General features: G+C 43.7%; 10 protein-coding genes, 2 long non-coding RNA genes and 1 pseudogene across 30 annotated transcripts; 4 read left to right on the top strand and 9 right to left on the bottom strand.

Annotated features, from left to right (window-relative positions):
- Positions 1-6,843: 6,843 nt before the first annotated feature.
- LOC102556390 (uncharacterized) lies at positions 6,844-9,204 on the bottom strand. The gene is made up of 3 exons (XR_015676482.1): positions 8,969-9,204; positions 7,115-7,227; positions 6,844-6,990 (listed from the first exon to the last, which is right to left on the bottom strand). It is a non-coding gene; the product is annotated as an uncharacterized LOC102556390 (long non-coding RNA).
- A 3,636-nt stretch (positions 9,205-12,840) lies between these two features.
- On the bottom strand, positions 12,841-17,561 carry Mrpl9 (mitochondrial ribosomal protein L9). Its single transcript, NM_001007696.1, is given in 7 exon segments — positions 12,841-13,581; positions 13,699-13,782; positions 14,269-14,370; positions 15,999-16,049; positions 16,244-16,368; positions 17,054-17,210; positions 17,401-17,561. Coding segments are annotated over 7 exon segments (789 nt in total). The 5' UTR covers positions 17,545-17,561; the 3' UTR covers positions 12,841-13,455.
- Positions 17,562-23,467: 5,906 nt separating this feature from the next.
- Positions 23,468-26,393, top strand: Oaz3 (ornithine decarboxylase antizyme 3). The gene is given in 5 exon segments (NM_001101018.1): positions 23,468-23,645; positions 23,908-24,077; positions 24,684-24,859; positions 25,276-25,361; positions 26,140-26,393. Coding segments are annotated over 5 exon segments (732 nt in total). The 5' UTR covers positions 23,468-23,478; the 3' UTR covers positions 26,274-26,393.
- Positions 26,394-28,102: 1,709 nt separating this feature from the next.
- On the bottom strand, positions 28,103-51,046 carry Tdrkh (tudor and KH domain containing). Of its 3 annotated transcripts, none has more exons than XM_087623998.1 (14): positions 50,414-51,046; positions 36,695-36,844; positions 35,869-35,975; positions 34,973-35,162; positions 33,996-34,135; positions 33,581-33,902; positions 31,656-31,816; positions 31,347-31,519; positions 31,135-31,199; positions 30,363-30,514; positions 30,118-30,219; positions 29,455-29,551; positions 28,981-29,072; positions 28,103-28,817 (listed from the first exon to the last, which is right to left on the bottom strand). In XM_087623998.1, the coding sequence occupies exons 2-13, from the start codon at positions 36,816-36,818 to the stop codon at positions 29,023-29,025; spliced, it is 1,683 nt and encodes a 560-aa protein (XP_087480124.1). In that variant the 5' UTR covers positions 36,819-36,844; positions 50,414-51,046; the 3' UTR covers positions 28,103-28,817; positions 28,981-29,022.
- Positions 51,047-58,807: 7,761 nt separating this feature from the next.
- On the bottom strand, positions 58,808-64,069 carry Lingo4 (leucine rich repeat and Ig domain containing 4). The gene is given in 2 exon segments (NM_001109189.2): positions 58,808-61,499; positions 63,810-64,069. Coding segments are annotated over 2 exon segments (1,857 nt in total). The 5' UTR covers positions 63,875-64,069; the 3' UTR covers positions 58,808-59,707.
- A 611-nt stretch (positions 64,070-64,680) lies between these two features.
- Positions 64,681-89,835, bottom strand: Rorc (RAR-related orphan receptor C). Of its 8 annotated transcripts, NM_001427272.2 has the most exon segments (11): positions 64,681-66,141; positions 70,051-70,160; positions 71,294-71,404; positions 71,541-71,648; positions 71,870-72,002; positions 73,064-73,185; positions 73,405-73,887; positions 75,011-75,152; positions 75,403-75,488; positions 87,596-87,625; positions 89,742-89,835. In NM_001427272.2, coding segments are annotated over 11 exon segments (1,527 nt in total). In that variant the 5' UTR covers positions 89,782-89,835; the 3' UTR covers positions 64,681-65,979.
- On the top strand, positions 85,442-94,183 carry LOC148006723 (uncharacterized). Its single transcript, XR_015676485.1, has 2 exons — positions 85,442-85,599; positions 91,255-94,183. It is a non-coding gene; the product is annotated as an uncharacterized LOC148006723 (long non-coding RNA).
- A 3,479-nt stretch (positions 94,184-97,662) lies between these two features.
- C2cd4d (C2 calcium-dependent domain containing 4D) lies at positions 97,663-100,245 on the bottom strand. 4 transcript variants are annotated; one of them, XM_087613515.1, is made up of 3 exons: positions 100,081-100,164; positions 99,803-99,982; positions 97,663-98,879 (listed from the first exon to the last, which is right to left on the bottom strand). In XM_087613515.1, exon 3 carries the CDS (start codon positions 98,795-98,797, stop codon positions 97,772-97,774), a length of 1,026 nt encoding a protein of 341 aa, XP_087469641.1. In that variant the 5' UTR covers positions 98,798-98,879; positions 99,803-99,982; positions 100,081-100,164; the 3' UTR covers positions 97,663-97,771.
- Positions 100,246-113,737: 13,492 nt separating this feature from the next.
- Them5 (thioesterase superfamily member 5) lies at positions 113,738-118,961 on the bottom strand. The gene is made up of 6 exons (NM_001108558.1): positions 118,695-118,961; positions 117,631-117,832; positions 116,583-116,721; positions 114,838-114,948; positions 114,427-114,551; positions 113,738-114,096 (listed from the first exon to the last, which is right to left on the bottom strand). The coding sequence occupies exons 1-6, from the start codon at positions 118,815-118,817 to the stop codon at positions 114,047-114,049; spliced, it is 750 nt and encodes a 249-aa protein (NP_001102028.1). The 5' UTR covers positions 118,818-118,961; the 3' UTR covers positions 113,738-114,046.
- Positions 118,962-124,743: 5,782 nt separating this feature from the next.
- Them4 (thioesterase superfamily member 4) lies at positions 124,744-145,417 on the bottom strand. 3 transcript variants are annotated; one of them, NM_001025017.1, is given in 6 exon segments: positions 124,744-125,736; positions 127,163-127,287; positions 131,134-131,241; positions 132,063-132,222; positions 136,252-136,438; positions 145,246-145,395. In NM_001025017.1, coding segments are annotated over 6 exon segments (693 nt in total). In that variant the 5' UTR covers positions 145,318-145,395; the 3' UTR covers positions 124,744-125,695.
- A 56-nt stretch (positions 145,418-145,473) lies between these two features.
- Positions 145,474-218,583, top strand: Spopfm2l2 (speckle-type BTB/POZ protein family member 2 like 1). Of its 4 annotated transcripts, none has more exons than NM_001100985.2 (3): positions 145,474-145,660; positions 216,301-216,455; positions 217,018-218,583. In NM_001100985.2, exon 3 carries the CDS (start codon positions 217,052-217,054, stop codon positions 218,132-218,134), a length of 1,083 nt encoding a protein of 360 aa, NP_001094455.2. In that variant the 5' UTR covers positions 145,474-145,660; positions 216,301-216,455; positions 217,018-217,051; the 3' UTR covers positions 218,135-218,583. The 4 variants fall into 4 exon arrangements, with proteins under 4 accessions (NP_001094455.2, XP_087484995.1, XP_087485000.1 ...); XM_087628869.1 differs by having other exon boundaries at positions 145,474-145,643; positions 217,018-218,580; XM_087628874.1 differs by lacking the exon at positions 216,301-216,455 and having other exon boundaries at positions 145,474-145,643; positions 217,018-218,580.
- Zc3h11a-ps3 (zinc finger CCCH-type containing 11A, pseudogene 3) lies at positions 189,820-211,373 on the bottom strand (annotated as a pseudogene).
- A 32,091-nt stretch (positions 218,584-250,674) lies between the features above and the next one.
- Positions 250,675-265,109, top strand: Spopfm2l1 (speckle-type BTB/POZ protein family member 2 like 1). 2 transcript variants are annotated; one of them, NM_001100996.3, is made up of 4 exons: positions 250,675-250,716; positions 257,733-257,806; positions 258,340-258,633; positions 263,577-265,107. In NM_001100996.3, the coding sequence occupies exon 4, from the start codon at positions 263,611-263,613 to the stop codon at positions 264,415-264,417; it is 807 nt and encodes a 268-aa protein (NP_001094466.2). In that variant the 5' UTR covers positions 250,675-250,716; positions 257,733-257,806; positions 258,340-258,633; positions 263,577-263,610; the 3' UTR covers positions 264,418-265,107. The 2 variants fall into 2 exon arrangements, with proteins under 2 accessions (NP_001094466.2, XP_087487536.1); XM_087631410.1 differs by lacking the exon at positions 250,675-250,716 and having other exon boundaries at positions 257,731-257,806; positions 263,577-265,109.
- Positions 265,110-285,956: the final 20,847 nt, after the last annotated feature.

The following is a 285,956-nucleotide window of genomic DNA, read 5'->3' as shown; positions in this document are numbered from 1 at the left end:
AATGTCTCAGGGACAAGATAAATGATCTCAGCAGCGAGTGGGGGCAGCAGGCAAGAGCAAAGCGTCCTTCTCCCAGGCCCTCTGACGTGGGCCACCAGAAGGTGTAGCCCAGTTTTAGGGTGGGTCATCCCACCTCTGATCAAGAAAACCCCGCACAGGTGTGCCCAGAGGCTCGGGTTTTAGTTGATTTCAGATGTAGTCAGGTTGACTACCAAGATTAGCCACTCGCATGGAGTGTATATTTTCTTATTCCTGTTATCCTCCAGTCCCCTCTCCTCGGTTGCCTCTTAAAATGTATACACCTGAAAGACATTTCCAAATTTCCGAGGAAAGCATGGTTTCAACACTTGGCAGTAGGGCTTCTCTTCTGTTTGAGGTTGTGTTCAAGGTCCTTGGAAGGAGAGTCTCCTGCTATAAGGTTGTTTATGGTCTGGGGAGATGACATTCTTCCCTCCCACAACTTTACCTGAACATGCCTTTTGTTTGTTTTGTTTTTGAGACAGGGTTTCTCTACCCTCGTCCTCTACTTCTGCCTCATGAATGCTGGCCTTAAATGCTACCACCACCACCACCACCACCGCCACCACCACCACCACCACCACCACTGACTGAGCAAAATAGCTTGCAAACTCCAGAAAGGTGAGAAGCAAGCCTGTCCCTCGGCAGTGATAGGAAAAGAACGGAGTGAACGGCATGAAGTTGAATAGGCCCCATCACAGTTCAGTACATCAGCAACTGTAAAGGCATGACCTCTGCGTGACAGAGGTAGATAGATGTACATTACAGGAGAAAGGGCTCCAAGTTTGGTGGGGCAATGGGGGCTCTGACATGGAATTGGCAAGAAAGGCTTTCCAGGCAGACTTGGGAGCAGGGAAACAAAGTACCAGTTCTTCCATTCTGCTGTTTAACACCTGCTTTCCTCCTGCCACCTTTTATTGTTTGTGTGAGTCAGGGTTTGTCGGGGTAGTCCTGGCCATTGTGGAACTCGCCCTGTAGACCAGGCTGGCCTCGAACTCAAAAATCAGCTTTCCTCTGCCACCTGAGTACTGGAATTAAACGTGTGGACTACCACAACTGACCTGTAACTTTTTTTTTTTTGAGATAGGGTCTCTCTCATGTAACCTAGGCTGGTCTCAAACTTGCTATGCTGGCAAAGTTGACCTCAAAGTCCTGCTCTTCCCATCTCAGCCCCCTGAGTATTAGGATTACAAGTGTATACCACCACAAATTATAAACCTTCCTGCTAGCAACTGCAGATTTGTTGAGGGCAGTAGTTAGCCTCAGTATTTGATCATAGGGCATTTAGGCCAACCATACAAACGACATTCCATAATTTTCAAGCCTCCCTTGGGATCAGCCCATGTACTGGTAGACTATATGTAACAGGATAGTGGGAGGTTTTTGAGTGGGGCTGGCACAGCAGATGTGGCTGGTGTTACACTTGCTTTTCTTTCTGACTTGGACCCAAATGTCCAATGCTTGGAGTCAAGCAGGCATCCTAAGAACATATGAAATAACAAGGACCAGGATAAAAGCTAGACTTCTGAAGTAGCAGAGAGGAAGAGGTCAGAGGATCCCAGGCCTTGGTGGCATCTTGGTAGGGAAGGGAGCAGAGGGAAGAGGTAGCAGACAGAAGACAAACCACAAAAAGCCCTGGTTAGTAGGCAAAGGCTAGATTTTTACATTTGAGACGGAGAGCTAGCAAACATTTGAAATGATACACAGCCTTTGCAGACTGTCATCTATGAGATAGAAAGTAAAGGGGACGAAGACTAGAAAGGACCTGTGGGGAGACACAGGCCACCACTGTGTCTCACTGTCCTCTCGTGGCCACAGTGTACAGTATACTCGGCCCGTAGCATACCCACTGAGAAGGCTTAGTTGTGTTGCTAAAATGTCTGTTTACAATGGCTTCCATGAAAGGGGGTTGTTTTACTCAGTAATTCTGGCAGCAGCAGGATTCAGTGTTTTGGGGACGATGACAACAGGTCCAGTTTGGCCTTCCCTGGTGTTTCACTACACCAGCCTCAGCTGCTCACCTGTGGTTACAAGAAGGCTCTGTGCTATTAGTGTGTGCCTACATTTCTGTCCACAGGGCCATGTGACCCACCAGGAATGTAGCAGAGACCAGGTCAGGGGGCGAAGGCAGTGGGGAGCAGCTGTGGGGTTTGCATCTCCCAAAGCCCTCCACGTTCTCTGACTCACTGTCCTGGTAAGAGCTGGAGGGTCTGGGAGAGGAGCTCGGGCAGCCATCTTTTTCTCTTTGGTGCTGTGGATCAAACCCATGGCCTTGAGCACACTAGGCAGTTATTTTGCCACTGAGCCATATCCCCAATCCAAGGGGAATCTTAAGAACCCTTATCGAACATGCTCTCTTTAAAAAATGGTTTTAAGTTATGTATAGGTGTGTGTGTGTGTGTGTGTGTGTGTGTGTGTGTGTGTGTGTGTGCAGGCAGCTACTTGAAGAGGCCAGAGGTGTTACATCCCCTGGACTCACAAGCAGCTCTGAGTCACCTGACATGGGTACTGAGAACTGAACTTGGGTCCTCCAGAAGAGCAACAAATGCGTTTAGTCACTGAGCCATCTTTCTAGCCCCACCTAAGGACTCATTAGTGTCTCACAAACTTAAGCCCAGATGGCTCCTCTGGGAACTTCCCCCCTCTACCTTATAGACCTCTACTTTCCCCTTACTCTGTAGCTGCCATCCTCATCTTTTTCTGATCCTCAAACAGGCCCATGCACCTGCTTGGGGAGCTCGGGGCTCTGCCCCCTTTTCTCCCACGTCTGGTGATCCAGGATGCCCTGGTGGTGAGGGGAGAGCAGCTTCAGCCCACAAGGCTCGCTTTTCTCACACGGCTGTCTGGAGGGGGCAGGTTCAGGATCAGCATCGTTGGCATTTCCTGGGACTTCAGAGGCAGAAGGGAAGGACCGTGACGGGACTGTCAGTACTGATCTTTCTCCCCCGGGAAGCTACATGAGCCCAACTGGGTTTCTGCCCTGGCTAGATCTCACAGACATCTCTGTGGTCAGAACTCTGCAGATGTGCGAGAAGATTAGAATTTGAGTCTCTAGGCAGCAACAGTGCTGTAGATTGCTGCTGACCAGTCTTGGAGGGGTTTTTCTTTGAGACCCAACTAAAGTAGTCTCCCTCAGATAATTTAAATAATTAAAGATCCTTATCCCCTGGGAATAAAAGCATGAGAATTGGGAGCTCAAGATCCTCTCCAAACACATGCTGAGTTTGAGGCCGACTTGGACTGTATGAGATCAGTCTTGATCCAAACAGGGATGCTGGAGAGAGATGGCTCAGTGCTCAAGAGGTCTTGATCTTCAGAGGATTCAAGTTCTGTTTCCAGCACCCACAAAGTGGTTCATAAGCCCCTGTAACTCGAGTTCCGTGGAATCTGCTGCCCCCTCCTGGCCTCTTTAGGCACTGTATACATGGTGTCTTCAGGTTTCAGTTGCTGTAGACTCTAGAACCCCAGAAACTTATAAAGGAGAACATTTAACTGGGGCTGGCTTACAGCTCAGAGGTTCAGCCCATTATCATCATGGTGGGAAGCATGGTGATACAAATGCAGACGTGCTCCTGGAGAGGTAGTTGAGAGTTCTACATCTAGATCCGAAGGCAGCAGGAAGAGGGAGCAACACCTCAGTGACACGCTTCCTTCAATAAAGTCACACCTACTCCAACAAGGCCACACCTCCTAATAATGTCACTCTCTATGGGCCTAGGGGAGTGTACCACACATGGGTCAACATACATACATACATATACATACATATACATACATACATATACATACATACAGGCAAACACTTATATAAATGTTCAAAACCAAAGGTGTCTCAGTACTTTTCACCATACTGTCTTCTGCATTTCCTTCATGGTACTTCTCACAGCTGTTCCTCTCCCACTGTCTGTGGCATAAACCTGGGATTTGCAGTGATGGCTGCCCTTACTGAGCCTGCTTAGTACTCCATGGTCGGACCCTCAGCAGTGTCTGATACCTGGCATGGCTCCAACTCGCTTTACAGATGGATGGCTAGGTGGGCAGTTGTAAGCCTTATGCAGTGGCACAAACACAGATGAAGCCCAGGCAGTTAGGAGAGGAAGAGGCCAACTGTGATTTGAATGGAGGTTAGATGTAAGGGAAAGTGAAGATTCTAGAGACTTCCAAGGTTTCTTGAAGGGAGGAATGACTGGGTTGTTCCTAAGTACCGAAGGGAAGCCATGTGGCGTCAGAATGGAGGGCTGAACTTAGTTCAGGTTTGTGTGGATTTGCAGTTGGGTAATGGGAGGGGTTAACATGAAGGGTTAGACAAGGTGTATGGAGAAGGCTACACATGGCCTATGTAGGTGGCTTTCTGGAGCCATCTACTCCTCTTTTGACCCTTAAGCCGAAAACTTTAAGATTAAATCTTGTTAGAAAACCCAACTAGGGGCTGGAGAGATGGCTCAGCGGTTAAGAGCACTGACTGCTCTTCCAGAGGTCCTGAGTTCAATTCCCAGCATCACGTGGTTGCTCACAGCCATCTGTAATGGGATCTGATGCCCTCTTCTGGTGTGTCTGAAAAAAAGCTCATATAAATAAAATAAACCTTAAAAAAAACAAAACAAATAACAAAATACTCTGGCTTGGGGAGGAAAGGGGCTATTTGGCTTCCACATCCCAATCACACAGCTCAAGGCAGAGACTTTGAAACAGAGGCCATGGAGGAATGCTATTTACTGGCTCGATGCTCACGGGCTCACTCAGCCTGCTTTCTTCAATCCAGGACCACCCCAGAGGTAGCACCATCCACAGGGAGCTGGGCCCTCCGACACCAATCATCAGTCTAGAAAACGCACCACAGAGGTGCCTACAGGCTCTCTGAGGTTCCTCTTCCCAGATGGCTTAGCGTCAAGCTGATGTAAAACTGACTAGGACAAGGAGTCACCGCAAAGAACACTTAGCATTGAGAACAGACGCTTGGAATGGGAGACGAGGAAGCTTCCTGATAATTTCCACTAATCTATTTTACTTTTAGGCTTACAAAGTTAGGGCTTCTGGAATTACTGTTCAGATGGTATCTGATATTTAGGAAGAAGGCGACAGCTGCTAAGTGGATCCAGTTGGCCCAGCTTTGCCATCTAGTGACCTAAAGAAACTTCCGGGCCAAGGGTCTCACCCACCAAAATGGCTGTAGTTCTTACTCAGACTTGCAGTAAGAATCATTTATTGCGAGGTTGATTTTCCCCTTTTCTTTATTATTCATCTCTGTGATCAGTCATTTACCAAGAGCCAGGACTGATCACACTTGTGATGCAAAGTCTTGAGTACTCTCTTCCCTCGAGCACACGCGGCCTGAGGGGGCGTGGTTTGATTGAGTTCTCAGGGTGGAACCAGGGCAGCAGCTAGAAACCAGGTCACCCAGTCTTGATGCTCTGGTTTCTACTGCCCTCTTGTGAGCATCGCTATAAAATCAGGAGAAGTCCGTTCTAGAACAAAGTCCGGAGATTTAGCAGGGGAGGTATCAGGAGTGGGAAATAACACGTATTTTCAGATTTCTTTCTTTCCTCCTTTTTAAATTTTTTTCTAAACAATGTTTCTCTGTATAGCCGAGAATGTTCTGAAATTCATTATGTAGACCAGGCTGGCCTTGAACTCAGAGATCTGCTTGCCCCTGCCTCCCAAGTGCTGGGATTAAAGGCGTGTGCCACCAGGCCCAGCTTCAGATATTTTTCTTTTCTTTTCTCTTAATTATCCGTTTTTGTGTCAGGTCCTCTGAAACTGGCGTTACAGATGGCTCTGAGCCATCATGTGGTTGCTGGGAACTGAATCCAGAAGATCTGCAAGACCAACAGGTGTTTTTAAATTCCTGAGCCAGCTCTCCAGTTCCCTATTTTCAGATTTCTGAAGTAGAAAGCTTCTTGGATAATTTCAAAATTCAGGACTTTACTTTTTGGCAGTGCTGCCTCACCCAGCACCCAGATGCTTTCTCCTCCTCCCCTTAGAAAAAGAAAAAACAAGATTTATCCTAATTTTTCGTATATGAGTGCTCTGCACAGGTTATGAAATATAATGTAGCAAAAGGTACTTTTGGCGGGCCAAGCTAAGGTGCACCCTGGGAGAAATTATGCCATGCAACAGATCTGGTGTAAAAGGGGTTTACTGGGGAAGGGAAGAGGAGTGAGGACCTGGGGAAGGGGTTTGAGTGGACATGTAGACAAGCAGACGGGAGAAGAGCCATGGGGACAGAGAAAAAGTCGGGGAGAGGGAGAGAGGCCGGGTGAGAGCTGAGAACAGGAAGAAGAAGAGAATGCCGGGAACAGAGAGACAGAACAGAGACAGAGATCTTGGAGTACTGGGGCCCTTTTATGGCCACACACACCTGGTGCACCTGGTGCACCTGGTCACAGCAGGTGTTGAAGCAGCTGTAGATCCCTGAAGGGAAGCCGGTGGGATCAGCTGTATGCTAACAGCATGCCTGTGTATGTCTGCCATGTGTGTGCCTGATACCTTCGGAGGCCAGAAGAGGGCACCCATCTCCTGGAAGTCTGTAACTCCTTGGAAGGTAGACAGCTCTGAGCAGTCATGTTGGTCCTGGGAACTGAGCCTGGGTTCCCAGCAACTGCAAGTGCTCTTAACCATCTCTCCAGCCTCAAGGCTTGCTTCTTAAACACAGCTGAGGGGTTGATTTCTCCCCTTCATTTACTATTCATTTCTGTGATCATTTACCAACTACCAGGACCCATATTTGTGATGCAAAGTCTTGGCCCACACTTCCCTCAAGGAATTCAATCTAGTGAATGAAGACAAAGTCCAGTTTCAAAACAAAACAACATTCACAGTGCACTCTTTTGTTTTTCTTAGTATAGAATAGAGTTTATTCAGGGGATGGGGAGGGTAGTAGGGGCGGAGAAAGGCTGCAGCGCACTCTTGACCACACATCAGAAAAGGCTTCAGGGCAAACCATTTTGTGGTTTTTCTCTTCAGCTGGCAACTCTGAACAGGAAGTCAAAATACGAGACCATATTAAGCTAATCAGGGCAAGAAAATGTCTTATGGAGGAATTCCTCTTCTTTTAAAGGTTCTGCAGTAGAGGCTGAGGTATCCTTTCAGAACCTACCTTATGGACTTGCCCAGGAGCCAACTCCACATGAGCTGAACCTTTGGCGCCTGGTTGTTCCGGTTGGGCCCTTTCCAGGACAGCTCAACTGCCACATGGGGACTCACAACCACCTGTAATTCCAGTTCCACAGAATCCTATGCCCTCTTTTGGCCTAAATAGGCATGCATGTGGTGCACAGCATACATGCAGGCAAAACACCCCAAAACAATCGGATACACACACACACACACACCCTGAGTGCTGGGCAGATTTTAAAGCAGGACCACTGGTAGATTCACCAGCAGCCAGGGTCCCATAGCAAGGGAAACAGAACTGTTGAATGTCAACCACTTTACTTTGATTGTTACAACATTCACTAGGACTGGGGGGCGGGGTGCCTGGGAAAGGGGATGGTAGTGGAGAGAAATAAATCAGGTTTGAGAAATGTATCAGGTTTCATAAAGGATGTGGCTGGAGGTAATCAATACACCAGAGAAAGACAATAAAAACTAAGGATGCTTGATCACCGACTAAAAGCTAAGTGTACAAGGTCCTCACGTTGTAAAGGCAAATCTGCAAGGCAGGGAGGTCTGTATACGGAGCTCTGTCCCTCACCTTACGAAGGGATCCAGAGCTCCAGCATCTACAGAGCACAAAACACTGCATGTAAAGCCCTGAACTTGATGATGCTTTGGATCAAATTTCCTCTCATCCTTCATGCCTGCAATGGTGCCTACTTGTTAATGGTACCTACCACTGCTTCTCGGCAAGATAGCCCTCCTTCCCTTCTTTTCTCCCTCCCCCTTTTTGTGTGGTTATATACATGTATGTGGATGCATGTGCACATGTGTACATATGTACCTGAGGCCAGAGGGCAACATCAGTTGTCTTCCCCAATCACTTATATGCCTGGCTTTTTACCTGGGAGCTGGGATTCTAACTCTGTTCCTTATGTTTGCATGGCGAACACTTTACAGACTAAACTGCCTCCCCACACCCTCGCACGCTCCCTTTAAAACTGACCACCTCCACTCATGACTTCCAAGCAAGAATTAGGGGTCATTGAAACCCAGTCAACCAAAATGGGTGGTGGTGTAGCCTTTAACCTGAGCACCCAGGAAGTGAATGAAGGCAGGATCAGAACAAAGTTCAAGGTCACCCTGGACTACACAGTGAGTTGATGGCTGCCCTAGGGTGTGAGAGGCCTGTCTCAAAGGCAGACCCAGGGTCTGTGAGAAGATCCAGTGGGTATAGGTACCAAGCCCGAGCATCACATGGGGAGAACTGACTTCTGAAAGTTGTTCTTGACATTTGCAGAAGTGGCACTTTGAGTTCTCTCTCTCTCTCTCTCTCTCTCTCTCTCTCTCTCTCTCTCTCTCTCTCTCTCTAAACAAATGTAATTTAAAAACTTAAAAATCAGGGCTGGAGAGATGGCTCAGTGGCTAAGAGCATTGACTGCTCTAACAGAGGTCCTGAGTTCAAATCCCAGCAACCACATGGTGGCTCACAACCATCTGCAACAGGGATCTGGTGCCCTCTTCTGGTGTGTCTGAAGATGGCAACAGTGTACTCACATAAATAAATAAATAAATATAAATAAATAAATAAATAAATAAATAAATCTATTTTAAAAAAATTTAAAAATCAAACTCAGAACAAAACCCAGCTAAGAGCCTCCTCAGAGAAAAAGGATCTCCCTGGTTGGGTATGGTAGTGCGTGCTTTTAATTCCAGCACTCAGGAGGCAGGCGGAGGCAGAGGCACACACACACACACACACCATAAATACACCACACAAACGAGAGAGAGAGAGAGAGAGAGAGAGAGAGAGAGAGAGAGAGAGAGAGAGAGAGAGAGAGTGAGTCTGCCTTACCCTAGAGATACTAGAGTGCTGAGCCGGACTGTACAGACTGGGGATGGATGGGAAGGACAGTTGGGTCTAGATGCTAGGACACAGGAGTGAGGAAAGCAAGTAGCCTTCTTCCATGGTTTCTGCTCCATACTCCCTGACATCCCTCAGTGATGGACTGTGACCTGAAGCGTGAGCCATGTAATCCCTTCCCTCCCCGATGCTGCTTGCTCAGCAACAGGAAGGAAACTAGAACAGCATGTGAGGGAATGGAATGTGAAGTCAGAAAGCCACCAAATGATTATGTTCCAATAGAGAACCTCAAAGACATCCTTACCGCTGTGATTATCTCTTCATTTAGTTTTCTGATCCCTTTGACCAACATGCTATAGTTAAGTGTGTGTGTGTGTGTGTGTGTGTGTGTGTGTGTGTGTGTGTGTGAGCCACAGGTCAATATGGTTCTTTTACTCTTTTTCTCTTCGCTGTATTTTTTTGAGACAGTCTCTGACTGATTCTAGGACTCACTATGTCGGCTAGACTGGCTAGTGAGCAATCCCTGGTAAGATACAGGTTTGTGCTTAGTTTTCCTATACAACCCAGACCACCTGCCTAGGGAATGTTGCTGCCCATAGTGGGCCAGGCTCTCCTGCACCCATTAACAATCGAGACAATCCTCCACAGGCCAATCTAACCTAGACAATCCCTCAAGTGAAAAAGAATCTCTTTTCAGACGGCTAAGCTGTGTTAAATTGACAATGCTAACTGATAGATAAACCTACTTTTATTTCTTGTTTTGAGATAGAATCTCAGTATGTAGGCCAAGCTATCATTTAATTTCCAGCCCTCTAGTCCTACTACTGAGTGCTAGGCATCCATGACACCTAGCCCACTTCTTTTGAGCCATGTCTCTTATACCATATTCTACCACAGAAGTCCTGGCATTTTTACACCATTTAATGTGAGCCCCGGCTTTCTCCTGGTTTTTTAGAGCTATCCTAGAGAGACACCAAGTGTGATCCTTATCAGTGTATTGTCTTATATCATGGAAGATACAGTACATGTTCAGTACAGATAAACCTATATAAGCCAAGCTATGTATTCTATGGAGGGGACACACAGTGAATAAGGCTCAAAGTAGAGAACTGAAGGGACATATCTGTTAAAAGATAGGCGGCGGCAGCAGGGTGTACCCCAGATCACCATTTGTACAGACTCAGTTTAGAGCTTGCTGCCTCCGAATCCAAGTTTCCTTTTTTAGAAAATTTCTAGTGTTTCCCCTCACCCTTCCCCAAATGTGTGATCTATCCTTGGTAGGATTTGTTGGTTTGGAAACTGTGTAGGAACTGGTTCTTGTACCTGGAGAGGCTGCAAAGAGCCTCTTCTGCCTCCTGCCAGCCAGAGACCCTGGGAAGATTGTAATTTAGCGAGTCTGAAGGCTTGCGTTCAGGAAGCCAATGGTGTAAATCTCAAGGGAAAGGCTTGACGCCTCAGCTCAAGCAGGTGGGAAGCAAAATGGAGACCATATCTCTTCCCTCCATATGGGGAGAAGTGATTTACTCTACTGAGTCTGCTCCTCTGTTTCTGCTCTGTTACATCACGTACTTGGACATTGTGATGAGATCACTTGAAAACCTGTTTTTAACTTTTGGGCAATTGTATAGATGGATACATGAACTGCGAGCCTAGCTAATGCCCTGCCATCTCGTTCCATCCCACTACTGTTGACCCCTTCTTCTTTCCCAACCAATCACGCAACTACTTTGGTGTTTTTTTTTTGTTTGTTTGTTTTTTTTTTTAAAGGGAAAATGGAGCCAGACATGGTGGCACACTCCTTCAATCCCAGCACTCAGGAGGCAGAGGCAGGTGGATCTCCTGAGTTCCAGGCCAGCCTGGTTTACAGAGTTGAGTTCCAGGACAGCCAGGACGACATACAGAGACACATACAAAAAAGACCATGAAAGTGTTTTAAGGAAGTATTTTATGTGCATGACTACTTTGATTACATATGTGTATGTGTACCATATACATGTCTTGTGACTAGAGGTCAGAAAAGGGAACCTGCTCACCTGGAGCTTAAGTTATAGATGGTCCCAAGCAGCCTTGCAGTTGCTGGGAACTGAAGCTGTGTCTTCTGCAGGAGCAACAAATGCTCTAAGCACAGAGACCCATTTCCTTTTTAAATGTTCTTGTTTTTACACATATTTGCCTGCACGTGTCTCATGTGCATTCTGTCTGAAAGGACAAAGAGTGTCACTCTTCTGCAAGAGCAGTATTCTTAACTGCTGAGCCATCTCTCCAAACCCTTGTTTTCCTGAAACATGATCCCACGTCTAGCTTGGGCTAGCTTACAACTGCTATGTAGACCAGGCTGGCCCCAAACTCGGAGAGAGATCACCTGCCTCTGCCTCCTGAGTGTGGGAGTTAAACCATCATGCTCGACTGTCTTTTCCGTGTATAGGTTTTGTGCAAGTAACTAATTGCTATTCATGGCAATGGCTGTTACGTCCAGGAAGTATTGTTTCTAGCTCTCTGCCTGCTCCCCCATCTCCAATCTTCTGGTTGTTCTGCTTCCTATTCCTTGGTGTTCCCTAGTCTTAGAGGCAGCGCCAGAAATGCCCTGTGTAGGGCGGAGCACTCATTTTACACTTATGTTTATGCCCTTACTCTAGTGCTCCTTTCAGCTCTGGCGGAGTTTTCATTGTGGGCAATGGTTAATAGAGACTAGTAACTGGTCAAGCTAAAAATGAGTGCTTTTTAAAAAATGTGTATGGATACTTTGCCTACATGTACATCTTCGCACCATGTGTGTTCCCAGGGCTGGCAGAGATCAGAAGAGAGCATCAGGTGCCCTGGAACTGGAGTCGCACATGGCTGTGAGCTGCCATCAGAGTGCTGGGAACTGAACCCAGGTCCACTGGAAGGGCAGCCAGTGCTCTCCACCATGGAGCCACCTCTCCAGCCCTGATGATGGTTTTGTGTATAAGTCAGAGAGTGTGTTGATGTCTCCATATATGTCTCAGGGAATGGCCTTGAACTCATAATTCTCTTACTGCTCAAATACAAGCCACTACACCCCACCCTTTGGCCTTTTAAGATTGGGTGGCGGTCTTGCTAGAGTTGTTAAAGGTAGCTATTTATTAACCATGTAGCAAATAAACACTTCTTAGTTATGGGTTAACGATTTCATCTCTTTAAGGAAGTGTTTAATTGGATGTCAGACAAGAGGAAATTTTTGTTCAGGGATAGATCTTGTCATTTCTTTAAGGAGTGTTGGACTTGATTTTTGACATACTTCACATGAATTTGATGAAAGGTACATTCAAGCTTTGCTGGATGGGTCCAGAATAACTTAGTGTCCATTAATGAGTCTTATAAATTGTGCATTGTGTATGTATTACACAATGGGTGGGTGCCACAGAAAGAGGGCACTCAGGGACATAACCGCTGGATGGAGCCAGTTAATGTGGGTGCTGGGATCCAAACTCAGATCTTTAGGACAGTAGTTCTCAACCTTCCTGATATTGCAACCCTTTAACACAGTTCCTCATGTTGTCGTGACCCCCAACCATAACATTTCACTGCTACTTCTTAACTAACTTTGCTACTACTGTTATAAATCACAATGTAAATATCTGATATGCAGGCTATGTGAAATATGACACTCATGTTGAGAACTGCTGCTCTAAAGGACCAGAACTGACAGAACAAATGGATTTGTAAGGTAATCACTAGAGGCCTGTGGTCCAACAACGTGTCCCTGAATGCGGGGAGTAAAGGGGTGCATACCATCCTCAGCCTCCCACACCGATTTGAAGGACCTCTAGCTATCATTAGTCTGAAAATCAGGGTTTTTCTATGGAATGTCAGGAGCTAGTTAAGAAATAACACAGAAGTTCTTTTTCTTTTAAGCTTCTTTAATCCCAGCTTCACTTTCTCTGTCAATCCTCCTTAGGCCTTAAACAGATCTTACTGGAATCCCCTGTATCACTCACATGGAGAGAGAGAAAGTGCTAAGAGCACTAATTGGTTATATTCAGAGTGGTCTGCTCATGGCAACTGTGGGACACAGAGAACAGCTACATTGTCCTCCTTTGTATTAGACCTCCACGGCTCAAGACTATGGACACGCTGCCCACAGTCGACTCAAGTCTTTAAGCAGCTCTTTAACTCTGCACAAGACACTTGCTGGCTGAGAATAAAGCAATTGTCAGAGCAGTGGCTGGGCCCTGCCCCTGTCCACGCACTCTCAGCAGCAGGAAGACTGTTTCGTCACTGATGTTTAGCTTATTAAATCTACCGTCTGCAGGGTGCGGCAGCACAGCCGGCTCCGATGACCACTGAAGGAGGTGATGATAGACACAGAGAACCCAACACGAGTGTGCAGCTCAGTGTGCTGAGTCCACATGTTCTCTGTGATCCACGTGTGTGCAGAGATGGGACAGCTCCAAGCGCTGGCCCACGCTGCTCCAAAGCTCCCCTGACTGCTTTGTGGCCTTGGAGACGGAGGACATTCAGACTGCCTCGGGGCTGGTGATCTTGGCAGCTTGCTGGGCTAACCAGTGCTTGTATCTTTTGGTCTTGGGCTTCCGAAAGAGCACCACAGACATGGGAACTCTCACAGTGTCGAGTCCATTTACCTGAACAGACATTAAAAACAGGAATAGCCAGAGATCAGTAGGCAGAAAACACATCACCCTTGCCAGCTCTCCATGTGGTTCTCCTCCCAATCCAAAGAGAATTCTGGAAATACGCACTGTCACATCACACCAGTACTCGCCCCACCGAGTGATAGGGTCCTCTGGCAGCCTCAGAGCATGTGGGGCAACCACAACACCAAGCTGAAAACAGAACAACCAACCAGTTAACCCTTCGATCACAGCCTCTATGTAACTTAGATAACTCTAGGCATATGATGGTCTAGAATTTCCTAAGAGGACTGAATACACCGGGGGACCGATTCTGCCTGATTTCAGATGCCCACAGATGACCGCAAAGAGGCTTAGTCTTAATTTCTCAGCAAGAGTGGTGAATTTTCAAACAGGTCTTGAGACCAACACTACTTCACCACAAAAGTAATGACTCCCCAATAAGCCACATACTCCTTGGTACTTCCTAGCTAGAGATAAACTGAACTGACCCATCCCATTAGTCCTTAAATTCTGCAACTACTTTTAGTTCTGAGCCACATTCCTCCCCTTTCCCTGCAAACTAACAGAGTAACTGCCAAGTCCAGCTAGAAAACCATTTTACAGGAAAAAGTTTAATCCTGGGTCTCTACCGAGGGTCTCCCCAAAGGTCCTACCCAAGGGGAATGGGACACTCACATTCTTGAAGAAATGGCGGGCTACTATTTCAGGGTTCAGTTCCCATTTGACATTGTTCTTCATGCCCACTTCTAGGCGACAGCTTCTCAGAAACTTCACTGTCTGTGAGTCAACAGGAGTTGGAGTCAGAGGAGAGGAGGCACCTTAGGAGTCACAGGGTCTGAGGTTCAGGAAAGGTCTAACATCCGCCCTGCAGCTACATAGGTGACCGTCACCCAACCCTGACGGGGAACCCAGAGCAGTTGTTTTCCTCAGCTGATATGGAAGAAGGCTGTGTTTAGGACTTCATAGGGATTTTTATCTTGTTGTTTCTAGAAGAAGGAAGAGAAATAGTCTGCACTAAACTCAGGATTAGGGCTGGCAAGACGGTGCAGTAGGCAAAGGTGTTTGCTGCCAAGAGCAATGCCCAGAGTTTGACCCCAGGATCCACAGAGGAAGGAGACCGGCTCATGCAAGCTGTGCTCTGGACTGCACATGTGCTCTGCCCTCAGTACATAAATGTAATAAACTTCCTGGTGCATCTCGGGAGGAAGTGAGCATTAGTACTTTGAACTTCACAGTTCTGGCATTTCAACTCTACTTGACCTTCAGTACTTTTCCCTGCTTATAAAATGAAACATAAATTACCTGAAGGTTTAAGATATTTTTACATCTTAGTGTCTAACCCTATTTCCAGATGTATATTTTTTCTTTTTTGGTTTTTCAAATCAGGGCTTCTCTGTGTAGCCCTGGCTGTCCTGGAACTCACTCTGTAGACTGGGCTGGCCTTGAACTCAGAGATCCAATTGCCTTTGCCTCCCAAGTGCTGAGATTCACGGGGCCCAGCTAAATATTTTCTAGTATTACACTAGGTAGACTGGAGTATCTTCATTGTTAAAATATTCTCTAGAGCTGTTGGCAGACGTGTGCCTAACATACATGAGGCCTAGTTTCATACCCCACATCCATAACTTAACTTTGTAGTACACATCTGCAATCCCACCAGCTGAAGGGAAGGTTAGGGCTGGCCATGGCTATATACTGAGTTCAAGGCCAGCTAGGCCATATAAAATCCTCCAACTCAAACAAACATACCTTAAATACTCACTTATGCTTCGTAGATTGCCCAAACCTACTAATTTCGAAAGGCCTTACTTACTATCATAGGAAAAAAATGTACCCCTCCACCCCCCAGCACCTCCAAACCCTCTTTCCAGCTGTACAACGAGTGACTCCTGCTCTACTGCCTTTAGTTTGCTGACTACCTTCTCCTGTGTGTCTACATTCCCTTCAACTTATTTGTAAATATTCTCCAAAGGCAGAACTCATCTTATATCTTCCCATAGATCTCAATTCCTGGACTGAGGACTCTCTCGAAATCTAGGGCACCTTTGGCAAACAAACAAAGAGATCCCAGGCTGAGATGTCACCAAGTATTTCAAATGGAAGAAATGAACAAATTTAAAAAATTGGCACATTTTCTTGAAGTAAAAAAACAGTCAGGCAGTGGTGGCCAATACCTTCAATCCCAGCACTTGGGAGGCAGAGGCAGGCAGATGTATAGAGCTAGTTCCAGTACACTGTACCCAACACAGCATTTCCGGAGGACCCCATACCAGCTGCACAGAGTAACAACCACAATACTACTTTTTTACATCCTTGTGTGCAACAATAAGCAGACTTGAAGGCTACCAGGGACTTTCAGGAGGGTGGTGACTTCCATGAGCGATCAATAAAAACTTCCAACTCACCGCCTCTCCTGCTTTTGTCTGTATCTTCTCCAGTTTTCCTTCTTGTCTCAGCTAAAAAGATAAAACCAAGTAGAAGCAATGAGCTATACTGAATAATTACAGCCCAACCGAGCTGGGAACTGGCTGGGCTTCTGGGTTCTTGTTTTAGTTCTTACTGCAGCTTTCAAGTAAATAACAGAAGGAAGGAATTCCTAGCAGGAACCTAAAATGTTATTTCTCCAAACCCTTTGGTCCTTTGAACTCACCAATTTCTCCTCTTCAAACAGCTTCCTATTTTCAGGGGATGCATACACAGCCAGTCCCTGAGGAAGGAGCTTGTTACGACCCACAGATTTCTTCACTGAGACCAGATCACCCCGCACTCCAATTTCTGTCAACGAGAACAGGAGTAGTAGATGAAAACCCTGGAGGCATCCCTATAGAAAAGATGATCATCGTGGTTGGTCCACTGGTAAAGACCTTGCCTTAGCATACTCAGGCCTTGGGGTACATCCACAGCACAGAACAGAGACTGTCTTACTTTCTCAGTTTTTATTCTTCCTTACAGACAACAACAATAAACCACCAATTTATTGGAGGGCAGGTTATAAAGTTCAGTCATTAAGTGCCAGCTGGAGAGAGGATCTGAGTTTGGATGTGGTCCATAAGGTTAGCACTGAGTGGAGGATACAGGTAGATTCTTGGAGCTTGGCTATGTCTTGTATCAAATAAGATGGACCTTTGGCCTTCACACCGAGACACACACACATACACATGCATTTATTAGGAACTACACTTGTCAAACGTCTAGTTTAAAAACCGGTGTAGACTGAGTTGTTCAAAGAATTCAATTGTGCTGCAAACTGTTAGGCTTCTCTTCACAGTTGACAATATTGCACACACGTTTTAATTTTCCGTGCTGGTATCTCAATCACAGTACTTTCCGTGACTTTTTTTCTCATCAGAACCACAAAGTAATTAAAACAAAGCAAGCAAACGAGAGGCAGGAAGAGGTTATGGTCGTACAGGAGCAGCCCAGGAGGGGTAAGGGGTTAGCATGTGTGTCCAAGCCTTACCGTCCACAGACTGCGTGAGGATGAGCTCAAGGTGGTCTTTGGGCCGGTGTTTCGTGTCCTCCACCAACTTATACACGCGGTGACGCCGGTGCAGGCGCGGCTTACGGCCCTCCCCGGCGAGCGGCACCTTCCACCAGCGCTCCACGATGACCGTGCTCTGGTGGTCAGGGAGGCTGGGGTGAGTGTCCGCAGAGAACATCCAGCAACCCGCGGGTCACCTGCATCCTAAGGAAAGTCCACCCTCCCCCTCCCACCTCAGCTCCGCGTGGCCCTTCCGGGTCTCAGTCTGGCACGAACAGCACTCCTGTCTCCACGGTGTAGGACTCCACGCCCCAGCCGGCCCTCACCTGATAATGAGAGAGACTGAAGTCACGGCCCGGGGTGCTTCTTTCAATTCGTGGCTGGAGTAATTCCCCGATGCCTCTTTGACGCAGCCAAGCAGCGCCTGCCCACAACAGAGAACTACATCGCGGAGCCATAGAGGCCGCCATGTCCACGAAGAGGACAGACGGAAGAAGGACCCCGCGCAGGCGCAGCTGGGCCTCTAGGCTGCCCGCGGCGCGCCTGACTGGTGATACAGGCTGCGCTGGAACCTGAGCCGCCACACCTTGCACAAGACGATAGGACAGCGCAGAAATTTACTATTTATTTTCGTCAATCCTCTCCACAGAGCTTTGCGTGGACTGACAACGGAAAACATACTATTTTTTTTCGTTGGCGTCGCTTTAAAAAAAGAGGCGGAGGGGGCTTGGTTGCGCTCACCTGTCATCTTCCAACAGGACAAGTTCTAGGCCAACCTGGTTTACATCCCAAGCTCTAGGTCATTTAGGACTATATAGCGAGACTAATAATAATAATTAACTAATGATGATGATAAAAACTAATAGCAATATAAGTGGTTTGGTTTACTAGTTACTGAGATCACTTCTGATTTTGTCATGCTATAATTTTTGAACACTAAACTGTGGATGTCACTCTCAATTTTCCCTAGAATCTATCTAAAAGTAGTCGAAGGATGGGATCCTCTAAAAACTGCAACTTTCCACGATATTGTTACTATTGTAGTTAAGCTTTAAGGAGTTGCAGGAGACAAACTATAGAAAAAAAGAAATTACTGCTAGGCCCAAACAGTTCCTTCTGTGTAGCCTTTGTGGTTAATAGATGATTATAAAGGAGCATGGAAAGATGGGCAACGTAAACTGACCTACACGCATTTCCTCGGTATTCTGGACAATAGTCTTCCACAGTCTTAGTTGTTTGCACTCAGCACTCAGTATGTGGAATTCCATTCTTGGCATCTACTCTCTTGATCTCCTCAGTTCATCATATGGCTAACCGCTACTTATATGCTAGTGATGTCCAAATTCTTATCATAGGCTCCCATAAACTCCACTTTGGAATACCCAACTTCGTATTTATTACTGGTGATCTTATATGTCTAACAGACATTTTAAAGTTAATTTATGCTCCATTCTTAGCAAACTGTCCTACCTGCAGGTTTTCCTGTTACAGTTGATGAGAATTACATTTTGTTATTTTTTTCTTCAGTTCTTGGAAACGTTATTTTAAAATTTTCTGCTTATATTTTTGAGATTATGTAATTTTCTCCTTTTTCTCCTTCTAACCCCTCTCCTCTCTCAATTTCATGGCCTCTCTCCCCTTGTTATTTTTATTTGTGTGTTTATATGTTCTTAAGTATAGAAATGCATCCTGCTCAGTCCGTACATTGTTACTTGTATGCATGTTTTCAGGGCTGACCACTTGGTATTGGGTAACCAATTGGTGTGCTTTTCCCTGGGGAAGACGATTTCTCCTGTTCTCTGTATTCTTTTGTTGCCTGTAGCTTTTGTCTAGGGCAGAGGCCTTGTGGCATTCTCCTTCCTCATTAGCATGTATCTTATTGGCCTCCTTGTTCAGGTCTTGTTTAGGCATCCATGTTGGTGTGAATTCATGGATGTAGCTTCCCTGACATTTTTAGGAGACACAATTTCATAGCAAACATCCTGTTCCTCTGGCTCATAGAACTGTTTTGCCTCCTCCTCTACAACAATCCGAGACTTGAGGTGCGGCTTTGTTACAGTTGCATCAGGTGGGAGTGGGTCTCACAGCTCTACATTTCGATGGCTGGAGTTTTCTGTAATGAGGCCCACCTGTTACAAAGCTGTTCCCTTGATGAGTTGCAAGAACTACACTCATCTGTGGGTAGAAGGACACTATTTTAGAATGCAGTTATGGATTGTTCTAGTTTAGTTGGGTAGGGGATATAGGTTCTCCTCCAAGATCCATGGACTTACTAGGCCTGGTTGTCTTAGTTTCCAGGTAAGAGTTTCCTCTTGTTGAGAGGGCCTGCAATACAATTAGAGAGCTGTTAGTTGCTGTCAAAAGTATGCATGCTATGCTGGTTACTGTTGTGGTTCATAGGCATCATAGCTAGGTAGGACTATCGGTTGCTCTTCCTTTGCAAACTTGCATGGTACCTTCTGGTATCATGAAAACTAGTCCTCAAGGAGGAGGCCTTCAGCTGAGAACCATCTCTGATCCTCTGAGTTCTGAACACAGTTTTTAAGCTTCTTTATCTCGTAGGGAATCAGGAAACCCTATGTTCTTAATTAAGAGATTGGCATATCTATATCTATATCTATATAGATATATATATCTATGCCACATTTAGAACACAAGTGAGGTCAAGGAAAAGGTGAGAAAAAGGGAAAATTGAAAAAGAGAAAGAAATAGAAAGGAAAGAAGACAGGAAATGTTTAAAATCTAAGAGGCAGAGCTGGAAAGACGGATCAGTGTGTAAACTGCTTGCATGCAACTCTGATAACCAGGTTTAGAGCCCCCCAAAGCCAGAAGAAGTCCATTGAGTTTGTAATCTCAACCTCTGCATTCCTATGGTGATGGGAGATCAAGACAGGAGAACTGACCAGAAGCTCAAGTTCACAGTGCCACAGCAGATAGAAGCAGAGATCTGGTTTAAAAACAAGGTGAACGGAAAGAATAGACTCCTGGGAAAAGCTATCCTCTGACTTCCACGTACACATGCATACAAGTAAATTAATTTAAAATGATCCAAGTGGCAGGCCGGTATGGTGGTGCCTGATTTTTATCCCAGCATTCGGAAGGCAGAGGCAGGAGGATCTCTGTGAGTTTCAGGACAGCCAGAGTTATACAATGAGATTCCCCTCTCTAAAAACAAACAAACAAACAAACAAACAAACAAACAAACAAACACCCAAAATCACTAAATCTAAGTGGTAACACATTTTGGGGTTCAGAACAAACACAATATTGGAAAGAGGCAGAAGACTACCTTGTTACATCTCTATTCTGCCTCAAAAATCATCCTGAATTGATTTGGTGGTTGGAAGGCACCTGTCACACACACACACCTTCCTCCTCTTTGCTGTCCTGGTGAAACAGCTTATGGAGGGCATTCAGCTCCAGCTGCTTGTTCCTCCTGGGCAAGTGGAGAGGAGGAAGTGTGATGGCTTTCTGACTACTGGTTAGTTCACCCAGCTACCTTGCTTAGCCATAGGCATCAGACTGGAATGAGAGTAGAAACTGTGTGAGGGAAATTTGTATCAGTGAGACAGACGAGGATTTATTCTCTTACCTTCTGGTTGGGGTCACCAAGGATGTTACTGGTGGTCATGCAAGCCCCCGTGTATCCACATTTTTGGTATTTTGTTTGAACAGAAAAATGTACACAAAAGAGCAAAGTATTGAGAGATCTTATTTGGAGGCAAAGTAAAGGCACAAATTAGATACAGTACAAGGAGCAGTCCTGAGCAGGCATGCAGCTCAAGAGTGCTTGGTTACTGTTTAGGGCTTTCTTTTATGGGTTCAAGAGGAAAAACAGTTGTGTGTGTGTGTGTGTGTGTGTGTGTGTGTGTGTGTGTGTGTGTGTGTGTTGATGCAGGTGGGCGTCCGGGTTGCTAAGTGCTTTGTTGGGAAAGGTGTGTGTGAGTAGCTTTCAATACACTTACCTGCCTTACCATCACCTCTAAAGACCCATTGAGGAGAATACATTGTCTTTTTCTGTAGTAGTCACTGAAGAGATGTGTACTGCATAGTTTTATAGGATTTTCTTTCCTTAAGCCATATGTGGTAGCATATGCTTGTCATCTCAGCACTTTGGAGGTGGAGGTAGGAGGATCCAAAGTTCAAAGCCATCCTCACCTACATAGTTCTAGATTATCCTGGGCTACATAAGACAATGTCTTCTTTAAAAAAAGTTTTTCTTTATCCATTTGAGACATATATCTAACCCAAATTAACCTCAAATTCTTGTCCTGTCCCAGCCTCCAAAGTGCTGGGATTATAGGTGTACACCACTAAAGATCATTTTAAAAGTAAGTCATATCTAGTCAATCTTTCATGTAAAACACTGCTCAGCCACTTCCCATTTGCTCAAAAGAAAAAGCCCACAGATTTGTGTAGGCTGCTCTGTATCATGTGACACCATTAACTCATTTCCTATAGCAAATACTCAACTGCCCCATTCACCTACAGTAGCTGCCTTGCTGCTGAAAACAGCTTACACACTCAGCATTTGAATTGGTTGTGGCTTTTGACTAGGCTAGTCCTTATCCTTAGACATTAGCTTCTTTAATAGTCTATCATCATCACCATTGATACAGGGTTTCTTTATGTAGTCCTGGCTGTCCTAGAATTCACTATGTAGACCAAGCTATGTAGATCACTAGCTGGTTAACAATCTTAGCTCCCCTTGTCTTTGATCTATCATCTTTTCAGTGAGGCCTACGTGGATCACCTGAGCCAAAACCCTACTGCATACCCCACACTCCCAATCCTTCTAGTTTTTTTGATATAGGGTCTCACAGGTAGCCCTGGTTGGCCTGGAATTCATTATATAGACCAGGCTATCCTCAAACTCAAAAGATCTGGCAGCTTCTGCTTCCCAAGTGCTGAGACTAAAGGTGTGTCCCACCACACCTCACTTACTTCTTTTTTGTTTCCCCTTTAACAGTTTTCTTCTGACATGCTTATTTTCTATATATTTGTAAATACCTGGTGCTCTCACTTTAAATAGAGCAGAGATCTGTAGTTCACCGCCTTAAGCACCATAAGAGGTGCCTGGCTAATAGCAGGCCCTCAGGAAATGTTTAAATTGATGGTTAATACATTTTAAAAGGCCTCAAACTGTTGGTTCTAGAACAAAATTTGCCCTTAATGTTAAATTTTATCAGTGTCTTAGTTTTTCTATTGCTGTGATAAAACACCATGACAAAAGACAACAGGGAGAAAAGGGTTTATATCATCTTAAAACTCTCAGGCTATACTCTTATCACTGAGGGAAGTCAGGGCAGGAAGTAGAGACAGGAACTGAAGAAGGGGCCATGGAGGAATACTGTTTCTACTCTGCTCCACATGGCTTGCTCAACCTCAAGATGCTTTCTTGTAACACTCAGGGCCACCTGCTCAGGGCTCCATTGCACACAGTAAGCTGAGCCTTCCCGCATCAATCACCAATCAAGAAAATGGCCATAGGCTTGTCCACAGGATATTCTCAGTTGAGGTTACCGCTTCTTGGATGAATCTAGCTTGTCTCAAGTTGAAATAAAACCAACTAGCGTGTTATCATATTCTTGTGTACGTATGGGTAATTTATTACCAGAATCTTTCCAGTTTCTGTTGAAAATCTTTATGATTTAGCAGAACTGATTCTGTGTCTGGTACAGCGACTTACTGCAAAGTTGTGATGGTGTGAGCTTTTTACCGTTTTAATATATTAATTCTGTAACTCCACTAATTTCCATTGGCTGGGCCTATGTGTGTGTTTGAAACAGGGGGCTATGTTCAGCCACAATCCTGCTATTACAAACCAGGCTGGCAACAGATGTTGAGCAATCCTATCATCTGTCTTTTGACTGCTAGGATTAAGGATGTGTGTAGCATCCCAGTTTCCTAGAGGTGTTTAATTTGGGATTTCTGCCCTATAAAAACAACAGAGAAAGACCTGCAATTTGTAGTAGTACTGTGCTATGGGGAGGGATGATGGAAAAAATAAAGAATTGTAAGAACAATTACTAATCAGGTCAGTGTTGGAGCAGGACCTTGGATGCTTACTGTGGCATTAGACGCCAGCTCTGTAGTTGCTGGATTTAGAAGTGTTTCAGAGGGAGGGCCAAGGTGGTAGGTACAAGGAGAGCTCTGGCAGGGCTGTTTGTCAACCAGTATCTAAGTTTTAAAGCATTTTAACTATTGCTATAATTGTAAAGTATATACTAGTTGAATATGAACCTTGGCTGGCAGGACAGAGGGGCGGGACTACAGTGACATAACCAAGTGACATCATGTCTATGTCATAGTGCCTGCCAGGTCACAATGGACAGGGTGGCCTGAACCTCTGCAACTCATCCTCTGAACCTCACTTTGCCGCAGGGAGGCACTGAACAGAGAAACTGCCTTGTACCAGGTCCCGCCCCTCTCTCTACTCCCTTTCTTATATTAAGAGGGGAAAAACACGGAACTGCCTCTACCCATTCTGGTCACCATACGCCTATTACCTCTACTGTTACAAATACCGGATCACCCTCCGGGAGAAGATGCTGCCTTGTTGTTACAGAAGGTACTTGTTTTTAACTTTAATTTACATAAAGTATATGGGAAATAAAACAACTTGAGAGAATTTCCTAAGTGGCAGGGTAGAAGGGTAGCATGGACTTGTATAGTTTTCTATTTGGTTGGCCTGCAGCCAATTCATAGGTGATGTTGGAAATAGTTTTGGAAGACTGGTCCTGTGTAGCTGAAGTCAGGAAGGTATCTTTATAGTTCACATCTTCATCCCAGGCTCTGACATACACTAATTTCGGTCTTTCTTTTCTAATAAGCATCACTTACAAGGAACAGGAGGACCTGACTCTCCGGCCCCATTGCTGCCTCCCGTGCTCCTGCCTCCCGTACTCCTGCCTCCCGTGCTCCTGAGTCCCTAGAAGGACTCCAGGTGGGTAGGAGCACTGCACAGGAAAAAGACCACAGCCAGCTTAAAGAACTCTATTCAGTAAGTAGTCTGTGAACTGGTGATGTGACAGCGCAGCTCTTTTTGATTTTGAGAGAACATTAGCCAGTTGATAACCATAAAAATCAGGATACGTAGGAAATCATGTGTAAAATCTACTTTCTAGATGGATTCTGGCCCAGAGATCTAAAAGTCATATAGCTGATAGCCAATAGAGGGATAGGAAAAGAAGATATAGTAGATTATAGTAGGACTTCGGGACATAAAGTACTTTAGACACGTGCCTGGTGGTGATAGGCCTGTAATCTCAGCTTCCTGAAAGGACTGCCTAGACTCCAGAATGAACACAAGGCTAGCCTTGGCAACTTAGCAAGACCTTATTCCCCAACTCCACAAAATAAGAGTGGAGCTGGGGATACAGCATGAGCAAGACACCCTGAGCTTCCCCGTACTGGACAGTACTCCCAGGTATTGGACAGAAAGTAGAACTCAGTATGGGATGGCTATTCCTAGGACTAAGGGATATTCTGACTTTCCTAGCCTCCTCCATCTGCCTCTCCTTTATTCTATAAAGGTACCCCAGTTTGCCTTAGGTGTGATTAGAAGACTAAATGAGCAGAGGATATTTCAATTTTCTCTCTTTTCCAGGCTGGGAACCTGACAGTGCTATCAGCCGACCCCCTGCTTCACCAAGACCCAGTTCAGTTAGACTTCCACTTTCGTCTTACCCCCCATTCCTCTGCTCATTGGCACGGCCTTCTGTGTGACCACCAACTCTTCCTGGATATCCCATTTCAGGCCTTGGAGCAAGGCAACCGAGAAAGGTGAGGACCTGGCTGGGCATGGGGAAGAGTTGGGGTATTCCACCCTTTATCATGTCATAGTGACTCAGGGTGGATCAGACATACAGCACACTAGGAGCACACAGACAAGAGCTTGGGGTTCAAGGACTATCCTAGGTTGGGATCCGTTGCTGAACTCAGACTCAGGAACACCAAAGTGAGGATTCAAATTGTTGAACACTTCCCAGTTGTTCAGCAGTCCTTCCTTCCCCACAACCTTCTGTGACATTTACCTCCATCAGGTGGAATCCCTTGACTTCAGAGGAAAGCTCCCAAGCTCCTTCAGCAACCTTTTATTTTCTAGTTTCAGTAGGTAGAGAGCAAACACTTGCCAGTATTTCTCCTGTTCTGTCTGGATTCTCAGTTATCTAAGTGTTAATTTTCTCTCTGGCCTCTAGTTTGACAGCAACACTGGAGTATGTGGAGGAGAAAACCAATGTGGACTCTGTGTTTGTGAACTTCCAAAGCAATCATAAGGACAGAGGTGTGTCCCTCTTCCCTCTGGCACTTCAGCACCCTGTCCCCACTTCTCTTGCAAAGGAAATTAAGGCACATAGCATTATTATATTCAGTCCCATTCCAACTGGATGAAGAAGCATGAAAGAAATTATAGAATCCACTGAAGGGATATGGTGGACTGACAAAGGACGTCAAGCAAATGTCAGGTGTTCACAGTAGTAAGGGTAGAAGGACAGGAATACAGTTAACCAGATGTAATATGTTATTGTTCACTTCTCAGAGTTTTTACTCTGCTGAATAAAATACAAGATGAGCTAGGTTTTATGGCACAAGCCTGTGATCCCAGCATTTGAGAAGCTAAGGCAGAAGACTTCTGCACTCAAGGTCAGATTGGCTATACAGTGAGATCTCATCTCAAACGAAAACCAAAACAAAAAACCCAAAACAACAAAAAAACCCAAACAGAACAACCCCTCAAAAAAAAAAAAACCCCAGATGCTGCTAATTGCCAACATTTTAGAGCTTAGAATGCCATAATTACGCTACATGTTTGAATAATCATCTTAATTCTGTGAGGAAGATTCTTATTCTCTTTGCAAATGAGTAAACTGGAGATCTGAAAGGTTAGCTAGAATTTAAACTGAATATTAAATGCAGTGTAGAGCTTGTGCCTATCACTCCAAAGCACACCCTACGCCTGTACTACACTGCGTGCCAGTCACCTGTCTAGAGAAGACATCTATGAGGAGTATGTGGCCTGAGCTTCAGTGGGTGTTCTAATCACTTGTTCTGTTCTTCTACAGGTGCCCTGCTTCGAGCCTTTAGCTACATGGGCTTTGAGGTGGTCAGACCAGATCATCCAGCCCTCCCTCCCTGGGACAATGTCATCTTCATGGTGTATCCCCTTGAAAGGGACCTTGGCCAGCCTGGCCAGTGAGCCTCCCTAAACATGTTCTCTCTCTGTGAGGGGTTGAAAACCTCAACACACGGGACTCTGGGGCCCAGGATGTGATTTAAGACACTTCCATCCTAGGAAATAAAGGGTAGTGCAATCAAAGTGTTCTCTATTTCTTGGGGGAAGGGACCGTTGGAGAAATATAACTCTTAAACAGATAAATTCTCTGAGTCCACTGGAGAGCTCCCTTGGCCTTCTACTTGTTCCTAAACCAGTTCTCCATTCCCATTTACTGAGCATCTGCCAGAATATATTACTAGTCAGCTAGAAAATTCAGAAAGACTAAACCTTGCAAGGATGCATTATGTATTTCAATTCAAACTGGAGACATATGTCAGTTCCTTCTCTTTGGATGTGGAGAAAACCAGAAAAAGTACATACATCCTAAGGGGGGAAACATTACGAAGAGATAAGAGAGCATTACAGACAACAGCAAGTACTGGAAAAATGGCAGAAGACTCATAGGATGAGATATAAACTGACAAGATATAACGAGCACATTAAAAAATAGGGATTTTGGGGGGGGGGAAGGAGGAGAGGAACAGGGTGTCATGTAGCCAAGGCTGGCCTCTAACACAGTGTAGCAGGAATGGACCTCAGGTTAATTCTTCCACTTCAACCTCTCAAGTGCTGAGAATAGGTGTGTATCATAATTGTATTTAATTTTAAACAATTTAGACGTGTATGAATGTTTGCCTACGTGTGTGTGTGTGTGTGTGTGTGTGTGTCTGTGTGTGTGTGTGTGTGTGTGTGTGTGTGTACATACATACATACATACCACATGCATCCCTGGTACACAGAGGTTAGAAGAGAGAACTAGGTCCCCTGGGACTAGAATTAAGATGGCTGTGAACCACCATGTGGGTGTTGGGAACTGAACCTGAGTAAGTTCAGTGGTATAAGAGCAGTGTTCTTAACCTCTGAGCATCTTTCCAGCCCCACGAGATCGGTTTTAGTTGCCTTTTTATACAATGAACTGCAGGTCTTATGACCTCCATCCCTGAGGGAAAGAAGCACCAAGGGAACTAAAGACCAGTGGTCTCCAGAGTCTGTTGGGTAGTAACTCCAATGCCAGGCTGAACACACTTCAGTGGTTCACTACGGCCAGAACCTGAAGCATTAATGGCAGCCTGTCTGTACGAGATGCGCAAACTGCCCCTTCCTGGATGTCTGTCTTTCTGCTAACTAGTCACAAGAATTTTGAACTTGGGACATTGCAAATGACACAGAAGTGCTATACCACAGAGCTACAGCCCTAGCCTCTCTTTGAGACAGCATCTTACAGGCATAGCCCTTTTTTTTTTTTTTTTTCGGAGCTGGGGACCGAACCCAGGGCCTTGCGGTTGCTAGGCAAGCACTCTACCACTGAGCTAAACCTCCAACCCCTCAGGCATAGCCTTTAACTTTCGCTCCTCCAGTTCCTTTGCTCTATCACTGCATTCGTGTCTAATAAAGTGTGCCAGCAGTCTCTGTGGTGCTTGCAGTACCATCAGCAATGGAAAGATGCCAGAAGGAAAATAAGTTTGTAGTGAAGGCTTGCTTCTAGAACCCAGACTTCTAGAATCTTAATACAGGCCTTCTCTTACAGTGTAAGGAGGTCTTGTGTACACAGCTGAACCTAGTTATGGTTCTGAGGGAGCAGTGAACTTCTGCAGTGACTTTAGGGGAAGAGTGTGAATGCTGTATGGGAATGACATTTGTTTCAAGACGCCTCCATATGTGAGGTGCTGGCAATTACTACCAAGGCTTACTCAGAAGAGACTTTACCCACAGCCATACTTCCAAGTTGTGACTGAGTGTGTGGTTGTAGATAAGTTTTTTTGAGAACTTTATTTAGCAAACAATTCCCCAAATTAAGCAGAACTATACATTCATTCTTTCTCTAGTTGTGTGTATACACAGACACATATTTGCAGTTTACAACATTTCCTAGGTTGCGTTTTCTAGTTGTACTTTAAAGTTCACAAAGAAACAGCTGGAGGACTGCTTCACCACGCCTGTCTCCAACAGCCCCAGCAACTGAGGGTGAGAGGTAGCACTCTCTTCCCCTCCCATGAAGCTTTTAAATATATTTATGCTGATTTTTGCCTTATCTCCTGACAACTGCAGTCTTCTGAGTCCACCAAATACTTCCTATAACTATAGTCACTAATAAGGTGAGTCAGAAATCTGCAGAATCCTCACTTCCAATGCCCAAACCTTGGCTGTTTCCCAGCCTCAAAAAACAAACAAAACATACAAAAAAACCCCACAAAAAAACCATAGCCTAGCAGTAATGCAAATTATCACTGGCAGGGAACTGAAGCTGCCATGAAGAGGCTGGGAATTATGCAGCAGCATTCCAGCATTGAAAGATAGGGGAGGGACCAGAGGAGTGAAGTGGAGGAATCTGGTTCCATTTGTCTCTGTCACCTTCTGGTAAGTCCAACGGAATGGAAATGGATCTGATCCACAGCAAGTCATACATGTGAAGTAAAGGACTTCATGGATCTCTTATCATAGACTCCTCTCTCCTGGCACCACACCCTGCCAAAGACACAGAGACAGAAAAATTGTAAACAGACTGAGAGCAGGTTAAGCTGCATCAAAGATGCGGCAGACAAATGTACACACGTAGGAGCACAGGGAAGAGGGTGTTGTCACCCCCACTACTTTCCTGTTGCTACAGACAGATGACAGCACCACTCACACAGCAAAGCAGATGGCTGATCCAGCAGCTGAAGCCCAAATTTCAGAATAAGTCATCTTCAAGGTTATCATCACCAGACATAGAGGCAGCTTCTACGGAGCAGAAATGAGGAAGTAAGATCACCTTATTCTAGTAGGCACTGCTAGTGAGGCTCAGGAGAAAAATGGGTGGTTGTCTTAAGAGCCAAGTGGTTTTCTGTTTTAGATAGGATCTCATGGAGTGTAGGCTGGCCTCAAACTCCCTATGCAGCTGAGTATGACCATGACCTTGTGATACCCCTCCCTCCACTCACCAATGATGAATTACAGGTTATGTCCCTCTCTTAAGTATGTCATACTCAGCTGGGAATATAATCCAGGGCTTTGAGCATGCTAGTCAAGTATTCTATCAACCAAGCCACATTTCCCCAGTCCCAGAACAGACTAAGAAAAAGTAATTTTCACAGATGTTGTATGAAATTATCGCTGTTTATACCTGATAAGCTGAGGCAGGACAGGGTATGTGGTATCTCTTCAGGGCTCTTTTTTGTCTCAGTGAGTATGCTTGCAAGAGAATCATCTGTTTCTGTGGCCTTATGGCATGGGCAAAGAGAAAAAGTAAAGAGTATCTTGACTAGTGGCCTATCATTTTGATTATAGGTATTGGTTAAGACAGTTTTGGCTGCTGAGAAAGATGATGTCTTTAATCACATTTTTAGTCAGCCTGGGAAATGAAGTAAACCTTAAGACAGACTCCCAGCCCATGTTAAATGACTCACAATCTGCTGTCACTCCATCTTCAGGAGATTCAACACCTCTTGCTTTCATGGGTACTCACACAACTGGCTTACACACACACACACACACACACACACACACACACACACACACACACACACACGATTAAAAGATAGTTAGAGCTATGGAGATGGCACAGAGGCTAACAGTACTGTTCTTCCAGATGGCCCAGGTTTAGTTCCCAACACTTTCCAGCAGCTTAAAACTGTCTGTTAAGTCCAGATCCAGGGGATCCAAAACCCTCTTCTGGCTTCCTCAGGCACTGCATGCATATGGTATAAAACATTATGGCCACACACTTTAATTGTGCCTCTATGCATTAGACTTTTCTGGAAGAAGCACTTAAATGACAATGACTTACCATGTCCTTCAACATATCTGGGACAGTTCTATTTTCTTCCATGTCTTCAGGAAGTTCAACTGCATATCCTTTACGAACTAATTCTAGCCCAATATCAAGTTTCTGAAAATGAAAAATAAATGTTCTCTTACAATGGGATGATGGTTAGCAGATATTCCAAAGTAGAAGTGTTATCAGGTAAGGGTTTCTGGGACAGAAAACACGGATGGATGATGCAGTAAGCAGTGTACGAACCTCACCCTTACCTTTCCATTGCTGGTATCATATAAATAGACCTTTGGCCAAGTTGAAATTCCAGTCTGGACATAGCTAGAAATCTTGGCCACCAGGGGCTTCCAGTCAGCACAGTGAGTGAGTCTGTCAAACTCATCTAGAGCTTCCTCTTCCCACTCTTCACCTGGGAAAAGATCGTAGGGGAAAAGGGGGCTGAGCCTCAGAGCAGGTAAGAGTAGGTCAGTGCTGGTAGGAACAGGAATACAGCCTGGAAAGAAAGTGAAACTACAATTTTCTTTTTTTTTTGTTGTTTTTTGTTTGTTTGTTTGTTTTTGTTTTTCAAATCTGTTCTCTTCGGCTCTCTGTTCCTCACTTCTCTGCTGTATTCTGCTTTCTTTTTTTTTTTAAAGATTTATTTATTTATTTCATGTATGTCAGTATACTGTAGCTGTCTTCAGACACACCAGAAGAGGGCATCAGATCTCCATTACAGGTGGTTGTGAGCCACCATGTGGTTGCTGGGAATTGAACTCAGGACCTCTGGAAGAGTAGTCAGTGCTCTTAACCGCCTGAGCCATCTCTCCAGCCCGAAACTACAATTTTCTTCCCAGAAATACACTTATGTGCTCTGGTGGGCGTCATCTGACTGCTGCCAGGCAAGCGTCTGTACTTCCTAGTGCTGATAAGGAAAAGGCACCCGAGTCTTCGAACTCCACAAGCTTGGGAATATGTGAGTTCCTTTTATGTGCTGTATGAAAGTTATTCATGAGGAGTTAAAATCAATAGGTGGCATGACTGGTTTACCTGAGGGGGCAATCCGTGCCAGACTGCATTCTATTGCTTGAAATGGGAGACTTAGAAAGTCACTCCTAAAGTCAAAGAAATTGAAATTAGAATCCCAGGTACCACGTGTTCCCTTCTAAATCCTCATGATATCCAATAGCTCACAACTTTATGGCCAGGAGTGAGCCAACAGCTGGGATTCTGGCAGATTCCATACTGGCTTCTGCACCCACCTGAGAGCCCTGAGATCCTTTAGTGGGCAATCTCCATTATCTCCAAAGTCAACAAAGTAGAGGTCCAAGTTTCCATTTTCCAAGGTTCCCAGAACCCGGGCTCGATACCAGGAACCATTTGTAGATAAGGGTGCTGCTACAATGTCTCCTACATGCACAGTCAGGTCTTCAGGCTGTATGCGGGGACAGGAGGTCGAGAGGGGGTTATCTCGAAGTGGTAGCTAACAAACAGAATAACAGAAGGAAGGGAACATATTACAGTGAAAAAAAAAAAAGCCCCAGACTAGCTTTCTCCCTATGTCAACTCACCAGACTATTCTCATAGTGCTGGGTCATCTCACTGACAAGTTTATCCAACTGTAGGCTGCGGGAACCAATGATCTGGATCCAGAAGTGGTTAGGGTGTTCAGAAGCAGAAACGTAGACTTCTAGGTACTCATCAGCATGGAAACTGAAGTCAGGACTGGGAACTGAACACAGGGTAAGGATGGTGACCATATCAGTACCATCTTTGATTGGAATGGGGAGACTGCAACAGGGGGATGAAAGACTCAAATACCCAGAGGCTGTTTACCATTTTAGAAATGGTTAGAGAGACAACTTGGTGGCTCATACAAGTGTCCTGAAGAAACATACTAAGTTATTGTCTATGCCTGTCTATGTAACTAGGTTTACACTATCATTCTCCATGTACTCAAATGAGGCATCGGTTACAGTAAAGGTTAAGCCTCAATCTGTTAGGTTTGGCAGAATCAATAAAAAAGTACACAGATATCAATTCTGCTCATTCCAGATTCTATTCTACCAGGGGTGGATTATGTGAACCTAGGCAAGTCCATTAATATCTTTAGGGGCTCTGCCCTTTCTTGTTCAAGCTAGCACCTTTACATAGAAGAGGAAGCCAATGGCCATTTCATTCTTCAATGACATTTAGAAACTGTAATGAGAAGGGTAACATAAAAACTGGGCTGAGAATTTCTTATGCAAAAAAGTATGTCTAGATATATGAGTGCTTAGCAACAAATGGGAGATCTACAGCAACCCCAATCCCCACCTTCTACCCAGGCTCAGAGAATACCATGAATGAGGGGACAGAAAGAATTTAAGAACCAGAGTATGAGGAGTTGTAAAATGTGTCTTTTGGATATTACATGGTGGTTGCACACATGAACTCACAGAAGCTGTGGTTACCTGCATAAGATCAAGCCAGTTATAATCCCAGCATGGATCAGGGAGGGGCTCCTGAGGCCCTATGACTAGCTGAGGAAATATTGGCAGTTGTTGGATGCTGGGGGACAGAGAGTCACTTCTCTTTAGGAATGTAGCCACTCAAAGGTTACCCAAACCCCAGTGGATGGCCCCACACTCATACAAATATGGGTAGCACTAATTGAACATAGGGATTATAAAAAAATAAAGTTGGGAGGAAAATGTATTGGGGAGCACAGGGGAACTTTAATAGCAAGAAATATTGTATACTCATGAAATTTCTCAAGATAAAGTAAAATTATGATTTAAAATCAGTGTTTAAGAAAAAAAAAGTATGGTACTTGGTTAAGTACTTGCCATGCAAGTATGAGGACTGTCCCCAGCTCCCACATAAAAATCAGGGTATGGTAGCACATGCTTGTAATCCCAACCTCTGTGCCAGAGAGGCACAGATGGGGGATCCCTGAGGCTCGGAGGCCAGTCAGCTTAGTCCAATCAGCAAGCCCTAGATCCCAGTGAAGAGGCTTTGTCTGAAAAAAGGTGAGTGGTTTGGGGAGCAACATGAAAAGCTGATCTCTAGCCTCTGTGCACATGTATACATGCACTCATGTGGACACACCCCATCCCATCTCTGCATGGACACACTTAGCACACAGCATATGCATGCATACACGCATGCACGCACACGTGCATACACACAGGGGTTCATACACATACACACACATGCACACATACACAAAATATGTGTAGAAAGAGGATATAATAAAAATTTAATTATTTGATGAATTACTCAGATGTTTCCTTTGTCAACATATTTCTACCTTATTTTCCTTTACTAGCTGTACTCAAAATTTATTATTAATGTTTGGTATTAATCTAAGTAAAATATTACCAGAAAGGCATTATCTATGATGACAGAGATGAAAATCACAAAAACAGAATTTTTAATTGTTTCCTATTTTAGGCCAGTTAAATCCAGTATTCCTGTCTTTCATATGGTTAATAGGCTCCTCTTCATTACATACTTTCAAACATAGACGTCTCTGGACTGCTCTGGGCACCAGAATTCTGAAAGCTGTCATCATTAGGTTTCTCCCAGGAACCTTCTTTTGGTCCTACAATAACCATATCACCACCTCCTTTGCGGAGAGGAACTTCCAGGGGTGCAGCTGGTCCCATGCTAGAATTTGTATTTTTCCATAAAGCTGCTTCTCCAGCTCCACCAGGCTCTGTCACTTCCTCTCTTCTCACGCTGATTGGCTGCTTTCGGGGGACTCTGGTTTCTGCAGAATGGGCAATTCTCTTCCGAAGTTCCTCATCTTCTGAAACTTTCTCCAGTATCAGATGCTGTAGGAAACAAGAGAGGGGTCACTTCTGTGTAGTCTGTGTAGGTACTGACAGGATGGCCAGATAGTCACCCTTATTCTCAGGTATACTTGCCTTGGCTGCAGCCACTTCCTTCTGTGTTCCTGAGATTTTTATAAGTCGTGAGAGTAGTAATGTTCCCTCTGATTCCTTGTCGCAAGTGATTTTGGCTCCAGAAGCCTTACAGATAGAACGAATGGTCTCACCGCCTCTCCCTACAGTAATACAGAAAAACTTGTCCTTTCTTCTAGGCCAACAATCACTGTAGGAGAAATCACTGCTTTGTGCACATTACACAAAGGAGTAGGTTCAGAGCAATGTGGTAGAATGTAAGACAGTAAATGGGAAATAAGGAGCTACTGAAATAACTACAGGAGAAGAGAATATAGGCTCTATTTAAACTGTTTTATTTAAACTTATGCTTTGGATAGATTAACTTCAAGTCATTTCTACTTTCTGGCTACAAAGCAACTATATTATTTTCATCTGTAAGACACATGGTATAGGGTGTATCAGAATCTTGGACTGAGGACAGGATATTTCTTTGTCTCTAATAGCATCACTCTAAGAATGGTCCAGGGAAAAGCATAACAGGTACTCTCTGGATCACTGTCTTCAAAAGTCTAGGGTGCTCTGGGCATCTCTAGCATCCGTATAAAAGCCTATTTTAAAAATATTAAGTCTTTATTATTTTCTGTGTGTGTGTGTGTGTGTGTGTGGACTAGAATGTGTGTGGAGGTCAGAGGATGACTGGGTTCTCTCCTCCCACCGTGTGGGGCCAGGATGGAACTCAGGTTATCAGGTTTGGGCAGCAGGTTCCTTTATTCATGGAGTTGCAGATCCATACAAACCTGTTTGAAAGACTCTGATCATACTGCTTCTTGAGTTTTTTTTTTTTTTTTTTTTTAGTAACACCAGTTTTGAAACAAAGCAAAGTTCTGAACTAAGTGTGTCTTTTTTCCCTAATAAAGTGAAGGGGAGGCCAGGGATGTGGAAAAGACAGGCAAAGGTAAAGAATAAAGCAAGCAGCAGAGGAAGCTGTCCAGTGGTACCTATGATTCTGCCCACAGATCTCTGGGGGACAGAGAGTTGCTCAAACACTGGGGTGTTCTCTGTCAGGATTTGATGGATTGCTGCTTTGGCCTTGCACACCTGAACAGGAAAACCACTGATCAGCAGCACCCGCTCATCGCCTACATCCTCCGTGTCCACATCAATCCGAGCACCTGTCTGCTTCCGCAGCTACAGAGAGAAGGAGACATACACTTTAGAGAAGTTCAATCTGGGACTAGCTAAGGACACTCCATCAAACTCTGGGGAGACAGGTGGAGCTGGCCATAAGCCTCAGCTAAATCAAGAAACTACTAATGGCCTTCATTTATTTGTATTTATAATTTAAACTTAGCAACAAAGGTAATCCACATAGTAGTTAATTTAAAACCATTTCTCTCTGTGATTACATCTGTTGGCTCTTTAATTTTGTTTGGATTAACAAATAAAAATATCCTCCTTCCTCCCACCCCCTCTCTGGAACCAACCCCAATCCTCCCAATGTTGGTAAGTACTTTACCAATGACCCACATTCCCAGCAAAAAGATTTTGCTTTCTTGACATTTCAACTGAACAATGGAAGATGGGAGAATATCTAGGCAACAATTCATTATTGTCATTTAATGGAAGCTCATTAACTACCTAATGAAACTATTCCTGCTATATCAAGTTACGAATCATCCAATCAAATACCATTTCAAGCTTAGTCATCTACCATCTGAGAATTTTTCATATTTAAAAGGAAAACATGCAGTTAGCTTAGTAAGTTCCTGAATTTTTTTATTTTAAAAATATGTGTATCATGGGTGTTCTGTAAAATGTGATCAGAGGAAGGAAACAAGGAGTCAATAAATAGATTTGATGCCTGGAAAAGCCATCAGCCTGCTCACACACTTACCTGTTTAATATTGGCTCCTTGTCGACCAATGATGAGCTTCACAGCTTCTTGGGGAACTCGCATCTCTATTTCAATGTCATCTTCTCCAACAAATGTCAATCTCTCTTCTGTGCAGACCATGACAGACCAGACTTAAATATGCTAAAGCTACTACTGTCCCTCCCCTGAATCAGGCTGTCAGAGACACTAAATCTTAGAGACAAACTGTGGCTCTTACCACAGTGCAAGACATAGCAAGCAAGTGTGAATTAGAAGGTTCCAAAAGACCAGAGCTGGGATGGATGCATAGCTCAGAGGTAAGGGTCCAGTGTGTACACAGAGGGAATTCCCATTACTCTACTTGCCCTCCTCCAAAGACAACTTGGCATTTTCTTTGGGATACTATTTCAGATGTTAATATGGGAAAAGATTCTGGAGAATAAAATTTTGAGTTTTTAGGATGCTATTCTAAGACATGACTTCTATAGAATAGTGAAGGTTTTCTTTTCTGACTTTCATTAGTCTAAAAACTTATTTTTAGACTAGTCACTTCTTTGAAATCTGTTCTCTAGGTTCAGCTGCTGCCTAGCATCTGACAGCTGGAGAGAAGCAGCAGAATGAGTATATATTCAAAAACCACATAGTTGGTTTTGTATGGGGGAAGAGTCAATGATATCATGAGTTCTATTTATAAGCTAGCTTTCTAGTAACAAAGAAAGAAATGCCATATTTTCTCACAGAAAAGCAGCTATGTTTTAACAAACAGTGGCAAGTAAAGTTTTCATTTCAACTTAACAAAAGAAGGAGATGGAATATTATTGTAGGCACAGCATGGCTCAGCACATACCTCTACTTTCCCTGTATCGACGATACAGGATGTAGGCAACTGTCGCACTTGCTGGAATTCCCAGGCCCAGGGCTATTTTCTGAATAGTGGACAGGTTTGTCCATGAAGTTCGTTCGGTGGACATTTTCTGCTGTACTCCGACTTAACATCCTGAAACAAACAAATCAAGAAGGTTTCTTTTTTCTTGCCACTTGTCTGGTTGGAAGAGAGAAATGAGAACACAATTATATTGGAAAACAAAAACAAACATAAAAGTCCACTAAGCCAGCAGTGGTGTTGTATCCCTTTAATTCCAGCACTTGGGAGGCGGGGGAGGCAGATGCATCTTTTGAAGCCAGCCTGGTCTACAGAGCAGGTTCCAGGACAGCCAGGGGTACATTGAGAGAAACCCTGTCTCAAAAACAACAACAAATAGAATAAAAGAATGAATGAAAGAAAAATACTACTGTCCATTTCAAAAGCTCCAGTAAACAAACAAACAAAACAAAAAAAAACCCCAACTATTTCACGGGAAAAGTTTCAGGGTACTTTTAAAAATATTCGTTAAGGTACATGAAACTATATAAACACACATTTCACTTTTTTCTGAAGGAGAACTATTATTAAACTATTACTTCAAACCAACAGCCAATATCAAATTAAATGGAGAGATACTTGAAGCAATCCTACTAAAATTGGGGACAAGACAAGGATAACCACTCTCCCCATATCTATTCAGTATAGTACTCGAAATGCTAGCTAGAACAATAAGACAACAAAAAGAGATCACGGGGATACAAATTGGCAAAGAAGAAATAAAAGGTATCACTTCTTGCAGATGACATGATAGTATATGTAAGCGACCCCAAAAATTCTACCAGAGAACTTCTCCAGCTAATAAACAATTTCAGCAAAGTGGCCGGATATAAAATTAACTCAAATAAATTGGTAGCCTTCCTTTAGACAAATGATAAACAGGCTGAGAAGGAAATTGGGGGAACAACTCCCTTCACAATAGCCACAAATAATATAAAATATCTTGGGGTAACTCTAATCAAACAAGTGAAAGATCTTTATGATAAGAACTTCAAGTCTCTCAAGAAAGAAATCGAAGATCTCAGAAAATGGAGAGATCTCCCATGCTCACGGATTGACAGAATTAACATAGTAAAAACGAACATCCTATCAAAGGCAATCTACAAATCCAATGCAATCCCCATCAAAATCCCAAAACAAGTCTTTAAGGACATGGAAAGAGCAATTCTCAAATTCATCCAGAAAAGCAAAAAACCTAGAATAGCAAAAACAATTCTTAACAATAAAAGAATGTCTGGGGGAATCACCATCCCTGACCTCAAGCTCTACTACAGAGCAATAGTGATAAACACTGCTTGGTATTGGTACAGAGACAGGCAGGTAGATCAGTGGGATAGAACTGAAGATCCAGAAATAAATCACACACTTGCATATACATGATCTTTGACAGAGAAGCCAAAAATATGCAATGGGAAAAAGAAAGCATCCTCAATAAATGGTGCTGGTCTAACTAGCTGTCTGTATGTAGAAGAATGAAAATAGACTCATATTTGTCACTATGCACAATGCTCAAGTCCAAGTGGATCAAGGACCTCAACATAAAACCAGATACACTGAATCTAATAGAAGAGAAAGTGGGAAAGAGTCTTGAACTCATTGGCACAGGGGAAATTTCCTAAACAGAACTCCAATGGCTCATGCTCTAAGATCAAGAATTGATAAATGGGACCTCAAGAAACTGGAAAGCTTCTGTAAGGGAAGAACATAGTCAATAAGACAAATCAACATCCTATAGATTGGGAAAAATCTTCACTAACCCCACATCCCATAGAGGGCTAATATTCAAAATATATAAAGAACTCAAGAAGCCAACCCCCCCAAAACAAACAAACAAACAAACAAACAAACAAACAACCAATAAAAAAAATGGGGTATAGAACTAAACCGAGAATTCACAACAGAAGAATTTCGAATGGCTGAGAAGCACCTAAAGAAATGTTCAAAGTTCTTAGTGATCAGAGAAATGCAAATCAAAACTACCCCGAGATTCCACCTTACACCAGTCAGAATGGCTCAGATCAAAACCTTAGGTGACAACACATGTTGGCAGGATGTGGAGAAAGAGGAATACTACTCCATTGCTGATGAGACTGCAAACTGGTACAACCACTCTGGAAATCAATTTGGAGGTTCCTCAGAAAATTGGAAATAGACTTACCTAAAGACCCTCAATACCACTCTTGGGAATATACCCAAAAGATGCCCCATCATGCCACAGGGGCACATGTTCCACTATGTTCATAGTGGCCTTATTTGTGATAGCCAGAAGCTGGAACCAACCCAGATGTCCCATGACAGAAGAATGGATACAGAAAATGTGGTTCACTTACACATTGGAATACTACTCAGCTATTAAAAACGAGGACATCCTGAGTTTTGCAGTCAAATGGATGGAACTAGAAAATATCATCCTGAGTGAAGTAACTCAGACCCAAAAGGACATACACATGTTCTCACTAATAAGTTGATATTAGCAAAAAAAAAAAAAAAGTACAGAATACCCAAGATACAGTCCACAGGAACTCGAAAAGGTCAACGAGCTACAGGGCTCTAGTCAGGATGCCTCAGTCCTACTTGGGAGGGAAAGGAAAGCAACCACAAGGGAGTAGGGAGGGAGGGACAGGCGAGGGAAAGGGGATGTGGGTGGGGGAAAAGGACTGAAGCCCTGATGAGGGCCAGCAGAAAGAATGGAAATAGGCCACATCGGATGGAAGGAGGTTGGGAATTTACCAGAGACCTGGGAAGTGAGAGATCCTCAGGACTCAAGGGGGAGAAGAAGGTAGATCAAATGCCCTGGGGAGAGGGAACTTATAGAACCCACCTCCAGCAGAAAGACAGGGCATTAAGTGAGGGATGGGGTTGCTATCCCACAGCCAAAGGTCTGACCCATAAATTTTCCTGTCTGAAAGAAATGCAGGAATGGAAATGGAAAAGGAAAGGAAGGTCCAGCCACAGGCCCAAAGTGGGATCCAGCTCAAGGGGAGGCCCCAAGACCTGACATCATTACTGAGGCTATGGGGCGTTCACGAAAAAGGACCTATCATGACTGCCCTCCAAAAGACCCAGCAAGCAGCTGAAAGACTCTGAAGCAGATATGTGCACCAAACAATGAGCAGAAGCTGCTGACTCCTCTGGTTGTATTAGGGAAAGCTGGAGGAAGCTGAGGAGGAGGAGGAGGAAGAGGAGGAGGAAGAGGAAGAGGAGGAGGGCAACCCTGTAGGAGGACCAGCAGTCTTAATTAACCTGGACCCCTGAGATCTCTCAGACACTGGATCACCAACCAGGCAGCAGACACCAGCTGAGATGAGGCCTCCAACACATATACAGCAAAGGACTCCCAGGTCTAGGTTCAGTCAGAGAAGATGCCCTAACCCTCAAGAGACTGGAGGCCTCAGGGAGTTTAGAGGTCTGGTGGGGTGAGGACATCCTTGTGGAGACTGGGGGAGTGAGATGGGGAGGAGGTATGGGATGGGGAACAGTGGAGTGGGGCGTGGTGGTTTGGGAGGGGAATAAAATCTGGAGTGTAAAAATAAGTAAATTTAAAAATACAAAAAAATGAAAAAATTAATAAAAAAAACACATATAGTAGAGAGCAGTTGGGACAGGGCATTTGTGGTGTCAAGAGCTGAGAGTCAAGTAAAAATGGGTGCTGTTGAGAAAGGCAAGAAGATTTTTGTTCAGAAGTGTGCCTAGTATCACACTGTGGAAGGGAGGAGGCAAGCATAAGACTGGTCCAAACCCCTGTGGTCTGTCTGGGCTGTAGGTCAGGCTGCTGGAGCCTCTTACACAGATGCCAACAAGAACAAAGGCACCATCTTGGGAAAAGATACACTGATGGAGTATTTGGAGAATCCCAAAATGTACATCCCTGGGTGGGGGGATCTTCACTGGTATTAAGAAGGGAGAAAGGGCAGACCTAGTAACTTATCTTGAAAAGGCTATTAACAAGTCATTCCACTGCCTTATTACAAAACAAATGTCTCATGGCTTTTAATGTGTACCATAATTTAATTCATACCCTATAACACAGATCATAATTACTGACAGTAACATAACAACGTTCTTACCAGACGGTTTACTAATTTAAGTAAAAGTAAGTTGTAGTAAACTGGAAGTGATCTTTTTAAAAATAACAATTCCAGATGCATAAATACTATCACTGTTCTTCCTTTCTCAAGATAGGATTGGACTTAATTAGTAATGTTCAATGTTCTAGAAAGACGGAGGCATCACTCACTGGATGGTTTTATATTTAGAATTATATAACTGAGCGCTTGAATATGCTTAAACACTGGGGAAATCCACTGTCTCAGAAGCAAGCAAAAGCCACCTGTATTTCAGTTTGTGTTCATCTGCCTGTTTCAGGCAGTGGCTAAACACCAGGAGGCAACTGTTTATGATGCTAATTAAAATTTCCTGTCATAAGATGCTGCTTTTTGGTATGTGGTGTGGTTTATGTACAATACCAAATAGAATATTTAAGACTGAAAAAAATCCATAGTTAGATTTCACAGTGAATACTTAAAATTTCTTATTTATATTTTTGGGCCTTTCCAGAAGCTGTGGTCTGCAATGAGAGTCATTTTATGTCCAGTAAAGGTCTTGACACTTTTGTTTGAGGCATAGTCTTTGTTTAGCTTCACTGCATCTGATTTCTATTTGTCTTCCTCTTCCTCCTCCTCCCTTCTCCTTTTCCTCCTCCTCCTACTATTATTTTGTGTTCATCTGAGAGCCTCCATGCTTATGCACCATGTGAGTACAAGTACCTGTCTGTGGAGGCCACAAGAGGGTATCTGATTTCTTGGAGCTGGCATTACAGTTGGTTGTAAGCCAGCATGTAGGTGCTGGAAACTTAACCCTGGTTCTTTGTAAAAGCAACAAGTGCTCTTAACCACTGAGCCATCTGTTCGGCCACCATCTGCCTTCTTTTTTTACTGCGCAACCAAGAGTAAAATGGAGCTCTACTAAGCTTCTTCACCAGAACTTCCCAGGTTAACCCAGATGACCTGTATGAAGCTTTACCGTACCACTCTGCAACAGCAGCAAGGCAGCTACTCCTTACAAAAATCCCTCCGTTTCTACACCCTTCTTTGTGTTATTTTCCTGCCTAGCAGGGTCTTTCTGCCTGTGGGACTTATGTCATTCAGTGCCTTCTCTACCCTGCTAATGTTACTGCTCTTTTTAGGTAACTTCATTGACATAGCTTCAATTGCTACCTACAGCCTAAAAATTCCCACAGCGCCTCGCCTGTCCCACTTCAGAGGCACATCAGATCTCATTTAGCTTTCTTCCTAGCTTTGCTATGAATCTCTGACTGTATCTAAGTTTACTGCCCATCAAATATCCCCCCCACTACAATTTCTTATTCCACATGTCTAAACTCTCATAATTGCTTCAGAGTATCTCAGTTTTCTAATGCTTCCTTCTCCATCCCTACTCTTTCATTCTCTTCTCTTTTTAGACAGGGTTTCATGTAGCTGAAGTCAGCCTTGAACTCTTTTTTTTTAAAAAAATATCTTAATTACATGTGTGCATGTATCCGAGGAGGTCATAAACACTAGATCTTCTATAGGTAGAGTTTCAGGCACCTATATCACCTATCAGTTGAGGTACCTGATATGAGTATTGGGAACCAAACTTGGGTCTTAACTCTTGAGCCATCGTCTCTTCAGTCCCACAACATTCTCCTCTCTTAAAGAAACTCCATTTTGAGTCTTATTTCCCCCAAATGTGTTCCATTTCCCCTTTCCTTTTGTTTTGCATAAGACCACAAAGGTAGTTACATATCTGTCCTTTTTTTTCTCTTCTTGAATACCCTCTCATTGCTCATCAAGGTCACCAGCAATTGCACTGCTAAATGCAAAGATCAATTTTCAGTTCTCATTACCTGACTTTGCCACAGTGGCTAGTATAGCTTGTGATATCCTCTTTTCTTTGTCCTTTTTCCCCCCTAGGAACTCAGATGGTAGGTAGGCAGTGGTCCTTACAAGCTACCCATCCTCCCTCCTCCCTCCTCTCTCCCTCCCTCCCTCCCTGCATCCCATATGTTTCGGGGAATGTTCTACTACTATATCCCCAATCTTACTTGTTTGACCCTGATCCCTCTGTAGCCCAGCTTGGTCCTGAACTGAGGACCTTCCTGCCTCAGTCTCTCAACTGCTGGATTATAGGTGTGCAGCATGTTCATGCCTTCCAGTCTGTAAAATGTTTTCAAAGTGTCTGTAGCTGGTCTTTGCTACTTTGTGAGGTCTTCTTTTTCCCACCCTTTATTGCCCCCACCCCATTTCACCTCCTATCACTAGATAGGAAAGAAATAAGGATAGAAGGGAAAGGGAAGAGAGGGGAAGACAGATGGAGAGAACAGGAGAGGGGAAGAGAGGGAGAGGAAGAGGGGTCCTTGAATCTAATTTCTCTAGTTTTTTTTAATTACTAACAAACTGCAACCAGCCCCCTAGAACAACCAATAACCACCAACCCCATCTATAGGGGCCCTATCATTTATATACCCTTTGAAAAATTCCCAGAATTCCAAATGTCATACAATGGCAGAAAGTGTCTGCAGCTGGCAAAAACATGGTACATGTCAGGCAAATTGTAGTCAGCTGCTTTGAAGTGCCCCACACCCTCACATCTGGGAATAAAATGAAAGCATATTCTTATATTTATCTGTTTTTTAAAGACACCAAAATTCCTGAGTTATCACTACAGGCTCTCACTAAATTATCCAAATTGGCCTTAAACTCAAACTCATTCTGTGGCCCAGTGAAACCTTGAGTCTATACTATCTCAGCCTCCCAAACAGCTGAACTATGGGCCTATACCACAGGCCTGCAATATCCTCTTTTCTTTCTTTCTTTTTTTTAAAATTTTTTTCTTTATTAACTTGAGTATTTCTTATTTACATTTCGATTGTTATTCCCCTTCCCGGTTTCCGGGCCAACATCCCCCTAGCCCCTCCCCTCCCCTTCTATATGGGTGTTCCCCTCCCCATCCTCCCCCCATTACCGCCCTCCCCCCAACAATCACGTTCACTGGAATATCCTCTTTTCTAAAGCATCTTCTTCATGTGGCTTTTCCAATAGTATAGACTTTTGGTTTTTAATATCCATTTCTGGTTGATATTTCAAGTCTTGTTTAGCAGTTCCTTCTCTGTCTACCTGTCTTTAAACCTCCAAATACTGGAGTGTCCCAGGAACCCATTTCTTTCCCTAATTCTGTGCTCTACCTCACTTCCTGGGTGTTCTCACCAAGTTTCATTAATGACTTTTGATCCCATCTATGGTCTGATAACTCCCCAGTTTGTAGATCTACTTTGAAATTTCATTCTAAACTACGGGTTTGTATCTACCCATTTTGCTTTTCTTTTTCTTTTCTAAGGTAGGGTGCCTTGTTAGGTAGTTGGCATAGAACTAAGTAGCTCAGGATGGGTTTGTGATCCTCCCATCCCAGCATCCTAAGTGGATACGTTATCTGCCACCACACCCAGCTGTCAGTAACATTTTCACTCTACCCTGGCCACTTTTTATTCTTCTGCTCTATAACACTGTATGAGGCTGGGATGTAGGTCAGTGGTACAGTACTTTCCTAGAATGTTCAAGGCCCACAGTTCAATTCTCAGTATGTGTGAAATTATATTTATATTAATACAGTTGCTTAATTATAACACCATATCTGCTATCATCCTTTCAGTTATCTTCAAAGCTAGAAAGCTTCAAGTAATGTTTCCTCTCACAACATTCCAGTAGTTTTCCATATTGCTATGATTAAAAGTTGTTTAATAACTTGCAAGATTATTTCTCATCTCTATATAAGAATATGAATTCCTCAAAAGTACAATTTTTCTTTCCTTCTTCAGTGCTTAGCTATAATATCCAACCAACATTTATTGAATGAATACAATTTTTCTTAATTTTTTAATGTGGCTCTCAGTTGCTTAAATGCAAATTCCTTAATGGGATGAAAGATATGTTGTGGTCTGATCTTTGCCTCACATCTTCATAGCCTCATACTCTTACTTGGTGCTTGCTATGAGAACAGGATCTACTTCTACATCTCCCTCTGACATGCATCCGTTTCTTTTTAGTCTCCTCAGCCTCACTGTGTCTCTATCAAAGCTCTGTTCTTTCACGTCTCATCTTTAACAGTACCTCTTCTGAAGCCTCCGGGGTTCCTAGTGCTGGCTCATGTATTCACACTACTCCACCACAGCACCTGTCTGTTATCCTGCTTTGCCAGTGCAGTCTAAGCACATTAATCACTGCTATGTGCTAGATACTGTGGTATTAGGAACACAAAGATTAAAAAATAAATGTGCTGAGAATCTACTATCCCAGTCATTTTATATACAGTATTCAGTATTAATATAACCTTGAAGGTAAGGAGTGATAACCTCACTTTTACAGGTACACATCTACCTGAAAAGCTTATGTAACCTATCACCCTAAAGTCTGAGTTATTACTTGCTCATGAAAAGTCTTGTTAAGTGATTTCAGAAGATTCTTTCCCTTTACTTAAACTTTCAGGATAATAGTATATAATGACTTATTTTGATCAAATTCTATTCAAAAATTAATAAACACTTGTAGAAAACATTATAGATGATAAAAATTAAACAATATCCATTCTAGATATTATGATACAGTAGTATAAAACATAATGTGTCCAGGCAAGGTGGCATACTCCTGCATTCCTAACACTTGGGAGTCTGAGGCAGAATGACTGCAGTTGAATATCAGCCAGGGCTACACGGAGAGGCTCTGCCTTAAAGAAAACTAAACTCAAACACTGTGTGTGTGTGTGTGTGTGTGTGTGTGTGTGTGTGTGTGTGTGTGTATTTTGAGTCAGGGGTCTCATTATATAGCCTTGGCTGGCCTGGAATAATTCACTATGTAAACCAGGCTGCCCTAAAACTCAAGAGATCCACCTGCCTCTTCCTCTATGTGCTGGAATTAAAGGTATGTACCACTATACCAGGTCATAATGAAAACTTCTTAAGCATGAGTAAATGTAATTTGTTATAATTTGCCTCCAGGTATAAAAATTCAACCCAGATAATAATGAAAATGTTGGGTTGGGGAAATGCTACATGCTTGCTGTACAAGCCCAAGGACCAGAATATGGATTTCCAGAACCCGTAAGTGGTGGCTAACTTCAATCCTAGTGCCTCAGAGGCCAAGACTGGATCCCTAGTGTTAACTGGCTACCTAGACTAGGCAGAATTGGTGAGTTGTGGGTTTAGTGAGGGACCCTATCTCAATAAGTGAAACAGAGAAATTGAGAAAGACACTTGGTATCAACTTTAGGCTTTCACAAGCATTAGTAACTACACATAAGCATGTGCCCATAAACATGCATATAGGTATGTGCACATATAAAATGAGAATGTCTTCAACTTCAAAAAATAATTTTTGTTCTAAGTAAGGCTAAAAACATATTCATCAATACAGAACCTACTCTGCAATAAAACTGATATAAATGTGCTCCCCTTAAAAGCCCAGAAGAAAAAAAATCAAGAGAGAGGAGGAAATCTCACTCCCAGGAGCAGAAACAAACTGATAGAAAGATTAGAAATGGATTTTTATTTTCCTACCAGTATTACAATTTGCATCTGGAGGTGTAGCTTAATAGTAGAATTCCCTTAGCTTAAGGTCTCAAGCGCCAGCGCCCCCACAACCACAGAAGTTTGCATAAACACTTGCATCTGGCCTTGGAGACCTTTACTGACCAGGAAAAATTCTTCAGAGACTCTATTAGAGGCTTGACAAATCTTTTTTTTTTTTCCTAGTCAGTAGTTTTAAACAAATTTAATCTATCCTCTTGAAAGACTTTTATGGCTTGAAGGAAAAAGTAGAACCTTTTATGCCTTGGTTATGCAGGTGTCTTGTCCATTTGGTTAAGTAGGTTGGCAGATTCAGTACATCACTTTAGAAACACCGAGGGAACTGGCTTTCTCTAATTCACATTCACTCACACTCAAAGTTTTGAGGGAAGAATGGATGACACTATGGAAGCATTCTCCTACCAACCACATCTCCCTCCTCCCTCACCGCCCTTTGAAAACAGGGTTCTAAGCTGCTAGTCTAACCTCCTGACCCTCCTGCCTTAATCTCTTGGTGGTTGGGTTACAAGCATTTACTACCACCTTTGACGCTCCCCACCACACCACGCATCTCCAGTTACGTACATGCCTTTTAGGGCAAAGAGGGGTTGAATTTAATGTGGCCTCAAGTTGTTTGTTACCTTTTTAGGGTACATTCCCCCAAAACAACAGTTTGTTAGTCAACAGGCAATAAAAGTTTTCACAAAAGTTTGTGTGATCTTATTTAAACACCTATATATTTATTCAAGATTAAGAAACATGTTTGGCTTCATAAAGGAGATTATTCTTATATAACTTTCAAACATACTAACTTCCGAATTGCTACTTTCCTACATCAAGAGTTAATTTATTTTGGATGTCTAGAAAAGATTTTAGTTCTTTTAGTTCCTGGTTCAGTTAAATATTGCCAGTATTTTGTTAAGAGCTACATATGCTGAAGGCAGAAGGAAGAATTAGAATTCCGCTCTGGGGGCTTGAGTGATGGTTCAGTGTTTAAAAGCACTTGCTGCTCTTGCAGAAGATCCAGGTTTGATTCCTAATATTGACATAGCAGTTCACTATAGTTGGTAATTCTAGCTCTAAAGGATCCAATACCCTGTTCTGGTATTTGTAGGTATTGCATACCCATGGTGCACCAACATGCACAAAGGTAAACACACACAGAGAATAAAAATAAAATCTTTTAAAAATTCCTGCTCTGATATACTTCATTAAGTAGGAGAAATAAATACTAAAATAAGTAATTACACGACAATGCAAAAACTGTTAAACAGCAAAGTTAGAACTTTACAGGTTTGTTTCCTAGATAAGGCAGGATTGAAAATCATTTCAAGATACAGCTCATGATGCCGGAAATAGTTCAGTAGTTAAAGTTTTGTTTTCTGGTCTTATAGAGGTCCCTAATTTGATCCCCACACCCACATCAGGTGACTCCAACTCTAGATCTCACACCCTTTTCTGGCCTCCCCAGTCATCTATGCATATTCATAAATAAAAGTAAATTAATCTTAGAGAAAAAGATACAGCATATTTATCTCTTGCAAATTTACTCAAACTAATAAGTATGGAGTTCCTATATGAACTTGGTTTTGAGGACCTAGCAGATGAAAAAACTTAGCTGCTTTCCAGGAACTTTCTGGATGACAAGGGAGGTATGTATACCCTAGGGGAAAAATCAAAGTAAACCTAGCTCTATGTATTTTTCTTTAAAAAAAAAGATTTATTTTATTTATATGAGTGCACTGTAGCTGTCAAACACACCAGAAGAGGGCATCAGATCCCATTACAGATGGTAATGAGCCACCATGTGGTTGCTGGAAATTGAACTCAGGACCTCTGGAAGAGCAGTCAGTGCCCTTAACTAATGAGCCATCTCTCCAGCCCACTCTATGTATTTTCATGTTCTCTTTTTATGCTACTTTTGGTGTCATAATTCATATTAAATGGCACAGAAATCAATTTTAGAACTGGGATGGATCATAAAAGATTACTTTGTTCCACTCATACTACAACTGGGGAAACGGGAGGCTTAGAAATATAAAAAGACTTTCCTAAGATCAGATAACTAGCCCATCATTTTTAGAATATGCAAGGAAATTAACTGTTTTGAGGGTCAGTCATAATTGTGTCTCTTTATAGAGGTCTACAGCACTAGGTTTTTAGTTTTGAAACTATCAGAATCATAGTCAAGAATATCTTATATTTTTCTGGATCTACATCCAAATTTCCTAAATCCTTACTTTCACAGCACATGTCAGGCTTATAACTTTTTAAAAAAATTATTTATTATATATAAGTACACTGTAGCTGTCTTCAGACACATCAGAGGAGGGCATCAGATCTCATTACAGATGGTTGTGAGCCACCATGTGGTTGCTGGGATTTGAACTCAGGACCTTGGAAGAACAGTCAGTGCTCTTTACCACTGAGCCATCTCTCCAGCCCCTTATAACTTTTTTAATTGCATTTAATTATGTCCATGCAAGTGTGTGTTCTGGCACGAATACAGAGGTTGGAAGATAACATGTGGGAATCAATTCTCTTGACATTGCTGTGCCAAGACAGAAGTGTGACAGTCAGTGGACAATTTTGTGGAGTTGGTTCTCTCCTAGACTCAATCACCATTTTTGCTGACTGGATGCATCAAGCTTCCTTTTGCTTCATTAACCATTTTATTGGCCCCCGTAATTCTTTATTAATGACTCTGTCTGTTATGAGAATAATGAAGTGAAAGCAGTAACAGTGAGCACAAAGACCAATAGATAACTAGAGCGTGTATCAATAGTAGAAAAATCAGAGTAGGATTTGGTAGTTCAAATACAGTATTTATGGGAATTGATTTATGGGAAGGTAGAGGGCACAGTCAATGAAATAATTACAAAGTTCTGAATGGGACACCTGGTAGATGGTATGTCAGAAGACACTGACAATGTTTGTGGAGGGAGTGTGTCACAGGGTAAATGCTTGTGACAAGGACAGGTTTGCTGGGTGATATCCATTTGAACCAACAGGCAAATCTAACTTCAGATATTACATGTAAATCTGTGCTAAGTGAGTTACCAAGTGATAACATCTTAAGGGATAGGTTAGTAAATTCAAATCAAGCAAATCAACCAGAATTTTACTTAAAACACCAGTGAGGTCTGAGTCTGTTGTGACAGCACATACATATAAACCCAACAGAGAGGAGGTGGAGGCAGAAAGAACTAGAGGCCAAAGTCATTCATAACAAGTACAAGGCCACTTGGGTGACATGAAATCCTGTCTGGGAGCGGTGGTGGTGAGGAAGCCAGGTATCCAATCCCCAAAATACCAGTACCTGAAAGGTGGGGGTAGAAGGAGCAGCATTTTAAGGATGGCTACAGGACAAGTTCATGGCAAGTCTGGGTAGTCTGGGTAGACTACAAGAGACTAAAACCCAACCAATGAGAAAGGAGATTGACAGAAAAAACAATCCAAAGTGTTGTGCGGGCCTGTCCTGTACTTCCACCTCTGCAGAGGCAAAGGCTGGAGGAATTTGAGTTCAAAACCAGCTTGTCACAGACCCTATCACTAAAAGATAACAAAATGTCTTGCAGCTACAAACAGCCACTGGATTAAATTGGGAAAGGTAAAAGGCAAATTAATAAACGGCCCCTCGTTTCAAAGACAGCCAGTCTAGGAGTGCAGAGTTGTGGCGGAATGCCCTATCAATCCTGGGGGCCTAGCTCTTCAGCCCAGAGCCCTTGTTCTGAGTCTGGTTAATACGTTCCAGCACAGCTAGCTGTCCCAGGCGGGGGCCTCGCCCCGCGCCCCCAAGCGTCCCAAGCCTCCCGACTCTCAGTTCCGCGCTTCTGCCTTCCAATTGCCAGTGTCCCCACCATTCTGCTTCTCCCACACCTCAGGCTCCCCTCTCGCGCCCCGCCTTTACCGCTCCTCCAGAGTTGCACGCTGCGCGCTTCGCCTCGCACCTCACCCGCACCGCCGCCGCCCCGTCGCTCCCTCGGCGCAGCCGCCTAGCGGACCGCTTTTTAGCCGCTTGCCCCGCCCCCGTAGCACGTTCTCACCAATCAACGCTCTCTTTGAAGTCTGACCAATCGCGCTCCTCCGCCGCAGCCAATCCTTCTACGGGCTGCTGTGAGCGACGTGGCTGAGACACGCTAAAGTCCAATTACCCGGATGACAGTCCAAGCCGGCCCCCGTCTGCAGCCAGTTAGAGCCTGGGGAAGCTGATGCTGTTAATGGAGCTTGCACCTGCTGAGAATTAAATAGCTAATTAGAGGCTTCTGGAGTCCTCGGTTCTCCTCTAAGCAATTGGAAGAAGAGGTTGTGCGGCCTTAAGCCGCGAGGGACTTCAGCGCTCCGAGGTGGGTGGGGTGGGGGTTGGGTCACTCGTGGGTGTCCCGGATCCCACAGAGTCATTTCACAGCCAGCAGCCTTGGGGGAAGCCACCTCCCGATTGCGGCGCCACTTATCTGTTAAGATTTTTCTGCCTGGATCGTCCTCCCACCCCCAATCTTGGCCAGGGGACAGGAAAGCAACTATGTTAAAGGAGTGAAATGGGGGCGGGCGCTGCACACGCCACGTGGACCGAAAGTCACTGTGGCCACCACCCGGGTAAGGGAGCTGCAGAAGGAGCGCACTAGGGACCCCTGCCCTGGCCCGGGCCGTGGCCCTGCGAAAGGGGGAGGATTTGGCATGCAGCGGTTTGCTTGAAAAACTGAATTCCAGCCGCCGCCTGGGTCGTTCCCGAACCGTTAGGAACGGTTGGCCCTGCTACCACCTTTACTCTGCTGTGAGGGCACAGTCACTCCGAGTCTCCCAGAGATGTTTTGCACCACCGTGTGTCAAGCCTGGCTCATGATAAACGCTCAGTAAACATTTGTTGAGTGAACACAACATTGTGTCTGGTCATTCAGATGTCTTTGGGTCAGTTTCCCCTTTATTTTATTATTAGTATTATTACTGTTATTTTTAGAGACCGGCTTGCTCTGTTGTCCAGACTGTCCTCAAATTCTGTTTGCTCAGCAGGCTCTTAAGTAGCTCGGGCTTACAAACATGCTTGGCTTCTAGTCATTCCAAAAAAAAAAAAAATAGACTTGGATAAATAATACATGCGCTTTCAAGAAGATTCACAAGTCACAAAAGATTATTGCAGAAAAATGTCCCTTCAGAGACAATCAGTACGACCAGTTTCTTGGGAAATTTTCCACACTTAAAATACATGTCACCATATTTTTACATAGTAGAAAACATGCTATACAGACAATTTTATAACTTCCTTTTTATATATGTTAGTAAGCTTTTCATAGCAACATGCCTTTCTTCCTCTTAGTTAAATTTCAAGATAGAACACGGATGTAGAAGATGTGTTTAACCTTTACTTTTAAGCATACTTCACTTTGCACTTTTAAATTTTTTACTTGTAAGACAAGGTATCTCTATATAGCCCCGGATGACTTGGAAACTCTCTGTGTGGACCAGTTTTGTTTGTTTTGTTTTGAGACAGAGTCTCTCTTTGTAGATCAGGCTAGACTCAAATTCACAGAGATGCACTTGGGCATGTATCACCATGCTCACCTTCCTTTTGCTTTTAGATGATTATCTCCATGGTAAATACTTACGGATACAAACAATAGCTCAAAGAATTGTGCCTTGTTATTTCACTTGGGTGTACACAGCTTTGCAAAGATCTTTCCACAAACATTTTTTTTCAGTTTTTATTCAACTGACAATATTTGAAAAGGATTTGATTTAGTATTGCCAGATTGCCTTCCACAGAAGTTTAAAAAGTTTTGCACCCACCAGGCATGCATGAGAAGGACTTGTTTGATAGCTTACTGACACCATATGTTGTTACACAGCTAGATTTTTTTTTGACAATCCAATAATGGAAATTTCTATGTCATTGCAACTTTAGTTTTCCTTTCAGTTACTGTAAGTAAGACTGCATGTAATGTGTTTAAGTGCAGTTGTACCTTTTGCAAGTTGTTTACATGCTTTGTTAATATTTTACTACTTACTAAGTCTTAATATTTATTCATCGTACATATGTTAGAAACACGTTCTTCTTCAATTTTACTCCATTTTCGTATTTATTTAAATTATTATTTTTATGATTATGAGTGTTTTGCCCACATGCATATATGTGCACCATGTGTGTGCCTGGTGCCTACAGAGGTCTGATCCCCTGGAACTGGAGTGACAAGTGATTGTGAGCTGCCATGTGGGTGCTGAGGATTGAACCAGGGTCCTCTAGAGAATAGTAGCCAGTGCTCTTAACTGATAAGCAATCTCTCCAGCCCCTATTCTATGTAATTTCAAACTTTGTTTATGTTTTTGCTGTATAATAGCTCTGTGGGTGTGTGCATTTGTGTAAGTCCAGAGGTCAAACATAGAACACAGACATCTCCCTCAATAATTTTCCACCTTAAAAACAAACAACAATCAGCAAGCAAACAAGCAAACAAACCAGGGGGAGATAGTGGTGCACACCTTGAATCCCAGCACTCAGGAGGCAAAGGCAGGTAATTTGAGTTCGAGGCCAGTCTGGTCTACAGTGAGTTTCATACAGCCAGGGCTACACAGCAAAATCCTGTCTCAGAAAACAAAACAGCAACAAAAACAAAACATAATAATACCAGACAGAGTCTCTCACTGAACCTGGCACTAGTGTTTAGGCCAGGCTAGCTGGCCAGTGAGCTGCAGAGACCAGCCTGTCCCTTTACTCCCCAGATGCACCCACCATTATCCCAAGCTTTTTATGTGAGTGCACCAATCCCAATTTAGGTCATTTTGTTTACAGAGCAGACCTTTAACTGACTGAACCATCTTTGCAGTTCCAGTAATTCTTATACAGTTGAATTTATCAACACTTTTTCTTTTTTTTTTCTATTTTTCGGAGCTGGGGACCGAACCCAGGGCCTTGCGCTTGCTGGGCAAGCGCTCTACCACTGAGCTGAATCCCCAACCCCGAATTTATCAACACTTTAAAATATATTTTGGGCTTCATATCATTCAGAAAAGTCTCTCAGTACTTAAAATTATTTTTAAAACCCTTGTTTTTCTTAAAAAAAGACATTTTGTATTTTTGAATGTATAAATTTTTGACTCTTCTGGAATTTATTATGGCATAAAGATGTGAGACAGATATACAACTTCGTTCCTCCCAACTTTTCGTATTTTCTGCATTTTTGGATACTACCTTTATACTACTCAAATTCTTATGACTTTGAGTCTGTTTTATTTTGTGTATGAGTATTTTATCTTCATGTATATGGATGTACCATGTGCAATCCTGGTGCCAAATCCCCTGGACCTGGGTTAGAAGGTGGTGAGCCACGTGAGGATGCTAGGAATCAAACTCAGGTCCTCTGTCAGAGATAGCAAGTGCTTTTGACAGCTGAGCCACCTCTCTAGCCCTCTTTAAGCCTTTTGCTCCATTGATACATTCATATTCTAATACCACTAATACATGCTATATATCTTGAAACAATTAAAACAATAATTTATGGTACATGTACAAATGATAAATGTACAATTTGTTGGTTTGTGATGGGCTCTTGTTCTGTAGCACAGGCTGGCTCAGAAGTCACTAGGCAATCCTCCTGCCTCACCCTCAAGAGTTCCGGAACTACAAGTATGTGTTGCCATATGACCACTATATATATTTTTTTTCAAAAATGGATTATCTTTTGTAAGGAGCACCAAAGCAAGAAGCAATATTACCAGTGTCCCAGAAGCCACTCATGGGCCCCTCCCTGCCATTACTCTCCTCCAGAGGGAGTCTCAGAATATGCACTCTTTTGTGTCTAGCTTCCTTTGTTTGAATTATTTCAGCAAGATTAAGCCTTAATGTATATAAAGTGTGCCTATTTATTCTTCTTAGTGTGTACATGGTGAAATTTTTCCATAATTTGCTTTTCTGTTTTATTGCTAATGTTATTTGTATTGCGATCACATATTTTTAGATTAAAGGAACATTGTTGTATTATTGTATAATCTAGAATCTTTCTGTAAGTTTACGTCTTGAGGTCCCATTGTTGTGTCTTAAAGTTTTCATCATGCAGAGCTTACACGTGTCTTAAGATTATTCGTAGGTATTTGAATGCTGTGTAAAATATTTTATTTTCGTGTTCATATGAATTTGGGTGGGATCTAAATTTGGTTTCTTTAGAAGTGCAGCAAACGCTCTTAACTGGGGAGCTATTTATCTCTAGTTTACCCTTTAAATTTTTTACCTGTTTTTAATTAGTTTATTTGTTGTGAGGTTGTGTGTTGTGACTATGGCAGTCAGAAAGTGTGTTTGTGTGTGTTTATGTTTTCTTGAATGCATTGTGGTACTGAGGCACAGAACAACTCGTGAGAGTGAGCTCTTCTTTCCACCTTATAGGTCCAGGGGATCAAGTCAGTTGTCAGGCTTGGTGGCAGTCACCATCACCTGCCAAGCCATTTTGTTAGCCACTGTAGCTATTGTTTCAATGCTAGAAGGTAGAGTATTTCTATCCAAGGAATAATGTCTAGTATTGCTTTAAAGGGCACAGGGTTACTCTACAGGCCCAGCTCTAGTGTGGGTGAGGGCAGGTCAGGAAATGTGCGCGCGCGCGCGTGTGTGTGTGTGTGTGTGTGTGTGTGCATGAGTGTGTACATGTGTGTGTGGTCATGCTCCTGCTATGGCACATGTGTTAGAGGATAACTTTGGAGTTGGTTCTCTCCTACCTTGTGGGTTGTGAGGACTGAACTCAGGTCACATCACTTTACCTACTGAGTTATCTCACCAGCCCTGGAGAGATTCCTTAATCAAGATAACGAAAACCCAGGTATTATTACTTATAATATCAAGGAGGCAGCAGGAATAAGTAAAAAGTCTTCAAACTCACTCTGAGTTTAGATTCAAATTTAAATTCAGTCTCTATGAATTTAATATTTCTCAGCTCATTTCTTTCAGGAGCCTAAAGCAGGACTGAAGTTGTGGGATGCTGGATTGATAGATTGTGATTTCTTTCATTTCCAGCTCCTAAATGTCTGCAGGTTTTGGTTGGAAGGCTTCTAAACAGGCTTCAGGAGGCTGTAGGCGAGATGAGTTAAAGTCCACACTTCCCAAAGGATTCAATGGACAGTTGTTTGTACTCAGGAAGCCAAAGCAGAGAGTGGGCTCCAGGGAATGGGAACCGGCTCACCAGTTAAGGGTGCGCCCTGCCCTTCTGGAGCAATTCCCAGAACCCACTCAGGGAACCCCAGCTTCAGGAGGGATCCAACACCTCTGGCCCCTGTGGGCACCTGCACTCCCATGCACATGCCCACACAGACAAATGTGCTTAATTAAAAAAAAAAAGTCGACTTCAGATAGTAGGGGGATCTCAGACAAAGGCAGCCTGGCTCCAGGGCTTTAACTCTCTGTTCTCTTCCCCAACCACGTGTGAATGAGCCTTTCAGCCGTTGTGTAAGCCTTTAAAAAACAGTTATTTCTCCTCTTCCCTCTCCCGGAGTTACAGCATCTTCCCCCATCAATCAGATTTCCACTAGAAACCAGGCATTGGCTCTGGGAGGCTTACTCTTGTCATTTATGCTGGTGCTGCTTTCCTGTCTTTATATTGATTGATCAGGTGTCCCAGGAGAGAGATTCTCAGCCTCCTCCACCGCACTTTAAGGTAGTGGTTCTCAACCTTCCTAAGGCTGCCATCCTTTAATACGGTTAGTTCTTCATGATGTGGTGGCCCCAAACATCTAATTATTTTTGTTGCTACTTAACTGTAATTTTGCTATGGTTATTAATTGCAATGTAAATTTTTTTTTATGTTCTTAGGCAACTCCTGTGAAAGGTCGTTTGGGCCCAAGGGGTTACAACCCACAGGTTGAGAACTATTGTGCTAAGGCTTCCTACTTGGTCTCCTTTACCTAGCAGTTTAGAAGAACAGGATTCGTGAGCTGCTAATCTGAGATACTCTCTAGCCTGAGTTATCCTCATGTTCCTCTTTAGAGCAGGAGTCCCACCCAGAGGTCCCCATCTGTCCCTGAGAGATGAGAGTTGATAGAAAAAGGGGACAGGGATGACCACAGCACCTGCTGTAGCATCTTTGTTATACTGTAATCTCTTTATCCTTGTCTTTAATGGACACTGGGGAGCAAAGGCAGCTTGATCCCTCATCTCAACTTCACCTCTGCAAACAGGCTTCCAAGACCCAAGGCCTTAACCTGCACTCCATGGGGTCTGTGTTTGCTTTGGAGTGACTGAATAATGGGACACATTTACTATCATAGCTTGTACGAGATGGTCTCAAGAGACGCCTGTGACTCCAAGGCGCGGGTGTCACTTTGCAGGGCTTTCATCCCTGAATAGAATCCAGCACAGCAAAGGAAAACCAGAAGTCAGAAATGTGAGGAAACAGGGCTTTAGGCCTATAGTTCTCTCAGCCCATGAACTCTGATGCTCTTCCAAAATGAAAGAAAGAGGGGGTGGATTGGACTGGTTTTGAGAAGGTCCTTTTCAGCAGGGGTAAATAAAAGCTGGACAGACTGAGTGGATTCTAAATGATTCTGGTTGTTCTATCATACTGGAAGTCCTTCTTTAACCCAAGAGGTATTTGAAGTTAGAACCCCTGAAGTTCCCATGTTTTAGTTATGATCACATTCTCTTCTGAGAGACACAGGCATCCCCTTTCTATTTGTCTGATGTCTGGAATTTCTGCTCCTCTCTGCAGGCCTTGAGGCAGACAGACCACCAAGAGAAGAGAGGGAGAAGAAAGTAAAAGCAGCTTCCTGAGTCAGGCATGAGAGTTATAGGAAAAAGGTCAGAATCGACAGCTGGACCCAGATCCCCTTACCAGTGGAGTGGGTGGGATAGAAATGTCACTTTTCTCACAGCTTCACGCCACGCAACTGAAAGGCTTGGAGAGAGTCAGTTACAAGAGAGAAACAATGACTCTGGTGGTAGAATGGAAATGGTAGGTCTTAGGTCAGTCTCCTCTGAGTTTAAGTATGGCTTTCTTATTAACCAGTTCTGTGCACTTGAACAACCCACTCTAATTTACCTTTAGGGTTGATATGAGGTTTGAATACACACACACACACACACACACACACACACACACACACACACACACACACACACACATACACTCTTAGTCTGTGCAATCACAACTGAGCTAAGAGCACCCTTTCCAGGCAGGTCAGGTAAAGGACTTGCAGATTACCAGAAAAGCTGGTGAAGTGCTCACCATGGTGACCTTAAATGGACGGGCCTCACTTCTCCAAAGTGTCCTCAGAAAGCTATGCAAGAATATGGAGTGGGGGTGGAGGTAGGTGGGCTTGGTACCACATGCCTTTAATACCAGTACTTTCAAGGCAGAGGCAGGCCTCTGTCAGTTTAAAGTCAATCTGGTCTACATATCGAGTTCCAGACCAACCAATGAGACCTTGTCTTGAAAAGGGGGGAGTGGAGGTTGAGAGGGAGGATGGAGCACTGGCTGCTTTTGCAGAAGACTTGGGTTTGGTTACCAGCACCCATATGTTGGCTTACAGCCATCTGAAATGCCAGGTCCAGGGATCTGATGTTTTTGCTGGCTTCCGAGTGCACACATGGTGTCCATACATACATGCAGATGTGTGTACGTACACATAAATCTTAGAATAGGGGTAGTGGGGAACAACTCACAGGCATCTTCCAGGTCCCAGCCTGTGAAGCTGCTGGTGGAAGAGGGAGAGGAGCCGGTGCCTGGATTATGGCTCTTTGGACTGTGAGGATATCGAGCAGCTTGGGGTCTTAGCATTGTCTATGTCTCAAGAATGTCCTTTCCTCTAGTCTTACCCTATAAAACCCTGATCCTTACAACAACTTCTGGCCCTCCCAAGCGCTTGTGTCCCCTTGAATCCAGTTTTGCTGGCTCAGTGAAGTCGGTTGCTTTCATCTGTCAAGGATAGACAGAGCAGGACTCATTGCAGCAAAAGGAATCTCCTCAGAACAAGGACAACAGCAGCCGCTAGAAAGCTCATGGTGGCTGGCATATGTTTCTGTGTGAGGTGGGCAGGGACTCAACATAGAGGAGGGAAACTAAGGACACTGGGTAGATGCTGCAGCCAAAAGAAAAAGACTCCCTGGGGCTGTCCCTCCTCCTGCCCTCGCAGTGTCTTTCCCTCCCTCCCTCCCAACCCCCTCCGCTTCTGGTGCTGCTCTGATGCGGTTACTCTGAGCACCCAGCGTCTCTGTGTTTGCATCTCTGCTCCGTCCTCTGTTGGAAGCACACTGGGGTAGTCAGCAGTTCCACTTCTCACTCCACTTTCTCTTTGAGGTGACATCTATCCAGGGACAGCATCCCACTGGGACCACACTAAGTCCAAACTGCTGGAGGCTGGGGTGAAGCAGCCAGGAACCGCTGCCCTCTCCCTCCCAGTTCTCACCGTGGCTGGTGGAGCTGCTCACTCTGGCTTACAGCTCTGCATTCTTGTGGTTGTTAGCCTTTTTTCTAGGAGCCCCCTCTGGCTTTCCCCTTGTCAAGCCTGCCTGGGATACACAACACTGGGAATGGCAGAAGGTGTGAAATAGGAGAGTTCTGTGTAGCGATCCCTTTAAAGATGGCGGACTTGCCTTCTTTATCTCTAGAGAGAAGAGAAAAGGGGAAGGGACGCAGCCGGAGAGGGTGAGGAGTGCTGACCTCTGCAGGGCTCCTGAGCCTCCTCACCTTCTGGGCCAGGCTTGGTGTGGTGGAGGCTAGATGACCAATAGCTGAAATGGGAGGGAGAGGAGAAGCAGATGGGAGTAAATGAAGTTCCAGAGATCCTGTTTCATTCTTGCTGTCACTGCGGTTGCTTTCGACAACCAGGAAGGTGGTGGAGGCTCCTGCATGCAAGGTGCCAGAGTGTAGTGAGGCCACACTCCTCTGTATCCACTGGAATCCTTGGCTCGAGTCCCTTCCTGTACCTTAGGTAAGGGCACTGGCTGGATTGGGTACTAGGTAGCAGAAAAGAAAGGGAGCCCGCCTGCCCATCCGCCTGCCCGCCCGCCTGGTGAGCAGACTCTAAGAAGCCTGAAGAGCTTCCCAACTCTTCTGAAATGATCTCATGGTTGTTTGGTAACTGGTCCTGGCTATTTGAGGGTATACATACGTGGAGAGCAGACTGGAGCCTTGTGTAGCTTTCCTGCCTTGAGTGAGTGGGTACCTGGGGTCGGGGATGTGCAGTTCCCTGGGGCCCTCAGAGAAGATGCAGCAAGGCCATGCTCAGACTAGAGCAGCAATCACAATGCAGGGGACAGGTGTGGAAGGCTGTACTGTTCGGCGGGAAGCTGTGGTTCCAGAGACCTTACTCCTACCTTCCCCTTTGGCTTCTGAAATGGACTCCGGTGGTCTTCATTGTGGATGGAAAGGTCAGAATAACTTGGCAGTGACCCGATTACCCCCAGAGTTCTTGTCCCCAGAGGGCCGAGGGGCCACAAAATCAAAAGTCATGTGGTGCTTGACCCGGCCCTTGCCCTTACTCCAAAGAGCAATCAGACCAAAGCAAAGGGTCACTGAGGTGAGGAAGGGGAGGAAGCCCACTGCTAGCACCATAGCTACACCTCTGCTGTCCAGAGAGAAAGGCCCTGGGATCCCCGGCATAGTGACATTGGGGTCAGACAGAGTGCCATTTGGTGGCTCAACTTGGATAACTTCCAGCCAGGTTCTCAGAGAGTCATTCCCAGCAACATTGCTGACCACACAGACGTAGGCCCCCCTGTCCCGTAGCTGCACCGAGCGGATCTCCAGCGTACCATCCTCTAGCACCCTTACCCTCCCAACCCTCCCTAGCCAAGATCCCTGAGGTCTCATCCAGGAAACAGTGGGGGCTGGATCCCCATCTCCAGAGCAGGAGAAAACAGCATGCCCGCCCTCCTCTGCAATGACCCATCGAGGCCCTGACTTTCGGATCAGGGCCGGTTTGCAAGTGAAGTGGCCTGGAGGCAGAATGTCTGAAAATTCCCTTAGGTTCTTCCCTTGGACATGCTGGGGGCCAGCACAAGCAGGGGGTGATGTGCCAAAGTCCAGGCGCCGGCGAAGGCGGAGCAGCCAGAGGAGGCGGCAATCACAGGTTAGGGGGTTACCAGACAGCCTCAAGGTGACCAGTTTGTCTGGAGAAGGGAAGGCTGTTTCCTCTAGGGTCTGAAGAGCATTGTCTGCTACATCCAGTAAGTGGAAGGCAGTCAGGCCGTGGAAGGCATGGGCAGCGATGGAGGTGAGGCAGGCCCCCGACAGTCTGAGCTCCTGGAGCCGTACCAGGGGGCTGAGCCTCCGGGCTGGGATGGCTGATATAGGATTCTGAGATAGATCCAAGACTCGGAGGAAGCTCAAGTGGTGTAGTGCTTGGAAGGGTACTGAGCTCAGATTGCAGTGGGTGATGGCCAGGCTGCTCAGATTGAGGCCAACCAGGCTCCCTGGGTCCAGGGCCTCCAGAGATGGCCAGTGGTGGATCTCCAGCTCCTTTAGTTGCCCTAGCCCTCGAAGTGCCCCAGAGGGCAGCCTCTCAATATCTAGTTCTCGAAGTCTAAGAGCTACTAGTGCTGGGAGCTGGGCAAGAGCTAGGCCAGGCACTGTGCTGAGGTTGCACCGTTCCAGAGTGATGGTACTTAGTTTGGCCAGACCTGAAAATGCTCCCGGAGCTACAAACACCAGGTGATTGTCTCCAACCTCCAGCTGCTGGAGGCTGCCTAGCTCACCAAAGGCTCCATCTAGAAAGAGGACAATTTGATTGAGGCGGAGGTCCAGCAGCGTGAGGGCAGACAGGCCTGAGAATATCCCAGGACCCACAATTCTCAGTCGATTGCCCTGCAGCCTCAGGGTGAGTAGACTCTGTAGGCCATGGAAAGCCCCAGGCTCAAGGGTGGAGAGCTGGTTGTAGCTGAGGTCCAGTTCTTGGAGCTGGCCCAGTCGGGAGAGCATGCCACGCTGAAGCCCCCACAGGCGGTTCCCACTTAAATTCAGGACTTCTGTGTCCAGTGGAAGCCCTCCAGGGACAGTGTCCAGTCGCCTGTGGGCACAGAGTACTGCCCGGGTCTGGGAGGTGCAGTCACACAAAGTGGGGCAGCTACTGATGCTCCCCCCAGGCAGGAGGAGCAGGAAAAGGAGTGGGGACCACAGGAGCCAGGCTTGCTTTGGGGCAGTGGCTGCGTCCATCCCCTGAGGCCTGGAATAGATGATGACATGGTCTTTTTTTTTTTTTTTTAAATGGCTTCAAATGGTGGTGACCCTGCACTGCACTGAACCTCCTTAAAGGAGAGGAAAGGTGGATCTTGCCAGCAAGTGTGGCACACAACCAGGGAAAAGTACGGTACCGTAATGGGGGGAAATCTCTCCTTTGCAGCTATGCATAACTGGCTAAGTACTTCCTGTGCATGATCCCTGGTCAAGCTGCTTTCTGTGACAGAAAGTTTAAGGGAACGAGTAATAGGGAAAGAGCCCTGCATCTGTCTCCCCGTAAGGAGCTTGCCCTGTATCTGTGAGACCAGGGAGTCCTCAGGACCTGTCTCCCTGACGTCTGCTTTCTGCACACTCTGCTATGCTCCTCTCACCCCTTCTTATTCTCCCATATGCTGCACCCACAACTTTAACCAAAGCTAGCGAGATTCCATCCAAACTTGAGAGAGTTTCTGATTCTGTGCTACTGGAGAAAGGTCCTCACCTTGACCGAGTCATCAGAAGCTAGGGGCATGCAAGCTTTAGCTGTGCTCCAGTCTCTGCCCTCTTCCAGCCTGGCCCAAGGCCCAGGCTCTGGACTAGCCAAAATGTGTCCCCAAAATGTTTGTGTGGATGGTAAGGTTGGCTGTATATTATCCATGGAACAGAGTGTGTGGGGGGGTGGGGACTGGATGATGAGATTGGAAAGGCTTTATAAGAGCCCCAAGGACAGCACCTCTTCCCTTATAGATGGGGCTGGGATGTGGAAGGTAACCAAAAGGTATTCAAATATTTCATGGGGTCCTCAGTCTTGAGCTTCTTTTATATCCCTCCACCTGAGCTGCCCGAGAAGACACAAGAAATGGCTTGTTAGCCAATGAGGCATGGTTAAAGAGGGACTGACAGCACATGACCTGATGCTGTGGATGGGAAGAAGGGAGCCACTGGGTAGCACGGTGGATACCTGGATACAAGCACAGCACCCATCTGTATAAAGTGAGCACCCTAAGCCTGGGCAGCATCAGGAGATGGCGACCATGAGAACTGTAGGAGGCTGGACAAGGTGCTAGAGTTGGAGGCATCTTTAGTCTTGAGTGGCTCTGCTTGCCTTGCTAATGCAGTCGGGACCCCAGGAGAGGAGGGATATTAGAAAGAGATGTCAGAGGGCCTGGAGCAGGAGCAAGTGGACACTACTGGAGCCACCTGCTGTGTTTCCCTGGTCCTGCACCTCTGGGCTTTCAGGGCTCAGGTTTTCTGGGCCCTGTGGACTTAGATTTCTGCTGCATGTCCTACTTTCTCCCATGAAGAATACGGGAGGAGCTGTAACTTCCCTTCCTTCCTACACTCCAGGAGAATCATTCCGGAGACTCTCCTCTAGCTACTTCATAGGACTAAAGCAGTTCGGAAAGGAAAAGAAGAAACCAAGTTCGATCCTCAGTTTGGATGTAGAGGAAGAACAGTGAATGAGGAGTGCAGGAAGCTGTTGTGGGGTCACTTGAGGAGGGGAAAGAATCTCAAGGGGCAGCAGCTGCTGTCTTCCCTCTTACCCCTTTCACAGCTGAATGGGCGTCTGTGTGGTACCAAGAACTCCCGGCCTCACCTCTCCCTCTGCCTCTTCTGGGAAGTCTACCTGACAGCTAGCCCTTCATCACTGTTGCTGCACTTCCTGTTCGTCCCTTTTCTCTGCATTCAGCAAAAGTGCAGTGAAGCATGTGCACCAGCCAGCTCCCTTCCTCCTGCTTCCATGAGTTTTCTCTGTCCTCAACGCCTCCTAGCCCAGTGGCTGGGGGACTTAGGGTCAACACCTTCTATTTATAATGGCTAATTTAATCACAGCCTTCCTTTGTTATCCTCTATGACTACAGAACTGGCCTCTGGTCACTTTGCAAGAAGAGATGAATGTTACAAAACTCTTTCTCTTCCCCTGGGGTCTGGAGTCTGGGCATTGCCCCCTCAGGGAGATGGAGCTTTCCTGTCTATGTGACAGTCATAGACTCCTATGAACACATACCCACTTTAAAGCACATCAGATTGAGGCACGGGGATCTGCATGATGAAGGGGCACTTGGAGAAAGATTTTTGGAGTATCCACACAGATTGGGTGGCTTTCTAGAGGCTAAAGAGGGATGGGTGGTCTTCCAGGACTCTCCTTATCAGATGTTTCTGGGACATTTTAATTTTTCAACCACAGGACGAATGGTTGGCTAGGGTAGTGGGGACAAGCTCTCTTTCCTATAGGCTATTTAGCATGGCCTTGTCTTTGAGAATGCCATGGGAAAGGGCAGCTGATACTTGCCCTCAGAGGGGCAGGGTCACTTACCGGAGAAGCTGGGGGAAGGCATCAAGTTGGGCGCTGCATCTCTCCAGGGCTGGGGTCTGTCCCATTCGAGCTGCACCTTGGCCTCTCCACCTCCCCTGTGTGTCTGACTCCCCACTCCCTGCTGCCCGGCAGCCTGCCGCATCAGCCGGCTGGCAAGACTGCTGTTGTGGCCGCTGCTACTGCGGCCCCGCTGCCAAGACTGAGGGAGAGAAAAGAGCCAGGAAGCATTTTCTTTTCTTTTTTTTTTCCCTCCTCTTCTCTTTTTTTGAACCGGAATGAGCCTGCAGCAACCCTGTTGGTGCAAAATAAATAAATAAAGCAACCAGGGAGGGCTGCAGCAAGCGCCACTACAGGGTGACGAATCGGATGGGGGGGCGCGGGGTGGGGGTGCAGGGAGGAACTGAAGACCCAGAGCTGGGGCAGGGTCTGCTACCGAGGCAGCCTGGGAAGCTTGAAAGAGTTCTGACATCCTGGTTCCTCCTGAGGAGCTAGAGAGCTCCCGGGACACCACTTCCACCTACCGCCTCTAGTCTCTTAAGATGCAGGGCAATTTTGTGCAATTTCTAAATCTAAACCTGCCTGTGGTTACCATTTGTTGGAAGTTCTCAGTCTAGAATATCTTCCTTCAGTTTAGTTTTCCTCTGGTGCTGGGTACCTGAGCATGTTTCTAAGTCTCCCTGGGAGACTGCTTAGCTGAGGGAAAACCTGGGGGGGCTAAAATTCTTATAAAACAGATGAAGTGCTGACTCCACACGGGAACAAAACTGCAGAGCAAGCACATGTATCCTAGGCAGTCATCTTCAAGTCTCCCAACACCCGACATGTGTGCCCTGCACCCTTGTACAAGCACACAGGCACTCACGTAACGCACTTCCAGCCTTTAAAATCGTTTTATAAACAATGGCACAAGTTGGGGTTTATGTTCACCTAGCTAAACCCTTCTGTTGAGAGGGGAAAAAAAAACCCCTCCCTCCCTCTCATCTGCTGCTTACACCTCCTGGGAGAGTCTGCAGCTTACAAACTGAGAGAAATTCTGAGCAAGATTATGGAGGAGAAAAAGGTCCCTGTCCTGTCCCTAGTCACTCCTTCATACTGGGGTCAGCAGCACACAGGTACAGAGCGGGGGTGGGGTGGGGGGTGCCCTCCTTCCCCATGGAGAGGCAGAGTAGACTGAAGTCAAGGGCATCCTCCCAAGTGCTGGTCCCTGGATTCTGGCAGTCAGCATCAAGTCCTCTGCTTCTTTTACGGATCGTTCTTGGGACAGAAGACAGCTGGGGCTGCGATGTTGTGTTCTAGTGTCCTGTATGGATTGGAACTTTCCCCTAAGACCCTATGGCTTCTCAGAGCTGTGACCTCAAGGAAGAGATTGTGTCAGAAGAAACCTGTCTGTAGAACTGTGTCACCAGAGGCAGAGCCACTGTGTGCTCCACCTGTGTGGATGGGTGTCTCTGATTAGACTGTGGTAACAAATTTGACTTTTAGAGCATACACAAGGGGTTTACATTCTAATTTTGCCAGTGATGTCCTTCTCCATACCCAACTCCCATAAAACAGTTATCCTGGGCCCTTATCTCCACCCCACTCTCATTCATTGTGTATCCAGGCATTTTAGGTCCCAGAAAACTCGTGTGTGTGTGGGGGGGTGGGGGGTGGGGTCAACAACATTTCTCAACTAGGAAGAAGGAAGGCAGAAAATCTCAAGAATCCATATTCTTGTTATATACAGGTCCTTCTGGGTGCTTGCCACCAGTCTCTGAGCTAGATCCATCTCCCCCAGGAGGAGCCTGTGGAGAAATACAGTGAGGTATTGAAAGGTCTGTTATTAGCTTCTGAGCCTAGGTTTGAGTTCTCTCATCCCAGGTACTTGGATTTATCCCCGATGTTTGTCTTTCTGGCTTTTTGTTTGTTTGACTCGGTCATCCTATATCCCATCTATCCCACAGCTTCCAGAGCCAGGGTGGAACTTATGGGAAATCAAACATGACAAGCCTTTTCTCCATCGCTTGCTGCTGTGGCACTACCGGGCAAGCCTAGGGGCAGAAACCAGTCTTAGTATTTGACTCCTAGGGAGATCACCCTTCACAGAGTGCAGAGAGGGAAAGGCTGGTGAGTGGAGTCCAGGGAGACGGTCAGAGGGCTGAAGGAAGTAGAAAGTTGTCCTTCCTCCGGGTCACTTTGACAGCCCCTCAGAGGACTCAATGTCAGTGCTGAAGAGTTCCTTATAGAGTGGAGGGAAGGCGGCTTGGACCACGATGGGGTGGAGGTGCTGGAAGTCCTGTAGCTTTTCCACATGTTGGCTGCACAGGCTCCGGAGCTTCCCCTTGGGTGGCAGCTGGGGGTGGGTTAGGAGGGAATGAGTACTTCAGTGCTTAGCAGGGCAACCACATCTCACTGTACCTGAGCGAGGGTGACCCTCCCGGTTGCCTCCCCCACACCTGACCCGACTGGAGCAGCCAATCCCATTGATTAGAGGTGTGTATATCTGGAAACTGAAGGTAAATTAGAACTGACACAAGACAGGAGGTGCTAGGTTCAACTTTGATGGTCATTTCTGTACCCTCAGCCCTGTGCCTGGCTTGGAGCAAGGATGTGCTTGAATGATGGCATCGGTGGCTCTGCCTAGCCCAGAATGAACTGCATTTGCTCCTGTGGTCCTTTGCTTGCTTCATGTTGTTTCCTCATCTGGAGAATGAGGCTCTGCTAACTCTTATCCTGCTAATTCAAGCGTTATCTCCTCTGAGAATATCATCCCCATCCCTTGCTGGGCTAAAGCCCTTCCTGTAGGCTTCCTTCTCTGTAGCACTTGCCACACTGTAGACAGAAAGGATCCAGTTTGTCTGCCTTCCTGCCGGACATGTACTTAGATAAAGTCCATTGGTCTTTCTGTCACTATGTATCTTCTGTTACTGGCTTGAATGCTGGCATTCATGCTCAACAACTGCTTGTCTGAACTAAACAGAGTTTCTAAGAAGGTGTCCAACACAGCAAGTAGTAAGTCAGTGCAGTCAGCCTCCAGCCAAAGGAAGGTAAACCTTTAAGAAAGGTGCAGAACCCCATGGGACAGAGGCAGGGAGAAAGACTTCAGACACCATCTTTCCTATACAATTTCCCAGCATAATGAAGCGAGATTTAAAAAGCACCTTTTCTTGACATCCCCCCTTCTTAGCTTAGTTCCCTAGAAAAGTAACAACCAGAAAAGTAGGCAGCAGGGTGACTCCCTCACATCTCTTGAATTTATTTTGTGTTTTAGTTCTTTGAGTTTGCCTGGGTTGCTACAACCGTTTCTTTTATTCATTCAAAAGATATTTGACTAGAAACTCCAAAAATCTAGATGAAGCACTGTCATGAGCTCTGGTGTAACATCGATGACTAAAAAAATGTACTTTTATTAAATGTATACAGCTGCCAGGGAGTCATAAACGCAGCCACACACTGCCTAACATCTTTTTGGGGAACTATGAACCTCAAACTTCAGTGGTCCCATAAGGTTAAAGGAGTATCATCAGTACAGCTGTGTTTGCCTTAAGTATATCCAGTTGTACTTCGCCGTGTGAAGCTATGGGTAGACGCTTCTTAGAACTTATTCCCCCTAGTAAGCAACACATGATTGTACCTAACACTAAAGCAGGACGAGGGATGGAGTTCTTCTGCTGGGTAACTGTTTAGGGCAAACCTCTCTTGAAGGAAGGCATGAAGAAACGTTTGGAAACAGAGAAGAGAATGCGACAGGAGACAATAGCAGGCACAAGAGGCCCTAAGAGAGACGGAACCAGGTAGGTTTAAGGACCAGTGGTAAAACACTGCAGTCAGAGTAGGGGAGTCAAAAGGTGGTGCAAAGTTAGGTGAAGAGGAAGGCAGGGGTCACATCATGGTCCAGTTGACCGTAACACAGACTCTGGAGTTGAATTTTGGCTACCATAGGAGGTTGGAGATCAAACCAGGGTGGTTATTGAGCAAGCGCTGTGTGACTCTGACATGGCAGACAGAGATGGGGTGGGAAACTGTGTCAGGAGCAGTAGTCCAGTTGTGGCTGAGAGCTGGATGGGGAGGGGCAGCATCAAGGGACATGTGATATATTTTGAAAGTGGATCCTGCTGGGCAAGGTGGTACGTGGCTGTGATCTCAGCACTTAGGAGGTGGAGGCAGGGGGATCATGGGTTTAGGGCCAGCTTTGGCTCCATGAAACTGTGCCTACAAAAACTAATACAAAGCACACCAAAGTAGATCCAACCACTTTGCATTCCAATGACTTTCCCTGGACCCTGTCTCTCTTTAAACCCATTTTGTTTACATTCCCTAGGGAGAGACTGTTTGAAGTAATTTTCTCAGTTCTACGTGATGATTGTGCATAACAAAGGCCTAAGTTTACGAGCACATAGACCGATCCTTCACACAGGTCTCAAAGTAAACTCCCTGAGGACAGCTCTGAGTATAGCAGTGCCTGGAAGCCAGGCTTTCATTCTCAGACGGCTCTGAGGTTTCCTAGCTCTTCCTCCAGAGGTTTCCTAGCTACCTTTGGCTACTCTTCTGCTTTCTCAGTCTACCCCAGCTCTGACCTCACATTTACCAAAAGTACCATGAGGGTTGGGGAGGCCCAGTCCATAAAGGGCTGGCCTTCAGGCGTGAAGGTCTGAATGCAGATCCCAGAACCCACGGAGAGAAAACCAGGTGAAAATTGGGCGTGGTGACACAAGACTTGATCTCAGTATTTGGAAGGCAGAGACAGGCAGATCTCTGAGTTTAAGGCCAGCCTGGTCTATAGGGTTTCAGGACAGCCAGGGATACATAGAGAAACAAAACAAAACAAAACAAAACAAAACAAAACAAAACACAACACAACAATAGAGAGAAGAAGGAGGGAGAGGGAGGAAGCCAGGCAGGGTAGAACACGTTTGTGATCTCAGCATCTGAGATGTGGAGACAGGCAAATATCTGGGTGCTCTCAGCAGTCCTAGGTAACTCACAGGCCAGGCCAGGGCAGTGAGAGACCCTGTCTGAGAATGAATGAATGGATGGATGGATGGATGGATGAGTAAATGAATGAATGAGTGAAAAATATAAAAATGCAGCACCAAGGGAGGATACCTGAGATTATCTGACCTCTGCAGGCGTGCAGAAGCCCCCCCTCCATGTACGATTTGGCCTCCTCAGAGCTCCAAACATCCCATTCCCAAGGCCTGGATCCCTGCTCTGCCTCAGGAATGTTTATTGAAACCTTGTCTTTCATGGTCTCATTCTCTTGCCTCACACCGTTTTAAGGAAACATCTATGTTTTACCTGCTTTACCTTCAAATTGTGAAGAATTTTTCCTTTTTTATTTTTGTGTGTGCTTGTGAGCAGACATGTGTGTATGGAGGTCAGGGGTCAACTTGCTGGAGTCAGATTTTTGCTTTCATCATGTGGGTCCCAGGGATCAAACCCAGGTCATCATGTTAGGCTCTGTGGCAAGTGTCTTTGCTCACTGAGCCATCTCACCAGCCCCTTAAATTGCCTTGAAGCCCTGCCATTTTTCCAAAAGCAGTCCCCGCTTTTTAAGGGGAAATTTCATGTAGCCCAGGCAGGCCGGAAACTCATTATGGAGCTTAGGATGACCTTGGAGTCTTGTTTCTCTTGCTTCCTTCTGCCTCTTGAGTGCTGGTATTACAGGCATGCACCACCATGCCACACTTCCAAGAGCTTTTATGATAGCAAATTAGGGGCCCCAGGGATGTTGTGGAAAGAGCACTGGGATAAAGATTTGTGTTATCAGTTAATATGTGTCACTGAATCACTTTGTGCTACAGGAAGACTTTAACACGTGTCCTGTTATAACTGGCTTGCTGTAGGGTAAGAGACAGATCAACAGCACTCTGTTGATCTCACTGTTAAAATATCACACATTCTACTCCATGTTAGCATTGTATTAGAAGGTACACAAGTCTCTTTTTAACAGGTTAAAATCTCTTACTGGGGACAAGAACTGCATCTCTGTATCTTTCCACAGTGCCTTGTATAAGCAGGTGCTGGGTAAGTGTCGGCTATATTAAACTGATTGTTCCCTGGGGGTCTCTTCCAACTCCAAACTAACTTTCCATTCCTTTGTGCATGGAAACAGATGCTCCTGCAGTTCCCACAGCTGCTGCAAACACTACGGCATAGGCCAGCACTGCAGCACTCCCTCCTCTGCTCCCGAAGACCCTGGCCCTGATGTCCTAGAACTGGCAGTTGGCCTAGCCTCTTCTACCCTATGATCTGCTCCTACCTTGGCTAGGAGGCCTTGTCGATGAGTCTTGCAGAGATGATGATGAAAGGCCAGCTCCAAATTGTATTGCAGATGCTCCACTCTCCTCTTTTCTTGGAGCCCAGGACGGTCTGAAGGAAGGAATGGGACCAGAGTGAAATGGAAACAACACGGACAGCCGTGCCCAGCAAAATGGGGTCATGTATCTTTTTGGAGAGGATCTCTCAGATGAGGGATTCTCTGTCTCTGTCTCTCTGTCTCTGTGTGCTCCCCCACCCCCCGTTTGCACACATGTGCATACTGGTAGCAAGCTCTATGACTCTGGGTCTGTCTAGCTAACTACTAGGGAAACTAGGCAGGGGTGAAAGGGGTGGGGACTGTTAATCTCCTGAGTACCTTGTAGCTAGCTACCTTGTTTCTGGTAACCTGTCTTTCATGTAGCTGATTCAATGTCAGGCACTAGATTTTTGTCATGGAGGTAAAATGTTGGAAGAGAGCTTCCTCATTCCTATAAGAGTGACTCAGAGAGGTGACCTTCCTGAAGCTGTTCGGGTAGGCCAGTTCCAAGGCCTCTAAATTAGTCTGTGGCTCTCTTTTAACTCCTAAGCTACCTTTTCCTTTGCTTCCCTCAAATGGATGCTTTTACAGAAGTCACCTAGCTTGAGGCCATCTTAGAGGAGTTGAAAGACTTGTGTGTTCATTAGCCAACCCAGAGCAGCAGGCCAACTCCCCTGGGTCCTCTGGATAGCCAGCGCTCAGCTGCGTGTACCCCGAGCTCTACCACCACTGTAGACATTCTGTCTCAAAATGAGCTCACGTCAAGTTGTCATTCTCAATCTTAGTGGCTCAGTCTAGAGGTGGCTGTTAAAATTTTGGGTGCAGCCCAGATGAGTTATGTCAGAATCTGGGCATGGGACTCAGGGACTCAATCAGTTCTTAAAGCTCCCTAGGTGATTCCCATGTGTGTTGTAAAGGAGTCACTGCCATACACTGAGCAGTAGGATGATGTCTATGGGGGAGGTGGCTCATCTCCTCCCAACCCTCCCTTTTCCATGTTCTCACTGCCCCACTGTGTGCTACCCTTGCCCTGCCCTAAGGCTCCTCTGCAAACTTTAATCTATTGTATTTGACAGAAGCATGGGGAAGAGCTCATTTCCTTGTTTCAAGCAATCTCCCATTTAGTCAAATCCGAAGGCCTAGGTTTTCTATTAGCTGCTGTGCCCCAGCCACCAGAGTGTCTGCTCCCCTGCCCAGCCACACTCACTGGCATTGATGAGAACCAAGGCCGTGTAGAGGGCAATCTCATCCTCAGAAAAACACAGGGCGCTGAGGAAGTGGGAAAAGTCGAATATGGAGCTGATGAGCTCGCTGCAGCCTGCCGGAGTGGAGATGAAGAGAGTAAGAGTGGTCCCCAAGGACACCACCCTTTGAATGTTTGGAGTGGGGGACGGGGCAAACAATCATGTGTAGAGGATTGGCATCAGGAACTTCTCCATTCCCACTGCCCTCACCCAAGGCTCGGAACAGCTCCACACCACCGTATTTGCCTTCAAAAAAGACTGTGTGGTTGTTGGCATTGTAGGCCCGGCACATTCTGACGAGGACGACTTCCATTGCTCCTGGGTAAAGGGGATAAAGATGGGTGGGCAGTGTTAAGCAGAGCCAGGAACCGACTCCCTCAGTATTTTGATTTCCTTAAGTCACGTCCCTCCACTTGGCCCTGGCCCTGTCCTTCCATCCCCAGTCTGTGCTCCAACAAACCCCCACCCCCCATCCCCACCCCTGACCTGCACGCCCAGGGCCTGCTGATCCCAGGGCCTGCCAGCCTATCCCAGAGCACCTGCTTTCAGTAGTATGATCTGATCATTCTGGCACAGCTCCATGAAGCCTGAGAGCCGCTTGGCGAACTCCACCACGTACTGAATGGCCTCAGTGAGGTGGTGGGCACAGCGCTCCCACATCTCCCACATTGACTGCAGGGACAGAGGGGGAGACCTGTGATCCTCCCAAGCCCCTGCACCCCATAAACTGCAGGATGTGAGTTCTACATTTCTATGCTGTCAACCGTGGAGCCTACTAGCACAATGTAGCCAGGGTCAATTCCTGTCAATGGATTATAGTTACTGCTACTTCCAGCTCGGTATAAGGAGTCCTGGAGAGTTATATAAGGGATAAAACTTCTAATTTCTTAGCTTCAAATTCCTTTCTCCTGATAACCTGGTCTCTCCTGAAGCCCATTCATTACTAGGTATTAGGCTTCTGCCATGGGAGAGAAAAGGTTGCCAGAGAACTTCCCAGACTCCCAGGGAGTGGCTCCAGACAGGAGGTGATGGCTTTCCTGAACCACTCTGATAACTGCTGTGGAGAAAGGGAAGCCATACATGATACAGTTTCACCTGCAAACAGTGTACACACTGCTATTTACTGCTCCCTCTGAAGAAGGTCTCAGCGACTGAGAGATGCAAATGGGAAGTACCAATTGATTTCAGAGCAGCTGTATTGTCAGAGTATGACAGAAGGGGTGGCAGGCACTGTAGAGCCATCAGATTTGAACTTGACTTTGGTCCCATCACTGTGTGACCCTGAGTACCTCTACCTCAGTGTAAATTCTGTTCCAACCAACCAAACAAACCAAAAACAATCTCATGATTATGCACCTTCATCCCTATCTTTAGACACTTGTAGCTCACAGGCAGCAGACTGGACACACTTCATCAAGACCTCTATTACAATGCCTGACAAGAAAGGGTGTCCAATAAATGACGCTCAGACGCTGATTAGTGTCAGTTACTGATGGAGGATGAAAGGCAGCGTGGCAAGGTCTGGATGGAAGAGGATGTAGGTTGCCAGCTAGGTAAAATTTCAATAAGCAGGAGCTACGGAGACAGTCACTGAGCTGCCAGACAGTCACGCCTGTTAGCCAGCCTGTCTGTGATGCCCTATAGCCCCATATCTGTGTGAGTCGCCATCTCTGGTCTCTTCCAGTGTGTGTAGGGGGTGAGGCCCTCCCTTCCCTCATGTCTCTTGCCCTCACCTTCCTCTGGTAGCTGGTCACCTCCTCCCGTGAGAAGAGGTTGGTGCGCTGCCGTAGAAGGTCCTCCAGGCGTAGCTGGCACGTCTCTCGGTAGGACTTGCAGACATTCTGTACCAGGTACTCTGTGGCCAGAAGAGGAAGGCCCAGCTAGCTCTCAGCTGGTTCCCACCCTGAAGTTCATAAAGAGGCTTCCTCTCTGCCTGGTCTCCCCTGCTCGGCCTCCTCCCTTGGCTTTTTGTCTAGGATCCCCAATTCCTTAGGACTTGTTTGATTACATGGGTGCTGTGCCGGAAGATGTTCTTACCTCATTTTCACCGCCCCCACCCTTCCCAGATGCTCACCTATGTCTGTCAGAGAGGCATATGGTGCCTCTGGGGCACTGCAGAAACTGGGACTGCAGTGGCTGTCTGAGCCCTGTTCTGGTTCCCCAAGCTGAAGTCCACGTCTTCCAAGAGTAAGCTGGCCGTCAGTGCTATAGATGCTGTCTCTGCCTTCAGCTTTGCCTCGCTCTGGGCTATACTCAAGGTGGCAGGAGGCCCCTTGGACCTCTGTTTTGGCCAAGGTATTGGAATATGGTGGGCCAGAGCCTGAGGCTCTCAGGAGGCCAGGGGGACAAGCAGAGGCCTCGGGCAGGTCAGGTGAGGCGCCCAGTGGTAGCTGCCCATCTGGGACCCCTAAAGTGTATGTGAGTGTGTCTGCTCCATGGCTCCCAGCTGGAGGAGTCTTGGCTACTTGTTCCCGTTGCTGCTGCTGTTGCAGTTGTTTCTGCACCTCTGCATGCAGACTGTCCCTCTGCTTCTTGGACATTCGGCCGAACTTGACAGCTGAAGAAGGGTCAGGAATCAGTACAGGAGGCAAGAGAACACAGGACAGGACAGGGGCAGCAGGCACATGGATCCGACCCCAAGCTCGATTTCTCCAGCTCTGTGTACAAACTTTCCTTTTGGGAGCGTGGGCTCCCAGCTCCCTTCACGCCTGGCTCTGTTCTCTTTAGCATCGGTTCCACCAGCATTCCCATCTCCCCAGGCAAGTTTGTTCAGTTCTAAACCAGATGCTAATAGTGCAGAACTCAGGCAATGAGCTTGGACTGGGGATTCTAGTCTCCTGAGACTAGCGCTGAGGTGGGGGTCGAATAGGGGGCCTCAGGCTGTATTGGGGTCAGCTTGCCTGTCTGGGAGGGCCGGAGGAAGAGAAGGGCTGCGAACACAGGTTTCCCTGTGGTCAGGCCTGCAGGCTCCCTGGTGACCTAGATACTCACCACAGCCCAACCCAGGCTCCGGTGGCTTGCTCTGAACATCCTCTTCTGCTCTCTCTTTCCTGCCTTTTTGCTCCCCCAACCCCTCCCAGGTGTGGGGGCACAGCCCTTCGCCCCGCCTGCCCCTTTGCACCCCTGCATGTTTCCTTTCGCTTTGTTATTTTGAGCACTGAAAAGTGCTGACAGGCTCCTTCTGGGTCCTCCTCACCTCATGCCCCCCACTCCACCCAGGGCTCCTTCTGTGGTGAAGACGGTGGGTGAGGAGGTGGATAAGGCTCTAGGAACACCACCCTCGATCTCCCACCTTCTGGGTCATTCTCAAGTCAACTCTGTTCCTTGCCACAATCCTGTGCCTAGGGATGGTTACTCAGGAGGGAGATGGAGTTAAACAAGGCAGGAGGTAACAATGTGGGAACTGGGTAGGAACTAGGCCAGGAGAAAGAATAGAGAGGAGAATTCATTAGAGAAAGGGGAGACAAGAGTAATAGGATGCTGGTAAAGGTCTTTTGGAGCACAGCCTGAAGTTGAGACTCTGAAGTGCCTCGAGGGACCCTCAAAAAGACAGGACAAGAGGCTGTGGGTGGAAGAACGGAGAGAAGTCCCTGGCAGAGTGTTTTTGCAAGCCTGTCGGGCAAGAGTCAGGACGCCTCTGAAAGTGCAGGGTCTCTTTGGGGCTGCCACCACATCCTCACCATCTCTGGACATGCCCAGAGCCAGGCACTTCTGCAGGCGGCAGTGCTGGCATCGGTTGCGGCTGGTTCGGTCAATGGGGCAGTTCTGCTGACGGGTGCAGGAGTAGGCCACATTGCACTGCTGGCTGCGGCGGAAGAAGCCCTGAGAAACAAAAACTGCTTATCCCACCCTTCCTGAGCTGGAGGTGGTCGCAGGGACCTCTAATCCATGTGCACTGGTCTTAGGGATTTCTACATCCACCAAAGTCCCCAAACCTCCACTGCATAATTGTGATTGACCCTGTGGTCACTTTCCCACATCAAGACTGGGTCCTCCTCCTCCCTCTGTTCTCCCCAGGGGAGACTACTGAAACGGCCAAGTGCATGTATGCAGACAAATGCCTGTAACTCACCTTGCACCCCTCACAGGTGATAACCCCGTAGTGGATGCCAGATGACTTGTCCCCACAGATCTTGCAAGGGATCACTTCGATTTGTGCTGGAAGAGAGAAAGAGAAGTCAGCCCAGAATATTTTTTCTGGCTTTCACTACCAAGAACCTGGGCTGCAGACGCAGGTGTGTGGTGCTCTCCCTACTTCTTCAGTGAGCTCCAACGTGCCCTCTTGCATTATGGAAGGGGAAGTAAACTATAAGTGATTCTCAGCAAAGGGTCTGAGGAGGCTGCGTTCTGTTCGCAAAGCAGCTGGGAGTTGTATCAGTTTTTATGGGGCCAGAAAGCAGCTGCAAAGGGGCCACCTGCTCAGCCCTTCAAGTTGAACATCTCCAGTGCCCTCCTCCCATCCTGTATAGGACCAGAGGAGTCCTTGCTGCTTCATAACACCCGCTTCCCGCCCAGGAGGCTTCCTTTCTGTCCCCTTCCCCCCACTGAGGTTTGAAAGAGTATGGGGCACTGCCACTGGGCACTAGACAGAAATGTCAGTTGCTCTTGGAAGAGAGTGAAGGCTGCACAGGGACAGGAACCGAGGGGAACCGACACAGTGGGGTATAGAGAGACTAGAAAGAAGCAGAGGTGAAGTCTAGAGAAGGGCTCAACCCAGCTTCCCCAATTGTCTAAAAGCCCAAATAGGGTTTCCAGACTGATGGCCCCAGAACCAAGACAAAGAAGTGCTCTGTGCATAAGTGTGTAAGAAGATGTACAAAGGCATCTGTGTCTATCCATTGGAGCACAGAACATGTCTGTTAAAACTGGCTGAGATTAAAGCATGCTCCACCTGTTCTCCTCACAGATGAAAAACCACTTAGCTTACACAGCTTAGTTTGCGTGAGTGCCAGGGCTACAGCCCCACTCTCTCGAACAGTTCATTATCTATAATGTTCTTGACATGTTTGCAGGCTTACTTGAGTGTGTGTGTGTGTGTGTGTGTGTGTGTGTGTGTGTGTACAGAAGAAAAGTATACACGGCTTGTTGACATGATGCCACACGCCCTTAGTCCCAGCACTAGGCAGGCAGAGGCAGGTGGATTGCTGTAAGTTCAAGGCCAGCCTGATCTACATATCAAGATCCAGGCTAGCCAGGACTACTCAAGAGAAAGAAAGAAAGGAAGGAAGGAAGGAAGGAAGGAAGGAAGGAAGGAAGGAAGGAAGGAAGGTCGGTCGCTCTTTGTGGCCTGCTGACTGATGGCGTACTGTCTGCACCAGTGCACATGTGCACATTTGTTGGTGGTGAAGACAGCTTCCTAGACATTAAAATCCAAGGCAGCAGTGGTGGCACACACCTTTTATCCCAACAGTCAGGAGACAGAGGTAGATGGATCTCTGTGAGTTTGAGGCCAGCCTGGTCTACGAAGAGTTCCAGGACAGCCAGGGCCACACAGAGAAGCCCTGTCTCAAAAAACAAAACCAAACAACCAAACAACCAACCAAACAACAAAATAAAAAGGCAGAAACAAGTTTTTACTCCCACTGAACTCATTGTAAGTGCTACCTGATCAGTCTTAGCTGTGGTCTGCTGCTGGTTCTCGGTTGATTTCCTTTATTCTGTCTTATTCCTGCCAGTGCCTACAGCTTTCTGCAGCATGTCAAAAAACATCAAGAGATCTTCATCCCGCCCTTCTTTAAAAGGGAGCTAGATGAGCCGGGCATGGTGGCCTTTTACCCTAGCACTCAGGAGGCAGAGGCAGGTGGACTCTTTGAGTTTGAGGCTAGCCTAGTCTGCAAATCAAGTTCCAGGACAGCCAAGGCAGTTACGCAGAGAAAGCTTGTCTTGAAAAACAAAAAAGCCAAACCAAACCAAACCAAACCAAACAAAAAAAAACTGAAAAAGAGCTCGGACTTAGTTCTGAGGTAGAGCAGCATGCATGAAGCCCTAGATTCAATCTGCAGTTCTTTGGGGGTTTGGGGAGAGACTGACAGCAGCTAGGTAAAGCTTGAAGTCCCAGCCAAGCCAGATATTTTCAGCAGCAAGTCTAAAGACTGGGGACGGGAGGGGTAGGGTGGGGGTGGAAGAGCTGGCTCTTCTCACAATCACGGACTGACCTCTGGCTTTTACCGAGTGGATAGTTGAGAGCTGAAGCAGGCTAGAAAAGTGATCTAGAGTAAAAAACCCTTCTCATCTGTGACCTGTCTCCCACCCAGGGACAGAGGAAGTGCCTCATGGAGAGCAAGCCCACTCCCATATCATCTCACGTCCCATGAGAGCCTACTAGCTGGGTGGGGCTGTGCATCCCTGTAATTTCAGCACTTAGGAGGTAGAAGCAAGATGATCAGGAGTTCTGGATTATCCTTGGTTACATCAGGAGTTCAAGGCTAGCCAGGGCTGTGTGAGACACTTCCGAAAAACCATAACCACAAATAGGTCTGTTGATGTGAAGGAGAGAGGTTAGACCATGATTTGCCCATCACTTCCCAAAGTATTCCATCATCTTTAAACCATGATCTTGTCAAGCTGGTCTAGAACTGTCTCTTCAAGGGACTGGCCATATGAGTGTCTGAAATCCTTCCATGAAAACTCAATTCTTTGTCCCACCTCCAGACTGACTTGCCACCTGCCAACTGCACAGTAATCTGTGGCCACCAGCCGTCAAATGCTCTGTTCAATGGCTTCCTGTAAGTTACAAGCTGGCTCGAACGCTTGGCGGGAAAGAGAGAACAGGAGGGGACCTGGGTGCCTGGAAGAGCGGTGGAAAGTGTGGGGGCACATACACTTCCAGTCACTCTCAGCCTTGGTTCCCTTGGCAGCAAATGACGGTGAAAGCAGCATTGCCTGTGGTGTAGGTCACACAGCATGATTCAAGAGAGTTCAGGGAGCACCTCGAGAGGCAGATCACTATAGGACAGGGTATTACTCTCTGAGATAAAGCAAATCCATGAGCATGGCCGCCTGACAGAAGCACTTGGGTCCATAGCCTTTGCTCTTAACCAACACCTTCTCCTCTGTACTCTGTGGTATACCACGTTTTAGTGGCCCTAAGACTGGAGAGGGGGAAACCAACATAGGTCACCCAGAAAAGCAAGTGGTAGGGAGATTAGGCCAAGCCACGGTGGGAACTCAGGCCCTGGCCTGGCAGGCAACCACAGGCCTCCCTACCTCTTCCCTTCTCCAAGAGCCACATCCGCGTGCGTGTGTATACTGACCGCATGGATGACCCCTGTCATACCTTCTGACCCACACCTGACCCACTGTTGGTCCTAGTCCGGGAACCTTACCATAGTGTGAGTAAGACCCTGCCATATCATAAGCGATATGGCCAGTCAAGCACTGGGAGATTTGGGGGCTGTGGGAGCCCAGGACCCCAGCTGTCAGCATAGCCCCTCCTCTATCTTCCCATTGCCAGTCCAAGGCAGTGGCCCACAGTGAGACAAGCACATAGAACAGAGCTGTCTGTGTCCCTAGCCAAGCAGGGAGACTAAGAAGTTCGGGACTGGGGGAAAATAGTTATAGCAAAAGAGAGACAATAGAAATCAAGGGAAACCCCTGCTTGTACTGGTCCTGTGCCCAACACTCCACATGACCAAGCTTCTTGTCTTTCTCTAGTTCTCCTCCTTCACCTTCACTCCTTCCAGTACCATCCACCCTAAACACTTATCAAAGAAAGTACCAGTAGTGTGTGTGTGTGTGTGTGTGTGTGTGTGTGTGTGTGTGTGAGAGAGAGAGAGAGAGAGAGAGAGAGAGAGAGAGAGAGAGAGAGAGAGAGGGAGAGAGGCAGACAGAGACACAGAGACAAAAACAGAGACAGACAGACAGACAGACAGTTGGGGAAGGAGGGGGAAGGGCTGTTAGGGAAGTCCTGAGAGGAGGAGAGAAACACCTTCCACAGCAAGGCTTCCAGACTCAGACCCTGAACAACTTGTGATGGGAACCCCGCTTGGGGAGGGGGTGCTGAGTAATCACAGGATTACTCAAACTGTTGCCTGGGAGCCTAGTCTGCCAGGAACTTACCATCTCAGGGCCCAACGGTGCCAGGAACTGGAGCCAATCAAAGGTCAGGAGCCTTCAGGCCAGCCCATACCCCATGGCTCCCACAGCAGCCAGACTCTGCTTACTCTCTGAGGATTTTTGTGTCTTACTTGCTGTTCTCTCATTGTACCTTTTTTCTGAAGGTTATCACAAAGGAAACCCTCACACTGGGAAATCTCAACATTCAAGAAGCTGGGGTAGGTGGGTTGCCACAAGTTTCAGGCCAGCCTGGGGTATGGTTTGAGATTCCGTTTTAAAAATGACAACCGAACCCTCTAACTTTATTCTCACAAAAGCAAAAATGCCTGGAGCAGGAGGGCACCCAGCTAGCCAACAATTCTAGTCTTTCGTATTTCAAAAACAGAGAACCTGAAGGTCTTGTTAAAATATAGCTACTGCAGCAGCAGAGGGCTTGCCCAGTGTACACATGTTCTGACTTTCATGACCCAGTACCACAAAGCAAATCAAACGAGAATCTTTGTTCAATCAGTCCAAGGCGGGGCTCGGAGAGCCTGCCTCTTAGTGTGCTCCAGGACGGTGACTTGAGACTATGCTTGGCATAGAAAGATTCTGGTCACTTTGGCTGCCTTTGTGCCAGGCTGCTCCTCCCAAGGGGTCAAGGTAGGTTTGACAATGTTTTCCCAAGCCCATTCTTTATACAGGTCAACTCACGGAGTTTTTCCCTGTATCCTCCCTACGGATGCGATGTTAAAAACCATAATTATGACACAGCCCTGGAAAGTAAAAGTGACTCTCCCTTGGATTGCTCCAGCCCTGAAACACTGCGAAGAGCGTCTCAGAGCCTCCCAGGAGGAGAAGTACTGTGGAGGCCATGTCTGCCCCCCACCCCTCTAATCTCACGCTGCTCACAGCTGCGAGATTCATTGATAGTGCATTTTGACTATATCCAGAGCTGGGCCCTGGGTCCTGACCAGGTGCCTAGCCACAGAGAGGAAGTGGTTGGAACAGAGAGGGGCTGCAACCCAGGAGGGTCTCACTGCAGAAGCCCCAGTTGCAGGGAAGGAATGGTTCAGGCAGAAGCATGCTAGGGCTCTTTCTTCTGTTCCTCTTTTCCTGCTTCCCAGTTAATACTGAGTAAGAAGGATGTTGACACTGCCTGAATTTAGCGTATGCCATGCTTTACTCTGTGCGTGTGTGTGGGCATGTGCGTGTACAGTGTTGTGCAGGGGACACAATCCAAGGTCTTATGTGTGGGCCTCCCCTTTCTTCAGGGGTCATTGGCCACCAGCCCATGGAGGTGAGGGGAACAGATTCAAAGGACAGCTATTCCCCAGCCTCAATAAGAAAATTTTTACATTAATTTATCAATTGTGCCTGCACATGAGCCATACACAACGTGAATGTGTGGAGGTCAGAGGACAGCTTATAGGGTTAGTACTCTCCTTCCATGTGAGGCCTGGGGAATGAACTTGGGTTATCAAACTTGACAGCAAGTGCCTTTACCCACGGAACTGTCTCACTGCCCACCAGCCCCTCTTTTAAACAGGGTCTCACTTGTACTCAGGCTGGCCTGGAATGCAAGATCCTCCTGCTTCAGTCTCCCGAGTGCTGGGATTATAGATAGGAACCATCACACTCAACTTCCTTTAAAAATAATTTATGGATTATTATTATAGTGCATGCTATACATGTGGGCACACATGACACAGCTTACATGTGGACGTCAGGGGACAACCCTGTGAAGTCTGTTCTCTCCTTTCACCTTCACATAGGTTCTGGAGATTGAATTCAAGTTGCCAAGATTGCAAGGTGTCTTACAGCTGCAGCACCATCACATTGCCCTTAGGATTCTTTACACATACTTTTAAGGATTGCAACAATTCCGTAAAGTAGGGTCCATTATTATTGTCCCCATTTTACAGATTAAAAAAACTGAGTCCCAGAGAGTGACTAGACCAAGTCAATAAAGCAAGGAGTTTACATTCAGGTCTTGGTAACTGGGGTCAGAGTCCTCAGTCATTAAGCTGTAACCCCTTGGAGGATGAGATGTCTAAGTATACTAAAGAGAGTGAATGGAACAAGGTCATTGGCTGCAAAATGAACAAGTGTGAAATGAGGGTAATAATAGGCTAGGTGAGGAATAAACCAGAACTCATGCCTAGAACAAAGATAGGCAGACAGATGATAGATAGGCAGATAGATAGGTAGGTAGAGAGACAGACAGATAGACAGATAGGCAGATAGATAGGTAGGTAGAGAGACAGACAGATAGACAGATACCATTCCTTGGGCCTAGTTTTCCTCAGTGGTCCTGGCTGGGTCAGACACCATTTATCTACTTCTCTAGAGCCAAGGTCAGATGACCTGTGCACCCCAGCAGAGCTCTTGACCCAAGGCTCCTCTGAAAGTCCACAGCTCCTTGAAGGTATGGGCTAGGTTGCCCCTTGATGGACCTTTCTTTACATCAATGAGCGAATGTCTGGATGAGAAAGAGAATGGATCTCTCAGCTTAGGCCCCTTCTCTATTCGCTGAGCCCACTGCTCCAGCCGGTAGTCCCCTATGTACACAGCCCATCATCAGCCTCCCTCCTTCCTTAGCTCTCAGTTCCTCCAGTTTCTGCTGGAAACCAAGGTGATGGGTGCCACCACAGGGACAGGGACTACTGATCTACCTGCTGGGCCTGTCCCCAGCCAGGCAAGCCCTCATGAGAATTTTCTACTGACATACCTGATCCCAGAACTGAAAAACTATTGACTCTAAAACTCAGGTGGGCGAGGGAGAGACAGGTTTTGCAAAGCCATGAAAGCCAGCCAGCCACTCTTGCTGCCCCCACCACCCCCACAGTCTGGGACAGGAGAAAGGAGGGGAAACAAAAGACCTCAACGAAAACAAGCAGAGGAAGGGGGAAGGGGATGAATCACCAGGAGGAAGCTCTGAGGAGTGGGAGCCTCGCCTGCCTTAGAGCTGTGGCTCTGCCTCTGGGTACTGCTGCTGCCTCCGGGAGGGAGCAGACTCAGGAAGACCTGGCTGTGGTACTGAAATTCACCTGATTACTGATCTGCTCCCAAATAGGGATCTCCACACTTTTTGAGCCTTGGAGTCTCAGGGAAGAGGCCGTGTCATCATTGCAGCAGGAGTGGAGATTAGACCCCAGGAAATATTCACGGGACAGGAGTGAGACCCCAGGCTGCGTTCCTTAGAGAGCGCTCAACATGGGGAAAGTCCCTGCTCCTGTTGGTTTGAGTCAGCAGTAGAGGCAGGGGAGGGAGGGGTGGGTGAGCCCCTGGTAGGAACAGCAGTTATCAATACACATTCTAGAATCTTGAGCCTGGGGCCATTGGGATTCTGGGTAGAATGGGAAGAAAGAAAAGAAAAGGATGCAGAAGTGATACAAGGAAGGAGCAAGGCTGAGGGAGCTCGGCATGGTGCTACACTACAATCCTAGCACGTGGGAGGCAGAGGCAGGCAGATCAGGAGTTCAAGGCCACTCTCTCAACTGTATATTGAGTCTGAGCTCTATGACATTTTTATCACAAACAAAACCAAATAAGACCCATGAAAAGGCTCTGTGGGCAAAAGTGCTAGCTTTAAAAGCCTGATGGCGTGAGTTAGATCTCCAGTATTGTTAAGGAAGTACTCACCTACCTAATGTATACAGGCATGCCCGCCCGCCCGCCTGTGCATGTGTGCACAGACATTCATCATATACACACATCATATACACGCATGCCCACCCGCCTGCCCACATACATGCTCACACACACACTCATACACACTGGAGACTTGAAGTTCTTTGTGGCTCATTGCTCAACATAATCATAGCTGTATTCAAGGAAGAGGATAGACATGTGACCTCCCATTCCTAGACTTCCTGTCTACAGATTCCACACTGACTAGCTCCTAACAATGAGATGGCTTCGTCATACACCATTGACTGGCTGAGGTAGGGGTGGAGGGACTTTGTTTCGTTCTGAGATGCCCTCCAGCCTGCCGCATTTCTTCACCACCTCCCCTGTGTTTGTACTTCATGACCTGTGCCCGTCGTCTATGAATTCCTTACTCTATGGCTCTCCTGGTAGTCCTCCATCTGGACACCTTCCCCTTGACCCTCAAAGCCATTGCTTATTTCCTAGGTTTGAGCTGCTCCTTGTTTCTCTGGCCTCACTCTTCGGTGTGTCAGGTGTGTCATAGTCCCAAGCCCTGTCTGCTCGGACCTCTCCAAAGTTGGTGGTAACTGGAATTCAAGGGGGTCAGAAAACTTGGATATATTTATGTGTGTGCATGTGTACGTGTATGTGTACGTGTGCATACGCGTGTGTGCATAAAATGCAGAGCTCCCCAAGTGTCTCCCTCAGACACTGTTGGGGCTGCTGCTATCTGCTTGGGCATGAAGTACACAGAAACATGGCATCTCAGGGCTGACCTGGGGCCATTTCTATGAAATGGGTCTGCCAGCTTTTGCTGCTGAGGGGAAGAAGCCAGAAAAGAACCGTAGCTCTTACTCCCATCCTAGGACCTTTGATTCTTCTTCTGGTCCTCTTGTCTCACCAAGGCTCCTGTACCTGGACTGTAGTCCTGTCCCATGCATGCAAGTGGCAATCCCAACTTGACCTGCTTTCCTTGTACCCCTATTAGGGGACGAGGGTTGTCTCTTTGGTCCTGGGCCCTTAGAACTTGGAGACTCCCATACTTGGCTTTGTTGTGAAAGTCAACTCATTTATTTTGTGGCTGGAGACCAGAGCCCAGTGGCTTGCCTCAGGTGCCCCCGTGTTAGAACCTGCTCATTGAACTTTCAGTCCATGGGTCTTTCCAGGATTCAATATGGCCTCCTTCCTGTGGCTTGTGGAAAGACCCCAGGTTGAAGGTGGGGGCTTCCTCAGGCCTCAGGTTACAGGCCTCAGGGTCACAGGCTTCCCTTTTCCTTATTCACCATGGATTTTGAGAGGTCCTCTGGCTTCCCTTACATGAATATGGAGGACCTGATTTGCCCACATTGCTCAGCTGGAAGCCTAAAGGGCCCCTGACATCTGCCCAGCAGCTGTCAGCCCATGGTTTCAAACGGGGAAAGGAGTGAGACCAACGGTTTTCTGCTCCCATCTCTCCTTGTTTCAGATGATCAATTGCATGTGAGGCACACACAGCACACACACAGCACACACGCAAGCACACACACAGGCACGCACAGAACAGTTCCTAGCTGGATTGTACTTAGCCATCATGCCCTGGTGTGTGTGTTTGGGGTTGGAGGATCAGGCAGATGATGAGTTCTGACCCCCACTGCCTGCTGATCGAAGTTACTGTGACTCCTGCCTCAGGGCACAGTCGTGCCTGTGGTTGGAGGCACAAAGAAACTCTTCACAAGGAACAAGGAATATAAGCTCTGGGTCCTGATGTCTACTAGACTCCACCAATCCCCAGGCCCTAACGGTGATTCACTCTTCGGTGATGCACTCCCCTCTTGGGTCTTGGTCTCTTTGTGAATCAAAGGGCTGGACACCTTGGGCATGCTCTTCCCAGAACTTATGTCAGGAATTCCTCAACGATTCGATTACCGTTGCTGTCAAGGAAGCCGCCCAGGCAGAGTAACTCTCTCAGGGCTCCACCCATGTCCCAGTAGATCTTGACTTTGGCTGGGACACACACTACCAAGGAAGCACTGTCTCCAAGACACCCTCCTATTCAACGGGTCTAAGGATGGTGATAGGACCCAGGCTCCCCCATGACCAGGTGGCCCCATTCACTTACTTCTCATGACTGAGCCTAGGCTCCGAGGCCTTGGCTCCCTGTCCTCCTCAGTAGGGTAGCCCAGGACAGCACACAGCTGGCAGTGGAGGTGGGGTGAAGCCCTCTCAGCGGGTGCCTCAGCCCTTAGATCTGCACAAAGCTTCCCCTAGTGTTTCTGGGCAGGGGGTTTAAGCTCTGCTCCACACAGGTGGCCAAGTGACAGCCCCCCAACCCCCAGGAGTGCATCGGGTATGATGACAGGCACCCCACGTGGCCAATCTGGGTTTAGGGCAGGGTGTGAGGGGCGGGGCAGCCAATCACAGGGGGCGTTGGAAAATTCCAAAACCACAGCCACAGCCGCGGTAAAAGCTGTTTCCACTTGCCAGGGGAGTTCTAGCTGGGGAGCTTCGTGGAGCTCATGGGCAGAGACCAAGCTCGAAATCCCCTCTTCCTGAGTACCCCAGGCCCTCCTCACCAGGTGACACCAGGGGTAGGGATGTCCCAGAGGTAAGTCACAGGAATCTCTGTCTTGGGTGGTGTCTTGTGGCACTGAGACCCTGTGGACTGTCAACAGTCATAACCAGTGTGGTACAATTGGAGGCTGCTGAACCCTCACCACACGGCATTCCTCCTACACATGATGCTATCCTGGGCTGAGGAAGTGATAGCTGCAGTATCATTAGGTAAATACCCGTTGGTCCTATGGGAGCAAGACTGCTAGTCTGGGACACAGAGAGTGAAGCCACCATCTTCATCCTCTTAACAGCAGTGTGTTGGGAATGATTCAGTTCTGGGTGGATTTCATGAGGCCCATAAAACACTTTATGTAATAACTACTATCCCATCCCAAAGACAAGGAGGGTGAGACACAGAGAGATTAAGTAACCTGCACAAGATCACACCATAGTGAATGGTTGAGTAAGGGTTTAAGGCCAGGCAGAGTGACCTCAGATCCATTTGAGGGGCAGGAGGTTGTCTCTGGTTCAGGTTTGATTTCGAGTGTGTCTCAGACTGTCCAGTCTCCTGGCCCTTGAGTTTCTGTGCAGGTTTCTGTGAAGTTTCCTATCGATGGGCCCCTTTGCTTTCCATCTGCTCTGTGGGGTACCTCAGCCTTGGAGATTCCCCTCTGGTCCCCTAGTTATTAGGCCCCCACTTGGTCTGGGTGTGCCCCCTAGGTTTCTCAGCTTGGACTCCTTTCTTGAGGTTATTTCACTTGGGAGGCAGTTTTTATTTTCTTGGCCTGGGGTTGGGGAGTGGATCTCAGTGTCTGGACCAACCTCCTCGAGAGGTCTTCAATCTTGCTGGCTAGTAAAAAGCTCTGTCTGCAGGCTTGGGAGTTGGACATTGGATGGATGAGGGTGACCAGCCTCAGGAGGACACATGGTAGGGGCTACAAGGATGGGAGGCAGATCTAAAAGCTTGGCTTGGCCTCTCCCAGTTTCCACTCTCCAAAAGTCCCCCTCTTCCCCCAATGTGGTCCCTGGTCCCCTCCCCCAGTCTGACTGCGTCATTCTGACTCGCTTTCCTCCCAGGCCCCGCTCAGTGTTTCCGTGGGGCCCTGTGGCGAACACACACGAGGTGATCAGGATTATGCTGAGCCAAGCAGCTCTGACCCCCCAGGAGGATGGAGCCCCCAAGCTCAGGGAGGAAGGATGCTGGGACAGGAAGGCCGCAGATGTCTTTGGCAGTGGGAGGGATTGGTGGGCAACCAATGAGTGTGTGATGGAGGGGTAGAGGTGACCCCTCCTGATGAAATTGTCACCATTAACTTAATGACCATGCTTGTGTCTTTTCCAGAGTGCCCCCAAGCTGCTGAGGGTATGCACGACTCCCCTGGGCAGGACTTTGGTGGAATGGACACATTTTGTAGGAGAATAGCCTCTCTCTATGTGGCTGGATTGGGGGTGCTGCAATGGCCAGAGACAAGATGTTTGCGTCCATTGGGAAGCCCTTCTGGAACTCTAGTCTCTTCCTCATACACTGTAGTCTGAGGATTTCAGGACCCCAGGAAACAGTGTCTCTGTCCATTCCTTGTACAGAGACCAGCTTTCCTGCTCTCTGGTTCTGCAGAGCCTCGTTCCAGGCTTGCTCACACCTCAGAATGTGTTAACCACAGAGATGAACACCAAACCTGGCTCTGCCACCACAAAGCCCTGGGCACGCTCCCAGGCCTCCCATTGTGGCTGCTGAGTTAATTCAGAGGCTGGGTGGCCTTACACCTCCTCCCTGGCCTAGCCCAGCAGCTGAGGCTCTGTCCAGCACTCTGCCCTCCTCTTTCCCAGTTCCCCTTTTCTTTCTATGCCTGTTACTTGGCACTCCTTGGGTTTCTTCTTTTTCTGTCCTGGCCTGTAAATCTTTTCCTTTGGCCCTCATCTCTTGGGCCTTGCAGTCTTAGGCTGACTCTTCCACTTCTGTCCAGGCCCAGGTTGTTCCTTTACTCATGGCTTCCGAACTGAACAGTTTTGCCATACCCAGTACCACCTTGGCCCAAACCCCTACTCACAGGTGTGGGTCTTCTTTGCAGCCAGCAACTCTGTAAAGGGAGGGGGGGTGTCAGTCAACAGAAACCCTGCAGGGGGAGGGGGGAAGCCAAAAACTCCCCCAGTTACTGACTCCCTCCCTACCCCAGTTTCCCCCCAGCACTGCCTGGCCTCTGAGAAGCTGGGCCCCTTGGCAGAGCCATCACTTTGCCCTTTGGCCACACTGGCCCTCTTCCAGGTCCCGAAAGCACCCAACTCCTCTCTGCCTCCAGGACTTCCCCACACCACACTCTGCCTCCCACCCATACCTTCATTTAGCTAGGTCTCCGATGTCTCTCTTTTCCTCTGGAGCAGCCTCCCCTGCCCTCTCCCCTGCCCTGGGGTTCACTCAGCCAGCACTGTGCATTGTTCCCTGGCACCTGACGTAGCAGACAACTGTCCTAGGTGTGCCACCGTCCCTTCTAGATTGTAAGCCATCTGGACACAGAGCCTCTGTCTGTCTCGTTCGGCTTGCTGCTCTGGGGAACAGCAAGAACCCTCTAGTATCTGGTGCATGTGAGGTACACAAATATTCTGCACCCAGATTAAGTCCCTGAGAGAAAGAATGCAGTCTTTTGCTTGCTTATCTCTGCCAGGAAGCATGGGGGAGTTGCAGAGGTGTGGGGCTGGGAATAGATGGGGAGGGGTGGAAGAGGGCAGAGCTGTGGACAGACCCTCTCTGGCCACCACTGTGCGCTTCACAAGCCTGTAGAAGGAAGATCCCTTTTCCTTGCTGCTCTGCTGGGTCTGGGTCTGGACAGTATTGGATGGACGGACGGACGGACAGTAGGAGGCACAACGGTTCATGGAGGTTTACAGAAATGTTTTGCTGTCCAGGGGAGCAGCTGCTAAGGGGAAAGCCATGGATACTGCAGAGTTACAGGGCTGCCCATGTATTTGGGATGAAGTCAGCAGGCAGTCAGTATTTGGGAAACACCTAGAGAGGGAACTCTTGGCAAAAGAGGCTCTCTTCCATTTCCTATATCCACAGTGCCTAGGGCCAGTCTTTGGTTCCAGAAAGTCCATTAGCCTGGCCTGTAATGTCCCTAACCTTTGATTCCTTTCTGTTACTTTTTGCCTTCTGCTGTCTAAGCCCGGCACGCAAGTCTCCTGTCTCTCCTTCACTGTCCCTCTGCCAGGAGATGCACCCTGCAGCCAGGCTTCCTTCATTTCATCGCCATGATAGTAAATGGGGCCTGGTACCCTGGTTCCCCAAGTGGGGGAGGGGAAGGCCTGCCCAGAGAGGGTGTGGCCTCATGCCATGCCCACCTCCCTCTAATCCTGTCTGGCCCTACTCAGTTTCCTCCCTGACGTGGCACCCTTGTCCAACCTCCAGCTTTGTAATTCAGAGAGAAGTCTTGCAGAGGGACACTCCCCTTGTTGGCCCCCACCCCTACCCCGGGGCCCTTCTCTAGTGGCCCTAGAAGCTGGTACTTCTGTCGATCACTCTCTCTAGGTTCCCAGCTGACAAGCATGGGAGGGAGGGGCTGTCCTGTTCTGAAGGGCTCCCTCCTCACGCCATTGGTGGACTGTTCCCCCAGTACCTTCTTCCTGTGCTCCACTGGTGCCTCACACTACAAAGATAAAACTTTGTGCGTGGACCAGCTTGAAGGAAAGTGTGGGACCGATGGGCTGGAGCAGCTGGCAGGGTGCAATTGCATCTTCTCCCCCAGGCCCCCGCCCTCAGCCCCCGCCCCATAACGACAGACGGGGCACTCCACTTGTGAATGAATAGGAAGGTGGAGAGCTATCCTTCCAGTCACACGGCCCACGGTTCTGTGGCAGGGAGGGGCCTGCTTGTACCTGGGAGCCAGCCCGTTCCCATCCTTCTCTCGATCAGGCCTCCTTAACACAGCTCCTCCCTCCTGCCCCCACTCCAACCTGTCTCTTCCTTCTTGCGCTCCCTGCCTTCCTAGGCCTCCTCCTGCTGTTGCCGTAGGCACTCTTCCTATTTCCCTACAGTTATGTAAAGACTCGACCTGTCCCACCGTTCTGCTCTTGCCTGCCAGTCGGTCTCCCCTCTGCTCACCTCTCTTCTTACAGTTCTTTCCCAGTCTCTTCCCATCCCTCCCCTCCTCTGAGTCTCCTGACAGTCCCTTCCACCTGCCTTCAGGGCTTTAGGTCTCTTACCCCGAGATGTTCGGTGGTGTCTCTGTGGGGCCCTGTCCATGGGGTAGCTCCCTTGGTGCCGTCCTTGCTGCCCTGGCTGCCCAGGAGGGCAGGGAGCAGGGCCCAGGGGAGGGAGGAGGGAAGAGGGAGGGAGCACCTGGCCCGTCAGCAGGCAGGGGAAAGGAGTGGCTGGCAGAGTGTCCTGGCACAGGAGGGGACTCAGGGAGAGAGCAGTGGACCAGTGTCTGGAGTCTTGAGGAAAAGCAGGTGAAAGGGAGCTAGTATTTATTAATTACCTACTGTGTGCTGAGTCTGTTAGGCCTTGTAGGTAAATCAGAATGTTTTTTTGGAAGTCCACATGATAACTCTTACAGGCAAGTCTGATCATTCATAAGCATTAACCCACTGTTGTCAAGGAATTCACCGGGGCAATTCGCGATTGAGTTGGGATTTGAACCTGGGTCTTTGTGACTTAAGGACAGAAGATAGAATGGCAAGAAGGGGAGACAGGAAGAGTAAGGAGAAAAGATAGCAAGTGTTGTGTGTGTGGGGGAGGGGAGGGGAGACGACGACGACGACGACGACGACTGATCTCCAGGATGGGATCACATTTCCCTGCAGCTTAGGTTCCCCCAGCGCACACCTGCTTTGCCTCTTGCCTCTCTCTCACTCCCTGCTGCCCTCCTCTGGATTTTCCTGGCTTCTAGGTGCTTCCTATACTTCTGGTGGGGTGAGGGATGTGTGCAGGAGGAGGAGCAAATTGAGAGGAGAGGGGCAGAGGAGGGAGAGAAGAGGAACTGTACTGGACCACCAAGTTGAGAGCCCCGCCACCCTTCGCGTTCTCGCTCCTCCCTACTTCACCCCCGCCCCCGACTAGATCTGTTCTCAAAAAGGCCTGCACTGGAGCCTGAGGAGGGCCAAGAGCCAAGGCTTCTGTGGATATTGGATGTTACAGTTCGGGCACGTACTCAGCCCAGAGTTTGATTAGCTGGGCCTGGCTTTCCTGCTTACCCAACAACGGCTGGCTAGGGTCCAGGCTGTGAGCGGGAGGCTCCCAGCCCCTCCTCCTGCTTTCTCCAGCTGGTAAACAGCAGGGCAGGAGCCGACCACGCCAGGGCCTCGTGACTCGCCCACTCCCTCCACCTGGTGCACGTGGCACCTGGCATGGAGAGGGCAGGCAGCTGTCCCTTCGCTCCCAGCACTCCACCCTTGGCCCTCCTTGGAGCGTCACACTCTGCTTCCAGTGGCACCCAAGATCTAGGGAGCTGATTTCCCTAAGCCTCAGAGACAGAGATGAGGAGAAATAGCCTTTCTTAGCCCCAGGGGGACTGAAAAGCGTTGGGGTGTAGGATGGCTTTTGAGGACCTTTGAGGCTTTGTGTTCATGCCCTTTGTATGCATACATGTTCGTGTGTGTGTACATGTATGTGGATGTGTGTACACCTGTGAGTATGTGTCTGTGGAGGGTAGAGATTAAAATCTAGTGTCTTCCTCAATTACCCATTACCTAATTTTATTTTTCTTTTTTGAGACAGGGTCTCTCATGGAACAGAGAGCTCACCATATTGGCCGGACGGATTGGCCAGTGAGCCCTGGGGAGGTGCTGGTTTCCACCACCCCATTGCTGAGACTACAAACACTTACCTACCACCCACCGTCCCCAGTTTTATTATGTGGGTTCTGGGCCTCATGCAGCACTTCACTAACTAGGTCATCTCCTCAGACTTCGTGGTCTTCGGTAAACAGGCCCATGTATACTTTTCTGCTCAGAAAATGATGCCAGTCTGGAGAGCTTTCGAGGAAGAGGCAAAGTTCTGGTGGTGGCCCCCACACCTAGGAACAGAGCTAGAAAGATGCCCTGGAAAAGGCTGGGGCGTTCAAAGGAAGGGGATCTCACTTGATTACCCTTACTCCAGAATTATCCCCTCCTGCTCTTTTGGGATCCTGAAAGAGTCCACCTGTCTGTCCATCACTGTTTTCTGTGCCTCACCAGCTCTCTCTTCCATCTCTCTTAATTTTTTTTGTTCTTGTTTTTCATTTTCATTTAATTTAATATTTCTTTATAGTATGGATGTTTTGCCTGCATGTTTACCTGTGCACCATTTGTGTACCTGGTTTATTATGGGGCACAGAAAAAGATCAGATCCCTTGGAACTGGAGTCATAGATGATTATGAGCCACCGTATGGTTGCTAGGAATTGAAACTGGGTCCTTCTGGAAGAGCAGCCTGTGCTCTTAACTGCTGAACTATCTCTCCAGCTTCCCCCACCCTCTCTTTTTTTCTTAAAGTATGTTCTCCTAGGGTGACCTCCAGCTCACAATGGTACCTCAGCCTTGGGTGTACTTGGGTTACAGACCTGCATCATTGACCTAATCCTTTCTCTTGGTGATTCTGGGTCTCAAGGCCTTCCAGATGGCCCCTCCTTCAAATGGCCCCTAGGAATGGTTGCAGATGGCACACACAGTATGCAGCGGCAGACACTGCCTGACACTGCCAGAGTGGCTGCTTCTCTCATATACCATTCATGACCCCCGTGAGTGCTCAGGAAACGACTGGGGGTTGGGAAGACAGGGTCCTGCTTGAGAGCTGCTTGCTTTCAGGCTGCCCATTCATTTAAGCGTTCAGAACATTCATTCCTTCTGGCTGTGTTGCTAAGATGACCTCACTCTGTAGTCTGAGGTGGCCTTGAACGTTCATGGCAGTCCAGTTCCTTCAGACTACCGTGTGCTGAGATTACAGGCATAAGCCATCCTACCCAGCTTTTGGCCACTGCCTCCAGCATGGGGGTTGGGTGGAGGTTCCTATTCAGACGGACACCATGACCAGAGAGTTCTCCGAGGTCCCAGCTATCGGGAGATCACGCCCACGGGAGGAACTGTTCCAACAGCTTCAACTATTAGTTCCTCCCACGGTGGCCATAGCGAGTGTACTGTTGCTATTGGCTGTGACCTTGGGCTTTACTCAGCGGTAAAGAGCAGAGTAGGTTCTGGGGATTTTCCTTCCTTGGAGTTCCCACTCCTGCCTAACCCTCCCACCCCCTCACCCCTGTCTTGCTATAACCAGTGCTCTTTTCTGTAGGAATGGTGCTTTCTAAAGCAGAGCAGGGGTTGTTTCCTCCTCAAATACATTCTTACGCAAGGAAGAGGCTGATAGGAATCAGAGAATCATTCTACCCCCACGTGCCCCGTGCCCCTATCAGGCCCAGAAATCTCAGAGCAGGGGCCAAACAGCCTGGAGGGGGTGGCAGTGGTGGAAATGGGGAGCAGTCACCAACTCTTCTTTCCCTTCCTCCCCACCCCTCAAACCGCAGAAACCACTTAAAGCTCAGCACAGGCCTGTCCTTCCAGGAGGACCCAGGCAAAAAGGAAGCCTCTGGGGTTTGGGCAGCACTCAGAGGCTGGCTTGGCCCAGAGAGGGCCAACTCTCACTGCAGCCTCATGCAGTGCCTTGAGACTTTGACTCATAGGAGCTTCAGTCCCCCAGAATGACTTGGGGAGTGGAAGATGCCTTGGCCATTGAGAGAGGGAGAGAGAGAGAGAGAGAAAGAGAGAGAGAGAGAGAGAGAGAGAGAGAGAGAGAGAGAGAGAGAGAGAGAGAGATATCTTTGGAACACCTGTGGTTTCTGCATTCCCTTACCTTTGCAGAGGCCCTGTTCGGAGGAGTGGGAAGGATTGACTCTGGTCCTACCTGGAACTCTGTATGGGTGGCTCTGCTTATAAATCTCATTTCCCAACTAACACGGAGGTGGGACTGCATGTGGGAGGGTTGAACATCAGGAGTGGAGGGATGGAGATGTAGCCCCAGACTGAACGCTCGGCACCTCATAACCTGATACGGTGGTGCTTTACTGTATGCCTAGCCTTGGAAGGTGGAGGCCAGAAGAATGGGAGTTCACTGTTATCCTCAGCTGTGGAGGGAGTTTGAGGCCAATCTGGGTTACGTTAAGGCACACCTAAAAAACAATTGCTAAGAACAAACTTGGGAGCTCTGATTGGGGACAAGGACTACTTTAGCACTGCAGTCTGCTGGGTATCAGCCATGCTGACCTGTGTTGGTGGCAGTACTGTGCCAATGGCAGTGCTTTGAGGCCTGAGTTCCTTGCACACAGGATAGGTTCTTAGGCGTCATTTGCTCTCGTGGTCTGTATCTGAGGCTGGCGCACTGTGCGCCTGTCCTGAGCCCCACGGGCTGGGAATGTGACAGAACTTTTTTTGGGGGAAGGTGCTTTCTACCTCACAGACTCCTCAAATTCTTGGGCTGGGGATGTTTGTGTAGAAGCCTTCCTTCCTCATGGCCAAAGTCAATCCTCAGGCAAGTTTATTTAACCTCTCTGACCTCTTTCTGCCTTTGTGAACTGGGAATAGCAATGCCTACCTTACTCTGTGGTGGTGAGATAAGACAGTGGGTAAAGTACAAGGCCCGGTACAAAGTGCTACGGCAACTAAAAAAATAAAAAAATAAAAGGATTTGAGGCCCTTCCTCTCTTTTCTTACTTTTCTCTATGACCTGTCACCAGATAGTTCTTTACTGTTTCTTACTCATTTTCGGACTCACTTGATTCTGCATTTGTTTTCAAGCCAGTCAGCTCCAGTGCTTGGTACCCCATAGCACCCACCATTGCTGGAGGGATGGATGGAGGAGGTGAGCTGACCTGTAGACATCCTTCCAGGTACGTCCAGTTGCACTGCTCACTACGGTTGTTATGAAAGAACTCGAAGGCCGATGTACACATAGAGCCCGGCACAGTCGAGCTAGGGCAGCGGGCAGACTTAGAGTCCACAGGTGTGAGTACAAAGTGCTGGGATGTGAAGTGACTGAGGAAAATCATCCCAGGGAAGAAGAAACCTTAAAGGCTTTTAACATACACTTTAGAAGTTAGGTTTACTTACATATGTGAGTTGGCCCTCTTCTTCCACCAAGTGGGTTTCTAGGACTACACTCAGACTGTGAGGCTTCCTGACAGGTACCTTGAGTCATGTTACCTAGTTTTATTCTTTATTATCTGTCTAAGGGCGAAGGTCATGTTGAATAACAACTGCACACTCCTAACAGTTACCAGGAAGAACTAATAATATTTGAAGCTGTTCCTCCTACCGGTTGATCAGGTTGCTGGCAGCGCAGAGGATTGTTTGGTCAATGCTGCCATCTGATGGACAAGTGGAGCAAGGTTTCTTTTCTTTTTTCTTTTTTTTTTTAAATTTATTCATTTTAATTATATATAAGTACACTGTAGCTGTCCTCAGATACACCAGAAGAGAGCATTGGATCTCCTTACAGATGGTTGTGAGCCATCATATGGTTGCTGGGAATTGAACTCCGGACCTCTGGAAGAGCAGTCTCGTGCTCTTAACCACTGAGCCATCTTTCCAGCCCTGGGGCAAGGTTTCTTAAGCCTGGGGATTGGTAGTGGGAACTTAGTGGAGGTAGAAGGAACTTGGGAAGGGTCATATGTGTGCCTGTGAGTGTGCATGTGTGTGTGTGTGTGTGTGTGTGTGTGTGTGTGTGTGTGTGTCTGTGTGTGTCTGTGTGGTGTCTGTGTTCTCTCTCTCTCTCTCTCTCTCTCTCTCTCTCTCTCTCTCTCTCTCTGCGGGTGTGCGCATGTATAGCTGCCCCTGCTGAGAGTTTTGTTAAGAAGAAGCAGGTCCTGTGTGGGGACAACTGGCCTCCTGGGAAGTGAGGAAAGGCTTAAGGGAGAGAAAAGGCTTAGGGGCCTGCTGTCTACCTGCCTTCCCCTATCTCTCCTCTAAGTCTGGCTTGAGCTAGGAGGAACCAGTTCCCAGGAAGGAAGAGGCAGAGAGAAGGTCACTGCTGACGTCAAGGATTTTCAGGTAGGAGGTAAACACAAGATGACCCACTTTTTTTTCACTGTCTTTCACCTTTGTCTTCTGGCTGGAGTAGCCTTTTCTGCATCCCTGATAACAGCACTCACTCCCAGATAGCATCCTCTTTCCCAGATCCCAGTCCTTACAATCCCAAGCACTGATGGGTGCCCAAGCACTATGCTGCGGCCCCCCTGCCTCCACAGCCCCCTGTAGGGTTTCCAGCTGTCTTGGAACTTGCTCGGTAGACTTGAACTCAGAGATCTGCCCGTCTCTGCCCCCTGAGTGCTGGGGTTGAAGGTGATTAGCCCCACGCCTGGATTACTCCTTGGTTCTGGACTTCATCCTTCTTCCTTCTCCTGCAGTGTAGGTGCACAGGCGTGGGCTGGCCACTGTGTGTTTAGTCTGTGCTCTCCTGACTCACTCTTAAGGTTCAAAAATTTCATTTGTCTTTAGGACAAATATTGATCTAAGGGGTAGGAAGGGCCAATTTCTTCTGTTCAGACACAGGCACCTTCATGAGAGGTTGGCTTTGTGCTCTTACTGGGGTGATAGCACGACTCAAGGGCTCTCTGAAAGTGCAGGATTTTGTTAGACTCGAGAGAACTGTGATGGTTAGTTTTAGTTGTCAACTTGACACAGTCTAGAATCTCCTGGGAAGAGAGAAGTCTAGATCATGCTGGCCTGTGGTTATGTCAGTGGGGGATTCTCTTGATTACAGTCAGTTAATATGGAAGACTGATCCACTGTAGGTGGCTCCATTCCCTGGGTTTGGGTACTGGACTGTGGAAGGGAAGTATGTATGGGCATATTACACTCATTTCTCCTTCTGCTCTTTTAAATATTTTTTTGTTTGCATTTTGAGATAGAGTTTCAGGCTGGAAAGATGGCTCAGCTGTTAAGAGCACTACTGACTGCTCTTTCAGAGGTCCTGAGTTCAATTCCCAGCAACCACATGGCGGCTCACAAGCACCTGTAATGGGATCCGATGCCCTCTTCTGGTGTGTCTGAAGTGTACTCATATACATAAAATAAAATAAAATAAAGAGAGCTAGAGCTTCATTACACAGCCCTGGCTGGCCTGGAACTTGCTTTGTAGATTAAGCTGGCTTCAAACTTAGGGATAACTACCTGCCCCTGCCTCCCAGGTGCTAAGATTAGAGGTGTGAGTCACTGTGCTCTGATTATTATTGTTGTTATTATTTTGTAATTTTCCCCCAAAGTTTCTTTTCTTTTCTGCAGGCCAGAAGAGGGCGCCAGATCTCATTATAGATGGTTAAACTATTGGGAACTCAGGACCTCTGGGAGAGCAGCCAGTGCTCTTAACCTCTGAGCCATCTTCCCAGCCCCAGATAAAGCTTCTTTCTATAGCCTTGGTTATCCTAACTCACTCTGTACACTAGCTGGCCTTGAACTCACAGAGAGCCACCTACCTCTGCATCTGGAGTGCTGGGATTAAAGGCATATGCCACTCCCACTGGGCATTATTATTATTTTTATTTATATATGTGATTTTTATTCATGTATGTGTATGCACACCTGGCCTTTAGAAGCCAGAAGAGGGTATTGGATCCTCTGTAACTGGAGTTTGATAGGTAGTTGTGAGCTGCCTGATGTGGGTGCTGGGGACTGAACTTGGGTCCTTTGTAAGGTCCTCCTCCTCCTCCTCCTCCTCCTCCTCCTCCTCCTCCTCCTCCTCCTCCCCCTCCCCCTCCTCCCCCTCCTCCTTATTTTCCTCCTCCTCACTGTGGACGTGACTAGCTGCTTCAAGTCCTGACTATAACTTCTCCACAATGATGGACTATCATCTAGAATTGTAAGCCAAACAAACCTTTTTTCCTGCGTGTATGCGCGCGCGTGCGTGCATATGTGTGTTGGGGAGATAGTTCATCACAACAGCCGGAATGAAACTAAGACAGATACAGCTTAGGACTCTTGAAGCAACACGGTTGCTTGGGGATGAACCCAAAGCTGTCTCTCCAATTTTTAACAAGTGCTTCTAGTGGTTCTGGGTCTCCCGAAGCACTGCTTAAGCCCTGCTCCTGCTCAGGGGAGTGTGGACTGGGCAGAAAAGAGTTGCTGCAAAGCCTAGAGTTTTTGGTGCCCACTGAGGAGCATACAGCTAGAGACAAATGGATGTTTTATTAACAAAAATAAAGACATGCTGGACAGGTGGCAAGAATGAGGGCTGCAGACCCAGTGGAAACCTCCCGAAAAAGCTGTGGTGTCAGTCTACAGGCTGAGATGAGCAGGTGCCAGGGAGGACCCAGGGCCTAGACCTCCAGCCAGTGGGGGCAGCAGGGCGATGAGGGGCGTCTCACACTCCCCCAACAGCACGTCCCTGCGCAGCCCCGCGCCCCTGTCTAGCACCTTGGCCCTTAGACTACGGGCGGCTAGATCCGGCGGGCGCAGCCCTTCGAAGAAGAAGTCTTCGTTGAAGATTGGGTTACAGCTGCTCTGCACCACCCGGCTCCGCTGAGCTCCGGGCCTAACGCGCGGCTGCAACCGCAGCACCACGCAGCAGCCGCCGCCGCCGCTCCCTGGGCGAGTCCGCGGCCGAGGCAGCCCCTCGGCGCTCACCAGGCGCAGCCGCAGCCGCCCGGGCCCCGCCTGGTACTCGGTGGACAGGCGCAGCTGCCCGCCGCGGGGCCCCAGGCGCAGCACGCTGTCCTTGGTCGGCCGCAGCTGGCAGCAGAGGAAGTCCAGGTGGAAGAGCGGCGGCGCGCTGCGTGGCGCGTACGGACTCGTGTCCGCCGAGCTGGCCTCTTCGGGGGACAGGGACTGCGGCCTAGGCGTGCGCGGGGAACCGCAGGGCGAGGAGTCCGGCGACGAGGCTGTGTCGCTGTCTGGGGCCCGGCAGAGGCGGAGGTCGGGGGCCGAGACGTGCAGGCGTGACTGCGCCGGGGGCAGGCCCGCAGCCAGGCCGCGCGGCCGGTGGAACAAGGACTCGCGGCGGCGCGTGTGCGGGCTCTCAGGCAGGAAGGCCCAGCCCTCGCGGCCTGCCAGGTGCGGCAGAGAGCAGGCCACCGGGAGGTTCCGGCCGCTCGGGTAGCGGTCCACCCTGGCCTCGGCGCCGCTTGGGTCCTGGAGCCGAGGTGGTATGAAGAACTGCGGGATGCGGTCCGGGGTGAGGACGTTAGGGTTGCAGCGCAAGGGCGAGCCCGGGGCCTGGCGCTTGGGGACCAGGCTGGCGTGCGCCTGCAGCGCCCGGGCCTCTGCGGTCCGCACTCTATAACCGGCTTTCTCCAAGAGCCACATGCAGTGGGTGGGGGTAATGCAACACCGAGGCAGAGAAGGTCCAAGTCCAGTCTCCCGGTTGGGAGCCCTGGCCAGAGGTGCGCTGAGAGAACAGAAGAGGATGCGAAGGTCGGTGGTAGTGCTGAGAGCGAACACTTGGCCTTCTGCCTCCGTGGCCTTCTCCCCACACTCATGGGACACAAGGCTGGTATTTATAAGCAGGTAAAAGAAAGGATGAAGTCTGGAAACTGGAGAAATGAAGCCCGGGACCGGACAGTAAGATAGTCAGATGGAGAGTCTGGAGAAGGCTCAGTGGTTAAGAGGATTTCTTGGCCCTGCAGAGGCTATGCCTCCCAGCACCTAATGGTGATTCACACTCATTCACAACTCCAGTTCCAAAGGATCCAATACCCTCTTCTGCAGGCACCAGACATGCACATGGTGCAATACATACATACATACATACATACATACATACATACATACATACATACAGGCAAAACACCCATACATCTTAGAAATAAATTTAAAAACGATTTTCAGGAGGTCTTGTATAGCCAAGTATTTAGATTTCCTATTGCTAAGGAAGTTCCACCCACTTCAGGGTTAGAGGGAGTAACACCCCTATAACCCAAAGATTTGTAGTCACAACCACAGACCCAGATATCAATTCTGCACATATATACGCTAGCTCCGTATGGTCACCACGGCCCTAGGTAGACTGGCTCTCGTGTCCTGCACCAAAATCTGGTCAGGGGCCCGGGAAGCTCCTTCCCTGTGCAGGCAGGCGGCTGATGTGCCAGCTTCTCTGAATTGACTTATCCTTGGGTGCAAGCCCCACCTAACTCTTGTCTCCTCCCCAAATCACAGTCCACCTTCTTAAATTGCTCCTGAATAAGACTCACTTCTGCTCCTGGCAGCTTGGAACACACCTGATTGCTGACCGTGGACATGCGGGGACAGGGCTAGTCCAAGGAGATTCCCCTCTTTCGATGAGGCACAGAACCCCTCTCCCCTCCTTTTTACCCTTAGTTTCTCAGCCAGGTCACATCGCGAGGCTGTAAGGTGGAGCTGGGCAGTCGAGCGGTTCCTCCTACTGTCCACTCTTTTTCCTGAAGAAACCTTAGAGCACAAAGGCACTATTGATTCTCCGCCACCCCCAGTGCAGGCCCAGGAAGGCTTCTTTGCAGCGAGCTCAGTGCACCCCTGCATGAAATCAGCATGAACAATGGAAGTACCAATAGTCTGCCAGGGACTCCTAGCCCTTGCCTGGCTCAGTAATGCACCCAGAGTTTAGACCTTACCTGTGGGCAGGTGCTAGATAACAGCGTTTGGCTTCTGGCTGTAAGGTGCGCAGAACCGCAGCTTTCTTCCTAGCTTGCTCCCCTAGCCCAGTCTTTCGGGGAGGAGCTGGCAGGGGCCTCTAGTGCCTACGTCTGACTTCTTTTCCTGGATAAACACGGTCTGTCCCTCTGGCCTTCAACAAGGCTTTTTTAACTCCTTCCTCCAGTCAGAGCCAGGTTTCCAGCAGCCGCCTGCTGGACCTGATCACATGCTGCTAAGGTTGGGTGGGCGGCAGAGAACAGACACTATTATCAATGGCTAGTGGCTAGCTGTTGTCCCCCATCCTCCCCACTCCCACCCCAAGGTAAAGCCCTTAGCCGTATCCACACACAGCATATCTTCTGCAAGACTTCCCTATTGGGATCCTGGTTTGGCCCCTAGTTCCAGGCTCTGGAGCCATCCCAGGAACTCCTCAGCATCATGGTTTTCAATGACTAGTTCCCTGAATTATATCCAACCTTCCCTCCCCCCTAGAAATGGGACCTAGGTTCAGGATTTCTGGATATAAAGACACTAAGGACAGCTGGTTCCAATAGTGAGGACCAGCTAACTTATATCCTCTGTCTTTGGCAGGCTCTAGAAATGATAATTGGCCACTGGGCAGATGAGATTATTAATTTTACTGGCACACCCGCCACTGGTATTCCTCAAAGACAGATGCTCAGCAGGGGCTATTTCTCCTTGTTTTCTTCCCTCATTGACAACTTTTCTCTCTATTGGAAATGCCTCCTGTTCCTATTTCACAGTACCCCACCCTTTTCCTTTATGACATTGGTTAGTTTCTCTGTTTATATATTTTTTTTAATTTTTCTTGTATGCTAGAGTAAGTAGCTTGAAATTCTCTATCTAGTCCAGGCTAACCTATCTGATCCAGCACCCCAAGGGCAGGAACTACAGGTATAAACTATTATGTGATTATTATTTTTTTAATGTCTGCTCCTTCTTAGGATGTAAATGTCATAGGGACAGGGCTTAGCACAAGTCAGGTATTCAGCCAGGATTTTAAAAATACATTATTGATGTGTATGATTACTTAGTCTGCATGTAGGTTTGTGTATGCCTGGCATCCTCAGAAGCCAGAAGAGGGCGCTGGAGCTAGAGTTACAGACATGAACCACAACATGGCTACTGGAAATGGAATCTGGATTCCCTGGAAGAGCTCTTAACTGATGAGTCGTCTCTCCAGCTCCTCAATTGGGATTTTTAAGGCACAAATGAATGCTATTAAGCAGAATTATACGTAAAACAATTGCCCATCTGTTCACTGAAAATCTAAATTGCACCAGTTGTAGCGATGAGCACACAGACTGCGGAGCTAAAGAGAGTCAAAAACATGCCTGCGCAAGCACAGCCCTGAGACAGACTGTGGAATGCAGGATCATGAAATAAACCAGGAAAGCAGGGATTATTCTGTTTTCTGATGGCACTGGAGGATTTGGTTCTTTTGTTGCCCTTATACCTCCAACCTTGCATTCCTCCCTGACTGGTTTTCAGGGGAGGGTTGGTATTAGAAGGGCTGGAAGGCCTGGCTAGCTTTGAGACTTGTCACAGGCAATTTCCTTTCCACATCTGGTTACTTAAGAAAGCAATGTACCCAGCTCTCAGTTGTTGTGAGGGCTAGATGATGAGATAACACGTGGGCGTTTGTTAGGCTGACTCCTGCTGTGAGAAAACAGAAAACACGACTTAATATGGAGTAAGTAATAAGGACATTAGAAAAGATTTATTTTCATGTGAAGAGATGTCTTGTCTGCATGTATGCTTATGTACAGCATGGCTGCAGTGCCGGAGGAAGCTGGAGGAGGGCATTGGGTCATCTGGAACTGAAGTTACAAGCAGTTGTCACCCACTATGTGGACGCCAGCTCTTCTGCAAGAACAGCAGATGCTCCAAACTGTTGAGCCCTCCCTCTTGCCCTGCTAAGGACAGGTTTGACTTGTACAATAAATTCAAAAGTAAAGTAGGATTTGGGAAATCTTGATCCATCCATCCATTCACCTGTAGTTACTGAGTATCTGCTATGGGCTCTGTCCAAGAGTCTGGGAAGATAGCAACAAGAAAACAACCCCCCTGGCTAGATGTAGATTATACTTTCTAGGGGCAGGGCAGACAATGAGGACATATGCATTGCTTAGGGAGTGATGAGTCTTGTCTCCTGTGTAAGAGAGTCTGGTGTCTGTGGCGGGGAGGATGGAGGGGTAAGGGTACTTACGGAGAGAGAAGAGGACTGCTGAAATAATGTAGCATGAGATCATTGGTGCATGAACCAGAGCTACAGTCACCTGTGTCTGATGTATTCTGAAGAGAATTTCCAGATAACTTCATTCCCACCCAAAAATTTTTGATCTGAGCATCTGAAAGAATGGAGTTACCATTTTATGAAAAGGGGGAAATAACAAGTCTTCAGTTTCATATCTATTAAGTTTAAGGCCCTTTAATGTTGGACATCTAAATGGGGATGTGGAGTTGACATTTGGATATGAATCTGGTGCCCAGTGGAGAAACCCAGACTACGTCAGAGACACCAGGAAGAATGAGGATGGAATTTAGAGTCATGAATCTTAGTCAAATGCCAACTAAGAGGACCCAAGAACTGTGTCCTCCCACATTGGATCCTGAGGGAGGAGGTATGTGCTGGGCTGGATGCTGAGGTGAAACGAAGGTGGGGGTAACCAGCACATAGAAGTTACTGGCGACTTTGCCAAGAGTAGTTTTGGAAGAGTGGTGGGGCAAACGCCTCAACAGAGTGGGTTTAAAAAAGACGGATGGCTGGGCAGTGGTGGTGCACACCCTTTATCCCAGCACTCAGGAGGCAGACAGAGGCAGGCAAATCTCTGAGCTTGAGGCCAGCCTGGTCTACAGAGTGAGTTCCAGAACTGTTAGAACTACATAGAGAAATCCTGTCTCCAAAAACAAACAAAGGAAACGAAGGAAAGAAAGATGGGTGAGGGACTGGAGAGATGGCTCAGGGTTTAGAGTATGTACTGCTCTTCTAGAATTTGATTCCCAGCACCCATAGTCAGGTGACTCACAACTGGCTATAACTGGTTCTGGGGGGTTTGATGCTTCTAGCCTCCATGGACACCCACACTAACAGAGTAGCAATTCTAGGCTCTGTTGTGTCTGTTTGATTATTATCTTAGGTTTAATTCAGGATTCCTAAAGCAACCGAAAAATCATTATTTCTGAGAGTATACACACATGATTAATATAAACTAAATCTTTTTTTTTTTAAAGATGAAAGAAAGCAAAGCCAATTTTGTTCAAGAGAGTTGGCCAAAAGGGGAAGGAGAAAAGGGATCATGGCCAGGAAGGAAAAGAGAACCAAGAGAGAAATTGTTGTTTTGAGATAGGCTGTCCTTGGATTGTTTTAAAATCTCTATGTAAAGGGGGTTGGGGATTTAGCTCAGTGGTAGAGCGCTTGCCTAGGAAGCGCAAGGCCCTGGGTTCGGTCCCCAGCTCCGAAAAAAAAAAAAAAAAAAAAGAACCAAAAAAAAAATCTCTATGTAGTGGAAGGTGACCTTGAACTCTTGATCTTTCTGCCTTCACCTCTTGATTGCTGGCATTACAGATATGCACTATCACACCCAATATTAGAGCAATCAGGATTGAACCTACGGTCTTACATGTGTTAGGTAACTACCCCATCAACTGAAGCACATACTCAGTTCTAGTGTGTGTGTGTGTGTGTGTGTGTGTGTGTGTGTGTGTGTGTGTCTGTCTGTCTGTCTCTCTCTCTCTCTCTCTCTCTCTCTCTCTTTCTCATCTATCTATCTTGGTCTTTCAAGACAGGGTTCCTCTGTGTAGTAGCCCTGGCTGTCCTGGAACTCACTCTATAGATCAGCCTGGTCTCAAATTCAGAGATCCACCTGCCGCTGCTGAGATCAGGCATGTGCCACCACTGCCCGGTTTGTGTGTTTTAAAGATTTCATTTTTACTATTTATTTGTGTGCCTGGGAGTTGGGGAGAATGCCTGTGGAGATCAAGAGAGGACATCCAATCCCCTGGAACCAGAGTAACAGGCAGTTGTGAGCTACTTGATGTGGGTGCTGGGATTCAAACTTGGATCCTTTGTAAGAGCAGCAAGTACTCTTAACCAAGCACCTTCTTTCTAGCCTTCTGTTACAGATTTTTATGTATGTATGTGTGGTGGTGGTGGTAGTGGGTGTTTTTTCTTTGAGACAGGCTTTCCTTTATGTAGTTCCAGATATCTTAGAACTCCCTATGTAGTCCAGGTTGGCCTTGAACTCAGAGATCCGTTTGCTTCTGCTTCCAGAGTGCAATGATTAAAGGCACGAGAGCTCTTTGTTGAGCGCTCTCTCTCTCTCTCTCTCTCTCTCTCTCTCTCTCTCTCTCTCTCTCTCAAGATAGGATCTCACATAGTCTAGGCTGGCCTTGAACTTATTACATAGCAGAGACTGTCCGAGACTGTCCTTGTACTCCTGATCTTTCTGCCTCTGCCTCCAAAGTGCAAGTGTTACAGATGTGTGCTACCACACCCATCTCAGGAGAGTTTTAACTGAGCCAAACAATCGCATGTTTGTATGCTGATATGAAAAGTCCAACAGAAAAAGGTAAGAGTTGAGTTTAAGAATGTAGTGTTAGAATTTAGCTGCTGTTTAGGCCACAAATCCTCTGCAATAGCCTTCCCCTTTGCAGAGATACCAGCTGGAGCCCTGCTGAGACATTGTGAATGCCAGCTAACAGACAGGTGCAGGGATCCTCACCCTGCAAGTGAGTTAACGTCCAAAGAGGTGTTGGTCATTCATTCTGCTCTCCACCCATGCCTTCTGCCTGGAGTCAGAGAACCTGGCTGCAGGCTCAGTAAAACCTCCCCCATCCTCAGAAAGGTATGGAAACACTCTCCTGCCATGGGGGCGGGGTCTGTGTCCCCTCAGAGACCCTGCCATGCTGTTTCTTCTCTGTCTATTCATGGTGTTGGTAACTTTTCTAATAAATTCCTTACTCCCCAGGACTCTGCCTCAGTGTCCTTCTTGAAGCACCCCCATCAGAAACCATTCAGTGAGCTGCTTCGCAGGTGAACACTCTTGGCACTGCTACCATTCCTGACAAGGTTTTAGTTCATTTCCATTGCTGTAGCAAAGAACCAGAGACTGGTTGGTTCATAGGGAATAATGGTTTTGGCTCATGTTTTTGGAGACTGGAAAATCCTAGAGTTTGGAGCTGGCCTCTGTGAGGGACTTGGGGAAAGTGGGCATGTGGAGAGGAAGGGGAGCATAAGGAATGACCTAACTGTAGTAATGAAAGGTAAAAGTTTTAAAGTTGTCCCCCTAGACACAAAGTTTAGAGCAGAAGAAGAAAGAAACACGTTAGGCTCCAGAATTGTATGTTCCAAGAAGCCTCTCCTAGGGCTATAGAATGGGTAATTACATTGGCCGGCTCAACAGCTTTCTCCCAGAAACTAGCTGACCATAAATCTTAGAAAACAATCTTGAGAAGCAGGAGACAGCTTCTCCTAGGAAACAATCTTGAAAAACAGAGAGTTTTTCCTTGTAATTTTTCACTGTTATTCTACACACTTTCCAATGACGCCATCCCTGCCCCCTCGGGTTGTGGTTTCTTCCTTTAAATACCTCTTCTCCCAGCCTCTCGGGGTCGAACTCCACTGCCCCTGCGTGGGATACGAGTCTCGACCCCAGTGTTGCTATCGATAAACCTCATGTGATTACAAGGACGGTCTTGTGTGAGTTCTTGGGGGGTCTCGTCATCCTGAGACTTGAGTGAGGGTCTCCCCACTCCGGGGGTCTTTCAGTAACCTGAATAAACTCACCTTGTGTAGCTCTTTCTGAACTCTGGCTGACTGGTCAACTACAGCTAGCTGTTCAGGCTCAAAACTCTCCACACTGATTCTCTCTGGCTTCAGCCTCTCAGCCTGTTCTGAATTGCCCTGCTTGGCTGCATCCTAACTTTGTTATCTTTGGGCTTCTCTCATTCTCTGGCTTCTTCTGTCTTCACGTGTGTCTAGCTTGTTCTCTCTCTCTCTCTCTCTCTCTCTCTCTCTCTCTCTGGAACCCGTCTCTGTATAACTGTCCTGGTAAAACTGCCTCCAATCTCTCTGCACTGCTTTCTCTTAAGTAGCTTCCCTTTCTTTTCTTGTGGGAGTTGGGCAGATCCTATTCTGACAAATCTTTCTCTGATTCATCACTTTGTCTGCCATTCAATTAGGCATTGATTTTAAACATGGGTGCTTCCTCCTACAAACTAACTTTATCTTCATTGTTTGGGATCAAAAGTGTGCATTAAGGGCTTGTCTGTTCTCCAGCCAGGGGGATTAAAGGTGTGTGCTAAGAGCTGAGCCTCACCACAACTAGAACAGTGGTTCCCCCTCCCCCCCAGTGAATCACACAATCTCAGGGGTCACAGTGTGATCAAATATCCTGAAACACAACTCACTCTCACAAGAACAAATTCATAAAAGAAAGGCATTGAATGCTCTTTGACAGATGGATAGCCCAGTGGTTAAAAGTGCCTGCTGCCAAGGCTGATGACCTGAGTTGGATCACTGGTTTAAGAATTTGAGTTGCAAACCCCAGAGCTCTCATCTTAAAGGGAATAAGAGATAGTTTATTCTAGAGCCATGTGCACCTGGGGAACACAGATTTGGTTTACTCCCCAAATTCCATGTTCCAACATGAAGGCCATGTCACAGAATTTTTATAGTTTTACAGAACAAAGGCTTTCATAAACCAAGGCTGAAAGGCTTTTTTTTTGGTGAAAGATTACCTCAATAATTGGGGCCAAGGAATGTTGCAAAACCACACCATAAAACAAACCTCATGAAAGATGTTTATTGGACAGTGCAAAAGGCTGCCTCTAGGTGGGGATGGAGAGAGAGAGAGAGAGAGAGAGAGAGAGAGAGAGAGAGAGAGAGAGAGAGAGAGAGAGAAAGAGAGAGAGAGAGAGAAAGGATGGTGTGGGACTTTTAAGAGAGATGGAGTACTGGAATAGGGGAAATGTGTTCTATCAATGACAGGTTGCAGTTGGGTGAAGATGGGGGAGTACCTAGTTCCAAAAGTTGGTCAGGGTTTGTCAGAGACACAGATTGAAGATGAGGACAGCTTTCCTATAGGCTCAGATGCTATCTGGTATTGTTCTTAGATTTTGGATTGATAGAAGCTGGTTGCCTGCTACATGAATAGATTCCAATCTTCCCACAGTACTGAAATTTTAGCTAGTCAGTCTCTGCAGACTCAGATTCCTTTTAGTTTGTTTTTTTTTTGTTGTTGTTTGTTTTTTGTTTTGTTTTGTTCTGTTTTTTCCAAGACTGGGTTTCTGAACTCTAGGTTGGCATTGAACCCAGAGAGCTGCCTGCCTCTGCCTCCTGAGTGCTAGGACTAAAGGCATATGCTACCACCACCCAGCTCTTCAGAAATTTTGAACACAGAGTTTAATAGCTGGGCATGGTATTTTATGCTTTTAATCCCAACAACCAGGAGGCAGAGTTCAAGGCCAGCCTGATCCAGAACAGCCAGAGCTACATGGAGAGACTTTGTCAGAAGAAGAGGAGGAGGAGGAAAAAGAGGAGAAGGGAGGAAGAAAGAAGAAAGAATTTGAGTAAATGGGACAAGATAAAGAACGAGAATTCAGGTCAATCTTAATGCTGAGACTAGATTTACTGGTCTAAGAGATAGTGTCCTGTCTGGACAGCCTACAGGGTTTGTAGTTGAGAATAGAGAGAAGGTGGTGCCTTTGCCAGACCCAGAAATTGCTTTTCTGGAAAAACTGCTTCCCTTGCTCCCTCTTGAGTGAGGATGGTTTTCCTCCTTCTCCCCTCCCTCCCCCACAAAACACCTACATAATGAGAGTCAGACTGCCTCTTTTTGCAACCTTTGGGTTCCAGGGTTGCTGGATACGTTCCAGAATTCCATGGATGCTATATTTTTTGGAACATCAGCCTGTTTTACAGCCCTGGTTTGGGGGACTTCTTTTACATGGTAGAAAGAAAGAGAACTGACTTCTGTAGCTTGTACGTATGTACACACGTGCACACACACACACACACACATGCACGCACACACACATGCTTACTCACACATGCACATGTACACACACACACAGTAATAATGTAATGAAAAAAAGGAAAACTCGGGGTTGGGGATTTAGCTCAGTGGTAGAGCGCTTGCCTAGAGAGCGCTTGCCTAGAGAGCGCAAGGCCCTGGGTTCGGTCCCCAGCTCCAAAAAAAAAAAAAAAAGAAAAAGAAAAAAAAAGAAAAAAGGAAAACTCACAGTGACCTAATCATCTCTTAAAGACCTCACCTCCCAGTCCAGTCAATGGCAATCAGATTTCAATGTGAACCATAGCAACTCCTCAGGTGTACCAACCTTGCTCTTGCTGAGGCCACTGCAGAACACTGAAAGGAGTGAGGCAGCCCTGATCACTGGGTCAAAGCCAGATGGGAGATTCAGAGCAGCGCAGGTCATTGTTTCTAGGCAGGCAACTTCTAAGACTCCCTGTAAAACAAACAAACCCAAACCAAACAAACGAGCTGCTTTTGGGTATTGGTCCATGTCTCGAGGGCTCCACTCAGGCAGCATGAATTGGCTACTAATGCTTACCGGTGATAAACCACAGTTCTGGCTTAAAACCAGGACCTTTAATTACTGGCCCAGTTCTGCAGTCTCAGTTCCAGGAAGGCTCTTTCTTTAAAAGTTGGTATGAGGTGCTGACATCTTTCTGATTTCTTAGATGGCTAGATTTTGTGTGCAGTGGCTACTAACTTTGGTTTCTTGTGGCTCCTGACTCAGGCTGACTCAGGCAGCATATCCTCTGCTTCAAGGAGAGTAAATCGCCACTTATATCTGGATGGTTGTCTTAGTCATTGTTCTATAGCTGTGAAGAGACACCAAGGCCAAGGCAACTCTTACAAAAGAAAGTATTTAATTGGAGATTTGCTGTAACTTTTTTTTCAAATCCTATTTTCAATGATGGTTCTTAAATGCTTTCATCTCCCTTGTAGCCCACAACCCACCAGGGGTAGTGGAAAAGAAATGATATGGGGGGGTGGGGATGGGGGGGGGTGGAGTGGACAGTTTTAGAAAGGTTTTTTTTGGAGCAACTTCCATTTGTGTTGTCTGGAAATCAGCATTTCAGCTCCCAGGTTAGCAGGCAGCTTTAGCTCTTGATCCACTCACAAACACCTCACAGATACACCAGCAATCCAGTTCAGTAGAGTCGGGTTAGCAGCAACCATTATACAACCTGGCAGAGACAACCGGGCTCAGCCTTGGCTTGAGTCAGCAGGAGGGACCAGCAAAAACACCAGAAGTTCTCTGCTGTGCCTCTCTCTGAGAAGTGAAGGTCAGCGAAGACTGGAGACCCACGAGCATGGCACAGCTAGCTGTACCAGCAAGCCAAGCTCTGCCTCCATCACTCTGTGGAGTCCTATGTATACCCTCCAAACACCACGTGTCCTCCACGTGCTGTACCTCAGCACAGGCATCCAATCAGCCAGAGTCCGAGTCCCAACACATGGAGCTCAACTATTCAATGCAAGATGGATCAATACATGCGTGTTCTTAGAAAAGAATTCTTCATCACATGTTCTTTCATGTGTTTGCTTTAGCAGAACATCCTCTCCCTTGTGTTTGCTTCAGTGAAACGTTCCATCATAAGTCTTTCACCTGTGTCCACTTCAGGAAAACACTTCTTCACGTGTTTGCCCCAGCAAAACAGCATCCAACTGACTCTCCAAAGAGCCTTTAAGTTTCCACTTCAGTTTTTTTTTTTTTTTATAGTTTTAGACGTTTAGTTCACTTAGTGGCATGAATAGTGCTGGAGCAGTAGCTGAGAGCTACATCCTGATCCACTGGCCAAGAGGGAGAACTGGGCCTAACCAATCCCAGAGACACATTCCCTCTAACAAGGCCAGGCCTACTCCAACAGGGCCACACCTCCCAATCCTTCTCAAATAGTGCCACACCCTAATGACTAAGCATTCAAATATATGAGTCTACGGGGGCCCATTCTTACTCAAACCACCACAGTGGTCTTCTTCTCAGTAGCTGCATTCCAGATGAATACTACCTGAAGGAATAGGTTTGCAAATGAGGAGGCAGCATCTCCTTCATTTCACCTAGATAGAGGGCTGCCAAATCAGCCCCTGGAGGCCTCCACTGATCAAAGTGTGACACTAATGAAGAGTCCTAACCCTGCTGATCTCTGTCCCTTTTGGAACTCCTGCATACTAGCTAGCCTTGCCAGGTCAGGCCTGGCTGTGAAGCTGTGCCCGAGAGGCTCCCAACTCTATAGATTTCCACAGTATGGCAAAGTGCCAGCTGCAACCCACCTATTTAATATGGAACTCAAACACAATGGTCTCTCTCCACCCCTTATTTATTTTTTAACTGCTTAAGAGGGGTGACATATATTCCCATTCTTCTGGGAGTGTTTGGATGAATAATGGACTCACCTTGACCATGAGTAGAGGAAAACCTGTTTTTCAATACACAATGGTTTAAACTCTGAGTTTAGCAGAACATTAAGGGTAACTGAAAGCTGGAAGAAGAAAGGAGAAAGAGTTTTAATAGAAGTGTGTGTGTGTGTGTGTGTGTGTGTGTGTGTGTGTGTGCGCGCGCGCGCGCGCGCGCGCGTGCGTGTACTGTTTCAGCTTTAGGGAGGCACTAGGCCAAAGCCCTTCAAACCCTGTCGAGCTATCCTTTGACCATCCCTTGAGATTGACTGCTTAGAAGCAGGTTCTTTGCTCAGATTGTACACGACTCCTCGTTACAGCTACAAGGGGTTTCATTCTCTCTAACCTCCCAGTCTAAGCCCCAGCTCCTGGAACCCCAGTTTAAGTTTGAAACCAAATCCTTCACTTGTAAGTGTACGATTTCAGCACAGATCCTCCTACTCCTTTCAAACAGAGGCAGAGGCCACTACTATCTGCTTACTCATGAAAGCCATCGCTTTTTCTCTTTAAAGTTAAAATACAATTTCATCATCCCCTCTTCTCTCGTTCTCTATCCTCCCTCCATTTTTTATCTTTTAAACTTTTTAATTACTGTTTTTTTTGTTTGTTTAATTTTATGCGTATGGGTGTTTTGCCTGAGTGTATGTCTGTGCACCACTTTCATGCCTGGTGCCCATGAAGGCCAGAAGAGGACGTCAGATCTCTGGACCTGGAGATAAATGTACTTGTGAGCTGCTCATCTGGGCTCTCTGGAAAAGCAGTCAGTGCTTTTACCATCGAGATATCTCTCCAGTTCCCTTTATCTTTTTAAGCAAAACAAAGCTGGAATTTTTTTACAAACTTTTAAACACAGATTTAAGTATAAATATCAAGGGAGTGAGAGAGTTAGAAGGGCAGTACGCAACTAAAATGCAGATGCAGGCTGCTGAAGAGAGAGAGCTGTCCAGCTTCCCCTCCTCCTCGCCCCCACCCCCCCTTCTCTGGGTGCTTTGATACTGTGTAGTTCTTGGTTTCTTGGAACTCATTCTGTAGACCAGGCTACCTTGAACTCAGAGATCTGCTTGCCTCTGCCTCTCAAATACTAGATTTCAAGTCCTGTGTTATCATGCTGACTTCTCCTTCTTCTTTAATGTAAGTTAGACCATGCTTTCAAAACAAAACAAAACAAACAAAAAACAACTCTTAGGTTTGGGAGTATTTGAATAACTTCAAGGAGGATTCTCTCTGCTTTTACCTAGCCACTGGAAGCCAGCACACAGTATGACTGCTTTTACCTAGCCACTGGAAGCCAGCACACAGTATGACTTTGGCAGTCATGCACTGAATATGGCAGAACCTTTTTTGTCAGCCAAGAATGACTGACTCCTGGACCCCACTGTCTGGAATGAGAAACACCGTCTGTAGAAGACATGGGTGAGACTCCAGAGATTAAGCTCGTTTGACCTTACCATATCTCCTAAGAAAAGTCTTTGTGATATGGTCATTTGAGACTTTCTTAATTTTAACCTTTTTCCTCTCCTCTTGCAGCCTGCCCTGTGGAGACCCCTTTCTTCCCCAGGCTCTAAGGAGATTCAGACTTCTTCCAATGCCCATTACCCCCTCTATGCTGTTCTCTTGCAGAGCAAGCATTTTCTCTCTAGACACATGCACCAGCCACATAACCTCCCTTCTTCCTTTATCACTGCCTTTGCATAGCTTTTCTGCCACCACCCCCCGGGCGGTGCTGGCTGGCTCTCCCATTTGCTCTCACACGGACGGGTTCATGCTACTCTAGGTACTGTTTTTCACTAGAGTGGGGTACTCAGCATGGCCATATCATGCACTTGGTGAGCTGGGTTTCCTGAGGCCACAGAGGCTTTCCCAATCCTCCTTCCCAGCCTTTTTTCCCATCTGAGGCCACGCCTCTCACATCACAGAGGAAGCTGATGTGCTCTGATGTGTGTTCCCTCAATCCTTTGACACTCTTTGTCCCCATTTCCTGACTTTGTTCTCAGTCACTCTGATGCTGTCCGATGACTCCTGTCTCCATCTGTGTTCTTCATCTGACTCAAAGATCAATTTTGAACCAATTTATAAGTACTGTCAAAATTCTTTCCTTAAGGAACAGTAACAACAAAATTCCCAGAAAGAAAAATATATATATTCATCTCCTCGTTCTCTTTTCATTTCCTATTATCTAGATTTTGTCTCCTTCCTTAGTGACATGCTCTGAAGCCTCCCATTATTCCTAGTATCCGTCTTCCTCACCTTCACTTCTCTGCCTCTTTAGGAGGTCCTTGGTCTTCCACCCACTTTCATGTGGGCCCAGGGCCTCCTTTCTCCCATCTGCTCCCTTCGACATCACTCCTTCCTCCTGCTTCCCCTGAACTTTCACTGACATCACTTCCAGGGACCCTCCCCCACTCCATGTTCCAGCACCCAGGCTCTTGATGGTACTTCCTACAGGGTGGGAGTTCCCTGAGCACTTCACACCCAGTGTGGAGGCCCTTAAGTGCACCCTTGACCTTTGCTTCATGCCTCTCTTCTCCATCCCAGGAATGCCACTTGGGACCTGCAAGCCAGACAGCACCCTTCACAGATGCACTCTGTGAACTGGTCTAAGTCGGAATTTACTGTATTCCCCAAAGCTCTCATACCAGTGAGTGTGACCCATGCAGCCCCTAGTTTCCAGTTCAGAGACCTGAAGGGGCCTTCCAGCTAATGCTCTGTCCTTAGCCTTCTTGACTTTTTCCTGCCCCCAGTGCCGTCTTCACACAAGTGCTTTACTACTGAGCTTCCCCCTCCCTGTTGTTCTGGGACAAAGCTTCACTATACAGCATAAGAAGGCTGGGAACTCAGGATCCTCCTGTTTCACCCTCCCTAATGCTGGGATTTCAGCCGTGTGTCACCACACTACTTAACTCTTGAGTTTAACTCCGTTTCGGCAAAGCTTCCTTCTGACTGTCACTGGTTCAGGGAGTTAAACAGACCTGGCCCCCTTTCTCCAGCACACACTGTTCTGCTGACAGGAACCAAGGATGGACGGGAAGATCTTGATTTGGTGCTCTGTGTGCCTTCAGTGTGTCTCTAGGCCAGTAACTCTGATTTGCATCGCCTGGTTCAGTGTCTGGCACTTGGCAGGAGCTCTGTAAGTCTCCTCTGTTGGTGCTGATGGGAGGACATTGGAAGATTAAAAATGTCAACTAAAAAAGTTTAAAACATGAATTTATTTTATGTATATGGGTGTTTGGTTTGCATGTAAGGCACCACCGTATGCATGCCTGGTAGTCCATGGAGCCCAAGAGAGGGTTTTGGATTCCTTTGGACAGGAGTTACAAGATGGCTGTGAACCACCATGTTGGTACTGGGAATCAAATGGCAGCCAGTGTTCTTAACTGCTGAGCTATCTCTGGCCTGTGGACGATTTTGATTCCAACTATAAAAGGCTCTTGTCTGCCCCCTGATTCCTGGGGACCCTTTGTTATGTGGCTGTTGAGTCATCAAGGTCAAGGCAGAGTCACTGCTCCCCGGACTGTTCTTCTTCCAGTTGTAGCTGAAGGAAAACACCTGTAAGGAAGGAGTGAGCTGAGTGCCAGGACGGGAAGGCGGAGTTTGCCCAGGACGGGGAGCTGGAGTTGCCCGGAGTGGAGTGCAACACTGTTGCAGATCAGTCATCACCCGAGACTGTCCTGCAGCGGTGCAGGTTGGGTAATCCTCACTAGGAAAATTCTAGTTTTCTTCTCTTTCTCTTCATCCATGTCTCTAGCAAGTACACATTCCCACTCCTAAAAGTACTAGACTCCAGCTTAGGACTTGATCTTTAACCCTCTGCTTCCCTCCCTGTTGTGGGTTGGGTAGTGGCAGGCAGGCCCAGACTGAGGCTGCAGATTTCTTTACCAGAGGACTTGGCATACACTGTCTGCTTGTCTCTGCTCTGGGCGATACAGGACATGTAGAGCTTCTGATCTTCAATCTTTTCTACCTGAAGGTCCAGGACAGCCAGAGAGCCCACGGGGATCAAGCTGGAAGAGGTGGCGGTTGAGTTCATTTCCCCACCTGCTCCCACACAGGTCTCTATCCTTGACTCACCTCACCCTGCCTCCAGGACTCAGAAGCAGCCCCAGGTTCAGGGCTATGTGTTGGCTTCTGGTACGGCAGAGGTTGTATTCTGGGCTGGGTCTAGGGATATGCTTGGCTGGGAAAGAAGGGAGACAGGCGGGATCTTCACACTCAACTTGCAAAGCTGACTTAATCTCATGATAAAAACAGAACCCAGACATCGGCCCTGGTGTGAGGGCCTGCACTTACTTTTTGAACTTGATGTTGAAACTTAGTGTGAACAGTCCTTCTCCAGCCAGATAGGCAGTCTTAGAGTATGTCTCATCCATCAAGGCTGCCAGTGACCCTCCATGGGCAAACCTGGGGATCAGGATGGGGAGTAAGACTAGGGTTAGGGCTGCTGGGCGTCCTCTCCATACTGTTCCAAACCCCTCAAGCATTTTTCTTCCCGAGTTCCCCAAAGGCGGCTCTTCCATCCCAGGCAGCCAAACAGGAACGGACACGGAGATATGTCCTGTGGGCCTCAGAAGGTCAAACATAACTAACTTCCCTCCTTTTTGCTTCAGCATGTGTTAACAGCTGACACAATTATTTTATCAATAGGATTTTTTCCCTTACAAAATTAATGGAGGATATCTTCCTGACTTGTCACCTAGTTGCTGGCTGCAGCTGTCACATTTTAGAAGGTTGCAAGGAGTGGGAAACACCTGGACTTTTCGACTTAGTCCTTCATTGTTTGTAGGGACAGGATCTGTATCTGAAGTCTAGGCTAGCCTTGAACTCACAACAATCCTATCTCAGCCTCCTGAGTTCTGAGACTGTAGTTGTAAGCCACCAAGGACTTGATTAAGTCTTTGAAACAAGAGCTTGGGCCATCTCACCCTACCAGTCACTCAGTCAATGTTGGACTCACAGCTTCAAGGTCCAGCAAGGAAGGCTCCTGAAAACCACTGCTTGGAAAAACCTAAGAGATCACTTCAGTGTGATGCCACAGATGTTTGCTTTACTACAAGTATATAAAACCTTCATTATCATTTATGCAAACTGTCCTTTATGACACACCTTTGTCACTAGTGATTAGGCTAGGAGAAAGTATTGGGGCACCACCCTAAGTTAATATTCAAATGACATAAAACAGCCCTGGGGTTGGAAAGTAAATACAATTTGTCATAGACCCAGGCCAGCCACTCTTGCTGATCTGCCAAGGCTGCAGTGGGCCCTGGCACTCCCAGGCACCTCCCCACTGCTCAGGTGACATTACACCACCTGGCTGGATTCCTAGTTCCTGAACAACTTACTGAGCTGTTCTGAGCCTTTGTTTTCTTGCCAGGTATTGTGAATAAAAAGAATCACTACCACACTGATTAAGTTCCCCAAATCTCACTGACACCTCTGGGCACTTGCCTCTATTACTGTGAAGAGAAAATGAGTTGATGCCCAAGAACCCAGACCTTCCCTTGTTTCTTATGTGTTCCCTGGCCAAACAAAGGATCTATAGGCAAAATGCTGATTCTGCAGAGCAGTTCTTAGCCAATGGGCAAATCCTTCTCATACTGGCCTGGGACCCAGTGGAGGTTGATCTCTTCTCTGTATTCTTAGTCCACTGAGTGCCTCATCTGCTCTGCCTTTTTTCTTTCTTTCTTTTTTCCCCCCAGTAGTGCCATATATCTTTGAATGAAACTCATCAACTCATCTAACTTTTGCTCTGTCTTCTTGGGTATTTCTTTTTTTAGAAAGAAAATATCCTTGACCTCCAACGACTTTTCGTTTTGGAACATTCTAAGGCTTCGATAAGGGAGTTCTCCATACATGCACAGTGGAGCCTGGACAAGCTAACTCAGGTTTTCCTCTCAGACCTGGCATTGAAAAGTTGAAACCTAATTCCTTGTACCCCATTTTAGGTCTCTTAGAGACTCCAGAACCAGGTAGGTGCTGGACCCGCCCTGTTGAGCCGAGCCTGGGAGGCATCCACCCCAGCCTGTGTGAAGCCTTACCCTGGTGCCCCCTCTAGGTAGGGGCCTGGCTGGAAAAGGCAGACTGACTTCTTCTCAGATGGGTGGAAAAAGATGACATACTCATAACCTTGCCCTTCCAGTTGGATGGATCTTGTAAAGAGGCGCCAGTCCTGTTTGTCTGGGGAGAGATCACAATTTGAAGCAGAGATACTTCAGGGCATGAGGACCTGTCAGGACATGTGAGTTTGAGTTTAGCAAGAGCGAGGAGAGAGAACCAGAAGACATCTAGGATTTGTTGTTAGGGAACCCTTGAAGGGGGGCAAAGCATGGTCCTTGTCTTTAGAGGGGCTGTGTCTTGGGAACAAACTCTAATAAAGTCCCCAGCTAGGGGTGAAGGCAAGATCAGGACTAGAGAAACATCCCACCAACTGAGCCATATCCTCATTCTGGAAATAACAATTTTTGTTTTTCAGGCTCTCATTCTAGTCAGATTTCAGCTGGATGTGCTCCCCTTCAGAGGGAAATAATGGGCTCAGACAGAAAGATCAGTGCAGACATGCTTCCCATACAAGGCTGGTTTGCAGGAGAGAGAGGTGTAGGTAGTGTAGAAGAACCTCCCGTCTGAGAACTGGACGGGAAGCACCTGAGTTTCCTTCTTGAATGTCTTAAATTTTTTTTGTAATAATTCTTGGAGAATCTCATACATGTGTTTTAATCATATTCACCCTCTCCCCTTTGGAGAAAATTCACTCTGTAGTCCTGGGTGGCTTTGCAGACTGTATTCATCTGCCTCTGCATTCTAAGTGCTGGAATTTGTGTGCTACCATGGCTAGCCTTCCTGAATGTCTTTGAACCAGAGGAAGGCAGCAGGCTGAACTGACTGAGGGTTTCAGGCACCCCAACCCCTGTGTGTAGGCATGAGTGTGGGGTCGGTGTGTGTATGTGGTCGGGGGAGGGTATGTGTATGTGGTGTGTGTGTGTGTGTGTGTGTGTGTGTGTGTGTGTGTGTGTGTGTGTGTAGAGGTGTGTGTTTTGGAGGGTGGATGTGTCTGTGTGTGCTCCTGGATCCTTTCAGACCTGGTCTTACCTGAGGCAGCTACCAGTCCAAATGGGAGCTTAAGGCCCCGGATATGATCTCTGTTGGACTTGAAGGAGGGTAGTTTAACCCAGCTGCCTGATTTAGTTTTCTCCAGAAATTCTTGGTACAGGCTCAGCATATCTGGACACCAGCTGGCATTCGGAAGGGCATAATCCTTCAAATCTGTCTTCTCTCCACAGAATCTTGCAACCTAGGCAAGAAAATTCAGGGTGAAATGATGACATCTTGGAAGGTTGGGTTGTTCTTGGGTAGGCAATGTCTGTTTCTGGGTTTGGGGCTTTCAGTCCTGTCTGCGGGGGTGTTAAGCTGAGGGAAAGACTCCATCTTCCTTGTAGGGGTTTGGGAACCTCTGTGGATGAGTGGGGTGTGAAAGACAAAGAAGTAGGGATATCCGGACGTAGATGGGACTAGCCATTCCAACAAGTGCAACATTGTTACTGTGGCTAGTTCCTTGAAATGAGAACTGCTACTATTAGACCCATTGTATAGGTGGGGAAATGGGAACTTGATTTAAAGTTGTTACACTTGGGAGAGAGATGGTTGAGTTAGTCACTGTTTTCCTAAGTGATAAGCCCACAGTTAGTGAGAGATATTTATTAGCCCCTCACTACAGTGGCTAGTTAGCTTATGGGCTTGTTTGGCAGCTCCTTTGAAATGCTTTCAGGCCCCAAGGAAGTGTAATATCATAGCCAGGGTCAGGGATAATGTTTATCTGACAGATGTCATGTACTAGTCACTTCTGTGGATAATAAGCAAGCTGACTGCCAAACCCACAGACAGGAGCTTCTGTCAGGGGATACTCTACTTATCGGTTGCAATGTGGACTCTACGAAATATTTACCAATGGCCACACAGGATCTGGACCAGCATTTGCTCTAGTACTTTTAATTCAGGATATGGCTTATGTAGTAACTACCCCAAAGCATTTTTCCTTTGCCAAACCAAACTGGTCCTTATCACCCCAGATATAAGGCAGGAAAAGAGGATTTAGGGTGCTCAAGCCCTAGGCCCTTAGAGAGGAAGGGAGCTCATCTGACTGTCTGGGAACTTACCAGGGAATCTGTGGAAGATCCAAACGCTGAGGCCAGGTGGAGTCTGGGCAGGGTCTGGGGGCTTCTGTAAAGAGCTTTGTGGTGGACAAGTCTTGCTACCCCCTGGAAACCTGTTCTCATCATGGCTGAGTGCCAGGATCCAGGCTTTGCTTGGATAAATAGTGGCTGACTCCAGAGGACAAGTGAGTGCCAGGCGCTCCTACACAGGCTTGCTTCTAGCAGAGAGCTCCGGCTGAAGAAGGGAAGACTGCAAGACTGGGCTGGGCTGCTCTAACACAAGTGCTTTTAGCTGGCTCCAGAGCCCTGCCCAGTGCTGGGGAGGGGTAGATGCTGCTTGAACATGAATGGGCAGGAGGATTGGCCTGTGCACAAAAAGCACTGCAGGGAGACCCAGAGATCAGCCCTGGGTTTCTGAGTACAGAAGTCAAGAACATTTCCAGAATGATCCGAGTGGTCTTGTGAGGACCTAGATCAGACTGCACAAGCCACAATCCCTTAGGCAGCCCCTGCCCACCTATAGATCCTGACAGGTCTGTGACTGTGACTCTAGCTCATAGACTCCTAGAAGCTCAGATTTCTCACCTGTGGGAATGAATGGGTTCCTGCACATTGAAAGGCTATGAATGACCACAAATCCTGTTTCCCCTCTCCCTTCCTTACAGGAAACCCACCAGAGATGACCATTCAGACACAGTTGATAGTTAATTGAACATGTTTATTCCAGCTGGCTGGGATGGCAGGCACTCAGGTATTTGGGGACTCAAGTGTAGCCCTGAGAATTTAGACCAAGGGGCTTTAAAGGCAAAACCCACATTCTGGTGTCTCTCTCAACATCTGCAGGGGAAGGTTTGCATAAGCGAGCAGTTTAACAGATGCTAAGAAAAGTTAGCAGGGGTGGAGGTTGGGGAGGTGAGAGGGGGTGGGCATCTTGATCTTGGGTTCCTAGACCAAAAAAAAAAAAAAAAAACCAAACAAACAACAACAACAACAACAACAACAACAAAAAAAACACCACACACCTAGAGTTGTGTGTTTTTTTGTGGAATTCTCAATCAAGGAGATAATAATCTTCTTAAACCTGAAGTGGCCTCAGCAAAGATACGAGCTGTAAGAATCTCTGCGGTCTTTCCCTGCACACAAGCCTAGACGCATGTGAAGCTCGTGTGATGTAAGAGACTAGGAGTTGGACAGACTCCCTGGTAGGCAGAGAGATGGGAAAGGACCCATGACTAAGTTCTAAAGGCAATGAATTTCCAGGATGGCTGGCTTCTTCCTCACCTTCCTGACCTGGGACAAAAAAAAAAAAAAAAAAAAAAAAAAAAAAAGCCTGGCAGCTTAAAAGAAAGGCCTTGTAGGTCTCTGTTTTCTACTAGCAAGGCTCCTGGTAATGGATCTTCTCAACAAGTTCAAGGCTGGTCAAGACAGTTACACAACAGCTGCGACTAATCAGCCATCTTATCTTTCTTCAAAGTAGCCACCCTAAGAGGAGGGAAACTCCTTAAGAGAGAAAGGAAGAAAACAGAGGCCCTCAAAGTATTTATTGTCTGCCTCAAGAAGCAACATGTGGCCCTGTGAACTACGGTAATAACTGATGTGGAAAGCCATGTTTGTGGATGCAGTCGTGGTGTGAATGTTATCGGGGCAACCAACTGCTTTCTGATCGGACCGAAGACCTGCTCCACTGGAGAAAACATAGGTCTGGCCAAGAACCCACTGTTGGGGAGCGTGTAGGACCCAGCGGTCTATTATTATTTTCTGAAAGTATGTCTGTACCCATAGATCAGTTCAGTCTCAGTCTTCACCAAGGTTCTTTGTGCAGTAGATGGTGGTTGACAAAGAGATCCTCAAATGTTTATAAAGTACGGCCCATGAATGTCTGTGGAGTGCTCAGCCACGAGTGGGTCTTCTATACCATGTCCACTTCCCACAAGGCCCAGGGACCATTGTGGAAGAGGGGGAGGGAAAGACTGGTAAAGCCAGAGGTCAGGGAGGACTGGAGAAAAACATAGCCTTCTGTACATTACAGCACCATGAACTCACAGTGGTTCCCCTTCTAAGCCCCACACAAGATTAAACCATCAACATTCCAGAATGGCTCATAAGTCCCCAGTCCTACTAAGGAACCACTGACAAGTGTGTATCCTCTCAGGGAGGGAGAGTCATTTTTCTTTAAAAGGGTGTGGCTTCTAGTAGGTTGACCATGCTCCAGTGTGTGACCTCTCACCCACATGTATATGGGTAACCAAAATTGGACTTGGTGGATTAGTATTTGTAAAAAGGAGAGAGTAGACAAAGTAGAGTAAGGGTGGATCTGAGAGGAGTTACAGGGAGGAATGGGGGAGAAAATGAGCAAAATATATTACATAGACCTACAAAATTATCAAAGAATTAATAAAATATTATATTAAAAAAAGGCAAAATATAGGAGGTTGGAGAGATGGTGTGGCAATTAAAGACCAAGTATGAGTCTTACAGAGGACTTGAGCTTGAGTCCCAGTTTCAGAGGATCTGACACCCCACACAGTATACACTCACACATCCAGATACACATTGCATAACTAAAGAAAAAAAAAAAAACCTTTTAAAGACAGTGTCTCACTCTGAAGACCATGCTGATGGCAATTTAGAGATCCACCTGTCTCTAACTCCCAACTCACAGGATTAAAGATGTACATCACCAACCAGGGCCAAAAATAAATCTTTAAAGCAGGCAAGCAAGCAAGCAGGCAGGCAGGCAGGCAGGCAGGCAGGCAGGCAGGCAGGCAGGCAGGCAGGCAGGCAGGCAGGCAGGCAAGCAAGCAAAGCAATAGTAAAATATGGTGACAAGACCATAGTGTTGACAAATACCCTTAGCCCCAGTATTCAGAGGCAGAGGCAAGTGGATCTCTATTGAATTCTAGGCTAGACAGCCTGGTCTAATGCTCTAATTTGAAAGCTCTAGGAACTGTTTCAGAAACCAAAACAAAATCCAAAATAAAAACAAACATACAAAAATGACCCAAAGGAAAACAAACAAACAAGCCAACCAACCAACCAGCTTCCTTCCAGTCTATACCTTTACCTGCAATCACAGTTCTGTACCTGCCACTGCAGTTCCTCCTGGCTCCCACCCAGGACACCCAGGTAAGACACACATGCCCCGATCCTTGAGACTGCTGGGACCCCAGCAAGCTTAATAGATGTGGGCTCTGCCCCATCTTACTGGAGCTCCATCTTCCTTCCAGTCCTCACCTGTCTTAGTTAGGGTTTCCACTGCTGTGAAGAGACACCATGACCAAAGCAACTCTTATAAAGGAGAACATTTAATTGGGGCTGGCTTACAGGTTCAGAAATTCAGTCCATTATCACCAAGGTGGGAGCATGGCAGCGTCCAGGCAGGCATGACACTGAAGATGGAGTTGAGGGTTCTACAACTTGTTTTGAAGGGAACCAGGAGAAGACTGACTTCTAAAGCAGCTAGGAGGGTCTTAAAGTTCAGTCCTACAGTTACCCACTTCCTCCAGCAAGGCCATTCCTACTCCAGCAAGGCCACACCTCCTAATAGTGCCACTCCCTGGGTCAAACATATTTAAGCCACCACAGCACCTGTACCTACAATTGCAGGTCTGCACCCCACTGTACACCCACTGCTTTACATGCCTCCATTTTTCTTTCGCAGTCCCATCTCCTTTCCAGTCCAACCTTCTATTTGAAATCTTGGATGGGAATTCCATTCTCCAGCCCACAGCCCTGCCTGCCTTTTGGGAGGCCTGCTGCTGTCTGAGACAACTAGTTCCAGAGGCTTGCTACTCCCAGGGACTACCAGGCCAGCCCAAACCAGAGACTACTAGATGGTTAAGGACAAGCTCAAGAAGATAATCAACAGAAGCCAGTGCACCAGAGCACCATCAGAACCCGGCTTTCCTACTACAGCAAGCCCTGGATATCCTAACACACCTGACCATGTGTTACAACTATGACCTTAAATCTCATCTAACAAAGATGATAGAGACCTTTAAAGAGGATATAAACACACCCCTTAAAGAAATACAGGGAGATACAACCAACAGTGAAGAAAAGGAATAAAATGGTCCAAGATCTAAAAAAATGGAAACAGAAGCAACAAAGGAAACACAACTGGAGGCCACCCATTTCCTGCAAAGCTCTTAAAGAAATGTTTGACATCCTTAGTCATCAAGGTAATGAAATCAAAATAACCTTGAGATGCCATCTTACATTTCACCAATCAGAATGGCTAAGATAAAAAAAAAAATCCAAGTGATAGCACATGCTGGCAAGGATGTGGAGAAAGGGAAACACTCCTCCATTGATGGTGGGATTGCAAATTTGTAAATATACTCTGAAAATAATCTGGCATTTTCTCAGAAAATTGGAAACAGTTCTACCTGAAGACCCAGCTGTACTGCTCCTGCACATATACCCAAAAGACGCTCCATCAGATCATAAGGACACATGTTCCACTATGTTCATAGCAGCTTTATTTATAATAGAAACTAGAAACAATCCAGATGTCCCTCAACTGAAGAATGGATACAGAAAATGTGGTTCATTTACACAATAGAATACTATTCAGCTATTAAAAACAATGACATCATGGATTTTGCAGGCAAATGGATGGAACTAGAAAATATCATCCTGAGTGAGGTAGCCCAGACCCAAAAGGACATGTGTGGTCTGTACTCAGTTATAAGTGGATATTAGCCACAAAGTACAGGATGCTCATGATATACTCCACAGACCCAAAAAACGATAAACAAAAAGGAAGGCCCAAGCAAAGATGTTTGAATCTTACTTAGAAGGTATACTAAGATAGTCATAGGAGGCAGAGGGAGGGAGGGAAGTGGATGGGAGAGGGAGGGAGTGGAGTGTGTGTGGGGTTAGGATCAGGTGTAGGGAGAGACAGGAGAGAGGCCTAGAGGGTAGGAGAATGAATGGAGATCTGTAGTTCCCGGAGGTGAGGGATGTGGGGGAATCTGTAGGAAGTCCCAGAGACCAGGGATGGGGAGTCTTCTAGGAGTCAATGTAGACGGTCTTAGCTGAGATGCCTAACAGTGGGGATATGGAACCTGAAGAGGCCACCTCCTGTAGCCAGGCAGGACCTCTGGTGGAGGAATAAGGACACCAAGCCACCCACAAAACTTTTGACCTAAAATTTGTCCTGTCTAAAAGAAATACAAGGACAAAGATAAAGCAGAGCTTGAAGGAATGGCCAACCAATATCCGGCCCAACTTGAGACACATCCCATGGGTAAGCACCAATCCTTGACACTAATGATGATACTCTGTTATGTTTGCTGACAGGCGCCCAGCATAACTGTCCTCTGAGAGGCTCTACCCAGCAGCTGACAGATACCCACAGACAAACACTGGATGGAGGTTGGGGACTCTTATGGAAGAGTTGGGGGAGGGATTGAAGGCCCTGAAGGGGATAGGAACTCCACAAGAAGACCAACAGAGCCAACTAATCTGGACCCCTTGGTGCTCTCACAGACTGAGCCACTAATCAAAGAACATGCACAGGCTGGGCTGAGGCCTCCAGTACATACGTAACAGATGTGCAGTCTCCATGTGGGTCCCCCAACAACTGGTGCAGGGGGCTGTCCCTAACACTGGTGCCTGACTGTGGAATCCTTTCCCCAAGAAGGCTGCCTTGCCTGGCCTCAGTGGGAAAGGATGAGCCTAATGCTGCACAGACTTGAAGCGCCAGGGTAGGGGATACCTAGAGGGACCCCACCTTCTCAGAGGAAAGCGGGAGGGAAGGAGGCACTCTCTGTGAGGAGAACAGTGTTTGGGATGTAAAGAAATAAATTAATTAATCAAAAAGAAAAGAAAAACAATATGACAAAAAGAAAAACATTTTAAATGAAGAGATGGGTCAGAGGGTACAGGTACTTGCTACTCTGATGACCTGAGCCCAATCTTCGGGACCCACATATCAGGAGAGAACCAACTCCCTTAAACTGCCCTTTGAACTCTCCACATACACTGTCGTGGCACACATGTTCCCACACATACATATGCAAACAAATGTGAAAACAAGAAGCAAATACACTTTGTAGAACACTAATCTCCCAATTTATTTTAGCACCTGAACACACACACCCACCCAGACAAATAAATATTCACAAAGGGAAATGTGGATACAACCGAGAGAAGATGATAAAAGAGGTGCAATTAGGAATTATGCTGTGTCTAAAAACCAAGGAAAGCTGGATGCTTCCTTGGTAGAAGCCAGGAGAGATGTGAAAGTGCCCGCCCAGAACCTTAAGAAGCAACGTTTTGTTAATACTTTTAGACTGCTGGCCCCTGGGGCTGTGCCAGTGACGTTTTTTATTTGTTTAAACCACCCAGCTTGTAGCTCTTCATTACAGTCCCAGAAATGTAACAAAGCCTTCTTCCAGGGGTGACAGACTACAGTGTTCTAAGCTACAGCAGCACAGGCCAGAAAAATGAACAGTATTTTAATCTCTAGGGCCCCAGACAATGATGTGTGGGGGCCATTCCCACAGCAATGAGCTGTGTTCCTGATGTGGCCAAAGAGAGTTTGTTCAGATACAACAAACTTAGTTCTGTAAGACCCGGCGCGGCTTGTGCACACACGCACGTCACTCAACACTCTGTGGATCTATCCCTGCCTGTGGTTTTCGTGCATTTCCACATTTGCAGCCCAAGTCTCAATATGGTCTTTTGTTTTTTTCTGCAGCCCACAGCAGAGCAGGTCCTATGCTTGTTAGCTTTGAAGTCTGTTCACGAGTTAGAACCACACAGTTGTCACGTGGACATACAGATTACTGCTGAGACGCCCCCGGGCAGTACTTCTTATGATAACTCTGGAAGGTGAGAGTGAGTTCCTGCAGCCACGTCAGAGGCTGCGCTGAAGGAGCTGTGAGAGCAGACTTTCCCTGGGGGATTCAGCAGCTGTGACAGGAGTGGAGATAGGTGCTACTTCTGGAGGGGGCGGGGACCTCATGCAGAACGGTGTGGAACTCACCAGAGTTCTTTTATGTCAAAGGTTTGTCAGGATCCAGCTTTATAAATAAGGCTAAACAAAAGAACAGATGATTGTAAGCCAACTGTTTTCCATTTGGTGAAAGCAAGCAGGGAAACAGACAGACATTGCTTGTATCTCTTTCTACTCTCATTTCCTAGAAAACATAAGAATCAACTTTTGGCTGGTGGTGGTGGCATACACATTTAATACCAGCACACAGGAGGGGTAGGAGGATCTTCGTGAGTTCAAGGTTTCCATAGTGAGTTCTAGGCCAGTGAGGGTTACACAGTGAAACTCTGTTTCAAAAATAAATAAACTAATTTTTGACTTTCGAAGTCATTACCTTCCTGTACCTCCACCATGTTCTCCACTACGTCATGATTCATTAATATTTCTATAAAGAGGCAGCCTGCGTCAACTGATACGTTAAGGTTTAGTGAGTGTCCTAATGAACTTTTCTGGTCAAGCTGTCAGCCTTGGCACCGGAGAGGAGTCGCCACTGAGGGATTGCCTATCAGACTGGTCTGTGGGGGCACATAGTTCTGGGCTAAGAAGGCTAGACGTGAGCCTGCTCACCGAAGCAGTGTGTCTCCATGGGACACTGCCCTGAGTTCTTACCTGGACCTCCCTCAATGGTGGCCTGTGACCACCATTTAGCAGTGCGAGCTAAAACAAACCTTTTCTTTCTCTAAACTGAGTCTGGTCAGGGCATTTTATCACAGCAACAGAAGCAATCTAGAATAGGAAGACTTCGATCACAAGCCTGGAATGGAGCTGCAAACTGACTGTGGATTCATACGTCGGTGTCAGTTTCCCATGATGTGAATCTATGCTTTGCTCACTTTCTTTTCAATTGAAAATGAGGTTGGGATGCACCAATCATGGAACCACAGCAACCTCCTGTTACCTATGGGACACAGTCCAGGAATTGGATCAAAGGATATCTCACCCAGTTCTCATGGATATTGGCAAATAGGCCTTTCACTAGCAACCTGTAAGAACGCCATTAGCCAGAGGTGGGTATGCAGCCCAGTGGCACGGTGCTTGTCTAGAGCCTAGCATGTACAAAGCCTTAGGGTTTGATCAAGCACTGAAATAAACCCCACCTGCAAAACCAAGCCAAACCAAACCAAATGAAAAAAAAAACAATAAACAAAACCAAAACAAAACAAAAACCCCTCAACCAACCTAAGCCAGCTGTGGTGTGGTGATTCAAGTCTATAACTTAGGTACTCAGGAAGCAGAGGCAGAGGATTGGGAATTCAGGGCTATGCTTTGCCACACAGCAATTTCAAGGCCATCCCAGGCTACACAAAACCTTGTCTCAAACAATAATCACTCAAATTAAAACCCAACTTCAAAACATTCATCTTGTTCTGTGCATGGCATGAAAATCACATTTTCTATGTGTTAAACAATGAAAGCAAAAACCCCTAATCCAACCCAACCTCCAAAAGAGACAGTGGCAGCTTCTTACCTGTTGCCTGTGTATGTAAAGTCTTCTCATCAGTACTTTGAATAGTACAGGAAACAAAAAGTTTCCTTCCTTCAATTTTTTGAAGTTGGCTATTTACCACAACAACAGAAAGAAGGGGGATAGGTCTGCAGAAGGAAGAAAAGATAATTTTTCATTAAATCTATGTAATATCAAAAGATTATCAGGTGCACGACAGAGTAGATGTTATACCCGATGCCAGTGAGCGGCGACTATCTTAGCTAGAATTACTTCTTAGAGCTGCAACACCAAAGTTTCTCCTGCTTCCTTTCTCCTACACTACTGCCTGCAGGGCAGAACAGGCATGCAGTCCCACACTGCGCTTCTGGGCTCCAGTTCAAAGAGACCACAAGGGTTTCCAGTTCTGTTGTGGGAGAGATTTTTCCATTAAGGAGATCCAGAACCTAGTCGGATGCCAGCAGCAGGAAGACAGGAAAACAGGCCAGGAAGTGGTCTTTGTCAGCTTCTCTGCTCTTCTCAACGTTTCTTGGGCCAGTTAGACGGCTCAGTAGGTAAAGACTTTTGCAGCCCAGCCTAATGGCCTGAGTTCAATCTCAGGGATGCACATGGTGGAAGGAGACCTTGCAAGCTGCCTCTCAGCTCCACATGTATGCTGTGGTATACATGCATCCCACCCTGACACAATGAATACATAAATGTAATTAAAAATTTTCTTATCTACTTCTTAGGGCCCTTGTCTGGCAACAGCCAGTGCCATCCGTAGAACTTGCTACATATATAAATATCCCATAGCTGAGCTGTCCAATGTGGTAGCTATGTGTGGTGACTGATCTCTTGAAATGTGGCTACTATAAATGAGAAATTGAATCTTACAGTTTATTGTATGTTAAGTAACATGTACTTAAATTTAAGTAGCTACATGTGTCTAGTGGCTGGTCATTCGAGGAATCCTGGAGCTAGAATGGAGTACCACAGCGAGATGGACCTTCTTTGAAGGTCAGAGGTTGATGGGAAAGCTACGTCATGGAAGCTCCCGTGCTCCGACAGCACCACCATGTGGATGAAGGGACTCTACGATATAGGGACGTTGTCACTGTGACTGTCCACTGGACCAGGTGTCCCTCCCATCCCCACTAGCTTTTGCTGACCCTGTTGATAGAGAGACACCAGGCTTTGCTTTTCTCTTGGCATCTACTCAAGGCTTGCCAAGGTCCTGAGGACATTTTGCAATCTTTCCTGCTCAGCATCTTTTGTTAAATCTCTTTTTAAAAATGTAAAGTTATGTACTGTCTTTGTGATAATACATGCAGGTTAGTGCAGTCTCACTAATGTGGTGCTGGGAACTGAACTCAGATCCTCTGCAAGAGCAGTCAGTGCTCAGCCTCTGACCCATCTACCCAGTTTCCTTTAAAACTTCGTCTACTGTGTGTGTGTGTGTGTATGTGTGTGTGTGCGTGTGTGCGTACGTGTGTGTGTGCGCGTGCGTGTGTGTGTGTGTGCGTGTGTGTGCGTGCGTGTGCGTGTGTGCGTGTGTGTGCGTGTGTGTGCGTGCGTGTGCGTGTGTGTGTGTGTGTGAAAGGGCAGATGTGTATGTTTTATGGAGAATGTAAGGAAGGAAAGAGAACAACTTTTGAGGATTGATAAGGTAGGGATCCCCTCCAGGCTGGTTGGCCTGCACATTGCTGGCTGATTCTGTCTCTGTCTTCTGTTTTAATGCAGTAGTGCTGGGTTGCAGATTCCTGCCATGCTCAGTTTGATTCTTTAATTATTTTGAAGCTGTTTTCTCCATACCTACTATCACTTTTTTGGGGGGGGTACATATTGACTTTTGCTGATCTCAGTTTTCTTCTGGCTACCTTTTGTCTCACCTATCTTCCTTCTTTTAAAACTTTGCTGTGTCAGGCCAGGCATTGTAGTGGACACCCTTAACCCAGCAATCAGGAAGCAGAGGCAGGAGGATCTCTGTTAACTCAAGGCTAGCCTGATCTATATAAGGAGCTGTAGGCCAGCCAGGGATACACAGAGACCTTGTCTCAAAAACAAAAACAAACAAAAAATCTAATTTTCTGTATTTTTAAATGTATCATGTCATTCTCATCTTTTAGTGTTCTACTGGACTTTATAACCCGTCTTCAGACTGACGTAAGTGTGCTGACTCACTTGTTGCACTTACGTGGCCTTCTATCTGATTCATTTTCTGATCTTTTTATTCTTCTAGAGAATTGAGCTTTTCCCCTTTTATTTGGACTCTTTTACTGCTTCATCATTACTCATTTTAATCTGCTCCCTATTGAAAAATAAAAGGACTTCTGTTTGGCTTCTCTCCAACTCCGTCACTGTTTCCATGTTTCGGCTTCTTGTTATTCTGCAGAATGCAGACATTGGCCCTGCTGTTGCGGTCTGTGTTCTGCATGTGCACCATTTCTGCTCACTGTCTTCTTCCAGCGTCTGTCTCTGGTCATTCTGCCATGGTTTTCCTTCCTTCCATGCTAGTCCTCTGTATGTCCTCTGTGCATTGTCCTAGTTTTCCATAACCTTTCTCAAGTTTTGGCTCCATGAAAACCTGAGGTGAAGACTTGTCTCTGAGCCTCTGCTGTTGCTGTTGGGAGGTTTATTGCTAGGGTAATGCTGCCCTCTTGTGTTTGAGACAGTTCTCTTATGGAAGCTTCTTTGTTTCTGATTTTTCTTTTTCATCCACCCCCCCTTCCCAAGTGCTAGGATTAAAGGTGTGGACTACCACACCAGAGCTGACTCTGACACTCATCTCAGCAGAGCTGACTCGTACACTCTGCAGAACTTGGAGCTTCTTTAGAATTACCTAGGTAGATCACTGTTATTTATCCTGATTGATACCTGCCATGTTTTCTGTGGATTTGTATTGTTCTTTCATTCTAGACCAGAATATGTTCATCATTTTCTTCTTCTTTGTTTTCTTTGGCTCCCCCCCACCCCCAAACTACTTTGGGCCTCTTATTGGGGCTTTGAATGGTTCCTATTATACCCATCCCCTTTCTCTCTATACTGGGTTCAACGCACCTCTCTCCCTCCTCTCATTCTTGAGATAATTTCAAGCCACTATTTAACATATTAGATTGCCATCTCTGAGGACATCAGTAGCCCTGACATCCTTCTGGGAAAAGTGTTCTCACCTCTGATTGGATCTGAAGGTCAGAGAGAAGCCAGTGATGTATTAACTTGGTAGAATCCATGTCAAGCTGACTGGACTTCTGCTTCTCACTTTGCATTTAAGCTTGGAATGTCTGCCATTAGTTTAGCTGCTGTGGGCATGTAAATAAAATTGTGGGATATGCCTGAACATCTCACTGATATAATGGATAATAATAATAATAAGCTGCTGCCAATGCCGCTGCTACCAGCACCTTTTTACTTTTAAGAAGCAAAACTTAGTCATCTCAGCTTCCAGCCAGCCAATCTGTCTGTGCTATTTCCTTGTCTCTAAATACATTGGGAAGGACAAAACATCTGAAAACGGTGGTACTGAAAGGGGCAGTGTTTGAGCTGGGAAAGATTACTTACACAGTTGGTCAAGTTTATGCTGTGCATGCATAAGGGTCTGAGCGCAGGACCCCAGCACCCACTTGAGAAAAAGCTAGGCGAGGTGCCACATGACTGCAGTGGCAGCACTGGGGAGGTGGAGATAAGAGGGTTCCTGGCTTGCTGACCAGACAATCTCAGCAGGTCAGTGAGCTCTAGGTTCAGTAAGAGACCCTGGCTCAGAAAATAAATGCAGAGTGGCCAAGAAAGACACCAGACACTGGGCTCCTCAAAGGCCTGTGCCACCACTGTCTCTGTAGAAGAACTTTGAGAGCTTAGGCTTGGCGACTTCCTCACTGTCCCTGTCCCTGCTTCTCCATGACCCTTGCTAGTCCTTTGGGAGCACTTCCGGGATAGTAACAGACATATATCTTGACTTAGGAACTGCCACTGGATAGTCTGACTTAAGAATGTAAGGAGAATTACCACAGACTTACTTTTTATAGTCGATGTTGAGATTGGCAGTCATGACAATGCCCTCAGAAAATGCACACATGCCGGCAGTGATGTCGATGATGGTTGCAATGGCACCTCCATGAACAAATCTAGTCACAACAGCAGTGCAAGAGAAAGTGTAAGAAGTTCAGGGAATAGCCTCTCAAGATAGAAATTATTTAAGTGTCTTTATACATTTACCTTGTGTTCAGTATATTTAACGTTAAAGAAAATCCATATCCTTAACTTTGTCCATAGCAGAAAGAATATTTATATCTTAGTAGTAATCATATCATAGCACAAAAAGCTAAAATTTATATAAGAAACATGCTTGTATGTATACACAGTCCTTGTTTAAGGTTGGAAAGGGAGGCTGGAGCCATGGCTTAGAAGTTCAGAGCATGTACTCTTGCAGAGGATGCAAGTTCAGTTCCTGGAACCTGTGTTGGGTGGCTCGCTAACACCTGCAACTCCAGCTCCAGGAGGATCTGACACTCATGCAAGTGTGTGCACAAAAACACATATACACTCACATACATACACATTCATACGTACATGCACACACTCACATGCACATATGCACATACATACATACACACACACACATATACACACATGCACACAGAGTTTAAAATAAAAATAAAAGAAATCTTTAAAGTTTAGAAAGTACAGATAAATAGAAGAAGAAACCTGAAGGACCTTAATACTACTACCATGTCATAGCTAAACCAATACACCATGTCATAGCTAAACCAATACACTGTCGCTCTAGGTCCTATAGTAATATATGCACCATTTACAATAGTATGTTGTAAACATCTTTCCATTTTAATAAATTTGCATATACATTACAATTTTAATGTCGTCTCTGTGGTCCCTGGATATGTGAAATAAGACTATCAGCTCCGTGCTACTAGGACATGGCTCTTACCCAGGCATTCCTTGCAGGTGAAGACCTCCTTGAAACAAGCAGACAATTCTCTTCTCAGCCTTATTATAGAACATCGCGTACTCAAAGCCTAGTCCTTCTTCTAAGCTTCTGGTGAACTGTTGTGCCTTTGACATTTGTTCTTCTTTCTTAAACTTTGAGTCTATAAAGAAATTGGGATATGGGTAGAGGAGGAACAAAACAGATATAAGATAAATGCCATGACAGAATTAGGCTCCTATACTCTGGTAAAATCATATGTGGATGGATAACTAATTAAAATACCAGTGAAAGGAATGGAAGAGTCACAAGAAACAGTACAGTGGCTAGGGATGTAGTTTAATTGGCAAAGGGCATGCCTAGCATGCACCAAGCTCAGGTTTCTTGAGCTCCAGCACCATGTAAAACCGTGTGGCAGTAGATGACTATAACACTGGCACTGGAAGGTAGGACAAGTTCAAGGCCATCCTTGGCTACGTAGTAATTTTGAGGCCATCGTAAACTACATGAAACCTTGTCTCAAACAAAATAAAACTCTGTGTGGTAGTGGCACAGGCCTTTAATCCCAGCACTTGGGAGATAGAGGCAGTGGATCCTTGAGTTTGTAGGCCAGCCTGGTCTACAGAGCAAGTACCAGGATAGCCAGGGCTATACAGAGAAACCCTGCCTTGAAAAATTAAAAACTAAACCAAACCAACTAGCCAACCTACCAAAAAAACCCAACAACAACAACAACAACAACAACAACAACAACAACAAAACAGACAAACAGATGGGTGGTGCCATCCCTGGGCTGGTAGTCCTGGGTTCTATAAGAAAGCAAGCCAGGGGAAGCAATCCAGTAAGCAGCACCCCTCCAAGACCTCTGCCTCAGCTCCTGCCCTGTGTAAGTTCCTGTCTTGATGATGAACAGCAATGGGGAAGTCTAAGATGAATAAACCCTTTCCTTCCCAACTTGCTTTTTGGCCATGATGTTTTGTGCAACAATAGGAACCCTGACTAAGACAGATGAGTTGGCTCCAGGGGTTATGAGAGCTGAAGACCTAGCCTTGTTCCTTACAGGCTGCAGCACTTGGGAGAGCAGACACTGTACCTCCCCTGGGCAGTGTAATAGAGCTGGCTCTGCTGGTATGGGCAAGGGTGAGCTACCCCCAGTGGCGTGAAAGCAGGCGAGCTAGCTTGCCCTTTGCTAGCTGTATCCCTGGATAACTAGGTGGGGCAGAGCTGGAGAACTTTCCCAGGTGCAGGTGCAGGACAGTTGGCTTAGCTATCCAGGTCTAGTTCCAGGGCTTTTGAGTTGGCCCACTCTAACATATATCCCATTGACAATCTGCTGGAGCATGTGAAGGGGCCAGGCCTACAGATCCAAAGCTGTGGGATCTCTATGACACAGGGCAACAACAGGATATCCAAGAAAAGTCCCAGAGAGGATCCAAGATTGATAGAATAGCAGAAGCCAGAAGCCTTGAACCAGACCAATAACTCACTGTAATGAACATTTGCAAGTAAAGCTGTGTGGACAAAAGGGTATACTGTGGGACACCCTGTGACACACTACTGCTTCTACAATGAGAGTTTCTTTTTCTTTTATGTGGGAGGTTGCAAGAGTGGAGGACAGGAAAACGAGTGGGATTGGGATGCATGATGTGAAATTCACAAAGAAGCAATAAAAAGTTAAATTAAAAAAGAATACTATGAGGGCTAGAGAGATGGCTCAGTGGTTAAAAGCACTGACTGTTCTCCGAGAGGTCCTGAGTTCAATTCCCAGCAACTATATGGTGGGTCACAACCATCTGTAATGGGATCTGATGCCCTCTACTGGTGTGTCTGAAGACAGCTACAGTGTACTCAGATAAGTAAAATAAATAAATCTTCAAAAAAAAAAAAAGAATACTGTGTAATGAGAAAATGGGTACACCCTATGAGAGCCTGCTGCTGGTGTGCTGCAGAGTTCCTGAGAGACCAGGAGAAGTAATGCAGTTGTGGAAGGTCTGTGGCTGACAAGGTGTGGCAGGGAGGAATGTCTAGAGCCGGCCAAGGGAAGGGACAACACACAAGTCAGGTCATTCTTGCAGGGCAGAGGTAGATCAAGCTTAGGTATAGGGAGGAGGGGACGAGAGGTGGTGAGAGCTTGGAAATGTTCTTCTGTTGGCTTTCATTTTCATGTAGTAAAATAAAAAGCAAGACCAGCTGAGAATGAGACCAGGACAGAATTAGAGGTGTGAGTAAGAAGAAGAGCAGGAGAGTCAATAGACTGGGAGCATCAGGAGACAGACTGTCAGGAAACATTAAGGGCTAATTTAAAGTCATCAACTTCAGATATTCAATCAATCAAACAAATCTCTCTGGAAATTAAAATATGTATTTGATACAAAGTATGTTAAAATCAAACAAACTAAGAATGTCAGGAAGTGTAATTTCTGAGTGTTGAGTATGAGGTAGGTTGTCACTGGGTTTAAGTCTGAGAGATTGGAGGGTATCCTGGCTAATTTGTATGAACTTGGCACAAGCTGGAGTCATCAGAGAGAAGGGAGCCTCAAGTGAGAAAACCCTTCAGTAAGATCTGACTGTAGGGCGTTTTCTTAATTAGTGACCAATGAGGGGGGACATATCCAATTTTGGATGGTGGCATCCCTGGGCTGATGATTCTGGGGTCTATAAGAAAGCAGGCTGAGCAAGCCATGGGGAGCAAGCCAGTAAGCAGCACCCCTCCATGGTCTGTCTATCAGTTCTTGACTCCAGGTTCCTGCCTGGTTTGAGTTCTTTTCCTTACTTCCTTTACAGATGAAATGAAACATGCAAATGTAAGCCAAAGAAGCCCTTTCCTTCTCCACTTGCTTTTAGCCATGGTGTTTCATTAGAGCAACAGCAACTCCAACTAAGACAGAGGGTGATTCAAGTGCTCTGACCTCAGAGGGATGGAGCCAAATTCTGAGATAAAGAGAAAGAAACTGGTGATGTCAGCTTCAAGATGCCAGGTTGGGATTGTAAGTGTTGCAGTACTGAAGAGATAGGCTACAGGAGTGTTACAGCTCTGCTCTGGCTGTTAGGAAGGTTTCCCCAGTGCAAGAATAGCAGCTTTGCTCTAAGAGGTATCCTGGTAATCAGGAGCCAAGGATCACCACAAAGTCAGGCTGCACAACCAACCTCACACAAGAAATTTATTGCATGGGAAAAGCCCAGCAGGGTGACTTCGAGAAGCTGCCGGGAACTGAACAGAAGCCAGGGTTTACATGAGGTTTCTTGGGGTGGGAGTGGCGTGGGGGAGCTTCCTAGAGTGAGAACAGGTGGGATTTCAAGTCCTGAGCTTGGGGCAAGCTCAGGGATTGGTGTTTGTTGTTGCTGTTGTTGTGTGTGTGTGTGTGTGTGTGTGTGTGTGTGTGTGTGTGTGTGTGAGCTCACGGATTGGCAGGATTCTGTGGCAAGCTCAGTGACTGGTGGGACTCTGTTTCCTAGTCCTGGTTTTAGGCTTGGGGTTCGAATTCAGGGTATTTATCCTTTGGCCCTTTTACCCTACAGGGATCATCTCATTTCTGACTGTTTTATATTCTCTTATGAGAATATAAAATTTCTACAAAATTTAGTGAACTTCTGGCCTATAAAACTGGTGACTATAGAACTCCCTGCACTGTATTTATTTCTTTTCTTTCCTTTCTTTCTAACTTGCTCTCTATTTCCCTTCTTTTTTCTTTCACTACCCTTTAGTCTCTCCTGGCTCTGCTTTCCACCCCTCCTTTTATCCTTCTTCCCATCTAAGGGGTCTTGCTATGCAGAGAGGGAGAAAGGGGTCAGAGAGAGAAAAGGGGAAGAGAGCTTGTTTTTATTTTTTCATTTTTAAAACGATTTATTTATTTATTATATGTAAGTAAACTGTAGCTGTCCTCAGACACACCAGAAGAGGGCATCGGATCCCATTACAGATGGCTGTGAGCCACCATGTGGTTGCTGGGAATTGAACTCAGGACCTCTGGAAGAGCAGTCAGTGCTCTTAACCGCTGAGCCGTCTCTCCAGCTCACAGTCCATGTCTTGAACTTGCTAAGTGGCCCTGGCTGGCTTTGAACTCAGGATCTTCCTGCCTCATTCTACTGGGAGGGGTTATAAACATGGAAGGTACCATGTCCAGCTCTTCCTTCTCATTACACTGATATTCAAATTATTACTTATGGGGAATAATTTACAAATTATTCTTACCAACAAAGTGGGTTTGGAACTCTTGAAGGGCTTGAGGAGGGTTTTGTCTGTATGAAGGCAAACGTTTCCAGGAGCCATCTTCACATTTCTTCATGAACTGGTCAAAAAGGAGTCTTAGGTCCTTAGTCCAGCTGGGGTTAGGGAGAGCATAGTCCTTACAGACGACTTCCTCAGAAGAAAATAACCTCTAAAGAGACAAGAAAGAGAGGAATAGGAGATATGCAGTATTTCACATTTTCAGCAAGTTCCTAAGACTACAATGCTGCTTTTCTTGTTGCTAGAGAATGATCACTTCAGAATGGTTGGGAACTTCAGAGCTCATTGGTCTCACCCCTTCACAGAAGCAGAATGACAAAGGGTCAGTGATGGCTAACTCTCCAGCTAGCTACTGGTGAGGATAGCATTAAGCCGAGGTAAGCCAGACACAGAGGGCTGGACAGACACTGTCAGAGGCACACAGCTGAGGCACACATCGGAGCCTGGAACACAGGGAAGAGTATTGCTTCAGTATTTGGCTCTTTGCCATGAATACTGACAAATAGAAAGTAGCCATCTGGAAAGAGTAGTGTATATAAAACCAAAACCAAAACCAACAAGAATAAACAACAACAAAACCCAATACCAATCTGTATAAATGCAAGGAGGCATGAAATAGTTTGAAGGGTTTTATTATACTCTGTGCAGTAGGAACTAACAATTGTCCCCATTTTACAGATGATGAAATTAAAGTCTAAAAGAAGCTAGGCAATGTCAAAGTGTAAGAGAAGGGGCAGAGTCCTGGGAACCTCTCCTATTTCAGGTCTCTGGAACTTTCTGGAGATTCCCCCACTCCAGCCCCATCCCTGGCACCTGCATATTTTCATTCATTTTCCTGGCCCCCTGGGCTTCTTTCCTCTCTCTTCCCTCCTCCCCCCATACCTGATCCTGTCCCCCTTTTCTCCTCCCCTTCCCCTCTCCCATGCAGGTCCTTCCCTTCCTCTGCCTCCCATGATTATTTTGTACTCAATGTGGGTGACCTTAGTTGAGATGCCCAACAGTGGGGAGGTGGAACCTGAAGAGACCACCTACAGTAGTTAGACAGGAACCTCAGTGGAAGGATGGGGACACCAACCCACTTTCGAAATTTTTGACCTCAAATTTTTCCTGTCTACAAGAAATGCAGGGACAAAAATGGAGCAGAGACTGAAGGTAAGGCTGTCCAGTGACTGGCCCAACTTGAATCTATGGGTAGGTACCAAACCCTGACACTGTTACTGATGCTATGTTGTACTTGCAGACAGGAGCCTAGCATGGCTGTCCTCTGAGAGGGCCTACCACCAGCTGACTGAGACAGATACAAATATCACAGCCAAGCATTAAGCTGAGGTCAGGGACCCCTATGGAGAGTTAGGAGGAGGACTGAAGGAACTAAAGGGGATGGCAATTCCACAGGAAGATCAATAGTATCAACTAATTTGGACCTCTGAGAGCTCCCAAAGACTAAGCCACCAACCAAAGAACCTGCATGGACTGGTCCAAGGCCCCCTGCACATATGTAGCAGAAGCCTGCTTTGTCTGGCCTCAGTGAGAGGGGATATGCCTAATCCTGTAGAGACTTGATGCTTCAGGGATGGCAGATGCCCGGGGTAGAGGGAGCAACCTCGGAGTTGAAGGGAAGGGAGGAAGGACTCTGTGAAGGGGACCAGGAAGAGACGGCAACAATTGGGATGTAAATAAATAAAATAATTAATTAGTAGAAAACAAGGAGCAGGATATAGAGGTGTAGGCATTACAGTAAATATAAATAAATGAATCTCTACCATTCCGCACTATTGCTGGTGCAGGTGGGCCATATGTCATCTGCGGGGGTATTTTCCTCTCAGTCAGCAAACATCTCACCTGCTAAGCTCCCAATCTCCATCCCACACTGCCGCTGATACTCTCTAAGCCTGGCAGCTGCCCTCTTGCATTTCTACCATCTAGTTCCCAAGGTGGGTCGCCTCCACGCCAGTTCCACACATTCTGCCTACCTCGTGGCTCTTTTATTGAGGACTCTGCTCACGTTTCCTGCATCGCCCCCTAATGGTTATAGTCACAACTCCCAGTAACCCGTTAAAATCAAAATTCATTAAGCTTGTAATTCAGCAATCAGATTTATATCAGCAAATTCCAATTCCACAAAATGTCTGCACAATAAACTCACAACCAATTGATAATGATATAAACTGCCTACCTAAATAAGACAAATTGTCCTATAAAAATCCATCCCTTATGAAATATTCATAAGTACCTGTGGCTATTTAAAGCCACACGGATCTTAGTCGTCCTCTGCCTCCATCTCGGTTCTTCTCTTTTTCCTCTTTCCCGCCTTACCAAAACTCTGTTCCTGCCTTACTTTTTCACTGCCCAATCACAGGCCTTGCCTTATCTTGTTCTTGTCTTCACTGGCCTAAAGACAACAATCTACACGAAGGCAAAGCCTCAATGCCAAGCCAACTGGTTTGAATTCTATCTGCTGCACCCTCAGATTATTTAAGCAGGGAGTGATGCCCTCAGATTTGGCCATAATAGAAAAGAGAGCAGTAATGTCCAAGACTGCAAATGGAGGGTTCTACTTGGAGAAGGTTGGGTAACTCGGTGAGAATTATGGTAAAGCAGAACTTGGGGACAACTTCCATAAAGCAATGGATACATACTACAGGCAGTCCTTGTGGAACCATGGAGTAAATGACAGTTAATTACAATAAATACAAGAGGGACAAGAGGAAGGCAGGAGAAGAGAGGTCGGTGTCATGGTAACTATGACTTCCAACCACAATACTTCTCTGGAGTACTGAGTGTTGCCACTACTCCAGTCAACAATTGGGAGGTTGGAGGACAGGGAAGACCGTGTGATCTATGGAGGAGCACACTCAAATGCTCCCAGACAGCAGACAGAAAAGCTTCAGCAGGAACCTCAGAACAGTTACCATTACAGAAGGTATCTACCATGCGGCATTCTACTTGTCGTCACCATTATCAGTCCATTCTGATTACTGTTTGTGTCACTTGGACCACATCCCTGACACCATGCTGCACTCACTGATGGAAGAATCAGCTTCTGCTGATGCCAGGGCTGACTCCAATCCTGCTTCAGTAGGAACAACAGAGGGAACCTGTCTCAAGTACTCTATGAAAACAAAGCAAAACACCACCACCACCACCACCACCACCACCACCAACAACAACAACAACAACGGGCTGGTGAGATGGCTCAGTGGTAAAGGGTAAAGCCTACACCAGGCCAGATGACCCCAGCTGGATCCTTGAAACTTGTTTGTTGGGAGGAGAGAACGAACAAAGCTCCACTCACAAATATGTAAATGTAAACAAACAACAAAACCCTTCATCAGAGGTAAAACGGAAGTTCTGACTTTGTGGTACTACAGAATTGTAAACAAACAGAAATAACATTTTGCCTATAGTTCAGAATTTTTTTTTCTTTTTTTTCTTTTTTTCTTCCATCTTTATTAAATTGGGTATTATTTACATTTCAAATGTTATTCCCTTTCCAGGTTTCCATGCCAACATCCCCTAATCCCTCCCCCTCCCATTCTATATGGGTGTTCCCCTCCCAATCCCCCCCCCTACTTTATTTTCTATGCCACTTTGATCTCTTATCCCTTCAGAACCCAGCCCAGATAATCTGGGACAGACAAACTCCACCATTATTTCTTACTCTAAATACAACTGTGGTAAAATATTGATGCATTTCCTCCCAAGTTCTTTCCATTTACTGCACTGCACCCTGATTTATACTGCTAAGGTAGTTCATTTTACATTTCCGGGCAAGCCTCTGGCAGCAAAAACCTTCTTGCATAGTTCCCAAATAATAAACTTCATACAGAAGGTCTTTTTTCTTTTTATACTGCTCATTCCTATTGAAGTTGCCATCCATGCTTTGTTCAGTTTTTCAGTGAAAAAAGTTTGAAAGGGGTAGAAATATTGTCAAAGTCAGAGGATCAAGGACTTTGCTATGAGACTGTGCTTCCTGGTAATGTCAGAAGTTACACCAGTAAACTCTCACCAACATGACTGCCCAAACCTGAGCTGGACAGGGAGGACACAGACACCAATAAGCTAAACCACCACAGTGAACAGCCCAAGAGGCTCCGGCCCTACACAAAGAACTACAGGGATGCAGTACAGGGATGATGTAAAGCTGGGAATGGGAGGGAAAGATGGTCTTCCCCAGGGTTACCCAGTCCCAAACAGTCAGTACTCAAAACATACAAGTAACATTATGCGGACTCAACAGGCAATGTCTGGGATTATGTATGACTATAAAATGCATATAAACATACAAAACCAAATGATCTTAAAAAGGGGATGAATTTAAAGGAGAATGAGGAAGGGATATGAGAGGGCTTAGAGGGTAAAAGGGGAGGGAGAAATAATGTAATTAAAATGCAATCTCAAAAAATTATTTTATTTTGTTTTTGAGGAAGTGTGTTGCAATATACCCCACCTGGCCTTACGTTTGTGACCTTCCTGACTCCCAAATACTGGGATTACAGGCATGTACATTGGTGTCCAGCTGGAAATCAATCTTCCTTCCTTCCTTCCTTCCTTCCTTCCTTCCTTCCTTCCTTCCTTCCTTCCTTCCTCCCTCCCTCCCTCCCTTCCTCCCTTCCTTTTCTTTGAGACTAGGGCTCACTATGAGGTCCTGGATGGTCTGGAATTCATTCTGTAGACCCAGCTGGTCTTGAACTTACAGAGTTTCACTATGTAGCTCTGGCTGTCCTGGAATTCACAATATAGGGCAGGTTGGCCTTAAACTCTGCCTGCCTCGGCCTCCCTAGTGCCAAGATCAAAGGTGTGCACTAGGATGCCAGCGCTTTGGAGGAATCAGTTCTCTTCTTCCATCATGGGGATCCCAGGGATTGAACACAAGCTTGCATTTAGTAAGCACAGCACCCCCACCCCATGTCTGCTGTCTTTTTCTTTCTGTCTTCTCAGACATTCCCAGTTAGCTCTTTGCCTCCTACTTGCACGCAAGGGTGTAAGCCCTCTGCAGCACCATGACTACCTGCTACCGTGTGCCCCATTGTGACAGTCAAGGACTCACCCTCTAAAACTGTAACCCCCAATATACTCCTTCTATAAGTTGCCTTGGTCAAGGTATCTTCACAGCGATACAAAAGTAACTAAGACAGCAGGAGGAACTCTTAACCACTAAGTTATCTCTCCAGGACCTAGTAATAACCATTTTTGTTTGTTTTGAGACAAACATTGTTTCACTATTTAGCTCTGGCTGTCCTGGAATTCACAGTGTAGGGCAGGTTGGCCTTGAACTCACAGAGGTCAGTCTGCCTTTGCCTTCTGTGTGCTGGGATTAAAGGTGTGTGTCACAATGCTAGGTTTAGTAATCATCCCCACACATCTTTTTTGAGATAAGGTTTTTCTGTGTACCCTGGCTGTCCTGGAAGTTGTTCTGTAGACCAGGCTGGCCTCAGATATCCACCTGCCTCTGCTTTCTGAGTGTTGGGATTAAAGGCATGTGGCCTTTCATATTCCCCGACCTCAACCAGAAAAACAGTTGACTTTGTGGAGTCAGTTCTTTCCTTCCATCCTTCCATGGGTTCCTAGGATTGAAATCATGTCAGGTTGCAGGACAAATACCTAGCAAGCCATCTTGTTGGCCTCATTCAGATCTCTCAAGTAGGAATCCCCAGCTTGGATCAGTTTTCACATCCTCTTACAGGCTAAAAATACAGCTAACTGAAGACTTTTAGCCATCAGAATGCTCCCTGGGCTCTCCTACTTACCTAACTTAAAGTTTTATTTTTTGAGACAGGGTTTCATTGCTCTGGATCTCTGTGTAGATCAGGCTAGCCTACCTATTTCTACCTGCTTCTGTTCCACCTACTGCTTCCTGAGTGCTGGAATTTAAGGTGTGCTACATCACACCCAGTCTGATTTTAACTTAAAATAAAATCCAATAAATTGTTTTGAGTTCTATTATGTGCCTTGTTTTTATTACAGGGGACAGAAAAGACAAAAAGAGAAGACCCAGGCTCTGCCTTTAAGTGTGAGCAGCCTCAGATAACAGGACATTTAACTACACATAGATATGGATACAGGTGCTTTCACGGAATACTTAAACAACACAGGGCAATAGAAAACCCAGATTGATTTCTTGCAGCCAAAGTTCATGAAAGGGAGAACTAAAGGCTACTTTAAGCAATGGCCCAGAGGATGAATGGCTACAGGACACACTGGAGGAAGCTAGGGTCTCAGCCTTCACACATGGAAAGTGCAGAGAAAACAGGTGTAGCCAGACATGGTTGACAATACAGAAGAGGGATCCCAACTTAGGTCTTGAATTTAACCTTCTAGGTTATGGGTTTAAGAGAATAAGTGTGAAAGGTGATTTTAGGTACCACAAGGACAAGGATGGATGTACGTTTAAAATATAACAATATATAATTACAGTAATAATAAAACACTTTACATATAGTTGCGTATCACAGGACGTGAGAAGCACATCATATTCTTTTAAAGATTTATGTATATGAATGTTCTATCTGCATGCACATCAGAACTCATTATAGGTGGTTGTGAATCGGCAAGCAGTTGCTGGGAATTGAACTCAGGACCTCTGGAAGAGCAGCCAGTGCTCTTAACTGCTGAGCCATCTCTCCAGCTCCTAGCACATCATACTTGTTATAGAAAAAGTGTTTTTACTTAGGATGAAACTACTTAAAGAGGAAATCATGGAGCTGGAGAGATGGCTCAGTGGTTAGCAGCACTGGGTGTTCTTCCAGAGGATGCAGGGTCAATTTCCAGCACCCATATAGCCACACAACTGTCCATAACTCCAGGTCCAGAGGGATCCAACACCCTCATGTGGTCTGAATAGGCACTGCCACAGATATACAAGGGGCAACATACACAGAAAATAAATGAGTTTAAAAATAAAGACTTTTCTTTCTGTTTTTTCTTTTCTTTTATTTTTGTCTTTTGAGACAGGGTTTCCCTGTGTAGCCCTGTCTGTCCTGGAACTTCCTCTATAGACTATGAGGTCATAGAGATGCCTCTGCCTCTGCCTCTGCCTCTTGAGTGCTGGCCCTAAAGGGTGTGCCACCACTGCCCAGCTCTTTTTTTATTTTCTTTTTATAAAGGGCAATCATGTAAGAATCATGAAGTCTGTGTGTTGAAATGCTCATTTTCCATAATGAGCCTTCAGCAAAGTAACGACATTGGTTTATAGAAAGTTCCACCAAGTGCAAAGGATGAGTTAAAATAGTGAGAAAACCGAGAAAGTAGCAAAGACTGATAAAAATCAGGGTTAGCTTTGGCCCAGAGCTGAACTAGGTACAGAGGAACAAGAAGAAAAGGTTGTGCTCCCTTGCCCTCTTCCCCTTTGTCCCTTCTCTCCCCATCCCCTCCCCCTTCCCTCCATGTGCTCATGGCTGGCCTTTACTTCTCCCCTCTTCTATTCTTCTTCTCTCATTAAACCTCTTCACGTGGAAAAAAAAAAGAAAGAAGAAAAGGTTTAAGTGACATTAAGTACTAGAACCCAGGGAAATGGGAGTTATTAACCTTGGGAAAGAGGAAGCAGAGGAATCTTGGATGATTCCAGACTTGTGTGGCAAGTTTAGAAGGAAAAGATGCTTGTTGGTGTCAAAGTGTAAATGGCTGAGAATGGGAGTGGAGCTACTGTTTCAGTTGGAAGCATGCCCGGGTTACCTTAGACGGACACTACGGAGCTGTGGGAAATGAAAGCAGCTCAATTTTCAGTTCAAAGAGATCTAAGAGCTGCTTGTGAATGCACTTGTAAATTCATAGTATAGACTGTGAATGAAGTACAAGTTGTAGGGATAATCATTACCCTTTGTTCTCAGTAGAGGAGAGGTCACGCTTGATCTTTAGTTATACATTTATGGAAGTTGGACTTGTAAGTAAAGTGATGACTTTTTATGCCTCCTTTTTAAGATAAGTTACTGAATCGAAAGCAGCATGATGTTAAAAAAGAAAAAGAAAAAGAAAAAGAAAAAGCCCGTAAATACTGACGCTTACATGTTTTCAGCACAGACTGCTGGGCACCAACATGTAATAAAGTAACATATTTGTTGTTGTAAGATCAGCACAAATCATTTTCTATTCTAGTCGGCCAGATGGTACCCGACTGATGACAACCCATCAACATTCATTATTTTAAAACTGTGTGTGTCCATCACTGAGAGTCTACAGCCTTCTCTTACTGTCTAGCAGGAAGCTGCAGTAGCTTGAGAGAGAAGGCATAGTTACCTAATAACCAAAGTTTTTTTTCAGTTCTCAATACAGAACCATTCCCTGTTGTTCTTTATTACAACATACAGTATACAAACATTTGATTTGGCAAACTGACCCCATCCTCCCAAACTAGACCGTAAATTCCTTGAACCCCCCCCCCCCAGCAGTTTTCCTTATCTAACTATAATATGTCTTATCAGTGGCCAATCACACCTGACATATAGTTGGAGCTCAACAAGTATTGACTACATCAATGAAACAAAGCAGGGATAAAAATTAGGGCAGGCAACATTTAAGATTTATATTCCAGGTAGTTAAATGCTTCCCTTGCATTATCTCATTTAGTCTCCTAACATCCTCTAAGATGATGAAAACGGGTAGAGAGGGCGTAATATCTGACAATCAGAAGCCTCCTACCTCTTCCTGAATTGGTTATAACGAATCAGGGTCCACCAGGATTAGATCCCTGCTAAGGATAAGTGGTCTCAAGGGTCCGTAATGGCTCTTTCATGGTTTTCTGGGTGACCTTGTTTAACCTTTCTTAATATCTCAGAAATAGTAGTGGCGATCCCTGCTGACCTATTTCAACTTCGAGTCACTTCCCTTCCGGCTCCTCCTGATTCGAATCTCAGGGCTGAAGATCCCGTGAGCCCCGTAACAACCCGGAGCAGGTATTAGTTTAGCTTCGGTCGGGGAGTCTCCCATCTCGCCCCACGAAAGCAGAGTCCTGGGACTCACCCTCGTTGCTTCAGGCCGCCTTGCAGGCGTGGCCCCAAGAGTGCGCAGGCGCATAGCGCAGCTTCTCAACATCGTTCAAGCCGAGGGCAGGACGCTGCAATGTCCTCTCAACCAGAAAGAGCCACACTACCCGGCACGCGGATTCCGGACTATTAACTGTGGAGGCGGGTGTAGGGCGGAGCCGCGCGCCGCCCAGGATGCTGGCGCCTCCCGGAACCCGGGCGGACCGAGTCTTCGCCGCCCGCTTTTGGTTCCGGGAGACTTTGCGTCCGGCTCTCAGCCACCGTTACCGATAACTCGAACTCCCGCACAGGCGCAGGGAGACAGCTGATACATTTAGTTCCTTGTCCCCAGGCAGTTAACGCTCCAGCCAGAGAAAGACTCATCATCTCCGCCGGGTAGGAGCACAAACAAGGCACGGATAATTACTGGGTGCTGTTTGATGGTATTGATACATGATCTTCCGGTCGTAGGTCACTCGCACATTTTCAGCTCTGTCAGTCTCTTCTATTTAACATGTACACTCTTTAGTTGCCCCTTCTCTTTGCATGTGCGCAAGTGTGTCTGTATACTGAAAATGTATACCAACTTTTATTCTAGCAAGAACCGTCTCTATCAAAGATATTGCTCTTGGACTGGCTAGATAGAGTTGGATTGGATAGAGTTAGCCCGAACTTCCTAAAGGGAGCCTGTTTCACGGATTTCTTCTTTATGTGTTAGGATTGCTAGACAAACAGAATAATCTCAGTGTTCCACAAAGGAACACAGAAGCAAAGCAATTATTTCTGTCGAAGGGTGCACCAAGATCCAACTAGAGTTAGCAAGCACACAGGGGCAGGTGGTGACTGCCCCCTCCCCCAATTTCTCAGAGTCTGTCGTGATTGGCTAGTTTTAAAATAATAATTCCAAAGGAAATGAACAACAAATGGAAGGGGTTGGCCACTTAAGGGAAGGCTGTAGTCTTCATGTAAACAAAATTTTACCCGGTTGGGGATAGTCTAACATTTGGATAGTGGTGGCATAAGCATTTAATTCCAGCACTCTGGAGACAGAGGTAGGTGGATCTCTAGGCTGGCATGGTCTACATAGTGTGTTCAAGCCAGCCAAGACTACATAGTGATACCCAGTCTCAAACAAACAACCAAACAACGAAACCCAAAACAAACCCCAAAGAAATGAACAACAATCTGCATAGAGCTGGAGAGATGGTTCACAAGTCTAAAGGCACTGGTTAGATTCTGAGCACCACGTGGCAGCTCATAGCTGTTTGCAATTCCAGTTCCAGGGGATCGGATGCTTTTTTTTTTTTTCCCTGTGGGCACCAGGTGAGCATGGAGTACACAGACAAAACATCCGTATAAATAAAGTCAAATAACAATGGTGATTGCTTTCTACCCTGTTTCACAGTGAGTAGTTATATACCTTCAAGGTTGCTAATCTGGAACATTTTATCTTCTGTTCTTGCTATCAGTATCTTTTACCTAAGACATTTTTTTTTGTTTGTGTGTACATGGGTTCGTGTGTGGCGTGTATACATATAAATAAATATGTATTTATTTATATTCATTTATCATTTATGCATATCATTTATGCATATTCATTTATTCATTTCAAAGATTGAGCATTGGGGACTAGGAGACATAACTCAGTGGTTTAGAGGGCTTATTATTCCTGCAGAAGGCCAGAGTTTTGTTCCCAACACCTGTACTGTGGTTTACAACATCCCATTAACTCCCTTTTCCATGGCACTTCTGGCCCTTGTAGGCACTGAACATACATGCTGTACATACATTTATTCAGGCAATACACTTACACACATAAAATAAAAACAAGTAAATATTGTTTAAAACATTGATTATCAAGTATACAAACATTTACTGAGTGTGTTATGTAGGTTGGGGTGTTCTGTTTTGTTATACAATAAAGTAACAATACATTAACAATTCAGAACAGTGAAATATCAGAAAACAGGGTATAGTTACTCTCTAGCTGTCACAGGGATTACTTGCTTGGCCTAGTTATAATCAATTTCATCTTCAGGGCTTCAGGGATATTGTTACTAATCCGTAGGTAGTCAGGTACAGGAGCAGTCAAGACATCATCAATAAATAAATTGGTCTTGAAAAAACTAGAACTTAAAAATTGGTAAAAGACATTTTCTCAGTTACTTGTCAAATAATCCATTAGAGCAGAATTCCATGTCTGAGTTTTGTACAGAGGTAAACAGCAAGCACACTGCAATTAAGTGATGTATGTTACCTATTGCCCAGGATAATATAACATAATTGTGCAATATAATTGTCCCAACAATCCCCTTGATATCCCTAGTTACAAAGTAAATAGAGACAGAGACTTAAGGGCTGCCTAGTTTTATCCTACTTGCGTGATGTGAATATGTGAGAGACCCTGAGTTTTCCATTCCATCATTCTCAGAATCTATCCTAGAGAGAAAGATAATTCCAGTGAGATTCCAATACTCACTGTAGCTCCTCCTCCTTGTGCCCTCAGCTCCAGTTAGCTTTCAAGGACACTCATTTTTATCTGGAAGTTTTCTCTTTCGTTGGAGGCTAGAGCTAGAGGTGACTGATTTGAAGGATTAGAGTTGGTTACTGTCCACAATTCTAAACGACAGGAAAGGGATTAAGGAGTTTAGTTTTGAGTTCCTAAGGTCAGAAGGACAGTTCTGAGAACTGTCTCCAGGGGCTAGGAGCTGCAAGGTTGTATAGGGTAAAAACCAAATTGTGGTTGGGGAAGGTATGCAAGTTAGCCTAGAAACTTGTAGCGATCTTAGGCTCTGGTCTGGTGGATTCTGGTCTTAGGTTTCATTTTTCAAGGTCCAGATTGTAACTGGGAAATCATTAGCTCTTGTGGGTTAGTTCTAGTTCCCACTCTAGGGTGCAAGCCTTCAGGGCTCATGGTTTCTGGAACTTGAGGTAACCTGGGAAATAGAAATAACACAGGGAATGAACAAGTTAGGGGAACAAAATGGAGACAGGGCAGTGATTTGAGAAGCAGATGGAAGCTGTTGATGTAGTATGGCAGGTCTCGAAGTCAGACTGGAGGATCAGAAGTCCAATGTCATTCTCAGCCACTGTTGAATTTGAGGCCACCCTGAGATACATGAGACTGAGTGTGTGTGTGTGTGTGTGTGTGTGTGTGTGTATCATCTTTATATCATCATTAGTATCATACTAATACTTGTAGCACAAGGCCTCCCAACCTACTCTCTTCAGGCCCAATAGTCAAAAAATATATCTGGCCTAAAGGCTAAGTAGATAAAGGCACTTGCCACCACTCCTGATGACCCGAGTCCCAAAGATCTACATGGTAAAATAAGAGAAGGGACTTCTTCCATTTGTTGTCTGACCTCTATGCATATTCTGCTACATGTGTGCAGTAATGTAACGTGCACACACACACTAGCAGGTAAATAAGTAAACAAATGTGATAAAGAATTATGAAAAGAAAAATCTTATTGTAACAACGTGAACTTGCACATGTTAAATGAAGTAGGAACCGATAAACAAATTTCATGTGACCTTACTACTTATAAGTGTAATCTAAAACAATAGAACGTATAGAAGCAGACAGTAAGATGGTTGTCAGATTCAGTGGGGGAGCGTTGGGGGCTGGGGAGATGTGAGTTAAAGAAAACAAAACTTCAGTTAAGAAAGCATAATAGGGCTATTATATAGCATCATGGCAACTGTAATTAATGCAAGTATGTTTTATGGTCGCCAGACACTGATAGAGTGTCATCACTACAAAAAGCCATAGGTATCTGAGGTAACGCATATGTTAGTCAGCTTGTTCTAGCCATTCCACTGTGAGCATGTTTAAGGCATCATGTTGTATCGACTACATAGTTTTGTTTGTTAGTAAAAAGTAATTTGACATTGTTTCGTGTGTCTTGTCTGTCTGCGTGGTAACCAAGGCATTCTTTCAGGTGAGAGGCTAAACTGAATTACTGATACTGCCCCTTTGCTGCTTGTTTCTGTACTTCCCTTGGACCTGTTCTAACCAGACGTCCTTCAGGAAGGGTGTACCCTTGATTTGTTATGCACAGGACAAGGCATCCGAGTGAGGCTCTGGTCAGCAAAAGGCAAATCTTAATGATTGAAGAGGGGCTCGGGTGGAGGAAGTACCTACCGGCCCATTATCAGGCCACTACAATTAATTTGCATTATTGGCATTTTGATTCAGTATTTAGAGTCATTGTGTATTCTCATTTTATTTCTGGAGTGATCTGGCAGATGATTTCATTCCCTGGTGTGTGCCTTGGCCTTCCAGATTTCTTTTCAGCTCTTGAATATCCTATAATCTAGTCCTTTCTGTCTTGGTGTCTTCTAGATTGTCTGTGCTCTGCTTGCCAGGATTTGCCCCAATTTTTACCATAGCTAACTCCTCCCCCTCCTTTGGTGTCAGTGTAGCTTCTGCTTCCTCAGAATGGGCTTCCTGGTCAAGGTGTTGGCAATGTGACAGACGCTAATCATTAATCGTAATGAATTCAATTCATTAAGTTGTCTTAAAGTAGTCAAAATTTCCTTTTAGGTAATTATCATAATTATAATTCAATCTAAATTTGTAAGCTTTCTGTTTCCTTCAGAAAACCGTTGTGTGTGTGTGTGTGTGTGTGTGTGTGTGTGTCTGTGTGTCTGTGTGTTTTAAATGTCTCTTGGCTTTGTTCTGCATCTGTAGTACCTAGGCACTTGACAGTAGTTACTGAGAGGAGAAAAAGAAGGCCCTACCCAAGATAGGATCTCATTTGGTCTAAGTTTACTTTGAATTCTTTCTATAGCCAAAGGGTGTTCTTCAACTGTTGGTCCTCCTTCCTTAGCTCTCCAAGTACTAGGATTATAGAAATAAGGATCTGGTTTCTCTTGATATACATGCTTCAGAAACCTGGTCATTATCTATGTACCAGCCCCTCAGTAGACAGTTAGGTCAATGACACTGGGTTCCAATTCCCTCTAGACTGAGGAATGGGCAAGAAAAAGGGGGAGTTGTAACTAGGTCTTCCATTCCATTTCAACAGTAATGGAACAAGGGGAATGTAAGATGGCTTAGTGGGTAAGAGTACCTGTTGTCAAGCCTAATCACCTGAGTTCAATACCTGGTATCCACACGGTGGAAGAGAATCACTCTTATAGGCTGTTCTCTAATTGTCACATGTGTGCTGTGACATAAATACGTGCTTGAGCACACACACACACACACACACACACACACACACACACACACACACACACACACAAGTGTTTATAAAAACTTAGAATGATGATTTGACAGTGGGGATTTGAAAGAGGACCCAAGTACTGACCGACCTAACTCTATTTTGTTTCAGACCCTATTGTCTTCCTTTTGAGTTCTGATTGCTCCAGAGTCTTTCTTCCCCAATAGTTAACCTTAGATTCCAGGAACAAAACACCTAATTGCTCAACAAAAACAAAGGGAAGTAATTACTCCTTAGGCACAGAGCCTTCTTGGTGTCAACATAACTCTGCAAGGTTGATCCTCAGAGAGTCGACCAAGATAATGATAGGGCAGATCATATAGACCAAGAGAGCCTGTACTGTTATGTAGAACCCCTTCCCCACAAACCCCACCCTTGCCCTAGTTCCTCTTTTCTAGATTATGCTGAGTCTGCTGTAAGCACTTTGAAGATGGATTTTGGTCATTAGACTTGGTCCTTCCTGGTATGATCATATTGCTATAAAGCCTTTCTCCCTCCCTACCCTCAAAAGTCATTATAGCATGAAGAAATGAGTGGGAAACATTTGAAAGGGGGCCTGGGATTTTTTCTCTTTAGACTTTCAGTAATTTATTAAGTCTCATGGTTTTAAGTCCCAACTTTTAATAACTAGCTTAAAGTTCTTTTCACTAATAATAAGGTTAATTATGTGAGGTGTTCATTATCATCTCCATTTTACAGCTGAAGCACCTGGGGAAAATTATATATTATCATGCTATCATCAAATGCAGGATTTTATGGGTGTCTTAATGCATCCTTATAAAATTTCCTCTAAGCTGTTTTTATTACAGAATGTTGATGCCTTAGTCAGTGTTCTATTGCTGTGAAGAGACACCATGACCACGGCAACTCTTACAAAAGAAAGCATTTAATTGGGGCATGTTCACAGTTTCAGAGGTTTAGTCCCTTATCAGCATGGTGGGAAGTGTGGCAGCATCCAGACAGACAAGGTGCTGTCGAGGTAGCTGAGAGTTCTACATCTGGATCTTCAGGCAGTAGGAAGGGAGAGTGATGCTGGGCCTGGCTTGAGCATCTGAAACCCTAAAGCCCACCTCCAGGGACACACTTCCTGCAGCAAGTCCACACCTACTCAGATAAGGTCACATCTCCCTAATGACCAAGCACTCAAACATATGAGCCTGTGGGTCATTCTTATGCAAACTACCATGGTTGCCTTCATAATTATGAACATTGCTTTTGTTGAATTTAGAGTTACAGACCACTGTAAGAGTTGTTATGTGGATACCTAATTAATGGATCAATGAAGCCAATACATGAAAATTCTGGCAATCAGAAATTCACAGGTTTTTTCACTTAAGAAACCTTGGTTTGGTCAGGTGTAGTAATGAATACCTTTAATTCTAGACCTAAGAGGCAGAGACATACCAGTCTATGTGAGTTCGAGGCCAGGTAGGGATCTCTCTCTCCCTCCCTCCCTCTCTCTCTCTCTCTCTCTCTCTCTCTCTCTCTCTCTCTCTCTCTCTTTCAGAAAAATATGTCATAGTACCCAGTTCAACCAATCCTTGTCAAATGTATGCCCAAAGGACTTGACATTCTACTCCACGGATACTTTTTTCAATCATGTACAATATTGCTCTCTCTATTCACAATTTCTAGGAAATGAAAATTACCCAAATATCCTTCAATTTATATATTAATGATGGATAGTAAAATGTGATATACAAACTTAGTGGAGTATTATTCATCTGTAAAGAACAATGAAATAATGAAAATTGTGGGGAAATGGATGGAACTAGAAAATATACTGAGCAAGCATCTTAGTCGCTGTTTTTCTTGCTATGAAGGAGCACACTTTTTCTTATACAAGGCAACTCTTATAAAAGAAAGCATTTAATTGGGGCTTTCTTTTAAAGGATAAATCCTTTATTATCGTGGTGGGAAGCACAATAGCATGTATGACAGTCATGGTTCGGAGAAGTAGTTGAGAGGTGAACATCCTGATTCCTAGGCAGCAAGAACAGAGAGAGACTAGGCTTGGTGTGATGGTTTGTATGAGAAGGTGTGGCCTTGGAGTAGGTGTGTCACTGTGGGTGTGGGCTTTAAGACCCTCATCCAAGCTGCCTGGAAGCCAGTCTTCTGCTAGCAGCCTTCAGATGAAAATGTAGAACTCTCAGCTCCTCCTGCACCATGCCTGCCTAGATGCTGCCATATTCCTGCCTTGATGATAGTGAATTGAGCCTCTGAACTGTAAGCCAGCTCCAATTAAATGTTGTCCTTATGAAGTTTCCTTGGTCATGGTGTCTGTTCACAGCAGTAAAACCCTAACAAGACCCCTGGCATAGGATTTTGAAATATTTATTTATTTATTTATTTATTTATTTATTTATTTATTTATTTTTCATTAACCATTTCATTCGTTTTCATCTCAAATGATATTCCACTTCCCAGTTACCCCCTCCTCCAACCCTCCCATCTCATATCCACCCTTACCATTCCCCTTTGCCTGTATGAGAGTATTCCCCTACCCACACACACTCCCTCCCCATTGCTCCAGCATCCCCTTATCCTGGGGCATCAAGCCTTCCTGGGACCAAGGGCCTCTCCTCCCATTGCTGTCAGGCAAGGCCATCCTTTGCTACATATGTATCTGAAGCCATGGATCCTTCCAGGTACACTCCTTGGCTGTTGGTCTAGACTATGGGAGCACTGGATGGTCAGGCCAGCCTCTGTTGTTCTTCCAAGGGGAGTGCAATCCCCCTCCTCTCCTCCAGTCCTTCCACCAGCTCCCCTACCAGGTTCCCTGAGCTCAGCCTGATGGTTGGCTCCAAGCATCCACATCTGCATTGGTCAGTTGCTGGCCGGACTTCCTTAGGAACCACTGTTGTTGTAAAAAAAAAAAAAAAAGTATGCTTGTCTTTTATCTCCACTAGGACCGGCACCACAGTGTCCCAAGATATTTGCTGGATATCTTAATTCTCAGTCAGCAAAGCGTCTCACCTGCTCTGCTCCATCCCATATCACACTGCCAAAGGCCTCTCTCTTAGCCTGGAAGCAATCTCTCTACCTATCTAGTTCCCAAGGCAGGTTTCCAGGCCAGAAACACACATCCCAACTCGGTGGCGGCCCAGACCAGCTGCCGCACACTTTCTTACACTTAAATTGCTACATGAAAGAACACACAACACAATAACCTTTGACCCATCTGATAAGGTATAATTGCCCACCTAAACATACAAAGCCTAATACACACCCATATTCTCCTGCCACGGCTGCCCCCCCCCTCCTGTCTCTTCCTCCTTTCCATTCCAGTTTCCTCCTCTTCCTTCAAACTTCTCTCCCGCCCATCCTTCCTTCTCATCCAATGACAGGCCTCCTTCTATCCTGTACCTGCCCCTCACCTGTATTTTACAAATTCAAATGGGGAGAAGGTTCTGGTGAAGTCGCTGAGTCCCTAGTACACGACTAGGCAGCTGTCCTTGGGGCAGTGGAATTAGCATCAAAATACAGATAACGCCAGGGCAAATCACAACAAACTGCCACAGTAGATTCCTGTCAGTTGGCACCTCTTGACCATGGCAACAGTGTTTGGTGTCTGCAGACGTGATGGATCCTCAGGTGGGGCAGTCCCTGGATACCCTTCCTTCAGTCTCTGCTCCATTTTTTTGTCCCCTTTCTTTGGACAGGAACATTTCTGTGTTAAAAACTTTGAGATGGGCGGGTGTCCCCATCCCTCGACTGGGGACCGTGCCTATCTGCTGGAGGTCTCTACAGATTCTATGGACCCCTTCTCTGAGCATTTCGGCTAAAGTCATCCCCATTGAGTCCTGGGAGCCTCTCATTTTCCTGGTGTCTGGGATCTTCACATGGCTATTCCCAGTTCTTCTCCTCCCACCCTCTACATATTTTTATTGGATTTCTTGACCCTCTGTACCTTTCTCCCATCCCCTCCAGTACCTGATACTGCCGCCTTATTTCCTCCCTTCTTCTCTCCCTCCCAGGTAACCTTTTCCTTCCACATTCCTGCTCCCCACTCAATGCAGGATTAACGTATCCTGGTTTTCCTTCCTCCTAAGCTCCATTGGTCTGTGGGTTGTGTTATGGGCATTGTGGACTTTTGGGCTAATATCCACTTATTCGTGAGTGCATACCATGTGTGTTCTTTTGTGTCTGGGTTACCTCATTCAGGATGATATTTTCTAGTTCCATCCATTTGTCTGTGAATTTCATGAAGTCATTTTTTTTTTAAAGATTATTTCTTTGTTTTATTTAAGTACACTGTCATTCCTTAAACACACCAGAAGAGGGCGTCGGGTTCCATTACAGATGGCTGCAAGCCACCATGTGGTTGCTGGGAATTAAACTCAGGACCTCTGGAAGAGCAGTCAGTGCTCTTAACCACTGAGCCATCTCTCCAGCTCGAAGTCATTGTTTTTAATGCTGCATAGTACTCCATTGTGTATATGTTCCACATTTTCTGTATCCATTTTTCTGTTGAGGGACATCTAGGCTGTTTCCAGCTTCTGGCTATTATAAATAAGGCTGCTATGAACATAGTGGAACATGCGTCCTTGTTATATGTTGGAGCGTCTTTTAGGTATATGCCCAGGAGTGTTGTAGCTAGGTCCTCAGGTAGAACTATTTCCAATTTTCTCAGGAATTGCCAGACTGATTTTCAAAGTGTTTTTACCAGCTTGCAGTCCCACCAGCAATGGAGGAGTGTTCCTCTTTCTCCACATCCTTGCCAACATCTGCTGTCATCTGCATTTTTGATGTTATGAGGTGGAATCTCAGTGTTGTTTTGATTTGCATTTCCCTGATGAGTAAGGATGTTGAACATTTATTTAAGTGCTTCTTAGCCATTCAAGGATTCCTTGGTTGAGAATTCTTTATTTAGCTCTGTACTCCACTTTTTAATAGTGTTATTTGGTTCTCTGGAGTCTAACTTCTTGAGTTCTTTGAATATTCTAAATATCAGCCCTCTATTGAATGTAGGGTTGGTAAAGATCTTTTCCCAATCTGTTGGTTGCCCTTTTGTCCTATTGACAGTGTCCTTTGCCTTATAGAAGATTTTCTTTTTTTTTTTTATTTTTTTATTTTTTTTATTAACTTGAGTATTTCTTATATACATTTCGAGTGTTATTCCCTTTCCCGGTTTCCGGGCAAACATCCCCCTCCCCCCTCCCCTTCCTTATGGGTGTTCCCCTCCCAACCCTCCCCCCATTGCCGCCCTCCCCCCATAGACTAGTTCACTGGGGGTTCAGTCTTAGCAGGACCCAGGGCTTCCCCTTCCACTGGTGCTCTTACTAGGATATTCATTGCTACCTATGGGGTCAGAGTCCAGGGTCAGTCCATGTATAGTCTTTAGGTAGTGGCTTAGTCCCTGGAAGCTCTGGTTGCTTGGCATTGTTGTACTTTTGGGGTCTCGAGCCCCTTCAAGCTCTTCCAGTTCTTTCTCTGATTCCTTCAATAGGGGACCTATTCTCAGTTCAGTGGTTTGCTGCTGGCATTCGCCTCTATATTTGCTGTATTCTGGCTGTGTCTCTCAGGAGCGATCTACATCCGGCTCCTGTCGGTCTGCACTTCTTTGCTTCATCCATCTTGTCTAATTGGGTGGCTGTATATGTATGGGCCACCTGTGGGGCAGGCTCTGAATGGGTGTTCCTTCAGTCTCTGTTTTAATCTTTGCCTCTCCCTTCCCTGCCAAGGGTATTCTTTTTCCTCATTTAAAGAAGGAGTGAAGCATTCACATTTTGATCATCCGTCTTGAGTTTCGTTTGTTCTAGGGATCTAGGGTAATTCAAGCATTTGGGCTAATAGCCACTTATCAATGAGTGCATACCATGTATGTCTTTCTGTGATTGGGTTAGCTCACTCAGGATGATATTTTCCAGTTCCAACCATTTGCCTACGAATTTCATAAACTCGTTGTTTTTGATAGCTGAGTAATATTCCATTGTGTAGATGTACCACATTTTCTGTATCCATTCCTCTGTTGAAGGGCATCTGGGTTCTTTCCATTTTCTGGCTATTATAAATAAGGCTGCGATGAACATAGTGGAGCACGTGTCTCTTTTATATGTTGAGGCATCTTTTGGGTATATGCCCAAGAGAGGTATAGCTGGATCCTCAGGCAGTTCAATGTCCAATTTTCTGAGGAACCTCCACACTGATTTCCAGAATGGTTTTACCAGTCTGCAATCCCACCAACAATGGAGGAGTGTTCCTCTTTCTCCACATCCTCGCCAGCATCTGTTGTGCCCTGAGTTTTTGATCTTAGCCATTCTCACTGGTGTGAGGTGAAATCTCAGGGTTGTTTTGATTTGCATTTCCCTTATGACTAAAGATGTTGAACATTTCTTTAGGTGTTTCTCTGCCATTCGGCATTCCTCAGCTGTGAATTCTTTGTTTAGCTCTGAACCCCATTTTTTAATAGGGTTATTTGTTTCCCTGCGGTCTAACTTCTTGAGTTCTTTGTATATTTTGGAAATAAGGCCTCTATCCGTTGTAGGATTGGTAAAGATCTTTTCCCAATCTGTTGGTTGCCGTTTTGTCCTAACCACAGTGTCCTTTGCCTTACAGAAGCTTTGCAGTTTTATGAGATCCCATTTGTCGATTCTTGATCTTAGAGCATAAGCCATTGGTGTTTTGTTCAGGAAATTTTTTCCAGTGCCCATGTGTTCCAGATGCTTCCCTAGTTTTTCTTCTATTAGTTTGAGTGTGTCTGGTTTGATGTGGAGGTCCTTGATCCACTTGGACTTAAGCTTTGTACAGGGTGATAAGGATGGATCGATCTGCATTCTTCTACATGTTGCCCTCCAGTTGAACCAGCACCATTTGCTGAAAATGCTATCTTTTTTCCATTGGATGGTTTTGGCTCCTTTGTCAAAAATCAAGTGACCATAGGTGTGTGGGTTCATTTCTGGGTCTTCAATTCTATTCCATTGGTCTATCTGTCTGTCTCTGTACCAATACCATGCAGTTTTTATCACTATTGCTCTGTAATACTGCTTGAGTTCAGGGATAGTGATTCCCCCTGAAGTCCTTTTATTGTTGAGGATAGCTTTAGCTATCCTGGGTTTTTTGTTATTCCAGATGAATTTGCAAATTGTTCTGTCTAACTCTTTGAAGAATTGGATTGGTATTTTGATGGGGATTGCATTGAATCTGTAGATTGCTTTTGGTAAAATGGCCATTTTTACCATATTAATCCTGCCAATCCATGAGCATGGGAGATCTTTCCATCTTCTGAGGTCTTCTTCAATTTCTTTCCTCAGTGTCTTGAAGTTCTTATTGTACAGATCTTTTACTTGCTTGGTTAAAGTCACACCGAGGTACTTTATATTATTTGGGTCTATTATGAAGGGTGTCGTTTCCCTAATTTCTTTCTCGGCTTGTTTCTCTTTTGTATAGAGGAAGGCAACTGATTTATTTGAGTTAATTTTATACCCAGCCACTTTGCTGAAGTTGTTTATCAGCTTTAGTAGTTCTCTGGTGGAACTTTTGGGATCACTTAAATATACTATCATGTCATCTGCAAATAGTGATATTTTGACCTCTTCTTTTCCGATCTGTATCCCTTTGATCTCCTTTTGTTGTCTGATTGCTCTGGCTAGAACTTCAAGAACTATATTGAATAAGTAGGGAGAGAGTGGGCAGCCTTGTCTAGTCCCTGATTTTAGTGGGATTGCTTCAAGTTTCTCTCCATTTAGTTTAATGTTAGCAACTGGTTTGCTGTATATGGCTTTTACTATGTTTAGGTATGGGCCTTGAATTCCTATTCTTTCCAGGACTTTTATCATGAAGGGGTGTTGAATTTTGTCAAATGCTTTCTCAGCATCTAATGAAATGATCATGTGGTTCTGTTCTTTCAGTTTGTTTATATAATGGATCACGTTGATGGTTTTCCGTATATTAAACCATCCCTGCATGCCTGGGATGAAGCCTACTCGATCATGGTGGATGATTGTTTTGATGTGCTCTTGAATTCGGTTTGCCAGAATTTTATTGAGTATTTTTGCGTCGATATTCATAAGGGAAATTGGTCTGAAGTTCTCTTTCTTTGTTGTGTCTTTGTGTGGTTTAGGTATAAGAGTAATTGTGGCTTCGTAGAAGGAATTCGGTAGTGCTCCATCTGTTTCAATTTTGTGGAATAGTTTGGATAATATTGGTATGAGGTCTTCTATGAAGGTTTGATAGAATTCTGCACTAAACCCGTCTGGACCTGGGCTCTTTTTGGTTGGGAGACCTTTAATGACTGCTTCTATTTCCTTAGGAGTTATGGGGTTGTTTAACTGGTTTATCTGTTCCTGATTTAACTTCGATACCTGGTATCTGTCTAGGAAATTGTCCATTTCCTGAAGATTTTCAAGTTTTGTTGAATATAGGTTTTTATAGTAAGATCTGATGATTTTTTGAATTTCCTCCGAATCTGTAGTTATGTCTCCCTTTTCATTTCTGATTTTGTTAATTTGGACACACTCTCTGTGTCCTCTCGTTAGTCTGGCTAAGGGTTTATCTATCTTGTTGATTTTCTCAAAGAACCAACTTTTGGTTCTGTTGATTCTTTCTATGGTCCTTTTTGTTTCTACTTGGTTGATTTCAGCTCTGAGTTTGATTATTTCCTGCCTTCTACTCCTCCTGGGTGTATTTGCTTCTTTTTGTTCTAGAGCTTTTAGGTGTGCTGTCAAGCTGCTGACATATGCTCTTTCCTGTTTCGTTCTGCAGGCACTCAGCGCTATGAGTTTTCCTCTTAGCACAGCTTTCATTGTGTCCCATAAGTTTGAGTATGTTGTATCTTCATTTTCATTAAATTCTAAAAAGTTTTTAATTTCTTTCTTTATTTCTTCCTTGACCAGGTTATCATTGAGTAGAGCATTGTTCAATTTCCACGTATATGTGGGCATTCTTCCCTTATTGTTATTGAAGACCAGTTTTAGGCCGTGGTGGTCCGATAGCACGCATGGGATTATTTCTATCTTTCTGTACCTGTTGAGGCCCGTTTTTTTGACCAATTATATGGTCAATTTTGGAGAAAGTACCATGAGGAGCTGAGAAGAAGGTATATCCTTTTGCTTTAGGATAGAATGTTCTATAAATATCCGTTAAGTCCATTTGGCTCATGACTTCTCTTAGTCTGTCTACATCACTGTTTAATTTCTGTTTCCATGATCTGTCTATTGATGAGAGTGGGGTGTTGAAATCTCCCACTATTATTGTGTGAGGTGCAATGTGTGTTTTGAGCTTTAGTAAGGTTTCTTTTACGTATGTAGGTGCCCTTGTATTTGGGGCATAGATATTTAGGATTGAGAGTTCATCTTGGTTGATTTTTCCTTTGATGAATATGAAGTGTCCTTCCTTATCTTTTTTGATGACTTTTAGTTGGAAATTGATTTTATTTGATATTAGAATGGCTACTCCAGCTTGCTTCTTCTGACCATTTGCTTGGAAAGTTGTTTTCCAGCCTTTCACTCTGAGGTAGTGTCTGTCTTTGTCTCTGAGGTGTGTTTCCTGTAGGCAGCAGAATGCAGGGTCCTCGTTGCGTATCCAGTTTGTTAATCTATGTCTTTTTATTGGGGAGTTGAGGCCATTGATATTGAGAGATATTAAGGAATAGTGATTATTGCTTCCCGTTATATTCATATTTGGATGTGAGGTTATGTTCGTGTGCTTTCATTCTCTTTGTTTTGTTGCCAAGACGATTAGTTTCTTGCTTCTTCTAGGGTATAGCTTGCCTCCTTATGTTGGGCTTTACCATTTATTATCCTTTGTAGTGCTGGATTTGTAGAAAGATATTGTGTAAATTTGGTTTTGTCATGGAATATCTTGGTTTCTCCATCAATGCTAATTGAGAGTTTTGCTGGATACAGTAATCTGGGCTGGCATTTGTGTTCTCTTAGGGTCTGTATAACATCAGTCCAGGATCTTCTGGCCTTCATAGTTTCTGGCGAGAAGTCTGGTGTGATTCTGATAGGTCTCCCTTTATATGTTACTTGACCTTTTTCCCTTACTGCTTTTAATATTCTTTCTTTATTTTGTGCGTTTGGTGTTTTGACAATTATGTGACGGGAGGTGTTTCTTTTCTGGTCCAATCTATTTGGAGTTCTGTAGGCTTCTTGTATGTCTATGGGTATCTCTTTTTTTAGGTTAGGGAAGTTTTCTTCTATGATTTTGTTGAATATATTTACTGGTCCTTTGAGCTGGGAGTCTTCATTCTCTTCTATACCTATTATCCTTAGGTTTGATCTTCTCATTGAGTCCTGGATTTCCTGTATGTTTTGGACCAGTAGCTTTTTCTGCTTTACATTATCTTTGACAGTTGAGTCAATGATTTCTATGGAATCTTCTGCTCCTGAGATTCTCTCTTCCATCTCTTGTATTCTGTTGGTGAAGCTTGTATCTACAGCTCCTTGTCTCTTCTTTTGGTTTTCTATATCCAGGGTTGTTTCCATGTGTTCTTTCTTGGTTGCTTCTATTTCCATTTTTAATTCCTTCAACTGTTTGATTGTGTTTTCCTGGAATTCTTTCAGGGATTTTTGCGATTCCTCTCTGTAGGCTTTTACTTGTTTATTAATGTTTTCCTGTGCTTCCCTAAGTGTGTTCAGGTCTTTCTTGAAGTCCTCCAGCATCATGATCAAATATGATTTTGAAACTAGATCTTGCTTTTCTGGTGTGTTTGGATATTCCATGTTTGTTTTGGTGGGAGAATTGGGCTCCGATGATGGCATGTAGTCTTGGTTTCTGTTGCTTGGGTTCCTGCGCTTGCCTCTCGCCATCAGATTATCTCTAGTGTTACTTTGTTCTGCTATTTCTGACAGTTGCTAGACTGTCCTATAAGCCTGTGTGTCAGGAGTGCTGTAGACCTGTTTTCCTCTCTTTCAGTCAGTTATGGGGACAGAGTGTTCTGCTTTCGGGTCTGTAGTTTTTCCTCTCTACAGGTCTTCAGCTGTTCCTGTGGGCCTGTGTCTTGAGTTCACCAGGCAGCTTTCTTGCAGCAGAAAATTTGGTCTTACCTGTGGTCCCGAGGCTCAGGTTTGCTCGTGGGGTGCTGTCCAGGGGCTCTGTGCAGCGGCAGCAACCAGGAAGACCTGTGCCGCCCCTTCCGGGAGCTTCAGTGCACCAGGGTTCCAGATGGTCTTTGGCTTTTTCCTCTGGCGTCCGAGATGTGTGTGCAGGGAGCAGTCTCTTCTGGTTTCCCAGGCTTGTCAGCCTCTCTGAAGGTTTAGCTCTCCCTCCCACGGGATTTGGGTGCAGAGAACTGTTTATCCGGTCTGTTTCCTTCAGGGTCCGGCGGTGTCTCTGGCAGGGGTCCTGCCGCTCCTGGGCCCTCCCCCACGGGAGCCCAGAGGCCTTATACAGTTTCCTCTTGGGCCAGGGATGTGGGCAGGGGTGAGCAGTGTTGGTGGTCTCTTCCGCTCTGCAGCCTCAGGAGTGCCCACCTGACCAGGCGGTTGGGTCTCTCTCTCACCGGGTCTGGGAGCAGAGAGCTGCTGCGGGCCGGGACCCGCGGGTGTGGGACTTCCCGAAGATTTTCAATTTTATGAGGTCCCATTTGTTGCTCTTAAAGCATAAGCCATTGGTGTTCTGTTCAGGAAGTTTTCCCCTATGCCCAAGTATTTGAGGCTCTTCCCCACTTTCTCTTTTATTAGATTCAGCACATCTGATTTTATGTGTAGGTCCTTGATCCACTTGGACTTGAGCTTTGTACAGGAGATAAGAATGGATCAACTTGCATTCTTCTACTTGCAGACTGCCAGTTGAACCAGCATCATTTATTGAAAATGCTGTATTTTTCCCCCACTGGGTGGTTTTAGCTCCTTTGTCAAAGATCAAGTGACCATTGGTGTCTGGGTTCATTTCAGGGTCTTCAATTCTATTCCATTGATCTACCTGCCTCTCTCTGTACCAATGCCATGCAGTTTTTATTCCTATTCTCTATAGTACGGCTTGAGATCAGGAATGGTGATTCCCCCTGAAGTGCTTTTATTGTTGAGAATAGTTTTTTTCTATCCTAGGTTTTTGTTAGTCCAAGTGAATTTGAGAATTGCTCTAACTCTATGAAGAATTGAGTTGGGATTTTGATGGAGATTGCATTGAACCTGAAGATTGCCTTTGGTAGGATGGCCATTTTACTATGTTAATTCTGCCAATCCATGAGCATGGGGGATCTTTCCATTTTCTGAGATCTTCAATATCTTTCTTGAGAGACTTGAAGTTCTTGTTATACAGATAATTTCACTTACTTGGTTAGTGTCACACCAAGATATTTTATGTTATTAGTGACTTTTGTGAAGGCTTTTGTTTCCCTAATTTTGTTCTCTGCCCATTTATCCTTTTAGTAGTGGAAGGCTACTGAATTGTTAGAGTTAATTTTATAACCAGCCACTTTGCTGAAGTAGTTTATTAGCTGTAGGAGCTCTCTCATAGAATTTTTTGAAGTCTATATGTATATATCATATCATCTGCAAATAGTGATATTTTCCCTTTCTCCTTCCCAATTTGTATTACTTTGATCTTTTTTTTGTCCAATTGCTCTGACTAGAACTTTGATTACTATATTTAATAGGTAGGGAGAGAGTCAGCAGCCTTGTCTAGTCCCTGATTTTAATGGGATTGTTTTGAGTTTCTCTCCTTTAGTTTGATGTTGGCTATTGGTTTGCTGTATATTGTTTTTATTATGTTTAGGTATGTGCCTTTAATTCCTGATCTCTCCAATATTTTTAACGTGAATGGGTGTTGTATTTTGTCAAAGGCTTTTCAGCATCTAATGAGATATCATGTGGCTTATTTCTTTGAATTTGTTTTTATAATGATAGATTTCTGTATATTGAACCATCCCTGCATTCCTAGAATGAAGCCTACTTGATAATGATGGATGATCATTTCTATGTGTTCTTGATTTGGCTTCAGTTTTATTGAGCATTATATTTTGCATCAATATCCATAAGGGAAATTGGTCTGAAGTTCTCTTTCTTTGTTGGGTCTTTCTGTGGTTTAGGTATCAGTGTAACTGTGGCTTCACAAATAGAATTGGGTATTGTTCCTTCTGTTTCTATTTTATGGAATAGTTTGAGAAGTATTGGTGTTAAGTCTACTTTGAAGGTCTGATAGAAATCTGCACTAAAACCATCTGAACCTGGGCTTTTTTTTTTTTTTTGACTTTTTTAATGACTGCTTTTATTTCTTTGGGGATTATGGGACTGCTTAGATGGTTCATCTGATCCTGATTTAACGTTATTATCTGTTTTCTGTCTAGAAAATCACCCATTTCATCTAAACTTTCCAGTTTTGTTGAAGATAGACTTTTGTAGTAGAATCTGATTATTTTTTGAATGTCCTCAGTCTCTGTTGTTATGCCTCCCTTTTCACTTCTGATTCATTTGAATATTGTCTCTATGTTCTCTAGTTAGTTTGACTAGGGATTTGTCTATCTTGCTGATTTTTCTCAAAGAACCAATTCCTGGATTTGTTGATTTTTTTGAACAGTTCTCTTTATTTCTACTTGGCTGATTTTATCCCTGAGTTTGATTATTTTCTGCTGTCTACTCCTCCTGGGTATTGTTGCTTCTTTTTGTTCTAGAGCTTTTAAGATGTGCTGTTAAGCTGCTAGTGTATGATCTCTTCAATTTCTTTATGGAGGCACCCAGGCCTATGAGTTTTCCTCTTAGCACTGCTCTCATTGTGTACCATAAATTTGGGTATGTTGTACCTTCATTTTCATTAAATTCTAAAAAGTCTTTAATTATTTTCTTTATTTCTTCCCTGACCAAGTTATCATTGAGTAGATAGTTGTTCAGCTTCTACATGTTTGTGGGCTTTCTGTTGTTCTTGCTGTTATTGAAGACCAGCCTTAGTCCGTGGTGAACAGATCAAGTACATGGGATTAATTGAATGTTCTTGTATCTGTTGAGGTTTGTTTTGTGTCCAAGTATATGGTTAATTTTTGAGAAGGTACCATGAGGTGATGAGAAGAAGGTATATTCTCTTGTTTTAGGGTGAAATGTTCTGTAGATATCTGTTAAATACATTTGACCCATAACTTGTTTAGTTTTACTGTGTCTGTTTAGTTTCTGTTTCCATGATTTGTCCATTGGCAAGAATGGGGTATTGAAATTTTCTATTGTTATTTTGTGAGGTTCAATGTGTGCTTTGAGCTTTAGTAATGTTTCTTTTACGAATGTAGGTGCTCTTGCACTTGGAGCATAAATGTTCAGAATTGAGTGTTTCTCTTGGTGGTTTTTCCTTTGATGAGTATGTAGTGTCCTTCTCAATCTTTTTTGATAACTTTTGGTTGAAAAATCTATCTTATTGGATATTAGAGTGGCTACTTCAGCTTGTTTCTTGGGACCATTTGCTTGGGAAAAAATTTTCCCATCCTTTTACTTTGGGGTAATGTCTGTCTTTGACTGTGAGGTGTGTTTCCTGTATTCAGCAAAATGCTGGATCCTGTTTACATATCCAGTCTGTTAGCCTATATCTTTTTTTATTGGGGAATTGAGTCCATTGATGTTGAGAGAAGATTAGGGACCAATGATTGTTGCTTCCTGTTATTTTTGTTGTTAGAGGTGGAACTATGTTTACATGCTTTCTTCTGGGTTTGTTGGGAAAAGATTATTTTTCTCTGGTGTAGTTTTTCCCTCCTTATATTGGACTTTTCCTTATATTATCCTCTATAGGGATGGATTAGTGGAAAGATATTGTTTAAATTTGTTTTTATCTTGGAATACCTTGGTTACTCCATGTATGGTAATTGTGAGTTTTGCTGGATATAGTACCCTGGGCTGGCATTTGTGTTCTTTTAGGGTCTATATGACATATGTCCAAGATCTTCTGGCTTTTAGAGTCTCTGTTGAGAAGTCTGGTGTAATTCTGATAAGTCTGCCTTTATATGTTATTTGACTTTTTTTCGTTCTTGCTTTCAACATTCTTTGTTCTGTGCACTTGGTGTTTTAATTATCTTTTTTCTTTTTTTTTCTTTTTTCTATTTTTCGGAGCTGGGGACCGAACCCAGGGCCTTGTGCTTGCTAGGCAAGCGCTCTACCACTGGTGTTTTAATTATTATGTAACAGGAGGAATTTCTTTTCTGGTCCCATCTCTTTTGGTGTTTTGTAGGCTTCTTCTATGTTTATGGGCATTTCTTTCTTTAGTTTAGGGATGTTTTCTTCTATAATTTTGTTCAAGATAATTGCTGGCCTTTTGAGTTGGGAATCCCCACTCTCCTTTATACCTATTATTCTTAGGTTTGGTCTTTTCATTTTGTCCTTGAGTTAGGAATTTTTTGCTTTTTGTATTTTCCTTGACTGCTGTGTTCATGTCTTCTATGGTATCTTCTACACCTGAGATTCTCTCTTCTCTCTCTTGTATTCTGTTGGTGATGCGTGTATTTGGTACTCCTATTCTCTTTGCTAGGTTTTCCATCTCTGAGGCTGTCTCCCTTTGTGTTTTCTGTAATGTCTCTATTTCAATTTTTAGATTCTGGGTGATTTTTTCAATTCCTTCACCTGTTTAATTTTGTTCTCCGGTATTTAAGGTATTTATGTGTTTCCTTTTAAGGGCTTCTACTTGTGTTCTATATTTCTTTAAGGGAGTTATTTATGTCCTTCTTAAAGTCCTCTTTCACTTTCATGTAATGAGAATTTAGATCTGAATCTTGTCTTAAAGGTATGTTGGGGTATTCAGGACTTGCTGTGGTGGGAGAACTGGGTTCTGATGTTGCCAAGCCATATTGGTTTCTGTTGCTTATGCTCTTGTGCTTGACCCTTGCCATCTGGTTATCTCTGGTGTTAACTGGCCTCACTATCTCTGACTAGAGCCTGCCCTTCCTCTGAGTCTGTGAGCCTATGAATCTGTTGTCCTGGACGTATTAGAACCCCTGGGAAGTCAAGTTGTAACTGGGGTGTGGGCTGTGTGGGTTCGGATCCAGAGAAGAGGTTCTGCTCCAGGCACTGGTGCTAGCCAGAATGTGTGAAGGTCTCTGGCTGGGTGGAGTGTCTGTGTCACCAGGTCCCAGGGATCCCAGTACTCCAGGTATTGGGGCAGGGTTTGGAATCTCACCTGTGATCCTGGATGTGTCAGAATACCTGGGGAGTTGAGCTGCAACTGGGGTGTGGACTGTATGGTTTTGAGGCTCTGCTGGGATTTTGAAATCTTTTTTTTTTGTCGGAGCTGGGAACCGAACCCAGGGCCTTGTGCTTGCTAGGCAAGCGATCTACCACTGAGCTAAATCCCCAACCCTGGGATTTTAAAATATTAAAGCCCACCCCCAATGATATACTTCCTCTAACAAGGTCATAACTTATAATCCTTCTAATCCTTTAAAAGATTTCTACTCCTTGGTGACTAAGCATTCAAATACAAAAGCTGACAGGGACCATTCTTATTCAAACAACCTGTAGCAGGTAACTCAGGCCAAAAATGACAAATACCATATGTTCTCTCTCATCTGTGGTTCCTAGCCCCAAATGTTATGATACAAGTATATAACCTGAGTAACTACAGAAACCAGAAAGCAAAAGGAGCCATAATGATGGGATTCAAGAGAGAGAAATAGCAAAGAATAGATGATCTGAAGGGGGGAATGTGGGGAGGAGAGGAAAAGAGGGCATATAGATAATATAGATAATGTTAAGAATGTTTGAGAATGTGCATATATATAAAGTTTAAATGAAGTTATGCCATTTGGAGTGATAAGGATCTACCCAAGAGCTATAGATCATGTAACCAAAACTCCAATGTCAGACATGAGAGATCTCCTTTCAAACTTTTGGTTAGGGCAGTCCAAAGAGACTCTCCAAATAATATAGGCTATTTATGGCCTTGGTTACCTCCCAGAAGTTGAAGGTGAGTTTCTATTGCTAAAGACACTTCACACACAGGGTTAGGAGGAATAATCTGTTATTTTAAAATATTAAAATAGTTTATTTTTTCTTCCTCTTCTCAAACAACTAAACTCAGCAGGTGGCACATATATGTATGTATATTAAAATAAATATATTATATATTATATATAAATTGAAGTAAAAGAGGCATTGGATTTGAGAGGGAGTGAAATGGGAGAGGAGTTAGGGATATAGAAGTGTTGAAGGGAGGAAAGGGAGGAAGAAATGATGTAATTATATTTTAATTTTAAATTTTTAAATAAAAATTTGCACCATAAACAAAATGGATATAATAAAATCTACAGAATATTACATCTAGTAGTGACAGAATGCAAGTTTTTAAAAATTAATTCATGAAAGTTTTCCAAAGTAGACATATTAGACTACAAAATAATCTTTTTTTTGAGACAGGATTTCTCTGTGTACCCATAGCTATCCTGGAACTCTATAGAGCATGCTGGCCTTTAATTCAGAGTGTTTTTCTTACCTTGTCAGAGGTCTTAGGGTTCACATCATGGAGGGCAGGTGGAAGAGTTCTTATGCTGTGAGTGGGAAAGAGAGTCAGAAACCACTGAGAGTGGCTTTCTTTCTGACTTTTGTTCCACACAGACTCACCTTTCCTGGGATGACTCCACCCATTTTTTCAGTGGTGGTCTCCCCCACACCTTCCATAGTCTTTCTTGGAAAGACTCTCTCAGATTCACCTAAGGGTGTGTGTGGTTCATAAATATCCTAAATGTTCACTTACACTGGTGAATTCTAGCCTCTTCAAACTAACTGCCATGCTTACTATCCTGCATCTTCAAAGTGAGAGATTATTTTGGCTTTGAAGAGGTTTGGGCATCCCTGCACAATATTCTGATAAAGAGTGAGAAGCAACAATGTCCTGTGCACCTGGGGGCTCATTACATGTCTCTCAAATATAGGCCATTGTTATGTTAGGGCTTCTAGGCTGATTATCTACATATGAAGTAGGCCTTCAATGTGGTGAGTAGCCTCCTGATAATCGCAACCAATTATCAGCTTGTGTGCAAATGCATTAGAGGATACAGCAGAATCTTCCACTCTTTAATTACCCCATTTATGTGTCCTTAGGTGTAACTCTGACATCTGGTCCTTAAAACAAGGCTGTCTTAACATAATCCTTTATTTTTATTATTTTTATTTTGAAGTTACTTCTTCCATTTCTTTGGAAAAGCTATGATGGCATCACTGTCTAGACACAAAGGAAGAGTCACAGAATTTGTTGATCATTTTGTTGAATATATTCTCACCAAACTACAATTGACCCACAAAGCAAAAGAGCACACGCTAGTCTTCTAATGCTGCGATGGTAAAAAGCTGACAAGTTTAGTGCTTTTTCATAATGCTTTAGTGCAGAGGACAAAAGGCAGACATTCAGAAGGACTTCTATGGAGAAGTCACTCCACCTGCAGACAATCTGAGAAGTCATCAGATTTGGTAAGTCATCTGGGAAACCCTTAAAGAGAGAGTTAAGGACGGGAAGTAACATAATAGAAGGCTTTAGAATCCTGTATAGTGCTACTCTGCATGGCTTGAAAATAGAAGCAGAATATGAAAACCTAAATAACTGAAACTGGCTCAATATAGAGTAGGAATATTATCATTTTGGTATTTTATAATATCCTTAACAGCCAAAATGGCTTTCTATACCCACTCAAAGAAGAAAACATTTAGAGATACAAGAAAAAGAAAACTATGAAAAGTGTGTTGATAAGATACAAGCATTAGAAGGAAAATTAGAGACATATAAATAAAAAGGAGAAAAATAGACAGATGGAGGAATTTAGACAAGCCTTAGAAAGACCTAAAAAAATACTCAAACACAGACAGAGGAATTTGGACAAGAGCCTACAAGACTGCTGCATAATGAAATTGAAAGAGGGTGGTCCAAGGCTATTAGAAAACCAACTCTAGTTTATCTAGTTACTATGCAAGACCTACCAGGAGAAGATAGGCACCCTTATGAAGAAGTTAAATGGAATCCTATAATATATTAGATTTGATATTTAAAGACATGGTCATTTCCTATGGTCTGCATTCATCCTATGCAAGGCATATTCAGAACAGAATTATCTTCAAGACTTGTAAGATTTGGCAACAGCAATATTAGAAGCTAGTCCTCAGTTACAATGGCAAAACATGGTGAAAAGAGAAAGTCAGGGCCTTAGAACAAGGAAATCAGACTAGAGGCAATGATATTTGCTGGGATCAGTTGCTAGATAAGGTCAGTATGCTGAATTACAATGGCAGCTTGAATTTGATGATCATACCTTGTTGCTACATAGAGTAGCAGCTTTACATGCTTGGGACAAAATTGATGGGTCCTGAGAGAGGTCTGTGTCATTTATTACAATTATAAAAGGCTAAAGGAAGTCTTCCCTGAGTTTTTGCAAGGATTGACTTCAGCAGTAAGTAGAATATCATATTCAGACATCAGAAAAATACTGATGAAATCTTTGGTTTTTGAAAATGCTAATTAAGAATTCGAAGGTTGATTAGACCTTTAAAGACAAGATCAGCACCGATAGAAAATGGATTAGAGATACACCCAAACTTATGGGACACAATGAAAGCTGTGCTAAGAGGAAAACTCAAAGCGCTGAGTGCCTGCAGAAAGAAACAGGAGAGAGCATATAACAGCAGCTTGACAGCACACCTAAAAGCTCTAGAACAAAAAGAAGCAAATACACCCAGGAGGAGTAGAAGACAGGAAATAATCAAACTCAGAGCTGAAATCAACGAAATAGAAACAAAAAGGACTATACAAAGAATCAACAGAACCAAAAATTGGTTCTTTGAGAAAATCAACAAGATAGATAAACCCTTACCAGACTAACTAGAGGACATAGAGAGTGTGTCCAAATAAACAAAATCAGAAATGAAAAGGGAGACATAACTACAGAATCAGAGGAAATTAAAAAAATCATCAGATCCTACTACAAAAGCCTATATTCAACAAAACTTGAAAATCTGCAGGAAATGGACAATTTCCTAGACAGATACCAGGTACCGAAGTTAAATCAGAAACAGATAAACCAGTTAAACAACCCCATAACTCCTAGGAAAATAGAAGCAGTCATTAAATGTGTCCCAACCAAAAAGAGCCCAGATCTAGATGGGTTCAGTGCAGAATTCTATCAGACTTTCATAGAAGACCTCATACCAATACTATCCAAACTGTTTCACAAAATTGAAACAGATGGAGCACTACCGAATTCCTTCTATGAAGCCACAATTACTCTCATACCTAAATCACACAAAGACCCAACAAAGAAAGAGAACTTCAGACCAATTTCCCTTATTTATATTGATGAAAAATACTCAATAAAATTCTGGCAAACCAAATCCAAGAGTACATCAAAACAATCATCCACCATGATCAAGTAGGCTTCATCCCAGGCATGCAGGGATGGTTTAATATATGGAAAACCATCAACATAATCAATCCATTATATAAACAAACTGAAAGAACAAAACCACATGATCATTTCATTAGATGCTGAGAAAGCATTTGACAAAATTCAACACCCCTTCATGATAAAAGTCCTGGAAAGAACAGGAATTCAAGGCCCATACCTGAACATAGTAAAAGCTATATACAGCAAACCAGTTGCTAACATTAAACTAAATGGAGAGAAACTTGAAGCAATCCTACTAAAATCAGGGACTAGACAAGGCTGCCCACTCTCTCCCTACTTATTCAATATAGTTCTTGAAGTTCTAGCCAGAGCAATCAGACAACAAAAGGAAATCAAAGGGATACAGATCGGAAAAGAAGAGGTCAAAATATCACTATTTGCAGATGATATGATAGTACATTTAAGCGATCCCAAAAGTTCCACCAGAGAACTACTAAAGCTGATAAACACCTTCAGCAAAGTGGCTGGGTATAAAATTAACTCAAATAAATCAGTAGCCTTCCTCTACACAAAGGAGAAACAAGCCAAGAAAGAAATGAGGGAAACTACACCCTTCATAACAGTCCCAAATAATCTAAAATACCTCGGTGTGACTTTAACCAAGCAAGTAAAAGATCTGTATGATAAGAACTTCAAGCCTCTGAAGAAAGAAACTGAAGAAGTCCTCAGAAGATGGAAAGATCTCCCATGCTCACGGATTGGCAGGATTAATATAGTAAAAATGGCCATTTACCAAAAGTGATCTACAGATTCAATGCAATCCCTATCAAAAAACCAATCCAATTCTTCAGAGAGTTAGACAGAACAATTTGCAAATTCATCTGGAATAACAAAAAACCCAGGATAGCTAAAACTATCCTCAACAATAAAAGGACTTCAGGGGGAATCACTATCCCTGAACTCAAGCAGTATTACAGAGCAATAGTGATAAAAACTGCATGGTATTGGTACAGAGACAGACAGATAGACCAATGGAATAGAATTGAAGACCCAGAAATGAACCCACACACCTATGGTCACTTGATTTTTGATAAAGGGGACAAAACTATCCAATGGAAAAAAAGATAGCATTTTCAGCAAAGGGTGCTGGTTCAACTGGCGGTCAACATGTAGAAGAATGCAGATCGATCCATGCTTATCACCCTGTACAAAGCTTAAGTCCAAGTGGATCAAGGACGTCCACATCAAACCAGATACACTCAAACTAATAGAAGAAAAACTAGGGAAGCATGTTTCACACATGGGCACTGGAAAAAATTTCCTGAACACAACAGCAATGGCTTATGCTCTAAGATCAAGAATCGACAAATGGGATCTCATAAAACTGCAAAGCTTCTGTAAGGCAAAGGACACTGTGGTTAGGACAAAACGGCAACCAACAGATTGGGAAAGGATCTTTACCAATCCTACAACAGATAGAGGCCTTATATCCAAAATATACACAGAACTCAAGAAGTTAGACTGCAGGGAGATAAATAACCCTATTAAAAATGGGTTTCAGAGCTAAACAAAGAATTCACAGCTGAGGAATGCCGAATGGCTGAGAAACACCTAAAGAAATGTTCAACATCTTTAGTCATAAGGGAAATGCAAATCAAAACAACCCTGAGATTTCACCTCACAGCAGTCAGAATGGCTAAGATAAAAAACTCAGGTGACAGCAGATGCTGGCGAGGATGTGGAGAAAGAGGAACACTCCTCCATTGTTGGAGGGATTGCAGACTGGTACGATCATTTTGGAAATCAGTCTGGAGGTTCCTCAGAAAATTGGATATTGAACTACCTGAGGACTCAGCTATACCTCTCTTGGGCATATACCCAGAAGATGCCCCAACATATAACAAAGACACGTGCTCCACTATGTTCATAGCAACCTTATTTATAATAACCAGAACCCGGAAAGAACCCAGATGCCCTTCAACAGAGGAATGGATACAGAAAATGTGGTATATCTACACAATGGAATATTACTCAGCTATCAAAAACAATGACTTTATGAAATTCATAGGCAATGGATGGAACTAGAAAATATCATCCTGAGTGAGGTAACCCAATCACAGAAAAACACACATGGTATGCACTCACTGATAAGTGGGTATTAGCCCAAATGCTTGAATTACTCGAGATGCACAGAACAGATGAAACTCAAGAAGCATGACTAAAATGCAAATGCTTCACTCCTTCTTGAAAAGGGGAACAAGAATACCCTTGAGAGGGAATAGGGAGGCAAAGATTAAAACAGAGGCAGAAGGAACACCCATTCAGAGCCTGCCCCACATGTGGCTCATACATATACAGCCACCAAACTAGATAAGATGGATGAAGCAAAGAAGTGCAGGCCGACAGGAACTGGATGTAGATCTCTCCTGAGAGACACACCTAGAATACAGCAAATACATAGGCGAATGCCATCATTAATCCACTGAACTGAGAACGGGAACCCCGTTGAAGGAATCAGAGAAAGGACTGAAAGAGCTCGAAGGGGCTCAAGACCCCATATGAACAACAATGCCAACCAACCAGAGCTTTCAGGGACTAAGCCACTATCCAAAGACTATACATGGACTGACCCTTGACTCCAACTGCATAGGTAGCAATGAATAGTAAGAGCACCAGTTGAAGGGGAAGCCCTTGGTCCTGCCAAAACTGAACCCCCAGTGAACGTGATTGTTGGGGGGAGGGTGGTAGTGGGGGGAGGACGGGGTGGGGAACACCCATATAGGAGGGGAGGGGTTGGGGGATGTTGGTCAGGAAACCGGGAAGGGGAATAACAATCGAAATGTAAATAAGAAATACCCAAGTTTATAAAGATAAAAAAAAAAAAAAAAGAGAGCTACATCTGATATTGGGTCTCATGTTTTTGGTGCTAATTTGATAGAAGTAATTTCTCAATGTTGAGAAATATCAAAATGGCAGATGATTTAATTGTGGTAAGCAAGGCCCTTTGAAAATGGATTGTAGGCAATGAATTCCTAGAAACAATGTTTTCTCAAGAACAAATCCAAAGAAAAGACCTTAGTGTTCTGTAAATGCAGAAGGTGTGTCAAAGGCTGAAATTGGACTAATGGATAAAGATCAACAAGGGATACCCTTTGCCAGGTAACCCCTTGCCATCAGAAAAGGGAGCCTAATGCAGGTCCTGATATCAAATTTGATTCAATTATTCCCTGCCAGTATGGGGGAAACTCAGTCAGAGAGTAATTAAAAGGTTTATTACCTGATGTTATAAACAACATTGCTTTGTAGTTAATTAAGGTCAAAACAGCCTTAATAGCTAAAACAAAAAATTCGGGAGAGACCAGCAAACAAATATTCTGACAAACTGCTATAAATGATCAGAAACCAAAGCTAAAAATTCAAATAAATGAGATTGAAATTGAAGGTTTAGTAGACACCACAGGAGCAGATGTAATAATGATTTCATCAAAATCTTGGCATGCAGATTGGCCTCTGTAGGAGGTAAATGTTCAGCTTCTAGGATTTGGAACTTTATCTCAGGTAAAACCAAGTGCAAGATGGATACAGTGTCAGGACAAATAAACCAAAACTCCAGTTTCAGATCCCCTAAACAGGAGGGAGCACAAATCTTAACCCATGTTGGGGGTTTGGGGGAGGGTGTCCTTTATGTCAAAGAAAGTCACTGTTCATTACAGGAAAACAAAACTGCTAGAAACACAGAAACACAGAAATACACACACACACACACACACACACACACACACACACACACACACACACACACACACACACCATGAACAGGCAACACATTCATACAGGAGAACCTAGTAATGTCTGTTTCCTACAGATTTTGAATCATTAATAGTGACTGCTTCAGATCTATCCAATGTGTCCAAACAGAAGACTTCTCCACCAAACTTCCTTCCAGACTTGAGAGACCAGTCTACCTTCTGATCTGTTTCCTTTGTATTACAGGTATCAGATCTTTCTGCATTGTTAGATAATTGATCAAAGTGGATTTTAGGTACTTGGAACGCAGGGCCAGCACTTTCAGGAGCTCTTTGAACAGTTTACAGGTTCGCATTGTTAGGGATTCTGAGACCGTAAGTATATCTATGTCTAGTCTCTGGAATCTTAGAGGAATGAACCTTTAGAAAAATAGAGTAGCCACCAAGAAGATTGCTTGGTCTTGGATTTAAGTGAAGAGAAAGTATGTATTAGCAGTCTGGCAAATACACTGTGCATTTGGGAACCCAGTTTACCAGTGAGCCTTTCTCAGAGTGAGCTTTTAAGTACAAAAACTGTATTCTGCATTGATACAAATTAGTTAACAAGAAGAGTTAGCCAGGAGCAGAAATTTGGAAGACAAAAAGTAAGGTTAGAATATTTAGAAAATTCTCCAGCACTATGTACTGTGACAGAATAGACCTTAGTTTTAGTTTTGGCTAATGGTTCTTTGTAAAATGCTGGTTTTGGAAGATTGAGTCCAGTGACATATCAAATGTAGTCTGGACACTGAATCAGCTGGCCATGTCTGACTTCTATCTGTCCAAATAGAAGTGCCTAATCAGATTCCTCATACAGAGGTGATAGCCCAGGCTGAGGTCTCAGATTCCTCTGAAGTGTTAGGCAGAGATTGATTCCTTGAGGACCAGGAAGTCTGATTTTGCAATTCCTACAGATTCATTGACTACCACAATACTCCTTCTCTGAGGGATACTGAGACCCCTTATGTCTCAGTTCTTGTCTCTAGAATCTTGGTTGAACCAAGATTGTGGGGTAACCTTAGATTCTCAAGTGTTGAAGATATTCTAAGAGTCAAATGAGTCTGTACACATGTGCCGCAGACCACAGATGCTAGCCCAGAATATTATACCAAGCAAAATTTCAATCACCACAGATAAGGAAACTGAGGTATTTCATGATAAAGTCAAATTTAAGCAATATTTGTGTAAAGCAGACCTATAGGAGGAATTACAAGGAAAATGCCAACCTAAGGAGATTAATTACTACTATAAAAATTACAGAAAATAGTCTCAGATCAGTAATTCCAAAAGAAGCAAACAACAACAACCACACACACACACACACACACACACACACACACACACACACACACACACCCCAACACAGATATACCACCACTCCATCACCACCACCACCACCAAAAGGATAACTGCAAGACGCAAGGAATCAACAACTATTGGTCATTATTATCTATCAGTATCACAGAGAGATACAGAGTAACAGAGTGCAAGTAAAAACATGTTGCATCCTTCTGCTGATCCAAGAAACAAAACTCAACTTAAGGATAGAGAGTACCTCAGAGTAAAGGGTTAGAAAATAGATATTCCAAGCACATGGACCTAAGAAGCAAGCTGTTGTAGATACTTTAAGATATAACAAAATAGGCTTTAACTGAAAACTAATCAGTAAAGATAGGTCTGTGAGGGCATTACATACTTACCAAAGGAGAGACTGGGCATCTGGCACCAGGGCTTCTGTGGAGGCCAGAAAGCAAGGATGAAAAACCAATCTCTAGGTGAGTCATCTGATCCACAAGAAAGGGTCAGGGAAACACAGGGAATCACAAAAGCCATGAGGACCTAGGGGAGCTGTGGGATGACAGGTAACTCTGAAAGGAAGGCAGCAGAAGAGGATTGTGCCTCAGGAAACTGCAGCATTGTAGCTCCAAAGTGAGGGTGGACAGGGTCAAGTGAAGAGGGACAGCCAAGGGATATTAGGTCCATGATAGGAACTGGGACAGAGTGAAGAGGAGGCAAAGAGAGATTAGGGATAGTCATGGAGGGGAGGGTCACTGAGAGGGTGGAATATGTCTGGGAGACAGTGGCCTACCTGCAATTCTCATGGCCTGGATTTCTGCTCTCTGGTCCAGCAGGGCACCTCCCCCAGAGAGTTAGAAGTTTGTACATAGAAACAAGAAGGAAACAGGGGTTGAGGGATACTGTTGGAAGTGGGGCAAGTGAGGTGATTTTTTAAAAAAATTTTTTATTAGATATATTTATTTTTTAATTTTTTCCATCTTTATTAACTTGAGTATTTCTTATTTACATTTTGATTGTTATTCCCCTTCCCGGTTTCTGGGCCAAAATCCCCCTAACCCCTCCCCCTCCCCTTCCTTATGGGTATTCCCCTCCCAACCCTCCCCCCATTGCCGCCCTCCCCCCAACAGTGTAGTTCACTGGGGGTTCAGTCTTAGCAGGACCCAGGGCTTCCCCTTCCACTGGTGCTCTTACTAGGATATTCATTGCTACCTATGAGGTCAGAGTCCAGGGTCAGTCCATATATAGTCTTTAGGTAGTGGCTTAGTCCCTGGAAGCTCTGGTTGCTTGGCATTGTTGTACTTATGGGGTCTCGAGCCCCTTCAAGCTCTTCCAGTCCTTTCTCTGATTCCTTCAACGGGGGTCCTATTCTCAGTTCAGTGGTTTGCTGCTGGCATTCGCCTCTGTATTTGCTGTATTCTGGCTGTGTCTCTCAGGAGAGATCTACATCTGGCTCCTGTCAGTCTGCACTTCTTTGCTTCATCCATCTTAGATTTATTTCTTTACTTACATTTCAAATGATATTCCCCTTCCTGGTTTCCTGTCCATAAGTCCTTATTCCCTCCCCTCCTCCTCCCCATAAGATATATCCCCCTTACTGCTCCCTCGTATTCCCCTATACTAGGAGTCCAACTTTGGCAGGACCAAGGGCTTCCCCTTCCACTGGTGCCCCAACAAGGCTATTCTCTGCTACATATGCAGTTGGAGCCCAGGGTCAGTTCATGTATAGTCTTTCGGTAGTGGTTTAGTCCCTGGAAGCTCTGGTTGGTTGGCATTGTTGTTTTCATGGGGTTGCAAGCTCCTTCAACTCCTTCAATACTTCATCTAATAACCACCCAGGGGGTCCTATTCTCAGTTTCGTGGTTTGCTGCTAGCATTGACCTCTGTATTGGACTTGCCCTGGATGTGTTTCTCAGGAGAGATCTATATCCGGTCCCTTTCAGCATGCATTTTTTTAGCTTCATCAATCTTATCTAGTTTTGGTGGCTGTATATATATGGGCCACATGTGTGTCAGACTCTGAATGGCCATTCCTTGAATCGCTGCTCTAAACTTTGCTTCCATTTCCCCTCCTAAGGATATTTTTTCCCCCCTTTAAGAAGGAGCGGGAGCATCTGCATTTTGGTCATCCTACTTGAACTTCCTGTGATCTGTAGATTGCATCTTAGGTAATTCGAGCTTTTTAGCTATTATCCACTTATCAATGAGTGCATACCAAGTATGTTTTTCTGTGATTGAGTTACCTCACTCAGGATGATATTTTCTAGTTCATTCCATTTGCCTATGAATTTAATAAAGTCATTGTTTTTGATGGTGGAGTAGTACTCCATTATGTAGATGTACCACATTTTTTGAATCCATTCCTCTGTTGAAGGGCATCTGGGTTCTTTCCAGCTTCTGGCTATTATAAATAAGGCTGCCATGAACATAGTGGAGCACGTGTCTTTGTTGTATGATGGAGCATCTTTTGGGTATATGCCCAGGAGAGGTATACTGGGTCCTCAGGTGTAGGGAGCGGCGCGGCGAAGTAAAGATGGCGCCGACAGCCAGCCCCGTCCGAATGTGAATAACTTACCGCTCATGCGCAGACTTGCCCCCTTGTCAGGGCAGCTGTATGATAATGAGGTGAATCTGGCGCCCTCCTGTGGTGAACAACAGTACTGCGCATGCGTGGGGTTTTGCACCTGACGTCAGCCTGGCTGGGGCGGTACTATGCTAATGGAAGTTCATGCCGTGCCAATCTCTGGAGGACAAGTAGCTGGGATGACAGTGGGGTGACTCGTGCCCCACCAATCCCTGAAAGAATATTAGCATACTGTTGTGTATATAAGGCGAGCGGCTTTGCCGCTCGGGGGGCGGTAACATTTGAAGCTGTAACACTTGGAGCTGTAACACTTTTGGAGCTGTAACACTTAGGGCTGGCTGCTGCTGCCGCCGCCTCCCTGTATCAAGAATGAAGGTGTCCTGCAGTAAAGGCTGTTGAGAAGAATCCAACCATGTTGCGTCTTCCTTGCCGGCCGAGGTGGGCGCGACACTCAGATAGTTCAATGTCCAATTTTCTGAGGAACCTCTAGACTGATTTCCAGAGCGGTTGTACCAGTTTGCAACCCACCAACAATGGAGGAATGTTTCTCTTTCTCCACATCCTCGCCAGCATCTGCTGTCACCTGAGTTTTTTTTATCTTAGCCATTCTGACTGGCATGAGGTGGAATCTCAGGGTTGTTTTGATTTACATTTCCCTGATGACTAAAGATGTTGAACATTTCTTCAGGTGCTTTTTGGCCATTGGATAATCCTCAGCTGAGAATCTTTTGTTTGGCTCATTTTGTAATAGGGTTATTTGGTTCTCTGTAGTCTAACTTCTTGAGTTCTTTGTATATTTTGATTATTAGCCCTCTGTCAGATGTAGGATTGGTAAAGATCTTTTTCCAATCTGTTGGTTGCCGTTTGGTCCTAATGAAAGTGTCTTTTGCCTTACAAAAGCTTTATAGTTTTATGAGCTCCCACTTTTTGATTCTTGATCTTAGAGCACGCGCCATTGGTGTTTTGTTCAGGAAATTTTCCCCAGTGCCCATGTGTTTGAGATTCTTCCCCACTTTTTCTTCTATTAGTTTGAGTTTTTCCAGTTTGATGTGGAGGTCCTTGATCCACTTGGACTTAAGCTTTGTACAGGGTAATAAGAAGGGATCGATTTTCATTCTTCTACATGCTGACCTCCAGTTGAACCAGCACCATTTGTTGAAAATGCTATCTTTCTTCCATTAGCTCTTTTGTCAAAGATCAAGTGACCATAGGTGTGTGGGTTCATTTCTGGGTCTTCAATTCTGTTCCACTGATCTATCTGTCTGTCTCTGTACAAATACCGTACAGTTTTTATCACTATTACTCTGTAATACTGCTTGAAGTCAGGGATGGTGATTTCCCCAGAAGTTCTTTTATTGTTGAGTATAGCTTTTGCTATCCTATTTTTTTGTTATTCCAAATGAATTTGCAAGTTGCTCTTTCTATCTCTATAAAGAACTGAGTAGGAATTTTGATGGGGATTGCATTGAATCTGTAGATTGCTTTTGACAAAAAGGCCATCTTTACTATATTAATTCTGCCAATCCATGAGCATGGAAGATCTTTCCATCTTCTGAGATTTTCCTCAATTTTTTTCTTCAGAGACTTGAAGTTCTTGTCATACAGATCTTTCACTTGCTTGGTGGAAGTCACACTAAGATATTTCATAATATTTGGGACTATTGTGAAGGGTGTCATTTCCTTAATTTCTTTCTCAGCCTGTTTATCTTTTGAGTAGAGGAAGGCTACTGATTTGTTTGAGTTAATTTTATACCCAGCCACTTTGCTGAAGTTGTTTATCAGGTTAAGAGGTTCTCTGGTGAAACTTTTGGGGTCACTTAAGTACACTATCATATCATTTGCAAATAGTGATATTTTTGATTTCTTTCCTTCCAATTTGTATCCCTTTGACCTCCTTTTGCTGTCTGATTGCTCTGGCTAGGACTTCGAGTACTGTATTGAATAAGTAGGGAGACAGTGGACAGCCTTGTCTAGTCCCTGATTTTAGTGGGATTGTTTCAAGTTTCTCTCGATTTAGTTTGATGTTAGCTACTGGTTTGCTATGTTTAGATATGGGCCTTGAATTCCTGATCTTTCTAGGACTTTTATCATGAAGGGGTGTTGAGTTTTGTCAAATGCTTTCACAGCAACTAATGAAATGATCATGTGGTTCTTATCTTTGAGTTTGTTTATATAGTGGTTTACATTGATGGATTTTCATATATTAAACCATCCCTGCATGCCTGGGATGAAGCCTACTTGATCATGGTGGATGATTGTTTTGATGTACTCTTGGATTTGGTTTGCCAGAATTTTATTGAGTATTTTTCATCAATATAAATAAGGGAAATTGGTCTGAAGTTCTCTTTCTTTGTTGGGTCTTTGTGTGGTTTAGGTATGAGAGTAATTGTGGCTTCATAGAAGGAATTCGGTAGTGCTCCATCTGTTTCAATTTTGTGGAATAGTTTGGACAGTATTGGTATGAGGTCTTCTATGAAGGTTTGATAGAATTCTGCACTGAACCCATCTGGACCTGGGCTCTTTTTGGTTGAGGGACTTTAAATAACTGCTTCTATTTCTTTAGGAGTTATGGGGTTGTTTAGATGGTTTATTTATTCCTGATTTAACTTTGGTACATCCATCGATGTTGAGGGATATTAAGGAATAGTGATTGTTGCTTCCTGCTATTTTTGGTGTTAGAGGTGAAATTATATTTGTTTGTCTCTCTTTTGGTTTCATTGCAAGAAAATTACATTCTTGCTTTCTGTATGGTATAGTTTCTCTCCTTGTGTTGGGGTTTTCCATCTATTATCCTTTGGATTTCTAGAACTATATTGTGTAAATTTGGTTTTGTCATGGAATATCTTGGTTTCTCCATCTATGTTAATTGAGAGTTTTGCTGGATACAGTAACTTGGGCTGGCATTTGTGTTCTCTTAGGGTCTGTATGACATCTGTCCAGGGTCTTCTGGCTTTCATAGTCTCTGGGGAGAAGTCTGGTGTTAATTCTTTTAGGTATGCCTGTATATGTCACTTGACCTTTTTCCCTTACTGTTTTTAATATTCTTTCTGTGTTTTGTGCATTTGGTGTTTAAACTTTTATGTGAGAGGAGGAATTTCTCTTCTAGTCCAATGCATTTGGAGTTCTGTATGCTTCTTGTATGTTTATGGGCATCTCTTTCTTTAAGGTAGGGAAGTTTTCTTCTATAATATTGTTGAACATATTTACTGGCCCTCTAAGTTGGTAGTCTTCACTCTCTTCTATACCTATTATCCTTAGGTTTGATCTTCTCATTGTGTCCTGGATTTCCTGTATGTTTTGGGCTAGGAGCTTTTTGTGTTTTACATTATCTTTGACAGTTGTGTTGGTGATTTATGTGGTATCTTTTGCTCCTGAGATTCTCTCTTCTATCTCTTGTATTCTGTTGGTGATGCTTGTATCTATGGCCTCTTGTCTCTTCCTTAGGTTTTCTATATCTAAGGTTGTCTCCCTTTGTGCTTTCTTTATTGTTTCTATTTCTATTTCTATTTCTAATTCCTTCACCTGTTTGATTGTGTTTTCCTGTAATTCTTTCAGGGATTTTTGTGTTTCCTCTCTAAGGGCTTCTACTTGTTTACTTGTGTTTTCCTGCATTTCTTTAAGAGAGTTCTGTATGTCTTTCTTAAAGTCCTCCATCATTATCAAAAACTGTGATTTCAAATCTAAATCTTGCTTTTCTGGCGTGTTTGGATATCCAGTATTTTCTTTGGTGGGAGAACTGGGCTCTGATGATGCCATGTAGTCTTGGTTTCTGTTGCTTAGGTTCCTGAGCTTGCCTCTAGCCATCAGGTTGTCTCTGGTGTTTGCTTGTCTTGCTGTTTCTGAGAGTGCCTTGACCCTACTGTAGGCCTCTGTGTCAGCACTCCTGTAGAACTGTTTTCCTGTTTTCTTTCAGCCTTTCCTGAGAACAGGTGCTCTGATATAAGGTGTCTCGGCGCTCCTGGAGACTGTCAGGAATCGAAGTCTGGCAGGAATCGAAGGGTCCTGTCCTTGATTGCTTGTAGGTCCTTGTACCCAGCGGGCACAGTTGGCACTATTCGATTCCCTCTTGGGTCTGGACTGTGTGCAGAGGGTATTCTCCTCTGATTTCTCAGGAGTATCCACACTTCTGAGGGTCCAGCTCTCTCCCCCATGGGGTTTGGGGTCAGGGAGCTATTTGCCTGGTTCAGTTGGTCTTGGGTGCAGACCAGAACTGCAGGTACCAGCGGCTGTTCCTATATCTCTGTGATCAGTGGCATTGTGTAGTTTCCCCTTGGACCAGGGATGTGGGCACAGGGGTGCAGAGGTGGCAGTCTGTCCTGTGGTCTCAGGATGTCTGCACTCCTGGGTGGTCAGCTCTCTTCCCCATGGGATTTGGGTTGTGAGGTGATTTTTATTGACTGCTTCCATTTTACTAGGAGTTATATCTGTTTAATTGACTATCTGACCATGATTTACCCTCGATAAGTGTTATTTATTGAGAAAACTTTCAAGTCATTTTAGATTTTCCAATGTGGTAAAACAGATTTTTTTTAGTGTGACCTTGTGAGTCTCCAGATTTTCGGTGTCCGTTATTACGTCTCACCTCTTTCTGATTAGGTGAATCTGTATATTCTCTCTGCGCTTTTATTAGTTTGGAAGAGTATTTATTGATCTTGTTGATTTTCTCAAAGAACCAACTGTTATTTCATTCATTCTTTGCATGGAAAATTTAAATTCCTAATTTCCAGAATTCCCTAAGTATTTGTTTTGCTTATCACTTCTACTTCCATTTTTAGGCCTTAAACAATTTTGTTTATTTTCTTCTTCTGTTTGATTTGTTTTCCTGGATTTTTAAAATGGATTTCTTTCTTTCTTCACACTGTTCGTGCTTTAATGGATTTGTTTAAGGGACTTCTTCATTCTCTCCCTTCATAAAGATTGTTTTAAGGTCTTGTGTTTCAGCCATGTTGGAATGTTCAGGGACTGCTGTGTTAGGATCCCTGGGCTCTAATATACACATAATGCTCTGGCTGTTATTTTTTTCTTTTTTCTTTTTTCTTTTTTATTAGCTTGAGTATTTCTTATTTACATTTCGAATGTTATTCCCTTTCCCGGTTTCCGGGCCAACATCCCCCTAACCCCACCCTTTCTCCTTCTATATGGGTGTTCCCCTCTCCATCCTCCCCCCATTATCACCCTCCCCCCATTGCCGCCCTCCCCCCAACAATCACGTTCACTGGGGGTTCAGTCTTAGCAGGACCAAGGGCTTCCCCTTCCACTGGTGCTCTTACTAGGCTATTCATTGCTACCTATGAGGTTGGAGCCCAGGGTCAGTCCATGTATAGTCTTTGGGTAGTGGCTTAGTCCTGGAAGCTCTGGTTGCTTGGCATTGTTGTTCATATGGGGTCTCAAGCCCCTTCAAGCTCTTTCAGTCCTAAGATTCCTTCAACAGGGGTCCCGTTGTCAGTTCAGTGGTTTGCTGCTGGCATTTGCCTATGTATTTGCTGTATTCTGGCTGTGTCTCTCAGGAGAGATCTACATCCGGCTCCTGTCGGCCTGCACTTCTTTGCTTCATCCATCTTATCTAATTGGGTGGCTGTATATGTACGGGCCACATGTGGGGCAGGCTCTGAATGTGTGTTCCTTCTGCCTCTGTTCTAAACTTTGCCTCCCTATTCCCTCTCAAGGGTATTCTTGTTCCCCTTTTCAAGAAGGAGTGAAGCATTTGCATTTTAGTCATGCTTCTTGAGTTTCATCTGTTCTGTGCATCTCGGGTAATTCAAGCATTTGGGCTAATACCCACTTATCAGTGAGTGCATACCATGTGTGTTTTTCTGTGATTGGGTTACCTCACTCAGGATGATATTTTCTAGTTCCATCCATTTGCCTATGAATTTCATAAAGTCATTGTTTTTGATAGCTGAGTAATATTCCATTGTGTAGATATACCACATTTTCTGTATCCATTCCTCTGTTGAAGGGCATCTGGGTTCTTTCCGGGTTCTGGTTATTATAAATAAGGCTGCTATGAACATAGTGGAGCATGTGTCTTTGTTATATGTTGGGGCATCTTCTGGGTATATGCCCAAGAGAGGTATAGCTGAGTCCTCAGGTAGTTCAATATCCAATTTTCTGAGGAACCTCCAGACTGATTTCCAAAACGATCGTACCAGTCTGCAATCCCACCAACAATGGAGGAGTGTTCCTCTTTCTCCACATCCTCGCCAGCATCTGCTGTCACCTGAATTTTTGATCTTAGCCATTCTCACTGGTGTGAGGTGAAATCTCAGGGTCGTTTTGATTTGCATTTCCCTTATGACTAAAGATGTTGAACATTTCTTTAGGTGTTTCTCAGCCATTCGGCATTCCTCAACTGTGAATTCTTTGTTTAGCTCTGAACCCCGTTTTTTAGTAGGGTTCTTTTTCTCCCTGCGGTCTAACTTCTTGAGTTCTTTGTATATTTTGGATATAAACCCTCTATCAGTTGTAGGATTGGTAAAGATCTTTTCCCAATCTGTTGGCTGCTGTTTTGTCCTAACCACAGGGTCCTTTGCCTTACAGAAGCTTTGCAGTTTGATGAGATCCCATTTGTCAATTCTTGATCTTAGAGCATAAGCCATTGGTGTTTTGTTCAGGAAATTTTCTCCAGTGCCCATGTGTTCAAGATGCTTCCCCACTTTTTCTTCTATTAGTTTGAGTGTATCTGGTTTGATGTGGAGGTACTTGATCCACTTGAACTTAAGCTTTGTACAGGGTGGTAAGGATGGATCGATCTGCATTCTTCTACATGCTGACCTCCAGTTGAACCAGTACCATTTGCTGAAAATGCTATCTTTTTTCCATTGGATGGTTTTGGCTCCTTTGTCAAAAATCAAGTGACCATAGGTGTGTGGGTTCATTTCTGGGTCTTCAATTCTATTCCACTGGTCTATCTGTCTGTCTCTGTACCAATACCATGCAGTTTTTATCACTATTGCTCTGTAATACTGCTTGAGTTCAGGGATAGTGATTCCCCCAGAAGTCCTTTTATTGTTGAGGATAGTTTTAGCTATCCTGGGTTTTTTTTTTATTCCAGATGAATTTGCAAATTGTTCTGTCGAACTCTCTGAAGAATTGGATTGGTATTTTGATGGGGATTGCATTGAACCTGATGCCCTTCAACAGTGGAATGGATACAGAAAATGTGGTACATCTACACAATGGAATACTACTCAGCTATCAAAAACAATGACTTCATGGAATGCATAGGAAAGTGGAATGAACTAGAAAATATCATCCTGAGTGAGGTAACCCAGTCAGAGAAAAACACACTTGGTATGCACTCATTGATAAGTGGATATTAGCCAAAAGGCTGGAATTACCCAAGATGCAATCCACAGATCACAGGAAGCTCAAGAAGAAGGATGACCAAAATGCAGGTGCTCCCACTCCTTTTTTTTTTATTAACTTGAGTATTTCTTATTTACACTTCGAGTGTTATTCCCTTTCCTGGTTTCCGGGCAAACATCCCCCTAATCCCTCCCTCTCCCCTTCTTTATGGGTGTTCCCCTCCCCATCCTCCCCCCATTGCCGCCCTCCCTCCAACAATCACGTTCACTGGGGGTTCAGTCTTAGCAGGACCAAGGGCTTCCCCTTCCACTGGTGCTCTTACTAGGATATTCATTGCTACCTATGAGGTCAGAGTCCAGGGTCAGTCCATGTATAGTCTTTAGGTAGGCTCCCACTCCTTAAAAGTGGAAAAATATCCATAGTAGTGGTTATGGAAGCAAAGTTTAGAGCAGTGACTGAAGGAATGGCCATTCAGAGCCTGCCCCACATGTGACCCATATATATACAACCACCAAAGCAAGATAAGATTGATGTAGCTAAAAAAATGCTTGCTGAAAGGGACTGGATATAGATCTCTCTTGAGAGACACATCCAGATCATGTTCAATACAGAGGTTAACACTTGTTGCAAACCATTGAACTGAGAACAGGACCCCCTTGGGGGGAATTATAGGAAGGATTGAAAGAGTTGAAGGAGCTTGCAACCCCATCAGAACAATACTGCCAACCAACTAGAGCTTCCAGGGACTAAACCACTACCGGAAGACTACACAAGGCCTGACCCAGGGCTCCAACTGCATATGTAGCAGAGAATAGCCTTGTTGGGGCACCAGTGGAAGGGGAAGCCCTTGGCCCTGCCAAGGTTGGACCCCCACTGCAGGGGAATGTGGGGGGGTGTTAGGGGAGTCATTTTGTGGGAACACCCATATGGGTGAGGGGGATAGGATGGCGGGGGGCTTATGGACAGGAAACCGGGAAAGGGAATAACATTTGAAATGTAAATAAATAAACATATCTAATTATAAAAAGAGTCACAGGGAGGGACAGGAGACCTGGAGCACAACTGCTTTCAAGGAATTTTTCCAGCAGACATACGGAATAGGTCTGGACATCTAAACCCTGGATAGCCATTTTGTGTTTACTTCCCCGTATCCCCCCACATCTACACAGGAAATCGACAGACAGACTGGATCTTTGGAGTGTTTGCTTGAGCTTCAGGTAGCCTAAGATCAACACAGAAGCAAGCCCTGCCAACTGCAAGGGAAAGAGGCCCCTTGCTGTGAAAAAATAGGAGAGGACTGCAGTGTTCTGAATCGAACAGCAGAGGGAGACAAAGGAACAAAGGGCTCCAGATCTGGTAATACTTGATATAAACAGAGATATATAATCTTTTGATACTTAAGGATGAGAAACACAATAAATATCTTTTATGTTTTATGGGATGATATTTTGAATGGTCTGACAGGGATGGATTTAAAGGAAATAGACACCTTATCATTTACGAGTATGGCAATATTTATTCTCTTGATTTACTATGTCTTCTCAAAAAGACAGGGACCTAGATAAAAAGTTCCTTGCCTTAGAAAAGAGATTACAAGTAACACTAGAACTCAAGACACAGGATTTTATAGCTCAAAATAAACAACAGAAAGAGCAGACTGAAGGCTGGAGACAGAAGCTGGAGGAGATGCTAGAACAGAATTTTCTGTAGTTAATAGGAGTCTGAGCAACAGACAGAAAAGTTTAAGACTTGGCAACATGGCCTGGAAGAAACACTAGAACTAAAGGTTCAGGGTTTCATAGGTCAAAATAAGCAGCAGATGGAGGAGAATGACTTCTGGTTTCTGCTGGCACTGGAGCTGACCCCTGTGACATAGCTCTCTGTACCCAGATACCTTGGGGAGAAAGCTGGATTCTCAGAAGTGCAGATAATCCTGAGAGCATAGGTGAGACCACCACTTCTGCTCACAGTCCTGGCCCAACACTTGAAGCACTCTGGACAAAAGAACCGAGGAGCATTCTGGGACAGGATCCTTCCGGTTTCTGCTTGCACTGGGAGCTGACCCTGTGACACAGTTCTCTGTACCTAGATCCCGTCGGGGGAAGACCAGTCTCCAGGAGTGCTGACACACAGGCTTACAGGAGGGTCAAGCCACTGTCAGAGACAGCAAGGTCAATTAGCACCGGAGATCAGCAGATGACTAGAGGCAAGGGCAAGAAACCTAAGCAACAGAGAACAAGGCCACTTGGCATCATCAGAACCCAGTGAACATAGTGGAGCATGTGTCTTTGTTGTATGTTGGAGTACTGTTTATGTAAATGCCCAGGAGAGGTATAGGTGGATCCTCAGTTGTGCAATGTCTAATTTTCTGAGGAACCTCCAGCCTGATTTCCAGAATGGTTGTACCAGTCTGCAATCCCACCAACAATGGAGGAGTGTTCCTCTTTCTCCACATCCTCGCCAGCATCTGTTGTCACTTGAGTTTTAGATCTTAGACATTCTGACTGGTTTGAGGGGGAATCTCAGAGTTGCTTTGATTTGCATTTCCCTGAAGACTAAGGATGCTAAATATTTCTTTTTTTCCTATATCAGTTTTATTTAAAACACAAATAAGTATTTCTCTTTCGTTAATGGCAAATGGTTCAAATAATGTTGAACACAAATCATTGAATAATACAGGGCATTAAGTATGAACAGACTTTTTTTTTTAAGCAAAAAGAATAGAGGTTATATACAAAAGAGACCTACAATCTATAGGCCAATTCAAAAAAGGAAATGTGTTTATAAATGTGTGGTGAAACCAGAACCTTCCACCTCTGCTTTGGAGAAGGGCTATCATACAGCATTCAGTCAGCTGAAGATGGATTGGTACAAGTGTCTATACAGAAACTTCAAGTCACTTTTGCATGTGCAGAATCATCCAGATCTTCCCGACTGAACTGGCAGTCCTGTGGCTTTCTTCCTTTTCCATATTCCCAACAAGGCTACATGACCTTCAACTCTTGGTGAGCCGCTTACAACAGCAGTTCCTTAGGAGCCAACATGACAGGTGATCCAGGACTTCCCTATGAGAAACAAACTGGCCACCCACACAAAGTATCACAATGAACGAGTCTTTCCTTTCCTTCTTCCAGTTCTGTACAGTGTCTCATTTCAAGACTATTATCCTCAACAGACTTGCTCCTTCACAAGTCTAAACCTCGAGGTGATTATGAAGACCAACATTAAGAAAAGAAAACTCAATCCGGAAATGAAGAAACTGGAGGTATCCAATACACCCCAGAGCATCTTGCCGTCCCTAAGCCAGTACAGCCCCGTGTACTGGTACAGTCTGTTGATCAACACTGGCAGCTTGAGGTTTTCCCCTCCTCCCATGGTTAAAGCACATCAAATAAATACTAGGCAAGAGGAGTTTCCTGGGAGAGTTAGAAATTAAAAAAATTACCAATTTTCTGTCTCTGATAATTCAATGCCAGTAAGATAAAGGTATTGAAGGAACAATTTTCATACTAAAAAAAGAATTTCTAGTCATGTCACCATCTCTTATAAAGAATCCAGGGAACCCCAGAAATAGAAACGTAGTTTCAGGGGGCCCCTGAGGCACTTTAAAGCCTTTAAAAAATTACAGTAGTAATAAATTAGCTATTGCTCTTCAGAGGCCATAGAGCAGCTGACACAACAGAACCGGTCCAGAGCTATGTCCGCATCTCAGGTGCTCAAGCTGCCCGGCCCTCTTTAAAGCTTAGATGAATCTCCAAATACCTTTAAAAAGACATACGATTTTACACAGACTGAGTGGGTCTTTTGTTTAGTGGTAGCATGACATTTGGTCCACAATGGTTAGCAGCCGTCTTCATTTTAAACTCTGATAAAATTAAGACAATACATAAATAAATACAGCAGGGGAAGCTAGCCCACACTGACAAACACCTCAAGGACCACTGAGTTCTCGTGCACCGTTTCATTTGGAGCTCAGTCCCATGTGGAGAGAAGGGCATTACAGAACTTTCTTCTCAAGGATGCTGAACAATGGCATTGAATGGGCAAAATGGTTATCAAGGGATGTAAAAGATCTGACCCCAGGGAGGACACACACAGGTACTTCAGAGGTATACTTTTGATTTGGGTAAAATTTGAGACTTAAGGAAATTATCACCTCAGGTAAATAGATAAAAGTAAGTCCAGTTTTGGGTGAAGGTTTTTATTTTTAAGTGTCCTCACTGTCCCCTTTCAGCTGTCAATCATCTCTGAGAGCTCAAGCAGAAGGTCGTCTTCATCTTTCCCAGGATCCAAGTCAATCTCAGCTTCTAATTTGCCCCCTGAAATTTCCCATATTAGTTTCTCAAAATCATCTTCCACGGAGAGTAGAGGCTTTCCTGTGGAGGCCGAGCGAGCTCAGCCGGCGCGGTTTCGTTTCCATCTGGGATGAGGAAGGGCCAGAGCCTTCGGGGAGCAAGGGTTCTGAAGAAGGTTGGGCTTAAGACAGCGCAGAACTGTCTTTCGGTTTTTCTGTCTCAGACATAGTGACGGATTTATCCTCAGAGAGGAGTGGGACAACAGCCACGGCTGCTTTCTTGGCGGCTTTCCTGCAGGACACTGCTGGAGCTGAGCGGCTTCACAGCTGCGATGACAGCAGAGTGCACCTCCACAGCCTTGCGCTTGGGAGCCAATTTGGGGGCTGAGACAACCTTGACCACAGATGGCTTCACATTTACTTTGGGCTTGGCTTTACCTCTTTTCTCCAGAGTCTGTGCCGCACACTTCACGTGCAGTATTGAGTCTCCAATCCCGGAGGTCTCCACCTCCCCTTTCTGGGACGACTCTGTGGGGAGCCGTTTTGCCAGGTGCCAAGTGACGCCCGATACAGCAGTGAGCACCGGCTTCCCCACCACTCGGGTATAGTAAGAAGCCTCATCTGTCCGCACAGATGCCAAGGCTGGCTTCTCCTTTTGTGATGCTCCTCTCTCTTGCTGTCTCTGTGTGTGTTTCTCTTTGACAATGTCACATCTGTTGACTGGAAGTTTTGTGGGATCACTTATGGTCTCATCTGAAGTCTCACTAAGTCCCATCTTAGTCACACTGCTCTGAGAGGGAGCGCCACCACTGTCCTCAAGTTCAAGTTTTTTCTCTTCTCTTGCACCTGATCTCTTGGTGATGCGCAGCAGCCTCTTGGCCACTGGGGCAGCCTCCGCTTGAGGCCGGGAGCTGCCACTCCTCTCAGCGCTTTGCTGCACCCTCAGGGCCTTTTCCAGCTTAATTTCCTCTAGCGTCTTAATATGCACCTCCTGCATAGGCCTGGCTCTGTCTGCAGGCTCCTCCTCAAGCTGTCCTTTGCTAACAGCAACAGTCGGCAGGCTCACAGTCTTTTTCACTTCAGAATCTTCTGTTAGCATGAGGCAACTTGTATCCTTTTTGGATTTCTGTCTTTCCATTTCCTGCTGCCGATGTTTCTTTTCAGCCAGGACCTCAGAGAAGGTTTTGATGCGCACTGAAGAACTTTTTGTTCCTGATGGAGAATCCTCAGCTCCTGAAGGTTCTTCTGTCTTTAGTTTAGTTTGCAATTCTCCACGTTTCTGACTGGCTCTTTCAAGAAGAATTTCTTCCAGTGTCTTAACATGGATCTCACCAGTTTTATTAACTCTCTCTTTCTTTGGTGCTTTATCAATGTTAGTTTCTGGTGCTTCCACTTTTTTTTCCCAGTCTCTGTGCAAGACTTCGCTTTAATGGGGGATCACTGTCACCATCTCCTGGAAGTTTTCGTTTCCCCAGTCTCTCAGTAAGACTCAGTCTAACCAAGGGCTCTTCTTGTTTGCTTGACAGAGTTACGGTTCTCACCACAGTCCGAACATTCTCCTCAGGGCCTGGATTGGGCTAAGGCTGATGTAAAACACTGGAAATTCCCGAGGAGCCTTCACCTTGCTTCTTGGATTTTTCCTTCATTTTCTTTGATTTAATTTCCTCAAGCGTTTTTATTCCAAAATTCAAAGAGTCACCTGGCTTTAAACTGGCTCCAGGTTTGCGGGTAGAGGCCACTTGTAGTCCATTATGGGCGTCAGTTGTTGGCTGCAGGGCAGGTGTTTTGCTCTCATCACCCTCCTCAGAAAACATTGTCATCTTCATCATCATCGGCAGCATTGATCACGACAGGAGGGTATGTGGGGCTGGGAACGTTTTCCGAACTCTCCACTTTCATCACGCTCCGCAGCTGAGGGGAGGGGTTGGACTGAACAGACAATTTGTTCTGTTGAACCGTGAGCTGGCCGGTCTTTACTTCCTCTTCTTGTGACTCAGGCACAGTGGGTAACACAGTTTTGCTTGGAAGTAGGAACAGTCCATCGACATAACGACTTCTGTTGTGATGGAAAGTGCAATTTAATTTTTGACATCCCATTGGCTGGTTTTCCCAATAACAAGGAATTTCACTTCGTTTTTTGTCAATTTCCATGTGGCGAAATTTGCACACCTGTCGAAAACAATGACCTTCCTGCCACAGTGTGCAAACAGTTTCATTTCCTAGTGCAGCTTCACAGTGACGGAATGGGCAGCTGTCACCCTTGGTGCATGTAGAATAGAAATAAAAATAGCAGTCTTCTCCCTGATTAGGTATACTGGGTAAGTTCTCAGGCCAAAAGTGGCTTCCTGGAACAAGCCACTGCTTCCTTGAGGTGAAGACCAGCTCCAAGTACTCTTGAAGTGGACTTATTCTTCCAATGACAATTCAACCACAGAAATCATCTTTAAAACGTAAATCATGTTCAGTGTTTCAGTCCGTTATCATCCAGGCAGGCACGGTGCAGGAGGAGCTGAGAGTGCTATATCCTCACCTGAATGCTGCTAGCAGAAGACTGCTAAATATTTCTTTAGGTACTTCTCAACCATTCGATATTCCTCAGCTAAGAATTCTTTGATTATCTCTGTACCACGTATTTAAATAGAGTTATTTGATTCTTTGGAGTCTAACATCTTGAGTTCTTTGTATATTTTGGATATTAGCCCTCTACTGGATGTAGGATTGGTAAAGATATTTCCCCAATTTTGTCCTAATGACAGTGTCCTTTGCCTTACACAAACTTTGCAGTTTTATGAGGTCCCATTTGTCGATTCTTGATCTTAGAGCATAAGTCATTGGTGTTCTATTCAGGAAATTTTCCCAAGTACCCATGTGTTCGAAACTCTTCCCCACTTTTTCTTCTATTAGTTTGAGTTTTTCCAGTTTGATGTGGAGGTCCTTGATGCACTTGGACTTAAGCTTTGTACAGGGTGATAAGCATGGTTCAATTTGCATTCTTCTACATGCTGACGTCCAGTTGAACCAGCACCATTTGTTGAAAATGCTATCTTTCTTCCACTGGATGGTTTTAGCTCCTTTGTCAAAGATCAAGGGACCATAGGTGTGTGCGTTCATTTCTGGGTCCTCAATTTTCTTCCCCTGATTTACCTGCCTGTCTCTGTATCAATACCATACAGTTTTTATGTAATACTGCTCTGTAATACTACTTGAGGTTAGGGATAGTGATTTCCCCAAAGTTCTTTTATTGTTGAGGTTAGTTTTTGCTATCCTGGGATTTATGTTCCAAATGAATTTGTAAAATTGCTCTTTCTAACTCTATGAAGAATTGAGTTGGAATTTTGGTGGGGTTGGCATTAAATCTGTAGATTGCTTTTGGCAAAATGGCCATTTTTAACTATATTAATCCTGCCACTCCATGAGCATCAGAGGTCTTTCCATCTTCTTTCAATTTCTTTTTCAATTTCTTTCTTCAGAGACTTGAAGTTCTTGTCATACAGGTCTTTCACTTGCTTGGTTAGAGTCATACCGAGGTATTTTATATTATTTGGGACTATTTTGAAGGGTGTCATTTCCTTACTTTCTTTCTCAGCCTGTTTATCCTTTGAATAGAGGAAGGCTACTGAGTTGTTTGAGTTAATTTTATACCCAGTCACTTTGCTGAAGTTGTTTATCAGCTTTAGTAGTTCTCTGGTTGAACTTTTGGGGTTACTTAAGTATACTATATCATCTGCAAATAGTGATATTTTGACTTATTCCTTTCCAGTTTGTATCCCTTTGACCTCCTTTTGTTGTCTGATTGCTCTGCCTATGACTTGGAGTACTATATTGAATAGGTATAGAGAGACTGGGCATCCTTGTCTAGTCCCTGATTTTAGTGGGATTTCTTCAAGTTTCTCTCCATTTTGTTTGATGTTGGCTACTGGTTTGCAGAACATTGCTTTTACTATGTTTAGATATGGGCCTTGAATTCCTGATATTTCCAAGACTTTTAACATCAAGGGGTGTTGAATTTTTTAAATGCTTTCTTAGCATCTAATGAGATGATCATGTGACTTTTTTCTTTCACTTTTTGTTTATATAGAGGATTACATTCGTGGATTTCAATTTATTGAACTATCCCTGCATCCCTGGGATGAAGCCCAATTGATCATGTTGGATGATCGTTTTGATGTATTCTTGGATTTGGTTTGCAAGAATTTTATTGAAAAAAATTTTTTTTTTGTTGATACTCATAAGGAAATCGGTCTGAAGTTCTCTTTCTTTGTTAGGTCTTTGTGTGGTTTAGATATAAGTGTAATTGTGGCTTAATAGAAGGAATTTGGTTGTGCTCTGTCTGTTTCTATTTTGTGGAATAGTTTGGACTGTATTGGTATGAGGTCTTCTATGAAGGTCTGATAGAATTCTGCACTAAACCTATCTGTTCCTGGGCTCTTTTTGGTTGGGAGACTTTTAATAAGTCTATTTCTTTAGGAGTTATGGGATTGTTTATCTGATCCTGATTTGACTTTGGTACCTGGTACCAAAAAATTGACTAGAAAATTGTCCATTTCCTCCAGATTTTCAAGTTTTGTTGAACATAGGCATTTGAAGTAGGATATGATGATTTTTTGAGTTTCCTCTGATTCTGTTGTTATGTCTCCCTTTTAATTTCTGATTTTGTTAATTTGGATACACTCTCTGTGACCTCTGGTTAGTCTGGCTAAGGATTTATCTCTCTTGTTGATATTCTCAAAGAACCAGCTCCTGGTTTTGTTGATTCTTTGTATAGTCCTTTTTGTTTCTACTTGGTTGATTTTAGCCCTGAGTTTGATTATTTCCTGCCTTCTACTCCTCCTGGGTGCATTTGGTTCTTTTTGTTCTAGAACTTCTAGGTGTGCTGTCAAGTTGCTAATGTATGCTCTCTCCTGTTTCTTTCTGGAGGCACTCAGAGCCAAGAGTTTTCCTATTAGCACTGCTTTCATTTTGCCACATAAGTTTGGGTATGTTGTACCCTCATTTACATTAAATTCTAAAACGTCTTAAATTTCTTTCTTTATTTCTTCCTTGACCACGTTATCATTGAGTAGAGCATCATTCACCTTCCATGTATATGTGGAATTTCTGTAATTTTTCTTGTTATTGAAGATCACGCCTAGTACATGGTGATCTGATAGGATGCATGGGAGTATTTCAATCTTCTTGTATCTGTTGAGGCCTGTTTTGTGACTGATTATGTGGTGAATTTTGAAGAAGGTACCATGAGGTGCTGAGAAGATATATTCTTTTGTTTTAGGATGAAATGTTGTATAAATGTCTGTTAAATCAATTTGTTTCATAGCTTCTGTTAATTTCTCTATGTCTCTGTTTAGTGTCTGTTTCCATGAACTGTCCATTGCTGAGAGTGAGGTGTTAAGATCTCCTGCTAATATTGTGTGAGCTGCAATGTATGCTTTGAACTTCAGTCAAGTTTCTTCTATGAATGTAGGTGCCCTCGCATTTGAACCCTAGATATTTAGGATTGAGTGTCCATCTTGGTCAGTTTTTCCTTTGATGAATATGTGGTGTCCTTCCTTATGTTTTTTGATAAGTTTTGGTTGAAAGGCGATTTTATTCGAAATTCGAATGGCTACTCCACCTTGTTTCTTTGGACCATTTGCTTGGAAATTTGTTTTCCGCCTTTTTCTCTGAGGTTCTGTCTGTCTTTTTCTCTGCAGTGTGTTTCCTGTATGCAGCAAAATGCTGTGTCCTCTTTATGTATCCAGTCTTTATTTCTATGTCTTTTTTTTATGGGGAATCAAGTCCATTAATGTTAATAGACATTAAGGAGTAGTGTTGTTTCCTGTTATTTTTGTTGTTAGAGGTAAAATTAGGTTTGCGTGTCTCTCTTCTTTTGGTTTTGTTGCAAGGTGATTATATTATTTTTTTCTGTATGGTGTAGTTTTCCTCCTTGTGTTGGAGTTTTCCATTTATTATCCTTTGTATGGCTGGATTTGTAGAAAGATATTATGTAAATTTGGTTTTGTCATGGAATGTCTTGGTTTCTCCATCTATGTTAATTGAGTTTTGCTGGATATAACAGCCTAGGCTGGCATTTGTGTTCTCTTAGGGTCTGTATGACATCTGCCCACGATCTTCTGGCTTTCATAGTCTCTGTTGAGAAGTCTGGTGTAATTCTGATAGGGCTGCCTTTATATGTCACTTGACCTTTTTCCCTTACTGCTTTTAATATTCTGTCTTTGTTTTGTGCATTTTGTGTTTTGACTATTATGTGACGGGAGGGATTTCTTTTCTGGTCCAATGTTTTTGGAGTTCTGTTGGCTTCTTGTACATTTATGGCCATCTCTTTCTTTAGGTTAGAGAAGTTTTCTTCTATAATTTTGTTGAAGATATTTACTGGCCCTTTAAGTTGGGAGTCTTCACTCTCTATACCTATTATCCTTAGGTTTGATCATCTCATTGTTTCCTGGATTTCCTGGATGTTTTGGGCCAGTAGCTCTTTGCATTTTACATTATTTTTGAAGGTTGTATTGATGTGTTCTGTGGTATCTTCTGCCCCTCAGATTCTCTCTTCTATATCTTGTACTCTGTTGGTGATGCTTACATCTATGACTCCTGATCTTTTTTTCTAGATGTTCTATCTCTAGTGTTATCTCCCTTTGTGATTTCTTTATTGTTTATATTTCCATTTTTAAATCCTGGATGGTTTTGTTCAGTTCCTTCACCTGTATGTATTTTCCTGTAATTGTTTAAGGGATTTTTGTATTTCCTCTTTAAGTGTTTCTACTTGTTTACTTGCGTTGACTTGTATTTCTTTTTTTTTTCTTTTTTCTTTTTTATTAACTTGAGTATTTCTTACCTCTCCCCTTCTTTATGGGTGTTCCCCTCCCCATCCTCCCCCCATGGCCGCCCTCCCCCCAACAATCTAGTTCACTGGGGTTTCAGTCTTAGCAGGACCCAGGGCTTCCCCTTCCACTGGTGCTCTTACTAGGATATTCATTGCTATCTATGAGGTCAGAGTTCAGGGTCAGTCCATGTATAGTCTTTAGGTAGTGGCTTAGTTCCTGCAAGCTCTGGTTGCTTGGCATTGTTGTACATATGGGGTCTCGAGCCCCTTCAAGCTCTTCCAGTTCTTTCTCTGATTCCTTCAACAGGGATCCTATTCTCAGTTCAGTGGTTTGCTGCTGGCATTCGCCTCTGTATTTGTGGTATTCTGGCTGTGTCTCTCAGGAGCGATCTACATCGGGCTCCTGTCGGCCTGCACTTCTTTGCTTCATCTATCTTGTCTAATTGGATGGCTGTATATGTGTGGGCCACATGTGGGGCAGGCTCTGAATGGGTGTTCCTTCTGTGTCTGTTTTAACCTTTGCCACTCTATTCCCTGCCACGGGTGTTCTTATTCCCCTTTTAAAGAAGGAGTGAAGCATTCACATTTTGATCATCCGTCTTGAGTTTCACTTGTTCTAGGCATCTAGGGTAATTCAAGCATTTGGGCTAATAGCCACTTATCAATGAGTGCATAACATGTGTGTTTTTCTGTGATTGGGTTACCTCACTTAGGGTGATATTTTCCAGTTCCAACCATTTGCCTACGAATTTCATAAAGTCGTTGTTTTTGATAGCTGAGTAATATTCCATTGTGTAGATGTACCACATTTTCTGTATCCATTCCTCTGTTGAAGGGCATCTGGGTTCTTTCCAGCTTCTGGCTATTATAAATAAGGCTGCGATGAACATAATGGAGCACGTGTCTTTTTTATATGTTGGGGCATCTTTTGGGTATATGCCCAAGAGAGGTATAGCTGGATCCTCAGGCAGTTCAATGTCCAATTTTCTGAGGAACCTCCAGACTGATTTCCAGAATGGTTTTACCAGTCTGCACTCCCACCAACAATGGAGGAGTGTTCCTCTTTCTCCGCATCCTCACCAGCATCTGCTGTCATCTGAGTTTTTGATCTTAGCCATTCTCACTGGTGTGAGGTGAAATCTCAGGGTTGTTTTGATTTGCATTTCCCTTATGACTAAAGATGTTGAACATTTCTTTAGGTGTTTCTCAGCCATTCAGCATTCCTCAGCTGTGAATTGTTTGTTTAGCTCTGAACCCCATTTTTTAATAGGGTTATTTGTCTCCCTGCGGTCTAACTTTTTGAGTTCTTTGTATATTTTGGATATAAGGCCTCTATCTGTTGTAGGATTGGTAAAGATCTTTTCCCAATCTGTTGGTTGCCGTTTTGTCCTAACCACAGTGTCCTTTGCCTTACAGAAGCTTTGCAGTTTTATTAGATCCCATTTGTCCATTCTTGATCTTAGAGCATAAGCCATTGGTGTTTTGTTCAGGAAATTTTCTCCAGTGCCCATGTGTTCCAGATGCTTCCCCAGTTTTTCTTCTATTAGTTTGAGTGTATCTGGTTTGATGTGGGGGTCCTTGATCCACTTGGACCTAAGCTTTGTACAGGGTGATAAGCATGGATCGATCTGCATTCTTCTACATGTTGACCTCCAGTTGAACCAGCACCATTTGCTGAAAATGCTATCTTTTTTCCATTTGATGGTTTTGGCTCCTTTGTCAAAAATCAAGTGCCCATAAGTGTGTGGGTTCATTTCTGGGTCTTCAATTCTGTTCCATTGGTCGATCTGTCTGTCTCTGTACCAATACCATGCAGTTTTTATCACTATTGCTCTGTAATACTGCTTGAGTTTAGGGATAGTGATTCCCCCTGAAGTCCTTTTATTGTTGAGGATAGTTTTAGCTATCCTGGGTTTTTTGTTATTCCAGATGAATTTGCAAATTGTTCTGTCTAGCTCTTTGAAGAATTGGATTGGTATTTTGATGGGGATTGCATTGAATCTGTAGATCGCTTTTGGTAAAATGGCCATTTTTACTATATTAATCCTGCCAATCCATGAGCATGGGAGATCTTTCCATCTTCTGAGGTCTTCTTCAGTTTCTTTCTTCAGAGTCTTGAAGTTCTTATTGTACAAATCTTTTACTTGCTTGGTTAAAGTTACACCGAGGTACTTTATATTGTTTGGGTCTATTATGAAGGTTGTCGTTTCCCTAATTTCTTTCTCGGCTTGTTTCTCTTTTGTGTAGAGGAAGGCAACTGATTTATTTGAGTTAATTTTATACCCAGCCACTTTGCTGAAGTTGTTTATCAGCTTTAGTAGTTCTCTGGTGGAACTTTTGGGATCACTTAAATATACTATCATATCATCTGCAAATAGTGATATTTTGACTTCTTCTTTTCCGATCTGTATCCCCTTGACCTCCTTTTGTTGTCTGATTGCTCTGGCTAGAACTTCAAGAACTATATTGAATAAGTAGGGAGAGAGTGGGCAGCCTTGTCTAGTCCCTGATTTTAGTGGGATTGCTTCAAGTTTCTCTCCATTTAGTTTAATATTAGCAACTGGTTTGCTGTATATAGCTTTTACTATGTTTAGGTATGGGCCTTGAATTCCTATTCTTTCCAGGACTTTTATCATGAAGGGGTGTTGAATTTTGTCAAATGCTTTCTCAGCGTCTAATGAAATGATCATGTGGTTTTGTTCTTTCAGTTTGTTTATATAATTGATCATGTTGATGGTTTTCCGTATATTAAACCATCCCTGCATGCCTGGGATGAAGCCTACTTGATCATGGTGGATGATTGTTTTGATGTGCTCTTGGATTCGGTTTGCCAGAATTTTATTGAGTATTTTTGCGTCGATATTCATAAGGGAAATTGGTCTGAAGTTCTCTTTCTTTGTTGTGTCTTTGTGTGGTTTAGGTATGAGAGTAATTGTGGCTTCATAGAAGGAATTCGGTAGTGCTCCATCTGTTTCAATTTTGTGGAATAGTTTGGATCATATTGGTATGAGGTCTTCTATGAAGGTCTGATAGAATTCTGCACTAAACCCATCTGGACCTGGGCTCTTTTTGGTTGGGAGACCTTTAATGACTGCTTCTATTTTCCTAGGAGTTATGGGGCTGTTTAACTGGTTTATCTGTTTCTGATTTAACTTCGGTACCTGGTATCTGTCTAGGAAATTGTCCATTTCCTGCAGATTTTCAAGTTTTGTTGAATATAGGCTTTTATAGTAAGATCTGATGATTTTTTGAATTTCCTCTGAATCTGTAGTTATGTCTCTCTTTTCATTTCTGATTTTGTTAATTTGGACACACTCTCTGCGTCCTCTCGTTAGTCTGGCTAAGGTTTTATCTATCTTGTTGATTTTCTCAAAGAACCAACTTTTGGTTCTGTTGATTCTTTCTATGGTCCTTTTTGTTTCTACTTGGTTGATTTCAGCTCTGAGTTTGATTATTTCCTGCCTTCTACACCTCCTGGGTGTATTTGCTTCTTTTTGTTCTAGAGCTTTTAGGTGTGCTGTCAAGCTGGTGACATATGCTCTCTCCCGTTTCTTTCTGCAGGCATTCAGAGCTATGACTTTTCCTCTTAGCACAGCTTTCATTGTGTCCCATAAGTTTGGGTATGCTGTACCTTAATTTTCATTAAATTCTAAGAGGTCTTCAATTTCTTTGTTTATTTCTTCCTTGACCAGGTTATTGTTGAGTACAGCATTGTTCAGCCTCCACGTATATGTGGGTGTTCTTCCCTTCTTGTTATTGAAGACCAGCTTTAGGCCGTGGTGGTCTGATAGCACACATGGGATTATTTCTATCTTTCTGTACCTGTTGAGGCCCGTTTATAATTGACCAATTATATGGTCAATTTTGGAGAAAGTACCATGAGGAGGTGAGAAGAATGTATATCCTTTTGCTTTAGGATAGAATGTTCTATAAATATCTGTTAAGTCCATTTGGTTCATGACTTCTCTTAGTCTGTCTAAATCTCTGTTTAATTTCTGTTTCCATGATCTGTCCATTGATGAGAGTGGGGTGTTGAAATCTCCTACTATTATTGTGTGAGGTGCAATGTGTGTTTTGAGCTTTTGTAAGGTTTCTTTTATGTATGTAGGTGCCCTTGTATTTGGGGCATAGATATTTAGGATTGAGAGTTCATCTTGGTGGATTTTTCCTTTGATGAATATGAAGTGTCCTTCCTTATCTTTTTTGATGACTTTTAGTTGAAAATTGATTTTATTTGATATTAGAATTGCTACTCCAGCCTGCTTCTTCTGACCATTTGCTTGGAAAGTTTTTCTCCAGTCTTTCACTCTAAGGTAATGTCTGTGTTTGTCTCTGAGGTGTGTTTCCTGTAGGCAGCAGAATGCTGGGTCCTAGTTGCATATCTAGTTTGTTAATCTATGTCTTTTTATTGGGGAGTTGAGACCATTGATGTTGAGAGATATTAAGGAGTAGTGATTATTGCTTCCTGTTATATTCATATTTGGATATGAGGTTATGTTTGTGTGCTTTTCTTCTCTTTGTTTTGTTGCCAAGACGATTAGTTTCTTGCTTCTTCTAGGGTGTAGCTTGCCTCCTTATGTTGGGCTTTACCATTTATTATCCTTTGTAGCACTGGATTTGTAGAAAGATATTGTGTAAATTTGGTTTTGTCATGGAATATCTTGGTTTCTCCATCTACGTTAATTGAGAGTTTTGCAGGATACAGTAACCTGGGCTGGCATTTGTGTTCTCTTAGGGTCTGTATGACATCTGTCCAGGATCTTCTGGCTTTCATAGTCTCTGGCGAAAAGTCTGGTGTGATTCTGATAGGTCTGCCTTTATATGTTACTTGACATTTTTCCCTTACTGCTTTTAATATTCTTTCTTTATTTTGTGCATTTGGTGTTTTGACTATTATGACAGGAGGAATTTCTGTTCTGGTCCAATCTATTTGGAGTTCTGTATGCTTCTTGTATGCTTATGGGCATCTCTTTCTTTAGGTTAGGGAAGTTTTCTTCTATGATTTTGTTGAAGATATTTACTGGTCCTTTGAGCTGGGAGTCTTCACTCTCTTCTATACCTATAATCCTTAGGTTTGATCTTCTCATTGAGTCCTGGATTTCCTGTATGTTTTGGACCAGTAGCTTTTTCTGCTTTACATTATCTTTGACAGTTGTGTCGATGATTTCTATGGAATCGTCTGCTCCCGAGATTCTCTCTTCTATCTCTTGTATTCTGTTGGTGAAGCTTGTATCTACGGCTCCTTGTCTCTTCTTTTGGTTTTCTATATCCAGGGTTGATTCTATGTGTTCTTTCTTCATTGCTTCTATTTCCATTTTTTTTTAAAAGAATAAAATTTATTAAATTCTTTTTGGTATGTTAGCTGTCATTGCACTGATTAAGTGTACAAGAAACATTAAATACTTTAAATCATAATGATACAAGTAAAGTAGAAATTTATTCAATTCAACTTCTTTTTTTTTTTTTTTTTTTAGTAACTTGAGTATTTCTTATATACATTTCGAGTGTTATTCCCTTTCCCAGTTTCCGGGCAAACATCCCCCTCCCCCCTCCCCTTTCTTATCGGTGTTCCCCTCCCCACCCTCCCCCCATTGTCCCCCTCCCCCCAACAGTCTAGTTCACTGGGGGTTCAGTCTTAGCAGGACCCAGGGCTTCCCCTTCCACTGGTGCTCTTACTAGGATATTCATTGCTACCTATGAGGTCAGAGTCCAGGGTCAGTCCATGTATAGTCTTTAGGTAGTGGCTTAGTCCCTGGAAGCTCTGGTTGCTTGGCATTGTTGTACATATGGGGTCTCGAGCCCCTTCAAGCTCTTCCAGTTCTTTCTCTGATTCCTTCAACGGGGGTCCTATTCTCAGTTCAGTGGTTTGCTGCTGGCATTCGCCTCTGTATTTGCTGTATTCTGGCTGTGTCTCTCAGGAGCGATCTACATCCGGCTCCTGTCGGTCTGCACTTCTTTGCTTCATCCATCTTGTCTAATTGGGTGGCTGTATATGTATGGGCCACCTGTGGTGCAGGCTCGGAATGGGTGTTCCTTCAGTCTCTGTTTTAATCTTTGCCTCTCCCTTCCCTGCCAAGGGTATTCTTTTTCCTCATTTAAAGAAGGAGTGAAGCATTCACATTTTGATCATCCGTCTTGAGTTTCCTTTGTTCTAGGGATCTAGGGTAATTCAAGCATTTGGGCTAATAGCCACTTATCAGTGAGTGCATACCATGTATGTCTTTCTGTGTTTGGGTTAGCTCACTCAGGATGATATTTTCCAGTTCCAGCCATTTGCCTACGAATTTCATAAAGTCGTTGTTTTTGATAGCTGAGTAATATTCCATTGTGTAGATGTACCACATTTTCTGTATCCATTCCTCTGTTGAAGGGCATCTGGGTTCTTTCCAGCTTCTGGCTATTATAAATAAGGCTGCGATGAACATAATGGAGCACGTGTCTTTTTTATATGTTGGGGCATCTTTTGGGTATATGCCCAAGAGAGGTATAGCTGGATCCTCAGGCAGTTCAATGTCCAATTTTCTGAGGAACCTCCAGACTGATTTCCAGAATGGTTGTACCAGTTTGCAATCCCACCAACAATGGAGGAGTGTTCCTCTTTCTCCACATCCTCGCCAGCATCTGTTGTGCCCTGAGTTTTTGATCTTAGCCATTCTCACTGGTGTGAGGTGAAATCTCAGTGTTGTTTTGATTTGCATTTCCCTTATGACTAAAGATGTTGAACATTTCTTTAGGTGTTTCTCCGCCATTCGGCATTCCTCAGCTGTGAATTCTTTGTTTAGCTCTGAGCCCCATTTTTTAATAGGGTTATTTGTTTCCCTGTGGTCTAACTTCTTGAGTTCTTTGTATATTTTGGATATAAGGCCTCTATCTGTTGTAGGATTGGTAAAGATCTTTTCCCAATCTGTTGGTTGCCGTTTTGTCCTAACCACAGTGTCCTTTGCCTTACAGAAGCTTTGCAGTTTTATGAGATCGCATTTGTCAATTCTTGATCTTAGAGCGTAAGCCATTGGTGTTTTGTTCAGGAAATTTTTTCCAGTGCCCATGTGTTCCAGATGCTTCCCTAGTTTTTCTTCTATTAGTTTGAGTGTGTCTGCTTTGATGTGGAGGTACTTGATCCACTTGGACTTAAGCTTTGTACAGGGTGATAAGGATGGATCGATCTGCATTCTTCTACATGTTGACCGCCAGTTGAACCAGCACCATTTGCTGAAAATGCTATCTTTTTTCCATTGGATGGTTTTGGCTCCTTTGTCAAAAATCAAGTGACCATATGTGTGTGGGTTCATTTCTGGGTCTTCAATTCTATTCCATTGGTCTATCTGTCTGTCTCTGTACCAATACCATGCAGTTTTTATCACTATTGCTCTGTAATACTACTTGAGTTCAGGGATAGTGATTCCCCCTGAAGTCCTTTTATTGTTGAGGATAGTTTTAGCTATCCTGGGTTTTTTGTTATTCCAGATGAATTTGCAAATTGTTCTGTCTAACTCTTTGAAGAATTGGATTGGTATTTTGATGGGGATTGCATTGAATCTGTAGATTGCTTTTGGTAAAATGGCCATTTTTACTATATTAATCCTGCCAATCCATGAGCATGGGAGTTCTTTCCATCTTCTGAGGTCTTCTTCAATTTCCTTCTTCAGTGTCTTGAAGTTCTTATTGTACAGATCTTTTACTTGCTTTGTTAAAGTCACTCCGAGGTACTTCATATTATTTGGGTCTATTATGAAGGGTGTCGTTTCCCTAATTTCTTTCTCGGCTTGTTTCTCTTTTGTGTAGAGGAAGGCAACTGATTTATTTGAGTTAATTTTATACCCAGCCACTTTGCTGAAGTTGTTTATCAGCTTTAGTAGTTCTCTGGTGGAACCTTTGGGATCACTTAAATATACTATCATATCATCTGCAAATAGTGATATTTTGACTTCTTCTTTTCCGATCTGTATCCCCTTGACATCCTTTTGTTGTCTGATTGCTCTGGCTAGAACTTCAAGAACTATATTGAATAAGTAGGGAGAGAGTGGGCAGCCTTGTCTAGTCCCTGATTTTAGTGGGATTGCTTCAAGTTTCTCTCCATTTAGTTTAATGTTAGCAACTGGTTTGCTGTATATGGCTTTTACCATGTTCAGGTATGGGCCTTGAATTCCTATTCTTTCCAGGACTTTTATCATGAAGGGGTGTTGAATTTTGTCAAATGCTTTCTCAGCATCTAATGAAATGATCATGTGGTTTTGTTCTTTCAGTTTGTTTATATAATGGATCACATTGATGGTTTTCCGTATATTAAACCATCCCTGCATGCCTGGGATGAAGCCTACTTGATCATGGTGGATGATTGTTTTGATGTGCTCCTGGATTCGGTTTGCCAGAATTTTATTGAGTATTTTTGCGTCGATATTCATAAGGGAAATTGGTCTGAAGTTCTCTTTCTTTGTTGTGTCTTTGTGTGGTTTAGGTATAAGAGTAATTGTGGCTTCGTAGAAGGTATTCGGTAGTGATCCATCTGTTTCAATTTTGTGGAATAGTTTGGATAATATTGGTATGAGGTCTTCTATGAAGGTTTGATAGAATTCTGCACTAAACCCGTCTGGACCTGGGCTCTTTTTGGTTGGGAGACCTTTAATGACTGCTTCTATTTCCCTAGGAGTTATGGGGTTGTTTAACTGGTTTATCTGTTCGTGATTTAACTTCAGTACCTGGTACCTGTCTAGGAAATTGTCCATTTCCTGAAGATTTTCAAGTTTTGTTGAATATAGGTTTTTGTAGTAAGATCTGATAATTTTTTGAATTTCCTCTGAATCTGTTGTTATGTCTCCCTTTTCATTTCTGATTTTGTTAATTTGGACGCACTCTCTGTGTCCTCTCGTCAGTCTGGCTAAGGGTTTATCTATCTTGTTGATTTTCTCAAAGAACCAACTTTTGGTTCTGTTGATTCTTTCTATGGTCCTTTTTGTTTCTACTTGGTTGATTTCAGCTCTGAGTTTGATTATTTCCTGCCTTCTACTCCTCCTGGGTGTATTTGCTTCTTTTTGTTCTAGATCTTTTAGGTGTGCTGTCAAGCTGCTGACATATGCTCTTTCCTGTTTCTTTCTGCAGGCACTCAGCGCTATGAGCTTTCCTCTTAGCACAGCTTTCATTGTGTCCCATAAGTTTGGGTATGTTGTACCTTCATTTTCATTAAATTCTAAAAAGTTTTTAATTTCTTTCTTTATTTCTTCCTTGACCAGGTTATCATTGAGTAGAGCATTGTTCAATTTCCAAGTATATGTGGACATTCTTCCTTGATTGTTATTGAAGACCAGTTTTAGGCCGTGGTGGTCTGATAGCACGCATGGGATTATTTCTATCTTTCTGTACCTGTTGAGGCCCGTTTTTTGACCAATTATATGGTCAATTTTGGAGAAAGTACCATGAGGAGCTGAGAAGAATGTATATCCTTTTGCTTTAGGATAGAATGTTCTATAAATATCCGTTAGGTCCATTTGGCTCATGACTTCTCTTATTCTGTCTACATCTCTGTTTAATTTCTGTTTCCATGATCTGTCTATTGATGAGAGTGGGGTGTTGAAATCTCCCACTATTATTGTGTGAGGTGCAATGTGTGTTTTGAGCTTTAGTAAGGTTTCTTTTACGTATGTAGGTGCCCTTGTATTTGGGGCATAGATATTTAGGATTGAGAGTTCATCTTGGTGGATTTTTCCTTTGATGAATATGAAGTGTCCTTCCTTATCTTTTTTGATGACTTTTTGTTGAAAATTGATTTTATTTGATATTAGAATGGCTACTCCAGCTTGCTTCTTCTGACCATTTGCTTGGAAAGTTGTTTTCCAGCCTTTCACTCTGAGGTAGTGTCTGTCTTTGTCTCTGAGGTGTGTTTCCTGTAGGCAGCAGAATGCAGGGTCCTCGTTGCGTATCCAGTTTGTTAATCTATGTCTTTTTATTGGGGAGTTGAGGCCATTGATGTTGAGAGATATTAAGGAATAGTGGTTATTGCTTCCCGTTATATTCATATTTGGATGTGAGGTTATGTTTGTGTGCTTTCATTCTCTTTGTTTTGTTGCCAAGACGATTAGCTTCTTGCTTCTTCTAGGGTATAGCTTGCCTCCTTATGTTGGGCTTTACCATTTATTATCCTTTGTAGCACTGGATTTGTAGAAAGATATTGTGCAAATTTGGTTTTGTCATGGAATATCTTGGTTTCTCCATCTACGTTAATTGAGAGTTTTGCAGGATACAGTAACCTGGGCTGGCATTTGTGTTCTCTTAGGGTCTGTATGACATCAGTCCAGGATCTTCTGGCCTTCATAGTTTCTGGCGAGAATTCTGGTGTGATTCTGATAGGTCTGCCTTTATATGTTACTTGACCTTTTTCCCTTACTGCTTTTAATATTCTTTCTTTATTTTGTGCATTTGGTGTTTTGACAATTATGTTTCGGGAGGTGTTTCTTTTCTGGTCCAATCTATTTGGAGTTCTGTAGGCATCTTGTATGCCTATGGGTATCTCTTTTTTTAGGTTAGGGAAGTTTTCTTCTATGATTTTGTTGAAGATATTTACTGGTCCTTTGAGCTGGGATTCTTCACTCTCTTCTATCCCTATAATCCTTAGGTTTGATCTTCTCATTGAGTCCTGGATTTCCTGTATGTTTTGGACCAGTAGCTTTTTCTGCTTTACATTATCTTTGACAGTTGTGTCAATGATTTCTATGGAATCTTCTGCTCCTGAGATTCTCTCTTCCATCTCTTGAATTCTGTTGGTGAGGCTTGTATCTACAGCTCCTTGTCTCTTCTTTTGGTTTTCTATATCCAGGGTTGTTTCCATGTGTTCTTTCTTGATTGCTTCTATTTCCATTTTTAATTCCTTCAACTGTTTGATTGTGTTTTCCTGGAATTCTTTCAGGGATTTTTGCGATTCCTCTCTGTAGGCTTATACTTGTTTATTAATGTTTTCCTGTGTTTCCCTAAGTGTGTTCATGTCTTTCTTGAAGTCCTCCAGCATCATGATCAAATATGATTTTGAAACTAGATCTTGCTTTTCTGGTGTGTTTGGATATTCCATGTTTGTTTTGGTGGGAGAATTGGGATCCGATGATGGCATGTAGTCTTGGTTTCTGTTGCTTGGGTTCCTGCGCTTGCCTCTCGCCATCAGATTATCTCTAGTGTTACTTTGTTCTGCTATTTCTGACAGTGGCTAGACTGTACTATAAGCCTGTGTGTCAGGAGTGCTGTAGACCTGTTTTCCTCTCTTTCAGTCAGTTATGGGGACAGAGTGTTCTGCTTTCGGGCATGTAGTTTTTCCTATCTACAGGTCTTCAGCTGTTCCTGTGGGCCTGTGTCCTGAGTTCACCAGGCAGGTCGCTTGGAGCAGGAAGGTTTGTCTTACCTGTGGTCCTGAGGCTCAAGTTTGCTCATGGGGTGTTGCTTATTAGCTCTCTGCGGGGGCAGCACCCAGGAAGATGTGGGCCGCCTTATCCGGGAGCTTCAGTGCACCAGGGTTCCAGATGGCATTTGGTGTTTTCCTCTGGAATCAGTAACGTGGGCAGAGTGTAGTCTCTTCTGGTTTCCCAGGCGTGTCTGCCTCTCTGAAGGTTTAGCTCTCCCTCCCACGGGATTTGGGTGCAGAGAACTGTTTATCTGGTCGGTCCCTTCAGGTTCTAGCGGTGTGTCAGACGCAGGGGACCTCCTGCTCCTGTGCCCTTATCTCCAGGAACCCAGAGGTTGTATACAGTTTCCTCCTGGGCCAGGGATGTGGGCAGGGGTGGGCAGTGTTGGTGGTCTCTTCGCTCTGCAGTCTCAGGAGTGCCCACGTGTCCGGGCAGTGAGGTCTCTCTCCCACGGGGTTTTCTATGGTCCTTTTTGTTTCTACTTGGTTGATTTCAGCTCTGAGTTTGATTATTTCCTGCCTTCTCCTCCTCCTGGGTTTATTTGCTTCTTTTTGTTCCGAGCTTTTAGGTGTGCTATCAAGCTGGTGACATATGCTCTCTCCTGTTTCTTTCTGCAGGCACTCACAGCTATGACTTTTCCTCTTAGCACAGCTTTCATTGTGTCCCATAAGTTTGGGTATGTTGTACCTTCATTTTCATTAAATTCTAAAAAGTCTTTAATTTCTTTCTTTATTTCTTCCTTGACCAGGTTATCATTGAGTAGAGCATTGTTCAATTTCCACGTATATGTGGGCGTTCTTCCCTTATTGTTATTGAAGACCAGTTTTAGGCCGTGGTGGTCTGATAGCACGCATGGGATTATTTCTATCTTTCTGTACCTGTTGAGGCCCGTTTTTTGACCAATTATATGGTCTATTTTGCAGAAAGTACCATGAGGGGCTGAAAGAATGTATATCCTTTTGCTTTAGGATAGAATGTTCTATAAATATCTGTTAAGTCCATTTGGTTCATGACTTCTCTTAGTCTGTCTAAGTCTCTGTTTAATTTCTGTTTCCATGATCTGTCCATTGATGAGAGTTTGGTGTTGAAATCTCCCACTATTATTGTGTGAGGTGTAATGTGTGTTTTGAGCTTTTGTAAGGTTTCTTTTATGTATGTAGGTGCCCTTGTATTTGGGGCATAGATATTTAGGATTGAGAGTTCATCTTGGTGGATTTTTCCTTTGATGAATATGAATTGTCCTTCCTTATCTTTTTTGATGACTTTTGGTTGAAAATTGATTTTATTTGAAATAGAATGGCTACTCCAGCTTGCTTCTTCTGACCATTTGCTTGGAAAGTTGTTTTCCAGCCTTTCACTCTGAGGTAGTGTCTGTGTTTTTCTCTGAGGTATGTTTCATGTAGGCAGCAGAATGCAGGGTCCTCATTGTGTATCCACTTTGTTAATCTATGTCTTTTTTGGGGGGAGTTGAGACCATTGATGATGAGAGATAATAAGGAATAGTGATTGTTGCTTCCTGTTATACTCATATTTGAATGAGAGATTATGTTTGTGTGCTTTTCTTCTCTTTGTTTTGTTTCCAAGATGATTAGTTTCTTGCTTTTTCTAGGGTGTAGCTTGCCTCCTTATGTTGGGCTTTACCATTTATTATCCTTTGTAGCACTGGTTTTGTAGAAAGATATTGTGTAAATTTGGTTTTGTCATGGAATATCTTGGTTTCTCCATCTATGTTAATTGAGAGTTTTGCAGGATACAGGAACCTGGGCTGGCATTTGTGTTCTCTTAGGGTCTGTGTGACATCTGTCCAGGATCTTCTGGCTTTCATAGTCTCTGGCGAAAAGTCTGGTGTGATTCTGATAGGTCTGCCTTTATATGTTACTTGACCTTTTTCCCTTACTGCTTTTAATATTCTTTCTTTATTTTGTGCATTTGGTGTTTTGACTGTTATGTGACTGGAGGAGTTTCTTTTCTGGTCCAATCTATTTGGAGTTCTGTATGCTTCTTGTATGGTTATGGGCATCGCTTTCTTTAGGTTAGGGAAGTTTTCTTCTATGATTTTGTTGAAGATATTTACTGGTCCTTTGAGCTGGGAGTCTTCACTCTCTTCTATACCTATAATCCTTAGGTTTGATCTTCTCATTGAGTCCTGGATTTCCTGTATGTTTTGGACCAGTAGCTTTTTCTGCTTTACATTATCTTTGACAGTTGTGTCGATGATTTCTATGGAATCGTCTGCTCCCGAGATTCTCTCTTCTATCTCTTGTATTCTGTTGGTGAAGCTTGTATCTAAGGCTCCTTGTCTCTTCCTTTGGTTTTCTATATCCAGGGTTGTTTCTATGTGTTCTTTCTTGATTGCTTCTATTTCCATTTTTAATTCCTTCAACTCTTTGATTGTGTTTTCCTGGAATTCTTTCAGGGATTTTTGTGATTCCTCTCTGTAGGCTTCTACTTGTTTATGTTTTCCTTTGTTTCTCTAAGGGAGTTCTTCATGTCTTTCTTGAAGTCCTCCAGCATCATGATCAAATATGATTTTAAATCTAGATCTTGCTTTTCTGGTGTGTTTGGATATTCCGTGTTTGCTTTGGTGGGAGAATTGGGCTCCGATGATGTCATATAGTCTTGGTTTCTGTTGCTTGGGTCCCTTCACTTGCCTCTCGCCATCAGATTATCTCTGGTGTTACTTTGTTCTGCTATTTCTGACAGTGGGTAGCCCTATAGGCCTGTGTGTCAGGAGTGCTGTAGACCTGTTTTCCTGTTTTCTTTCAGCCAGTTTTGGGAACAGAGTGTTCTGCTTTCAGGCATGTAGTTTTTCCTATCTACAGGTCTTCAGCTGTTCCTGTGGGCCTGTGTCCTGAGTCCACCAGGCAGGTCACTTGGTGCAGAAAAGTTGGTCTTACCTGTGGTCCTGTGGCTCAAGTTTGTTCGTGGGGTGTTGTTTTTGAGCTCTCCGTGAGGGCCGCATCCAGGAGGACCTGTGCTGCCTTTTCTGGGAGCCCCCGTGCACCCCTGGGAAAGGATTTTTAAGGAGAATTTCTTGATGGAGAATTCCAAGACCCCCAGTCAAATTTGGGTGAGTCACCACAAGGTCTGTGGATTTGATTGGACTAAACACAGGATAGAAGAAAGCCACCTTCAGAGGTTTGGGGCTTGCTTTCTGCCCAAATATAGGAGCTCTTCCACCTGCTCTCCATTTTGTGAACACTCAGACTTCTGACAAGTTAAGAACCCTTCTCTGATGATCTTGTGGCAGGAATTAGTGTAAGACCAGCACAAGAGTAAATAGTAGCTTTGCAGAAAATGTCATGAACTTTCATTTATGACTGACCACAGTTCAGAAAGTACACTGGTGATGACTACTCCTATTCCCATCTGGACTAACTCTGGAATTAAGTTAAGTCAAAAGCTAGAAGGCATACATAACTTTTTCCATCTAAGTTGAAATACATAGAGCCATTTCAAATAGAGTCTCTTTGGGTAGGAAAACACACCTTTAATCTGAGTCCTGAGTCAGAAAATTACACACCTTTAATCCAGATTTTGAGACTAGAAGACTGGGTCACACCTTCTGCTGGAGGCTTATATAAGCACATGGGAGAAGGAAGCTTTGTGTCTTTGCCTGCTTGCTTTCATCTTACTAGCAAGCCCATTTTTCATAGGCGTTAGAGCCCACTTCTTCAGAATTCCAGCATATACTGAAGAACGTGAACACCACAGACTTCTAACCTTGTGGACTAAGTAAGTAATGGCTTTAGCCATTGTTGGTAGCTGGACCGCACCCTTAAGTTTTTCTCATATATCAGCTTTCTCTTTACAGAGAGACTTTCATTCTGTTCATTTTCTATAGTTCCCAGTTCATAAAATATATTTGAAATCAGAATGTAGAAAGTTTTGAAACTCATTGATAGTTTGATATTATAATTCTTTTATTTTATGAAAAGAGTGCCAGGATATGTTTGTTAGAACTAGGTATGGGTGGGAGGGGTACACTCTCAGGCTCATTTTGAGGCATCCCTTTCCCTGGGGGTACCAGCTGTTGTATAGAATATAGTTTACTATATAGTTTATTTATAGTTTAGATCATATAATGTAGATATACGATAGATCAGTAAATAGATGGATATAGAAATACCACACACACACAGTTTATTATAGCTTTAGTATAGAATAAACTTTATTTAGAGCTTTGGAGGGGAGTTTTGTAGGGAAGAGAAGGGAGTTGAGGTAGAAAAAGACAGACATACATATATATATAGAGAGAGATTGTGTGAGTCCGAGAAGGAGGAAGAGAAGGGGAGAGAAAAAAAGGATCAGAGTTCCCACCCAGGAACACATGGAGAAAAGGGGGGATGGGGAAGTAGAAAGAGAGACAGAGAAAGGCTTATAGGATCATGTAGAGTAAGAGTAAGAGAGAATAAGAGAGTAAGGAGGGGACAAACAGATTATTTTATAGTGAGTCATGCCTATCTGGATGTTGCCAGGTAACTGTTGGGTGGAGCCTAGGAGGAATGCTAAAATTCCTTCATCATGGATTAATTTAAAATTAAAGGAAGAATTAGATAGAGACTATGATGGAACAGGAATAGGGTCATCATGATCTTTCACTACTTCTTCCTGACTTTGGGATGATGTCTCTCTGGGAAAGCAAAGAAAATATGGATGTTGATGTTGATCCAATCTTAGCAGGGTTGGCTGTTTCCTTGCTATCAAGGAACCGTGGAACCATCTGTAGGTAGAAGGAACAGTTCCAGTAGAAGTGTCTGTGTTTGTGAGAGTAGGTTGGAGTATGTGGGTTGCTTCTCTGGAACTGTCATGGATGTTGATTTTGAGTGAATTCCTGGACATGACAAGATGTTGAAACATTGTGTGTGTGTGTGTGTGTGTGTGTGTGTGTGTGTGTAATAGTAATAGTAGTACTAGTCAATTATATATAGTAGAGAATAAAGTTAAGTGTTTTGGGGAGAAAAGAATTTTTCTTAGGTGTATTGAAACCCTTAGGTCTTAGTGGTTCGTGTGAGGGGAGTTCTAATCCCAGGGAACAGGAAAGGAATCCCACCCTCTGGAATAGGTCACAAGTGGGAACTTAGGTTATTGATTGACAGGTTACTTATCTAGATGCAGTCTGTTTGGTCCATGGGAAGGAGGTCTGATTCTTTTTCTTGGAGCTTATAAGTGTACAAAAGAGATACATTTGTTAACAGAGTGAGCAGTCTTTAAGATGAGCTTAGGAAACCTTTCCTGTAAGAGAAAGAGAAAGAAGGGCTTTTACCTCTGTCTAGAAGATGGAATATATATATGTATATACAGTATAAATTTATTATAATGAGAAACATTTTGAAGTATGTATTGAAAAGACAATTAAAGGAAACTGGAAAATTTGACAACTTTGTGAATATGATAATTGATCATATAGTTTAGCATGAGAAAAACTTTAAGTCTAATGTTAAAAGATAACCAAAGGAAACTTGTATTCGTAACTATGGCAGCTGATAGTATAGATTTAGCATGAGAAAAACTTTAAGTCTATAGTTTAAAGACAATCAAAGCAAACAAATTTGAATTTGTGATATAAAAGTTGAATTGTATAGTGGGATGTTTTATTAGGATTAGGCTAATTTATAAGATTTTTCTTGGTTCATGATTGGATAGTGGCATAACAAGCAGAGGAAATATGAAGCATTTAGTCACTGGAAAGTGAGTTTAGGAAATGAAGTAACAGAAGGTTATATCTGTGAAACGTTATATCTGAAACTTGTGTATCTTTTATCCTGAAGCCTGTGAGTTAGACAAACTTGTCTGTTTTTGAGAAGAGATCCGGTAGTCTTCAAGTTAACGAATTGACTACTGAGATAATAAGGTAGTGGATTACCTTTGGGTAAGGAACTAGAGGTCTGTTTTCTAACTCTAGTTAGTTTAGCTACAAATATAGTCAGAAATTAGGGAAAATAAATTATAATCTAGATGTCATTATTTAAAATGACAGAGGTTGGCCAATAGTCTTCTACCTAGACAGTTTTCCCAGGTCCCTGTGGTCTCCATCACAATTCAGGCAGAGTCAGTGTGGTCATTAGGTCCAGAAAAGGAGAACCTTTTTTCCTGTGGAGTAGTTACTTTGGAAAAATGACTCATCTCGTCCTAGGCAATATGAGACATTTAACTCTCTGGGTATCCTCAGTTTGACAGCAGTGTAGGGTGAGCTCTGGCAGCAGCAAGGAAATGGAGCACTGTTTCTCAGTGGTTATCATACCACAATCTAGGCAGTCTTGGTACTGTGCCTATTTCTTCTCAGAGACCTTGGTGGGTAAGGGTGGGGGAATTGTAACTGTTATGTTTTTGGGATTTTCTGTCCTAATAACTTTAAACGTGTGAGGTTACATTTATCAGATTTCTGAAAAGATTGAGAGCTAATATCTATTAAGCATATCTAAGTTATACAATCAAGGCAGTGATCTTTAACTTTTCACTGTTGTAAATCTTAAAATCAATATTAAATAATGATTCACCAAGTCAGGATAGAAATTAGAGCCTCTAAGACTGTTCTAAGGTGTGGAGGCAGTGTTTTAGTAACGGCCTAAAGCAAATATGGTAGATGGTCATGGGACTGTTATTAACTAAGTTGGCACTGAAGCTACAACCAGTCACTTGACCTGCCTTAGCTAAGATGGTGCTGAAGCAATAGCATAGGTAAACCTTATCTGCCCACAATAAAGATGGCAGTCACTCAGGAGACTGTCCCCAACCAAGATGGTGATGAAGCCACAGCTCTGTCTGAAGGAAAGTCAGATGTTTGTTAGATTTTGTAATCGCAGAAGTGGACATGTATCAGCAGAAAAAAAACATAAAAAGGGAAAAACGTAAAGGGATAAATGGGCACGTTTTGTTTGAGGGACAAATGGTTTTTCCTTTCCCCACAGTCATTCATCCTCTGTTGCTAAATGCAGAGCAGCAGGTCAGACCTGTGCATGGAGAAGCTCAGCCCTCATATCTAGTTTAGAGCTGCTGCAGACATTCTAGTGTTTTTATTGTAAAAATAACTATTAATCATCTGTATTTATTGTCATCGCTGAGGCTCTCTGCCTCTACTTGTCAACCTAGGCCTAGATATGGAAGCTTCTATTCTCTTAAAATCTATTCTAGGCCTTGAAAAAATTTACCCTCTGATACTTATAGGTGAATAATTCACTCCTAACTAATTGTTTCTGAGGTCTGGATGAGTGGTTTAAAACCCCTCTCCATTGTAACTGATTCAATCTGTGTTCTTTCAGTTTTTCCTGAGCTGCTCTGCCTTGCCTCATACTAACTTTCACCAACTGTTGTACTCTTCTGTCTCCTTTCTTGTTCTCTGAATCATTCTGTCTTTCCCTGTGTCTCCATTTCTCTCTCTTCAACCCATCTCTGAAAAACTCTCCTGGAAAAACTGGGTCCTCTCTTACTTTTCTCTCTGTACTGGTTCCTTTTTCTTCTTTCTTTCTTCCTTTCTTTCTTTCTTTCTTTCTTTCTTTCTTTCTTTCCTTTCTTTCTTTCTTTCTTTCTTTCTTTCTTTCTTTCTCTCTCTCTCTTTCTTTCTTTCTTTCTTTCTCTCTTCCTCTCTTTCTTTCTTTCTTTCTTTCTTTCTTTCTTTCTTTCTTTCTTTCTTTCTTTCTTTCCATCCCAAATGTTGCCCCATTCCAGTTTATCATTGCAGAATTCATTACCCCACACCATAATAAAAAAAACAAACAACAACAACAACAACAAAAAACCCAAAAGCAAAAACAAATGAACAAAAAACAAAACAAAACAAAACAACAGCAGGGTCTTTATTTTCTTTTCTAGCTCAGGCACCACCCCCACCCCCATCGCAATGCACCACAGTCAAGAAAAATCATTTTGGTGGTGAAGGAGTACCAAAAGTCTTCTGTTCAGAATGCCTGTGGACTTAAGTAACCTAAAAAAAGTGGAGAATATGCACTTTAATATTGTTTTGGCATAACTTGAAGTAGATAGATGTAGTTCAAATACAGACTCTTTGGGTAGAAAAACACACCTTTAATCTGAGTCTTGATGCAGAAAACACACACCTTTAATCTAGATCTTAAGACTAGAAGACACACCATTAACTGGGCCCCACCTCGGTTGCAGCCTGTGTAAGTTTATAGGAGAAGGACGCTTGGAGTTGCTGCTTGCTTGCTCTCATCTTACTAGCAAGCTCATTTCTTCACTGGCATCTGAACGTACATCTTCAGGATTCTGGTCGATACTGAAGAAGACATGAGACTTCAAACCTTGTAGAATAAGTAAGCATTGGCTTTATCCAACTTTATATTACCTTGACCTTTGCCTACAAATTTCTCTCACACATCCACTTTCTATTTATATAGAGTAATTCATTCTTTATGTTCACTAAAGGACCCTGTTACTACAATACAATTGAAATGAGTGTGTATACACATTTCCAAACTCTTCCACAGTTGGATAAGATAGCCAAAATTAGTTACCATTGACCTAAGATTCAATAAATACACACACACACACACACAGACACACACACACACACACAGAGATGTACAGACATATGGCGGGGTGTGTGGGGGTGGTGGAGACTGAGAGAGACACAAACACAGAGAGACAGTCAGAGACAAACAGACACACACACACACAGAGACACACATGTTTAACAGTCACTGTGGGTCTGTCTTATCTTCAGTGGAACAAATATAGAAACCTAGAGAAACCTGTAGAAATACAAGTTTCCAAGAATATAAAAGGGGAAATTTAGCAGAAATTGAAAATAAAATCTAAAGGGTATCTATAATTGTACCCTACAAAATAAAGAGTAACTTCTATTACTTCTTTCAGATCAACTTTAACCTCCAAACTACCTCCAGAAGACATGTCAGGGGACCTGGAAGCCAAGAGCTGTGGCTACACACATATCAGTGTTCAGAAGTTCTGCTATGAGTGGACCATTAGCAACTTTTCATTTTGCATGGATGGAATTCGTGAAAATGTTACAAGCCCAAGGTTCTCATTAGAGGCCAGTGAAGAAATGCAATGGTGTTTGAGGATATTCCCAAACGGTGTTGATGAAGAAAGCAAAGATTACCTGTCTGTTTACCTGGGTTTGCTCAGTTGTCCAAAGAGCCCAGTTTGGGCAAAGGTACAGTTCTGGATCATAAACGCCCAAGGAGAGAAATATCTTATTACAAAAATGTCAAATGTTTTAAGGTTTCTGCCAAATCAATACTGGGGATACAAAAAGTTCATCCTTCGAGATTTCCTCCTCTCCCATAGGCATCGGCTTCTCCCTGAAGACCAGTTCACCTTGTGCTGCAAGGTGAGCATAGTAGAACGCTCCTTTAGCATGCATGGAGATAACATGAGACCTGCAATCAAGGATCCAAGGCAGATGTTGGTCAACGACATAGGAGAGCTGTGGGAAAATTCCCTCTTCACAGACTGCAGCCTGGTGGTAGCTGGCCAGGAATTCAGATCTCACAAGGCCATTCTAGCAGCTTGCTCTCCAGTTTTCAGAGCCATGTTTGAACATGAAATGCTAGAGAGCTTAACAAACCGCATTGAGATCCATGACATTCACCTGCAAGTCTTTAAGGAAATGATGGCCTTCATTTACACAGGGAAGGCACCACACCTCCACAGCCGCTCAATGGCCACAGGTTTGTTGGCAGCTGCTGACAAGTATGACCTGCAGGGCTTGAAGGGCATGTGTGAGGATGCCTTGTGCAGGAACCTCTCTGTGAAGAATGCTGTACCTACTCTCATCCTGGCTGACCTCCACAAAACAGAGCACCTGAAGACTAGGGCCATGGATTTCATTATACTTCATGCTTCTGAAGTCTCTGATACCGTGGGGTGGAAGTCAATGGTGGAGTCACATCCCCACTTGGTGGAGGAAGCATTTTACTCCCTGTCTTCCATACAGTGTCCTGGCTTTGAGCCCTCACTTGAATGCTGAAAGACATTTTAGGAGCTTAACGGCTATGACCTACACCTGTCTTCCAACAGCAGCAACCAGTGTTTTTACAAATGACTTCTGTTTAGACTACAGTATTGCTGGAGCATTTACAGTGAATCTGGGGAAAGGCAGCCTGGTGGCTCAGGATTTAAAACGGCTGTAATATGTCAAAATGGTGTATGGGCAAAGAGCAGCTCTAGGGTCATGGATACTCTACCTGACAATTACCCTGTTGATGCTGTTTGATTCTTGTCTGATGTCTTGGAAACTGGGATTCAACTGGCCTGATGCACAACCCAACCTACTTTCTTTGGAGAAACTTGTCTGCATTGGACTGAGCAGAATAGATGACCTAACTTATGTGTATTAAGTGACATGTAAAGTTTTTCACCTAATTCTGGTGTATTTTCTATCTGTAAATAAAAATTCTTTCAACTTTACTGTATGTATCCTGTTATTTGCCACTTGCCTTATTGTTCTAATTAAGACTTCATTTGCTGTACTGAGTAGATTTAAGAGAATGAGAAACCACTACTTGCCTTTGCTTTTGTACAATGACTTTGAGTTTCTCCCAATTTAAGTTGATGTTGACATGAGCTTCTTCTATATTACCATTATTATATTTAGGCATATCATCTGTGCAGCAATCTCTGGAGAACTTTTATCATTAAGGGGTTGCTTCTTAATGACCTTGTCTCGACCCAGTTTAACGATCCTGTTTTTTGCCTTTTGTTTGTTTGCTTTGTTTTCTTTCAGTTTGTTTATGTGGTCAATTAATTTTATTGATTTTTTTTTATATTGAAATACTCCTACTCATCTTGAGAGAAAGCCAACTTGGCATTGTAAATGATATTTTTAATTGTTCTTGGAATATGTTTGAATTATTTAATGATTATGTCTGCATCAGAATCCATAAGGGAAATTGGTATGTGTTTTCTATAGTGTAACTGTAGTCTCTCATATAATAGATTGGGCAATAATCTTTCTGTTTTTATTTCATGAAATAATTTGAGGAACATAAGCAATGACTCTTCTTGCTGGTATGGCTGGTAGATTGTTTTTTTTTTTTTTGTGAAAATTATCTGGTTCTGGACATTTTTTGATGGGGAAACTTTTTTTTTCCTTTCATTCTCTTTCTTTTTTTATTTTTTTTATTTTTACTTTTTACGGCCATACCACCCTGAACACGCCCAATCTCGTCTGATGGGGAAACTTTTTTTTTTCTTTTTTCTTTATTAACTTGAGTATTTCTTATTTACACTTCGAGTGTTATTCCCTTTCCCGGTTTCCGGGCCAACATCGTCCCTAACCCTTCCCTCTCCCCTTCTATATGGGTGTTCCCCTCCCTATCCTCCCCCCATTGCCGCCCTCCTCCCAACAGTCACGTTCACTGGGGGTTCAGTCTTAGCAGGACCAAGGGCTTCTCCTTCCACTGGTGCTCTTACTAGGCTATTCATTGCTACCTATGAGGTTGGAGCCCAGGGTCAGTCCATCTATAGTCTTTGGGTAGTGGCTTAGTTCCTGGGGGCTCTGGTTGCTTGACATTGTTGTTCATATGGGGTCTCGAGCCCCTTCAAGCTCTTCCAGTCCTTTCTCTTGATTCCTTCAACGGGGGTCCCGTTCTCAGTTCAGTGGTTTGCTGCTGGTATTCACCTATGAATTTGCTGTATTCTGGCTGTGTCTCTCAGGAGAGATCTACATCCAGTTCCTGTCGGCCTGCACTTCTTTGCTTCATCCATCTTGTCTAATTGGGTGGCTGTATATGTATGGGCCACATGTGGGGCAGGCTCTGAATGGGTGTTCCTTCTCTGTCTGTTTTAATCTGTGCCTCCCTATTCCCTCCCAAGGATATTCTTGTTCCTCTTTTAAAGGAGTGAAGCATTCACATTTTGATCATCCGTCTTGAGTTTCATGTGTTCTGTGCATCTAGGGTAATTCAAGCATTTGGGCTAATAGCCACTTATCAATGAGTGCATACCATGTATGTCTTTCTGTGATTGGGTTAGCTCACTCAGGATGATATTTTCCAGTTCCAACCATTTGCCTACGAATTTCATAAACTCGTTGTTTTTGATAGCTGAGTAATATTCCATTGTGTAGATGTACCAAAATTTCTGTATCCATTCCTCTGTTGAAGGGCATCTGGGTTCTTTCCAGCTTCTGGCTATTATAAATAAGGCTGCGATGAACATAGTGGAGCACGTGTCTCTTTTATATGTTGAGGCATCTTTTGGGTATATGCCCAAGAGAGGTATAGCTGGATCCTCAGGCAGTTCAATGTCCAATTTTCTGAGGAACCTCCAGACTGATTTCCAGAATGGTTTTACCAGTCTGCAATCCCACCAACAATGGAGGAGTGTTCCTCTTTGTCCACATCCTTGCCAGCATCTGCTGTCACCTGAGTTTTTGATCTTAGCCATTCTCACTGGTGTGAGGTGAAATCTCAGGGTTGTTTTGATTTGCATTTCCCTTATGACTAATGAACATTTCTTTAGGTGTTTCTCCGCCATTCGGCATTCCTCAGCTGTGAATTCTTTGTTTAGCTCTGAACCCCATTTTTTAATAGGGTTATTTGTTTCTCTGCGGTCTAACTTCTTGAGTTCTTTGTATATTTTGGATATAAGGCCTCTATCTGTTGTAGGATTGGTAAAGATCTTTTCCCAATCTGTTGGTTGCCGTTTTGTCCTAACCACAGTGTCCTTTGCCTTACAGAAGCTTTGCAGTTTTATGAGATCCCATTTGTCGATTCTTGATCTTAGAGCATAAGCCATTGGTGTTTTGTTCAGGAAATTTTTTCCAGTGCCTATGTGTTCCAGATGCTTCCCTAGTATTTCTTCTATTAGTTTGAGTGTGTCTGGTTTGATGTGGAGGTCCTTGATCCACTTGGACTTAAGCTTTGTACAGGGTGATAAGCATGGATCGATCTGCATTCTTCTACATGTTGCCCTCCAGTTGAACCAGCACCATTTGCTGAAAATGCTATCTTTTTTCCATTGGATGGTTTTGGCTCCTTTGTCAAAAATCAAGTGACCATAGGTGTGTGGGTTCATTTCTGGGTCTTCAATTCTATTCCATTGGTCTATCTGTCTGTCTCTGTACCAATACCATGCAGTTTTTATCACTATTGCTCTGTAATACTGCTTGAGTTCAGGGATAGTGATTCCCCCTGAAGTCCTTTTATTGTTGAGGATAGCTTTAGCTATCCTGGGTTTTTTGTTATTCCAGATGAATTTGCAAATTGTTCTGTCTAAGTCTTTGAAGAATTGGATTGGTATTTTGATGGGGATTGCATTGAATCTGTAGATTGCTTTTGGTAAAATGGCCATTTTTACTATATTAATCCTGCCAATCCATGAGCATGGGAGATCTTTCCATCTTCTGAGGTCTTCTTCAATTTCTTTCCTCAGTGTCTTGAAGTTCTTATTGTACAGATCTTTTACTTGCTTGGTTAAAGTCACACCGAGGTACTTTATATTATTTGGGTCTATTATGAAGGGTGTCGTTTCCCTAATTTCTTTCTCGGCTTGTTTCTCTTTTGTATAGAGGAAGGCAACTGATTTATTTGAGTTAATTTTATACCCAGCCACTTTGCTGAAGTTGTTTATCAGCTTTAGTAGTTCTCTGGTGGAACTTTTGGGATCACTTAAATATACTATCATATCATCTGCAAATAGTGATATTTTGACCTCTTCTTTTCCGATCTGTATCCCCTTGACATCCTTTTGTTGTCTGATTGCTCTGGCTAGAACTTCAAGAACTATATTGAATAAGTAGGGAGAGAGTGGGCAGCCTTGTTTAGTCCCTGATTTTAGTGGGATTGCTTCAAATTTCTCTCCATTTAGTTTAATGTTAGCAACTGGTTTGCTGTATATGGCTTTTACTATGTTTAGGTATGGGCCTTGAATTCCTATTCTTTCCAGGACTTTTATCATGAAGGGGTGTTGAATTTTGTCAAATGCTTTCTCAGCATCTAATGAAATGATCATGTGGTTCTGTTCTTTCAGTTTGTTTATATGATGGATCACGTTGATGGTTTTCCGTATATTAAACCATCCCTGCATGCCTGGGATGAAGCCTACTTGATCATGGTGGATGATTGTTTTGATGTGCTCTTGAATTCGGTTTGCCAGAATTTTATTGAGTATTTTTGCGTCGATATTCATAAGGGAAATTAGTCTGAAATTCTCTTTCTTTGTTGTGTCTTTGTGTGGTTTAGGTATAAGAGTAATTGTGGCTTCGTAGAAGGAATTCGGTAGGGCTCCATCTGTTTCAATTTTGTGGAATAGTTTGGATAATATTGGTATGAGGTCTTCTATGAAGGTTTGATAGAATTCTGCACTAAACCCGTCTGGACCTGGGCTCTTTTTGGTTGGGAGACCTTTAATGACTGCTTCTATTTCCTTAGGAGTTATGGGGTTGTTTAACTGGTTTATCTGTTCCTGATTTAACTTCGATACCTGGTATCTGTCTAGGAAATTGTCCATTTCCTGAAGATTTTCAAATTTTGTTGAATATAGGTTTTTATAGTAAGATCTGATGATTTTTTGAATTTCCTCTGAATCTGTAGTTATGTCTCCCTTTTCATTTCTGATTTTGTTAATTTGGACGCACTCTCTGTGTCCTCTCATTAGTCTGGCTAAGGGTTTATCTATCTTGTTGATTTTCTCAAAGAACCAACTTTTGGTTCTGTTGATTCTTTCTATGGTCCTTTTTGTTTCTACTTGGTTGATTTCAGCTCTGAGTTTGATTATTTCCTGCCTTCTACTCCTCCTGGGTGTATTTGCTTCTTTTTGTTCTAGAGCTTTTAGGTGTGCTGTCAAGCTGCTGACATATGCTCTTTCCTGTTTCTTTCTGCAGGCACTCAGCGCTATGAGTTTTCCTCTTAGCACAGCTTTCATTGTGTCCCATAAGTTTAGGTATGTTGTATCTTCATTTTCATTAAATTCTAAAAAGTTTTTAATTTCTTTCTTTATTTCTTCCTTGACCAGGTTATCATTGAGTAGAGCATTGTTCAATTTCCACGTATATGTGGGCATTCTTCCTTGATTGTTATTGAAGACCAATTTTAGGCCGTGGTGGTCCGATAGCACGCATGGGATTATTTCTATCTTTCTGTACCTGTTGAGGCCCGTTTTTTGACCAATTATATGGTCAATTTTGGAGAAAGTACCATGAGGAGCTGAGAAGAAGGTATATCCTTTTGCTTTAGGATAGAATGTTCTATAAATATATGTTAAGTCTATTTGGCTCAGGACTTCTCTTAGTCTGTCGACATCACTGTTTAATTTCTTTTCTTTCTTTTTTTTTTTTTGATTTTTTTTTTTTTATTAACTTGAGTATTTCTTATATACATTTCGAGTGTTATTCCCTTTCCCGGTTTCCGGGCAAACATCCCCCTCCCCACTCCCCTTCCTTATGGGTGTTCCCCTCCCAACCCTCCCCCCATTGCCGCCCTCCCCCCATAGACTAGTTCACTGGGGGTTCAGTCTTAGCAGGACCCATGGCTTCCCCTTCCACTGGTGCTCTTACTAGGATATTCATTGCTACCTATGGGGTCAGAGTCCAGGGTCAGTCCATGTATAGTCTTTAGGTAGTGGCTTAGTCCCTGGAAGCTCTGGTTGCTTGGCATTGTTGTACTTTTGGGGTCTCGAGCCCCTTCAAGCTCTTCCAGTTCTTTCTCTGATTCCTTCAATAGGGGACCTATTCTCAGTTCAGTGGTTTGCTGCTGGCATTCGCCTCTATATTTGCTGTATTCTGGCTGTGTCTCTCAGGAGCGATCTACATCCGGCTCCTGTTGGTCTGCACTTCTTTGCTTCATCCATCTTGTCTAATTGGGTGGCTGTATATGTATGGGCCACATGTGGGGCAGGCTCTGAATGGGTGTTCCTTCAGTCTCTGTTTTAATCTTTGCCTCTCCCTTCCCTGCCAAGGGTATTCTTTTTCCTCATTTAAAGAAGGAGTGAAACATTCACATTTTGATCATCCGTCTTGAGTTTCGTTTGTTCTAGGGATCTAGGGTAATTCAAGCATTTGGGCTAATAGCCACTTATCAATGAGTGCATACCATGTATGTCTTTCTGTGATTGGGTTAGCTCACTCAGGATGATATTTTCCAGTTCCAACCATTTGCCTACGAATTTCATAAACTCGTTGTTTTTGATAGCTGAGTAATATTCCATTGTGTAGATGTACCACATTTTCTGTATCCATTCCTCTGTTGAAGGGCATCTGGGTTCTTTCCATTTTCTGGCTATTATAAATAAGGCTGCGATGAACATAGTGGAGCACGTGTCTCTTTTATATGTTGAGGCATCTTTTGGGTATATGCCCAAGAGAGGTATAGCTGGATCCTCAGGCAGTTCAATGTCCAATTTTCTGAGGAACCTCCAGACTGATTTCCAGAATGGTTTTACCAGTCTGCAATCCCACCAACAATGGAGGAGTGTTCCTCTTTCTCCACATCCTCGCCAGCATCTGCTGTCACCTGAGTTTTTGATCTTAGCCATTCTCACTGGTGTGAGGTGAAATCTCAGGGTTGTTTTGATTTGCATTTCCCTTATGACTAAAGATGTTGAACATTTCTTTAGGTGTTTCTCAGCCATTCGGCATTCCTCAGCTGTGAATTCTTTGTTTAGCTCTGAACCCCATTTTTTAATAGGGTTATTTGTTTCCCTGCGGTCTAACTTCTTGAGTTCTTTGTATATTTTGGATATAAGGCCTCTATCTGTTGTAGGATTGGTAAAGATCTTTTCCCAATCTGTTGGTTGCCGTTTTGTCCTAACCACAGTGTCCTTTGCCTTACAGAAGCTTTGCAGTTTTATGAGATCCCATTTGTCGATTCTTGATCTTAGAGCATAAGCCATTGGTGTTTTGTTCAGGAAATTTTTTCCAGTGCCCATGTGTTCCAGATGCTTCCCTAGTTTTTCTTCTATTAGTTTGAGTGTGTCTGGTTTGATGTGGAGGTCCTTGATCCACTTGGACTTAAGCTTTGTACAGGGTGATAAGCATGGATCGATCTGCATTCTTCTACATGTTGCCCTCCAGTTGAACCAGCACCATTTGCTGAAAATGCTATCTTTTTTCCATTGGATGGTTTTGGCTCCTTTGTCAAAAATCAAGTGACCATAGGTGTGTGGGTTCATTTCTGGGTCTTCAATTCTATTCCATTGGTCTATCTGTCTGTCTCTGTACCAATACCATGCAGTTTTTATCACTATTGCTCTGTAATACTGCTTGAGTTCAGGGATAGTGATTCCCCCTGAAGTCCTTTTATTGTTGAGGATAGCTTTAGCTATCCTGGGTTTTTTGTTATTCCAGATGAATTTGCAAATTGTTCTGTCTAACTCTTTGAAGAATTGGATTGGTATTTTGATGGGGATTGCATTGAATCTGTAGATTGCTTTTGGTAAAATGGCCATTTTTACCATATTAATCCTGCCAATCCACGAGCATGGGAGATCTTTCCATCTTCTGAGGTCTTCTTCAATTTCTTTCCTCAGTGTCTTGAAGTTCTTATTGTACAGATCTTTTACTTGCTTGGTTAAAGTCACACCGAGGTACTTTATATTATTTGGGTCTATTATGAAGGGTGTCATTTCCCTAATTTCTTTCTCGGCTTGTTTCTCTTTTGTATAGAGGAAGGCAACTGATTTATTTGAGTTAATTTTATACCCAGCCACTTTGCTGAAGTTGTTTATCAGCTTTAGTAGTTCTCTGGTGGAACTTTTGGGATCACTTAAATATACTATCATGTCATCTGCAAATAGTGATATTTTGACCTCTTCTTTTCCGATCTGTATCCCTTTGATCTCCTTTTGTTGTCTGATTGCTCTGGCTAGAACTTCAAGAACTATATTGAATAAGTAGGGAGAGAGTGGGCAGCCTTGTTTAGTCCCTGATTTTAGTGGGATTGCTTCAAGTTTCTCTCCATTTAGTTTAATGTTAGCAACTGGTTTGCTGTATATGGCTTTTACTATGTTTAGGTATGGGCCTTGAATTCCTATTCTTTCCAGGACTTTTATCATGAAGGGGTGTTGAATTTTGTCAAATGCTTTCTCAGCATCTAATGAAATGATCATGTGGTTCTGTTCTTTCAGTTTGTTTATATGATGGATCACGTTGATGGTTTTCCGTATATTAAACCATCCCTGCATGCCTGGGATGAAGCCTACTTGATCATGGTGGATGATTGTTTTGATGTGCTCTTGAATTCGGTTTGCCAGAATTTTATTGAGTATTTTTGCGTCGATATTCATAAGGGAAATTAGTCTGAAATTCTCTTTCTTTGTTGTGTCTTTGTGTGGTTTAGGTATAAGAGTAATTGTGGCTTCGTAGAAGGAATTCGGTAGGGCTCCATCTGTTTCAATTTTGTGGAATAGTTTGGATAATATTGGTATGAGGTCTTCTATGAAGGTTTGATAGAATTCTGCACTAAACCCGTCTGGACCTGGGCTCTTTTTGGTTGGGAGACCTTTAATGACTGCTTCTATTTCCTTAGGAGTTATGGGGTTGTTTAACTGGTTTATCTGTTCCTGATTTAACTTCGATACCTGGTATCTGTCTAGGAAATTGTCCATTTCCTGAAGATTTTCAAATTTTGTTGAATATAGGTTTTTATAGTAAGATCTGATGATTTTTTGAATTTCCTCCGAATCTGTAGTTATGTCTCCCTTTTCATTTCTGATTTTGTTAATTTGGACACACTCTCTGTGTCCTCTCGTTAGTCTGGCTAAGGGTTTATCTATCTTGTTGATTTTCTCAAAGAACCAACTTTTGGTTCTGTTGATTCTTTCTATGGTCCTTTTTGTTTCTACTTGGTTGATTTCAGCTCTGAGTTTGATTATTTCCTGCCTTCTACTCCTCCTGGGTGTATTTGCTTCTTTTTGTTCTAGAGCTTTTAGGTGTGCTGTCAAGCTGCTGACATATGCTCTTTCCTGTTTCTTTCTGCAGGCACTCAGCGCTATGAGTTTTCCTCTTAGCACAGCTTTCATTGTGTCCCATAAGTTTGAGTATGTTGTATCTTCATTTTCATTAAATTCTAAAAAGTTTTTAATTTCTTTCTTTATTTCTTCCTTGACCAGGTTATCATTGAGTAGAGCATTGTTCAATTTCCACGTATATGTGGGCATTCTTCCCTTATTGTTATTGAAGACCAGTTTTAGGCCGTGGTGGTCCGATAGCACGCATGGGATTATTTCTATCTTTCTGTACCTGTTGAGGCCCGTTTTTTGACCAATTATATGGTCAATTTTGGAGAAAGTACCATGAGGAGCTGAGAAGAAGGTATATCCTTTTGCTTTAGGATAGAATGTTCTATAAATATCTGTTAAGTCCATTTGGCTCATGACTTCTCTTAGTCTGTCGACATCACTGTTTAATTTCTGTTTCCATGATCTGTCCATTGATGAGAGTGGGGTGTTGAAATCTCCCACTATTATTGTGTGAGGTGCAATGTGTGTTTTGAGCTTTAGTAAGGTTTCTTTTACGTATGTAGGTGCCCTTGTATTTGGGGCATAGATATTTAGGATTGAGAGTTCATCTTGGTGGATTTTTCCTTTGATGAATATGAAGTGTCCTTCCTTATCTTTTTTGATGACTTTTAGTTGGAAATTGATTTTATTTGATATTAGAATGGCTACTCCAGCTTGCTTCTTCTGACCATTTGCTTGGAAAATTGTTTTCCAGCCTTTCACTCTGAGGTAGTGTCTGTCTTTGTCTCTGAGGTGTGTTTCCTGTAGGCAGCAGAATGCAGGGTCCTCGTTGCGTATCCAGTTTGTTAATCTATGTCTTTTTATTGGGGAGTTGAGGCCATTGATGTTGAGAGATATTAAGGAATAGTGATTATTGTTTCTCTTTATATTCATATTTGGATGTGAGGTTATGTTTGTGTGCTTTCATTCTCTTTGTTTTGTTGCCAAGACGATTAGTTTCTTGCTTCTTCTAGGGTATAGCTTGCCTCCTTATGTTGGGCTTTACCATTTATTATCCTTTGTAGTGCTGGATTTGTAGAAAGATATTGTGTAAATTTGGTTTTGTCATGGAATATCTTGGTTTCTCCATCAATGTTAATTGAGAGTTTTGCTGGATACAGTAACCTGGGCTGGCATTTGTGTTCTCTTAGGGTCTGTATGACATCTGTCCAGGATCTTCTGGCCTTCATAGTTTCTGGCGAGAAGTCTGGTGTGATTCTGATAGGTCTCCCTTTATATGTTACTTGACCTTTTTCCCTTACTGCTTTTAATATTCTTTCTTTATTTTGTGCGTTTGGTGTTTTGACAATTATGTGACGGGAGGTGTTTCTTTTCTGGTCCAATCTATTTGGAGTTCTGTAGGCATCTTGTATGCCTATGGGTATCTCTTTTTTTAGGTTAGGGAAGTTTTCTTCTATGATTTTGTTGAAGATATTTACTGGTCCTTTGAGCTGGGAGTCTTCACTCTCTTCTATACCTATTATCCTTAGGTTTGATCTTCTCATTGAGTCCTGGATTTCCTGTATGTTTTGGACCAGTAGCTTTTTCCGCTTTACATTATCCTTGACAGTTGAGTCAATGATTTCTATGGAATCTTCTGCTCCTGAGATTCTCTCTTCCATCTCTTGTATTCTGTTGGTGAAGCTTGTATCTACAGCTCCTTGTCTCTTCTTTTGGTTTTCTATATCCAGGGTTGTTTCCATGTGTTCTTTCTTGATTGCTTCTATTTCCATTTTTGGTTGTGAGCCTAGCCTTTAACGGCTGAGCCATCTCTCCAGCCCTTCTATTTCCATTTTTAATTCCTTCAACTGTTTGATTGTGTTTTCCTGGAATTCTTTCAGGGATTTTTGCGATTCCTCTCTGTAGGCTTTTACTTGTTTATTAATGTTTTCCTGTGCTTCCCTAAGTGTGTTCAGGTCTTTCTTGAAGTCCTCCAGCATCATGATCAAATATGATTTTGAAACTAGATCTTGCTTTTCTGGTGTGTTTGGATATTCCATGTTTGTTTTGGTGGGAGAATTGGGCTCCGATGATGGCATGTAGTCTTGGTTTCTTTTTTTTTTTTTTTTTTTTTTTTTTTTTTTTTTTTTTTTTATTAACTTGAGTATTTCTTATATACATTTCGAGTGTTATTCCCTTTCCCGGTTTCCGGGCAAACATCCCCCTCCCCCCTCCCCTTCCTTATGGGTGTTCCCCTCCCAACCCTCCCACCATTGCCGCCCTCCCCCCATAGACTAGTTCACTGGGGGTTCAGTCTTAGCAGGACCCAGGGCTTCCCCTTCCACTGGTGCTCTTACTAGGATATTCATTGCTACCTATGGGGTCAGAGTCCAGGGTCAGTCCATGTATAGTCTTTAGGTAGTGGCTTAGTCCCTGGAAGCTCTGGTTGCTTGGCATTGTTGTACTTTTGGGGTCTCGAGCCCCTTCAAGCTCTTCCAGTTCTTTCTCTGATTCCTTCAATAGGGGACCTATTCTCAGTTCAGTGGTTTGCTGCTGGCATTCGCCTCTGTATTTGCTGTATTCTGGCTGTGTCTCTCAGGAGCGATCTACATCCGGCTCCTGTCGGTCTGCACTTCTTTGCTTCATCCATCTAGTCCAATTGGGTGGCTGTATATGTATGGGCCAAATGTGGGACAGGCTCTGAATGGGTGTTCCTTCAGTCTCTGTTTTAATCTTTGCCTCTCCCTTCCCTGCCAAGGGTATTCTTTTTCCTCATTTAAAGAAGGAGTGAAGCATTCACATTTTGATCATCCGTCTTGAGTTTCGTTTGTTCTAGGGATCTAGGGTAATTCAAGCATTTGGGCTAATAGCCACTTATCAATGAGTGCATACCATGTATGTCTTTCTGTGATTGGGTTAGTTCACTCAGGATGATATTTTCCAGTTCCAACCATTTGCCTACGAATTTCATAAACTCGTTGTTTTTGATAGCTGAGTAGTATTCCATTGTGTAGATGTACCACATTTTCTGTATCCATTCCTCTGTTGAAGGGCATCTGGGTTCTTTCCATTTTCTGGCTATTATAAATAAGGCTCCGATGAACATAGTGGAGCACGTGTCTCTTTTATATGTTGAGGCATCTTTTGGGTATATGCCCAAGAGAGGTATAGCTGGATCCTCAGGCAGTTCAATGTCCAATTTTCTGAGGAACCTCCAGACTGATTTCCAGAATGGTTTTACCAGTCTGCAATCCCACCAACAATGGAGGAGTGTTCCTCTTTCTCCACATCCTCGCCAGCATCTGCTGTCACCTGAGTTTTTGATCTTAGCCATTCTCACTGGTGTGAGGTGAAATCTCAGGGTTGTTTTGATTTGCATTTCCCTTATGACTAAAGATGTTGAACATTTCTTTAGGTGTTTCTCAGCCATTCGGCATTCCTCAGCTGTGAATTCTTTGTTTAGCTCTGAACCCCATTTTTTAATAGGGTTATTTGTTTCCCTGCGGTCTAACTTCTTCAGTTCTTTGTATATTTTGGATATAAGGCCTCTATCTGTTGTAGGGTTGGTAAAGATCTTTTCCCAATCTGTTGGTTGCCGTTTTGTCCTAACCACAGTGTCCTTTGCCTTACAGAAGCTTTGCAGTTTTATGAGATCCCATTTGTCAATTCTTGATCTTAGAGCATAAGCCATTGGTGTTTTGTTCAGGAAATTTTTTCCAGTGCCCATGTGTTCCAGATGCTTCCCTAGTTTTTCTTCTATTAGTTTGAGTGTGTCTGGTTTGATGTGGAGGTCCTTGATCCACTTCGACTTAAGCTTTGTACAGGGTGATAAGCATGGATCGATCTGCATTCTTCTACATGTTGCCCTCCAGTTGAACCAGCACCATTTGCTGAAAATGCTATCTTTTTTCCATTGGATGGTTTTGGCTCCTTTGTCAAAAATCAAGTGACCATAGGTGTGTGGGTTCATTTCTGGGTCTTCAATTCTATTCCATTGGTCTATCTGTCTGTCTCTGTACCAATACCATGCAGTTTTTATCACTATTGCTCTGTAATACTGCTTGAGTTCAGGGATAGTGATTCCCCCTGAAGTCCTTTTATTGTTGAGGATAGCTTTAGCTATCCTGGGTTTTTTGTTATTCCAGATGAATTTGCAAATTGTTCTGTCTAATTCTTTGAAGAATTGGATTGGTATTTTGATGGGGATTGCATTGAATCTGTAGATTGCTTTTGGTAAAATGGCCATTTTTACTATATTAATCCTGCCAATCCATGAGCATGGGAGATCTTTCCATCTTCTGAGGTCTTCTTCAATTTCTTTCTTCAGTGTCTTGAAGTTCGTATTGTACAGATCTTTTACTTGCTTGGTTAAAGTCACACCGAGGTACTTTATATTATTTGGGTCTATTATGAAGGGTGTCGTTTCCCTAATTTCTTTCTCGGCTTGTTTCTCTTTTGTATAGAGGAAGGCAACTGATTTATTTGAGTTAATTTTATACCCAGCCACTTTGCTGAAGTTGTTTATCAGCTTTAGTAGTTCTCTGGTGGAACTTTTGGGATCACTTAAATATACTATCATATCATCTGCAAATAGTGATATTTTGACCTCTTCTTTTCCGATCTGTATCCCTTTGATCTCCTTTTGTTGTCTGATTGCTCTGGCTAGAACTTCAAGAACTATATTGAATAAGTAGGGAGAGAGTGGGCAGCCTTGTCTAGTCCCTGATTTTAGTGGGATTGCTTCAAGTTTCTCTCCATTTAGTTTAATGTTAGCAACTGGTTTGCTGTATATGGCTTTTACTATGTTTAGGTATGGGCCTTGAATTCCTATTCTTTCCAGGACTTTTATCATGAAGGGGTGTTGAATTTTGTCAAATGCTTTCTCAGCATCTAATGAAATGATCATGTGGTTCTGTTCTTTCAGTTTGTTTATATAATGGATCACGTTGATGGTTTTCCGTATATTAAACCATCCCTGCATGCCTGGGATGAAGCCTACTTGATCATGGTGGATGATTGTTTTGATGTGCTCTTGAATTCGGTTTGCCAGAATTTTATTGAGTATTTTTGCGTCGATATTCATAAGGGAAATTGGTCTGAAGTTCTCTTTCTTTGTTGTGTCTTTGTGTGGTTTAGGTATAAGAGTAATTGTAGATTCGTAGAAGGAATTCGGTAGGGCTCCATCTGTTTCAATTTTGTGGAATAGTTTGGATAATATTGGTATGAGGTCTTCTATGAAGGTTTGATAGAATTCTGCACTAAACCCATCTGGACCTGGGCTCTTTTTGGTTGGGAGACCTTTAATGACTGCTTCTATTTCCTTAGGAGTTATGGGGTTGTTTAACTGGTTTATCTGTTCCTGATTTAACTTTGATACCTGGTATCTGTCTAGGAAATTGTCCATTTCCTGAAGATTTTCAAATTTTGTTGAATATAGGTTTTTATAGTAAGATCTGATGATTTTTTGAATTTCCTCTGAATCTGTAGTTATGTCTCCCTTTTCATTTCTGATTTTGTTAATTTGGACGCACTCTCTGTGTCCTCTCGTTAGTCTGGCTAAGGGTTTATCTATCTTGTTGAATTTCTCAAAGAACCAACTTTTGGTCCTGTTGATTCTTTCTATGGTCCTTTTTGTTTCTACTTGGTTGATTTCAGCTCTGAGTTTGATTATTTCCTGCCTTCTACTCCTCCTGGGTGTATTTGCTTCTTTTTGTTCTAGAGCTTTTAGGTGTGCTGTCAAGCTGCTGACATATGCTCTTTCCTGTTTCTTTCTGCAGGCACTCAGCGCTATGAGTTTTCCTCTTAGCACAGCTTTCATTGTGTCCCATAAGTTTGAGTATGTTGTATCTTCATTTTCATTAAATTCTAAAAAGTTTTTAATTTCTTTCTTTATTTCTTCCTTGACCAGGTTATCATTGAGTAGAGCATTGTTCAATTTCCACGTATATGTGGGCATTCTTCCCTTATTGTTATTGAAGACCAGTTTTAGGCCGTGGTGGTCCGATAGCACGCATGGGATTATTTCTATCTTTCTGTACCTGTTGAGGCCCGTTTTTTGACCAATTATATGGTCAATTTTGGAGAAAGTACCATGAGGAGCTGAGAAGAAGGTATATCCTTTTGCTTTAGGATAGAATGTTCTATAAATATCCGTTAAGTCCATTTGGCTCATGACTTCTCTTAGTCTGTCGACATCACTGTTTAATTTCTGTTTCCATGATCTGTCCATTGATGAGAGTGGGGTGTTGAAATCTCCCACTATTATTGTGTGAGGTGCAATGTGTGTTTTGAGCTTTAGTAAGGTTTCTTTTACGTATGTAGGTGCCCTTGTATTTGGGGCATAGATATTTAGGATTGAGAGTTCATCTTGGTGGATTTTTCCTTTGATGAATATGAAGTGTCCTTCCTTATCTTTTTTGATGACTTTTAGTTGGAAATTGATTTTATTTGATATTAGAATGGCTACTCCAGCTTGCTTCTTCTGACCATTTGCTTGGAAAGTTGTTTTCCAGCCTTTCACTCTGAGGTAGTGTCTGTCTTTGTCTCTGAGGTGTGTTTCCTGTAGGCAGCAGAATGCAGGGTCCTCGTTGCGTATCCAGTTTGTTAATCTATGTCTTTTTATTGGGGAGTTGAGGCCATTGATATTGAGAGATATTAAGGAATAGTGATTATTGTTTCCCTTTATATTCATATTTGGATGTGAGGTTATGTTTGTGTGCTTTCATTCTCTTTGTTTTGTTGCCAAGACGATTAGTTTCTTGCTTCTTCTAGGGTATAGCTTGCCTCCTTATGTTGGGCTTTACCATTTATTATCCTTTGTAGTGCTGGATTTGTAGAAAGATATTGTGTAAATTTGGTTTTGTCATGGAATATCTTGGTTTCTCCATCAATGTTAATTGAGAGTTTTGCTGGATACAGTAACCTGGGCTGGCATTTGTGTTCTCTTAGGGTCTGTATGACATCAGTCCAGGATCTTCTGGCCTTCATAGTTTCTGGCGAAAAGTCTGGTGTGATTCTGATAGGTCGGCCTTTATATGTTACTTGACCTTTTTCCCTTACTGCTTTTAATATTCTTTCTTTATTTTGTGCGTTTGGTGTTTTGACAATTATGTGACGGGAGGTGTTTCTTTTCTGGTCCAATCTATTTGGAGTTCTGTAGGCTTCTTGTATGCCTATGGGTATCTCTTTTTTTAGGTTAGGGAAGTTTTCTTCTATGATTTTGTTGAAGATATTTACTGGTCCTTTGAGCTGGGAGTCTTCACTCTCTTCTATACCTATTATCCTTAGGTTTGATCTTCTCATTGAGTCCTGGATTTCCTGTATGTTTTGGACCAGTAGCTTTTTCCGCTTTACATTATCTTTGACAGTTGAGTCAATGATTTCTATGGAATCTTCTGCTCCTGAGATTCTCTCTTCCATCTCTTGTATTCTGTTGGTGAAGCTTGTATCTACAGCTCCTTGTCTTTTCTTTTGGTTTTCTATATCCAGGGTTGTTTCCATGTGTTCTTTCTTGATTGCTTCTATTTCCATTTTTAATTCCTTCATCTGTTTGATTGTGTTTTCCTGGAATTCTTTCAGGGATTTTTGCCATTCCTCTCTGTAGGCCTCTACTTGTTTATTAATGATTTCCTGTGTTTCCCTAAGTGTGTTCATGTCTTTCTTGAAGTCCTCCAGCATCATGATCAAATATGATTTTGAAACTAGATCTTGCTTTTCTGGTGTGTTTGGATATTCCATGTTTGTTTTGGCGGGAGAATTGGGCTCCGATGATGGCATGCAGTCTTGGTTTCTGTTGCTTGGGTTCCTGCGCTTGCCTCTCGCCATCAGATTATCTCTAGTGTTACTTTGTTCTGCTATTTCTGACAGTGGCTAGACTGACCTATAAGCCTGTGTGTCAGGAGTGCTGTAGACCTGTTTTCCTCTCTTTCAGTCAGTTATGGGGACAGAGTGTTCTGCTTTCCGGCGTGTAGTTTTTCCTCTCTACAGGTCTTCAGCTCTTCCTGTGGGCCTGTGTCTTGAGTTCACCAGGCAGCTTTCTTGCAGCAGAAAATTTGGTCTTACCTGTGGTCCCGAAGCTCAGGTTCGCTCGTGGGGTGCTGCCCAGGGGCTCTCTGCAGCGGCAGCAACCAGGAAGACCTGTGCCGCCCCTTCCGGGAGCTTCAGTGCACCAGGGTTCCAGATGGTCTTTGGCTTTTTCCTCTGGCGTCCGAGATGTGTGTGCAGGGAGCAGTCTCTTCTGGTTTCCCAGGCTTGTCTGCCTCTCTGAAGGTTTAGCTCTCCCTCCCACGGGATTTGGGTGCAGAGAACTGTTTATCCGGTCTGTTTCTTTCAGGTTCCGGCGGTGTCTCAGGCACAGAAGTCCTGCCGCTCCTGGGCCCTCCCCCACGGGAGCCCAGAGGCCTTATACAGTTTCCTCTTGGGCCAGGGATGTGGGCAGGGGTGAGCAGTGTTGGTGGTCTCTTCCGCTCTGCAGCCTCAGGAGTGCCCACCTGACCAGGCGGTTGGGTCTCTCTCTCACCGGGTCTGGGAGCAGAGAGCTGCTGCGGGCCGGGATCCGCGGGTGTGGGACTTCCGGTAAACACAGACCGTGCCTCCTAGAGAAATTCTGCTTCCGTGTCCCAAGCTCACCAGGCAGCTTTCTTGCAGCAGAAAATTTGGTCTTACCTGTGGTCCCGAGGCTCAGGTTCGCTCGTGGGGTGCTGCCCAGGGGCTCTCTGCAGCGGCAGCAACCAGGGAGACCTGTGCCGCCCCTTCCGGGAGCTTCAGTGCACCAGGGTTCCAGATGGTCTTTGGCTTTTTCCTCTGGCGTCCGAGATGTGTGTGCAGGGAGCAGTCTCTTCTGGTTTCCCAGGCTTGTCTGCCTCTCTGAAGGTTTAGCTCTCCCTCCCACGGGATTTGGGTGCAGAGAACTGTTTATCCGGTCTGTTTCTTTCAGGTTCCGGCGGTGTCTCAGGCGCAGAAGTCCTGCCGCTCCTGGGCCCTCCCCCACGGGGTAGTCTTGGTTTCTGTTGCTTGGGTTCCTGCGCTTGCCTCTCGCCATCAGATTATCTCTAGTGTTACTTTGTTCTGCTATTTCTGACAGTGGCTAGACTGTCCTATAAGCCTGTGTGTCAGGAGTGCTGTAGACCTGTTTTCCTCTCTTTCAGTCAGTTATGGGGACAGAGTGTTCTGCTTTCGGGCGTGTAGTTTTTCCTCTCTACAGGTCTTCAGCTGTTCCTGTGGGCCTGTGTCTTGAGTTCACCAGGCAGCTTTCTTGCAGCAGAAAATTTGGTCTTACCTGTGGTCCCGAGGCTCAGGTTTGCTCGTGGGGTGCTGTCCAGGGGCTCTCTGCAGCGGCAGCAACCAGGAAGACCTGTGCCGCCCCTTCCGGGAGCTTCAGTGCACCAGGGTTCCAGATGGTCTTTGGCTTTTTCCTCTGGCGTCCGAGATGTGTGTGCAGGGAGCAGTCTCTTCTGGTTTCCCAGGCTTGTCTGCCTCTCTGAAGGTTTAGCTCTCCCTCCCACGGGATTTGGGTGCAGAGAACTGTTTATCCGGTCTGTTTCCTTCAGGGTCCGGCGGTGTCTCTGGCAGGGGTCCTGCTGCTCCTGGGCCCTCCCCCACGGGAGCCCAGAGGCCTTATACAGTTTCTTCTTGGGCCAGGGATGTGGGCAGGGGTGAGCAGTGTTGGTGGTCTCTTCCGCTCTGCAGCCTCAGGAGTGCCCACCTGACCAGGCGGTTGGGTCTCTCTCTCACCGGGTCTGGGAGCAGAGAGCTGCTGCGGGCCGGGATCCGCGGGTGTGGGACTTCCGGTAAACACAGAACGTGCCCGGTCCTAGAGAAATTCTGCTTCCGTGTGTCCCAAGCTCACCAGGCAGCTTTCTTGCAGCAGAAAATTTGGTCTTACCTGTGTCCCGAGGCTCAAGTTCGCTCGTGGGGTGCTGCCCAGGGGCTCTCTGCAGCGGCAGCAACCAGGAAGACCTGTGCCGCCCCTTCCGGGAGCTTCAGTGCACCAGGGTTCCAGATGGTCTTTGGCTTTTTCCTCTGGCGTCCGAGATGTGTGTGCAGGGAGCAGTCTCTTCTGGTTTCCCAGGCTTGTCAGCCTCTCTGAAGGTTTAGCTCTCCCTCCCACGGGATTTGGGTGCAGAGAACTGTTTATCTGGTCTGTTTCCTTCAGGGTCCGGCGGTGTCTCTGGCAGGGGTCCTGCCGCTCCTGGGCCCTCCCCCACGGGAGCCCAGAGGCCTTATACAGTTTCCTCTTGGGCCAGGGATGTCACTGTTTAATTTCTGTTTCCATGATCTGTCCATTGATGAGAGTGGGGTGTTGAAATCTCCCACTATTATTGTGTGAGGTGCAATGTGTGTTTTGAGCTTTAGTAAGGTTTCTTTTACGTATGTAGGTGCCCTTGTATTTGGGGCATAGATATTTAGGATTGAGAGTTCATCTTGGTGGATTTTTCCTTTGATGAATATGAAGTGTCCTTCCTTATCTTTTTTGATGACTTTTAGTTGGAAATTGATTTTATTTGATATTAGAATGGCTACTCCAGCTTGCTTCTTCTGACCATTTGCTTGGAAAATTGTTTTCCAGCCTTTCACTCTGAGGTAGTGTCTGTCTTTGTCTCTGAGGTGTGTTTCCTGTAGGCAGCAGAATGCAGGGTCCTCGTTGCGTATCCAGTTTGTTAATCTATGTCTTTTTATTGGGGAGTTGAGGCCATTGATGTTGAGAGATATTAAGGAATAGTGATTATTGTTTCTCTTTATATTCATATTTGGATGTGAGGTTATGTTTGTGTGCTTTCATTCTCTTTGTTTTGTTGCCAAGACGATTAGTTTCTTGCTTCTTCTAGGGTATAGCTTGCCTCCTTATGTTGGGCTTTACCATTTATTATCCTTTGTAGTGCTGGATTTGTAGAAAGATATTGTGTAAATTTGGTTTTGTCATGGAATATCTTGGTTTCTCCATCAATGTTAATTGAGAGTTTTGCTGGATACAGTAACCTGGGCTGGCATTTGTGTTCTCTTAGGGTCTGTATGACATCTGTCCAGGATCTTCTGGCCTTCATAGTTTCTGGCGAGAAGTCTGGTGTGATTCTGATAGGTCTCCCTTTATATGTTACTTGACCTTTTTCCCTTACTGCTTTTAATATTCTTTCTTTATTTTGTGCGTTTGGTGTTTTGACAATTATGTGACGGGAGGTGTTTCTTTTCTGGTCCAATCTATTTGGAGTTCTGTAGGCATCTTGTATGCCTATGGGTATCTCTTTTTTTAGGTTAGGGAAGTTTTCTTCTATGATTTTGTTGAAGATATTTACTGGTCCTTTGAGCTGGGAGTCTTCACTCTCTTCTATACCTATTATCCTTAGGTTTGATCTTCTCATTGAGTCCTGGATTTCCTGTATGTTTTGGACCAGTAGCTTTTTCCGCTTTACATTATCCTTGACAGTTGAGTCAATGATTTCTATGGAATCTTCTGCTCCTGAGATTCTCTCTTCCATCTCTTGTATTCTGTTGGTGAAGCTTGTATCTACAGCTCCTTGTCTCTTCTTTTGGTTTTCTATATCCAGGGTTGTTTCCATGTGTTCTTTCTTGATTGCTTCTATTTCCATTTTTAATTCCTTCAACTGTTTGATTGTGTTTTCCTGGAATTCTTTCAGGGATTTTTGCGATTCCTCTCTGTAGGCTTCTACTTGTTTATTAATGTTTTCCTGTGTTTCCCTAAGTGTGTTCATGTCTTTCTTGAAGTCCTCCAGCATCATGATCAAATATGATTTTGAAACTAGATCTTGCTTTTCTGGTGTGTTTGGATATTCCATGTTTGTTTTGGTGGGAGAATTGGGCTCCGATGATGGCATGTAGTCTTGGTTTCTGTTGCTTGGGTTCCTGCGCTTGCCTCTCGCCATCAGATTATCTCTAGTGTTACTTTGTTCTGCTATTTCTGACAGTGGCTAGACTGTCCTATAAGCCTGTGTGTCAGGAGTGCTGTAGACCTGTTTTCCTCTCTTTCAGTCAGTTATGGGTACAGAGTGTTCTGCTTTCGGGCGTGTAGTTTTTCCTCTCTACAGGTCTTCAGCTGTTCCTGTGGGCCTGTGTCTTGAGTTCACCAGGCAGCTTTCTTGCAGCAGATAATTTGGTCTTACCTGTGGTCCCGAGGCTCAGGTTTGCTCGTGGGGTGCTGCCCAGGGGCTCTCTGCAGAGGCAGCAACCAGGAAGACCTGTGCCGCCCCTTCCGGGAGCTTCAGTGCACCAGGGTTCCAGATGGTCTTTGGCTTTTTCCTCTGGCGTCCGAGATGTGTGTGCAGGGAGCAGTCTCTTCTGGTTTCACAGGCTTGTCTGCCTCTCTGAAGGTTTAGCTCTCCCTCCTACCGAGAATTCTATATCTTGATACAAAGGTTGTCAGGATGACATTCAGTTCTGCAGGCAACCACGAGGAGGCTCTTTTCCTGACTGGGCAGAGCTTGAGCACTAGGTGTTGTGATAAATCTCCAACCCTCCAAGCCCAAAAGCCTCCCTTAAAGGCCACCTACCCAGTGACACACTTCCTCCAACAAGTTCACACTTTCTAATGGTGTCATTTTACATGGACCAAACTTCTTCAAACTACCACAGACATCCACTTGACCTCTGAGAATAAAGTGGTCCTTGGACATTTAGATGACTTCCAATGACTTCTGAGACCATGGACATCCAGAAGAACCTCTGGCTTTGACACGGCCTGCAGCAGCTGACCACATATATCAGCATGGCTTCGAAGGGCATCACAGAGACCATAGTGGTCATTTGAGGAGGTCAAAAAATTCAGAAAATTAAATTGATTCATATTGGACATCCTGTCATTGCTCAAAGCCTGAGTGATTCTGTAGATGGGCAGCATGTTTGGGGGCTGAGTCTGGACAAACTACAAGCTGCTATCCACCACCCTAATGGCCTTATTCAGCAATGACATGTTCCCCACCCACCACAGGCACCTTTCTCTCACAACTGTCACTGCCATCCCATCTTCAGTTGTGCCTCTCTTCACCATGCACTCACTGCTCTGTTCCTCCATCTTTCCCACCTCTCTATCCCACATTCATTTGTCATTTGTCATCGGGGCAGTGTGTCACACAGTAAGTATGCATCTATCTCTATCTATCTTAAACTTCTTTACATGCAAATATTCATAGCAATGAGTTGTTGGTCTTGTTCAAGTTTTCTAAAACATCCAAAGTATTGGAACATTGCTAAGACTCTTCAAAGATACTCTGCTGTAGCCCAGTGTCAAGGAAATCCTGTGTCTAGGCAGGCAAATTTGGGGGCAGGTTCTCTGCCAGCTACAAGTGCTGCACACCTCTCTGCCCACCTGAGGCTAATTGGGGTGGGGGATTCATTAGGCTCAAGGCTTGTGCTTGTATCCTGCACACAGCACCAGTGCCCTGTGCTCTCTCTGTCTCCCAGCAGGACAAGAAATGTTGCATGCAGTTGCAATTTTTCCATTGTAAGGAGCAGCGGGCAGTTATAGGAACAGTCCTAGACAGTAAAGACATCCAGTTTTGCATGACTGGCTCTTCTTTGCACTTCAGCAGCTCATAGATGAAGTAGATGTTGGGGTGGATTAAGTCAAAGTAGTGGATCTGGGCCTGCATGATAGTGAAGATTGTTAGTTCAGGGATCTTTCCACATGGGCCTTCTGCAACTAGTGATACCACAGCCTTTCAGTTCTGTTTAAAAACCTCCTGAGTAGCTGGCACCCGAACTTCTCTGATCCCGGCCCACAGCTCCCTGCTGCCAAACCCCATGGGAGAGAGAACTCATCGCCCAGCTGTGTGGGCATTCCTGAGACTGCAGGGCAGGAGAGGCCTCCAGTACTGCCCACTCATGCCCACATCCCTTGCCCAAGAGGAAACTGTATAGGGCCTCTGGGAACAGGAAGATGGGGGCACCTTTATCCTTAGGTTTGATCTTCTCATTGTGTCCTGGATTTCCTGTATGTTTTGGGCCAGTAGCTTTTTCCATTTTACATTATCTTTGACAGTTGTGTTGATGATATCTATGGAATCTTCTGCTCCTGAGATTCTCTCTTCTATCTCTTGTTCTGCTATTTCTGGCAGTCGCTTGACTGTCCTATAGGCCTGTGTGTCAGGAGTGCTGGAGACTTGTTTTCCTGTTTTGTTTCAGCCAGTTATGGGAACAGAGTGTTCTGCTTTCAGGCGTGTAGTCATTCCTGTCTACTAGCTTTCAGGTATTCCTGTGGGCATGTGTCCTGAGTCCACCAGGCTGGTCAGTTGGAGCAGAAATGTTGGTTTTACCTCTGATCTCAGGTCTGAAGTCACTCCTTGGGGCTGGATTTCAGCTCTCCATGAGGGCAGCAATGAGGAGACCTGCCCCTCTTTCTCCACGGTCCCTGTGCACATGGGGCCCAGATGGCACTAGGTGTTTTCCTCTAGAGTCAGAAATGTGGGCAGAGAGTATTCTCCTCTAGTTTCCCAGGTGTGTCTGCCCATCTGAAGGTCTAGCTCTCCCTCCCACGGGATTTCAGTGCAGGAAGATGTTTGACCCAGTCCCTTCAGATCCGGGCGCAGTCTGGACCTCAGGGTTCCTGCAGCTTGAGTGCCCCTATCTTCCTATCCCCAGAGGTCCTATACCGTTTCCTCTTGGGTCAGGGATGTGGGCAAAGGTGGGCAGAAGTGGTGGTCTCTCCTGCCCTGCAGTTTATGGAGTGCCCACAGGTCTTGGTGATGAGCTCTCTTTCCCACGGGTTTTGGGAGCAGGGACTTTTGGGCCGGGATCAGCGAGGTCTAGAAACAATTTTTTTTAAATTTAGAAACAATAGAGAGAGAAAACTTCAGCCTTCTCGAAAAGGCAAAAGGTGTGTCAAAGTCTGATACTGTACTGATGAATGCAGATCAACAAGGAATTGGCAAGGTTACCAATGACATTAGAAAAGGAGTCCTCCTGTAGGCCCTGATATCAAATTTGATTTAATCATTCTGTGCCGGTAAAGGTGGTGTTTTGAAGGGGCCTGAGCTAGCTAGAATAGAATAAAGACCCTGATTTAACTTGTTTCAGATTAGCTTCTGCCTGTTTTTTAGGAGATTACTAACATTTTCCTGGCACTACACTCCAACACCATGGACTATGATCAAATACTCCTTGGTTTTTGATTTGACAGGTAGTGCATTGTCTGTGCTGGGGTTGCAGCCTGAATGACTTACACTATCAGTCTGGTAACATCTCATACATGTTCTGGACACTGAATCAGCTGATCCTGGTTCAATTATCATATCTTTCCAAATACAAGTTGCCTTATCCATCTTTGTGTAGACATAACAACCCAGGGGTTCTTCATATTCCTTGGAATGTTGATAATAAGCTTCCTGTTTTGTTCAGAAATGCTGAAGGACCCTTGTACTATGCTCACTTTGCAGCAGAGCCTGGTCTGGTCTTCAGGGAGAAACCAATGACCATGGGAGTGTAGAAAACTCAATAAATGAATGTTTTGAATCCCCTCTCTTGGATTTACAGAAACCTAATTTTTTTGTTATACTACAACTCTTGATGTAGATGATTTTGGCCTCTAAGTAATAAAGATTGTTCTGTTTTATACTCTGCAGTGCTGGGATTAGAGACCTGAGCTTCCCCATGCACTGATGCAACAAATTATGAGTAACATCAGTCTCAGAATCACAGTATCATATGCTCTGTGTACTTCTTGAACCAAGTTTTCTTTAGAATTTTTATTTTATTATTGGATATTTTATATATTTACTTTTCAAATTTTATGTCCTTTCTGGTTACCCCTCTCCCATCTCCATCCTCCTGCTTATATGAGTATGTGCCCCCTAACACCCACCTTTTCTGTCCTGCCTCAATGCCCTGGCATTATTCTACACTAGGGAATCCAGCCTTCACAGGACAAAGGGCTTCTCCTCCCATTGTTGGCAGATAAGGCAGTCCTCTGCTACATATGCTGATTGAGCTAAAGGAATAAAGATTCATAGTTTCATAGATATAAGAAACAAAGTTGTAAAAACAAGGTTTTGAGAAATACATCTGGTGGTCAGGATGCCTATGACAAAATTGTGACATTTCTGAGAGTTAAATCTGATGTCAGGATGCCCAGTGATATGATAAAGTTTTGGTGACCAGGGAAGCTTAAACTATCCTAACAATAAAAGAACTTCAGGAGGAATCACTATCCCTGAATTCAAGCAGTATTACACAGCAATTGTGATAAAAACCTACATGGTATTATTACAGAAACAGACAGATAGACCAGTGGAATAGAATTGAAAACCCAGAAATGAACCCACACACCTATGGTCACTTGATTTTTGATAAAGGAGCCAAAACCATCCAATGGAAAAAAGATAGTATTTTCAGCAAATGGTGCTGGTTCAAATGGAGGTCAACATGTAGAAGAATGCAGATCGATTCATGCTTATCACCCTGTACAAAGCTTAAGTCCAAGTGGATCAAGGACCTCCACATCAAACCAGATACATTCAAACAAATAGAAGAAAAAGTGGGGAACAATCTCAAACACATGGTCATTGGAGAGAAGTTCCTGAACAAAACACCAATTGCTTATGCTCTAAGATCAAGAATCGAAAAATGGGATCTCATAAAACTGCAAAGTTTCTGTAAGGCAAAGGACACTGTTGTTAGGACAAAACGGCAACCAACAGATTGGGAAAAGATCTTTACCAATCCTACAACTGATAGAGGGCTTATATCCAAAATATACAAAGAACTCAAGAAGTTAGACCGCAGGGAGACAAATAACCCTATTTAAAAACGGGGTTCAGAGCTGAACAAAGAATTCACATCTGAGGAATGCCGAATGGCTGAGAAACACCTAAAGAAATGTTCAACATCTTTAGTCATAAGGGAAATGAAAATCAAAAGAACCCTGAGATTTCACCTCACACCAGTGAGAATGGCTAAGATCAAAAACTCAGGTGATAGCAGATGCTGGCGAGGATGTGGAGAAAGAGGAACACTCCTCCATTGTTGGTGGGATTGCAAACTGGTACAACCAATCTAGAAATCATTCTGGAGGTTCCTCAAGAAATTGGACATTGGGTTACCTAATGACCCAGCTATACCTTTCTTCGGCATATACCCAAAAGATGCCCAAACATATAACAAAGACACATGCTCCACTATGTTCATAGCAACTTTATTTATACTAGCCAGAAGCTGGAAAGAACCCAGATGCCCTTCAACAGAGGAATGGATACAGAAAATGTGGAACATCTACACAATGGAATACTACTCAGCTATCGAAAACAATGACTTTTGGAATTCATAGGCAAATGGATGGAACTGGAAATCATCATCCTGAGTGAGGTAACCCAATCACAGGAAAACTCACATGGTATGTACTCATTGATAAGTGGCTATTAGCCCAAATGCTCGAATTACCCTAGATGCACAGAACACATGAAACTCAAGGAGGAACAAAATGTGAATGCTTCACTCCTTCTTTAAAAGGGGAACAAGAATACCCTCCGGAGGGATTAGGGAAGCAATGTGTTAGGACAAAGGCAGAAGGAACACCCATTCAGAGACTGCCCCACATGTGACCCATACATATACAGCCACCAAACTAGATAAGATGGATGAAGCAAAGAAGTGCAGTCCGACAGGAACCAGATGTAGATCTCTCCTGGGAGACACTGCCAGAATACAGAAGATACATAGGCAAATGCCATCATTAATCCACTGAACTGAGAACGGGACCCCCATTGAAGGAATCAGAGAAAGGACTGAAAGAGTTTGAAGGGGCTTGTGACCCCATATGAACAACAATGCCAACCAACCAGAGCTTCCAGGGACTAAGCCACTAACCAAAGACTATAGATGGACTGACCCTGGGCTCTAACCTCATAGGTAGCAATTAATAGCCTAGTAAAAGCACCAGTGGAAAGGGAAGCCCTTGGTCCTGCCAAGACTGAACCCCCAGTGAACGTGGTTGTTGGGGGGAGGGTTGTAATGGGGAGAGGATGGGGAGGGTAACACCCATATAGAACGGGAGGGGGAGGGTTTAGGGGCATGTTGGCCCAGAAACCAGGAAAGGGAATAACAATCTAAATGTAAATAAGAAATACCCAAGTTAATAAAGATGAAAATAAAAAAAGATTCTGACTAAGCTAATTAAGAACAACTGTTCTTGGAAAAATATGCAGGGCAGGTAATTTACCCTCCCTGTGGTAAATTCTGAGAACAACTGCAAGATGTCATCCTGAGCTGCCCAACCACCCAGTTCACCCCCACTCTAAGGGACGTGCCAACTTAGCTCTTTCCCAGAGATTCACCAAAGCCAGGTGTGGGGCTGCATGAGGAAAGTGACCAGCTGAGCCAAGAAAAGCCCCTTGAGCAGGCCAGCCAATACCTGACCACCTTTGTCCTGTGTACCACCAATGAGAATAGTCCAGTTAACTGTGTTGCTGAAGTCTACCCTCTGTAAGGAATAAACATTGTGTGCTTTTTGGGTTCAGGGTTGCCTCTCCCTATGTGGATGAGCAACCTCATGTATGTGGATTAAAAACCTTATACCCTCCTGCTATTACAGAGGTCACTTTGTCAATCTGTGCTCTGTGGGTGGTGCTCCTGAGGTAAGGCCACTATGGGGTCTTACAACAGAGCTATGGGTCCCTCCCTGTGGACTCTTTGGTTAGTGGTTTAGTCCCTAGGAGTTTTGAGGGTTCTGGTTGAATGATATTGTTGTTCTACCTATGGTGTTCCAAACCCCTTCAGCTCCTTCATTCCTTTCTCTAACTCTACCACTGGGGTCCCATGGTCAACTGCAAGCATTTCCATCTGTATCTGTAAGGCTCTGGAAGAGCGACTTAGGAGACAGCAATATCAAGCTTGTGATAGCAAGCACTTCTTGGCATCAGCAATAGTACTCTGTTGTGTAAATGTACCACAGTTCCTGTATCCTTTCCTCTGTTAAAGAACATCTAGGTGCTTTCCAGCTTCTGGCTATTATAAATAAGGCTGCTAGGAATATGGTAGAACATGTGTCCTTGTTATATGTTGAAGCATGTTTTGAATATATGTCCAGGAGTGGTATAACTGGACCCTCAGGTAGTTCCATGCCCAGTTTTAACATCAATTGCCAGATAGATATCCACAGTGATTATACCAGGTTGTAATCCCCCAATAATGGAGAAGTATTCCTCTTTCTTCACATCCTTGCCAGCATCTACTTTCACCTGAGTTTTTTATCTTAACCATTCTGACTGGTGTGAGCTGTAAACTCAAGGTTGTTTTGATTTGCATTATCCTGATGACTAAGGATGTTGAATATTTCTTTAGGAGCTTCCTGGCCATTAGATATTCCAAAGTTGAGAATTCTTTGTTTAGCTCTGTACCCATTTTTTTTTTAAAGATGTATTCATTTATTATATATAAGTACACTGTAGCTGTCTTCAGACACACCAGAAGAGGGCATCAGATCTCTTTACAGATGGTTGTGAGCCACCATGTGGTTGCTGGGAATTGAACTCAGGACCTCTGGAAGAGCAGTCGGGTGCTCTTAACCACTGAGCCATCTCTCCAGCCCCCCTCTCTGTACCCATTTTTAAAAAAATTTTTTTAATTAACCTAAGTATTTCTTATTTACACTTCGAGTGTTATTCCCTTTCCTGGTTTCTGGGCCAACATCCCCCTAACCCCTCCTCCTCCCTTTCTTTATGGGTGTTCCCCTCCCCATCCTCCCCCCATTATCACCCTCCCCCCAACAATCACGTTCACTGGGGGTTCAGTCTTGGCAGGGCCAAGGGCTTCCCCTTCCACTGGTGCTCTTACTAGGATATTCATTGCTACCTATGAGGTTGGAGTCCAGGGTCAGTCCATGTATAGTCTTTGGGTAGTGGCTTAGTCCTGGAAGCTCTGGTTGGTTGGCATTGTTGTTCATATGGGGTCTCAAGCCCCTTCAAGCTCTTTCAGTCCCTTCTAAGATTCCTTCAACGGGGGTCCCGTTCTCAGATCAGTGGTTTGCTGCTGGCATTTGCCTATGTATTTGCTGTATTCTGGCTGTGTCTCTGAGGAGAGATCTACATCTGGCTCCTGTCGGCCAGTACTTCTTTGCTTCATCCATCTTGTCTAATTGGGTGGGTGTATATGTATGGGCCACATGTGGGGCAGGCTCTGAATGGGTGTTCCTTCTGTCTTTGTTTTAATCTTTGCCTCTCTATTCCCTGCCAAGGGTATTCTTGTTCCCCTTTTAAAGGAGCATTCACATTTTGATCATCCGTCTTGAGTTTCATGTGTTCTGTGCATCTAGGGTAATTCAAGCATTTGGGCTAATAGCCACTTATCAATGACTGCATACCATGTGTGTTTTTCTGTGATTGGCTACACCCTAGAAAAAGCAAGAAGCTAATCATTTTGCAACAAAACAAAGAGAAGGTAAAATCTTAATTAGTGAGATAAGGCTACAGGCTGTAATTGTGCAGTGGGAGGATGGGGCCGAGCTGGAAGTTTTAGAGAGGGGGAGAGACAGACAGGGAGAGGGAGAGATGAATCAGGAGATTGAGAGAAGATGGAAAAAGAAGTTCAACCAGAACCACATGGCCTGAAAGAGCCCCAAGTAGCAATGGAAGGGCAATGGAGTTATGTAGGGAACATTTGCCCCACCTGGGTATGCAGCTTGTATTTATAGCAATTAAGTTTTGAGTTCTTTGTGTGGGCATTTTGGGGGTTGAGGATTTACTGATATAAATCTGACTGATAAATTACAAGCCTCTGTAAATTTGAGTTCTTGGTGTTATGAGGACTTGTTTGAGCAGCAGCCCTCTTTCTCCAGGCTAGCCAAAGGGGGCAGTTGGCCTGGGAAGATGTGGGCATTTCAGAACCCTGCTAGCCATGGGAACCAATGGGGCAGAAAAGTCCACTGTTGTTGGCAGCAGGATATAGCATGGGCTATTTTTTATAATCATATGCTACAATTCTTTAACTCATTTGCCTGCTTTTATGACCCCTTTCCTCCTAATGGTTTGCATTGTCCCACCTCAGTATGATGGCATTTGCCAGGCTTATTGTAACCTGTCATTTGTGGTGACATCCCCGTGAGGCCTGCTCTCATTTGGAAGGAAGAAAAGGAGTGGATGTGGAAGAGGGAATATTGGGGTGGGGAAGGGACATGGAGGAAAGGAGGGGTGAAACTGGAGCTAAGTTGTAATATATAAAAGAAAAATCAATACAAGTGAAAATACCATAGAAAAGGAATTCATGTTCAAGACTTCTCAGCAGACTACCTGACAAGATTCCTGGGGGCTACACAAGAATTCTAGAAACTACACTTTGAGATACTAGGGTCTCAGCCCCTCAGGGCAAGTAAGAGAGGGCAGTGTTCAAGGATTTTCAGAGCGTTCTCAACCTGAGTTCAGATTGGGAAGATTGTCTTTGATTAATTTTTTCCTAAAACACTTAGGAGGATGCTGACACCTCCACCCAAAAAGAAAACTGTTACAGCATACTTGATCATAATGTGAACCTCAAAATTTTGTTACTTCCTGAAAAAAACAAACAAAAAACCTTTGACTAGCCACCAGAATGCTGGCTGTCACTTTGAACAAGTATCTGTAACCCCCCAAAAAATCAAATCTTCAGACTTGCAATTTATCAGTCAGATTTGTAACAGGAAATCCTCGACCCCAAAATGCCCACACAAACAACTCAAAATCAATTTATATAAGTACAATATTTTAGTTATGGAGTGGCTCAGCTTTAGGAGACACCTTTAATCCCTCTGGTTGGAATACAAACATACCCTTAATATATCATTAGTTCCTAACACTGAAGATAAAATTTGTTTGTAGAAAGAAGCACCAGTGTGAAGAGAAACTGAAAAATCAGAGAAGGATTAGACAGAAACGGATATCTTCAACTCTGACAAGAAGATTTAGGAAGGGAAGCTATTTAAGAGGTCAGTGCAGAGAGTAAAGGAGAGAGGCCAGGTTTAATGAGACAGTGGTACAGAGAGAGGTTGAAGAGAGTAAAGGAGAGACACAAGTAAAGATAGAATAAGCCAGAGAGTGAGGTGGAGACAGAATATTAAAACTGATTTCCAAAGTTAGTATGAGACCGTGTGAACAATTCATGAGAAGCTGAGAAGACCCAGATTGACTCAGTTACAAGTAGAGAGAAATTTCGAGCCAGAACAAATGAAATCAGGCACCCAGAGATGAGAAGGAATTAGAAAGTGGTGAGCTTGTTCAGCCATAAATCTCAGAAGCAGAGAACATTCTAAGCCTAGTTAGAATTGACAGAGGCTAGAACCTTTCAGGACTAGTCCTATGTCGACAGACCAAGACAAAAAGCCTCAAAAATGACAATTAATATGTGTAAATAAAAGTGACTTTTGCAGGAAAGTATTTGACTACTGCCTGGACTGTAACCTCTGAGGTAAGTATGGTTAAGGCATCTTCAGTTTAGGTACCAGGTTCTAGAGACTGTGAAAGACATCACCAGATTCTCCTCTTTCTGGGAGCATGGATATGTGCCAGCCACCACTGGTTGTCTGTGTAGTGTCACTGTGTCTCTCTTTATCTCTCTGTGTGTCTTTGTTTCTTTCTCTCTCATCTCTGTCTCTCTCTCTTCTATGTCTCTCTCTCTCTCTCCCCTGCTCTGTCCATCTCTCTTGAGATTTCTATGTACATTTGTCTGTTTTTTACATATCTCTAAATAATTTTATTTATTTATTTATTTATTTATTTTTTTATATATATTTATTTATTCATGCCTTAATATGCACCAATAAAACCAGTACATAGCTTAATACACACACACACACACACACACACACACACACACACACACATTATTACATTTATTCAATGTGTATTTTAACCAAGGCCATATGGGAGCTGGTGTAATAGTTAATCACAGTGGCTGATATCTAAGGATGGTCCATTGTGGGATGACCCAATAGGTTTCTTTAACCAGCATATGGAATCCCTGTGTTCCAGGGTAGCTAGAGTTACAAGAAAACAGGCAGAAGCTGGGTATGGTGGTACATGGCTGCAATCCTAGGACTTCAGAGGCTGAGACAGATGAATTGGCAAACTTGAGACCAATCTGGACTACATAGCAAGATTATTAAAGAAAGAGGATGAAGAAGAAGAGGGAGGGAGGAAGGAAACAGCACAGCACCGGCTTCCTGAATCAGTGTTAGTGAAAGACCTCACTATCTCCTACCATGAGGAAAAACTGCTGAGGGACTGAAAGAATGACTGGATTTATTCATTCCTGGGCTTATTCAGAAATACAAGACACTGGGACTTGTAGAGAAATGGGAATGCATGGTGTACAGTATTCGCATAGATGTAAGCTCAGAATACACACAGGACTCTAACACAGCTCAGAGGGCACTCGTAAAGAAGAGGGCTGAACTTGTAGAATATTTGTTCAATCTCTGCTTCTAGCAGGTTCTGCAGGGATAACATGCTTCTGTGTCAGAAGTTAAAGAGATACCTAGGAAGTGGCTCTGTCTTCAACATCCCTTTACTCCTGGGCGAGATTGCTAGACGCCTTCTTTGGTGAGAAAAAGCTTCAGAGAAGAGAAGACTTGGAAAGCAATTCTAAAGAAATGCCCGGAAGCAGTACCTGAGACTTGACCACCCAATGGGATCCAGACAAGATTATGGTTGAGGAGAGCCAGAGCACCCCAAGAAAAAGAAAAAGGAACAGCATAGAAGCTGAGAGGTAGGGATGTGGTGATAGGTACTCTTTATTGTTTGGGGAGGCCTCAAAACCTCTGAGAAAAAACAGGAAGAGTGGAAGTTACTGAGAAAAACAGGAAGAGTGGAAAAGCAAGCTAGGGCAGACTCTAGAGTTCCTGTAGCCACTGCTCAGCTGCAAAGACATCATTTTTCTTGAAGGTTCCCTCCCCTTTCCCTTACTGCCTTCGTCTAGCTGGTCTATCCTTAGCTCTCGGATGTGTTTGCCTTGGTCTGAAAGTCCTCTGTTCACCAAGACTTCTCCCTGCAGACAGAGCAGACTCTCCTTCCCCATTAGAGGACTGATTCTCTTGGCTCTGCCCATGTATAATCATATGTGTGAAGTGTTTCCTTTTCCATTCACAGCCTTCCAAAGCCCTGCTTGACCCCATCTCTTCTCAGGTAAGAGAGCAGAACAGCTTCTCAGGAAAGAGCAGACTCACTGAAGCAGGTTGTCAGTAAGAGCCTCTTCAGTTTCCCCTCACCCCTCAGTAAGGTGGCTTTTTATCTTCACTGTCTGGCTTCTCTCCTGTGCTTTCACGTCTGGCAACCGACAGTATGGAAGACTCTGGATGGCCTCAAACACGTTGTTGGCTACTAGGTGCGCAAAGCAAAGAAGTACACAGAAGGCACATCAAAAGGGACAGGTTCAAACAGACATGAGACTCTTTGTTCTGAAGTGCATTCCTTTCTCTGAGGTCTTCATGCTAACCTTGCTTCAGCAATTGCCCTAATGACTATCTCCGATGCCTTTCCCTAAGCTAGGGGAAAGGTCAGCAAGGAACGTTCAGAAACCTACTCCTGCATCTGCCTATCTTTGTGTACATAAAGCTCACCAGAACACAACTGTGCTCCTTAATGAATATACTCCCTTTGCTATTTTCTGCAACCAAGCTGAGTGATTGCAGCTGAAAACATGGCTGGCAAAAGCCTGGCATGTTTACTACCTAGTGCTTTACAATAAAAAGCTTGCCAAATGCCTCGCTTATGAGAAGTTTTAGACTTTGTTCATTTTAGAAAAATGTAAGATGGGCAACCGAGAAGGACCTGGAAAGGTGGCTGGGACATCATCCCAGCACCCCGAAGTCGAGGCAGGAGTACTGTTTGAGTTTGAAGCCAGCCAGGACTACATAATGAGTTACAGGCTAGCCTGAGCTACACCATGATAAGACCCTGTCTGAAACAACAAACACGAAAGAGAATGAAAAAAGGGATAGAATGGGAGAAGAGCAAACGGAAAAGAGGAAAAGGGAGTACAAGTAGGCAACCGAGATGCCTAACAATGACGTAGGGAGGGACACAGTCCACTCTGCATCTCAGCCTCCGTGGACCAATCCATGTCTTCTCTCAGTCTGTTCCAAAACACTGAGCAGTACTAGCTCCACTCTAGCTCTTCTTTTCATTCTTCTGTTCTGTTCTTTTTTTTTTTTTTTTTGTATTTTTTTTTTTTATTAACTTGAGTATTTCTTATATACATTTCGAGTGTTATTCCCTTTCCCGGTTTCCGGGCAAACATCCCCCTCCCCCCTCCCCTTCCTTATGGGTGTTCCCCTCCCAACCCTCCCCCCATTGCCGCCCTCCCCCCATAGACTAGTTCACTGGGGGTTCAGTCTTAGCAGGACCCAGGGCTTCCCCTTCCACTGGTGCTCTTACTAGGATATTCATTGCTACCTATGGGGTCAGCGTCCAGGGTCAGTCCATGTATAGTCTTTGGGTAGTGGCTTAGTCCCTGGAAGCTCTGGTTGCTTGGCATTGTTGTACTTTTGGGGTCTCGAGCCCCTTCAAGCTCTTCCAGTTCTTTCTCTGATTCCTTCAATAGGGGACCTATTCTCAGTTCAGTGGTTTGCTGCTGGCATTCGCCTCTGTATTTGCTGTATTCTGGCTGTGTCTCTCAGGAGCGATCTACATCCGGCTCCTGTCGGCCTGCACTTCTTTGCTTCATCCATCTTGTCTAATTGGGTGGCTGTATATGTATGGGCCACATGTGGGGCAGGCTCTAAATGGGTGTTCCTTAAGTCTCTGTTTTAATCTTTGCCTCTCCCTTCCCTGCCAAGGGTATTCTTTTTCCTCATTTAAAGAAGGAGTGAAGCATTCACATTTTGATCATCCGTCTTGAGTTTCGTTTGTTCTAGGGATCTAGGGTAATTCAAGCATTTGGGCTAATAGCCACTTATCAATGAGTGCATACCATGTATGTCTTTCTGTGATTGGGTTAGCTCACTCAGGATGATATTTTCCAGTTCCAACCATTTGCCTACGAATTTCATAAACTCGTTGTTTTTGATAGCTGAGTAATATTCCATTGTGTAGATGTACCACATTTTCTGTATCCATTCCTCTGTTGAAGGGCATCTGGGTTCTTTCCAGCTTCTGGCTATTATAAATAAGGCTGCGATGAACATAGTGGAGCACGTGTCTCTTTTATATGTTGAGGCATCTTTTGGGTATATGCCCAAGAGAGGTATAGCTGGATCCTCAGGCAATTCAATGTCCAATTTTCTGAGGAACCTCCAGACTGATTTCCAGAATGGTTTTACCAGTCTGCAATCCCACCAACAATGGAGGAGTGTTCCTCTTTCTCCACATCCTCGCCAGCATCTGCTGTCATCTGAGTTTTTGATCTTAGCCAATCGCACTGGTGTGAGGTGAAATCTCAGGGTTGTTTTGATTTGCATTTCCCTTATGACTAAAGATGTTGAACATTTCTTTAGGTGTTTCTCAGCCATTCGGCATTCCTCAGCTGTGAATTCTTTGTTTAGCTCTGAACCCCATTTTTTAATAGGGTTATTTGTTTCCCTGCGGTCTAACTTCTTGAGTTCTTTGTATATTTTGGATATAAGGCCTCTATCTGTTGTAGGATTGGTAAAGATCTTTTCCCAATCTGTTGGTTGCCGTTTTGTCCTAACCACAGTGTCCTTTGCCTTACAGAAGCTTTGCAGTTTTATGAGATCCCATTTGTCGATTCTTGATCTTAGAGCATAAGCCATTGGTGTTTTGTTCAGGAAATTTTTTCCAGTGCCCATGTGTTCCAGATGTTTCCCTAGTTTTTCTTCTATTAGTTTGAGTGTGTCTGGTTTGATGTGGAGGTCCTTGATCCACTTGGACTTAAGCTTTGTACAGGGTGATAAGCATGGATCGATCTGCATTCTTTTACATGTTGCCCTCCAGTTGAACCAGCACCATTTGCTGAAAATGCTATCTTTTTTCCATTGGATGGTTTTGGCTCCTTTGTCAAAAATCAAGTGACCATAGGTGTGTGGGTTCATTTCTGCGTCTTCAATTCTATTCCATTGGTCTATCTGTCTGTCCCTGTACCAATACCATGCAGTTTTTATCACTATTGCTCTGTAATACTGCTTGAGTTCAGGGATAGTGATTCCCCCTGAAGTCCTTTTATTGTTGAGGATAGCTTTAGCTATCCTGGGTTTTTTGTTATTCCAGATGAATTTGCAAATTGTTCTGTCTAACTCTTTGAAGAATTGGATTGGTATTTTGATGGGGATTGCATTGAATCTGTAGATTGCTTTTGGTAAAATGGCCATTTTTACTATATTAATCCTGCCAATCCATGAGCATGGGAGATCTTTCCATCTTCTGAGGTCTTCAATTTCTTTCCTCAGTGTCTTGAAGTTCTTATTGTACAGATCTTTTACTTGCTTGGTTAAAGTCACACCGAGGTACTTTATATTATTTGGGTCTATTATGAAGGGTGTCGTTTCCCTAATTTCTTTCTCGGCTTGTTTCTCTTTTGTATAGAGGAAGGCAACTGATTTATTTGAGTTAATTTTATACCCAGCCACTTTGCTGAAGTTGTTTATCAGCTTTAGTAGTTCTCTGGTGGAACTTTTGGGATCACTTAAATATACTATCATGTCATCTGCAAATAGTGATATTTTGACCTCTTCTTTTCCGATCTGTATCCCCTTGATCTCCTTTTGTTGTCTGATTGCTCTGGCTAGAACTTCAAGAACTATATTGAATAAGTAGGGAGAGAGTGGGCAGCCTTGTCTAGTCCCTGATTTTAGTGGGATTGCTTCAAGTTTCTCTCCATTTAGTTTAATGTTAGCAACTGGTTTGCTGTATATGGCTTTTACTATGTTTAGGTATGGGCCTTGAATTCCTATTCTTTCCAGGACTTTTATCATGAAGGAGTGTTGAATTTTGTCAAATGCTTTCTCAGCATCTAATGAAATGATCATGTGGTTCTGTTCTTTCAGTTTGTTTATATAATGGATCACGTTGATGGTTTTCCGTATATTAAACCATCCCTGCATGCCTGGGATGAAGCCTACTTGATCATGGTGGATGATTGTTTTGATGTGCTCTTGAATTCGGTTCGCCAGAATTTTATTGAGTATTTTTGCATCGATATTCATAAGGGAAATTGGTCTGAAGTTCTCTTTCTTTGTTGTGTCTTTGTGTGGTTTAGGTATAAGAGTAATTGTGGCTTCGTAGAAGGAATTCGGTAGTGCTCCATCTGTTTCAATTTTGTGGAATAGTTTGGATAATATTGGTATGAGGTCTTCTATGAAGGTTTGATAGAATTCTGCACTAAACCCGTCTGGACCTGGGCTCTTTTTGGTTGGGAGACCTTTAATGACTGCTTCTATTTCCTTAGGAGTTATGGGGTTGTTTAACTGGTTTATCTGTTCCTGATTTAACTTCGATACCTGGTATCTGTCTAGGAAATTGTCCATTTCCTGAAGATTTTCAAATTTTGTTGAATATAGGTTTTTATAGTAAGATCTGATGATTTTTTGAATTTCCTCTGAATCTGTAGTTATGTCTCCCTTTTCATTTCTGATTTTGTTAATTTGGACGCACTCTCTGTGTCCTCTCATTAGTCTGGCTAAGGGTTTATCTATCTTGTTGATTTTCTCAAAGAACCAACTTTTGGTTCTGTTGATTCTTTCTATGGTCCTTTTTGTTTCTACTTGGTTGATTTCAGCTCTGAGTTTGATTATTTCCTGCCTTCTACTCCTCCTGGGTGTATTTGCTTCTTTTTGTTCTAGAGCTTTTAGGTGTGCTGTCAAGCTGCTGACATATGCTCTTTCCTGTTTCTTTCTGCAGGCACTCAGCGCTATGAGTTTTCCTCTTAGCACAGCTTTCATTGTGTCCCATAAGTTTGGGTATGTTGTATCTTCATTTTCATTAAATTCTAAAAAGTTTTTAATTTCTTTCTTTATTTCTTCCTTGACCAGGTTATCATTGAGTAGAGCATTGTTCAATTTCCACGTATGTGTGGGCATTCTTCCCTTATTGTTATTGAAGACCAGTTTTAGGCCGTGGTGGTCCGATAGCACGCATGGGATTATTTCTATCTTTCTGTACCTGTTGAGGCCCGTTTTTTGACCAATTATATGGTCAATTTTGGAGAAAGTGCCATGAGGAGCTGAGAAGAAGGTATATCCTTTTGCTTTAGGATAGAATGTTCTATAAATATCTGTTAAGTCCATTTGGCTCATGACTTCTCTTAGTCTGTCAACATCACTGTTTAATTTCTGTTTCCATGATCTGTCCATTGATGAGAGTGGGGTGTTGAAATCTCCACTATTATTGTGTGAGGTGCAATGTGTGTTTTGAGCTTTAGTAAGGTTTCTTTTATGTATGTAGGTGCCCTTGTATTTGGGGCATAGATATTTAGGATTGAGAGTTCATCTTGGTGGATTTTTCCTTTGATGAATATGAAGTGTCCTTCCTTATCTTTTTTGATGACTTTTAGTTGGAAATTGATTTTATTTGATATTAGAATGGCTACTCCAGCTTGCTTCTTCTGACCATTTGCTTGGAAAGTTGTTTTCCAGCCTTTCACTCTGAGGTAGTGTCTGTCTTTGTCTCTGAGGTGTGTTTCCTGTAGGCAGCAGAATGCAGGGTCCTCGTTGCGTATCCAGTTTGTTAATCTATGTCTTTTTATTGGGGAGTTGAGGCCATTGATATTGAGAGATATTAAGGAATTAGTTATTTATTTTTACATTCCAGATTATGTTCCCGTCCTGATCGACCCTCCAACCCACATCCCATATTCTGCCCTGCCCCCACACTCCCCTCACACCACCAAATTTCCACAAGGATGTTCTGACACCACCCACCCCACCAGAACTCTAAATATCCTGGGGCCTCCAGCCTCTTGAGGGTAGGTGAACCTTCTCTGACTGAACCCAGACCTTGGAGTCCTCTGCTGTATATGTGTTGGAGGCCTCATCTCTGCTAGTGTTTACTGCCTGGTTGGTGATCCAGTGTCTACAAGATCTCAGGGCTAGACGCTAATTTGGTCTGCTGGTCATTTTGGTTTTTTTAATAATGACTAGTTGCTCTGGTATGAGGATGATTACCACACTTATTACCTGTCTTCCTCCTGTGTGCTACAAAAACTTTTGTCTCTGGCAGGTCTCTAGTAAAATCCCATCCACCTCCCTACAAATACATTACCCCTGCCTTACACTGTGACAGAGATTTCATGAGCAAAGTCCATGATTCATGACCAGGGGGTCTCAGTTCTCCTGAAAGAGGGAACTTCCACCCTACATGATCCTACTCTTGAGAGCTAAGAAAAGGACATTTTAGAGCACCTTTCCTGCAAAGGGGTGTTTGCACAGTGATCGTCTACAAGCATCTCAAATGTTAGAGTTTTCAGGGGATCCTCTTATTGTGGCCCCAAAAACACCAGATTCAGTCACTGATGCTCATAGTTTGAGATAAGTCTAATCCAGAAATAAAAAGTAAAAATCAATTGGTTGATTAATCTACTATTGAGAGAAGCAAACTTGGAGCAGGATATACAGGAGAGCCAGGAGCTGCTGAAGTGATTGAATCACTGAAATTGTTTCTGTGTCTTCTATGCTGTGGATTCTCACTAGGACATGACAAACTAGAGAGAGGAGAGACCTAGGTAGAATTTTACCTGTCACTTTACATAAGCACAAACATCACAAACCCCACTCTATGATATCTGTTCAATATATGCTGCAGACCTTGGAAAACAGAATACTCTCTCCCTTTCAGGACCAACAGAGCAAGCACTGCAGTTCCAAGTCTGAAGAGGTCAGAACTCACCTGAAGAGTATGCAGACTATGAGGTACTGATGAGCTGAATCCTGCCAGTTAAAGTGATTGAATCAAAAAGCACTTAGGATATTCCTAAACCACATGCTTAGGTGAATCTGGGAAAGGATTTTTAAGGAGGATTTCCTGAGGGGGAATTACAAGACCCCCAATCAAATTTGGGAGAGTCACCACAGGGTCTGTGGGTCTGATTGGATTAATATACAAGATAGAAGAAAGCCACCTTCAGAGGTTTGGGGCTGTGCTTTCTTCCCACCATGTAGGAGTTCTTCCACCTGCCCTCCATTTTGTGAACACTTAGACTTCTGACAAATTAAGACCCCTTCTCTGATGATATTTGTGGGAGGAATTAGTGTAAGACCACCACAAGGATAAATACTACCTGTGCAGAAAATGACATGATCCCTTCATTTATGGATGATTGACCACAATTCCCAAAGTACACTGATGATGGCTACTCTTATTCCCATCTGGAGTAACACTGGAATTAAGTCAAGTCCCATACTAGACTGCATACTTAACTTTTATTTTTTCTCTTAATTTGAAGAACATAGAGCCAGTTCACTTAGAGACTCTGGATAGAAAAAAACACACCTTTAATCTGATTCCTGTGTCAGGAAATTACACACCTTTAATCCCGATTTTGAGACCAGAAGACTGGGCCACACCTTCTGCTGGAGGTCTATATAAGCTCATGGAAGAAGGAAGCTTTGTATCTTTGCCTGCTTGCTTTCATCTTACTAGCAAGCCCATTTTTCATAGGCGTTAGAGCCCACTTCTTCAGAATTCCAGCATATACTGAAGAACGTGAACACCACAGACTTCAAACCTTGTGGACTAAGTAAGTACTGGCTTTAGACATTGTTGGTAGCTGGACCCCACCCTTAAGTTTTTCTCATATATCCAGTTTCTATTCGTGCAGAGGAACTTATTCTGTACATTCTCTATAGGCCCCTGACTAATACAACATGTTTGAAATCAGAATGTTGAACATTTTTGAAACTAATTGATAGTTTGATATTATAACTCTTTTATTTTATGAAAAGAGAGTCAGGATATGGTTGTTAGAACTAGGTATGATGTGGGTGGGAGGGGCGATCTGTTGTCAGGGCCATTCTGAGGCATCACTTCCCCTGGGAGTATCACCCATTGTATAGAATATAGTTTATTATATAGTTTAGAATATAGTTTATTTATGGTATAGATAGTATAGATAGATGATAGATCAGTAGATAGACGAATATAGAAAATATATGTATATATATGTATCTATCTATCTATCTATCTATCTATCTATCTATAGGTTTAGTATAGAATCAAGGTTATTTTGAGCATAGGAAGGGGAGTTAAGTAGGGAAGAGCAGGGAGTAGAGGCAGAAAAAGTCAGACATACATATAGAGTATAGAGAGACTGTGTGACTCAGAGAGAGAGAGAGGAAAAGAAGAGAGAGAAAAAGAATCAGAGTTTGTGGCCAGGAACACACGGAGAAAGAGGGGCAGTGGGGAAGGTGACAGAGAGACAGAGAAAGGGGTTATAATCAGGGAGAGGAAGAGGAAGAGAGAGTAAGAGAGTAAGGAGGGGGCAAACAGCCTTTTTTACAGTGAGTCATGCCTATCTGGTTGTTGCCAGGTAATTGTTAGGTGGAGCCTAGGAGGAATGCTAAAATTCCATCATTATGAATTAATTTAAAATTAGAGGAATAATTTGATAGAGACTATGGTGGAACAGGAATAGGTTCATCATGATCTTTAACTACTTCTTGCTGATTTTGGGGTGATGTGTCTCTGGGAAACGAAAGAAAATATGGATGTTGTTGTTGATCCAGTCTTAGGAGAGTTGGCTGTTTCCTTGCTATTAAGGGTCTGTGGAACCATCTGTAGGTAGAAGCAGTAGGTCCAGTAGAAGCGTCTGTGTCTGTGAGAGTAGATTGGAGTATGTGGGTTGCTTCTCTGGAACTGTCATGGATGTTGATTTGAGTAAATTCCTGGAACTGACAGGATGTTGAAACATTATGTGTGTGTGGGTAGGGGTGGAGGTGGGTTTAATAGTAATAGTAGTATTAGTATATGATATATAGTAGAGAACAAAGTTCAGCGTGTTTGGGAGGAAAGAATTATTCTTGGGTGTACATTTGAAACCCTTAGGGCTTGGCTGTTTGGATGAGGGGCATTCCAATCCCAGGAAACAGGAGAGGAATCCCACCCTCTGGAATAGGTCCCAAGAGGGAACTTAGGCTATTGATTGATAGTTTACTTATGCAACTGGCGTCTGACTGACCCATGGGAGGTGGGTCTGATTGTGTTTCTTGGAGCTTATAAGTTTACATAAGTGATAGATACATTTGTTGCCAGAGTGAACAGTCTATAAAATGAGCATAGGGATTACAAAAACCTTTCCTGGAACAGAAGGAGCAAGAAGGGCTTTCACTTCTGTTTAGGAAACTGAATATATATAAATTCATTATAATGAGAATCATTTTGAAGTATATATTGAAAAGACAATTAAAAAACTGGAAAATTTGAGAACTTTGTGAAGATAATTGATCACATAATTTAGCCTGGGAAACATCTTAAGTCTGTAGTTAAATGGTAACCAAAAAAGGATACTAATATTTGTAAATATGTCAGCTGATAGTATAGATTTAGCACAAGACACTCTTTATACCTGTAGTTTAAAGACAGTCAAAGGAAACAAATTTGAACTTGAGATATACAATTTAGATTGTATCATGGAATGTTTTATTAGGATTAGGCTAATTTATAAGAACTCTATTGTTCATGTTAGGACAGTGGCATGACAAGCACAGGAAATATGAAGCATTAGTCACTGGAATCTGAGTTTAGAAAAGAAAGTAAGAGAAGGTTATATCCGTGAAAGGTTACATCTGAACATGTGTACCGTTCATCCTAAGCCTGTGACTAAGGCAAACCTGTCTGTTTTTGCCAAGAGATCTGGTAGTCTTAACCAGTTAATGAGTTGACTACTGAGCTAACAAGGTGGTGGATTACCGTGGGGTGAGGAACTAGATATCTGTTTTCTAGCTGTAGTTATCTTAGCTACCGATGTAGTCAGAAATTTGGGGAAAATAAATTTTAACCCAGATGTCATTAACTAAAATGAGAGTTGTTGGTCAATACTCTACTACCTAGACATTTTTCCCAGGCCCACGTGGTCTCCATCACAGCTCGGGCAGATCAGTGTGGTCATTAGGCCCAGAAGAGGAGAAGCTTTTTCCTGTGGAATAGGAACTTTGGAAAAGTGACTCACCCTGTCCTAGGCAATATGAGACATTTAACTCTCTGGGTATCCTCAGTTTGACAGCAGTGTAGGCTGAGCCCTGGTAGCAGCAAGGCAATGGAGTACTGTTTCTCAGTGGTTATCATACCACAATCTAGGCAGTCTTATCACTGTGCCTATTTCTTCTCAGAGACCTTGGTAGGTAGGGTTGGGGGTAATTGTACCTGTTATGCTTTGGGATTCTCTGTCCTAATAACTTTAAATATGTGAGGTCACATTTATCAGATTTCTGAAAAGATTGAGAGCTAATGAATATTAAACATATCTGAGTTATGTAATCATTAAGGCAGTGATCTTTAACTTTTTACTGTTGTAAATCTTTAAATTAATATTAAATAATGACTTACCAAGTCAGGATAGCAATTAGAGACTCGAAGATTGTTCTAAGGTGAGGAGGCTGTGTGTTTGTAACTGTCTATAACAAATATGGCGGATGGTTGTGGGACTGTCATTAACTAAGATGGCAATGAAGCTACAACCAGTCATGTCACCTGCCTTAAGCGAAGATGATGCTGAAGCAATAGCATAGGCAAACCACATCTGCCCATAACAAAGATGGCAGTCATTCAGAAAACTGACCCCAACCAAGATGGTGCTGAAGCTACAGCTCTGTCTGAAGGAAAGTCAAATGTTTGTTAGATTTTGCAATGGCAGAAATGGACATAAAAAAGACATAAAAAAAGCAGAAAAAAGACATAAAAAGAGAAATTATATCTGTCTAGGTAGAAATTATTTAGTGAGATAAGTGGGCAGGTTTTGTCTGAGGGACAAGTGGTCCTTGCTTCCCTGAAGTCATTCACCCTCTGTTCCTAAATGCAGGAGCAGGTCTGAACTGTGCATGGAGCAGCTCAGCTGTCTACCTGGTATAGAGCTACTGCAGACTTTGTAGTGTTCTTATTGTAAAAATAACTATTATTCATCTGTATTTATTGTCATCTCTGAGGCTTTCTGCCTCCACTTGTTAACCTAGGCCTAGTCCTGGAAGCTTCTAGCCTTTTAAAATCTATTCAGGCCTAGAATCATTTTAGCCTCTGGCACTTTTAGGTGCATGATTCACTCCTACCTACTTCTTTCTGAGGTCTGGCTGGGTGGTTTAAAACCCCTCTCCATTGTAACTGACTCAATCTGTGTTCTTTCAGTTTTTCCTGAACTGCTCTGCCTTGCCTCAAACTAACTTAACCAACTATTGTACTCTTCTGGCTCCTTCCTTGTTCTCTGAATCATTCTGTTTTCCCCCCATGTCTCCATTTCTCTCTTTTCAACCTATCTCTGAAAAACTCTCCTGGAAAAACTGCATCCTCTCTTACTTTTCTCTCTGTACTTGCTTATTTTTCTTCATCATTTATTTGTTTATTTACAACACAAATGTTGCCCCACTCCAGTTTATTCTTGCAGAGTCCCCCCCCCACAAATAACAGTTAGGAGCCTATCTGACAAAACTCATAGAAGGGTCTTTAATTTCTTTTCTAGATCAGGCACCCCCACCCCTCCTGACAGCCCAATGCACCACAGTCATGAAACATCACTTTGGTGGTGAAGGAGTACTGAATTTCTTCCTGTTTAGACTATCTGTCGACTTAAGTAACCTAAAATACTGGAGGGGATGCCTTTTAACATTTTGTGACTTATGTTGAAGTAGATAGATTCAGTTCAACTACAGACTGTTTGGGTAGAAAAACACACTTTTAATCTGAGTCTTGAGGCAGTAAAACACACACCATTAATCCAGATCTTAAGACTAGAAGATATTCACTTAACTGGGCCCCACTTCTATTGCAGGCCTATGTAAGTATATAGGAGAAGTCAATTGTGAGTCTTTGCTTGCTTGCTCTCATCTTACTAGCAAACTCATTTCTTCACTGGCATCTGAATGTAATTCTTCAGGATTCTGTTCGATACTGAAGAAGACCTGAGACTTCAAACCTTGTGGAATAATTGCATATTGACTTTAGCCATCTTTATATTAGCTCAACCTCTGCCTACAGATTTTTCTCATACATCCACTTTCTATGTATATAGAGAAATTCATTCTTTATGTTTGCTACAGGACCCCAATTAATACTACACAATTGAAATGAGATTGTTTGTACACTTCCAACTCTTCCAACGTTAGATAGAATAGTCAAAAGTAGTTACAATTGACATAAGATTCAATAAACACACACAGAGACAGACCCATGGCTGGGATGAGTGAGAATATTGGAGACTGAGAGAGACACAAACACAGAGAGACAGACAGAGACAGAGACAGAGACAGACAGAGAGAGAGAGAGAGAGAGAGAGAGAGAGAGAGAGAGAGATTTATCAGTCGTAGTGAGTCTGTTTTATCTTCAGTAGAACAAATATGGAAACCTACAGAAACTGAATAGAAATACAAGTTTCCAAGAATATAAAGGGACAATTTAGCAGACAGAGAAAATAAAATCTAAAGGGTATCTATAATTGTATCCTACAGAGTGAATAGTAACTTCTATTACTTCTTTCAGATCAACTTTAACCTCCAAACTACCTCCAGAAGACATGTCAAGGGACCTGGAAGTCAAGAGCTGTGGCTACATACACATCAGTGTTCAGAATTTCTGCTATGAGTGGGCCATTAGAAACTTTTCATTTTGCATGGATGGAATTCGGGAAAATATTACAAGCCCAGGGTTCTCATTAGAGGCCAGTGAAGAAGTACAATGGTGTTTGACAATATACCCAAATGGTGTTGATGAAGAAAGCACAGATTACCTGTCTGTTTACCTGGGTTTGCTCAGTTGTCCAAAGAGCCCAGTTTGGGCAAAGGTACAGTTCTGGATCATAAATGCCCAAGGAGAGAAATATGTTATTACAAAGATCTCAGATGTTTTAAGGTTTCTGCCAAATCGATACTGGGGATGCAAAAATTTCATCCTTCGAGATTTCCTCCTTTACCATAGTCATTGGCTTCTCCCTGAAGACAAGCTTACCCTGTGTTGCAAGGTGAGCATAATAGGACCCTACTTTAGCAGGCCTGGACAGAACATGCCACCTGCAATCAGGGATCCAATGCAAATATTGGCAGAAGACCTAGGAGAGCTGTGGGAAAATTCCCTCTTCACAGACTGCAGCCTGGTGGTAGCTGGCCAGGAAATCAGATCTCACAAGGCCATTCTAGCAGCTCGCTCTCCAGTTTTCAGAGCCATGTTTGAACATGAAATGCTAGATAGCTTAAGAAACCGCATTGAGATCCATGACATTCATCTGCAAGTCTTTAAGGAAATGATGCATTTCATTTACACAGGGACGGTACCACACCTCCACAACCACTCAATGGCCACTGGTTTGTTGGCAGCTGCTGATTAGTATGCCCTGCAGGGCTTGAAGTTCATGTGTGAGGATGCCCTGTTCAGCAACATCTCTGTGAAAAATGCTGTACCCACTCTCATCCTGGCTGACCTCCACAGAGCAGAGAACCTGAAGACTAAAGCTATGGATTTCATTATACTTCATGTTTCTGAAGTCTCTGATACCGTGGGGTGGAAGTCAATGGTGGAGTCACATCCCTACTTGGTGGAGGAAACATTTCACTCCCTGGCTTCTATACATTGTCCTTGCTTGGAGCCCTCACTCAAATGCTGAAAGATATTTTAGGAGCTTGACAGCTATGACCTACACCTGTCTTCCAACAGCAACAACCACTCATTTTACCAATGACTTCTGTTTAGACTACAGTATTGCTGGAGCATTTACAGTGAATCTGGGCAAAGGCAGCCTGGATTTACAAGAGCTGTAATATGTCAAAATGGTGTGTGGGGAAAGGGCAGCACTAGGGTCTTGGACACTCTACGGGATATCTACCCTGCTGATGTTTTATTCTTGTCTGATGTCTTGAACCTGGGATTCAACTGGCCTGAAACACAGCTCAACTGACTCTTTGGAAAAACCTGTCTGCATTATACTGAGCAGAACAGATGACCTAACTTAACTGGCATGTAAAAATTTTCACCTAATTTATGTGTATTATATATCTGCAAATAAAAATCTTTCAACCTTAATGTATTCATCCTGTTAATTACCAGTTGCCTTATTGTTCTAGATAAGACTTCATATGCTGTATTGAGTAGATTTAAGAGAATGAGAAACCACTACTTGCCTTTGCTTTTGTACAGTGGCTTTGAGTTTCTCCCTATTTAAGTTGATGTTGACATGGGCTTCTTCTATATTACCATTATTATACTTAGCTCTATCATCTGTGTGGCAATCTCTGAAGAACTTTTATCATTAACGGGTCGCTTCTTAAAGACCTTTCCTGGATCCAGTTTAATGAGCATGTTTTTTGCTTTTTTTGTTTGCATTTGATTTGCTGTTTTTTCTGTCAGTTGGTTTATATGGTCAATTAAAGTTTGATTTTTGTATATCAAAGCACCCCTATTCACCTGAGACAAAGCCTACTTTGTTTTTGTACATGATATTTTTAATGTGTTCTTGGAATATGTTTTTAATTATTTAATGATTATGTTTGTATGAGAGTCCATAAGGGAAATTGATGTTTGTTTTAGATATCAGTGTAACTGTAATCTCTCATAAAATAGAGTGGGAAATATTCCTTCTATTTTTGTTTTATGGAATGATTTGAGGAATATAGGCCATAACTCCTCTTAGAATGGTAGAATTTTGTGCGAAAATTATCTGGTTCTGGGCATTTTTTTGATGGTGAGACTTTTAATGGCTGCTGCTATACTTATATGCCTTTGATTTGGTGCACACATGGTAAGATTGAAATGGCATCTTGGGCTTTTTTCCTTTGATGAGTATTGTTGCCCTTACCTAATGTGAGTCCAACTCACATTCAGACTATTTGGCACAGAGGAATTGACTCTACTATGTCCATACTCCTCTCCTCTTCTGAACACCCAGATGTACAGGGGAGACAGTTATGTCCTGTGTACCATTGGCCAGTAATGACCTTTATAGTTGGAAGTTATAGACCCCTCCCTCCATTTTCAAAAAGACCCTCAGATCTCCTAGGTCTTTTAGATTCAATCATGTTGACTCATAAACCCGTCTGTGATGACTGTCAACAACTGCTTCACGTTCTTTTTCACAACTGAAGAATGTAAGAATTGTGGGAGAAGCTTAGAAATTGGATCTAGGGGTATGGACTGCTCACACAGGTACAGCCTTTACTTTGAACATTCCCACCTGGTATTGTAAGGCTGTTGAAGGTAGGGAGAGGATATGTGCCTACCTTCAGATTCTGTTTGGTGAGCCTCAGAGAAGCTTCCATCAATTTGGCCTATAAATTTATCTAAGGTAGACAGGTGAAATAATGAGAGTCCTAGAGAATATCTAAAAAGAATTTTTTTGAAGACTATAAAACCCACATTCTTTTGGACCCAGAAACAAGAGAACATTGTCAGTGGGAAGTATGGCATTTTAAAAACAAACTGCGCCTGATATCTGTCAGGAACTTCAGTGCCTGGATGGTTTTGTTGGTAAGCAACTTCCTATAACTTTAAATAGGAAGAATATATGACTAAGAGCCTTGGAGTTCAGCTACATTCCATGCCCTGGTTAAACCTAAAGGAGGAGGGGAAAACCAGACAGTTTTGGTGGACATAGGGCACAAAATTCTTGAAACAAGCACTGGGGCCAATTTCAAATAAAAAACATGGGTACAGGGGCAACAGAAAGCAACAGAAACCAAGATTACTTGGCATCATCAGAGCCCAATTCTCCCATCAAAGCAAATACTGGATATTCAAACACACCAGAAAAGCATTTAAGATAACATTAGATAGATTTAAAATAACATTCTATCATGGTGATGGAGGACTTAAGAAGGTCATAAATAACTCCTCTAAGGAAATACAGGACAACACAAACAACTAGAAGCCCTTAAAGAGGAAACACAAAAATCCCTTAAAGAATACTGGGAAAAAAATGAAACAGGAGAAGGAATTGACCAAAAACATCCAGGATTTAAAAATGGAAATAGAAACAATAAAGAAAGTATAAAGGCAGAGAACCATGGAGATAGAAAACCTAGGGAAGAGATTAGGCGTCATAGATGAGAGCATCACAAGCAGAATACAAGAGATTGAAGAGAGATCTCAGGAACAGAAGATACCATAGAAAACATCGACACAACTGTCAAAGATAATGGAAAATGGAAAAAGCTCCTAGCCCAAAACATTCAGGAAATCCAGGACACAATGAGAAGATCAAACCTAAGGATAATAGGTATAGAAGAGAGTGAAGACTCCCAACTTAAAGGGCTATTAAATATCTTCAACAAAATCATAGAAGAAAATTTCCCTAACCTAAAAAAGAGAGATGCCCATAAACATACAAGAAGCCTACAGAAGTCCAAATAGATTGGACCAGAATAGAAGCTCCTCACACCACATAATAGTCAAAACACCAAATGCGCAAAACAAAGAAAGAATATTAAAAGCAGTAAAGGAAAAAGGTCAAGTAACATAAAGGCAGACCTATCAGAATCACACCAGACTTCTCACCAGAGACTATGAAAGCCAGAAGATCCTGGACAGGTGTCATACAGACCCTAATAGAATACAAATGCTAGCCCAGGCTATTTTATCCAGCAAAACTCTCAGTTAATATATATGGAGAAACCAAGATATTATATGACAAAACCAAATTTACACAATATCTTTCTACAAATACAGCCCTACAAAGGATAATAAATGGCAAAGCCCAAAAGAGGGAGGCAAGCTAGGCCATAGAAAAAGCAAGAAAGTAATCTTTTAGGAACCAAACCAAAAGAAGAGGAACGCACAAACATAATCCTACCTCCAAATGGTGACAGAAGCAACAGTCACCATTCCTTTGTATCTCTCAAAACAATGGACTCAATTCCCCAATAAAAAGACACAGATTAACAGACTGGATATGTAGAGAGGGCCCAGCATTTTGCTGCCTACAAGAAACACACCTCAGAGAAAAAGAGAGATACTACCTCAGAGTAAAAGCCTGGAAAACCACTTTCCAATCAAATGGTCTGAAGGAGCAAGCTGGAGTATCCATTCTAATATAGAATAAAATCGACTTTTGAAAAAAGAAAGTTTCATAGATATGAGAATCAAAGTTATGTAAACAAGGTTTTGAGAAATACCTCTGGTGGTCAGGATGCCTATGACAAACTTGTGACTTTTCTGAGAGATACATCTGACATCAGGATGTCCAAGTGATATGAAATAAGTTTTGGTGATCAAGATTCTAACTAAGTTAATTAAGACAAAACAAAATAAAACAAAAAAAAAAACCAAACTGTTCTCAGAAAGAACCTCCCACCCCTTCCTATGGTGAATCCGGAGAACAATAAGAACTTTAAGTCTCTGAAGAAAGAAATTGAAGAAGACCTCAGAAGATGGAAAGATCTCCCATGCTCATGGATTGGCAGGATTAACATAGTAAAAATGGCCATTTTACCAAAAGCAAGCTACAGATTCAATGCAATCCTCATCAAAATACCAATCCAATTCTTCAGAGAGTTAGACAGAATGCTTTGCAAATTCATCTGGAATAACAAAAAACCCAGGATAGCTAAAACTATCCTCAAGAAGAAAAGGACTTCAGGGGAAATCTCTATCCCTGAACTCAAGCAGTATTACAGAGCAATAGTGGTAAAAACTGCATGGTATTAGAACAGATACAGAGAGATAGACCAGTGGAATAGAATTGAAGACCCAGAAATGAACCCATACACCTATGGTCACTTCATTTTGACAAAGGAGCCAAAACCATCAAATGGAAAAAAGATAGCATTTTCAGCAAATGATGCTGGTTCAACTGGAGGTCAACATGTAGAAGAATGCAGATCGATCCGTGCTTATCACCCTGTACAAAGCTTAAGTCCAAGTGGATCAAGGATGTCCACATCAAACCAGATACAATCAATGTAATAGAGGAAAAAGTGGGGAAGCATCTCGAACACATGGGCACTCGAAAAAATTTCCTGAACAAAACACCAATGGCTTATGCTCTAAGATCAAGAATCGACAAATGGGATCTCATAAAACTGCAAAGCTTCTGTAAGGCAAAGGACACTGTGGTTAGGACAAAACGGCAACCAACAGATTGGGAAAGGATCTTTACCAGTCCTACAACAGATAGAGGCCTTATATCGAAAATATACAAAGATCTCAAGAAGTTAGACTGCAGGGAGACAAATAACCCTATTAAAAATGGGGTTCAGAGCTAAACAAAGTATTCACAGCTGAGGAATACCGAATGGTTGAGAAACATCTAAAGAAATGTTCAACATCTTTAGTCATAAGGGAAATGCAAATCAAAACAACCCTGAGATTTCACCTCACACCAGTGAGAATGGCTAAGATCAAAAACTCAGGTGACAGCAAATGCTGGTGAGGATGTGGAGAAAGAGGAACACTCCTCCATTGTTGGTGGGATTGCAGACTGGTACAACCATTCTGGAAATCAGTCTGGAGGTTCCTCAGAGAATTGGACATTGAACTACCTGAGGACCCAGCTATATCTCTGTTGGGCATCCAAAAGATGCCCCAACATATAACAAAGACACATGCTCCACTATGTTCATAGCAGCCTTATTTATAATAGCCAGAAGCTGGAAAGAACCCAGATGCCCTTCAACAGAGGAATGGATACAGAATATGTGGTATATCTACACAATGGAATATTACTCAGCTATCAAAAACAATGACTTTATGAAATTCATAGGCAAATGGATGGTATTGGAAAATATCTTCCTGAATGAGGTAACCCAATCACAGAAAAACACACATCGTATGCACTCATTGATGAGTGGCTATTAGCCCAAATGCTCGAATTACCCTAGATGCACCGAATACATGAAACTCAAGTAGGATGACCAAAATGGGAATGTTTCACTCATTCCTTAAAAGGGGAACAAGAGTACCCTTGGCATGGAATAGGGAGGCAAATTTAGAACAGAGGCAGAAGGAACACCCTTTCAGAGCCTGCCCTACATGTGGCCCATACATATACAGCCATCCAATTTGATAAGACGGATGAAGCAAAAAAGTGCAGGCCAACAGGAACCACATGTAGATCTCTCCTGAGAGGCACAGCCAGAATACAGCAAAATTTAGTGAGATTGCTTTAAATTTCTCTCCATTTTATTTAATGTTGCCTACTGATTTGCTGTACACTGCTTTTAAAAGAACTCATAAGACTAATAAAGTTATGAAGTGTGAGAATTTAGTTCAATGGTAGGGAACTTGCCCAGCATGTTGAGGTCCCGGATTCTACCTCCTGCTAAACACACAGATGCAACTATCCTGCCTGTATATGTGGATTGATTACAGAAAAAAATTGCCTGGAGACCAAGCAGAGGATGCCAGAGGCACACTGAACATTTGCATTGATTGTTCTCTGGGGCATTCTTTAATGGGGCCGCTGAGTCAGGGTGTGTGGTGCTCATGACTAATCCTTCCTGGGAGACAGAGATAGGATAGGAGGATGAAGGCTAGCCTGGAGTGCAGAAAGATGTTACAACAGTAACAAACTGAGAATGTATACATATAAGGAGATGAAGGGAGCATGAGAAAGATCTCCTTCTGCATTTGCCAGAGGAAATAATCATATCAAACAAATTTTGGGGTGGGAAGATATGCATTGATTTTCCTTCCATCTCTTTCTGCTGTGGTTGAGCTCTGTGTACAGCCCAGGCTACAGGACACCTATTCCTCTTCCTCTGTCTCTGCACTGATAGTGCCCACTTGCTGCACGACATCTATGTACATTCCATACATATAACATACTTTTACATTATATATTTTTCATTTTTCATACCCTTTCCCATTCTTAATATTGTGCCTAATGAATTAAGAAGTTAAACATTTAAATTCCAGACCTCAGGGGGAGTGGTAGGAACATTTCTGTGTTATTTTTAGATCAGCTTGCTCTATAGAGTGAGTTCAAAACAGCCCAGGCTATATAAAGATACTATGTTACAAATGAGAGAGAGAGAGAGAGAGAGAGAGAGAGAGAGAGAATATCAACCTGAAATCGGTCTGTGGTTATATGTGGAGTGATTAATGTTTTAGTTCACAATTGTCCTGTGATTGTCAGAGGAAATTGCTTGTATACAAGAAGGTCATTGTGAACAATGATTCAAAATTCTGCCTAGAAGTGATGAAAATCTCTGTTTTCTCTATATGCAGAAAAGGTGTATATTCTGAGGGGCCTGCATTGGAAAATTTATAAAGTCGGACTCCTGGTATTTGATAGGTGTGTCTGTCACATATATGTTGATTCTCTTTCTCCAAAACAAAAACAAACTCACAAATTCCACATGAATATCCGCACCCTTATATATAACTCCCCAAAAGATCAACTCTGAATCTAAAGTTAGAGGTGTCCTTCTGAAAATTATAGTCAAGAGGTAGAAGCAGAAGGACCTAAACTGAAGTGGTGGCATGGAATACACGGTGAGTAAGGCTGCCATGGGAGACTAGTTTATTTGAATTGGTGTCATTCTTCTTAAGCAAATCAATATCTAAAAAACAAAACAAAAACAGCCAACCAAATATTAAATAAAAGAAATAACAAAAACAGATTGATCAATTATTACAACAGTTGAGCAGGCCCATCATCATCAAGGAGAATGTGCACATGATTCATAGTAAAGTCAAGGGATCTCCAGCTTTACTACACATGCTGGCCTGTCTTATATTAACTAACAACACAAACTAGAGGTATCTGATTGAAGGGAACCTTAATTGAGAAAATGCCTCCAGGAAATCCAGTTGCAAGGCATTTTCTATATTGACTGATGGGGGAGGGCCAGACCATTGTGCATGGTGTGTTCCCTGTTCTGGTAGTCTTGGGTTCCATAAGAGAGCAAGCTGAGCATGCGAGGAGAAGCAAGGCAATAAGTAACATTTCTCCATGTCTTCTGCATCAGTTCCTGCTTCCTGCATGAATTCTAGTCCTGATTTCCTTCAGGGATTAACAGCAATGTGAACGTGTAGGCTGACTAAATTCTTTCAGGTCATAGTGTTTCTCACAGCAATACAAGTCCTTTCAATGACACAAAACAACAGGGAAATGAAAATCACAAGTTAATCATCTATCAAAATTATCCTTAAAATCTGTCAGAACCAGTCACTGGTGACCCTGTGGAGAAATGAAGTTTTCTGTTGTCTGGTCTGGAAAAAGTCTGAGTTGACAAAATTACTTTTTTGGCAGTCCCTCCAACCTGAATAATTCAGGATGCTCTGGCCCTAATGTTTCCACTCCTAGGATATCTGCAACTTAAATGAGTAAATAAAAAAGCAAGGAGGACCCTCCCCTGTGTGTCCCTCACACTTACCACACCACTGAAGTACAATCAAGCCAGGTGCCTGTGAGCAGAAGCCTCTATTTGGTGCCAACTTAATGAATGTGTTCCTTACTTCAAGGATGGAGAAAGGCCCTCCCCAGAACTCAGCCTGTGTGAATCTCACACCCCAGTGTAGAGAAGAATCCCAACATACAGGAGTCCATTGATGTTTCATTTATACATTATTCAAACACCAGACAAAAATAATAAATGTGATGGCAATGAAAACAGTGTTTGCTACAGTTGTGGGTGTCCACCAGCAAGACCCCAGAATCCTACAGGACACAAGCTTATTTCCCTTCAAATACAAACTGTTGAGAGGTCAGGAATTTTTTATAAAGTCATAGAGCTGTACCCTTAGGAAGACATTTAGTTCTTCATCTTGTTTACCTGTTCATACATTACAGCCTACAATTACATCTTCTAGGTGAAAAGCTAGAAGATTAGAATGTGGGCCCATGTTTACTGTTTTTTTTTTTTTTTTTAAAGATTTATTCATTTGTTATATATAAGTACACTGTTGCTGTCTTCAGATACACCAGAAGAGGGCATCGGATCTCTTTACAGATGGTTGTGAGCCACCATGTGGTTGCTGGGAATTGAACTCATGACCTCTGGAAGAGCAGTCGGGTGCTCTTAACCTCTGAGCCATCTCTCCAGCCCATGTTTTAAAAATTATATCAAATGTTAATTCTATTTTGTTAAACTTAGTTTAACTTGAGAGATTTTAAACCTGGCAGGCTGCCTACCAATATTCATTTCTCCCTCAGTTCCCATAGATGCTATACCACAGTCTTGCCTCCTAGTATGCATCAAACCCCTGTGGCTTTCTACCTGCCCCATCCTTTCCTATCATCAGTGGATCCTAAAGACCTTCCCTTTGTGTTCTCCCTCTCCCCACTTGTTGCTTTGTCCCACCATACAACCACAGCTCCCATTCCTGCTTATTTCAAAGGTCAGTACTGCCAGGGCTACATGTAGGGCGATGTTGGATCCATAGAAATCCTTCTACTTCTCCAAACACAAACCATGAGTCCCATCCCCAGCTCTGTAGAACAAAACTCGCTGCAGTCTCCATTTCCCTGCTATATTAGATGAGATCACATGGACCACAAAGATCTCCAACCTTACCTCCTCCTACTGACCCCATGATCACAGTCTCTGTTGCCAGCAGGCATAGGCTGGAAACATTCAAGCAGAGCAGGCCATGAGAACAGGTGCATACAAAGTTCTCTAAAGTGCACCAGAAAGCCACCACTCCCTCCTAAAATCCAGGAAGCAGAGAGAAAGAACAAAATACTCATCCTGGAGATACAAAAGCAGATCTCATCACCCAGACCTATAATTTTCACAGCCTCAGGCGCATCGATGTCAGCGTCAAGAGCACAACCAATAACATCCAGGACAGCATGTACCCCTTGGAACCAAGCAACCCTACCATAGCTGACACTGAATATTCCAACATAGCTAAAGAATGGGACAAGACCTTAGACCAGCCTTATGAAAATGATAGAGGCCCTTAAAGAAAAATCAGAGACTTTGTAGAATTAAGTGAAAATGGATATACATCATTCCCAAATTTATGTGACACAGTGAGTGTAGATATAAGTGGAAAGTTCATAGCAATAAGTGACTAATTAAAAAGTGGAGAGATGGCTCCCAAACCCCGTGAGAGAGAGACCTCACTGCCTGATCAGGTGGGCACTCCTGAGGCTACAGAGCGGAGGAGACCACCAACACTGCCCACCCCTGCCCACATCCCTGGCCCAAGAGGCAACTGTATAAGGCCTCTGGGTTCCCGTAGGGGAGGGCCCAGGAGCGGCAGGACCCCTGTGCCTGAGACACCGCCGGAACTTGAAGGAAACAGACCGGATAAACAGTTCTCTGCACCCAAATCCCGTGGGAGGGAGAGCTAAACCTTCAGAGAGGCAGACACGCCTGGGAAACCAGAAGAGACTTCACTCTGCGCACATCCAGACGCCAGAGGAAAACACCAAACGTCATCTGGAACCCTGGTGCACGGAGGCTCCCGGAAAGAGCAGCGCAGATCTTCCCGGTTGCTGCCGCCGCGGAGAGGACTTAGGCAGTACCCCACGAGCAAACTTGAGCCTTGGAACCACAGGTAGGACCAACTTTTCCCCTGCAAGAAACCTGTCTGGTGAACTCAAGACACAGGCCCACAGGAACAGCTGAAGACCTGTAGAGAGGAAAAACTACACGCCCGAAAGCAGAATACTCTGTCCCCATAACTGGCTGGAAGAAAACAGGAAAACAGGTCTACAGCACTCCTGACACATAGGCTTATAGGACAGTCTAGCCACTGTCAGAAATAGCAGAACAAAGTAACACTAGAGATAATCTGATGGCGAGAGGCAAGCGCAGGAACCCAAGCAACAGAAACCAAGACTACATGGCAACATCGGAGCCCAATTCTCCCACCAAAATAAACATGGAATATCCAAACACACCAGAAAAGCAAGATCTAGTTTCAAAATCGTATTTGATCATGATGCTGGAGGACTTCAAGAAAGACGTGGAGAACTCCCTTAGAGAACAAGTAGAAGCCTACAGAGAGGAATTGCAAAAATGCCTGAAAGAATTCCAGGAAAACATAAATAAACAAGTAGAAACCCATAGAGAAGAGACACAAAAATCCCTGAAAGAATTCCAGGAAAACACAATCAAACAGTTGAAGGAATTAAAAATGGAAATAGAAGCAATCAAGAAAGAATACATGGAAACAACCCTGGGCATAGAAAATCAAAAGAAAAGACAAGGAGCTGTAGATACAAGCTTCACCAACAGAATACAAGAGATGGAAGAGAGAATCTCGGGAGCAGAAGATTCCATAGAAATCATTGACTCAACTGTCAAAGATAATGTAAAGCAGAAAAAGCTACTGGTCCAAAACATAAAGGAAATCCAGGACTCAATGAGAAGACCAAACCTAAGGATAATAGGTATAGAAGAGAGTGAAGACTCCCAGCTCAAAGGACCAGTAAACATCTTCAACAAAATCATAGAAGAAAACTTCTCTAACCTAAAAAAAGAGATACCCATAGGCATACAAGAAGCCTACAGAACTCCAAATAGATTGGACCAGAAAAGAAACACTTCCTGTCACATAATAGTCAAAACACCAAACGCACAAAATATAGAAAGAATATTAAAAGCAGTAAGGGAAAAAGGTCAAGTAACGTATAAAGGCAGACCTATCAGAATCACACCAGACTTTTCGCCAGAAACTATGAAGGCCAGAAGATCCTGGACAGATGTCATACAGACCCTAAGAGAACACAAATGCCAGCCCAGGTTACTGTATCCTGCAAAACTCTCAATTAACATAGATGGAGAAACCAAGATATTCCATGACAAAACCAAATTTACACAATATCTTTCTACAAATCCAGCGCTACAAAGGATAATAAAGGGTAAAGCCCAACATAAGGAGGCAAGCTATACCCTAGAAGAAGCAAGAAACTAATCATTTTGGCAACAAAACAAAGAGAAGAAAAGCACACAAACATAACCTCACATCCAAATATGAATATAACGGGAAGCAATAATCACTATTCCTTAATATCTCTCAACATCAATGGCCTCAACTCCCCAATAAAAAGACATAGATTAACAAACTGGATAGGCCACGAGGACCCTGCATTCTGCTGCCTACAGGAAACACACCTCAGAGACAAAGACAGATACTACCTCAAAGTGAAAGGCTGGAAAACAACTTTCCAAGCAAATGGTCAGAAGAAGCAAGCTGGAGTAGCCATTCTAATATCAAATAAAATCAATTTTCAATTAAAAGTCATCAAAAAAGATAAGGAAGGACACTTCATATTCATCAAAGGAAAAATCCACCAAGATGAACTCTCAATCCTCATCTTCGGTTGGTTTATATACAAGTGTGCAATTTCTAGGCTTCAAAGTAAAATGATGCTATCTGGTGCTGGATAGAGGAGCCTTATTTTTTATTATGGCAGCTTGCTATTTTTGTAACATGGTGATTTGGTTGAACACAATAAAGTACAGTAGTAACTGATCTCCCCTTCTTCCTGGATGAGCGAGGAGATGACTAAATGTTGATGTCAGCATCCTTGAGCATATTCAGATGAGCTTCTGCTTCTGTTGAAAAGGATGCTGTGTTTGATTGTGGTCCGAAGCTTTGAAGCACTACTTGGCATCTCCTTCCTTGGAGGTCTCACTGTTTAAACATAACAGATCTGATAGCTTGTTGGTAAGGTGAGGTCCAGCTTGTCTCCACTAGGTCATCTTCATGTGAATCCGGTGGTTATACGGTTTTGTTTTAGGGATATTTCATTTTTTTAATAACGGTTTTAGCTGACATTATTGGAGAGAATGAATCCTTAGAACTGTGCCACTAGTGAAAGGAAATCCTGTCTAGAGTATGTTTCTTTACAAAGCTGTGTCACACCATCCTTTGGGCCCTCTGCTGGAAAAGTAGAATCAAGTCTCAAATAATGCCTTTTAAATTGTATCCTCTAGTATTATAGATGTAGGACAGTACTGTATCATACCTCTGTGGATGTAAAATTGCTTGTACCTGCTTTATGATACGTAGTAGTGACCGTGCTTTATCAGAGCTGTTTTTAATGATGTTGCTCAGAATGTTTTCTTTCCATATGATGATTGAGAAGCTAATTTAAAAAAAAAATGGTGCCAGGTACCACAAGAGTAACAGAACTGTGCTGTTTTCTCGGGTTTTTTTTTTTTTTTTACTTTTTTTTTTTTTAAAGGAGTGTGCTGGATGTCTCTACAGTTTTGTTCAGATGACTGCAGAACCTGGAAAAGCTGTTGCTGCTGTTGATGCATAACACACTGCTATTATTGGTCTTTTTATATAAATATAAATATATATATACAGATATATAATTTGAATTTTTTGAAACTTTAGCTGTGCTGTCAACTTTGGAAAAAAGTATCCCCGTTTACTGTGTTGAGTTGGCACTGCACAGAAATTAACAGCCATATTGGTCTAGAAATGTTGAACTTAAGTTTTTTCCATTTGTACAGGGGTAACACACTGTATTAAATATGTAAGGTCTTATCTACGTGGGTTTGATTACAAAAACTAATAAAGTATTCTCTAAATTCAAAAAAAAAAGTGGAGAGATATACTAGAAACATAAGAGCACTCCTGAAAGCTCTAGATAGAAATGTGAAAAACACTAAAACAAACAAACAACCAAAAACCGGAAAGAAATCCAAAGGAGTAGGCAGAAAGAAGTAGTCAAACTTAAGGTTGAAGTAAATAAAGTCGAAACAGTAGAAATTATCAATAAAACAACTGTCTCTGAGGAAGAAATCCACTCCCCAAAGAGTACAAAGGACAGACCCATGGCTCCAGCTGCATATGGAGCAGAGGATGGTCTTGTTGGTTACCAATCAGAGAAGAAGCCCTTGGTTCTGTCAAGGCTGGACTCCAACAGGACAGGGGAATGTAAGGAGCAGGTCGGACAGGGTGATGATTGGGGAAGGGGAAACCCCTCATAGAAGAAAGAGAAGGGGGATTGGAGAGGGGGGCCTACGGCTGGGAAACTGGGAAAGGGAATAACATAAATAAAAATATTCAATAAAAATAAGTGTAATTTAAAAAAAAACAAATAGAGAGGCTGAGATTACGAATGTTAGAAATTAAAAAATATAGGAATCCTAGTTACCATGAATTGGTCATTACACAGTATGCACTCTGCATACCCCCTACACACACATACATACTGAATAATCAGGGAGACATTAGGAAGGGAAGCGTTCGAGGGAGAATGAAGGGGGACAAGAGAGGGGTACGGAGGCTGAATATTGTGAAAACACATCACAGACACATAAAAAAGTAAAATAAAACAAAGACTTGGTTCTTTGAGAAAATCAGCAAGATCAGCAATTCCTTATCCAAATTAACTAAACGTTGGAGAAATCCAGATAATCCGTTGGACATATTTAAAAGCCTGTACTCCACTAAAGTGAAATGTCTAAAAGATAGGATTAAATTCCTCAATAGGTCCCACTTACCACAGTAAAATCAGGATCGTGGGGGAGGGGGAGGGGGACAGGAAACCAGGAAGGTGAATAACATTTGAAATGTGAGTAAAGAAATATAACTAATACAAAATTTTTAAGAAGGAAAAACAAGAGACTTATATCCCCTAGTGAAATAGAACCTGCCATTATAAATCACTTCTCCACAAGAAAAAAAAAATCTCAGGTTAAGATGACTTTAGGACAGAATTCTACCAGAATGTCAAAGAGGAGCTAACATCAGTACTCCTCAAATGATTTCACAAAATGGAAGTAGAGGAAACAGTTGACAATGCATTCTAGAGGGCCACAGTTACCTAGATACTCACATCACACAATGACCCAGAAAAGCAAGATTACAAACCTATTTCCTTTATGAACACAGATGCAAAAACAAGCAGTAGAGTATTTGCAAACCAAATCCAAACCACATCAAGAGAATTATTTACGAGGATAAAGAAAATTCCATCCCGGAGATGCAGGGATGGTTTTACAGACAAAATTCAATACATGCAATCTACCATATAAAAGAACTGAAAGAAATAGCCACATGACGATCTAATTACATGTAGACAAGCCTTTGACAAAAATCAGCACCCCGTGATAACTAACACAAGTCCTAGAGAGATTAGGGATACAAGGGACATAGCTAAAAATAAGAGCACAGTTTAGACCATAACCATAAACAGCATCAGGTTAAATAGTGAGATTCAAAACAATTACAGTAAAATCAAAATGAAGTCAAGATTTTCGACTTTCTCCATATTTATTTAATATAATACTTGATGTCTTATGTAGAACAGTAAGAAAAGTGAAGGAGACTAGGGACACAATTCGGAAAGGAAGAAATTAAAATGTTGTTTGCAGATGATAAAAGAGTAGCAATGAATAGCCTAGTAAGAGCACCAGTGGAAGGGGAAGCCCTTGGTCCTGCCACGACTGAACCCCCAGTGAATGTGATTGTTGGGGGGAGGGTGGTAATGGGGGGAGAATGGGGAGGGGAACACCTATAAAAAAGGGGAGGGGAAGGTGTTAGGTGGATGTTGGCCCTGAAAACAGGAAGGGGAATAACAATCGAAATGTAAATAAGCAATACTCAAGTTAATAAAGATGGGGGGGGGAGGAAATGAAACATTGCTGACCCTAAAACTCTACTGGAGAATTCCTACAGCTAAAAAACAGTTTCAGAAAAGGAGCTCGATACAACATTAACTACAAATAAAGAAACTTAGCAGTCCCCTTTTAGACAAAGGACAAACAGCCTGAGAAAGAAATAGCCTCAGACACAATAGAATATCTCTAACTAACTGTGACCAAACAAATGAAGGACTTACATGGTCAAAGCTTCAAGTCTTTGAAGAGACAAATTGAAGAACATCTCAGATGAAAAGATCTCCCACATTCATGAATCAGTAGGATTAACACAGCAAAACTGGCCACCTTGCCACAACAATCTACAGATTCCATGCAATTTCTCACTAAATACAACGTTATAGTTCAAATAAGTTGAAAGCACAGTTCTCACCTTCCTAAGAAAACAGGAGAAAACCCAGGGAAGATAAAACAAATGTGAACAATAAAGAACTACAGGAGCTCTCACCTTCCATATTTTGAGGTACAGAGCTATAGTAATAGAAACAGCATGGCAAAGTCGTTTATTGTTATTTCATAGTAGCCTTTCCTCTTCTGAGAGACAGAAAGGGAGGATCCATGTGAGAGGGAAATTAAGAAGGAAGTAAAAGTAGGGAAGTGGAGCTGTATTCTTATTACATAGATCATCTATGTCTAATTAAAATGAAAAAAGCAGTATGGGCCAATGAGGATTTGAGAACGTTCATAATGAGACAATAATGTTTCTAAGTAGCACCCTCTGGTTTAGTTTTAGTGTAATGTGACTAGGGACAGTCATATTCATTAATATTAGCAGTAACTATGTATAAGGACACATTTTAAAATACCTGACAAAATTAAAGTACAGAAGCTGGCTCCTGATTTTCTTGGCTGTTTCTTCCAACTGTGATGAAAACCTAGTCTCCCTCCTTTCAATATTCATTGTCTCAGTCACTGTTTTGGAAAATTAGTTCATTTCATATTTAGGGTGTTGATTCTGCATATGTATGTGTGCAATACTTGGATGTGTGTTACCTGTAGAAATAAGAAGGGAGTGATAGATTCCATGAGGCTGGCATCCAGACGGAATTCAGGAGCTTTTTTTGTTTTTTTAATTTTACTAGAAAGAAAACCTGTGTTCTCCTGAATAGCATCAAATATTCCTAACTACAGCAACATATGTGCTTAGTTCTGATTCCACATCTTCTGTTACTCTCAGCAGAAGCTCATTTGGCATGGAAACATGACAAATGAATTCTGAGAGTTCTGAAGCACCCCAAAGAGGGAGCACAATTTCCTCTTTTAGGTGCATATCTAAACACTTGGTGTTTCTGATACAGAAGTCTCTTCTCCTGCCCCATCTTTTCTTCGTTTACCCACACTCAGTTGTATCAATGCACTCCTGTAACTATTAGTAATATTGACCTGTTTGGGTGTCAAGAGAAGTATGTTTTCAGTTCCTCTATTGAAATGTTTACAGGAATAACCATGAGAGCATTGGAACTTGCTTAGATAGCTTGCTTAGCACAACAACAAAAGCCCAGGCACCGAGAGCAAGAATTAATAAGTGGGACTTCATGGAACTGAAATGCTTCTATGAGAGATTTTCACAGTGTTAATAGGACAAGATGCCAGCTTATTGAAATGCAAACGTTTCACCAACCGAACGTCTGAGAGCAGACTAATTTACAAAATATATAAACATCTCAAGAATAGACACTATCAAACCAAATAAACCAACTAAAAATAAGGTACAGATATGAATAGAAAATTCTGAACAGAGGAATCTGAAATATCTAATAAGCATTTAAGCAAATGTTTAACATCCTTGGTTCTCAGAAAAATGCAAATCAGAATGACTCTAAAAATCCATCTGATACTTCTCCGAATGGCTAAGTTCAAAAACACAAGTGAGAGCTCATGCAGTTAAGGTTATGGAGTAAGTGCTGGTAGAAATGGTAACATGCACAGACACTATGACAATCACTATGACCGTTTGTCAGATAACTGGGAATCCATCTCCAGGACATATAGCCAAATGACATTCTATCCTATCACAAGGTCATTTGCTTAAATATGTTCATAGCTGTTTTTATCATAATACCTAGAAACTGGAAACCTACATGACACTCAAAAGAAGGATGGATAGGGAAAATTGTACATTTACTCAATAGAGCATTACAAGGTTGATATAAAAAATAACATCATGAATTTTGCAGGCAAATGGATTGAAATATACTTTTGCCTTAGTAAGGTAATCCAGTCCCAGAAATTCACACAGAAATGAATTCACTTGAAATTGGTTATTAGCTGTAATGCACAGAACAATCATACAACAGACCCATGGGATCAATACCAAGAGAGCTCAAGTGTGGAATGCAGGGACCTCTCCAGGGAGGGACAACAGAATAGATTCCCTCGGGACAGTGGTCATATGGGGATGGATAAAGCAAAGATGAGGGAACATTATGGAAGCAGAGAGTACTGGGAGACATCGGTAGAATTTAGAATCATTTCAGGGGTGAGGAAAGAAATCCAGTGCAATAGAAACTCCCTGGAATCTACAAGAGCAATCCTAGCAAAGACCCTTAGTAGGGATTTGAAGCCTGAACTGGCCATCTTCTGTAACTAGGCCTGGCATCCAGTGGACGGAATTGGAACACCAATGCAGCTACTCAAACTTCAACCTAGAGTCTATTCCATATAGATGGTGTCCTAGGATAATGATCACACAGAAATTGTGAGTGTGGATACCAAGTGACTGGTACAACCTGAGCCCATGCCTCAAGCAGGAGCCCATACCTACCTGGCAGTGCCTGGAGGGCCAGGACCCAGAGGATGGATAATCCAGAGATGTTAGGTAGAGTCAAATACAACTGGGGAAAAAGTCAATGGAGCTGTGCCTAATGACCCTCTGCTATACTTGTAGAAAGGAGTCTAGCATAACTGTCACCAGAGAGTTTTCATCCAGCAATAGATTGGAGTAAAGGAAGAAACCTAAAACCAACTATTATGCAGAAGTCAGAGAATCCTGCAAAAGAGGGGGAAGAAGGAGTGCAGAAGGCAGAAGTGTCAAGGACACCACAAGCTCAGGACTCAAACAATCAACTGATGTAACCTAGTCCCATGGAGCTCATAAAGCCTTAACATAAAATCAGGGAGCCTCAATGGGTTCAGACATGCCCTGTGTATATATTTTATAGTTGAGTAGCTTGGTGTTCTGGTGGGATTCGTAACAATGGGAAGACAGCCTGTCTCTATTGTGGATTGCTGTGTATATGTTCTGATTTCTCAAGAGTGCCTCTATTCAGGTGTAGTCAGGTAAAATCTTAATTAGTCAGAAAAGGCTACAGGCTGTGATTTGGGAGTGGGAGGAGGGAGCAGAGCTGAAGTTTCAGAGAAGGGAGAGACAGAGGTAGATAGAGGGGGAGATGAGACAGGATATTGACAGCAATGTTTAACCAGAACCACATGGCCTGAAAGAACCCCAAGTTGCTTTCGAAGAGCAGTAGAGTAATTAATGTAGGGTACATTTGCCCCATCTGGGTATGCAGCTTGTATTTATATCAATAGAGTTTTCAGTTCTTTGTTTGGGCTTTATCGGAGTTGAGGATTTACTGAAATAAATCTGGCTGATAAATTACAAGACTCTGTACATTTGATTCTATGGGGTTATGAGGACTTATTCCAGCAACAGCCCTCTTTCTCCAGGCTGGCCTGAGAAGATCTGCGCATTTCTGAACCCTTCTAGCCATGGGAACCAAGGGGGCAGAAAACATCACTGTTGTTGGCAGCAGGATATAGCATGGACCGTTTTTTTATAATCACCAGGTATGTGTCTCTCACTGTTTTGCCTGCTTTTGGGACCTCTTTCATCCTACTGGTTTGCAGTGTCCCACCTCAGTATGATGGCATGTGCCAGGCTTAATGTAACCTGTCCTGTTTGGTTGACATCCTTGGGAGGCCTGCTCTCTTTTGGAAGGAACCAAAGGAGTTGATGTGAAAGAGGGAATATTGGGGTTGGGGTGGTATATGGAGAAAATGAGGGAGGAGAAACTCTTGCTAAGGTGTAATATATAAGAGAAAACAATCAATAAATATGAAAATACCATAGAAAATGAATTCATGTTCAAGACTCAGGAGACTCCTAAACAAGATTTGTGGAGGCTCCACAGTAATTCTAGAAACTTCACTTTGTGATGCTAGGATCTAACCCCTTCAGAGCAAGGAAGAGAGGGCAGTGAACAAGGGATTCGAGAGTGTGCTCAACCTGAGTTCCAGATTGGGAAGATTTTGTTTGATCCATTTTTTTCCTAAAACACTTACAAGGAGCCTGACACCTCTACCAAAAAAAAGGAAACTGTTACAGCATACTTGATCATAATTGTCTTACTTCCTGAAAAAAAAAAAACAACAAGCGAACAAACAAACAAAAGCTTTGACTAGCCACCAGAAAGCCGGTTGCCAGTCTGTACAAGTACCTGTGACCCCATATAATCAAATCTTCACCAGCTTGTAATTTATTAGTCAGATTTATAACAGTAAATCCTCAACCCCAAAATGCCTACACAAAGAACTCAAAACTCCATTGATATAAATAAAATTTTTAGTTGTGAAGTGGCTCAGCTTTGGGAGACAACTTTCATCCCTCTGGTTGTAATACAGACAAACCCTTAGTAACCACCATTAGTTCCAAACACTGAAGGTAAAGTTAGTTTGTAGAAAGAAGCACCAGTGTGAATGGAAAGTGAAAAATCAGAGAGGTATTAGACAGAAAAGGATGTGCCCAACTTTGACAAGAAGATATAGGAAGGGAAGCTATTCAAGAAGTCAGTGCTATGAGTAAAGGATAGAGAGTCCAGTTTTAATGGGACAATGGTACAGAGAGAGGTTGAAGAGAGTACAAGAGAGACACAGGTAAAGACAGAACAAATCAGAGAGTGAGGTGGAGACAAAAGATTAGAACTGATTTCCAAAGTTAGTATGAGACCAAATGAGCAATTCACAGGAAGCTGAGAAAAGCCAAAATGAATCAGTTACAGTGGAGGGAAGTTTGAAGCCAGAACAAATGAAATCAGGCAGCCAGAGATCAGAAATCACTAGAAAGTGGTGAGCTTATTCAGCCATAAATATCAGAAGCTGAGAACATTCTCAGCCTAGTTTCATTGGACAGAGGCTAGAACCTTCCAGGACTAGTCCTATGTCAGCAGACCAAGGCAAAAAGTCTCAAAGATGACAATTAATATGTGTAAATAAAAGTGACTTTTACAGGAAAGTATTTGACTGCTGCCTGGTCTGAAACCTCTAGAGGTAAGTATGGTTAAAGTCTATTCAGTTTAGATACCAGTTTCTAGAGACTGTGAAAGACATCACCAGATTCTCCTCTTTCTAGGAGTGTGGACGTGTGCCAGCCACAACTCGTGTCTGTGTAGTGTCACTGTGTCTCTCTTTATCTCTCTGTGCATCTTTGTTTCTCTCTTCCTCATTCTCTCTCTCTCTCTCTCTCTCTCTCTCTCTGTCTCTCTCTCTACTGCTTTGTCTACCTCTCTCTTGAGCTTTCTATGTACATTTGTCTGTTTTTTTAAATATTTCCCAATATTCTTATTTAGTTATTTATTTTTAAATTCCAGATTTTATTCCAGTCCTGATCCACCCTCCTATCCAGGGTTCCACATCCCATAACTCCCAGCCCTCCATTATTCCACACGCTCCAATCTCCACAAAGTTGTCACCATCTCATCCACTCTACCAGAACTCTAACCTTCCTGGGGCCTCCAGTCTCTTGAGGGTTATGTTTGTTTTCTGTGAATGAACCCAGACTCAGGGGTCCCGTACTGTACATGAGTTGGAGGCCTCATCTCAGCTACTGTTTACTGCCTGGTTGTTGATCCAGTGTCTACTAGATCTCAGGGGTAGAAGCTAATTGAGTGTGCTGGTCCTCATACAATCAGTTTGGATTTTTATATTAACTAGTTACATTCTTTGGTATGAGGATAATTACTACCATTATAACCTGTCTTCCTACTGTGTGGTACAAAATCCTTTTGTTTCTGGCAGATCTCTAGTAAATCACTCCTCCCATTCACTGCCCTACAAATACATTACCCCTATCTTAGCCTGTGACAGAGATTTCATTAGCAAAGCCCATGATTCATGCCCAGGGGGTCACACTTCCACCCTACAGGAGCCTACTCCTGAGAGCTAAGAAAGGAACAATTTAGAGCATCTTCCCTGCAAAGGGGAGGTTGCACAGTGATCATCTACCATCATCTCCAATGTTAGATATCTATCTGGGGATCCTCTTATTGAGGCCCCCAAAACACCAGATACAGAGTCGCTGATGTTCATAGTTTTCAATAAGTCTAATGTAGGAATAACTACTGAAAATCAATTGATTGATTTA

This window comes from Rattus norvegicus, chromosome 2, assembly GCF_021556685.1.
Source record: "Rattus norvegicus strain SHRSP/BbbUtx chromosome 2, alternate assembly SHRSP_T2T, whole genome shotgun sequence".
Taxonomy (NCBI): Eukaryota; Metazoa; Chordata; class Mammalia; order Rodentia; family Muridae; genus Rattus; species Rattus norvegicus.
This window is presented reverse-complemented; position numbering and strand designations above follow the sequence as displayed.

Bases quoted from the DNA above. Each gene is read 5' to 3' on its own strand.
- Tdrkh (XM_087623998.1), bottom strand. From the start codon at position 36,818: ATGTCCACCGAACGAACTTCATGGACAAACCTGTCCACTATTCAGAAA. The intron at 31,817-33,580 runs GTATGTAATGAA...CCCTGTGTTCAG, and splicing joins AGAGACGTCTATGTTTGAAA to TTCCCAGTCCTGACTTCAGT. The intron at 29,552-30,117 runs GTAAGTCATTGT...CCATGCCATAAG, and splicing joins CAGATATGTTGAAGGACATG to GCCACAGAAACAGATGATTC.
- Rorc (XM_087629550.1), bottom strand. The intron at 73,186-73,404 runs GTGAGCATCTGG...TTCTGGCCACAG, and splicing joins TGCCTCTCTGACAGACATAG to AGTACCTGGTACAGAATGTC. The intron at 71,405-71,540 runs GTGAGGGCAGTG...CCACTCCGGCAG, and splicing joins GGAGCTGTTCCGAGCCTTGG to GCTGCAGCGAGCTCATCAGC.
- C2cd4d (XM_087613512.1), bottom strand. From the start codon at position 98,797: ATGTGGCTCTTGGAGAAAGCCGGTTATAGAGTGCGGACCGCAGAGGCC.
- Them5 (NM_001108558.1), bottom strand. From the start codon at position 118,817: ATGATGAGAACAGGTTTCCAGGGGGTAGCAAGACTTGTCCACCACAAA. The intron at 114,552-114,837 runs GTAAGTGCAGGC...CACCTCTTCCAG, and splicing joins TTCAACATCAAGTTCAAAAA to CTTGATCCCCGTGGGCTCTC. The intron at 114,097-114,426 runs GTAAAGAAATCT...CCTTCCTTACAG, and splicing joins AGTGTATGCCAAGTCCTCTG to GTGTTTTCCTTCAGCTACAA.
- Them4 (XM_087627670.1), bottom strand. From the start codon at position 136,345: ATGAAGAAATGTGAAGATGGCTCCTGGAAACGTTTGCCTTCATACAGA. The intron at 127,288-131,133 runs GTAAGTCTGTGG...TTCCTTCTGCAG, and splicing joins CTCAACATCGACTATAAAAA to ACCTATCCCCCTTCTTTCTG. The intron at 125,737-127,162 runs GTAAGAAGCTGC...TCTTTTGTTTAG, and splicing joins TTTACATACACAGGCAACAG to CCTTATTTATAAAGCTGGAT.
- Spopfm2l2 (NM_001100985.2), top strand. From the start codon at position 217,052: ATGTCAGGGGACCTGGAAGCCAAGAGCTGTGGCTACACACATATCAGT.
- Spopfm2l1 (XM_087631410.1), top strand. From the start codon at position 263,611: ATGTCAAGGGACCTGGAAGTCAAGAGCTGTGGCTACATACACATCAGT.